Here is a 233664-nt window from a genome sequence, read left to right as displayed (position 1 = left end):
CTTGGCGAGCGAGGCCGTCGGCCGGTCGGCTGGCCGGCCGGTTGGTCTGTCGGCCGGAGGGCCGGTGGCGGGTCCGAGCTCCTCCTGCTGGCTCCCGCCTGCACGGCCGACAAGCCGCGCCCGCCCCCCACCTCCCCCACCCCCGGCGTTCCTGCCCGCTGCAACCAACTTGACCCGCGGGGCGGAGGGGCCACGGTGCCCACCTCCGAGCGCCCGATCCGGGGTAGCCTGAGCCCTCTGCCCCTCTCCGGGTCCTTTCTCCTGGGACCCACTCGACGGCCCTTTGCTGCCTAGCCACCTCCCCCCGAGTTGGGTGACCTTGGACAAGTCGCCTCACTTCTCTGGGCTTCGGTTCCCTCATCTGGAAAATGGGAATTAAGAGTGTGAGCTCCACGTGGGTCAGGGACTGTGTCCAACCTGACTAACTTGGATCTACCCCAGCGCTTGGAACAATGCTTGGCACATAGCGCTTAACAAGTACTATTATCATTATTATTATTATTACCACCCCTGAGCTGTCACCCCTTCTACGGGTTCGCACTGCAGCACCCCAGACCTCAGGCTCCTTCTGCCTCCCCTGGCTGCACCCCAAGCCAAGCGCACATCTATCAATCGATCATATTTCCTGAGGGCTTACCGTGTGTAGAGCACTGCACAGAGTTGGTAGACACGTTCCCTGCCCACAACGACCTCCCAGCTGACCCCATCATCACTGCCTTGCTTTTCCCAGGAAAACACATTTGCCCTGACCCCCAAGTAATCCCCAGGGTTCGGTTCTCCGACTCTTGCCCCCCACCCTCCCGACCCTGGGGCCAGGCACCCCACCGCTTCCGGGCTCAGTTCATACCTTCCTTCCAGCTGGGGAAACTATTAATTCGTTAAATATAGAACAGCAAAGTAGTGTAAGCATGGTGTGCACCCAGACACACACACAGCAAGAAGAAAGAGAATTCCCTAGACTAAAACTTTAGGATTTGCACTTTTTGTCACTCATGGAGTGAAGCAGTTTGTTTAATGAAATGACCAAATAACTCACAACTCCACCAAAAACAGCCTGAAGGTCACAGTGACTGAACTGTTGTCATTCACGTAGATTGATCCTGGTTATTTTGCAAATTGCTCCTCTGGGTTAGTCTGATCGCGTTGCGGCATGGCCTAGTGGAAAGAGTGCTGGCCCAGGAGTCAGGGGTCTTGGCTTCTAATCCTGACTTGTCGCTTGCCTGCTGGGTGTCCTTGGGGAAGTCACTTAAACTTCTCTGTGCCTCAGTTACCTCATTTGTAAAATGGGAATTAAATACTCATCCTCCCTCCTTTTTGGACTGGGGGACAAGATTTGTGTCTGATTTGATTATCCCATATCTACCTCAGCATTGCAGTATGGTGCTGGGCACTCAGTGCTTACAAGTATCACAGTTATCCTAATTCCTAATCAGTCTATCCAGTTTTGGATTATAAGAGTACTCTATGTCTGGTGAAAAGAGCTGGCACAACAGCTGTGAATATCCTTTGTTTTAGAAGACACCACTGAGCCCGTTGTTGGGTAGGGACCGTCACTATATGTTGCCAACTTGTACTTCCCAAACAGTACAGTGCTCTGCACACAGTAAGCGCTCAATAAATACGATTGAATCAATGAGTACGTGTGCAGTTAAAAAGGCCGAACAATCCTGGCTACACTGTACACACAAAAAGCTTGTCTTTTGTTGGCTTGTTCGCAGTACCTGCCACTGTTTCTCTTTTGCTTCCTTGATTCTTGTTTCTTATCAGATTTTTGCTCAAAAAGAGCCTTTCTTAATAGCATTAACCACGCTGGCCTATCCTCAGCCGTTGACTTCCAGTTTTCAGCCAAGATGCAGCACTGTCCGAAGCTTTGTTTCAGCGTGTCCCTAAAACACTTTCTCTGCCCTCCTTGCTTTCAGTTTCCCAGTTTTAGCTCTCCAAACAGAAGTTGTTTGGATATCCTGCTGTAGCTCATTCTCCTCACGTGTCCCACCCAGAGTAGCTGTGTTAAGGTGAGTGGAGCTCTGATGCTAGGAGACTGACTACATTTCCAGAACTGCATTGTTCATGATCTTGTCTTGCTATTTGATGTTGAGTCTGATCCATAAATGTTGCTGATGGAACTGCTCAAAGAGCCGGATATGGCGCCTTTGTGGGGTCCAGGACTCACAGCCGTAAAAAGGGTTGCACCACACTGCTGCCTTCAGTTTCACCCCATTCTTCCTCACCTCACTGATCTCCTACTACAGCCCAGCCCGCACACTCCACTCCTCTAGCACCAGTTTACTCGCTGTGCCCTGATCTTTATCTCGCCGCCGACCCCTTCCCCATGTCCTCCCTCTGACCTGGACCTTCCTCCCCCTCCATATACTCCAGACCACCACTCTCCACCTTCAAAGCATTATTGAGGTCACATCTCTTCTGAGAGGCCTTTCCTGATTAAGTCCTCTTTTCCCTGCTCCTTCTCCCTTCTGCGTCATCTATGCTCTCGGAACTGCAACCTTTGGACATTTGGTATTCATCCCACCCCCAACCCCACAGCACTTGTATACATATCTTTAAATTATATATTATAAATTATTTATATGTCTTATGTAATGTCTGCCTACCCCTCTAGACTGTAAGCTCGTTGTGGACAGGGAATGGGTCTACCAACTCTGTTATATTGTACTCTCCCAAGTACTTAGTACAGTGCTCTGCACACAGTAAGCGCTCAAAAAATACCTTTGATCCATCGATCGAGCTGACAGCCCTCCCGAATACTGGGCAAGGAGACACAAGTGAGATCACACCCATTACTTTTCATTCACTCATTCAATCGTATTTATTGAGCACTTACTGTGCGCAGAGCACCGTACTAAGCGCTTGGGAAGTACAAGTCAGCAACATAACTCTACCCTACCCAACAACGGGCTCACAGTCTAGAAGGGGGAGACAGACAACAAAACAAAACATGTAGACAGGTGTCAAAACCATCAGAATAAATAGAATTATAGCTATATGCACATCATTAACAAAATAAATAGAGTAGTAAATACATACAAGTAAATAGAGTAGTAAATCTGTACAAATATATACAAGTGCTGTGGGGAGGTGAAGGAGGCAGGGCGGGGTGGACGGGGAGGAGGAGAGGAAAAAGGGGACTCAGTCTGGGAAGGCCTTCTGGAGGAGGTGAGCTCTCAGTAGGGCTTTGAAGGGAGGAAGAGAGCTAATTCGGCGGATGTGTGGAGGGAGGGCATTCCAGGCCAAGGGAAGGATATGGGCCAAGGGTTGACGGCGGGATTACCTGGCATGCAGGATAACATGAAAGTGCCATAGCTACTACGTTGCAGACGGCCACCCTTATCATGCGAACCTTGAGTGTTTCTTCAGGGGCAGGCCCTGAATTCCACTTCCTCCATAGCCTTTGTGTTCCCCAAAGTACTGTACTACAAGCACTTGACAGGAAGCGCTCAATAGATACCATTGATTGAAAGATTGTTTGGTTCCCCCCCGCCCCACGTCAGTGTGAACTCTGCTGCCATGTCTGAGCCACAGACTTTAGCAGTAAGAGTCTCAGCACTGAAGGAAATCAAACAGTTTGGGACTGTAATGAAGCTTTGTTTTAGGGGGACAGGTTAAATACCGGATGAACTGGCCATCCCAGATGGGAGCACCTCATTCACAAAAAGTGATAAAGCAAATGAAGATACAGCAGGGTCTCCCACTGAGAGGGCAAGTAGCCACATGCTGTTTCTTAGCCCCAGAATCAATCAATCAATCAATCAATCGTATTTATTGAGCACTTACTGTGTGCAGAGCACTGTACTAAACGCTTGGTAAGTACAAGTTGGCAACATATAGAGACGGCCCTTACCCAACAGTGGGCTCACAGTCTAGAAGGGGGAGACAAAGAACAAAACAAAACATATTAACAAAATAAAATAAATAGAATAGATATGTACAAGTAAAATAAATAAGCAGAGTAATAAATACGTACAAACATATATACATATATACAGGTGCTGTGGGGAAGGGAAGGAGGTAAGGCGGGGGGGGGATGGAGAGGGGAATGAGGGGGAGAGGAAGGAGGGGGCTCAGTCTGGGAAGGCCTCCTGGAGGAGATGAGCTCTCAGTAGGGCCTTGAAAGGCCAGAATACACCCTGACCCTAGCCAGCAGTCTAGTGTATCATGCTGTTGGTTACAAGGGGAGGTGTGGGCTAGAGAATGTGGATGGCTCAGCACAGCAGACAAGTGGCAAAGACAGGATTTGAACCCAGGTTCTTCAGACTCCCAGGCCCAGGTTGTCTCCACTAAGCCAGGCTGCTTCTCATTATCTTATTAAACCAACAAAATCCCTTCTTGCCACTTGACTACCCCTCCTCTTCTTTCTTCTCTTTCACAGCTGCCTCTCAAGATAATAATGATGATGAAGTTTATTTAGTTAGCACTTCCTATGTATGTACTACACTGGGGTAGATACAAGATAATCAGATCCGACACAGTCTCTATCCTACACAGAGCTGACAGTCTAATAAGGAGGAGGAACAGGTATTACCCCCATTTTACAGATGAGGAAATTGAGACACACAGAATTTAAGTGATTTACCCAAGGTCACATGGCAGGCAAACAGCATAGCCTAGTGGATAGAGCACAGGCCTGGGAGTCAGAAGGACCTGCCAACTTGTACTTCCCAAGCTCTTAGTACAGTGCTCTGCACACAGTAAGCACTCAATAAATACGATTGATTGATTGATTGATTATAATCCTGGCTCCACCACTTGTCTGCTTTGTTTCCTTAGGCCATTCGCTTAACTGCTCTGTGCCTCAGTCTCCTCATCTGTAAAATGGGGATTAAGACTGGGAGCCCCATGTGGGCCAGGGACTGAGTCCAGCCTGATTACCTTGTATCTGTCCCAATGCTCAGAACAGTGCCCGGCACATAGTATGTGCTTAACAAATACCATTAAAAAAAAAAAACTTAAGCAAGTTGCTTAACTTTTCTGTGCCTCAGTTACCCCATCTGTAAAATGGGGAATAAGACCGTGAGCCTCACACAGGATACGGACTGTGTCCAACCTGATTAACTTGTATCTACCCCAGCGTTTAGTACAGTGTGTGGCACTTAGTGCTTAACAAAAAACATTTAAAATTAAAGTAGCAGAGCCAGAACCAGAACTTGGGTCTCTTGACTCCTAGTCTCAGGCAATTCCCACGAGGCCACTCAGCCTCCCACCTGCTCTAAGTGCCCAATACAGTGCTCTGCACACAGTAAGTGCTCAATAAATACCATTGATTGATTAGTTGCTCTCAAACTCTATTCCCTCTTTTTACACTTTCCAACCTTTCACCTTTCATCTTTGAAAAATACTTCCACCTGTCTCTCCTCATATTACTAACTATCTTCAGTCTCTCACTCTCAAACAGTTCCTTCCTCTCTGTCTTCAAACACATCCAAATCTCACCTTTACTAGAAAACCTTCTCTGGATCCCACAACCCCCTCTAGCTAGAGTCCCATCTCCCTCCTCCTATTCCAGTCCAAATTCCTCAAGTGACTTGTCCACACTCTCTTCTTGACCCCCTGTGGTCAGGTTTTTGCCCCCTCATGCCACAAAGACCACACTCTCCAAATTCAGCAATGACTTCCTCCTTGTCCTGTCTTAGGCCGTTGAGTCATCTCTGACCCATAGCGACACCATAGACACATCTCTCCCAGAATGCCCCACCTCCATCTGCAATCGTTCTGGTAGTGGATACATAGAGTTTTCTTGGTCAAAATACGGAAGTGGTTTACCATTGCCTCCTTCCGCACAGTATACTTGAGTTTCCGCCCTCGACTCTCTCCTATGCCGCTGCTGCCCAGCACAGGTGACGTTTGACTTGTAGCAGATTGCCTTCCACTCGCTAGCCACGCCTAAACTAGGAATGGAATGGATATGCCTCTGCTTGACTCTCCCTCCCATAGTTGAGACTTGTAGAGTACTGGAAACTCTCCAGGTGTGATCCTGAGAGGGGGACTTCCTCCTAGCTAGGTCCAAAGGAGTCTACTCTTTCCTGATCTTCCTTACGAGAAGCAGCATGGCTTAGTGGAAAACCCTGGACCTGGGAGTCAAAGAAACTGGGTTCTAATCATGGTTCCGCTGCTTACCTATCAATCAATCAATCAATCATATTTATCGAGCACTTATTGTGTGCAGTGCACTGTACTAAGCACTTGGGAGAGTACCACCCAACAATATAACAAACACATTCCCTGCCCCCAATGAACTTGCAGTCTAGAGGGGGAGACAGACATTAGTATAAATAAATAAATTTTGGATATGTGCATAAATACTGTGGGGCTGGAGGGAGGAAGGTGGTGAATAAAGGGAGCAAGTCAGGGCCACGCAGAAGGGAGTGGGAAAAGAGGAAATGAGGGCTGTCATGGAAAGCCTCTTGGAGGAAATGTACCTTCAGTAAGTCTTTGAAGGTGAGGAGAGTAATTGTCTATCGGATGGAAGAGGGAGGGCGTTACAAGACAGAGGCATGTGGTGTAACCTTGGGCAAGTCACTTAACTTCTCTGTGCCTCAGGTCCCTCATCTGCAAAATGGAGATTCAATCCCTGTTCTCCCTCCTACTTGGAGTATGAGCCCCAGCACTTAGTACAGTGCTTGACACATAGTAAACACTTAACAAATACAAAATTATCATTATTGTCATTATTATTATTATTATTATTATCTTCTCGGTTTCCTACAACAATGTTGACCATCTCCCCAGCTCATTGAATGCTGCCAAATCTTGATTTGGTTAGCACATTTTGTTACTCGCTCACTAGTTCTCTTCCTATTTTGCCTACTAGTCTCTCTGGTTCATTCACTGGCTCCTCCCTTCTCTCTTCCCTGAACTTGTGGTGTCCCTGAAACCTCTGTTTGGGATCCCCAACATTTTTCACTCTACACTCTCTCTCAGGAACTCATCTGCTCACATGGCTTCAGCTACCCACCTCTAGGCAAATGATTGAGCTCCTTGAAGGGAGGCAACATATCTCCCAACTGTACTATATTTTCCCAAGGGCTTAGTACAGTGCCCGATCAATACCATTGATTGATTGGTTTCTAAATCTTCTCTAGCCTGAACCTTTCTCTTGCTATTTATTCTTGTCCTGCCTCCAAGACATTTCCATTTGGGAAGAGCTTGGGACTGGAAGTCAGGAGAACTGGGTTCCAGCTCCACCACTGATCTATTGCGTCATCTCAGGCAAGTCACTTAACAGCCCTGGGCCTCAGTTTCCTCATCTGTAATATGGGAATAGGTAATAGGATAGATTGGGGGCTCTGTGTGGGACAGAGACTGTGTCTGTCATTACTGTTACATTGATGATGTCTAAAACTCAATTTTTCATTTTCCTTCTTCACAACTTTCCCATCTCCATCAGTAACACCACTGGCTTCTATGTCCCTAAAGTCTAAAACCTTGGTCCAATTTTCAACTCCTCACTATCGATCATTTCTCACAACCCATCAACTGCTAAATCCTGTCGATTCTTCATCCAAAACATTTCCCAGATCTGTCCCTTCCACTCCACTTAAATGTCACCACCCTGCATCCCCCTATACAAGAACCCATCAAACACTTCAGACTGTGAGCCCCATGCGGGACAGGGACTGTGTCCAAACTAATCGACTTGTATCTACCCCAGCACTTAGAACAGTGTTTGACACATAGTAAGCACTTAACAAGTACCATAAAACAAATAAACAAACCCTGTAGACTGTAAGCTCCTTGTGGGCAGGGAGCATGTCTACCACCTCTGTTGTACTTTCCCAAGCACTTAGTACAGGGCTCTGCACACAGCAAACACTCAATAAGTACTATTGATTGATGGATTGATATTAGGATTAATCTATCATATTGGCTTCCTCACTGGTCTTCCCACCTCCAGCCTCTCACCACTTCAGCCCATAGTTCATGCTGCATCCTGGATCTTGCTGAAATGTCACTCGAGACACATCTCTCCACTCCTCAAAAAACTCCAACGGCTGCCCATTTCCCTCCACATCAAATAGAAATTCCTGATCACTGACTTCAATGGTCAAGCACTCAATCACTTTGCCCCCTCCTACCTTACCTCCCTAATTTCCTACTACAACCTAGCCCAAATCTACATCTCTGCCCCTGCTCTCTCCCCCTCCCTCCAGGCTCACATCTCCTCCTGCATTCAGGACATCTCCATCTGGATGTCTGCCTGCCACATAAAACTCAACATGTCCAAGACTGAACTCCTTGTCTTCCCTCCCAAACCCTGCCCTCTCCCTGACTTTCCCATCACTGTTGACGGCACTACCATCCTTCCCGTCTCACAAGCCCGCAACCTTGGTGTCATCCTCGACTCCGCTCTCTCGTTCACCCCTCACATCCAAGCCGTCACCAAAGCCTGCCGGTCTCAGCTCCGCAACATCGCCAAGATCTGCCCTTTCCTCTCCATCCAAACCGCTACCCTGCTCGTTCTAGCTCTCATCCTATCCCGTCTGGGCTACTGTATCAGCCTCCTCTCCGATCTCCCATCCTCTTGTCTCTCCCCGCTTCAATCCATACTTCACGCCGCTGCCCGGATTGTCTTTGTCCAGAAACGCTCTGGGCATGTTACTCCCCTCCTCAAAAATCTCCAGTGGCTACCAATCAACCTACGCATCAGGCAGAAACTCCTCACCCTCGGCTTCAAGGCTCTCCATCACCTTGCCCCCTCCTACCTCACCTCCCTTCTCTCCTTCTACAGCCCAGCCCTCACCCTCCGCTCCTCTGCCACTAATCTCCTCACCGTGCCTCGTTCTCGCCTGTCCTGCCGTCGACCCCCGGCCCACGTCATCCCCCTGGCCTGGAATGCCCTCCCTCCCCACATCCGCCAAGCTAGCTCTCTTCCTCCCTTCAAGGCCCTACTGAGAGCTCACCTCCTCCAGGAGGCCTTCCCAGACTGAGCCCCCTCCTTCCTCTGCCCCTCTTCCCCCTCTCTATCCCCCCCGCCTTACCTCCTTCCCCTCCCCACAGCACCTGTATATATGCATATATGTTTGGACATATTTATTACTCTATTTATTTATTTTACTTGTACATATCTATTCTATTTATTTTATTTTGTTAATGTGTTTGGTTTTGTTCTCTGTCTCCCCCCTTCTAGACTGTGAGCCCACTGTTGGGTAGGGACCGTCTCTATATGTTGCCAACTTGTACTTCCCAAGTGCTTAGTACAGTGCTCTGCACACAGTAAGTGCTCAATAAATACGATTGATTGATTGATTGATTAGCCCACACACTTCGCTCCTCTAATGCCTATTTACTCATTATACCTCGATCTCATCTATCTCACCGCCCACCCCTCGCCCACGTCCTGCCTCTGTCCTGGAATGCCCTCCCACTCAATAACCAACAGACAATCACTCTCCCCACCTTCAAAGCCTTAGTGAAGGCACACCTCCTCCAAGAGTCCTTCCCTGACTAAGCCCTCATTTCCTCTTCTCCCACTCCCTCCTGTGTTACCCTGATTTGCTCCCTTTATTCACCCCACCCTCAGCCCCACAGCACTTATGTACATATGTGTCATTTATTCATTTATATTAATGTCTGTCTCCCCCTCTAATAATAAATAAATAATTATTGTATTTGTTAAGCGGTTACCATGTGCCAAGCCCGGTTCTAACCCCTGGGGTAGATACAAGGTAATCAGGCTGTCCCAAATGGGCTTCACAATCTTAATACCATTTTACAGATGAGGTAGCTGAGGCACAGAGAAGCTAAGTGGCTCGCCCAAGGTCACACAGCAGACAAGTGGCGGAGCTGGTATTAGAAACCATGTCCTCTGATTCCCAAGCCCATGCTCTTTCCACTAGGCCACGCTGCTTCTCCTCTAGACTGTAAGCTTGTTCTGGGCAGGGAACGTACCTACCAACTCTGTTTTATTCTACTCTCCCAAGTGCTTAGTGCAGTGAACTGCACACAGCAAACACTCAATAAATACGATTGATTGAATGATTGATTGACTTTAAAATTCTCCACCAGCTCCTTCTCTTCTAGATGATTATCTTATATTGACCCCGGCACTTAGTTCAGTGCTAGCTAGGCACATAGAAAGCTGTTATTATCATTATTATTACTCTTACTATTTTACATATCCACTCTCTTCTCTCACTGTTCTCCAGGTCACACTCTTCATTCCTCCCAAGTCCACCTCCTAACTGTACCCTGCTCTTATTTTGCTAGCCTCTGACCCCTTATTTACACCATTCCCCTGGCCTAGAACTCCCTTTCTCCACAAATCCACCAGTTCCCAGCCCTCCCCACTTTCAAAACCCTCGTAATAATAATAATAATGTTGGTATTTGTTAAGTGCTTACTATGTGCCACACACTATTCTAAGCGCTGGGGGAGATACAAGGTAATCAGGTTGTCCCACGTGGGGCTCACAGTCTTAATCCCCATTTTACAGATAGGGAACTGAGGCGCAGAGAAGTTATGTGACTTGCCCAAGGTCACACAGCAGACAAGTGGAGGAGCCAGGATTAGAACCCACGGCCTCTGACTCCCAAGCCCGGGCTCTTGCCAGTAAGCCACACTGCTTCTCCTCTTCCAGGAAGCCTTCCCCAATTAATTCTCATCATCCTGAATCATGTCAATCCAAGAGCTTCCCCAGCATTTATGAATGTATTCCCATCTACCTTCAGCACATGCGAGGATATATGTAAATTTAATTGTACCTTCAATTATTTATTTTTAACTATACTTTTTGTAAATTTTCTATGTCTGTCTCCCCCATTAGAGTGTAAGTTCCTTGAAAACAGGGAATATGTCTCGTGCTTCTGTTATTTTCCCAAGCACTTAGTACAATGCATTACACATTGTACACACAATAAATACCATTGCTTCTTTTATCTACTACTATGACTACTATTACTGCTGCTACTGTTACTACTACTATTACTACTACTATTTTTTATTAGAAGTAAAAGTAAAAATAAAGAGTCCTATTCTCTAGGGGAAGAGGAAGAGGAAGAGCAGAGAAAACTCTGCAGAGAAGGTCCTATGTGGTTTTAAATAGGGGATGAGAAAGATCACACCTCCTGCTTAGGTGTTGCTTAGTGATTTATGCGCACTCCCTGTGAACCTAGCAGACAGACTTGGGAGTCAGACATTAAAATAAATTGCCAGGTACTAAACCGTTCAGAAGAAGACACAGCCCCTGGGTTTATATCTCTTTATCCTCCTCTTCATCACAGTAGTAATGGCCACACTATTTTAGCAGCTACTTTGTGCAACATACTGTTCTAGAGTCGCAGAGGAATCCAGTGGGGGAGGGCAAGACAAGCGCACGGACTCCAAAATGAACAGAGATGCATGCAGAGCAAAGCACAAGGAATGGAGTGTGCCCAGAGGCAGGAGTTGGCGGGCAGGCTGGGTGCGTTGATCCATCGGACATGTAGACAAGCTGGGACAAAGGATAAAGTGGAGTAGAACCACAAGGGAGGGAGCCTGTGGTTTTGGGAAGCAGCATGTTGTAGTGGATAGAGCACGGGCCTGGAAGTCAGAAAGCCATGGGTTCTAATCCCGATTCCACCACTGTCTGCTGTGTGACTTTGGGCACATAACCTAACTTCTCTGTGCCTCAGTTATCACATCTGTAAAATGGGGGTAAAGACTGCGAGACCCACGTGGGACAGAGACTGTGCTCAATCCGATTTGCTCGTATCCACCCCAGTGCTTAGTACAGTGCCTGGCACATAGTAAGCACTTAAATACCATTATTATTATTAGTAGTAGTATTATTAGTATTATTATTCAAGTCTGCATCTGGGCATTTTAGCACTTGGGTCCAGGTGGCATATACCGTCTCTCATCTCCTGGTTGACCTGGGTGGTAGCGTGCTCAACCCTAAGGGAGAGAGGAGGGAGGGGGTAAATGGCATTTTATGCCCTAGGGCCTCTCTAGGTAGCAAAGTGCTCAGTGTTCCTGGGGTGAGGGTAGGGGAGAGTTGCTGATGGATTGGTGCTGCGGGGAGGGGAAGGCTTCCCTTCCCCCCTCTTCAACTGGATGTGCCACCCCTTCTCTTCTCCCCACCAGTGGAAGAGGATAGGGGTTGCTCAATTACAATTCCAGGACTTGGCAAGTGTGGAAATCACCTAACATGGGTCTGAACCCTATGAATCTGTCCTCACATGTGGGCTAATAATAATAATAATAATTGCATTTGTTAAGCGCTTACTCTGTGCCAGGCACTGTGCTAAGCGCTGGAGTGGATACAAGCAAATCGGATTGGACACAGTCTCCTTCCCACATGGGGCTCGCAGTCTCAATCCCCATTTTACGATGAGGGAATTGAGGCATAGAGAAGTGAAGTGACTGGCCCAAGGTAACACAGCAGACAAGTGATAGAGCTGGGATTAGAATCCACAACCTTCTGACTCCCAGGCCCATGCTCTAATCCACTAAATCATGCTGCTTCAGAAAACTTTCTGATGTTAATGAGTTTTTTAAAAGGGCTAAGGAAGATGAATCTAAATTCATCATTCAACATGGGGTAGTAGTGACCTCTTGGAAAAGTAGGCTTTCTCTTCTTTATAGCACATCTCTACCCTGACAGGCAGCCATTGGAAAATTTTTAAAAAGTGGAAAGATTTTAAAACCCTGAAAACTGTTCAAGGGGCCATGTTTGGAAAGGAAAGGCCAACTGGGGGATATTTTACCCGAATAAATACTAAATAAATAAATACTCTGGCTGTGGACATCAAAAGTCTCAAGAGGACTTTGCCTTCAGAGCTTCTCCAATTTCCATGGTTATTAATACAAAATAAATAGAATTCTGGAAATAAATAGATCCATGTAAAGTCTCCATTCCCTCTGGATCACAAAAGAGCTTTCCAGGAAACTTGAGCTCAACGTTAATTCAGGATTTTACAGCTAACATTATGCCAAAAGTCATATTCATGCTGAACACTGGTGAATATTTTCAGACCCCATTGCTTCCCCATCAACATCCCAGGTCTTGGAATGTTCTGAGTCAGCAGACACAAGATCATTCTGCCTGGTAATTATCTGGGTTGGGGCCTCAAGCAGTTCATCAAAAGTCAAATTCCTAAAATTCAGTTGTCATAAAAATCAATCATCTAATGTTCAGTGGTGGAGAGTCAGTCCATCATGGACAAACCCAAATGTCACCCACCTCTCATTCCTGCCCTTAATCTTTTCCCTAAATGTTTACCCTCTAAGGCTTTGTCATAATTCTCATGTGGTTCTTTCATGATCAAGTTTGCTAACAGGCTGATTTCAATTTTTGGAAACCATTGATTGAAATTTGTCAAATTCAGCCTTTTAGGCTTTTGGATTTAATAATTATAACTGAGGTGTTTTTTAAGCGCTTACTATTTTCCAGGCACTGTACTAAGCAATGGAGTGGGTACAAGCAAATGGGGTTGTCCCTGTCCCACATGGGCTCACAATCCCCATTTTGCAGATGAGGGAACTGAATTACCCAAGGTCACACAGCAGACAAGTGGCAGAGCTGGGATTAGACCCATGCTCTTTCTACTGAGCCATACTGCGTCCCATTAATTAATATGAATATAATATTAACTTTAATATAAATAAATACATTACACAGATGTACAGATATGATGTGGGGCTGAGGGTGGGGTGAATATCAAGTGCTTAAAGGGCACAGATCCACATGCATAGGTGGCACAGAAGGAAAGGGGAGTAAGGGAAAAAAGGGTTTAATCAGGGAAGGCCTCTGGAGGAAATGGGATTTTAATGAGGCTTTGAAGGTGGGGAGAGTGGTGGTCTGTCAGCTGTGGAGGGGGATGGGAGTTCCAGGCTAGGGGAAGGACGTGGGCAAGGGGTTGGTGGTGTGAGAGACAAGATCGAGGTAAAGTGATCGACAATATCACTTGATCCCTTGAGAAGCAGTGTGGCTCAATGGAAAGAGCCCGGGTTTAGGAGTCAGAGGTCATGGGTTCAAATCCCGGCTCCACCAATTGTCAGCTGTGTGACTTTGGGCAAGTCACTTCACTTCTCTATGCCTCAATTACCTCATCTGTAAAATGGGGATGAAGACTGTGAGCCTCACCTGGGACAATCTGATCACTTTGTATCCTCCCCAGCGCTTAGAACAGTGCTTTGTACATGGTAAGCACTTAACAAATGCCATCACTATTATTATTCTCTGTGCCTCAGTTACCTCATCTGTATAATGAGGATTAAAAGTGTGAGCCCTATGTGGGATGACCTGATTACCCTGTATCTACCGCAGAGTTTAGAACAGTGCTTGGCACATGGTAAGTGCTTAACAAATACCATAATTATTATTATTGTTGTTATTATTATCAAGTTGGTATTAGAGGAGTGAAGTATGTGGAAAAATTATATAGGATAAATTACTTATTTGATTATGATGATTATGATGGCATTTGTTAAGCGCTTACTATGTGCAAAGCACTGTTCTAAGTGCTGGGGAGGTTACAAGGTGATCAGGCTGTCCCACAGGGCGCTGACAGTCTTAATCCCCATTTTACAGATGAGGGAACTGAGGCCCAGAGAAGTTAAGTGGCTTGCCCAAAGTCACACAACTGACAATTGGCAGAGTCAGGATTTGAACCCATGACCTCTGACTCCAAAGCCCGTGCTCTTATTTAGTCATATTAAAGTCTGTCTCCTCCTTAGACTATAAACTCGTTTTGGGCAGGGAACATGTTTCTTAATTCTGTTGTATTGTACTCTCCCAAGTGCTTAGTACAGTGCTCTGCACCTAGTAAGCACTCAATAAGTGACAGAGCCAGAACTAGAACCCAGGTCCTTCTGACTCCAGGCCTGTGCTCTCTCCACTAGGCTATGCTGCTTCTCTTACAGAGCTATGTACTTAGCGCTCGGGAGAAGACAATACAGAGGAGACAGGCACAAAAGTATCACAGCGAGGAGAGCGAAGGGAAGGAAAAGAAGGAGCAGTGGGAAGAGACTGGGATCTGCCTGCCCATTCTCCATCCCACCTGCCGGGATTCCTCTTTCTGGCTTTCAGACACATCCAATCAGTTTCCCTCCTAAGCGTCTAAGTGGTGATCCTGGGCACTATCATCGTTAAGGCTGGCTTAGAAAACAACAACAATAATTGTGGTAGTTGTTAAGCACTCAGTATGTGTCAGGCACTCTATTAAGCGCTGGGGGAGATGCAAGATAATTAGATTGGACACAATCCCTCTTCCACCATCTAAGTAGGAGGGACAACGGGTATTGAACCCCCATTTGACAGATAAGGAAACAGAGGTGAAGAGAATCAGTGAGTGGTATTTCACGAACACCGTTTGCAGAGAACTGTACTAAGCAATTGGGAAAGGGCAACAGAGAAAAGTGACTTGTCCAAGGGGAGACTTCCCAAGCAGCGTGTCTCAGTGGAAAGAGCCCGGGCTTTGGAGTCAGAGGTCTTGGGTTCAAATCCCAGCTCTGACGATCATCAAATTTGTGACTTTGGGCAAGTTACTTAACTTCTCTGGGCCTCAGTTCCCTCATCTGTAAAATGGTGATTAAGACTGTGAGCCCCCCGTGGGACAACCTGATCACCTTGTAACCTCCCCAGCGCTTAGAACAGTGCTTTGCACACAGTAAGCGCTTAATAAATGCTACAAAAAACAAACAATAAATACAATTGATTGATTGATAATTGGAAAATCAGCGAGGTAACATAGGAAGGGGCAATGAGTAAAAAGCAGTAGTCAAGGTGGGATAGGCTAAGTTCTTGGATCAGTGTAGTAGCAGTTTGGATGGAGAGGAAAGGGTGGAATTTAATGATGTTGTGAAAGCAGAACCGACAGGATTTGGCGACAGATTGACTATGTAGGTTGAATGCAATCAATCAATCAATCAATCAATCGTATTTATTGAGCGCTTACTGTGTGCAGAGCACTGTACTAAGCGCTTGGGAAGTACAAGTTGGCAACATGTAGAGACAGTCCCTACCCAACAGTGGGCTCACAGTCTAGAAGGGGGAGACAGAGAACAAAACGAAACATATTAACAAAATAAAATAAATAGAATAGATATGTACAAGAAAAATAAATAAATAAATAAATAGAGTAATAAATATGTACAAACATATATACATATATACAGGTGCTGTGGGGAAGGGAAGGAGGTAAGACGGTGGGGATGGAGAGGGGGACGAGGGGGAGAGGAAGGAGGGGGCTCAGTCTGGGAAGGCCTCCTGGAGGAGGTGAATGCTCAGTAGGGCCTTAAAGGGAGGAAGAGAGCTAGCTTGGCGGATGGGCAGAGGGAGAGCATTCCAGGCCAGGGGGATGACGTGGGCCGGGGGTCGACGGCGGGACAAGCGAGAATGAGGTACGGTGAGGAGATTAGTGGCAGAGGAGCGGAGGGTGCAGGCTGGGCTGTAGAAGGAGAGAAGGGAGGTGAGGTAGGAGGGGGCGAAGTGATGGAGAGCCTTGAAGCCGAGGGTGAGGAGTTTCTGCCTGATGCGCAGATTGATTGGTAGTCACTGGAGATTTTTGAGGAGGGGAGTAACATGCCCAGAGCGTTTCTGGACAAAGACAATCCGGACAGCAGCGTGAAGTATGGATTGAAGTGGGGAGAGACATGAGGATGGGAGATCAGAGAGAAGGCTGATGCAGTAGTCCAGACGGGGCAGGATGAGAGCTTGAACGAGCAGGGTAGCAGTTTGGATGGAGAGGAAAGGGCGGATCTTGGCAATGTTGCGGAGCTGAGACCGGCAGGTTTTGGTGACGGCTTGGATGTGAGGGGTGAATGAGAGAGCGGAGTCGAGGATGACACCAAGGTTGCGGGCTTATGAGACAGGAAGGACGGTAGCGCCGTCAACAGTGATGGGAAAGTCAGGGAGAGGGCAGGATTTGGGAGGGAAGACAAGGAGTTCAGTCTTGGACATGTTGAGTTTTAGGTGGCGGGCAGACATCCAGATGGAGATGTCCTGAAGGCAGGAGGAGATGCGAGCCTGGAGGGAGGGGGAGAGAGCAGGGGCAGAGATGTAGATTTGGGTGTTATCAGCGTAGAGATGATAGTTGAAGCCGTGGGAGCGATTGAGGTCACCAAGGGAGTGAGTGTAGATCGAGAACAGAAGGGGACCAAGAACTGAATCTTGGGGAACCCCCACAGTAAGAGGATGGGAGGGGGAGGAGGAGCCTGCAAAAGAGACTGAGAATGAACGACCAGAGAGATAAGAGGAGAACCAGGAGAGGACAGAGTCTGTGAAGCCAAGGTTGGATAGCGTGTTGAGGAGAAGGGTGTGGTCCACAGTGTCGAAGGCAGCTGAGAGGTCGAGGAGGATTAGGATAGAGTATTAGCCGTTGGATTTGGCAAGTAGGAGGTCATTGGTGACCTTTGAGAGGGCAGTTTCCGTGGAATGTAGGGGGCGGAAGCCAGACTGGAGGGGGTCGAGGAGAGAGTTGGTGTTGAGGAATTTGAGGCAGCGCATGTAGACAACTCATTCAAGGAGTTTGGAAAGGAATGGTAGGAGGGAGATGGGGTGATAACTAGAAGGTGAGGTGGGGTCAAGAGAGGGTTTTTTTAGGATGGGAGAGACATGGGCATGTTTGAAGGCAGAGGGGAAGGAACCAGTGGAGAGTGAGCGGTTGAAGAGTGAGCGGTTGAAGATGGAAGTTAAGGAGGGTAGAAGGGACGGAGCGAGAGATTTCATGAGATGAGAGGGAATGGGGTCAGAAGCACAGGTGGCCAGAGTAGCACTTAAGAGGAGGGAGGAGAGCTCCTCTGAGGATACTGCTGGGAAGGATGGGAGAGTAGCAGAGAGTGTTGAGAGCCGGGGGGTTGGAGAAAGGGGGGGAGTGACTTTGGGGAGGTCGGACCTGATGGATGCAAGAGAATAGTCTAGGATAAAGTCAAGGTTATGAGCTTGTGAGACAGGGAGGAGAGTGGTGTTGTCTTCAAAAAAGACAGGGGGAAGACAAGGTTTGGATGGGAAGATGAAGAGTTCTGTTTTGGACACGTTAAGTTGGAGGTATCAGCGGGACATCCAAGTAGAGATTTCCTGAAGGCAGGAGGAAATGAAAAAGGAAGAAGGAGAGAGGTCAGGGCTGGAGAAGCAGATGAAGCACTTTGATACTCACCCCCCCACCAGCCCCACAGCATTAAGGTAAACTCCCCTACACTCTACCATTTCCCTGATCTGAAACTTATTTGATTTTCTGTCATCCCATCTAGACTGTAAGTTCCCTGTGGGCAGGAACTGTGTCTACTAACTCTATTATATTGTATTTGCCCAAGCACTCATATGGTGCTCTGCACATAATAAGTGCTCAATAAGCACAGTAAGTGCTCAGAGAAGTAGTGTGGCTCAGTGGAAAGAGCACGGGCTTTGGAGTCAGAGGTCATGGGTTCAAATCCCTGCTCTGCCAATTGTCAACTGTGTGACTTTGGGCAAGTCACTTAACTTCATCTGGGCCTCAGTTCCCTCATCTGTAAAATGGGGATTAAGACTGTGAGCCCCCAGTGGGACAACCTGATCACCTTGTAACCTCTCCAGTGCTTAGAACAGTGCTTTGCACATAGTAAACGCTTAATAAATGCCATTATTATTATTATTAATAAATACCTTTGATGATTGATATTGAATCTACTCCAGCACTTCAAAGTGTTTGCACATAGTAAATGCTTAACAAATACCACTGTTATTGTTATTATTGTTGTTAATATTATTGTTTTTGTTATTGTTTTTTAATGGTATTTGCCAGGCACTCTACTGCACTGTACTAAGTGCTGGGGTAGATACAAGATACACGAGCCCCACTTGAGGCTCACAGTCCTAATCCCCATTTTAAAACTGAGGAAACTGAGGCCCAGAGAAGTTAAGTGACTTACTCAAGATCACACAGCAGGCAAATGGCAGAAATGGAGTTAGAACTTAGGTCCTCTGATTCCCAGACTCGTGCTCTTTCCTCTAGGCCATACTGCTTCTGCTTCTATTCTGCTCCTTGGCCAAAGAGAGCTTACATTCTAATGGGGAAGACAGACATAAAAATATTTACCAAGTGAAATCATTCACTCAGACCTGGTTTTAAGGCTTTTATGTGTCACTACCCCTAAAATCATTTCAGAGTGAATCGATGATAGCAGCTAATTGAACTCTTTAATAATAATAATAATAATAATAATGAAGATGGTATTTGTTAAGTGCTTAGTATGTGCCAAGCACTGTTCTAAGCACTGGGGTAGATACAAGGTAATGAGGGTGTCCCATGTGGGGTTCACAGTCTTAATCCCCATTTTACAGATGAGTAACTGAGGCCCAGAGAAGTGAAGTGACTTGCTCAAAGTCACATAGCTGACAAGTGGCGGGGCCGGGATTAGAACCCTTTAGACTGTAAGCACATTGTGAGCAGGGAATGTGGCTGTTATATTGTTGTGTTGTACTTTCCCAAGTGCTTAGTACAGTGTCCTGCAGGCAGTGAGTGCTCAATAACTGTGATTGGTTGATTGATTGGTTGTCTGAGCAACTGCAGGTTGAGGGGAAGGGTTGTAAAGAGCGGATCTGCCACAGTGGGGGTTCTGCTCTTCAAACCAACCCCTCCCCAGGCCAAGCTAGAGCAGTGATGGACCCAGGAACCAATGTGGCCCAACTTGATGTGATGAGGAGGTAATTCAAGGAGAGAATCTACCAGAGGGACAGGTAGCTTTGCCCTTTAGGCCTCCCTTTGGGCCCCACTGAAATGCTAGCCCTTCCAATCTCATCGGCCAGTATAGTCCCACAAAGTCCTGCCCTGCAGAAACTCAGGGCAAAGTCTCTGGACTGTAGACTGTTTTCCAACCTTCTAGACTGTAAGCTCATTGTGGACAGGGAACATGTCTACCACCTCTGGTGCATTGTACTCTCCTAAGCACGTAGTACATACTCTGTAGACAGTAAGCACTCAATAAGTACCATTGATTGATTGATAATGTGTGTGCTTGTTTGTGTTTGACAGATCATGGCTGAGTGTTTGAAAGAGATCAAGGGGATAAGTAAATTCTGCACAAGGGGTAATTCAAATGAGAAAATTAAGACAGGTCCTGAAGAAAGGTGCATGAAAAGAGAAGTGGTGAGAAGGTGAAAAAGGAAGGAAAAAGTTAATATAAGCGAAGATCAACTTTGAGGCAACCTATTCAAATATCCCATGAGGGAGCTCTCTAAGAAAGGCAGAAAGAGTAGAAAGGGAAAGGGAAAAGGAGAGAAGAGCAGCTGTCTAAACCCCAGCAAAGAATGGGTATTTCTGCTAGTCCCTCAATACAAAGGGTCCTGATATAGACCCTATTAATCAATGTGATCATTTAGATAATTCGGTGCCATCTTTAACCTTTCCCATTACCAGTGGCCTGAAATGTCTAATTTTATCTAATCTACTTAATAGAATCATTCATAGTCATCCTCACCCTCTGAGAAGACCACACTTCAGCTATGACAGGATGTTATCTTCTCTTTCTTTAAAATCTTCAGAGCTTAACTGGTCAATATGAAACCTGGATAATGGTGTGATTATATGTTTTTCGTCTTGATTTTTCCACCTAAGTGGGCTTAGAGCACCCACAGCTGGCCTTGAGTGAATTCAATTCATGTAAGAATGGCAGGAAGCAGGTGACAGCTCCCTGGAATTGAATTCACAAAAAAGGAGATGTAATGAACATGGGTCATTTTGCAGGATTAGTTGGGTGTTAAAGGTTCACAGTTAGCTAGTGGCTGAGGTCAAAACAAGACACGCTCCTGAAAATGTTCATTGGGAGCACATGGCAGCAAACTGTTGAAATCTGAATTCTGTTATCATGGAAGGGCCATGTTAACTGGTTCACTAAAAGAATGGTTTCTTCCAAAGTAGAACATTCATCAGTTATAAGGTCCACTGAGGGGGAAATAACCTTAGCAAAACCATGGCCAAACACCTCTAGAAAAAGACTCCAGCCTGCAGAAAGCAGGCTTCGAAGGGACCCACTAGTGTACGTGGCCTAGTGGATAGAGTACAGCCTGGGAGTCAGAAGGATGTGGTTTCTAATCCCGGCTCTGCCACTTGCCTGCTTTGTGACCTTGGGCAGGTCATTTCACTTCTCTGTGCCTCAGTTCCTTCATCCATACAATGGGGATTAAGACTGTGAGCCCCACAAGGAACAGAGACTGCATTCAACCTGATAATCTTGTATCTACCCCAGTGCTTACAACAGTGCTTGGCACATAGTAAGTGCTGAACAAATACCATCATTATTATTAATGTAATACTGGCCCACCTATCCTCCTACAACAGATTTATTTAGGCACAGAGTTCAAGGTCAACAAAGCATCAAGTCTCCATCCAAAACAGAGTTTTACCTGAATTACTGTTCATTCATTCATTCATTCAATTGTATTTATTGAGCGCTTACTGTGTGCAGAGCACTGTACTAAGCGCTAGGGAAGTGCAAGTTGGCAACATATAGAGATGGTCCCTACCCAACAGTGGGCTCACAGTCTAGAAGGGGGAGACAGAAAACAAAACAAAACATATTAACAAAATAAAATAAATAGAATAAATATGTAGAAATAAAATAAATTAATAAATAGAATAATAAATACATACAAACATATATACATATATACAGGTGCTGTGGGAAGGGGAAGGAGGTAAGGTGGGAAGGGATGGAGGGGGGAGGAGGGGGAGAGGAAGCAGGGGGCTCAGTCTGGGAAGGCCTCCTGGAGGAGGTGAGCTCTCAGTAGGGCTTTGAAGGGAGGAAGAGAGCTAGCTTGGCGGATGTGTGGAGGGAGGGCATTCCAGGCCAGGGGGATGACATGGGCCGGGGGTCGACAGCGGGACAGGAGAGAACGAGGCACGGTGAGGAGATTAGCGGCAGAGGAGTGGAGGGTGCGGGCTGGGCTGTAGAAGGAGAGAAGGGAGGTGAGGTAGGAGGGGGCGAGGTGATGAAGAGCCTTGAAGCCGAGGGTAAGGAGTTTCTGTCTGATGTGTAGGTTGATTGGTAGCCACTGGAGATTTTTGAGGAGGGGAGTAACATGCCCAGAGCATTTCTGGACAAAGACAATCCGGGCAGCGGCGTGATGTATGGATTGAAGAGGGGAGAGACAGGAGGATGGGAGATTGGAGAGGAGGCTGATACAGTAATCCAGACGGGATAGGATGAGAGCTTGAGCGAGCAGGGTAGTGGTTTGGATGGAGAGGAAAGGGCAGATCTTCGCAATGTTGCGGAGGTGAGACCGGCTGGTTTTGGTGAGGGCTTGGATGTGAGGGGTCAACGAGAGAGTGGAGTCGAGGGTGGCACCAAGGTTGCGGGCTTGTGAGATGGGAAGGATGGTAGTGCCATCAACAGTGATGGGAAAGTCAGGGAGAGGGCAGGGTTTGGGAGGGAAGACAAGGAATTCAGTCTTGGACATGTTGAGTTTTAGGTGGCGGGCAGACATCCAGATGGAGATGTCCTGAAGGCAGGAGGAGATGTGAGCCTGGAGGGAGGGAGAGAGAGCAGGGACAGAGATGTAGATTTGGGTGTCATCAGCGTAGAGATGATAGTTGAAGCCGTGGGAGTGAATGAGGTCACCAAGGGAGTGAGTGTAGATCAAGAACAGAAGGGGACCCAGAACTGAACCTTGAGGAACCCCTACAGTAAGGGGATGGGAGGGGGAGGAGGAGCCTGCAAAAGAGACTGAGAATGAACGACCAGAGAGATAAGAGGAGAGGATGGAGTCTGTGAAGCCAAGGTTGGATAGCATGTTGAGGAGAAGGGGGTGGTCCACAGTGTCGAAGGCAGCTGAGAGGTCGAGGAGGATTAGGATAGAGTAGGAGCCGTTGGATTTGGCAAGCAGGAGGTCATTGGTGACCTTTGAGAGGGCAGTTTCTGTGGAATGTAGGGGACGGAAGCCAGATTGGAGGGGGTCGAGGAGAGAGTTGGTGTTGAGGAATTCGAGGCAGCGCATGTAGATGACTAATTCAAGGAGTTTGGAAAGGAATGGTAGGCGGGAGATAGAGTGATAACTAGGTAAGGTGGGATCAAGAGAGGGTTTTTTTAGGGTGGGAGAGACATGGGCATGTTTGAAGGCAGAGGGGAAGGAACTAGTGGAGAGTGAGTGGTTGAAGATGGAATTTAAGGAGAGGAGAAGGGATGGAGCGAGAAATTTTATGAGATGAGAGGGAATGGGGTCAGAAGCACAGGTGGCCAGAGTAGCACTTGAGAGGAGGGAGGGGAGCTCCTCTGAGGATACTGCTGGGAAGGATGGGAGAGTAGCGGAGAGCACTGAGAGCCGGAGGGTTGTAGAAGGGGGGGAAGTGACTTTGGGGAGCTCAGACCTGATGGATTTAATTTTATTAATGAAGCAGGAGGCCAGATCGTTGGGGGTGAGGGAAGGAGGAGGGGGAGGAACCGAGGGCCTGAGAAGGGAGTTGAATGTACGGAAGAGCTGACGGGGATGATGGGCATGGGTGTCAATAAGGGAGGAGAAATAGTTTTGTCTGGCAGAGGAGAGGGCTGAGTTAAGGCAGGAAAGGATAAACTTGAAGTGAACGAGGTTGGCATGGTGTTTAGACTTTTGCCAGCAGCGTTCAGCAGCTTGAGCATAAGAGCGAAGGAGGCGGACAGTGGCAGTGATCCAGGGCTGTGGGTTAGTGGTCCTAGAGCGGCGAAGGGAAAGGGGAGTGAGCGAGTCTAGCTGAGTAGAAAGGGTATAGTTGAGAGCAGTAATCTGATCATCAAGATTGGGTAGAGAGGAAAGGGAGGCGAGGTGGGGTGTGAGGCGCTCAGAAAGATGGATGGGGTCAAGAGAGCGGAGATCTCTATGAGGGAGTAATATGGATTTACAGGGGAAAGGAGTGTGAGTGAGGAGGCAGGTGAGAAGATTATGATCAGAGAGATCATACTTACTGTTCAGGTAAGAGTGTTACCCTATTTTAACTCCTGGACAGTATCTCACCTGTGCCCTGTGGATGTTGACCTTGACCTCCCAAGACAAGATCAGGCTTTCGAGAATGGAATTTCACAGCTACCATGGAACATTAAGCAAGCAAAGCTTAACAATGCTCAGATGGGCTAGCTTGGGTTTTCTCCAACAGATGGAACAAAAGCTGATGGGTCTCATTTGGAAACCAGAATGATTGGTGCCCCAGGAAATGGGCACTGCACAAAGGGGCAGCGGCCACAAGTCAAAGGACAGTTTTGGCGGAAATGTGCTGCGGGAGGGATTCTTGGTCACAAGTTGGTCCTTTTGATCACACTCACGCTCCCAGAGTGGTCCCAAGGGGATGAGAGAGACCTACCCAGGTGAATAAAGTATGTCTGAAAAACTACCATCTGAAGCAATATCGTGTTAATATTGACTGTCCAGGGATGACAACAACAGACCCATCTTATGTGTGCGCCTGCAAAGTTGGGTGAAAACACTGTGCTCACTGTGATCGTATAAGACAGGATGACAAACAGGCTGCAGATGTTTTCGAAAGGCAGACAATAGGTGTAACCACTGTGACGGAGACCATCAGTCATCTAGCTTTTCAGACATTCAAACGGACAGGAAATAACCCTGCTATGTCAGCAGCCCCATCTTCAACCAGCGGCAGTGTGTCCCAAGACCTCAGATGTACAATGGGTGGAAAGGGTGTGGGTGGAAAGAAGCTAGTTGTTTGTGCCAGTGAGATTATTCACTCAGGAGTTGCTACTGGTAGATCTCTTCATGGCCTAGGTCTAGCTGGGCAGGAAAATTCTCCAGCATCAGGTAGTTTGGATGAGAGCAGAGTGAGTTGAAGGTGCCCTGTTTCACTTTTAAAAACTGTTTCAAATTTTTCTAGATGTGGAGAAGGTTTTTTGTTTTTTTTTCCTGCCTTTTTCCTTCTCTGTGTTCATATTTTCCTGCCAGCTTCACACTGGGCATTCTTGGGCCTAGGCAAACCTGCTGGCAGTTTGAAGAAAAAAACAAGAAAGCCATCAGATCCTACCACTTTCTTACTGGTGCTTCTCAGTCAATAGTATTTACTGAGTGCATTCTGGGTGCAGAGCACTGTACGGAACGCTAGGGAGAGTACAATAGAGTAGATATGATCCCTCCTCTGAAGAAACTTAAAATCTAGTGGGTGCTTATTCATTCATTCAATCGTATTTACTGAGCGCTTACTGTGTGCAGAGCACTGTATTAAGCGCTTGGGAAGTACAAGTCGGCAACATATAGAGATGGTCCCTACCCAACAACGGGCTCACAGTCTAGAAGGGGGAGACAGACAAAAACTTATGCTACCTGACATATTTTCAACGCAACAAAAGAAGGATCAGTAAATAGTTCTTCTCAATACGATTAATAATTATGGTATTTATTAAGCAATTCCTATGTGCCAAAGCACTGGGGTAGATACAGATAATCAGATTGGACACAGACAGGGCTCACAATCTAAGAGGTGGGGTAAGATAATATTTGAATCACCATTTTATAGATTAGGAAAAAAAACTCAGACAGATTAAGTACCATGGCCTAATGGAAAGAACAAGGGTCTGGGAGTCAGAGGACCTGGGTTCTAATCCTCACTCTGCCACGTGTCTGCTACGTGACCTTGGGCAAGTCACTCAACTTCTCTGTGCCTCAGTTTCCTCATCTGTAAAATGGGGATTAAATCCTATTCCCTCCTAGTTAGACTGTGAACCCCATGTGGGAAAGGGACTGTGTCCAACCTGATTAACTTGTATCTACCCTAGCACTTAGAACAGCGCTTGTCACATGGTAGGTATTGTTATTATTATTAACAATAATAATAATAGTAGTAGTATTGGTGGTGGTGGTAGTAGTAGAAGTAGTAGTTGAAGTATTAGAAGTAGTAGTAGTAGTAGAAGTAATAGTATTGGTGGTAGTAGTAGTAGAAGTAATAGTAGTAGTAGAAGTAATAGTAGTAGTTTTAGTAGAAGTAGTAGTAGCAGTAGTAGTATTGGTGGTAATCATCATCATCATCATCAATCGTATTTATTGAGCGCTTACTGTGTGCAGAGCACTGTACTAAGCGCTTGGGAAGTACAAATTGGAGAATATTCTGAAAAGAAACTTCTTCTAATCCACTGTGAGAATTTACAATTCTTTTAAAAAAAAATTATATGTCCCTAGAAGCTAAAATGTTTCTTTAAATCCTGGTGGTAGTTTATTAAGCACTATGTGTCAAGCACTGTGCTAATCACTGAATTGATACAGGATAATCAGATCAGACACAGTCCCTGCACTGCTGAAAACAGTAGCAATGTTTAAAGCTTCACCCTAACGGTGATAATAATGGTATTTGTAAAGCGCTTACTACGTGCCAAGCATTGTTCTAAGTGCTGTGGGAGATACAAGGTAAGCAGGTTGTCACACGTGGGGCTCAGTCTTAATTCCCGTTTTACAGATGAGGTAACTGAGGCACAGAGAAGTGAAGTGGCTGGCCCAAGGTCACACAGCAGACAGGTGGTGAGGGCGGGATTAGAACCCTTGTCCTTTGGCACCCAAGCCAGTGCCCTTGACACTACGCTATGCTGCTTCTCTGAGTAGCAAGCCAGGAAGCAACGACTGACGAAGCCACGCCAGTGAGAATTCAGGAAGTAAAGAAACTGAAAAAGAGAACAGATAGTGAAATCAACTTTCTTTTACTACTTTTTCCTCATTAAAGGAAGTTGAGCTTTAGCTAAAATTTATGGGAAAATAAAAGGTCAAACCCATAAGAACTTCCGAGCCCTTTCATTGTAACGTAAAGAAAGGTCTCCAAGGAGACTTGGATGCGGTGTACTATGCCCTGCGATTGGATTAGAAGTACCTAATCACACTGCAGCAATAATAATAATAATAATGATGGCATTTATTAAGCGCTTACTATGTGCAAAGCACTGTTCTCAGTGCTGTTCTCACTGTTCTCACTGTTCTCAGTGGTAGTATTCATTCATTCATTCAGTTCATTCAATTGTATTTATTGAGCGCTTACAGTGTGCAGAGCACTGTACTAAGCTCTCGGAAAGTACAATTCAGCAACAAATAGAGACAATCTCTGCCCACAACGGGCTCACAGTCTAGAGGGGAGACAGACATCAAAACAAGTAAACAGACATCAATAGCATCAATATAAATAGAATTATAGCTATAAACACATTATATAAATAAATAGAATTATAAATATGTACATATATACACAAGTGGTGTGGGGCGGGGAGGGAGGTAGAGCAAAGGGAGCGAGTTGGGGCGATGGGGAGGGGAGGGGGAGCAGGGGATAAGCGGGGCTCAGTCTGGGAAGTATTAGTAGTAGTAGTAGTAGTAGTAGAAGTAGTAGTGGTATGAGCAGTAGTAGGAGTAGTAGTACCAGTAGCAACAATAGTAGTAATAGCAGCAGCAATGGCATTTACTGAGCACCCACTGGGTGCAGTGCACCAGTGCTCTGCATACAGTAAGCGCTCAATAAATACGATTGATTGATTTTAAATACTTGGGAAGTACAAAATAATGAAAGTGACACACTCCCTCACCATAAGGAGCCTGCCCACTAACGGAGGAGTCAGACATGACTTGTCTAAGGTCACAGCAGATGACCTTGCCACCAAAAGAACTAAGACTATAACTTGGTCTCTTGACTCGCAGTCCTGCATGCTTATACTAGACCATGCTGCCTCCCCAATTCAGCCCCATTTTCTTGATAAATGCTAAGTTTGACCCCAAGAGACATCAGGTAGGACTGTGCTGTTTGCTTTCTTATGTGTCCCTCTGGTTGGCCCAGGAGTCTGCCTGATGGACAGCTGTTGGCAGCCCTGCCCTCATTATGTCATCCCACTGCCAGTTTGCCTGGACTCTGGGGACCTGACAACAGTGTTGGGCACATAGCGAGTGCTTCAACCAATGCCAACCAGGCAACAGGAGAGAAAGGTGACGTTCTTTTTCACTCAGACATCAGAGCGTCTCAACTGGACCTGGAGACTGGACTAGTGGTATGCACGGCTAACTTTGCTTTTGTTTGCCCAGCCTGCTACCTTCAATTAGCTTTAGGCTTTCTCCATGGAGACTCAGGGTAGAAACAATATTTTCTACAGAAAAATGATCTCCAAAACAAACACTGTCTAAAGAGTGAAGGTAGGTAAACCCATTTGGTTTTGCTTCTAAAAGCAAAAAAGTTTCCTGTTGTGTTCTGCAAATAAAAACCTTTACCCTGTGAATCATTAGCTGTTCTGTGGAAACTGAGCCCTCTTTCAGGCTCCCTCTTGCGACCTCACCTGACCCTCAAGTACACAAAAAGCTTCTATGTGAATGGGGTCTGAGAAAGGAGCTTTGGATATTCTTCTGCAGCAGTTCTACACCTGGTAGAATTTTTCACATCCCCTCAGCCTGTCTTCCCTCTTCCTTTCCTCCTCACAACAGTGCAGGAGAGGTTTGTGGCCCCGCTGCACCTGTTCACTGTGCCAGCCTCCCTTGGCCCTCAAGGAGCCAGCCTGGATGCTCGGAGGGCAGGGTCTGGAGTAAGGCACGAGCGGCAAATCTGCCCCTTCAGAGCAGTTGCCAGTGTTCTCCCGGACAGGAATTTCTACAGCTCTCCAGTGATCTTGGAGAAGCTAGGGAGTGATTACCCTATCAGCTGGGAGAAATCCAATCTGAAGGGAGAGAAGGTAGGAGAGGGAAAAGGAGGCCAGAGTAAGGCAAGGACTCACGGGGTTGAAGCCCAGGACCTTGGGCCACATCGAGCTAAGCACTTAGTACAGTGCTTTGCACATATTAAGCGCTCAGTAAATACAACTGAATGCAACCCCCAGTCCTCCCAAAAATTAGCCTCAAGCACAGCTGGATGGAGCATTATCTCCCCTCAATCACTCCCCTTCCTGCAACTGATCTCCCTCCCCTCCCCCCTGGTCTGGCATGTTGCTGGAAATAATCTCAGCATGCTTTTGGCACATAGAGCAGCCCACATTATTGTGGGCAGGGAAAGTGACTACCAATTCTGTTCTATTGTCATCTCCCACGTGCTTAGTATGAATGAATGAATGATGATGGTATTTGTTAAGCACTTATTATGTGTCAAGCACTATTATAAGAGCTGTGGTAGATACAAGGTAATCAGATTGGACACGGTCCCTGTCCCACATGAGGCTCACAGTCTAAACCCTCATTTTACAGATGAGGTTACTGAGGCACAGTGCTCTGCACACAGTAAGCACTCAACAAATACCACTGATTATTATTATTATTATTATTATTATTATTATGTTTGTTAAGCATTTACTATGTGCCAAGCCCTGTACTAAGCCCTGGGAAAGATACAAGATAACCAAGCTTGACCCAAGGAGACCCAGGGTTCTCCCAGAGTTCTCAGTCTAGGAGGGAGAAGAGGTATCTAATCCCCATTTTACAGATGAGGGAACTGAGGCCCAGAGAAATGAAGTGAATGACGGACTAATCTAGGAGAGAAGTGGGGTGAGGGTAAGGTGAGGGCGGTGAGAAGTGAAGGGAATGGTATCTGTGGGGAAGGGCCCTGTTTAGCATTGTGGGTCTTCCTCTCAGGAGCTCTCTCTCCCCTCAGTGTGGTTCCAAGCAGCTGCTACTTTCCTGGCAATAGGGGTTGGTCTCCAAATTCCTGACTCAAGGTAAAGGTGAACAGTCTCTCCCAGCGAATTGAGCCTTAAAGGGCCAGGAACTGACTTACTGATCCTCCACCTCCATCTGCAGGACCGGCAAATAGGTGGCTCCCTGATTTTGACTGGACAAGCTTGCCCTACTCAGAGGCCCCTGGGCAGCCTCTGACTCAGCCCACCCACCAGTGAGAAGGAGGAGAGCACTGCTCAGTGTGGGGGGGAGTATGCCTCCAGAAGGGCCTGGATGTCCTTGGAGATCAGGTATGTCTTCCCATCCTGGACTGAGTTTTATCTATCAGGGAGGCTGCATCTGTGGGGAGGGAACAATGGACCTGGGTTCTAATTCTAGCTCTGCCACTTGTCTGTTGCGTGACTTGGGCAAGTCACTTAACATCTCTATACTTCAGTTTTCCCGTATTATAACAATAATAATAATAATTAATTCAATCAATCATATTTATTGAGCACTTACTGTGTGCAGAACACTGTATTAAGCGCTTGGGAAGTACAAGTCAACAACATATAGAGACGGTCCCTACCCAATAACGGGCTCACAGTCTAGAAGGGGGAAACAGACACAAAACAAAATATGTAGACAGGTGTCAAAATCGTCAGAACAAATAATTAAATAATAATAATGGCATTTGTTAAGAGCTTACTATGTACCACACACTGGAGTGGGTACAAGCAAATCAGGTTGGACACAGTCCCTGTCCCCCACGGGGCTCACATTCTTAATCCCCATTTTATAGATGAGGTAACTGAGGCACAGAAAGGTGAAGTGACTTGCCCAGGGCCACACAGCAGACAAGTGGCAGAGTTGGGATTAGAACCTATGACCTTCTGACTCCCAGACCCGTGTTCTATCCATTGCGCCATGCTGCTTCAATATCTATTCTCTCCTACTTAGACTGTGAACCCCATGTGTGACCTGATTATCTTGTATCTACTGCCTGTTGTTGGGTAGGGACTGTCTCTATATGTTGGAGACTTGTACTTCCCAAGCACTTAGTACAGTGCTCTGCACACAGTAAGCGCTCAATAAATACGATTAAATGAATGAACGAATACTACAGTGCTCGGCACATAGTAAGTGCTTGGCAAATACTACGATTATAATTATAATAATAATTATTACTACTACTGATAATCATGCTGCTGAAGAAGAGACAGAAAGAAAAATCCCATTCTTCCACAGTGGCAGCAGACACTGCTGTGACCACCACTGCCCTAGTGGATGAACTGTATATTCCAGGCATGACTTCCAGGACATGAATAGAAGTTTTGGGTGCAACTGGATAATATATTTCTAGATGTGCCAGAAGCTCCTATTCACAATCCAGAGGGCTGGTTTAGGTGTGTGCGGATCGCTCACAATTGTAGCCAGCCTCCAGCCCCTCACTGTCACCACCCCTGTCACCTCCTACTGCCCCCTCCACTGCCCAGCTCAGGAAGGACTCCTAGGGCTGGGTGTCCACAGGAGATAATCAGAGGTGTCAGCAGCAGCAGGGAGAGATAGCAACAACCCCACCCCAGGAAAAGGTCAGGGGCCAGATGGTGGTCGGAAGTCAGTGGCAGAGGTCAGTAACTAGCTGTGTCAGAGAAGGAAGTCAGTCCCCCCTCTTCTTGTTATTCCATTTTTCTCCTTTCATCTCCCCATTTCCCCCTCTTGGCTTTACCTCCTTCCCTCCGATATCCTTTCCTCCTTATCCTTGTCACCCTTTCTCCCTCTACCCTTTTCCCTTCCTTTTTTCTCTCTCCTTCTCTCCCTTCTTCCCTCTCCCCTCTTTTCCCTCTTTCTCCTCTCTTTTTCTTTCCTTTTTTCTCAGATCATACCCCCTTTTAAGCATCACCCCAGTCCTACTTTGAACTCCCCAAAATCCATTCAAGTTAGGCCAGATTCCACATGAATAAAGAAGATTTTCAGTTGGACCCCAGGAAGCATAAGCCTGAATAAAAGGGGGAATTACGGAAGAGAAAGAGAAAGTCCTTCTCCCTCCAGCCCCAGGAAACATACATTTCCTGAAACAGCAGGAAGAGAATCTGGTCAAATAGCACTTATTATGATTCATTCATTATTGATAATAATGACTGCTGGCATTCAATGATTCAGCTATTCATCTAGTACAGTGGATTAGCATGGCCTGATGGACAGAGCAGGCAGCCTGGGAGCCAGAGGGCCTAGGTTCTGTTCCCAACTCCACCACGAGCCTGCTGTGTGTGACTTTGGACAAATCACTTAACTTCCTTGTGCCTCAGTTTCCTTATCTGTAAAATGGGGATTCAATACCTCCCCATATCTTATACTGCGAGTCCCATGTGGGACAGGGACTGTATCCAACCTGATTATTTAGCTTAATACAGTGCTTGGCATTTAGTAAGTGCTTAACAAACACCACTAGCTCTGTGGGGTTTGGGGTAGGATGATTTTTTTTTAATGGTATTTATTAAGCATTTACTATGTGCCAGGCACTGTACAAAGTGCTGGGGTAGATACAAGCTATCAGGTTGGATGCATTCTTTGTCCCACTTGGGGCTCACAGTCTCTGTTTTACAGAAGAGGTTACTGAGGCACAGAAAAATTAAGTGACTTGACCAAGGTCACACAGCAGACAAGTGGTGGAGCCAGGATTAGAACTAAGATCCTTCTGACTTCCAGGGCTATATTCTATCCACTAGGCAATGCTGCTCCTCATATTGGGTGAATATTGGTGAATATCCAAGTATTTATGGGATACAGACCTAAATGCATAGGTGTCACAGAAGGGAGGGCAAATGGAGGGGGGGAAATTAGAGGTTAATCAGGGAAGACTTCTTGGAGGAGATATATGATTTTAGTAGGGCTTTGAAGATTTATTCATTCAATCATATTTATTGAGTGCATACTGTGTGCAGAGCACTGTACTAAGTGCTTGGGAAGTACAAATCAGCAATTTATAGAGACGGTCCCTACCCAAGACAAAGAGAGTGCTGATCTATCAGATAAGAAGGGGGAGGGAGTTCCAGGCCAAAGGGAATATATGAAAAAGATGTCAATGGTGAGATAGATGAGGCTGTGGTACAGTGAGTAGGTTGGTGTTGGAGGACTGAAGTGTGTGGGCTGGGTTGTAGTAGGAGATGAGCAAGATTAAGTAGGAGGAGGAGCATTGATTGAGTGCCATAAGGCCATTGGAGAGGAGTTTCTGTTTGATGTGGAGGTGACTAGGTGACCATTGGAGGTGTTTGAGGAGTGGGGAGATATGGACTGAATGTTAGTTCAGAAAAATGATCCAGGCAGCAGAGTGAAGTATGGACTGGAGAGGGGAGAGACAGGAGGCAGGGAAGCCAGCGCGGAAGATGATGCCATAGACAAGGTGGGAAATAAATGCTTGGGTCAGTGTGGTAGCAGTTTAGATGGAAAGGAAAGGGTGGATTCTACAGATGTTGTGATGGTAGAACTGACAGGATTTGGTGACAGACCGAATACCTGCTTGAATGGGAGAGATGAGTCAAGGATAATGCTGAGATTATGGGCTTGCAAAACAAAGAGGATAGTGGTGCAGTCTACAGTGATGGGAAAGTCAAGGGAAGGGCAGGATTTGGGTGGGAAGATGAGGAGTTCTGTGGTGGACATGTTTAGTTTGAGATGTTGGCAGGACATCCTAGTAGAGATATCCTGAAGGCAAGAGAAATTGCTAGACTGCAGAGAGGGAGAGAGATCAGGGCTGGAGAGGTAGATTTGAGAATCAGTCCTGTAGAGGTGGTTGTGGGAACTGTGGGAGCGAATGAGTTGTTATCCTGAACTTCTCAGAGAGTCACACTCAGTGGGTGCTCAATAAATGTTACTGCTACTACTATTACTATTAGTTTTATGGTCTGCCCCTAAGCGCCTATGTTGTGCCCTGTGCAATAAATGCTGACTGTGATGGAGATGGAGTGAGGTGGGACAGATAAGTAAAGTAGGCATTTAGCCAAAAGGGTGCTCCTTCCTCCCCTTTTAGTGGTCACTCAGTCAATCATATTTACTGAGTGCTTACTGTGTGCAGAGCAATGTACTAAGCACTTGGGAGAGTACAATATAACAGAGTTAGTAGGCATGTTCCCTGCCCACAGCAAGCTTACAGTGTATAGGGGGAGCAAGGGCCCCTTCATACCTTACAGCTGGTTGTTCTGAAAAGAGAACTGGAAATGGTGAAGAATTCTCATCCTGATTGAGACCTTAATTCCCTTGGTTATCTTGGTTATGTGGTTAGTATTACTAATATCATGGTATTAAGTGCCTCCTATGCACCAAAGCACTGTGTTCAGCACTGGGGTAGATTATAGACAATCAGATCAGATACGGTCCCTGTCCCAGAAGGGGCTTACAAGTCGAAGAGTTGAAGTTTTGCCATACTTGTAGTCTGTGTGAAATGAGGATAATATAATAATAATAATAATAATAATAATAATAATAATAATAATAATAATGGCATTTGTTAAGCACTTACTATGTGCAAAGCACTGTTCTAAGCGCTGGGGGGATACAAGGTGATCAGGTTGTCCCACGTGGGGCTTACAGTCTTAATCCCCATTTTCCAGATGAGGTAACTGAGGCTCAGAGAAGTGAAGTGACTTGACCAAGGTCACACAGCAGGCATGTGGTGGAGCCGGGATTCGGACCCATGACCTCTGAGTCCAAAGCTCTGGCTCTTTCCACTGAGCCACACTCAGTGAGGTTCCTTGTCCTGTGGGTGCGTGAGATTAATTGGTTAAAGTTCGTAAAGCCTTTTAAAGAAAAACCCAGTATGTAACAGCTAAAAATGAGCCACTTATCTTTCCAGCTACTTGTTTTCCTTTTCAAAGAATCTTTCATTCATTCCTTCCTAGGATTCCCGACTATAAGTCAACTTTAGGCATTACTTAGCATTTAACTCAAAATTGTTGAGCTATAAAGGAGTTGTCTAGAGTAAATATACTTCTTTCCCCTTTTGGTTGTTAGTCATCCTTTATAAAACAACTGACTGAAAAGGTTTCTTTTGGTTTGTTTGGATTTCTCTCTATTCCCCCCTCTACTCCCTAATACTAGTGCCTTTACTCTTGCAGACTTTGTGGAGTCAACTTGCCCGCCTGCATTTTGCTTCTACTGCATTTTTATGACTTTTCATTATGGTCTGGGGACCCCACAGAAGATATAGGAGACTATACAATGGAGGGGAATAAAGTTTTCATTGGCTCAGGTCTGGAATGATCGCATTACTCAGAAGTGTCGGAGCCAGGAGAACACTATGGGGGTCATTGTAAAAAAAAAAAAAGGGGGGCCAATAAGCTTTGTACCACTCTTTGCTGAACTTTCATTTGTTAGACAAAAATCCATTTTCAGAGAATGTTTGGAGAAGTTGGGTCATTTTGTTAGTGCTGTATTTGATGTCCCTGCAGCATCTGGCTACTTTGGCTTACCATGGTAACAGAGAACTGGTAAACCTTTTGTAAACTCCAAGACACTATTAAAATAACAAATTAAAAAATGTCAACACTGTTTAGCACTCACATACTGCTTCGACCTGTACTTTCCCCTACAATGACTTCTCATTGATATCTCGAGGAAACAAAATCATTGACAACTCCAAGAAAAAGGAATAGAAAACAATAGGGCAATAATAATAATAATTGTGATATTTGTTAAGTGCTTACTATGTGCCACAGTCTGGGGTGAATGCAGTCCAATCAGATCAGACACAGCCCCTGTCCCACAACAGGGCTCACAGTCTAGGTAGGAGGAAGAACATGTATTTGGTTCCCATTTTACAGATAAGGAAACTGAGGCACAGACTAGTTAAGTTCAGTAGTCTAAGGTCATACAGCAGGCAAGTGGCAGAGCTGGGATTAGAAATCAGGTCCTCTGACTCCCAGGCCTCTTTCCATTAGGCCATGCTGCTTCTCAATTTTACCACCATGAATTTGAATACTTCTCATTTATTCTGGGCTCTGCAATGAAGACCACCATGAGGGAGCAGTCTCAGGGCCAACTCTTTGCTTTAGAACCAACAGTCTTTGTCTACGTGAGCCCCAGTGATGGCCAGGGAGAGGCTGAATGACTAATGACTGATGACTGATGAATGACTCTTGGAGGAGATGTAATTTTAGTAGAACTTTGAAGATGGGGAGAGTGTTGGTCTGTCAGATATGAAGGGGGAGGGAGCTCCAGGCAGAAGGGAGAGCATGAGCAAGAGAGGTGAGAACAAGTCACCATGAGTAGTTTGGCTGGAGAAGAGTGAAGTGTGCAAGCTGGCTTGATGATGATAATAATAATGATGGCATTTATTAAGCACTTACTATGTGCAAAGCACTGTTCTAAGCACTGGGGAGGTTACAGGGCGATCAGGTTGTCCCACGGGGGGCTCACAGCCTTCATCCCCATTTTACAGATGAGGTAACTGAGGCCCAGAGAAGTGAAGTGACTTGCCCAAAGTCACACAACTGACAATTGGCGGAGCAGGGATTTGAACCCATGACCTCTGACTCCAAACTCTTTCCACTGAGCCACTCTGCTTCTCTGATGACGATGGTGATGGTATTTACTAAGCACTTACAATGTGTCAAGCACTGTTCTAAGTGCTGGGGTAGATACAAACTAATCAGGTTGGGCACAGTAACTGTCCCACATAGGGCTCACACTCTTAATCCCCATTTTACAGACGAGGTAACTGAGGCACAGAGAAATGAAATGACTTACCTAAGGTCACACAGCAGAAAAGTGGTGGAGCCGAGGTTTGAACCCAGGTCCTGCTGACCCCCAGAGGGCTTTTTCCACCAGGGCATGCTGCTTCCTTTGCTGTTGTAGTGGGAGAAGAGCGAGGATAAGCACAGTGGCGAGAGCTGATTTTTAAAAAATGATCATGTTTATACTACCCTAAAATAGAAGAAAATCCACCTTTCTGTGTGTCCCTTTGCAACATCCATAGTCTAGTTAAAGATATTCAGTCACTGCTAAATAGTTGAATTCCCCTTGCATTTAAGGATAAGGTCAGGCTGGGTTTCACTGCAGATTGTTTGACTTTTGTAAAGGCAATAGAGAGAATGCCTTGGATAACATTTCAAGTTCCTTTACATTTAAATAGTGAAAGGCTGCCGCTTCTAGTCAAGCCGAGGCTCATCAGATGGTCTTAATAATGAATCCTCTTAAAGGAAGATGCTTTATGCTTGGAAGCTTTTGATTCACTTTTGTATACTGAGATGTCTGGGACAATGTTACAGGGAACAATCACATTTGTAAAAAAGCTACTAAACTACTTCTGTTACCTTCATGAAGCACCAAGTGGAGAGAAGAGTACAGAGGAAAGATACCGGCACATACGTGGAAGTCGATCTTGTCCAGAAAGAGTGGCCGGCTCTAGGCTTCACAAAACAAATCTGGGGAAATTACTAAGGCTCTCCGATTAATCTCTGTTGAGCTGCAAATCCGATTAGTACCTCTAAGAAATACATTTAATAGATACATATACTTAATGTATTTAAATTAGTCTATTTAACTTCAGCTGTAGCATTTGTAATGGATTCCAAAGTACCTAAATTCTTTGTTTCCTTCACCATTAGGACTGTCATTGTTAAAGTGGATCTTTTATTGAAATTTAAAATAGGCTGGTATTCTTTCAAAGGCTTATTAACATGATAATTAGTCCAGTCCCACCCACCCAGTCTCTAAACTTAAAAACAAAATCATGCTGCAATCAAATAAGATTTTTTTTTAATGGAAAATATACCCCACCACATCGGTTCTGCTTCTTTAGGCTATCAACTGAGAAAAAGGCTGGTGAACATTTTTCAGGTGGGTTATAGTTCTATGACTATTCCGCCACAGGACTGATTACTGAAGGCTCTTGCCAACCAAGGTTTGAAACTCTGACCTTTGAAAATGACACACCTTGGATTATATTTTATTTTAAGAGACAATAAGCTAAATGGGAGCTTTTTATTAGTCTTTAGCATTGAGTAATTTTAGCAAACTTCTTTTTATCCTGGGCTTCCATTATTTATTTGTTGTGCCATTTAAAATTTTATTAACCTTTTCTGTGAAAAACATGAATAATAGAATAGCATATGACCTATACAGTGCTAGGTCCCCTGTGGATCTCAATAAATATTTGTTGATGATGGTAATGTTCCTTTCTCTCTGGCCCATTTCTTAGTCCTATAAACCCCAAGGCTCAAATTTAAATGCAGAGGATAATTTCTAAAGGAAATAAAAGGCTTCTAAAATATCATTAGGGGCATATTTTTCACCATTAAAAAAGGAAAATATGGTTTCTACCGTTGTATTTTTTCAGTGATTACAAGAACATTCAAAGAACAGTTTTCCTCTCAGAATAGGTAATCTGACATCTGTTCTCTTTCTTAATTGTGCCATAAACAGAATTATGCAAAATAAATCTCTAAACCTTAAAATACATAGCAAAACAAAAGCCACTTGTTTTTCCCTTCTATGAAGAAATTCAATTCAGGATCTTAGCAAAGTTGGCAGGAGCTTTGATAAAAGGAATGAAAATGAGGCCTCCCCCCAGTCCCAATTTCCTATTATTGAGCTCTAGACAGTGAGCTCATGGTGGGCAGGGATTGTCACTGTTTATTGTTGTATTGTAATAATAATAATAATGATGGTATTTGTTAAGTGCTTACTATGTGCAAAGCACTGTTCTAAGCGCTGGGGAGGTTACAAGGTGATCAGGTTGTCCCACGGGGGGCGCACAGTCTTAATCCCCATTTTACAGATGAGGTAACTGAGGCACAGAGAAGTTAAGTGATTTGCCCAAAGTCACACAGCTGACAATTGGCTAAGCCGGAATTTGAACCCATGACCTCTGACTCCAAAGCCTGGGCTCTTTCCACTGAGCCACACTGCTTCTCCCTAGCGCTAGTACAGTACTCTGCACATAGTAAGTGCTTAATAAATACCATTGAATGAATGAATGAATTAGAATTATTAGGAGAGGTCTAGTGGAAAGAGCCCAGACCTGGGATGCAAAGGATGTGGGTTCTAATCATGACTCTGTCACTTGATTGCTGTGTGATCTTGGGTAAGTCAATTAACCTCTTTGTGCCTCAATTTGCTCATCTGTAAAATGGGGATTCAATACTTGTACTCCCTTCTACTTAGACTATTAACCCCAGTCAGGGATTGGTTTCTGATTAACTTGTATCTACCCCGGGGCTTAGTACAGCGCTGGACACATAATAAGCACTTAACAAATACCATAATGATTATTATTGTCCAATTTTAAGGGACTTCTATTTGATTGCATTACCCTTCAAGCCACTGGACAATGTAATGACCAAATCCTAGGCTTGGAAGGGTCCTTGAGATATCAGTTGATCCAGTGGCCTGTCTCCAGGCAGGCGAATAATTGAATTTTTCAGGAAAGATTCATGTCTGCTTTTTCCATGAAGGCTTCCAGAGTTGGATACTCCACAGTCAGTTGCCCATTTCCCTGTTTTATCATCCTGACAATGAAGAAGTTCTTTTGTACATCCAACCAACATCTCTCCGGCTTCAACTATCATCTCTACGCTGATGACACCCAGATCTACATCTCTGCCCCTGCTCTCTCCCCCTCCCTCCAGGCTCGCATCTCCTCCTGCCTTCAGGACATCTCCATCTGGATGTCCGCCCGCCACCTAAAGCTCAACATGTCGAAGACTGAGCTCCTTGTCTTCCCTCCCAAACCTTGTCCTCTCCCTGACTTTCCCATCTCTGTTGACGGCACTACCATCCTTCCCGTGTCACAAGCCCGCAACCTTGGTGTCATCCTCGACTCCGCTCTCTCATTCACCCCTCACATCCAAGCCGTCACCAAAACCTGCCGGTCTCAGCTCCGCAACATTGCCAAGATCCGCCCTTTCCTCTCCATCCAAACCGCTACCCTGCTAATTCAAGCTCTCATCCTATCCCGTCTGGACTACTGCACTAGCCTTCTCTCTGATCTCCCATCCTCGTGTCTCTCTCCACTTCAGTCCATACTTCATGCTGCTGCCCGGATTATCTTTGTCCAGAAACGCTCTGGACATATCACTCCCCTCCTCAAAAACCTCCAATGGCTACCGATCAATCTGCGCATCAGGCAGAAACTCCTCACCCTGGGCTTCAAGGCTCTCCATCACCTCGCCCCCTCCTACCTCACCTCCCTTCTCTCCTTCTACTGCCCAGCCCGCACCCTCCGCTCCTCCACCACTAATCTCCTCACTGTACCTCGCTCTCGCCTGTCCCGCCATCAACCCCCGGCCCACGTCATCCCCCGGGCCTGGAATGCCCTCCCTCTGCCCATCCGCCAAGCTAGCTCTCTTCCTCCCTTCAAGGCCCTGCTGAGAGCTCACCTCCTCCAGGAGGCCTTCCCAGATTGAGCCCCTTCTTTCCTCTCCCCCTCGTCCCCCTCTCCATCCCCCCGCCTTACCGCCTTCCCCTCCCCACAGCACCTGTATATATGTATATATGGTTGTACATATTTATTACTCTGTTTATTTATTTATTTATTTATTTTACTTGTACATTTCTATCCTACTTATTTTATTTTGTTGGTATGTTTGGTTCTGTTCTCTGTCTCCCCCTTTTAGACTGTGAGCCCACTATCGGGTAGGGACTGTCTCTATGTGATGCCAATTTGTACTTCCCAAGCGCTTAGTACAGTGCTCTGCACATAGTAAGCGCTCAATAAATACGATTGATTGATTGATTGATTGATTGATAGTAGAAGTAGCAGTAGCAGTAGTAGTATTGGTGGTAGTATTCATTCATTCATTCATTCAATTCATTCAATCGTATTTATTGAGCACTTACTGTGTGCAGAGCACTGTACTAAGCGCTTGGAAAGTACAATTCAGCAATAGAGACAATCCCTGTCCACAAAGGGCTTACAGTCTAGAAGACATCAAAACAAATAAACAGGCACCAATAGCATCAATATAAATAGAATTATAGATATATATACATCAAAACAATTAAACAGGCATTAATGTAAATAAATAGAATAATAGATATGTACATGTATACATAAATGCGGGGGGGTGGGGGGTAGAGCAAAGGGAGAGAGTAGGGGCAATGGGGAGGGAAGGGGGAGCTGAGGAAAAGGGGGGCTTTGTCTGGAAAGGCCTCTTCTTGTGTGCAGGGAACATATCTTGGGCTAATATTCAGTAGGGTACTTATTAAAGTACCATTATCAATCAATCAATAAGTATTTATTGTGTGCTTACCCTGTGAAGAGAATTGCTTTAAATGAGAGTGCAATAGAGCTAGTAGACGTGATTCCTGCCATTAAGGAGCAGTACCACTACTATTACTACTACTACTAATCAGTCAATCATATTTACTGAGCACATACAGTGTGCAGAGTAATCAATCAATCAATCAATCAATCGTATTTATTTAGCGCTTACTATGTGCAGAGCACTGTACTAAGCGCTTGGGAAGTACAAATTGGCAACACATAGAGACAGTCCCTACCCAACAGTGGGCTCACAGTCTAAAAGGAGGAGACAGAGAACAAAACCAAACATACCAACAAAATAAAATAAATAGGATAGAAATGTACAAGTAAAATAAATAAATAAATAGAGTAATAAATATGTACAACCATATATACATATATATATATATGTACAACCATATATACATATATACAGGTGCTGTGGGGAAGGGAAGGAGGTAAGATGGGGGGATGGAGAGGGGGACGAGGGGGAGAGGAAGGAAGGGGCTCAGTCTGGGAAGGCCTCCTGGAGGAGGTGAGCTCTCAGCAGGGTCTTGAAGGGAGGAAGAGAGCTAGCTTGGCGGAGGGGCAGAGGGAGGGCATTCCAGGCCCGGGGGATGACGTGGGCCGGGGGTCGATGGCGGGACAGGCGAGAACGAGGTACAGTGAGGAGATTAGCGGTGGAGGAGCGGAGGGTGCGGGCTGGGCAGTAGAAGGAGAGAAGGGAGGTGAGGTAGGAGGGGGCGAGGTGATGGAGAGCCTTGAAGCCCAGGGTGAGGAGTTTCTGCCTGATGCGCAGATTGATTGGTAGCCATTGGAGGTTTTTGAGGAGGGGAGTAATATGCCCAGAGCGTTTCTGGACAAAGATAATCCGGGCAGCAGCATGAAGTATGGATTGAAGTGGAGAGAGACACGAGGATGGGAGATCAGAGAGAAGGCTGGTGCAGTAGTCCAGACGGGATAGGATGAGAGCTTGAATGAGCAGGGTAGCGGTTTGGATGGAGAGGAAAGGGCGGATCTTGGCAATGTTGCGGAGCTGAGACCGGCAGGTTTTGGTGACGGCTTGGATGTGAGGGGTGAATGAGAGAGCGGAGTCGAGGATGACACCAAGGTTGCGGGCTTGTGAGACGGGAAGGATGGTAGTGCCGTCAACAGAGTACTGTAATAAGTGCTTGGGAGAGTACAATATAACAGAGTTGGTAGACACATTCCCTGTCCACAAAAAGCTTACAGTCTACAGGGGGAAACAGACATTAATATAAATACATAAATTATGACTATGGACATAAGTGTTGTGGACCTGAGGGAGGGATGAATAAAAGGAGCAAATCCAAGAACAAAGGCAACACAAGAGGGAGTGAGGGAAAAGGAAATGAGGGCCTAGTCGGGAAAGGCCTCTAGGAGGAGATGTGGCTTCAATAAGGCTGGGGGGAGGGGACAGGAGCAGGAAGTGGTCCCCAGGGAGTGGAAGAGAACGTCGAGAGGAGAGAGTTGAACACTGGGGGCGAGAGAGTTAAGTAAGATGCTCAGTGTGGAAGACAAAAAGGAAGCCCATCAGACTGGCCCAGTGGGTCACACACAAACTCCTCCTCCTTCTCCTCCTCCTCCTTCTCCTCCTCCTCCTCCTCTTCAAGGAAGTGGGGAGTTAACCCGGTGCGGTAGCTATGCTCAGTAGGCATTTACGCAAGCAAATTTTCCAGATGATCGAGCTTTGGCCTGAATATTACAGGCTTCAGAAATGCTTTCTGACTGAAATAAAGGATTATTTGAGACCTAAATATGTTTTGGGATCCGGACGCATCCAGATAAATTCTGAGTGTAGACAAATGGTGCCTTCAGTATTACTGAATTGTTTCTAATTTTGTGAAGAAGCTAGAGAGGATCTGGGGGTGATAAGGAAAGCAACAACGATTACAGGAATGGAATATAGATAGATCTTAAGATGAAAGGTTAAAGGAATTGGGGGAGGAAAGACCCAGTAGTTACGTAATAATTGTCTTCCAAGAATATAAAAGGTCTGGAGGAGGATCTGACCAACTCCCCTCCATGGTAACAGACAGCAAAACAAAAGAAAATGGTATTAAATTAAAACAGGGGAGATTGCAGTGGAATATAAGGGACCCCAACAAGTAACCAAGGGAGATGTGGAATTTCCATCTTTGTAGATCTTTGAGAAAAGAATAAAAATCACCTGTTCTGGGTGGTTTAATCATTCATCACTTGTTTTGAGGCAGGGAGTGGAATAGATCATCCTCATCAGTAGGATTTATTAAGCACTTATTATTCTCAATCTGGTTGGAGTGGAAAGGCCTTTACCTTTCCCAAAGGCAAAATGCTGCAACTTTCACCTTGTAATAATGACAAGGAATACAAAATGAAAAATAAAGCCCATTCTTCTGCTTCACATTATTTGATTATACTGTAGCCATGCAAACACATAAGTGCTTAACAAATACCACATTTCCTTCTTCTCTTTCTTCTTCTTTTCTCCTTTTCTTCTTCTTCTCTTCTTCTTCTTCTTTCTCCTTTTTCTTCTTCTCATCCTCCTTGTCCGTTTATTCTTTTGATTCTTCTCTTCTTTTTCTTCTTCTCCTTCCCTTCTCCTTCTCCTCTCCTTTTCCATGTTCTTTCTTTTTCTTCTTCTTTCTTCTCTTATTTATCTGTCTTCATCTCCTTCATCATTGTTTTTTCTTCTTCATTTTATTTTTTGTCACCTTCTTAGTATTAGTCAGTCTTCTTTCTTCTTCTTCTTCTGCATCTACTGTCTTATTCTTCTTCTACATATTCTTCATAGTCTTTTTTTCATCTTCTTCCTCATCTTCTTCCTTCTTCTTCTTTTCCACTTCTTTTTCTTCTTCCATGTCTTCTTTCTTTTCTTTCTTCTCCCTACTTTATTCCTTTTCTCCATTTTCTTTCTTCTTCATCTTCTTTGTAGTCCTCTTCTTTCTTCATCTTCTTTCTTTTTTCTTCTTCACTGTCTTCTTTCTTCTTCATTGTCTTCTTTTCTCCTTCATTGTTTTCTTCTTTTTCTCCTTCTTCATCATCTTTCTTTTTTTTCTTCTTTGTCTTCTTCTTTGTTGTCTTCCTTCTTCTTCTTTGCCATCTTCCTTCTTCTTCTTTGCCATCTTCCTTCTTCTTCTTCTTCATCTTCTTTCTTTTTCATCTTTCTCCCTCTCCTCCTTTCTTCCTCCTTCATATTCCTCTCCCTCCTTCTTCCTCTCCTTCTTCTTCCTCTTCCTCTCCTTCCTTCTTCCTCTTCTTCTTCCCCTTCCTCTTCTTCTCCTTCTCCTTCTTCCTTTTCTTCTTCTTATTCTACACACACTGCAATGGGATGTACCTATTTACTCTTTACATTTCCAACCAAAGTTAGCACATTCACAGAATGCTAGAGTAGACTTTTATGTTAATTTATGTTTTGTCCAAGAAAGAATTAGGCCAGGAAACCATAGTGACTAGGAAACAGTTTTCAAAGTTTAAAAATAAATTTAAATTCATTTTTGACTCAATATGAGTTCCACTGCCCCTGTAATGTTCAAAATGGTAATTTCCCCAACATGTTTATAGGATGACTTTAAAAAAATGAAAATTGAAGGTGATTTCAGAAGCTAATGCGGCCCATGAAGCATCATCTCCAGGATTTACCCACTGTGCTAGAGGAAAGCACTTTGGGTTGCCATTTAGAGCCATCCAAGGGGGAGTAATCTTGTATGGTACTTAAGCATTTAATAATGCAGTGTAAATAGTTCATGTCTCTCCCTTTGTGAAAGCTTTCAAGAATGTGTTCTTGGCACATGACTGGCATGGTTTAGTCAAAGAGCAAAAGCAATTCAATCATCTTTGAAACTTTGGCTTTGCTTAGAAATGGATTCCATGGCAATGATTCCTCACTTTTCATTTTAGTCCTCTAAACTTTGAATTTCTACCCCAATCAAGCAATCAATTCCTCTCCACATCAAGCAGAAACTCCTGACCATTAGCTTTAAGGCACCCAATCAGTTATCTCTCCTTCCTGCTTTCTTCTCCCACAACACCCCAAGTTGCACTCTTCACTCTTCTCAAGCCAACCTGCTCACTGTGCCTCATTCTCATCTCTCTTGCCAGAGACTGCTTGCTCACAACTTCCCTTTTGTCCAGAACTCCTTCTCCCTTCACATCCAACAGAACACTGCCCTTCCCACCTTCAAGGCCCTTCAGAAATGCCAAGATTCCGGGCTTGTGAGTTAGGGAGGATGGTGGTCCTGTCTACAGTGATGGTAAAGTCAAGGAGAGGACAGGTTTTGGGTGGGAAGATGAGGAGTCTGTTTTGGACATGTTGAGTTGGAGGAATTGGTGGGACATTCAAGTAGAAATGCCCTGAAGGCAGGAGGAAATATGAGACTGCAGAGAAGGAGAGAGATGAGGACTGGAGATGTAGACGCGTGGGGAGGAGAAGCCAGATTCTGGAGCTGTTGTGATGAACCAACAGGACTTGGTGCCAGATTAAATATGTGGTTTGATTGTGGGCAGGGAATGTGTCTGTTTATTGTTATATTGTACATTCCCAAATGCTTAGTACAGTGCTCTGCACACAGTAAGCACTCAATAAATATGATTGAATGAATGCATGACTTGAGAGAGATGAGTCAAGGATAATGTCAAGGTTGTGGGATTGAGAGATGGGGAGTATGGTGGTATTGTCAACAATGATGGGAAAGTTAGGTTAAGGATGGAATTTAGGAGGGAAGATGAGGAATTCAGCTTTGAACATGTTGAGCTTATGGTGCCAGTGGGGCATCCAGAGAGAGATGTCCTGGAGGCAGGAAGAGATGTCAGATGGCAGAGAAGGGGAGAGGTCAAGGTAAGTGAGGGAGGTTTGGAAGTCGTCCACATAGAGGTGGTACTCGAAGCTGTGTGAGTGGATGAGGAATGAATGTAAATTGAGAACAGAAGGAGATTCAGAACTGAGCCTTAAGGGACTCCCACAGGTAGGGAGTGAGAGGCCATAAAGAACCAGCAAGAGAGCCCAAGTATGAGCAACCAAAGAGGTAATAACAATAATAATAATAATAATAATGGTATTTGTTAAGTACTTACTATGTGTCAAGCAATGTTCTAAGGGCTGGTAGTAGGAGAATAATATTTGATCTGGGAAGAATGTGGTTCCTATGTTGTTAGCTCCTTGAAAGAGCAGGGATCATGCATGCTAATTTCTATTCTCCATTATTAAGCATTTAGTAAAGTGCTCTGCAGATATTAGGTGCTCAATCAATGTGATTAATAATATATATGAATCAAGTGAGAGGAATGGAAAGCTCTCAGAGAGGAAAGCACAAATAAAATGGAATCTCTTTAAAGATGGTGGCTTTCGCACTGTGACTTTGAGAAGCAGCATGGATAGAGCATGGGTCTAGAAGTCAGAAGGTCAAAGGTTCTAATCCCGACTCTGTCACTCATCTGTTGGGTGACCTTGGGCAAATCACTTCACTTCTCTGGGCCTCAGTTATCTCATCTGTAAAATGGGTAATTGAGATTGTGAGCCCCATACGGTACAGGGACTGTGTCCAACCCAATTTGTTTGTATCCACCCCAGTGCTTAAAACAGTGCCTGGCACATAGTAAGCGCTTAACAAATACTATTGTTATTATTATTATTATGTAAAGCCCTTCTGCATTCAGGAAGGCAAATAAAAGTCTTTATTAATTTCATCATTTTAATTTGGATTCATTTAAAACTTTTTCCAGCTACAAATGTGACAATAAGACAATGTGTACATTTTGTCTTATTTAGTACACTGTTAAAAGATGATGTAATCTCTTGATAAAGCAGAAAGATGTGACTTATTTATTGTTGGACAATAAAAGCAACTGCCCTAATTTTTTTTAATTGAAGTTTATCAAGTCCATCCAGTTTCTCTAAGATAAGAAATCTGTTTTAAACATTGCTTCTTTTCTGTTTCCTAACCTTCCTGCCTCCTCTTCCTCTCAAAACAGACTTCTTTCAATTCTTGGGTGAAGAATGAACAATGTACTTCAGATATTAAAAAGGAATAGGTATCTTAAAATCAAAGTACACCATGTCCCTCCAAATTAAAACAATTGTTCCATCTACCAAAATAAACTTTAGTACCACCCAACTAGACAAAATGGCGCACTGCACACTAAATCAATCAATCAATCGATCGATCAATGGAATTTTATTGAGTGCTTACTAGAGTCAGAGCACCATACTAAACAACTAGGAGAGTACAATAGAGTAAGCAGACACGATCCCTGCCTTCACTCTCTTACATACTATATGGAACCCTAGTCTCTTTGGAAATGATTTCAGGGGAAATTTGAATATTTTCCCCCATTTGCCTAGGTTACACTAGGAAGCTAAACTGCAAAGGCGAAAGAGTTAAAGATATTTTCTTTTGTTCACTTGCCCTTCTCTGTCAATTGTCAAACAACAGGTAGCCTGACTGCTTTCTTTCAGCTTTTTCTTTCTCTTCAGAAGGAAAAAGAGAAAGGTTAATCTGCCTCAGGTTGAGCAGTCCCAGATCCATGCATGCTTGGGATGCCATGTTGATCTTCAGCTGTTCCAGGAAGGAAACGGGAATGAAAGGGCTAAGTTTGCAAAAGTTATTTTTTTCCCAAGGGACTGCCTTTATCTGGAAGAGTGTGTGTTTGTGAATCCCATGACCAAAGTCAGTTTTGGAGAAAGACAGCCTGCAGATTGACAAATAACAGTAAAGCAGGTCCCTGCTCGCTTTGCTGCCCAAAATGATTTCAGCTAGGGACATATTAATTAAGGGGAAAAATTGCCACAGTAATTGTGTTCTTCTAACATTTGCTTCTACTGCTGTTGTTGTTCATAATGCCATTTGTCAGGCATCAAAAAATTACTCTCGGCACTGTGCATTATACTACCCGAGTCCCCTCCTTTACTGTTCTGCAATCTAAATACTGATAGACGCAGCTGGCCTCTGAGCCTTCCAGAACACAGTGAGAGTAGCAGAAATGCCAATTCCCCACTGAAAACGCTGACGGTGAATCATACTCTTGGCCCTAGCCATACCTTCTCAGACGAAGCTGAGAAACGGGGTGGGGCTGGCAATTTCCCTGATCCTGAGGAATAACTTCCCCATGGAGAACCTTAAAAGAGATTTGCATTCTCAGCTAGCTATCTTTTAAAATCCAGCTAGCTTTCCCAGGTGACTGGAAAAAAATGAAGAGGGCTTCAGTCAGGAGTTCTGAGGAGCTGGAGATAAGTATTGGGCCCTTGAGATGATCTGGAATGAGGAGAAATGGTTTCATGACCCCCTCCAAATTGGCCTTTGGCCGAACCACTTTCTCCCTTCCCCACTCCCACCTCCTTGTACCCTACCCCATTTTGGTTCCACTGCACAGAAGTGACTGAGGTGTGAATGCCCAATGGAGGGCATTGGGTAGCAGGGTTGAGTAAAGAATCTGATGGTCCCAAGGGTAACCCCAGGTCAAAGTTCATATCTCTCTGTCTCTCCGGGACAATACGTGCCCTAGCTCCACCCATGTCACTCCCTCAGCCCTTATGGGAGTATTTAAGGTATAACAAATGATGTGGCTGAAGGAAGACCAAGCTGGGGAAGGAGGGCGACGGCACCACTGGTGAGCCCACCCAATGGCAGTGGGGCACAGAGGGGTCTGAAAGTGTAGGGTTCTATCTGAGAGTGTGAGCGAGGTGATGGGCGGTGGCCAAATTTTGGGGAGTAACGATCATCATCACCATCGTCGGGACATTTCTTAAGCATTTTCTATATGCTGATCACCAGATTAAGGACTGGGGCAAATACAAGATAATCAGGTGGGAAAACCGAAGGTTTTTCTTTAGATAAAATTGGCTTTCCGAGTCGGGTGCACTATTCGCCTGTGGAGAGAGTTCACAAGAGAGGCTACATTTTTGCATGCTGAAAGTAGTAATTTATGCAGTTACAGCGAACTCAGTTATCTATGTCTGGAAATCTCTATGCAATAACTTCAACTTTTTCTATGGGCAAACTTTTCTTTACCACAGTGGATAGCAAGATTCAAGGGTCACCTTCTCTCTATGCTCCTAGCCCATCTTCTGATGCTTTGCACAATTTACCATTATAGGTTGCTGATATTTAATCCTTTTTTGGTTCTGCCACTCTCATTTCTTCTCCACGCTTCTCGCACAGGCAGATCCGATCCGTGAGCCTGCTCACCGGAGGGTAACAGGCCAAGTCATTCCGACTGACCCGTCAACCTTTGGATGGGGAAGCAGCATGGTTTTGTGAATAGAGTATGGTCCTGGGAGTCAGAAGGACCTGGATTCTAATCCCAACTCTGATACATGCCTGCTGTGTGACCTTGGGCAAGTCACTTCACTTCTCTGGTCCTCAGTTGCCCCATCTGTAAAATGGGGATTTAAGAGTGTGAGTCCCATGTGGGACAGGGATTGTGTCCAACTTGCTTAACTTGTATCTACCCTTGTGCTTAGAACAGTGTTTGGCACATAGTAAGTGCTTAACAAGTACCACCATAATAATAATAATAATAGTAACTATTATTATTATGCAGCAAGATCACGGATGCTTGTGGCAAAGAGTTGTATTCTAGGCCCAGAAATCCAACTCTATGGGGCCTTGCACATTTCAAGAGGGATGCCCCATTGGGGACAGGTCTCTGAGCAGGGAGGCTTCTATGCCCCAAGTGATTCTGGAATACGTACACTGGCTGAACAGACAGTATCACTTTGCCAGCAGCAGGCGAAAGAAACAACTGCTACCTCCAAGTTCCCTCTGACAACAAGGCTCCTGCTGTTTTCCCAGCTGCCAAACAAGGCAGCTGCATTGGTGGTGCAACTGATCCCTGGGCCCCAAATCTCAGGGCACCTGGTAGTTGCCCGGTTGGTCCATCCCTGGCCCTAGGGACTACTGGTGATCTTCCATGCCACTTTAGCACTTGGATACACACACACACACACACACACACACACACACACACACACACACACACACACACACACACACACACACACACACACACACCAGTTATGAATCTATCTTTATACTCTTACTTTCTTCTATATATCATTTATGTTAGAGAAGCAGCGTGGTTCAGTGGAAAGAGCCCGGGCTTTGGAGTCAGAGGTCATGGGTTCAAATCCCAGCTCTGCCAATAGCCACCTGTGTGACTTTGGGCAGGTCACTTAACTTCTCTGGGCCTCAGTTACTTCATCTGGAAAATGGGGATTAAGACTGTGAGCACCCCGGGGGACAACCTGATCACCTTGTAACCTCCCCAGTGCTTAGAACAGTGCTTTGCACATAGTAAGTGCTTAATCAATGCTATTATTGTTATTATTATTGTTATCTTAAGTTTTGGTGGTATCCTCCTCACACAGGAGATGCTCAATAAATACTTCGATTGATGGCTTTTGTGATTAGTTAGCTGTATTTATTGGGCTCTTACTGTGTGCAGAGCACACGCTTGGGAGAGTACAATACAACAACAAACAGACCCATTCCCTGCCCACAACGAGCTTACAGTCTGGGGGGGGGGGGGAGACAGACATTAATATAAATAAATTCCAGATATGTACATAAGTGCTGTGGGGCTGGGAGGGGGGAATGAATAAAGGGAGCAAGTCAGGGTGATGCAGAAGGGAGTGGGAGAAGAGGAAAGGAGGGCTTAGTCATTTATGGCTTAAGGCCACTGCTGCTGCTGCCACCATTATTTTTGGGTTTGGGCAGCTGCTCTAAGACCTGGGCAGCAGTCATGGGCTCCTCCATTGCTCTCCCTGCTTTCACCTAAGTGGTGGAAGCCCCAAGGGTGGCCACCAGGGTTGCCCAAAGTAGTTCAACGTGTCCAAACATACCAGTACCCACGCTTGAGAGAGGTTCCGCCTCTGCCACCACCACGTGTTTTTGTTTCTGCTGCTCTTACAGTAACTAGTAGTGGAATATGGGGTCCCATTTCCCTGCAAACACCGACAACAGTCAGTCAGTCAGTCAGTCAGTCAGTTGTACTTATTGAGCTCTAACTGTGTGCAGAGTACTATACTAAGCTCTTGGGAGAGTATAATCCGACACATTCCCTGCCCACAAGGAGCTTACAGTCTAGAGGACTGTAGTTAAAGTAGCAACAAGCCAATGTAGTGGAGGGAGATTAAGGGCTGCCCCTCCACTACAGCTGTCAGCTCTTCCACCCCAGGTGATTCTAGGATACACAATCCTAGAAATACAATCCTCTTCCCGGATGGCACTGTTATGATTGTGTTTCTCAAAAGAGCTTAGGGCATAGGTATCTTCCTCTCCCTTTCCCCTCCGTTGCTGGTTTCCGGACATGAGAAGCAGCACTGCTTAGCGGATAGAGCATGGGCCTTGGAGTCAGGAGGTCATAGGTTCAAATCCCGGCTCCCCCACTTGTCTGCTGTATGGCCTCGGGCAAGCCACTTCACTTCTCTGTGCCTCAGTTACCTCATCTGTAAAAGGGGGATAATATTAATAATAATGATGGTATTTGTTAAGCAAGTACTATGTGCCAAGCATTGTTCTAAACACGGATGAAGACTGTGACAGAGTGGCAGTCAGGATTTGAACCCATGACCTCTTCTTCCCAGACCCGAGCTATTCCTATGTAGAAGAACTTCAGCCATGTCAGAAAGGGAAGACTATGTATGGGATTGGAGAATGTGCCAGGTCCAGGGGGCAAACTGGACCTGGGGACACTAGTTTCCCTGGCTCAGAGCTGGCTCCCTTGGAGGGCCCACTGGTCTTGCCTACTCAGAGCTCACTGAAATATCCAAAAGGTGGATATTTCCACCCACGTGACAGGGCAAGTGTGCACAAGACTATAGCAGTCAGCAATTCACCACTGTTGACCAGAGAAAGAGTCATTGGATGGGATAGGATAGTCATTAGGGTAAGATGCCCCTGAACACTGGGCAGATTAGGAGCAAACATTTTTTCACTCCTTGAGTTCAAAACAAATATGTAGCTCTGCCCACTGGATAATTTAATCTACCTCAAGATGTAGATTTAATGCCATTGTAGCCTCTGGGGTGTCCACTCTACATATGGGCTAGCTGCAATTGCCCATTGTAGCTCAGGGACATTTTGGCCCAAAGAAGCTAAAGGTGAAGCAGTGATAAAAATGGCCACATCATGCCATAGTTATGGCTCAGCGAAAGTTATTGGCTTTCATTTATTCAATTGTATTTATTGAGTGTTTACTGTGTGCAGAGCACTGTACTAAGTGCTTGGGAAGTACAAGTCGGCAACATATAGAGACAGTCCCTACCCAACTAAACTTAGTAATGGCAGAGCTGTCCTTTGGTTCAAAGATGATGTTATTGAAGGGAAAATTGCATCAATGAGTGCAATAGTAACAACATCCCAGAGAAGCGGCATGGTCTAGGGGAAAGAACATGGGCCTGGGAATCAGAAGACCTGGGTCCTAATCCCGGCTCTGCCACTTATCTGCTGTGTAACGTGGGCAAGTAGCTTCACTTCTCTGTGTCTCAGTTACCCCACCTGAACAATGAGGATTAAATACCTATTCTCCCTTCTACGTAGAATGTGCACCCCATGTGGGACAGGGACTGTGTCCAACCTGATGGACTTGTATCTACCCCAGTGCTTAGAACAGTGCTTGATATATAGTAAGTACTTAACAAATGCCAAAAAAATAGTTGAACTTTATGAGTAAAGAAACTGGCCTAAAAACATTAAGCGATAAAACAGAGATGTCTTATGACCACTAAAATGGACTTCTGTCCAATACATGGGTTAATGAGATAATTGAGGTTTCCGCCCTTCCCCAACTAAGTCCTGATTTCCCCTACTCCCTTCCTCTCCCTTCCACATCAGCTATGCACTTGCATCTGTACCCTTTAATCACTAGATATTCATCCTGCCCTCAACCCCACAGTACTTATGTACCTATGATGATTATGGAATTTGTTAAGTGCTTACTACTTTTTTGTAATGGTATTTGTTAAGTGCTTACTATGTGCCAAGCACTGTACTCCCTTCAAGGCCCTACTGAGAGCTCATCTCCTCCAGGAGGCCTTCCCAGACTGAGCCCCTTCCTTCCTCTCCCCCTCGTCCCCCTCTCCATCCCCCGCATCTTACCTCCTTCCCTTCCCCACAGCAGCTGTATATATGTATATATGTTTGTACATATTTATTACTCTATTTATTTATTTATTTTACTTGTACCTATCTATTCTATTTATTTTATTTTGTTAGTATGTTTGGTTTTTTTCTCTGTCTCCCCCTTCTAGACTGTGAGCCCGCTGTTGGGTAGGGACTGTCTCTATATGTTGCCAGCTTGTACTTCCCAAGTGCTTAGTACAGTGCTCTGCACACAGTAAGCGCTCAATAAATACGATTGATTGATTGATTGTACTAAGCACTGGGGTAGATACAAGGTAATCAGGTTGTCCCACGTGGGGCTCACAGTCTTAATTTCCATTTTACAGATGAAGTAACTGAGGCATAGGGAAGTGAAGTGGCTTTCCCAAGATCACAGAGCAGACAAGAGGTAGAGCTGGGAGTAGAACTCATGTCCTCTGACACCACAAGCCCGGGCTCTTTCCACTAAGCCATGCTACTTGTCAAGCACTATTCTAAGTGCTACAGTAGATACCAGTTAATCAGGTCAGACACAGTCCCTGCCCCTGGTAGGACAATCTAAGTAGGAGAGAAAACAGGCATTGAATCCCCATTTTAGATATGAGGAAATAAATCTGTAATTTATTTAATGTTTGTCTCTCCCTCTAAACTGTAAGTTCCTTGTGGACAGGGAACGTGCCTGCCAACTCTGTTGTTTTATACTCTCCCATGAAGATTGATTTTTTTTTATTTTTATGCTCAGCCTGAGTTCATTTAGAGAGCTCAGAAAGAGCTGAAGGCCTTTTAGGGGAATTAATATTTGCCACAACTCTACTGACTCAGGCTTCAGGGAAATTAGACCCCACAGTGAGGTTAGGCCTGGAGTGAAGTTTTTGAAAGATTTTTCATGATCTCATCTTTTGTCGACATCTCATCCTAGAGAGATGCTGTAGGGAAAAGGAAAAATTATTCTGTATTTCAAAGTTGTTAATAGCATCTTAGGGAACCTTGCTAGATTAATGGAGCGTGGGGAATTTGTCTTAAAAGGCTTACTGAAACCACGTTACGGTGGAAAAACAACAATTTCAGAAAGGGTGGACGTGCCCTTTAAAGACTATGGGCAGGCATCCTTTCAAGAGCATCAATAATTCATTTTCAGAGAACTAGTCACAAAAGAATAAATAAAACACAGGAAAACCGATCTAACAGAATGTGAACTATCTGGCAATCTCCCGCACGTACTGCCAAATGTCCCATTGAAAGCTAGTCCCATTTAAAGTGACGTTTGGGTTTCAAAGGGACTGATGGAAGGTGGAGTCTTCCAGAACATTAAGACAACCATTTCAGGATGCCAAGAAAATCCCGCCTCCACCATGCCAAGGATGCCAAGAGAATTCCGCCATGAATCTTTCCTCCACCAATCAATCACTCATTTTTAACAACAATTTCTAGGGGGAGTTTTTCCTTCCTCTTTTTCTCCTACTGTTTTTACAAGTCTCCCCATAGATCAGATCAGATGTAGATGGTGCCTGGGTAGAAAATGGCTAAAATCAACAACTGACTCCACTTTGCTACCCATTCAACTCAGTTCTGAAGAGTCAATACCCTAGTTAGAATTTTCTTCAGTTCCTGTTCAAGCTGAGCCTGCGCAATCTGTCACATTTTGATGAGGTGTAGATGTTAAATAATTTTTCCCAGTACAGCCCATTTTGAATTTTTCTAATCTTGCATCATTGGAGGAACTCCAAAGATTTTATAGAAGTTGAGATTCACCCAAGAGGCTACAGCCTCGAATAAAAAATGACAAGACAGCATTTGGCCTAGGGGAAAGAGCATAGGACAGGGAGTCAGGAAACCTAGGTTCTAGTTTTGGCTCTGTCATGTAACCTTGGGCAAGTCACTTCACTACTCTGTGCCTCAGGTTCCTCCGCTGTCAAATGGACATAAAATACCTGTTTTCTCTCCCTCTTTGTCTGGGAACCAGGTGTGGAACGGAGACTGTGTTTTAACTAATTATCTTGGTCTACCTCAGTTCTTGACACATAATAAATACTTAGCAAATACCATCGTTATTATTATTAGCAAAAATCAAGTGTGTAAATTAACACTGGCCCATGAACCTAAGGCCTACAAGGAATCAGTCTGAGCTTTAAATAAATCAGGCCCAAGTATGTCTTAAAACACAAAGTACAGTGCTATAGTTCTTCAGGCTTCCAAACCTCAATCACCTCCAATACATGACTCCAAGGTGGGGTACGGGGGACCGTACGGGGAAGGTGCAGAGTTTAAAGTATGGAGAAGGGAAGCAGGGAAGGCAGGATAGGAAGTGAGGAGGAGGCACCAGACACCAGAGGATGGTAGTGATAGTGGGGTTGGAAACTGCTCAAGAATAGGGACCATCAGGAGGGGGGTTAGGGGGCAGGCAGGAGGGGTCAAGTCCAGGCTTACATGCCTGGTCTTAGGAAAATCTGATCACGTGAAATGCTGTACAAAAAGAACCAATCAAATATGAAAGTTCATTGTGGGCAGGGAATGTGTCTGTTATATTGTGGTGTTGGACTCTCCAAAGCGCTTAGTATAGTGCCCTGCACATAGCAAGTGCTCAATAAATGTGATTGATTGATTGAAAACAGCACCCCTCTCTCATAGCCTTCCCAAATAGTAGTAGTAAAGATACTTATTGAGAGTCCACTGAGTACAATACACTGTACTAAACATTTGGAAAAGTGCAACTGAAGCATGAAACAGGTTCCCTGTCCACAAGGAGATTACATTCTGATGAAGGATACAGACATAAAAATATTTACAAGTGGAGTAATCAGAATAAATTGATTGTTCAAGCAATCATAGTGAAATTGGCCCATCTGTTGTGAACTATATAGGAAAGGCTGGTAAAAATTTTGTGAGCCAGCACATAAAAAATCACAATGAATGAGTCACATTGAAGGTGTATCTCGACTCTCGCCTTTACAATAGCAAGTATCACATTTTCAGATTTACATGTTTTGGGGTTTCCCTTTCTTCTGGATCCCCCTCTCTTCTTAATTCATATTCACCCCCTTGGGGAGCTTATCCACTCCCACAGCTTCAACTACTATCTCCACATGAATGACTCTCAAATCTACATAACCCTGACCCCTCTCCTTTTCTGCTCACTCTCTCATACCTGCCAATCGTGTTCACGCTGAGGCATGAACAACTAAGTGAGAAGGCGGGCAGGGGTGCAACAAATTACAAAGTTTGTGTGTCATCTTCACCCATATTAAGCAGCTACAGGCAGAACTGTTCAATCCATTGGACCCATAGCAGGGTTAAGGCTGGACCGGTCCAGAGAATTCAATAAATGAGGATACTGTTTGATCCCTGTGATCCAAATGACAGTGTTAGTCCAAATTGTCTTTAGTCTAAATGAACTGCATTCCTGCCCTGGTGTCTTTTAAAAAATGTTTTCAGTGTTTCAATGTATCTCTTTGGCCACTCATTCTCAGTCTCTTTCTCTGGCTCCTCCTCTGCCACCCACCCCCTAACTGTAAGAGTCCCTCAAGGCTCAATTCTGGGTCCCCTTCTATTCTCCATCTATACCCACTCCTTTGGAGAACTCCTTCGCTCCCATGGCTTCAACTACCATCTCTAAGTGGATGATTCCTAAATCTACGTCTCCAGCCTTGATCTCTCTCCTTCTCAGCAATATCATATTTCCTCTTGCCTTCGGGGCACCTCTACTTGGATGACTCGCCGACACCTCAGACCGAATATATCCAAAACAGAACTCCTCATTTTCCCACCCAAAACCTGTTCTCCCGTGACTTTCCCATCTCTGTAGACAGCACCACCATCCTCTCTGCCTCACAACCCCATAACCTTGGTGTTACCCTTGACTCACATCTCTCATTCAAGCCACATATTCAATGTCATAAATCCTGTCAGTTCAACCATCACATCGCTAAAATCCACCCTTTTATCTCCACCCAAACGGCCACCACGTTAATCCAAGCATTTATCCTCTCCCACCTTGATTACTGCATCAGCCTCCTTTCTGACCTCCCTGCCTCCGGTCTTTCTCCACCCAGTCCATATTTCACTCTGCTGCCCGGATCATTATTCCACAAAACCATTCAGTCCACATTTCCCCACTCCTCAAGAACCTCCAGTGGTTGCCCATCCACTTCCATATCAAACAGAAACTCCTTACCGTAGACTTTAAAACACTCAATCACTTTGCCCCATCCTACCTCATCTCCCTAATTTCCTACTAAAACTCACCCCACCCACTTCACTCCTCTAATGCTAACCTATTCACTGTACCTCAGTCTCACCTGTCTTGCCTCACCCTTGTCCTGCCTCTGGCCTGGAAGGCCCTTCCTCTTCATATCCGATAGACAAACATTCCCCCACCTTCAAAGCCTTAGTGAAGGCACATCTCCTCCTGAAGGCCTTCCCTTCCCTGGCTAAGCCCTCATTTCCTCTTCTCCCACTACCTTCTGCTTCACTCTTGCCTTGGATTTGCACCCTTTATTCACCACCCCCACACCTCCAGCCCCACAACACTTATGTGCATATCTGTCATTTATTCATTATATTAATTCCTGTCTCCCCCGCTAGACCGTAAACTCATTGAGGGCAGCAAATGTGTCTACCAGCTCTGTTACATTGTACTCTCCCAAGTGCTTAGTACAGTGCTTTGCACACAATAAGTCCTCAATAAATACCTCTGATTGACTCAAGGCCCCAAAAGTCAGCTTGGGGTGCCCATAGGGCTCTTCTTTTGCAGTTATCTTTGGCAGTTTCATTTTTTTTTCATTTTTCAGGGTCAGATGGATTGTTAGGTATTTAAAAGTTAATTATTTTATTCTTTTACTTATTCACTCAACTATTTACTGATTCATTCATTCATTTGATAAGTATATATTCAGAGCTTACTGGGTGCAGACCACTGTACTAGGCACTTGGGAGAGGACAGTAGAAATCCCTGCCCTGGAGGAGTTTACAATAGCAAATGAAATATAAGTGAGCAATTTCACCAGAGCTGGGTGGCTGGAGAAATGCATGCTTCAAACTATTTATAGCAAATATCCTAACTGCATTTAAAGGCTGTTAACTCCTCCTGTCTTACCTAAAAAAATTTTTTTTCAATTTATTTAGTCTTCTGTCTTGATAAAAATTAATTTTGAAGCGCTTATTACATTTACAAGCCACAGTCACAAAGCCATGGTGGAGATTGCCAGGAAATGGCTTATTGTATTTTTAAAGAGCTTTCCCTTAACTGAAACTATGTCAGTAGACTTTGATCAATACTAACATCCTGTTTTGTCACTAAACTCTTCTTCCTCAAAAAAAAGGACAGTTAATATTTTAGAAGCTACAGGAAAAAACAGGATCACAGGAAGTGGGAGTGACTTTCACTCTCCCTGTTTTTCTTTTACAGCTCTTCAAATTGGGATGAATAATAATAATTATGATAAAAAAATTAGCACTAGACAGCATATACTTGAATTTTCTTGCCCCCTGAACTGTTTAGAGATGCTTGATGCACATAGTAACCAAAGATTGTTTCCCAACTTTCATTTTCCCCCTTTTCTGTCAATCTTTTAATATTGCTGGGAGTTTTAAATGGCAGCTGGGGCTGAATTCTGGTTCACGTTCTCAATATTCACTGACATGGAATTCATCACTGCCCAAAGTCTGTGAAGTGGAAGAGAGAAACCTGTGGCCCCCACTAGTTTGTAAGCTCCTCGAGGGCAGGAATCACGTCTGCCAACTCTGTTGTATTGTACTCTCCCAAGCGCATAGTACAAAAGCAGCACTTGATCAACATCACTGACTGAGGTTGGAGGCTGCACGCACAGCTGGGATCTGCAACCTATTACCAGAATGCCCTCAGAAACCAGCAATCTTGGAGGGAAGGTGAAGAATTTTAAGCCTCTGTGGCATTAGGTTTTCCTTTGTTTAGTCCAATATCTTGAGAGAAATCTGTGTTTTTTTCTGTTTTCTTTTTTTTTTTTTTTTGGTTGAGTACCAAATAACCAGAAGATCTGTTGGGCTTCTTTCCCAGAAACTGTCTTTTAAGTGATGAAAAAAAAAGAAAATCTGTGGAAACAGAATGTATATTTTTAATTGATTCTGCCTTTCAACTGAGCTCTGTGCAGCTTGATGAATTTCTAAATCCCTGAAGAGCTAGCTGTATCCACATATTGACTCTAAAATAAATGTTCTAATCTGCTCTTTCACAGGAAATGCTGCCATTTATAAACAACAAGGTCATTACCGAGTATTTCATTATCACGTGGCAGGAATCTTTCTTGTTTTTACGGATTTATATTAGCAAGGGGGAATCCTATCCGCAAGCGAGAAATGCGATTTCGCATAGGTTGATGCGTTTGCAGGCTACTGAAATGATGCCCTCCTATCGGGGCCAGAGGAACAGTGGGGGAGGGGGAAGCGGGGATCCCTGGGCCAAATGGGAAGTTCCCTGTTAGAAAGGAGGAGGCAGCAGCAGCGTGTGGCCTCTCCCAGGCCGGGAGCTGTGCCACTGCCAGTTTCATGCTGTAGCCACCTGTGCAGATTGGGCTTGGGCAAGGGATCCTGTCAAAAGGTGGCTCTGCACTAGGGATGGAAGAGGTAGGCCTGGGCCGGGGCAGTAGTGGCAAGTGTGTCCCTCAGCCCTGAGCAACTATGCTTCCTGGTGGAAAACCCTGCTGCGATGGGACAGGGGCCTGGAGCAGGTGGAAGTCCTGCTTAGGCTAGAGGTGGTCCTGCTCCCATGTCATTTCCTTCCCTCCATCAGCCACTGGTCTGGCCCAGTCCAGCTTGGGGGCGTTATTTGTTGTGGGGGAGTCTCTGCTTCGGCTTCCACTCACCCAGCGGGAACCCCAAACCCAGGTCATATCAGTCTGGGGAGGTGATGATGACAAGGATAATAATAATAATAATAATAATAATTTTGGTATTCGTTAAGCACTTAGTATGTGCAAAACACTGTTCTAAGCACTGGGGAGAATACAAGGTGATCAGGTTGTCCCATGTGGGGCTCACAATCTTAATCCCCATTTTCCAGATGAGGTAACTGAGGCACAGAGAAGTTAAATGACTTGCCCAAAGTCACACAGCTGACAAGCAGCGGAGCCGGGATCAGACTCACCCCCTTCCAGTGCAAACAGGTCATTGTTTCATCCCAACTTTGGAACCCCGGGGCTCCCACTCAGCTCTGGCTAGCTCTGCCTAGCTGCCTTCTAAGCCTCTCTGTTCATCGCTCCAGTTTAAGTTCTGGGCATATCTATTAGTTTCCAGGATTTTCTGTCTCTCTCAGCCAGTGTCTTCTCAGATGCCCTACTTGGTGGAGAGACAGCTCTGGATTCGGTCATTGCGGTAAGAAATGACTGAGAGTGCAGGGGTGAAAAGGGTATAAATAGTGCAGATTTGGGGATTTTTTTCCAGGATTCACACCAGGAAAGGCAACTTGGCAGAGGACACAATTGAAGTATCAAAGTCTTTCTAGGCTTGTCCTTCCTCCTGCACCCACTCTGTTGAAATAATTCCACCTGCCTAGCTGCCTCCTCCATTAGATTGTAAGCTCCTTAAGGGCAGGGTTTTGCTTCTGTGGTAACTCTCCCAAGCACTTAATAAAGTGCTTTGCATTCGAGAGGAGCCCGATAAATACCATCGATCGATGGATTGTCAGGGAGAAAAACTGAATTTAGAGCCCATTTGAAGGCTTCAAAAGATTAAAAAGGAATGATTTTGAGTCACAGGTTGACATCTTTATCTTTTTACCCTGCGAGTCCTATTTATCAGCATTATCAGCATCATTATTCTTACTCAGCTTCATCCTATGGTGAGCCAGAGTGAGTAATGTGCTCAGCTCCATGAGCTAAATTAAATCCTGCAAGGCACCAGGGCTATCCTTCAGAGCTCTGGAAGAGGTCAAATTGCCCATGCAAGTGAACTCATGACCTCCACTGTCATTTAGTGCTCATAACAGGCCAGAATCTTGATTCCATTTCATGGACTCTCTTTCCTTCAAGGAGAAAAATGGAACCATTAAGAAAAACCTGTAGGGGTCATTGGCTGATTCAAGGGATTGGTAACTGGATCTAAAGCTTTTAGATTCTTGTCAGAGCCATTTGATCTGCCCAGGCTGATCATTGAATCCAAAAGGTAGCCAGTGACTTGTTGGGTGGCGGCCTGTGTGAATTGAGCAGCTGGTCCATTTACTGGAGGCAGATGTCTCCATCGCATGACAGTTCCCTATCCCGACTGACAAGGTGGGGGTCAATGGTTGGGCTCTTGGCTCCCTTCCGGCACTCTGAATCGATAAAAGAACTAGCCATCTGACATTGAGTGAAGGCATATTGGTGGGACTATTGTCCTTTGGGTGAACGCATAAAAGCTAGCTCCATCAATCAATGAACGTCTGGAGGGCAGCTGGGAGGTTGGTTTCTTAACCATGTGTTTAGGCACTCTCCCAGCAACCACATTCATCTCATCGTTTTTATTTTCCATTTGGCTTGAGTCCCAAAAAGTCCCAAAACGGCATTACTGGATCCTGCAATGGTACATCTGACCCAGTAACATGGCTCCAACGGTGGCATCAGGATGTTTGGAGGGACCATGCGGTGGCTGTCCTTCTTGACATCCACCCTAATGCTTGAGAATGGGTCCTCCAACATCCTTAGCTTTCCCTCTAGGAACCGATTTGGACTCTTAATCCTCATGAGTTTAACCACATCCCTCTTGAACCTGTCTGCCCAGCTTCCTTTTCAACTACTAATATTCATTCTTTCACAAACAAACACATTTGACATCCGGGAGCCAGAAAGTCATGGGTTCTAATCCCGGCTCTGCCATTTGTCTGCTGTGGGGCCTTGGGCAAGCACTTCTCTGTGCTTCAGTTCCCTCATCTGTAAAATGGGGATTGAGGCTCTGAGCCCCATGTGGGACAGGGACTGTGTCCAACCCGATTTGCTTGTATCCACACCAATGCTTAGTACAGTGCTTAACTAATACTACAATTATTATTATTATTATTAGAGGGGAAGGCAGTAGAGATGATACATGATCCCTGTTCATAAGGAAATTAGCTCAAGTTCCTGGAGAGGGAGATCAGAGGATTGGGATAAACAGAGGCACGGGCCCATCTTGGGGGTGTGAAGGGAGTAGCGAGACTGTTCCCCCACCTCCCCACAGACATTGCAGCTCTGCTCCTGGCCACCTCATATAGCCCCCAACATCTATCCCAAAGTGGGGCTGTGCGGGGATAGGTCCAGGAAGCATGTTTACCTGGGTCTCATCAGGGTCTACTTCCAATGCTCTAGATCAGGGCTTATGACTTTCCCTGCAATACCCAATAATACTATTATTAAGTGTCATCGAGTCATTTCCAATTCATAGTGAGTCTATGGGTATATTTTCTCCAGAATGTCCTGTCTTCTGCCATAGTCCGTAACCTAATACCTAATAATAATAATAATAATATTCATCAAGCACTTATGTGTCAAGCACTGTTCTAAGCACTGAGGTAGATACAAGTTAATCAGGTTGGACATAGTCCCTGTCCCACATAGAGCCCACAGTCTAACTAGGAGGGAGAATTGGTATTGAATCCTCATTTTACAGTTGAGGAAATTGAGGCACACTGGAGTGAAGTGACTTGCCCAAGTCAGTCAGTAAATCGTATTTACTGAGCACTTACTGTGTGCAGAGCACCGTACGAAGAGCTTGGGAGAGTGCCATGTAACAATATAACAAGCACATTTCCAGCCCAAGGTTACACAGCAGACAAGCGGGGGACCCGGGAATAGAACCCAGGTTCTCTGACTCCCAGGCCCTGTGCTCTTTTCACTTGGCCATGCAAGAAGCCCTGCCTCTGACCGCTGGTGTGCAGCTGACAGCATAGCTTGAGGTTGGATAACCGATCCCCACCTCCGCCCAGGTGCAGGCCCAACTAAGGGGAAGAATCTGACAGGGTGAGGTGGAGGAGGAGGAGGAGGAGGCCATATGCAAGGAATGTGCCTGCTCTCCAGCCTGGAAGCAATATTGGAAGAAAGAACAACCCTTTCCTCTTGGCTTTAGGAATTTCATATAAATTAGAACGGGAATTGTCATCTTAAGAGACTGGACTGGACTAGTTGAGCCATGCTCAGTAATACAGCTCTGCGTCAGTAGAGGGCATCCATTGATTTTCAAAGGATCAGAAGTAAGAGTATGGCAAAAAGCCCAAAACCAAATAACAAGATCCCAAACAGCCTCTCTCCCCAAAATGACTTGCAAAGAACCACCACTTTTGAATTGAACACTCCTCCTGAAATGGGACTGTCAGCTTTTTAGGGACAGGGAACATGTCTGCTAATTCTGTTGTATTGTTCTCTCCCAGGCGTTTAGTAGAGTGCTCTGCACATAGCTAAATGCTCATTACATACCATTGATTGGTCGATTGATTGATTCTTGTCCTTGCAATGATCATTTCAAAGTGCCCGTCTTGTAGGGCAGTTGGCCACTGACAGTATTCGGGGGCACTGGACAGCGAGACCCCCATGATGCCTCTGCAGATCAATCAGTAGTATTTATTAAGCACTTAGTGCAGAGCACTGTACTAGGTACTTGGGAGAGTACAATATAACAGAGTTGGTAGCCACATTGCCCACCCTCAACGAGCTTACAGTTTAGAGGAGCTTACAACCTGGCATAATGCAAGGACATCATGGGCACCATATGGCAGAAGTCTGGCCAAGGCCACCTAGAGTAGTTTCCCCCACCCAGATTTGCTCCAGAGCCGGTGCAGTTCCCTTCCAGGTCCCTGGAAACCCGGACACTGCATGCAAGCTCGCTGTGGGCAGGGAATGTGTTGTACTGTACTCTCCAAAGAGCTTAATACAGTGCTCTGCAGACAGTAGGCACTCAATAAATATGATCGAATGAATGAATGAATTTGAGCTGTGGAACCCAGTGGCAGAAACCATGGCGGAGGGAGGCTGAGCACCGAAAATAAAAATCCCAGACACAAAGGTACCCAAAGGCCATATCAGTCCTGAACAAGGGACAGACCAACTGAAGACCAGACTGTCCAGTATCAAACAAGATGAATGGCTACTCTACTTGCCTCATGAAATATGGGATGATTTGACTGTATTTTATTTCCAGATTCTTGTGAAAATCCAAGTGCTTAGTTCAGTGCTTGGCTCAAAATTAGTACTTAAAAAAATATCACCATTCTTACTATTAGCTCTTGGCTAACAGAGCAAGGTGGGGATAAATGACCATTCATTTTATTTCAGGTCTCTGGTGGTTTAATAGCATGCCCATCCCACAATTCTGCCTTACTCCTTATTGCTTGTTAGTTACGGATGAGCTCCTCAGAATGTTTCCTCACACTATCACAATGACATGGCCACTTGGGGCTTATGCTTTCGGATTGAAGTTCCTCCATAATAATAATAATAATAATGGTATTTGTTAAGCGCTTACTATGTGCTAAGCACTGTTCTAAGCGCTGGGATAGATACAAGGTAATCAGGTTGTCCCATGTGGGGCTCATAGTGTAAATCCCCATTTTACAGATGAGGTAACTGAGGCACCGAGAAGTTAAATGACTTGCCCAAGGTCACACAGCAGACAAGTGGCCGAGTTGGGATTAGAACCCATGACTTCTGACTCCCAAGCCTGGGCTCTTTCCACTAAGCCACGCTGCTTCTAGTGAGATATCTATCTATTTAGATATGGTATTTGTTAAACACTTACTATGTGTCAGGCACTGAACTAAGCACGGGAGTGGATATAATAGATATAAACTAATCATATTTTTACCAAGAAAACTCTATGGATACACTACCAGAATGACTGCAGATGGGGGTGAGGCATTCTGGGAGAGATGTGTCCATATCATCGCTATGGGTCGAAGATGACTTGACGGCATAAGACAAGAATCAAATTGGACACAGTCCATGTCCCACTTGGGGCTCACAGTTTTAATTCCCATTTTACAGATGAGGTAACTAAGTCCCAGAGAAGTTAAGTGACTTGCCCAAGGTTACACAGCAGACAAGTGGCAGAGCTGGGATTAGAACTCAGATCCTCTGACTCCCAGGCCCATGCTCTTTCCACTAGCCCACACTGCTTCTCCCTTACCCGTGATTATGATTCCCTTCTTGGCTGGGTCCTCACAACCTGAACATTTTAAGATTGTACCTTTTCCTGGCTCCAAAGAGGATCTTCCTGTGTGTATGAGAGTTGGCTTCATACAGTGCTCTGCACACACTAAGCACTCAATAATTACCATTGAAGGATATAAGCTCCTTGCAAGCAGGGATCGTGTCTGCCAACCCTTTTGTATTGTACTCTCCCGAACACTTAGTACAGTGCTCTGTTCACAGTAAGAGCTCAAAAAATACCATTAATGATAATGATGATTGATTGATTGATGCTTTAGCAACCACACTGTTCTTGCCAGCCCATCTCGCTCCATTTCTTTAGTCTACTCAGCCTCCCTTTCTCTTTTCCAAGCAGATGCTTTTCCTGCTTTATTACCTGGACATCTTCTCCTCCTGTTGGATCATGGGAAACAGAAGACCAGGTTATATTTATATTTGAACATGTGTTGGAAGGGATTCCATCCAGGATTACACTGAATTCCCTTCATGGCCACAAGAGGCTGACTTCGGAGAGCTGTTGACACTTCAGGACGCTCAGGCCTCAGTCTGAAAAGGCTTAAAGAAATCGGCAGACCAGGCCAGACTTAATGGGCTCTGCAGTTCTGATGCATCATCGCAAAGTGTTCTTCCTTCCCTATTAACCTAACCTTCAGAGGTTAACATGAGGGAGAGCGCTATAGGAAAATAAAGCACTCTTTGAGCACAGAACTACTGTACTCTGCCCTGAGATGACTAATTATTGAGCCACTAATTATTGAGCAACATGTTTGCTGAATCTGCTGCCCACCGGGAACATGACTGGCAGGGAAAAGAGAGTCAAAGTCACACTGAACAACTGGGAGTCCCATGTGGGCCAGTGACAGCCTGATTAGACTATTATGTATCTTGCACTTATCTTCCTACCCAAAAACCTGTCCGCCCCCTGACTGGAAAAAAGCCCACCATCCTCCCTGTCTCACAAATGCTGTAACTTTAGTATTATCCTTGACTCATCTCTCTCATTCAACCCACACATTCGATCTGTCAAACAAGTCCTTCACAATATTGCTAAAATCCACCCTTTCCTCAACATCCCAAAAGCTACTGTGCTGCCCCAAGCACTTATCCTATAATGATAATAATAATGATGGCATTTATTAAGCGCTTACTATGTGCTTTCTAAGCATTTACTATGTGCTGTTCTAAGCACTGGGGAGGTAATAAGGTGATCAGGTTGTCCCACAGGGGGCTCACAGTCTTAATCTCCATTTTACAGATGAGGTAACTGGGGCACAGAGAAGTTAGTTGACTTGCCCAAAGTCACACAGCTGACAATTGGCAGAGCCAGGATTTGAACCCATGACCACTGACTCCAAAGCCCATGCTCTTTCCACTGAGCCACGCTGCTTCTCACCTTGACTACTGCATCATCCTCCTCTCTGATTTCCCTGCACCAGCCTCTCCCTATACATCATGCCTCACTCTGCTGCTTGGATCATTTTTCTACAAAACTGATCAGGTCATGTCTTCCCACTTCTAAAGAACCTCCAGTGGTTGCCCGTCCACTTTTGCATCAGACAGAAACTCTTTACCATCGGCTGTAAAGCAATCAATCAGTTCAGCCCCTTCTACCTCACTAATTTCCTACTACAACCCAATCCGCACATTTCGTTCTTCTAATGACAATTTACTCAATATAGCATGAACTCATCTAGCTCACTGCCATACCTTGCCCAAATCCTCCCTCTGGCCTGGAACTTCCTCCCCCTTCATATGATAGACCATGATGATGATGATGATGGTATTTGTTAAGCACTTACTATATGCCAGGCACTATATTAAGCACTGGGGTGGATACAAGCAAATCAAGTTAGATATAGTCCCTGTCCCATGTGGGTGGGGCTCAGAGTCTCAATCCCCATTTCACAGATGATATAACTGAGGCACAGAGAAGTGAAGTGACTTGGTCAAAGTCACACAGTAGACAAGTGGCAGAGCCAGAATTAGAACCTATGACCTCCTGACTCCCAGGCCCATGGCTCTATCCACTACATCATGCTGATTCTCCCTATCTTCCAAGTCTTATTAAAATCACATCTCCTCCAAGAGGACTTCCCCAGTTATGCCATTTAAAAAATTGTATTTGTTAAATGCTAACACTGTTCTAAGTGCTGGGATAGATATGAGTTATTCAAGTCAGACAGCCCCTGTTTCACATGGGGGTCACAGTCTAAGTAGGAGGGAGAACAGGTATTGAGTCCCCATTTTACAAATAAGTAAACTGAGGCACAGAGCAGTTAAGTGACTTGTCCAAGGTCACATAGCAGGCAACTGGTGGCCCCGGGATTAGAAACCAGGTCCTCTAGCTGCCGGGCCCCTGCTCTTTCCCCTAGGCCACACTGCTTCCCTTTTCCTCTACTTTCTTTCCCTCATGCATCACCTATGCCCTTGGATTGGCATTCTTTAAGCACTTGATATTCACCCCATCTTCAGCTCCACAGCAGTAATGTATATGTCTGTAATTTATTTATTTATTTTAATGTCTGTCTCCTCTTCTAGACTGCAAGCTCCTTGTGGACAGGGAACATAGGTCTAGCCAACTCTGCTGCATTGTACTCTCCCAAGCACTTAGTACTTAGGACTTAGCTCTGCACACAGTAAGTGCTCAAAATAAATACCATCGATTGATTGACTGATTTCAAGAAAAAGGACAAGGTTGTTCCACTCACATTGGTTGCCTCTGCAGTTGTGGTCCATTATTACCAATCTTTCCATAATGAAAACTTGTTTTGGAAAACCAAACTCCTTTTGAACATAGAACCCCTGTAACCTTTCATGACTGTAGCAAACTTAAACCATTAAAAATCTCAGGAGATCTTACAGACTCGGGGCACATCATTTTGCTACCATAAGTGCCCCACACTCATCATCAAGTACAACTGCTCCAAAGAAATTGCCTGTGAAATCATTTACAAAATAAGCCTACTTCTTTTTTTTATAGAGCTACTCCAATCACATAGCACTTCAGACTTTCTTTTCCCTGCAGTGTTCATTATGTGAAATTTCTTCTGACTGTATATGGCCTAGTTGAAACAGCGTGACCTAGTAGAAAGAGCACAGGGCTAAAAGGCAGAGGACCTGAGTTTAAATCCCAGCTCTGCCACTTTCCTGCTGTGTGACCTTGGGCAAGTCTCAACTTTTCTGGGCCTCAGTTGCCTCATCTGTAAAATGGGGATTCAGTACTTGTTCATTCATTCATTCAATTGTATTTATTGAGCGCTTACTGTGTGCACAGCACTGTACTAAGCACTTGGGAAGTACAAGTCAGCAACATATAGAGACAGTCCCTACCCAACAACGGGCTCAAAATCTAGAAGGGGGATATAGACAACAAAACAAAACAAGTAGACAGGTGTCAAAACCGTATCTGTTCTCCCTCTGTCTCAAACTGTGAGCCCCATGAGGGATGGAGACTGTGTCCTAGCTGATTATTTTGCATCTACCCCAGCTCTCCCCACTCAGGATCGTACCTGGAGAGTTTCCAATACTCTACCTGTCTCGGCTATGGGAGGGAGAGTCAAGCAGAGGCCTACCCATTCGATTCCTTGCTTGGGCAGTGGCTAGCCAGTGGAAGGCAATCTTCTACACTGTGCTGGGCAGCAGCGGCATGGGAGAGAGTTGAGGGCGGAGACTCAAGTTTACCTGTGTGGAAGAAGGCAATGGTAAACCACTTCTGTATTTTTACCAAGAAAACTCAATAGATACACTACCAGAATGACTGCAGATGACGGTGGGGCATTCTGGGAGAGATGTGTCCATGGAGTTGCTATGGGTTGGAAACGGCTCAACAGCATAAGACAAAACCCCAGCTCTTAGTACAGTGCTTGGCACCAAGTAAGCCATTAACAGTTACCATCGTTAACATGGAGAAGCGGTGTGGCTTAGTGGAAAGCGCATGGGCTTGGGAGCCAGACGTCACGGGTTCGAATCCTGCTCCACCACTTGTCAGCTGTGTGACCTTGGGCAGGTCACCTCACTTCTCTGTGCCTCAGTTATCTCATCTGTAAAATGGGGATTAAAACTGAGAGCCCCACGTGGGACAATCTGATAACCTTATATCTATCTTAGCACTTAGAACAGCACTTGGCACATAGTAAAGCGCTTAACAAATACCATCATTATTATTATTATTGCAGACAAATGGGCCACTGCCGTGAAGGCAGGAGTATCTCGTATGTATTACTCTCTTACCGTGTCCATTCTTTGTATTAGTTGTTATGGTCAAGGTCCTTGACAGAACACAGTTTCTTCCCTCTGGTGGCTGCAATCTAATGTAGAACAGACAGGCAACAAACAAAATGTTTAGGAACTAAAGTAGTCATAAGTACATGAGAAAATGGGTGAAAAAAGTACAAATCCTCTTCTGCCTGGTTCAGAACGTCTTAGAAGGGGAGGCCAAAACAGTTTTGCATGATGGGAAGCTAAGGGAAGTTAGTCTAGGTTTGAAGGAAATAAGCGGTGAAGGAATAATGATGGGGATAGAGTGGTTGAGCCTGGTTTGAGCCCAGGTGGTTGGTAGGACAATTATAATGGAAAAGCACAGGCCTTGGAGTCAGAGGGCCTGAGTTCTAATGCGGGCTCTGCCACTTGCCTGCTGTGTGACCTTGGGCAAGTCACTTCACTTCTTTGTGTCTCAGTGACCTCATCTGTAAAATGGGGATTAAAACTGTGAGCCCTATGTGGAACAGGGACTGTGTCCAACCTGATTAACTTGTATCTACCCCAGTGCTTAGTACGGTGCCTGACACATAGTATGCATTTAACACATACCATAAAAAAAGTTTCACATTCAGAGATTCAGAGAATTGGAACTATTAGACAGTCTGCTTCAGAAAAGTCTATACCTAAGCCACCCAAAACTCTTAGCTACCCATCCTAACTCAGGGCAAATGTTCCTCAGTCTTTCTGTGCTCAATCACCCTTAGTCAAGAAGTTCTTCCTTATGACTAACAGTTTAAGCCCATTTCCTCCAGTTCTGCTTTCTGAGGGGATGGAGAAAACTGGCTAGGGGGCTCATGGCCTTGAAGACAGGGCAGGTTACTGTTCACCTCTTTTCACTCTACAGTACTCTCCCAAGCACTTAATTCGCTGCTCTGCACTCGGCAGTATTTTTCACATCTGTCTCCCCAACCAGATTGTAAACTCCTGGAGGGCAGGGATCGTGTCTACCAACTCCATTATATAAGAAGCGGCATGGTGTCATGGATAAAGCACGGGCCTGGGAGTCAGAAGGTCATGGGTTCTAATCATGGCTCCACCACTTGTCTGCTGGGAGACCTTGGGCAAATCACTTAATTTCTCTGTGCCTCAGTTACCTCATCTGTAAAAAATGGGTATTAAGAATGTGAGCCCAATCTGGAACTGTGACTGTGTCCAACTTGATTAACTTGTATCTACCTCAGTGCTTAGAACAGTGCTTGGCACATAATAAGCACTGAACAAGTACCATTATTATTATTAATTGTAAATAATAATTATTATCATACTCTCCCAACTGCTTAGTACATTGCTCCGCACACAGTAAGCATTGATAACAGTCACTCAGTAAATGCTATTTATTGATTGACAAGATCAATCCTGAGGAAAATCATGAGGAAAGGCTACTGTAGTCGGTTTATTGACCTTGGAAAACATAAGCAAACTACTTTAATCCCGTCAATATATTCTGAAAGTTGTCATGCTAGTTTACTTTTGTCTTGTCCTTGGACTTGTCCCTATGGAACATCATCCTAGTTTTGAGGAACCATTTCTCGTTGTTGGGTAGGGACCGTCTCTATATGTTGCCAACTTGAACTTTCCAAGTGCTTAGTACAGTGCTCTGCACACAGTAAGTGCTCAATAAATACGATTGAATGGATGAATGAATGATTACCTTGTATGTAGCCCAGTGCTTAGTAAAATGCTGGGCACATAGTAAGCACTTAACACATTATTTATTCAAAGCCTTTTTGATGGCACATCTCCTTAGGGCCTTCCCTGACTAAGCCCTCCTTTCCTCTTCTTTCACTCCCTTCTGAGTTGCCTTGACTTGCTCCCTTTATTCATCCTTCTTCCCAGCCCCACAGCATTAGTGTATATATCTGGAATTTATTTATTCATATTAATGTCTGTCTCCCCCTCTAGATTGTAAGCTTGTCTTGAGCAGGGAATGTGTGTTACATTGTTTAGTACAGTGCTCTGCACACAGTAAGTGTTCAGTAAATACGATTAATGAACAGTTGAATCTTTTCATCACTAAGGTAGTGGAGCCTTGATCAAATTAATTTGTATTTTATGTTGTAAGCAATGGAAGGCAATTATCCAAGTACTGCTTCGGTTACCAAACAATTTTTAAAGTCTAATACTTCAAACAGCTGATCAGACTGGGTTTTTGACTCATTTCAAGGTATCTACTTTCTCTTCTAATGTTATTGAAAGTAGAAAATATGCAGTCAGGAAAACAAGAGGTGGGTTCATCCCCATACTTGAAGTATGCAATATAAAATACAGTAAATTTAGAATACTGTTTCAACAGTTACTTCAAATAGGGTAAAATAGTGCTGCTGAATTAGTTCTTGTCCATTTTAAGGGGCAAAAACACAATATAGTGCAAAACATGAGATCGGTGTGCATTTTCAGCCACTCCAAATCCTCGCTTGCATGCTTTCTGAAGAATAAGACAACTTATGAAAATGCCATAGTTGGGGCTTTAATGTCACAGTGTGAGAAATTCATTCATTCATTCAATAGTATTTATTGAGCGCTTACTGTGTGCAGAGCACTGTACTAAGCGCTTGGGAAGTACAAGTCGGCAACATATAGAGACGGTCCCTACCCAATAGTGGGCTCACAGTCTAGAAGGGGGAGACAGAGAACAAAACAAAACATATTAACAAAATAAAATAAATAGAATAAATATGTGCAAATAAAATAGAGTAATAAATATGTACAAACTTATATACATATAATATACAGGTGCTGTGGGGAGGGGAAGGAGGTAAGGTGGGGGGATGGGGAGGGGGAGGAGAGGGAGAGGAAGGAGGGGGTTCAGTCTGGGAAGGCCTCCTGGAGGAGGTGAGCTCTCAGTAGGGCTTTGAAGGGAGGAAGAGAGCTAGATTGGTGGATGTGCAGATGGAGGGCATTCCAGGCCAGGGGGATGACGTGGGCCAGGGGTCGACAGCGGGACAGGCAAGAACGAGGCACGGTGAGGAGATTAGCGGCAGAGGAGCGGAGGGTGCGGGCTGGGCTGTAGAAGGAGAGAGGGAGGTGAGGTAGGAGGGGGCGAGGTGATGGAGAGCCTTGAAGCCGAGGGTGAGGAGTTTCTGCCTGATGCGCAGATTGATTGGTAGCCAATGGAGATTTTTGAGGAGGGGAGTAACATGCCCAGAGCGTTTCTGGACAAAGACAATCCGGGCAGCAGCATGAAGTGTGGATTGAAGAGGGGAGAGACAGGAGGATGGGAGATTGGAGAGGAGGCTGATACAGTAATCCAGACAGGATAGGATGAGAGCTTGAAAGAGCAGGGTAGCAGTTTGGATGGAGAGGAAAGGGCAGATCTTGGCAATGTTGCGGAGCTGAGACCGGCAGGTTTTGGTGAAGGCTTGGATGTGAGGGGTGAACGAGAGAGCGGAGTCGAGGATGGCACCAAGGTTGCGGGCTTGTGAGACGGGAAGGATGGTAGTGCTGTCAACAGTGATGGGAAAGTCAGGGAGAGGGCAGGGTTTGGGAGGGAAGACAAGGAATTCAGTCTTGGACATGTTGAGTCTTAGGTGGCGGGCAGACATCCAGATGGAGATGTCCTGAAGGCAGGAGGAGATATGAGCCTGGAGGGAGGGAGAGGGAGCAGGGGCAGAGATGTAGATTTGGGTGTCATCAGCGTAGAGATGATAGTTGAAGCCGTGGGAGCAAATGAGGTCACCAAAGGAGTGAGTGTAGATCGAGAACAGAAGGGGACCAAGAACTGAACCTTAAGGAACCCCTTCAGTAAGGGGATGGGAGGGGGAGGAGGAGCCTGCAGAAGAGACTGAGAATGAACGACTGGAGAGATAAGAGGAGAACCAGGAGAGGACGGAGTCTGTGAAGCCAAGGTTGGATAGAGTGTTGAGGAGAAGGGGGTGGTCCACAGTGTTGAAGGCAGCTGAGAGGTCGAGGAGGATTAGGATAGAGTATGAGCCGTTGGATTTGGCAAGCAGGAGGTCATTGGCGACCTTTGAGAGGGCAGTTTCCATGGAATGTAGGGGACAGAAGCTAGATTGGAGGGGGTTGAGGAGAGAGTTGGCATTGAGGAATTCGAGGCAGCACGTGTAGACAACTCGTTCAAGGAGTTTGGAAAGGAATGGTAGGAGGGAGATGGGGTGATAACTAGAAGGTGAGGTGGGGTCAAGAGAGGGTTTTTTTAGGATGGGAGAGACATGGGCATGTTTAAAGGCAGAGGGGAAGGAACCAGTGGAGAGTGAGTGGTTGAAGATGGAAGAAATAAGAAGAAATAAGAAGAAGAAAGAAGAAATAAGATCAGGGTTTGAATTTTCAGATATTCTGGACCAAACATCATCATCATCATCATCAATCGTATTTATTGAGCGCTTACTATGTGCAGAGCACTGTACTAAGCGCTTGGGAAGTACAAATTGGCAACATATAGAGACAGTCCCTACCCAACAGTGGGCTCACAGTCTAAAAGGGGGAGACAGAGAACAAAACAAACATACTAACAAAATAAAATAAATAGAATAGATATGTACAAGTAAAATAAATAAATAGAGTAATAAATATGTACAAACATATATACATATATACAGGTGCTGTGGGGAGCACCAAAGAACACTCACCAAAGAACAATTTACAACCTGGGAGGAAATGGAAAGGGAGGGGAAAAGCCAGTTTTTGTTTCATCTGGCTTCGAATGACAAAGAGAACCAGCTGGAGATTGCTGACATTTGTTAGGGGGCTGGGGCCAGATGAACCCTAGAGCAATGTGAGCAACTGTTCTGAGCCTCACACTTGTTCCCCAAGCTTAGAACTTCCTCACCCCATTCCAATCCATCAGACCACAAGTCTCGCCATCTTCAAAACCATCCTAATGTCCAATCTCCTTCAGAAAGTATTCCCCAAATAACTCATAATACCCTAACCGCATCATCCCAGTAGCCACCCATGGCACTTAATGTATTTTTATTTCCCATCTTCAGAATGTATATATTCTTTTATTGGGATTTTCATTGGCATGTTCAATTACTTATTCTGCCATTTCACCCTGATACATTTGACATGTTTTGTTTTGTTTTCTGTCTCCCCCTTCTAGACTGTGAGCCCGTTATTGGGTAGAGACTGTCTCTATATGTTGCCGACTTGTACTTCCCAAGCGTTTAGTAGTGTTCTGCACACAGTAAGTGGTCAACAAATATGATTGAATGAATGAATGAATGACCCTCTTCCTTTTATATCCTCAACTTATGGATGTTAGAACCTGTGTCTTATCGTCCTAGTAAACAGCTTGAGGGTGGGGATCCCATCTTCTGATGCTATCATACTCTCTTAAGGACAGAGTACCATACTCAACACAGTAGGTGATCAGAATTAACCACTCCTTCCTTCTTGGAATGTGAGTCCTGGGTGAGACAGGACTGTGTCCAACCTGATTATCTTATATCTTCCCCAGCAGTTAGAACAGTGCATGGCACATAGTATGCGCTTAACAAGTACCATTATTATTATTATTAGTGATTGATGTAAACTCTTTGTAAATACCTTTTGCCTGTCTCCCCGTTTAACTTGTGAACACAGAAAGTGTGTCCTGCATCTGTTGGCACTTCCAAATGCTCAGTAGGTGCTCAATGAATTCCATCAACTGATTGACTTCTAGGGGACTCCAGTGGGCCTTTGTTCGATTTATACCACCAGTGTGAATTGCATCAGTCGCATTGGGCCAGAATTCACAGAAGCTCCTTTATTTCTGCTCCTTAGGTGCTTCCCTCTCCCCAGCTCTAGTCCCCTTGTCTGCCAGCACTTTTAACCCAGTCCTGTAGGACAGTTACACCTTCCTATACTGAGATGCATCATGGCATCGTGGACAGAGCACGGGCCTGGGAATCAGAAGGTAATGGGTTCTAATCCCAATTCCACCTCTTGTCTGCTGTGTGACCCTGAACAAGTCACTTCACTTCACTGTGCCTCAGTTACCTCATCTGTAAAATGGGGATTGAGAATGTGAGCACCACATAGGACAGAGACTGTGTCCAACTCCATTTGCTTGTATCCACCCCAGGGCTTAGTACAGTGTCTGGCACACAGTAAGTGCTTAACAAATACCATTACATTAATCCCTTTGTTAAACAAATATGTGAATTTTTCTAGTTTTTCTTTCATTTAAATATTTCTATTACAATGAAACACCCATGAAGGGGAAGCAATGTGGCCTAGTGGAAAATACATGGGCCTGGAAGTCAGAGGACCTGGGTTCTAAACCCAGCTCTGCCACTTATCTGCTGTGTGACCTTGAGCAAGTCACTTTACTTCTCTGTGCCTCAGTTATTTCATTTGTAACATGGGGACTAAGACTGTGAGCCCTATGTGGGACAGGGACTCTGTCCAACCAATCATCTTGTATTTACTTCAGCACTTAGTACAGTGCCTGGCACACAGTAAGCGCTTAATACCACAAAATACCATAAAAAAATTAAATCATACTGAGATGATGCAAATATAACTCTGTACCCCATTTCTGTTACACCCTCCCTGAAATATGACTAAGCATACAATTATAAATATATGTAGATCACAATTTTTAGTGCCTGGAGCCATATAGAACAGTTTTGGTTTTTATTCCTTCTTGTTAAATGCTCTATTAAACATATGCGTGATCGCCTTGTATGCCCCTAGAGCTTGGAGCAGTGCTTGGAACATAGTAAGCACTTAACAAATGCCATCATTATTGTTACTATTATCCAAGCAAACCAGGTTGGACACTGTCCCTGTGTCCCCTTATAATAACAATGGCATTTATTAAGCACTTACTATGTGCCCAGCACTGTGGGGAGGTAATGAGGTTGTCTTACATGGAGTTCACAGTCTTCATCCCCATTTTACAGATGAGGGAACTAGGGTCTAGAGGGGGAGGCAAAAATCCATCAGGACTATCGCTTATATCCATGTCTGTTTACTATTTCTTTTTATTCATGGCCATCTCTCCCTCTAGACTGCCTGCTCATTATGGGCAGGGAATAATAATGATGGCATTTATTAAGTGCTTACTATGTGCCAAGCACTGTTCTAAGTGCTGGGAAGGTTACAAGGTGATCAGGTTTCCCAAAGGGGACTCACAGTCTTCACCCCCACTTCACAGATGAGGTCACTGAGGCCCAGAGACGTTGACTTGCCCAAAGTCACACAGCTGACAAGCGGTGGAGCTGGTATTAGAACCCATGACCTCTGACTCCCAAGCCTGGGCTCTTTAGACTGAACCACACTGCTTCTCTGTTCAACAGGGTCGGGGGAGGCCGCCAAAACCCGGGGCCCAGAATTGCCTCTGCCCTTGAGCCTCCCGTATGTTCAATCGTCTTTATTGAGCACCTACTGCGTGCAGAGCACTGTGCTAAGTGCTTCAGAGGGCCTCCAAAAGGCCTTCCCAGACGGAGCCCCCTTTTTCCTCTCCTCCTCCCCACCCCCCCACCCTATCCCCTTCCCCTCCCTACAGCACTTGTATATATTTGTACAGGTTTATTACTCTATTTTGCTTGTATGTATTTACTACTCTATTTTGTTAATGATGTGATATAGCTATAATTCTATTTATTCTGACGGTTTTGACACCTGTCTACATGTTTTGTTTTGTTGTCTGTCTCCCCCTTCTAGACTGTGAGCCCGTTATTGGGTAGGGACTGTCTCTATATGTTGACGAATTGTACTTTCCAAGCACTTAGTACAGTGCTCTGCACACAGTAAGTGCTCAATAAATACGATTGAATGAATGAATGAATATACTACGTGAAAACATCAATTAAGACTGCCCAAAACAAGTAGCTACAGTGAGCTTAACTGCTTTATTCACAATGTTCCCCAACACCACCACTCCCCCCACCCCCCACCAGCCCACACCCGGTGATAGCATTAATTGAAGATCAAACAAATGCTCTGTAAGAAAGTCTTACAACATGCTCTGAAGGTTATCAAAATGGATAACTGCCAGGAGAACTGAATTCCTAGGGAGTCTTTAGTTCAATTATTTAACTACAAAAATTTGAGTCTAGCAGTAGCTATACTCCAAATACAGTATATAAACAATTCCTTGATATGTTAACAGTCATCATGAAAAATGTATATTTTTCAGTTCAGAAATCTATTTAGATTTTGCACTGCATTTGGAATGGGCCCAATGGTGGCCAGAATTACCTACTTTTGTTTGTATCCTACCATCACAAGAATGAACAGTGACTGCTTCAATTAAAAAACAGCATATTTACCACAAACATACTTTGCAAGTAAAGTATTCATAAGGAGAAATGTGTTTAGTAGAAGATCAGATAATAATAATAAGTATGGTATTTGTTAAGCGCTTACTACATGCCAAGCACTGTTCTAAGTGCTGGGGTAGATATAATCATCATCATCATCAATCGTATTTATTGAGCGCTTACTGTGTGCAGAGCACTGTACTAAGCGCTTGGGAATTACAAGTTGGCAACATATAGAGACAGTCCCTACCCAACAGTGGGCTCACAGTCAATTCCTAGAGAAACAGCATGGCTTAGTGGAGAGAGCACAGGCTTGGGAGTCAGAGGTCGTGGGTTCTAATCCCGGCTCTGCCACTTGTCAGCTGTGTGACTTTCAGCAAGTCACTTCACTTCTCTGTGCCTCAGTTATCTCATCTGTAAAACGGGGATTAAGACTGTGAGCCCCACGTGGGACAACCTGATAACCTTGTATTTGCCCCAGTTCTTAGAACAGGACTTGGCACATAGTAAGTGCTTAACACATACCACCATTATGATTTACAGATGAGGTAACTGAGGCACAGAGAAGTTAGGTGGCTTGCCCAAAGTCACACAGCAGACAAGTTGCAGAGGCAGGATTAGAACCCACATCTTCTGACTCCCAAGCCTGTGCTCTTTCCACTAAACCAAGATATGTGAAGATCAGTTGCCCAACTTGACCAGGAGTGGCAATGGTATTTATTGAGCACCCACTGGGTGCAATGTACTGTACTAAGCACTTGGGAGAGTACAACAGAACCACAGAACAGTCCAGACATAGTCATTTGACCTGTAGCTAGCTCGGATAATAAAAAAAAAACGGTAATTGAATAAAATCCTCTAACAGTCCTCTAGACTGTACGCTCATTACAGGCAGGGAACGTGTCTGCTAATTTTGCTGTACTGTACTATCCCAAGTGCTTAGTGCAATGCTCTGCACATCAATTGATCGTATTTATTGAGCACTTACTATGTGCAAAGAACTGTACTAAGCGCTTGGGAGAGTACAATATAACAGACACATTCCCTGCCCACAACGAGCTTACAGCCTAGAGGGGGAGATAGACATTAATATAAATAAATTACAGATATGTGCATAAGTGCTGTGGCGCTGGGAGTGGGGATGAATAAAGGGAGCAAGTCAGGGTGACACAGAAGGGAGGGGAAGAAAAGGAGAAAAGGGTTTAGTCAGGGAAGGCCTTTTGGAGGAGATGTGCCTTCAATAAAGCTTTGAAGTGGGGGAGAGTCATTGTCTGTTGGATATGAGGAGGGAGGATGTTCCAGGCCAGAGGTAAGACTCGGGTGAGAGGATAGCGGCGAGATAGATGAGATTGAGGTATGGTGAGCAGGTTGACATTAGAGGAGCGAAGTGTGCGGGCTGGGCTGTAGTAGGAGAGTAGCAAGGTGAGGTAAGCGGGGGCAAGGGGATTGACTGCTTTAAAACCAATGGTGACTAGTTTCTGTTTGATGCAGAGCTGGACAGGCAACCACTGGAGGTTCCTGAGGAGTGGGGAAACATGGACTAAATATTTTAGTAGAATAATGATCCACAGCAAGTTCTCAATAAATATCACTGACTGATTGATAACCAAACACAATTTGGCATGGAATTACCTCCACACCACCCTCAGAAACCAAATAAAAACTCAGATCTTTTATTTCAAACCGGATCCCAAAGAGAAGGGGACTATCATACCATAGAGGAGCAGACTCACAGACTCAAGGGAAAGCTTACATGCTAACCTTCATGGAGTCAGGTTCAGTATAGTATAAGGTTCTCTAAAAATCTATGTCCTGTAAACCTCAAAGATCCCTCACCTCCATTCTCTTCTTGAGAGGAGGCAGAAAAGTACAGATAACCCAAAATAGATGGAATACTTGATTTTTACTGTTGACATCTGAAGCAAAGCATTCACAATACTTGATATACATTTAAAAGGAATCATATACAATAGTCAGACATAACCACAGAACAAGCAGAACAATTAAAACTACATAAGGCCTTAAAATCGATCCACAGTGTGCATTGTTTCAATATTCATTAACAAATTAGACTATGTTCCATTAATTTTACTTGTACTTGTTTTTCATTGTTTTATTCAGGCAAGATTCGTCCAAGGAAAGGCAACTTATAAAGTTTGTCTTTTTTTTTTACTACATTAGTTAATAGAAAACTGTTACGTTTCTCGTTTCCCCTACGTAGGAGTAAATTAGTAAAATCTTCAGACAACAATCAAAAACAATAGGTTCTAGACTTTTTTTTAAAAAAAAGATGAACGGACACAGCTTCAAGTACACACATGATTCTGAATAAAACCAAATGGACTTTCAGATTTCTACACTATCAGAGTACTGCATTTCTACATAAACAGCCGAAGTTTAAAATGTAAAAACGATTCTTTGAGCTCCAGACATCTTCAAAATAACTAATATGAAAATGTAAGAGGTTAGTTGCCTCAAAGTACCGAGCTTCTCCATCAAAACTGTTACAATTCATTGCTCTCTGACTTCCTGTTTGACAGAGAAGCCAGTAGGTAAGTGTGGGGCTGGAAATTAAGATTCTCACATTGTTATTAAAATAAAATGGGACAGGGAGGAGAAAATTTAAAAAAGGTAACCAGAGGACATAGAAGATCAAATATATTTACAAAACAAAACCCCCAAAATGCTAATGACCTCTACCCCTGTACAACAGAGTCTGGGTCAACTCCAGAGAACGTGCGCGTTCTCATCTTTATTACAATTTGTTGTATTTTGTCTATTTGCACTTTGTTTTAGAGGTACGGTTATTCAGAAGGCTATTACATCTTTGCAATAGGCTTAATACATTGAGATGCTTTAAAAATATTTATAAACTTGTTTCTGATATGGTAAAGCATTTGGCAACACTTTTACAGCATTTGATTTCACAAAGATTTCATACAGTACTCCTAATGTTTTTCTAATTAAAAAAAAAGAGAATTTAACACAAAATATATAAATTACTGAGCTTGACTGCATGTTACTCTAATTTTCCAGTTTTTAGTAAAACCTTCATTAATTCTGTTAACAAATCATTACCTGTACATTTATGAAGGCAACTGACATGATTTGCAAACAAAACCTTTGGGCTTTATGCTATTTACCAAGGTGTGCAGTTCGGCGGTGAAGGAAACAGTATGTAAAATGTACAAAGCAATTTACAAATTGACCAATTCCTGAGACACAAACTGTTTCAATCTTTCAAGGTACTGTCCATAAAGCTCCACATCATTGTGGCCGGCTCCTTCAACCCACAAAGGTTCAACAGGTCTTTGGCAGCGCTCAAACAGTGCTAGGCCATGCGAAAAGTCAATAACTTCATCTTCAGTCCCGTGGATTATCAACACTGGGGATGTTATCTTGGAGATTTTGTCAATGCTATAGGGAGGGAAAAAAAAACACAGAAAAACCAAAAAAAATTTTCAATAAGAAAGGTGAGGAATATTGGGCAGATTTTCTTACCATCTTCTCAAGTGTCAATTTCAGTTATGACTCAGATTTTCTCTTCCTAGTGGTTTGGAAATAATTGTGAATTTTAGATCGAACAAGACAAGGGAATTGAACAGATTTTTGAAGAAGGAAAAGCTGTTGTGGAAGACAGGACATGGCAGTGCGCTTGAAAAATCAGCCTGCAGCATTTCCTGGGCAGCTACTAGGTACAGAATGCTGTGCTAGATGCTAAAGTTTTACTTCTATTGCCCATATTATTCCTTTAAAGTCACGGGGGACGAAGCCTGAGATTTTGTACCATTTGTCCTATAGACTGTGAGCTTGTTGCAGGAACGGAGTATGTTGACCAACTCCACTGTATGGTACTCTCCCAAGGGCTTAGTACAGTGCTGCAGGGAGGAGGCACTCAATAAATACCATTGATTGATTTGCTAAAGATTATTAGTCCACAGCTAATTCAAAAGAATCTCTCTACGCAGAGTGATATTTGCACGCGGAGGGTTAAAAATCACTAGGGCTAATTAGGGCAGTCTGAGGAGGCATGAAAAAAACTAGCCACGGTAATAAAAATAATAATGATGGCATTTATTAAGCACTTACTATGTGCAGAGCACTGTTCTAAGCGCTGGGGAGGTTACAAGGTGATCAGGTTGTCTCACGGGGGACTCACAGTCTGAATCCCCATTTTACAGATGAGGTAACAGGCACAGAGAAGAAGTGACTTGCACAAAGTCACACAGCTGACAAACGGCAGAGTAAGCATTTGAATTCACGACCTCTGACTCCAAAGCCCGTGCTCTTTCCAATGAGCCACACTGCTTCACGGTACCCTATGGCTTTTTGCTTTTACTTTGTGCATAGTCCTTGCCTTTCATGTCGCTTTCATATTTTACTGTTTCATCTCTCCTATTTGCCTGTTGCCAGTCTCCCTCATGTTCCTCGGATGTAAGCCCCTTGGGTTGTTGGGGGGTAGGCAGGGACTGTGTCCTACTTACACCCATGCATTCTTTCCCAGCCCTTAGTCGAGTGGTCTGTACACAGTAAGCACTTTGTATATACCATCACTGATCCCAAAATGAAAATGTATGGAAAGATCGTTGCAAGAATCAAACTCAATGGCTGGGGAAAGTCTGGGTATTGAGTTGTTTCCTTTGACTTCGGTAAATACAAATAAATGAATGTTTGAAACCCATCAAGGAATCATTCTACAGTAGGGTATTTTTAAAATAAATGGTCACCACTGCCATGAATGTATGCTTCCACTACAAAGTTGTCAAGGAATTGAGGAATGTTTGCCCAGCAAAGACAAGGATGTTTGGATTCAGCACATCGTGGTGACACAATGTGGTGATTTTCCTCTAATGCAGCATTTGCCAAGAAGGCATCCTCATGTTGTAGGATTGATCAGTGGTATTTACTGAGCACCTACTGTGTGTGAAGCACTACGCTTAGGAGAGTACAATCGAAGCAAGAAGCATGTTTCCTGCCCTCAAATTTACAATAAAGAATGGGGAAGCAGCAGCAAGCAGTACAAATATATCAGGATTAAATAACTGAATATTCAAATAAAAGTATACAGGTATGTAAGTGCTAACTTCACAAATAAAATACAAACACTAAGTGTGAGAGTTGGGTTGAGGTAGCACGGGTGTTCTGAATTAATCGGGAAACAGAGGGGAGGCAGCGAAAAGCAACGGATAAAGTATGGGCCTGGGAGCTAGAGGACCCGGGTTCTAAGCCCGGCTCCACCACTTGCTTGCTGCGTGACCTTGGGCAAGTCACTCACCTCCTCCGTGCCTCAGTTTCCCCAACTATAAAATGAGGATTCAATACCCATTCTCCCTCCAACTTGACTGTGAGCCCCATGTGGGCCAGGCCTGTATCTGGCCTGATTAACTTGTCTCTACCCCAGGGCTTAGAACAGTGCTTGATACATAGGAAGCACTGAACAAATACCATTTTTAAAAAATCAGGAAGGCTTCCTGGAGGAAGTGGGCTTTTAAGAAGGGTTTGAAGATTGGGAGAGCTGTGGTGTGGTGGATTTGGGAGAGGGAGTTCCAGACCAGGGGGGACAGTGTGAATGAGGGGTTGGTAACAGGAGTCCGAGAGTGAGGTACGGTCAGAAGGGGAGCTGGAGAAGCACCAAGACTATAGCCTGTGGAGTCCTGGGTAAAGAGAGCCGATATGTGAGATGGAAAAAAATTGGTGGATGGCCTGCAAGTCGGTGGTAAGGAGTTTCAGCTTGATGTGGGTGAGATGGTAGCCAGCGGAGCTTTTGGAGGAGTAGTGAGATGTGTGTCATAGTGCTGTAGGAAAAGGATCTGTTTTGTCATGTGCTTTATAGACTGCAGTGTGTGGAGGGGGCGGTGACGGGGTGGGGGAAGGGAAAGACTGGAGACATGAGAAGCCAGTGAGGGGGGCTGATACAAACAGTCTGTGATTTTACAAGAGACTGGACCAGGGTGGTAACTTTTTGGATGGGGAGAAAGGGGAGGGGCTAGGAAAAGATGCAGAGGAATATTTGGCAAGCTTTTGCAGTTAGTTGATCAAATTTTGAGAGCTGCAAGACAGTGAAGTGTTGAGGACACCAAAGTTACGGGGCTTCTGGGACAGGTATAGTGGTGCTGCTGTTGAACAAACTCAGAAAACTGAGGCTATCAAAATACGCATTTCAATGCAAAAGTTTCTATTTCCCGGAATGAAAAAACTCGCCTTTGAAGGACAATGTGCTTTCACCTGGAGGCAGTAATTATGGTACTTGCAGGGTGGCTGAAACAGGAACAGCCCTGGAAGGAAGTTTGATCCAGCTATCGGCTAATGGGGGCTTCAATCCTCATTCTGAGGAACCTTTTGCTGACCGCAAGCAACGAAACAAAGCCTTTGTGTTTGGAAGGCAGGCACCATACTGGAAGTTTCAGACAAGCCTCTTGTTTGTTCTAATCCCTGACCATCATGCAGGCTTGCTTCTAAGGAGTGATTGTCAACAAGAAAAGACATCAACCCTTGTTTTCAGAGCAATCTCGGCCAACCCAGAACCCAGTGTGACCCACTGCCAGGAATATTTTTCTATTTTAATGTAATCGTGGGTCTCTGACTGCATTTGATACCAACAATAAAGAAATTTACTTACCAGCTGCCAGCACTTTTTTATTTGGAAAAGTATACACCTGCTTAATAGACCACCTCCTTACAAAGTTATCTTGAAGCAAGTGAAGTGTTTGACGTGCCTTAAATTTTCAGGAAGAAAAATGCTGTGCAAATGCAGGGCATTATAATAAGATACGAAATGGTAAAACATGGCCTATGAATGAAAAAGTTCTTACAGAGGAAAAAGATGACGGGTAGTTTACTTAGACTGTGAGCCCCATGTGGGATGGCGACTGTCTCTGACCTAATTAATTTACATCTACCCCAGTGCTTAGAACAGGGCTTGGCACCCAGAAAGCACTTAACAAATACCATAATAAGATAAGGATAATTACTATTGGATGAAAATATTTCCCCCCTTTTATGGACTTGCTTTCTACATGAAGGAGACTTAAGGATTTTCTTTCCCATTCTCTAAGTGTCTAACCTTCTCCTTCGCCCTTAAACTGTGACCCCATGTGTGGGTCAGGGACTATATCCTACTTGATTATCTTGAATCTACCCTAGTGCTTAGTACAGTGCTTGGTGCATAGAGAAAGCACTTAACCTAAACCACAATTTGTTAATATGAATGTGAGCATCACACAGTACAGGGCCAGCTTACATTTTAGCATTTAATGAAGTCCCAGGATAGCTTGGATGGTGAAAGAAAGCAATAGCTATCCTATGGCTCTCCTCCACTTTTTTTTGCCACTGTGCTCCCTAATCCCCTCAACCCAGAATGTTTTATCAATCAACAGTATTTATTGAGTACTTACTGTTACAACTTACATAGTTGGTATTTACTACTCTGTTCTCCCCTTACTACTTTCTCCCACAGGTGGATTCTGACTGTTTCCCCGATTAGCCAGAGGGACAATGGGGAAAGAATCCCCACCTCTTAAAGACAGGGAGAAATTCAATCTGTCCCCCTACCCAATCTGTTATTCCAAATCTCATATTTTGACTGTACCGCACTTGAAATATAGATTCAACTTTTTCCTCAGTTTATACAACTTTTCAATTCAATAGAGTGAATAACCATGGTGATCGGAGTAGCCAGATGTTCAAAGGAGCACTTACTTTGGGAATGCATCAAAGCAATAGGTCTTTTTAGTATCAGGAAAGGCTACCCTCATTCCTGAGGTCAGAGGAGAATGAAGAATGACGGCAGCACTCTCGTACCGAGCAGCAAGGTCCACAGATGGCACCGTTCCTATACTTTGGCCATATATAATCACGTTTTCAGGGCGGATACCGTACCTAAGAAAATTCAGAAATGTTAAAAGATAAATCGACAGATTAGGGGCTAGTGTGGAAATTTCAGCTTTTTCCAAAGACTCGAGCTTAATGAGTGGAATGAACTTTCAAAAGTATCAAAGAGAACAAAATTACTTATGCTTGACCCACCTTTTTTCAACTCTTTGATATCTGACTTTTAAAACAAAACCCCAACTTTTTGTTTTGTTTCTTAAAACATGTTCAGCTAGTTTATATGCCACCCAACAATGGTACAAAAAGGAATCCACTATCATGTCTACCTGGGTTTACTAATAAATTGGATCACAATATTTTCAAAGGGGTTGAATTTCTATTTTAAAATTGAACCAAAAACCTCTACTCCATGAGAAAAAAGGAAGCCTCACAATGGACAGGAAACAATGAATCAACAGTCCACCATTTCACTCCTCATTTCTGAGGCTGGTCTTGTTTTGCTGGACACCCTGGGGATTGGGTTGGAACTAGAGTAACCAACCCAGTGCTCCCCAGCTAGGGATCCCAATCTGTTCCTGAAGTTCTCAGGGAAGTCAGAACTGTTCACCTCTATCCCACGTCCTTTAAGGAGTGAAGACTACCATTATATCACTCCAGTTAGGAAGCCCTAACCAGACCAATCCTGATCTTAACATGTCTGGGTAGAACTGGTTCCTTTTTTAGCCCCCAGGAAAAGAAATAACAGCTTCTATGTACTTCGAACAGCAGCTTAATATGCTGATGACCCTATTTCAATGAAATTCACATAACACATAAGAATTGCAATATTAGGGTGGATCAATGTTCCAGCCATCCCAGCATAGCCTCGACAGTGGCACCAAAGGATGCATGAAAGAATAGCGTGCTGATTAGAAATCTCTCCCACTAATATCCCTGAATCTAAGCGCTTGGGCCTTTCTCGTTTCCCCCTTCTAGCGACTCATTTATAGACCTCCCAGGCATGCACTTAACTCAGCCCTTCTTGAACCTGTCAATATTTTCTGCCTTCATGATTTCCTGCAGCAATAAATTTGATATGTGCCTCCCACCGCTGTGTAAAGAACTGTTTACTTAGGCTTCAAACCTACCATCTTCAAGCTTCAATTGGTGTTCTCCAGTTCTCGTAGGATTTGGTCAAACGACAATTCTATGCTTCTCCTTTCTATTGTGTTAAAGATTTTTCATAAATAGCAATCACTTCTCAGCCTTCATTATTAGTATTACTACTATTATTATTACTTTGGCATTTGTTAAGCACTTACTCTGTGTCAAGTACTGTTCTAAGCACTGGGGTAGGTACAAGTTAATCAGATAGGACGGTCCCTGTCCCACACGGGGCGCTCAGTCTAAGAGACAGGGTGGACGGACATTGAATCCCCATTTTACAAATGATGAAACTGAGGCGTACTGCAGGCAAATGGCAGAGACAGGATTAGAACTCAGGTCTCCTGACTCTCGGCCCTGTGCTTTCCATTAGGCCCCATTGCTTCTCATCTATCCAAGCTGAATCATCCTAATCTTTGCTATCGTCGTATATAGGCTCCATCCCCAAGAGTAGGTAATGTTACCCTGAACCATTTCTCATTCACACCTCTACTGCCCATTAGGAATGAGTTTAATTTGAGTTTAGTATTCTTCCCCCCTCCCCTCCTCCAAATTATGGTGCTTTCCAACTATGAAGTCAGCACATGGCAATCATTAACTGTTAAACTGGTCACTGGAAATCGGGATTCTTAATCCTAATTTGAGTTAGCCTAGCCTAGAATAGCTTTGACATTGTTTCCGTTTCAGTCCAGGTGGAAAAGACAGCAAATCATTATATGAAAATTCCAATGTAATGAATAAATCAGGGAACAAATTCAGTACACATACCGCAGACTTGTTTTTAAATCTTGCAGCAGTTTTGCTGCCACATATGAGAAGACAAAGTTTTGAATGAGAAAGCTCCATTGTACCTTTCCCTTAAAGGAAAAAGACCTGATGTGTGTGTGTGGGGGGGGGGGGGGGGGGGGGGGGGGGGGAGGAGCGATGAATGGCTGAGAGGGACAGAAGTTTCAACTCTGCTCCTCCTCCTGGTTCTAGTGCCCTCAACAACATTCCCCTACAGAGGAATTCAATTTTGTGTGTGTTGCTTGATTAGGCTTGCAAATAAACTCTCCCCAAAGGGGAGACAGACTCTCTTCTGGCAAACAGCTTTAGTGCTCTGCTGACAGTTATTTGGGAGAGCCCAAGGGAACACCTCCCCGAAACCAAACGATGGAGGACCATCTGCCCCATCACCAATCACAGCACATCCCCATGGGCAACCTGGTACATCATGGGAACAGAAACTAGGAGGTTTTAACTCACAGTTCTGAGCAAAGACAAGAGCCGCAGAAGAGCAGGCACGAGAAGCGGATGAAACTCCAGTTCAGGAACGAGGGAAATCTGGGATGTTGGCTGCATCCAGCTAGGGGACATCAACTGAAGGGATGATACCAGGATGGGACTAAGAGGAATACGGGTGGAGAGACAATGACGAGAAGGGGAAATCAAAACCTATGTGCATTGAACAGTTTGGAGAGAGAGCCTGGTGCCGTGGACCAGGGAGGTGCCGCTACATCCTCTGGGTATTGTGCAGACTGTTGATCCGAAGACTCAGCGGGACCAGCTGAGATTACACATTATCCGCCCTGGGACAAGTAACATCACTTGCACTACCAGCAGGGCTTCTTTCTTCACCTGATCATGGAGGATGGTGCTTCTTGGACAGGTATTTAGAAATGAAGAACATTAAAATTTGTTCAGGGGTGCCTTAAGGCATGTCGGGGGGGCTGTGGCAGTCCCCTTAAGTAGGTGGTTAGTTGACCTTCTGGGCCTTGGGCAAGGAAATTTGGGACCCAAAGGAAAAGGATAAATGGGGCTAGGTCAAAGAGGTTGCTGGCAAGCATGGGTGGGAGGAATACAAACCTCTACAAATAGACGACAGCCCAACAGGGTCACATTCTAGCCTTAACAAAGGATGCAGTGGAACAATCAATCAATCAGTGGTGTATGCAGAGCACTGTAATTGAGTTTTTGGGAGTGTACAATACGGCAGCAGAGGATTCTGGTTCAGGCCTCTATAACAATGAGCTCTGTGATAACACAGGAGCCAGAACAACATAAGTAGGAGGTAGATAAGGGAGCCTTGGAACTGGAAGTACAGTGAGTAGTTGAGGAAAAAAAAAGAAGAAGAGGAGGAGGTAATAATGAAGGGCCCATCTGACAGTGGGGGGAGATACAGCTCTAAGACACGCCACTCAAACTGTGGAAAAGATTGTCAGGCCTTCTTGAACAGGGGTAGAGGGGCCCTCAAATTGATCTGGACCTGTTGTAGGAGGGAAACTGAGAAAAACATGGACTGATTAGTTAACTAAACTGCAGGCACAAACCAGCCATCTTTCCAGAGAATCAGCACTTGTCTATGGCAGACAGTCCATGCTGTAATCAGATACCAGGTCTTCTGAAAAGGTAAGCCATGGGGTTAAGGAATGTCAGTTAAAATGGGGATAATCAAGAAAAGTTGCTGAAGTTATGAATGGACCCCTGGACTCATCTTTAAAAGTGCTTAGAAGATTGGCACGAAATGCTCAACTTCCAATGGGCTTGAAAAAGAGTCACTGTGTTATTTGACCTATCGTCTTTTGGTGTTTATAACCTGTTATCCAACTTTCAGTAGGGTTGTTATTTGGGGACATGTGGCTCTTAAATAATTTAAAGCATTTACCTGGAGCCCAAGGGTACTTGGGAATGCACATACTGGAATATTGCTATGGATTTTTTTTAATGCTACTTGTTAAGCACTTACTGTGTACCAGGCACTATAATAAGCACTGGGTAGATACAAGGTAATTAGGATGCACACAGTCCCTATCCCATATAAGGCTCACAGTCTTAATCCCCATTTTTACAGATGGGGTAACTGAGGCACAGGAAAGTGAAATGACTTGCCCAAGGTCACACAGCATACAAGTGGTAGAGCTGGAATTAGAACCCAGGCCTGTGCTCTATCCACTATGCCATGCTGCTTCTCAATCTGGAGTCTGTGCAAACAGGAGATGCTCAGTGAGGTAAGGCAGGGACAGGACTGGAAATTGGGTTAATCTTTTGTTTTCTTCAGAATCTTAGCTGAGGAATTTTAGAATTTGATCTGTTCTTTTGGCTCTTCAACAAAAAATGGTTTAATGGGATATTTCATTTTCTATGAAGGCCTAACCCTGATGTAATCAGGGACTATGCAGTTGAATATGTGTTGGTGGATGAAGGAGAGATAATAATAATTATGGTATTTGCTAAGCGCTTATTACACGCCAAGCATTGTTCTAAGCACTACGGTAGATACAACGAAATCAGGTTGTCCCACGCAGGGCTCACATTTTTCATCCCCATTTTACAGATGAGGTAACTGAGGCACAGAGAAGTTAAGTGGCATGTCCAAGGTCACACAGCAGACAAGTGGCAGAGTCAGAATTAGAACCTATGCCCTCTGATGCCCAAGCCTGGGCTTTTTCCACTAAGCCACACTGCTTCTCAGTTGTGTAGTTACACCTTAAATGCCTTATAATTAGATGCATCAATTGACAATAAGAAAGGAATAAATCAGTGCTTAGAACAGTGCCTGGCACATAGAAAGTGCTTAATACCATTATTATTATTATTATTATTTGTGGTAATGAGTTCAATGAAAGAGTTTACATTTCCCTCTACAAAGTCCAAAACATCAATCATATTTATCAAGCGCTTACTTGTGTGCATAACCGAAATTTTCTAAAGTGATGAGGATCTATTTGATCCAGGCATCTTAACTTTACTGAGGGTGGTACCTGCTGAATATGGAGGGCTTGGGATTCTATCTACCTCTGGGCATAGTCAAGGAAAAATAAGAAAAGAAGGAAGTCATGTTTACCACTGGCCAAAGTGAACATGAGATTTCAAATGAACTGAACTCATATTTGCATTATTTATGTCTAAAGAAATGCATGTTCCTATTCATAAAGGACAGAGGTCTTTTTTATGTGGTGTGTTTTCCTGAACTTGGTTACTGCTTCTGTAAGCACTTAGTACAGTGCTCTGCACACAGTAAGTGCTCAATAAATATGATTTAATGAAAGAATATTAGAAAAAACTACCACCTCACTTAACAAGTGTGCCTGCATGCTCTATGTAGCTGTATACTTATTAGTCCAACCGTTTTGCTGTTACAATTGTGCCCTCCTAGTCATGAGAGGAGCCTGACTCCACAATCAGCCCAGACAGGCCCCGTGGAGAGGTCACTGCTACCACTGAGCCTACCTTCAGGGATCCAAACTGTGATATGAAGACATCAGGAAGAGGAACACAACAAAACGTCACTGGAAGACCACAGAGAAGTTATCGGGAACATTGCCTGAATGGTGATGATGATGGAGACTTTCAGAACACAAGGGTGGTTTGAGCAACTGTTTGAGATGGTGGGGGAAGACTGGAGGTCATGCATGGGAACTGCTTGTGAAACTGCTGTGTTGGTGCGAAAACTGGCTCCAGGATTGAGACCCGAAGGAAGAGAGGGCTTCAATTCGGTCATAGCCAATTGAGCTCATTTTGTCACAACTCAAGTACCAGAACCAACTTCTGAGAATGCAGAGGTCATTAATTTAGGCCCAAGCATCCAGTTTGAGATTAGGCGAATGCTGGGGAAGGAGAGGAGAGGGAGGTGAGACATCCTCACGCTTGGATTGCAGATGCTAGGACCTGGCCCAGATTATGAAAATGGGCAAATACTGGGAATACGACTGAAACAAAATTAACGGCTTAAAATTACAGAACAGAGCTCAGAAGTGAGGGGAAAGGATGACTGCCGTAAAACCCTTTCTACAGAGTGCGGAGAGCCAGGTGTATCTCAAAGACCACATGGATGAATAAGGGCTAGTTATGAAGCCAGATGCAAACTGATCGAACTGATGCAAACTCTGACAAACTAGTTATAAAATCAAAGCAAGATTATGGTTTTGTAGGGAGTCAACGTCTATTCCCAAAGGGGCGGATGGTGGATAGTGTCATTGGTTAAAACGACACTATCACGGTTAGGTTACTGTTCATCAATATTGTAAATCAATCAATCAATCAATCAATCGTATTTATTGAGCGCTTACTATGTGCAGAGCACTGTACTAAGCGCTTGGGAAGTACAAATTGGCATCACATAGAGACAGTCCCTGCCCAACAGTGGGCTCACAGTCTAAAAGGGGGAGACAGAGAACAGAACCAAACATACCAACAAAATAAAATAAGTAGGCTAGAAATGTACAAGTAAAATAAATAAATAAATAAATAAATAGAGTAATAAATATGTACAACCATATATACATATATACAGGTGCTGTGGGGAAGGGAAGGAGGTAAGATGGGGGGATGGAGAGGGGGACGAGGGGGACAGGAAAGAAGGGGCTCAGTCTGGGAAGGCCTCCTGGAGGAGGTGAGCTCTCAGCAGGGCCTTGAAGGGAGGAAGAGAGCTAGCTTGGCGGAGGGGCACAGGGAGGGCATTCCAGGCCCGGGGGATGACGTGGGCCGGGGGTCGATGGCGGGACAGGCGAGAGCGAGGTACAGTGAGGAGATTAGTGGTGGAGGAGCGGAGGGTGCGGGCTGGGCAGTAGAAGGAGAGAAGGGAGGTGAGGTAGGAGGGGGCGAGGTGATGGACAGCCTTGAAGCCCAGGGTGAGGAGTTTCTGCCTGATGCGCAGATTGATCGGTAGCCATTGGAGGTTTTTGAGGAGGGGAGTAATATGTCCAGAGCGTTTCTGGACAAAGATAATCCGGGGCAGCAGCATGAAGTATGGATTGAAGTGGAGAGAGACACGAGGATGGGAGATCAGAGAGAAGGCTAGTGCAGTAGTCCAGACGGGATAGGATGAGAGCTTGAATTAGCAGGGTAGCGGTTTGGATGGAGAGGAAAGGGCGGATCTTGGCAATGTTGCGGAGCTGAGACCGGCAGGTTTTGGTGACGGCTTGGATGTGAGGGGTGAATGAGAGAGCGGAGTCGAGGATGACACCAAGGTTGCGGGCTTGTGAGACGGGAAGGATGGTAGTGCCGTCAACAGAGATGGGAAAGTCAGGGAGAGGACAAGGTTTGGGAGGGAAGACAAGGAGCTCAGTCTTTGACATGTTGAGCTTTAGGTGGCGGGCGGACATCCAGATGGAGATGTCCTGAAGGCAGGAGGAGATGCGAGCCTGGAGGGAGGGGGAGAGAGCAGGGGCAGAGATGTAAATCTGGGTGTCATCAGCGTAGAGATGATAGTTGAAGCCGTGGGAGCGAATGAGGTCACCAAGGGAGTGAGTGTATATTGAGAACAGAAGGGGACCAAGCACTGAACCTTGGGGAACCCCCACAGTAAGAGGATGGGAGGGGGAGGAGGAGCCTGCAAAAGAGACTGAGAAAGAACGACCGGAGAGATAAGAGGAGAACCAGGAGAGGACGGAGTCTGTGAAGCCAAGGTCAGATAACGTGTTGAGGAGAAGGGGGTGGTCCACAGTGTCAAAGGCAGCTGAGAGGTCGAGGAGGATAGTGTCTTAAATGTGATGGAAATGAACGCACGGGAGAAAGCGAAGTGTGGAGCACACAAGAAATACAGGGTGAGGTTACTGGATCAGGTAAAAGTCCCATGATCTGATACAATCAGCTGTTTCACCTACTGCCCCAACAAGACCACAACTTACTCTCCCCTAGCACTTATTTACCTATCTTCTATACTCAATTGTTTCCTCTTACTTGTAACTTATTTTGGTGCCTGCTGTGCTACATTATAAGATCTTTGGGCGGGTGGAGAGCAGGTATGCTCATTCAGTTGTACTCTCCCAAGTGCTTAGTACTCAGCAGATGCTCAACAAATACTACTGATTGATGGGCGAGACTGCGAGTGGTGCTGGGCAACATACTGTCACTATTAATCAATTCTTCTATGTAGGTTCTTGGTCAAAAATGTCTTGGTGACTGAACTGAGGCTTGTCCATCATTTACTCAGGCATCACTGGCAACCAGAGTTTAGTGATATTTTGGAACTACACTTTTTACTTTTCGAGGAATGCATCTGGTCCATACATAGAGTTCTTTGGGCCCTGTTTTGGCCTATGTGGTTTTAGGGCCATAGTCCCATCTAATAGTGATAATAATAATAATAATGGTATTTGTTAAGTGCTATGTGCCAAGCACTGTTCTAAGCACTGGGGTGGTGATTGATGTGCAAAGCACTGTTCTAAGCACTGGAGTAAATACAAGGTAATCAGGGTGTCCCACGTAGGGCTCACAGGCTTCATCCCCATTTTACAGATGAGGGAACTGAGGCCCAGAGAAGTTAAGTGACTTGCCCAAAGTCAAAGAGCTGACAAGTGGCAGAAGCAGGATAGATACAAGGTAATCAGGTTGTCCTATGTGGGGCTCACAGTCTTAATCCCCATTTTACAGATGAGCTGAGTCACAGAGAAGTTAAGTGACTTGCCCAAGGTCACGCTGCGGATGAGTAGCGGAGCCGGGATCAGAGCCCATGTGCTCTGACTACTCCCAAGCCCGTGCTCTTTCCACTAAGCCACGCTGCTTCTCTGCTGTCCAGTCCCCTGGCTTACCTTCCTCTCTCCCTTCCCCGGATCCCCCACCAGAAGTGATGGATGGTAAGAGAATCCTGAAGAACACTGGAGCCAAGTTGATGGCTTACACTAAAGCAGCTCACTTCTCACACCTACAGGGCAGCAAAGGCCTGGACAATATGGGGGATATGGGAAGGATGAGGACCTTTCGAATCTACAGGTCTCTATCATCGCCTTATAAGGCCATACTTCCTGTACGTGCACATCTAGAGGCCACTTTGAAAGGTTATTAGTTTAGCCTAAAAACTCAACACGGACCTCTTAGGACTGACTGGAAGAACTCTTTAAGGGACGATACAGATTTAGCTCATTCTTCTGATGGGGGAATCTTGTTTATGCTGAAATGTTTCAAAGGGCTATTTGTGAATACACAACAGCTTTTAATAACACTAAACTATGCTAATACGTCAGTGACATGAATTTTTGAAAATTTCAACTTTTCTTTCACGAACCTATTCCCCATCCCATCACATTTCTGTGCTGTTCTCTGGATCTACTCCAGTTTCCCTGGAGTGTCCAGAGGGTATGATCAATACCAAACAGAGCAAACTCTCAGTCCATGCCACTGGAAAAAAATAACCCAAAACTTTACCTTCTAGCTATACTTTGCGCGCTCTCTCTCTCTCTCTCTCTCTCTCTTCTATTTCATTACTTCCATTTTTCTCTCAGCTTGGAACTGTCTCTCCCTCTCCCCCTCCCCACATCAGTCAGACCTCAGGTCTCATTACCTTCAAAGCTCTTCTAAAATCCCACCTCCTCCAGCTAGCTTTCCCCGATTAATTTCCTAGCACCCTCAGCCAACTTTATCAAGGTATGAACTTCCTTATACATTCACACATATAGGTCTGTTCAATATTTACTCTGACCACTCTAGTTGTGAATATTTTTATGTTTGTCTCTCCTGTTAAGTGTGGAAGCTCCCTGGTGGGGCAGGGAGTATTCTGTACTTCTCAAGCGCCAATACAGTACCACATGGGCACTTGATAAATGCTACTGCTACTACTGGCCACATGCTTGATCCCTGTGAGGTGCCACTGGGTACATCCCACCCACTTGGAGTCCAACTGTAACTGTTCTTGCCCCATGCTTCCTCAACCTCATTCTATATGATCAGTCATTGTTGTAGGTTTTTTTTTCCTTGTGCTCTTATGGATGGAGGTAATGATGAAAGTTAATAAATAAATAAATAAATAATTATAACTGCCCAGGCCCTCAGGGCTGAGTAAAATGGGAGAGGTGGGGCTACAGCTGCTGGAGACCAAGGAGACAGCAGAGAGGCAGGGGTGATACCACCATTCAAAACTGTCTGCAATTACTGGGGCCATTGGTCAAACCATTTATCCTTTTACAAATCTCAGGGACTTATGTCTTAGGGCAATCACCAAACCATTAGCTATGAGTCTGGAGAACTGATGGTGGGCAGATGTCACCAGGTTCTATAAATGTGCCTACATCCGGTTTATTTTTGGTAGTCTTCAATGATTTCTTTATCCAATTCTAGTTTGGTTTTCAATCTCTCACAAGTGGAATGCAAACACAATTCTGCATCTGAACAGCTAGTGATGGAAATTTTTCAAAGGATAAAAGTGAAAAGTGATGAAAAAAAATGGAAGAGCATCCTCCTTTTAGATCACCCACTATCGTCTTCCCCTCCGCACCCCCACACTTTTTATCGGAGGATACATTTTATTTGGTCTTCCTGTTTTGCCTAGCTAAAGAACACATAAAGAACCTTTTATATCTCTTGCTAGGCTTCTTTTTCAACTTTAGCTTTTTAAGATTCTGTCCCTAATCGTACTATTTCTTTCTATTCTTTCGTATTGATTTGTTGCAGTTTATGCTTTTTGTAGCTTTCCAATTTGCAGTCAGCACTGAAACAACGCAACACAGAGCTTCACTGGGTGAGACAGAAGAAGAATGGAGGATACCTCAGTATTGCTGTTAGGAGCACTGAAGTGGGAAGGATTATAAAGAAGCAGGAAAGAAGAAGCAAATGCTTCAAACGTCAAATGATACAAATCCTTGAAAAAGGTGGCATAGCTGTGAATTGCTGAGAGATCCCAGTGGCAACCAAACAATCGGGAATGGGGTGGCTCCTTGCAAGCAAAGGTTTTGGAAGCATTGTGATAAGAAGTAAAATAAAAAATGTCGCCAGGCACGGGAAACCAACAGACTAGAACAAAAGGTGATCTTAATGTGCCCAGAAAGAAAGAGATGAAAAGTTTTGCTTTGCTGTTTTCAGCTAAAACCACATGGATAAAATTTTTCTCTCGGTAGCATCTTCTCCAAAGGAGACATTTCATTCCAGCACAATTAGTCAACTATCTTCAGGTAAAGAAAATGGAAGCACAATGGCTTTATGAGTTAGTGGCAAAACTAGAACTGTACCTTCAATTCTCATAGCATCTCACGGAAAATTACTAAAATCTGGAGTACCTTTCTGAAAATTCTATAAATTTAAAGTCAAATCAAAGGATAGCATTGAAGGGTATAAACTCTTAATGGGCTATTATCTTTTAAGGCCAATTAAACCATAGCTCAAATATGCCAATGAAAATGTTCACTTTCCTGATAGTGGTCGCGCTTACACTTTTCTGCTTAAGAGAATTAACATCTTCAGTCTCATCTTTGTCCAGCCTCCCCTCAAACCCAATCCTTTATTCTCTCTGTGGTCTGGAAAAACAGGAGAGAGGAGACAAAAGACATCCAAGACCAAAAAAACAAAAACAAAAAACAACCTTCCAATAAAATCATTAGGATTTGGCACAGATATGGAATCCAAGTATGGCACGTGCAGTCTAGCAGACTGGCACACTGACTGATGTCATGGTTCCCAAATGCAAGCTCTGGGGTGGAACCAGTGGTACATAATCAATATCAAATGACAAGACAAGAGCAAGAACAACGAAGTTCTGAAATGTAGTGAGTCTCCTAGATTCAAAGATCTGCTCACCTTAACACAGCTATGATGGGTGGGGCATGCGAGGAGAATGAGCGACAGCAGGACACCTAAACAGCTGCTGGATGGAGAGTAGAAATTGGGAAACAAAGTAAGGAAGGCAGAGGAAGTGTTTTAGGGACATAAGACAAAGCCTCAGACAATGCCGCATCCCAGCTGAAAACTGGGAGTCAACTGCCAAGGACAGACCCGTGTGGCACGCTGCCGTTAAGAACGGGGGTGGCTCTCTGAGCAAAATCTTCATATGGAAAGAGATGAGGAGGCAAACGAGAAAACAGCGCCAGACACAGCAAAGATGAAGCACACCACCACACTCGGGGACAACCTTTTTGCGTGTCCAATGTAGCCGGGACTGTGGGTATCACATTGGCTTTTTCAGCCACACACACGCACTCATAGGTGAACCAAGACACCATCAGTGGTGTTTGACTCTGAAGGACAAATACATATATAGCGGTAGGTGGCTTCAGAAATGCTTCTCTGGTCTGCAAAGTGCTCTCCCTCTCTCTGTCTGGCAAGCTGGCAAACACAGGTCATTAAAGAAATATTATAGTATTAAAATAAACTTGAAAAGCGACAGCTCTCCAATTACGATACAGGCATTGAGTTACGATATCACTACTTTCTTCCTTTAGCTCCTCCATCAGCACTTGAGGTGATCCATTAACTCCCAGGTGTGTAATTAGCTGGTGGAATATGATTGTTGAAGACACCAGCATAAAGACCTAACTTTCAATTTTAAGACATTCCATCCACCCACCCCACAACCTCTAATTTTAGAAGGACAAGGGAGGATCTGGTGTAAAATGGACTAAGTGAAAAAAATCCTGTTACAAAATGGAAGTGTATAAGGCTTGCCATATGAAACCGTGAAAGAGATTTATGCTGTAACCATCACCTCCAAATAACAACTGAGTTTTCTATCTGGTCCTGGCCAGTTGCTCAAAGGCCTTCTGGACCCACGGTGCTCCCTGACACTCCAATTTCAAATTATTTCAGACGGGGTTCAGTGAGGTTTATTTGCCTCGTGGTAAGGGCAATGCAGGCCTTGATTGATCGAGCACCAATCCCCTCAACCATAAGCACTCCAATCAGGCTGCCTCCTCTCAAAAGGGCAGTCAGTTTAGCAGATTCCCCCATTTTTGCAGTTCCAGGACAAAAGCCCCCAAGCACACACAAACTCCCCCATTATCCAGTCTCCCTGCATTAGCACCTTGTATCTTCACCCAGCCTGTCTCTCTTGTCTGCTGGGTATTGATGAGCCCCTGGCGTTGGCACCTCGTTGCTTCCTGTTAAGTCCTTACAGACTACAAACACCCGGCTTTCACACCCTGACTCTCCACTTCTGGAGATGGACAGTCCTGGGCCTTCCTCCAGGGCCAGAGTCTTGAGGGGAGGGGCTCTCAGTCTTGCATCAGGGTCTTCCAGAGATGACTGAGTCATCAGCTCCCTGATGACTCTCTGCTTCTGTTCCTCCTGGCTCGCTGGACCCCTCCCCAGCCCTGGCCCTTAGAGGGCTTCTCCAGGTGTTAACAGGGGCTTTTCTGGGTGTTTGTATCCACTTTCAGATGGGTAAGGGGGTCTTCACGGGGTCATCAACAGTCCGTTTTCTCCTCTTCCTGTATGACAAAGGCAAGCTGTTTTCACACAGACACACACACACACACGCCCATCCTCCATCAGGGCAGCCTACACTACTGGGTAATTTAACAGACATTTACAATACCTTTGGATAAAAACTTCCAAACAATAAAGTCACCCCATCCCGCGCCTTTCAATCAAACTGGTCAGTTTAATCTTAAAGAATTTTTACTGCATCTATCGAGTTGGATTTATATTTATTTTAGAAATACCATTTTTACATCTTTGGTTCAAAAAAGACAATCTCAAGTCACAAGAACAAAGCATACAACTTGTGACTTACAACTCAAGTCACAAGCATACCATACAACTGCACTTTCATGAAGAAAATGACTTGGAGAGCAATCTGTTTATTCGAAGTAAAAAAATTTAAGAATATAGATTTCATTTATCTCTGCATACATCGTAGTAGAGGGCCAGCTGATTTTTTAAAATTGGGGTGGGTAATTTTTTGTGAGGACTTTCAATCCATCTTTAGCTGATACTCTCTGTAGCTGAAAGCCCTACTTCTGAACCTTTTAACTATGAAAGTTTTCTGTACATTCTATTGTATTCTTCCAAGTGCTCAGTATAGTGCTCTGCACAGAGTAAGCACTCAAATACGATTGTTTCATTGTGTTCTTGCTTTATTCCTACCCTGTCCCTCAGCTGCTGCTCTATAACTCTTCTTTAATTTCTTTACAGCATATACCCCATAAATCCTTTTCAGTCTATTCATTTTACAATTCACAAATGAAGGTAAAATCAGATTCTTCAAAGCACAGAACAGAGATATTATATATTCTAGTATACATGTAATCTCTCTTTATATACATACATACATATAGAGAGATATTTATCTTTCATACTCAAAGATGCCACTGATGGTAAAATAATTCACGTGTGTGTGTGTGTGTGTGTGTGTGTGTGTGTGTGTAAGAAGGCCACAGAACCCCCTGTTCTTTGTGATATTACATTTTTGTTTGTAGTGCTTGGCACTATTTTTGCCTTTGTGTCTCTGTCTCAAGATCCTTGAGAAGCTTCTGCTGGAAAAGAGCAGCCCCTTTCTTGATTGCTGTCCCATTTCGTAGCTGGGACGCAGCATTTTCAGAGGTTTTGTTTTACTGTTCCCTTAAAATAGCTTCTGTTTGGCTATACTACTGTGGTCCACATTCTTCACATAACCCACTTTAGTGAGGCTGTAATGGGACGAGCCTGGCTTCAGTGCTAGGAGATGGGCTTGGTTATTTATGATCCTACCTTGCCACACGATGTGGAGACTAGCTCTAAAGTGATGCTGATGGAACAGCTCAAGGAGTCAAATTTAGTGAGTGGAAAATCCAGGTCTCAGTGCTGTAGGGAAAGTTAGACAGGATTGCAGCTGAGTAAACCTTCTACTTGACCTAAAGGTCAAGTCATGATCAGTCTACCATGATCATGTAAGCCTTCTTGATTCGATTTTCTACTTCCTTGCCTATCAGTGCACTCATGGTCAGTGTTCTGCCTAGGTAACATAATTCAGCACCAGAATTTAGCGCTGTATTGCCAGTCTAGATTTTTGGTTAGGTGTATGGCTTTCCTGGTGGAAGCTGATTTGGGGAAACAAAAATATGCACGTCTTCTCGGGGGTACGCCTTTGGTCACGGTCATCTGCGGCTCTCTGTTTTTAGGACTTTGGGCTCAAAGCCTGTTGAGTTGGAAGTTTCACCAGAGGAGTGGAAGCTTATTCTAATATTGCAACCAAGTCCCTTTTTGTCATCCCATACAGGTGTTTGGCCATTTTTCATGGCAGTTGCAGTGACTTCCAACAGCTGGGACAAGTGCCACATGGGCAGGTTTTCTATGTTTCGAAGCGCCTCATCTTCAATAGTAGAAGGTGTGCCGAGGAGACCATTGTAATGTTTGTCTTCTACTCAGGATTCCCTCTTTTTGTGGGATGAGGCTGGAGTCATCTTCTCTCTTTAGAGTGACAGTCTTAGTTGAGTGATGGTCTGATCTGCATTGCCTTGGATTTCTTCTGCTTCGGCATCCCACCACCTGTCGCACATACTCCTCAACCCAGTGTTTGCTGTGATGCTAGTTTCTGTTCACCTCATCCTTGTCTGAGTCACGAGGCTCTGCAAGGTGTTATTGGTGCAGTACCTATGCTGCAAGTTGACTTTTCGCTGGAGTCACCTTGTATCAAATCCATCTTGGGAACTTAACCTGGATACCCCCATTGTCATGAAGACTGCCTGGTAGACAGTATTATGGAGAAATGCCCATTCACTGTTTAGAGTAGAGAGCGTGGGTGAAGTTTCAGCAGGGCCCTTGTAACACTGCTGCAGAGCGATTTGGGTGAGCTTTGCTCTCCTGGAGCTTACCGTTTAGCGGTCTCGGCTGTTTTGAGGCCATTTTTCGACACAGTGCCCGTAGAGTCAGGGGGAGCTAGAAGCATATTGGACTACGATCCGCCCGGCCCTATTCTGCCTGCTGCAATCCACATGACCTTAAGGGCCTCTCTGCTGCATTACGATGTAGTTGAGATGCCACTGTGTTTAGGGCCCAAAAGCACCCAGGAAGCTTTTCTCTTGTTCGGCAGGTGGAAGATGCAATTTGTAATCACGAGATGGTGTTTGGCACATCCATTTAGCAATAGCAGGCCATTGCAGTTGAATGTGCCAATCCCATGTGGCCCAAGGACTTTCTTTCACGTGTGGGTGTTACTACCAACTCGTGGGTTAAAAATCACCCTCTGACAATTTAGCTAATCCAAAGTTGCCATTCCCTCAACGAATTTGCCTCAATCTCCATTGCAACATTCTTTTACTTCATCCTAGTTTGGCATGGTGGGGGCAGATGGACTGATGAAGAGAGCAAAGTGCTTTTGCGTCAGTGGCAGATTTAGCATCATCAGACAGTCACTTATACCTCTGGGCAGACTTGAAGGACCATGCTTAGTGATTGCCTGATTGCAAATCCAGCCCCTGATAAGCACTGAGCTGAGGAGGGGAGGCCTTTCCAAAAGAGGGTGGATCCAGAGTCTCTCTATGAGCTTTCTACCCTATAGTTAAGTCTCACTTAATGCTGCAATATCAACTCTGTAGCTTGCCGGTTCATGCACTATTAGGATTGTGTTCTTGTATGGAAAAAACTGTCTTCAACATCACAGTGTCCTGGTATTCCATGAGGCAGTCGTTGCTTTTTTTAGCCCAAGTTTTTTTTTCCTCCTATTATCAAGGACAGATGGGACAGAAGTCCTGGATGGTGTTAGTAAAGGGGGTCCTCTCGGCCAGCTCTTTGGTTCCTCCTCTTTGAGGTTGGGCCCTGATTCCCCATAACTACTATGGAAATGAGAAGAGTTGATAGGAAAGACCTTCAGAAGCCAGGAGCGGGGTTTCTCCTGGACTGGCCCCATTTCTTCTGAATGGTGTGTAACTCCGGTGTCATGGTGGGAGTTTCTCTAGTAGTTACAAGACACCCCACAAGGTACAGAATACCAGCACCCCTGCTCTGGATGCAAAATGTACCTGGTTTGGTCCTGGTTCAGAATAAGGAGAGCAGGATTTTTAGCAGGATAACAATGGGAAAATATGGAGAGAAGTAGATAAAGCAGCTGAACAAACCTTGCTTACAGATCAGTGTCTCTCTAGGCTGTCAGAGTGAAGAGGAAAAGAAGTTTCCTGAGCAAAACCTACCTGCCCTGAAAGCAATTTCAATTTCCCGGTAACAACTGTGAAGTTAGGCACAAAGCACTGTGGGAAATCATAGTACTGCAAATATTTAACGTTTCCAAGAAAATGCAGTGAAATGTGTAGTCGACGTGTTTCCATTTTGGAACAAGTCAGCTATATTCCATGGAACTTCATGGGAATAATACACGATGCTCATCTGAAGAGAGACCAAGTACAGGTTACTGCAACTCTGTTAAGTACAGATGAGTCGCCTCTTCCCAAAACTCAAACTTTTGAGCCATCCTCCTAAAATCTGCTCATGCAGAATTAAGTTACAGTACTTAAAATGAGAAAACCAAACTTACCCTTCTAGATTTTACTTAAGCAATAAATGGGATTGAAACACTAGTTTCTAAAACATATTGCCATTGATGGATACAAGCATTATGTTATTCCCCTTCTGGGCTGGAGGCCAAAAATTGCTCTTAAATTTCTATTCTGAACCAGAACAATCGAGGTAACAAAGATTCTTGAAAAACCAATATGCAACTAACACTTTACCTTGTCCTAAGAGCCAGCCAAGCAGCATCGATATCCGCATATAGGTTCTTCTCTGTAGGTTTCCCAGAACTTGCACCATATCCGGAGTAATCATACGAGAATATATTGCAGTTTATGCGGGATCCAAGTCCTATGTAAAAGCTGCTCATCTGACCGAGGTCAACAGCATTTCCATGTGAGAAGAGCAAAGTATACTTGGCGTTAGGTGAACAGCGCACAAACATGCAGGCAATTCTATTACCTTTGCTGGTTCTAGTCATGAAACACTCAATAGCATCTTTTTCTCTAGAAGAGTATTGCCAATCCGCTCGTTCTGAAAGATGCAGAGTCCAGCGACTTCCACTTTCATCACACATCAGAGTGTAAGTAGGGTCAGGTGGCAAAAATGCCAATTTAGAAGCAATTTTTCCTGGACATGGTGGACAGCAGAAGAGGCAACACAGTTCACTAAATGAAAGATTATTCATCTTCTACTCTGGAAGAGAAAAGGAAGGGGGAGGGGGAGAGAGAGAGGGGAGGAGACAGGGAGAGAGAGAGAGAGAGACTATTAAGCCCCTTTCAATTATACAGGTTCCAATAATATGCATTTGTGCTTATTTCTAGAGATATTTAAAACAAGGATAAAGATGACAAACTGCACTGGGGAGCACACATTTATTTTTAGTAATGCATATTTTAATAACGTAGCTCTTTAAAAATTTCAATAGCACACAACCTGACCACTGAAATATTGAACACACCTACCATTTCTGACTTTCCAACAGTTCTTAAATGATTTCCTCTTAAGAAACAAATACCATTGGTATTCAGTGAATGCTCTCATCTTTTTTTCTTTTAAACAAATTGGGAAAAAACATTTTAAAATGAAATCTGAGTTGATATGCCAGAAGAAAGGGCCACAAAAGATACTCAACCCAGCAGTAACTTATTTTAGGTTGAAAAGCATGCTATTTCTTTTCAAGTACTGGCTATTCATCAAGACAAAAATCAAGTTTCTACCACTCCAGTAAATTTTCAAGTCATATCGGAACTGAATCAAAAATTACTGCAAAATTAAGCTTCATATTTTACACTCATATAACTCCAAAAGGCATGAACCCAGTTTGGAATCATAACATGGATGGAATCAATCATCATCAATACTAATATACATATATGTGTGTGTACAATCAATCAATAGTATTTCAGTGCTTTATGCTGCGCACACCATACTATGTGCTTGGTGCTTTGTACACAGTAAGCGCTCAAAAAATATGAGTGAATGGGAGAGAGAAAGACACATTCTCTAGCCACAAGGAGCATTCAATCTAAAAGGAGATCTGAACCTATTGACAGTCACCCTTCTAAACAACTAATTCTGACATCTACTTGTCTGATTGAACTAAAAGTACTACCAATTCTGTTTTATTAAATCATTTAAATATCTGATCTAGTCAATGCAACATACATTTCTATCACGCTGATGTTCAAAAGGAAAAGCTAATTAAATTTTAAGGACATCAAATCCAAAATAATCTTTCATGAAAATAATGGATACCTCTACACAAAGGTATGCATCAATCTTATTTAATCAATCAATTGGATTTTTTTTAGCACTTACTGTGTGCAGAGCACTGTACGCATTGTGGGCAGGGAACGTGTCTACCAGCTCTGTTATACCATACTCTCCCAAGCACTCTGCACACTGTTATGTGCTCTGCACACAGTAAGTGCTTGATAAATACAATTGATTACAATGTAACAAGAGTTGATCGACACATTCCCTGCCCGCAACGAGTTTACATTCTACAGAATAGTAATAATAATAATAATATGGAATATTTTGGGGAGGTAATCTTTCATACTAAAATACCATTTTTTGCCTCAAACTTGAATTGGGCAAGACCAAATAAGGGCAGCAATGGCTGAATTATGAAGGAAAATAAACTTTAGGCCATCACATATCACCAATCCTGCTGTCAGCCCACCTCAGGGACCCAATGGGCAGAGAGCACGAGAGAAACTTCCACATCCACACCTCTCACCGTGCAGACCTATTTCTTGTTCCTGCCTCATTCTTTAACCTCAAATGGACAAACAGACCCACTGATTATTCGATAATGACATTTACCACACGCTTACTATGTGCGTGCTGACCACTGTACTGATCGTGTTAGCGATGAAAACAATCTAGCACCAGTTCAGGCAGTCCTCATCCCACAGAGTCTTATAATCTAAGTGGGGGAGGACAGAGAGAGAGGCATTAGTTCTTTCAGGTCTCTACTATCACCTAGTGAAATTCGTTCAGTGTGCTAACTGGTTCCCTCAATCAATCAATGGCATTTATTGAGTGCTTACTGTGTGCAGAGCACTGTATTAAGCGATTGGGGCAGTATAATATAATGGAGTTGGTAGACATGTTTCCTGCCCACAGAATCAGGGAACATGTTGAGAGGGCAGGGATGCAGAGCTGGGACAGAATCCCAGCAATCCCAATTCAATCAATCAGTGGGATTCATGGAGTACTTACTGTGTGTAGAGCACTGTACAATATAACAGAGTTGATAAACGTGCTCCTTGCCCATAAGGTTTTCTAAAGATCAGGAATGAGTTGATTCTTGAACAACAGAGGCTTCAGAAAGACCATAATTCCAAGAAGCAAAACGAAAAACCATTTTTAAGCAAAAGCAGATGCGAAGCATGTAGACAATTTGGAAGAAATTTGTTGGGTGCTCACTAATCATTTCAGCCAGTTATGTGCATAAAAATCTCTTGGTCATTAATCTCATCTATGACTAAGAATGACTTCCAGACATATTTTTGAACAACCTAAAGAAACTATTTTCTCTGCAGAAATGAACATGCTTCAAGCTAAGATATTAATATTTTCACTATATTTAGTAAAAAAAGACCAGGCAAATATGAAACAGGGCCTAATCTGATGTACTCATTTGCACAATCCAGCAAAGCCAGCATAAAATTTTAAGGAACAACTCCCTTGCAAACATCAGTCATTACTGGCTTAATAATAACCATTAAAGATATAACTCCCTGAAGAACTAAGAAAAGAAAGAACGGTTCAAGCTTGGGCCCCTGGAGGCTGGTTCTGCTGAATTCTCCTCACCCACAAACTCAAACTGAAAGATAACAATGCCATAAGGCGGGGATCCACTTTAGAATATCCAATTAGTTCTTTCATAATGGGCATCTTCACTAGACAGGCTCTGGAGAGAACATGACGTGATGCCAAAAGAAATGTTTGAGCACACTCACAGAGCACGTACTAGGGCAATTTTTTTTTTAAATATTTGTTAAGCATTCACTGCATGCCTGGCGCTGTACTAAGGTAGATACAAGATAATCAAGTTGGACATAGGTCATGTCCCACATGGAGCTCACAGTCTTAATCCCCATTTTACAGATGAAGTAACAGAGGCACATAGAACTTAAGTGACTCACCCACAGTCACACAGTAGACAAGTGGTGGAGCTGGAATTAAAACCCAGTTCCTCTGACTCCTTTGCCCAGGCTCTTTCCACTAGGCTGTATGAATTTTCCATTTCATCAAGAACATAATATCTACTTTATAGGAAAATGTTACAGAGTGGAAATGGAATAGTAAAACAGATCCATTTTGCAAGGAGAAACCAATTAAATTGTTATTACCTTGGGGAAATACACCGTGGCTGGAAATTGGTAGAGGTATCTTAGGAACTCCCAAAGTTTTTCTATGATTTTGAGTTCATTTGGAAATATTTTAGGGCATGGCAAATTTCTTGGGTCAAAGACCCACTAAAATGCTGTTTAGAAAAAAGGCTAGCTCTAGTACAGTTTTAACTCTGAATCTCTAAGTGGAATTACCATCTGTTTTTAATACATTAATAAACAAAGAAGTCAACCAACAGAGTTTATGATTCAGTATGTCCCTCCCTATTACATCAAACTATTAAATGCTTAATTACTGTTTTTAGTTTTCTTTGGGAAAATAGAAAGTGAGTGGGGGGAGAACAGGATGCTAACTACAGTGTCCTGTTAGTCTAAAAAAAATGAAGAGAAAAGATCGTAGCTATATGAGGCTTATCCTTGGATCTGCACCCTTTGGGCACTTGACATTCACCCCACCCTTAGACTCAAAGCACACATCCGTAATTTATTTATATTAATGTCTATCTCCCCCCAGAGACTGTAAGCTCCTTGTGGGCAGGGAACATGTCCACCAACTCTGTTGTACTCTATCAAGTGCTTAGTACAGTGCGCTGCACACAGTAATAATAATAATAATAATGATGGCATTTGTTAAGCGCTTACTATGTGCAAAGCACTGTTCTAAGCGCTGGGGGGATACAATGTGATCAAGTTGTCCCACGTGGGGCTCACGGTCTTAATCCCCATTTTTACAGATGAGGTAACTGAGGCTCAGAGAAGTTAAGTGACTTGCCCAAGGTCACACAGCAAACTTGTGGTGGAGCCGGAATTCAAACCTAAGACCTCTGACTCCAAAGCCCATGCTCTTTCCACTGAGCCACGCTGCTTAAACACTCAATAAGTACTACTGATTGATTGCTATCCAAAGGTTACTTGTTAATGTATGGTTACTTACATATGATTACTTGTTAATTACCTGTGTAATAGCAAAGAAGTTCACAGCCAAGTTTTTAATCCAGTAAAAAGGGGGATTTACAACGAATTCGTTTTGATTTATATGGATTGGCTGTAAGCGTCTTGTTGGGTAAGAAATCCTAAAAAAAAAAAAAAAAAAAGGAAAAGAAAGAAAATGCATGCTCCAAACTTTAGGTTTCGCTAAATGAGTTCTCTCAAAATTAGAGAAAGGAGTAAGTTGCTTTAGAAATATAATAATAATTTTAAAACTTAGAAACAAGAAAAACAGACATCGATGGACTCCCCAATACCCTTGGCTGACAGAATCCCAACTATGTGGAGTTCTGGGGAAGGACTGGACTGGGACTGGACAAAAAACAGCCTGGGGGTGAGGAGACACATCTGACCAACCAATTAAATCCATCCAACACACCACTGGCCAAAGTTAAAATTAGATACTATGCCATCAGTGCACCTGGATCAAGTTTATTAGTATGTTTGTGCTGTCAATATGTGTGAAAACAGCCCCAAACTCTCTTTGTTATGGCACTCACTGTATAATTTTATTGGTAGGAATTGTATGAGCACGGCACACAAAACATACTGGAACTCATTAAGTTATTCTTCAGCCCAAAAGATTGTTGATGTCTGGGTTAGACAGTAGCAGTCAGTCATTTGTATTTATTAAGTGCTTTCTATGTGCAGAGCACTGTACTAAGCGCTTGGGAGAGTACGAGATAACAATAAACATTCCCTGCTCACAATAAGCTTACAGTCTTACTCAACTACTGCATCAGTCTCCTTGCTGACCTTCCCACCTCCAGTCTTTACTGCTGCACTTTGCTGACCGGATCATTTTTCTACAAAACCTCCAACGGTTGCCCCCAACAGATATTTCAGTATCGCCTTTAAAGTGCTCCATCTGTTACCTAATCCCGCTCATCTCCCATTCCAACCCAGCCCGCACACTTCACTCCTCTAATGCCAGCCAACTCACTGAACCTTGATCTCATCTATCTTGTCGCAGAACCCTTGCCCACCTTCTCCCTCGAGCCTGGAACTCCCTCCCTGTTCATATCAGACAGACCATCACTCTTCCCACTGTCAAAGCCCTACTGAAATCATACCTCCTTAGGCCTTCCCTAACTTCTCATCTCCCCACCCTCCCTTCTGCACCGCCGATGCACTTTCTTTTATGTTATATATTAGGTGCTTACTATGTGCCAGGCACTGTACTAAGCGCTGGGATAGATACACATTAATCAGGTTGGACACAGTCCATGTCCCACATGGGGCTCACAGTCTTCATCCCCATTTTACAGATGAGGTAACCGAAGCCCAGACAAATGAAGTGACTTGTCCCAGGTCACACAGCAGACGGGTGAAAGAGCCAGGATTAGAACACAGGTCCTCTGATTCCCAGGCCTGTGCTTCATCCAGTAGGCCACGCTGATTCTCCAAGTGCAGCATCTAGGGTAGGGTTGGTGCTACTTCATAGGAACATCTGGCTAGTAAACATGGGCCCTGGTCCCTTGCTTAAGTCCAGCTAGGAGACCTACCCAACAGAAGCAAAGGTCTTCACTTCTGCCTCGAGGTCGGGGGCATAAGCTTTCTTCTATCCTGCAACCCTCAGCACATGTCCATTCTGCACTAGGGCATGCACAGGGAGATTTAGAACCCATTCAAATTTTATACATACAAATAACCCTAAATTTGCTTAAAAAAGGGACTAATTTCTATTTGTTTCTAACAGAGACCAGTGGGAAAAAGTTTTTTTTAATGCTGTTTTATTGAAACCAGATGGTAAGAAAGAAGGAATTCTTGCCCAGTTCCCCAATCAATATACAAGCTCATAGGTCATGATGTTAAACAGATGTTAAGAATCAAGAGTTCCCTTTCTTTTGGGGGTCCAATAAGAACTCAATTTTCCTGAGATGGAAGTTATTTCCTAAATTTGTAAGAAAGAATTACTTAGGAACCCACATATCTCTGGGAACTTTTTCCCCTGCACCCTGCTAAGGAAATGTATCTAGGAGAAACCTTCCACCATGAAGAGGAGTGTTAAAAATCTCTGCATAGAAAGTAAATACTTTTTAAAAAAATAGCATTTGCTAAGCACTTACTATGTGCCAGGTACTGTACTAAGCGCTGGGGTAGATATAAGTTAATTAGGTTGGACACAGTCCCTGTCCCACATGAGGCTCACAGTCTTAATCCCCATTCTACAGATGAGGTAACTGAGGCCCAGGGAAGCTAAGTGACTTGCCCAAGGTCACACAGCAGATAAATGGCAGAGCTGGGATTAGAATTTAGGCCCTTCTGACTTCCAGACCTGTGCTCTATCCTCTAGGCTCTGCTGCTTCTAATCTCCTTTGTCTCTCCAGTTAGGAAGAGAAATACTGAGTATTCTGGACTGTGAATAACTCTGCTAAAACTTCAGACTTAATTTTTTTTTTTCTAATCAACAAACGATTTCATTTGTGTGGTGATAGCATTGAGGCAACTTCTCAATAATATGCTATTATTTTTGCTTACCTCACGTCTAGGTTTTAAGTAGGGAAAATTTCCTGATTTTGCAGGAAAAATTACCAGTACATAGATATGCCCTTGCTTCATCTTATGCAGGCCTATTATTAGGTCAATATCTTTGTGATCTTCAAAAAATAGACCTGCCATTCATGCTGCTGAAGGAACCAGTTTCATGCTTACTTTACAAAATTTTATGACAGGAATGATTTTTCCAAGTCCAAGATAAGAGACATGTGAGATTCCGTTTTAGTTTCCTGAGGAAACGGATTAGGTAATGTTCTGAATGCATTAAATCCTGCAATATACTATTTACTAATTTCTATTAAAGTTTTAAGAAAAACCTAACCTCTCCTTTACTGTGGATTCTTTATTTCTTCTGTAGGGAAGAAAAGATCTGCAAAATTCCAAGAAAAACTTAGCAAAGATAGAATATATTTTGACCCTGTCCTTGGGAGAAGAGCCCCAGGGAATCCATACACAATAAATACTGGCAGGGAATTCCCTGTCAATGGCCTTGAATTTTAACTTTTTGAGCTTCTATAAAAATTTACAAATGCTTTGCCCCTCACCCTCCTTACAGTTCTTTAAAGTCACATATTTCAGCAGATTTTTCTCTAAAAGCCTGAAAACCTTTTTCTATTAATACCCAAATGGCAGTTACTTTCTTTGAGAGGGAATGAGTCTCAAAGATTAATAATAATGATAATAATAATAATGATGGTATTTGCTAAGCGCTTCGTATGTGCAAAGCACTATTTTAAGTGTGGGGGAGGACACACACACACACCTCACTTTGTAAGAATTTGGCATGGTGCTGCGAAAGGTTGTATAAGACCCTCAATTAGACTGTAAGATCCTTGAGGATATGGACCTTATTTTTTTTACTTTTGCTGTATTCTGCCAAGGGCTAGTACAGTGCTCTGCACACAGGAGATGCTAAATAAATACTCCTGAGAAACAGCCCATGAAGGGAATTATTTCTGTTCTATATACTTTCGTGAACACTGCTCTCACATATCATGAAGGGAAGCAGCGTGGCTCAGTGGAAAGAGCACGGGCTTGGGAGTCAGAGGTCATGGGTTTGAATTCTGACTCTGCCACTTGTCAGTTGTGTGACCTTGGGCAAGCCACTTAACTTCTCTGTGCCTCAGATACTTCATCTGTAAAATGGGGATTAAGACTGTGAGCCCCACGTGGGACAACCTGATCACCTTGTATCCCTCCAGTGCTTAGAACAGTGCTTTGCACATAGTAAGTGCTTAACAAATACCATCATTATTATTATTATTACTCCTTAAGAGAAAATTGTTATGGAAGTTCAAAGAGGAGGATGTCCAATTAACAATGATCTTATAGATAAGCTAGCCATGCACCTGGGAAGTGCAATTACTTTCTTCACAAGTATGTGGATATGCTAAATTATCAGCTTTAAGAGACCATCACTTTAGTCAGTGGAACAGTGTATCAGCTCCTTCCAAAGTGCTTCACAAATAAAATCTAGGGTTTCACATTTTTACGTGCAATGACACGATGTAAAGAATCCATTCATTGGCAACTATTTTGGGAACCTCCATGACTGGTTCTCAATTCTTTCAAAAACAAAGACTCTATTTTTAGAACTGACAAAATATGAGAAGGAAGTGAATAGACGGTAGGAGGAAAGGAAATGTGGCCTCAGTAGGGAAATTTTAACTCTAAGACATTTAATTTCAGAAAAGAGTAGGGGGAAGGGATGGGGGAAAACAAAAAGTAAAAACCCTGTTAACCAATAGGTGATAACTCTTGGGCAGGGGGAGGAGGGGGGTGACGTGAGCATTCCCAAATGGGTTGCCTGGGCACTTCTTGGTGCCCTGATGCCAATTAGTAAGTAAACACAATTAACAGATCAAGGTAGGAGCACCTTTTAAAAATGGCTTATCAGGCTTCTTCCACCTCCTCCTCCTCCTCCCACCCCCACTATGAACTACTGCCTTTTAAAATCCAAAAATCAATATTCACAAGAATTCATTCCATTTAAACGGCAGTCACAGATCTGGCTGACAACCTAAACTCTGATAACAAGATGTCCTTGGGAATTGCTGAAGAGAAAAGACACTCCCCTCTGATCTCCTGGCACATCCTCAGATTGAACTGGCTTAAATCGGCTTTATATCTGGTTCCACAGCTCCACCGCTAGAGTGTGAGCTCTCTGAAGGCAGGGATTGTGCCTACGAAATCCATTGTGTTGTGCTCTCTCAAGTGCTTAGTACAGTGCTCCGCACACAGAGCATTCAATAAGTACCACTGAATGACTGACTATTTCCCAAGGCTTCAATAACTGACCATCACCCAGCTTTCTAGGCCTCAGAGTGATGCAAAAGGCAACTGCTGGAATCGCCAAGAGAATCACTGGGGGGAGTAAGTAGGTGGATCCCATTCCGACACTACTGTGCCCTTCTCTAAATAAAACACAATAGACAACTGTATCTCTCCACTAAAGTATCTACACCATACATGCCCAGAAAGTCATTACTTCTAAAAACTTCCAAGTTTCTTCTTTCAATCCTCCCAACCTTTACTAAGACACATCACCAGTGCTCTTCTTCACTCTATATCTTTTGCATTTTTCAGCTTTTGGGTCTCCTGGGTATTCTTCTAAGTGGCCCTTAAAGTCAACAACTGTTGCCTTCCACTGCTTTGTATTTTTTAGATCCCCGCAAAACCCACTTGTATGAAAATTTATACAGATTCCAACAAAAGCATCCACTGAATGACAATGCTATAAGGAGACTCTGAAGTGAAAAGGGGTAAAAAAGAAGTCAACTACCGTTTGCAGTATTTTGCGACCAATCCTGTTATTTAAGAATATCTTTTTTATTGGTAGTCGTAATGGTACTTATTGAGCATCTGAGTACACATACTGCCCAAAGCTCTTGGGAAAGCAAAAGAGATCTTACAATCCAATAGGGGAGACAGATAACAAATACCAACAGTGGGAGCAGTAAGAAGAAAAATAATCAGATCAAGAACCAATATATCGGGATGAAATATCAGAATAAATTAATGAAGCTCCTTGAGGGCAGGGAATCGGGTCTATCAATGTATTCTCCCAAGCACCAAGAATAGGTGCTTGATACATATTATGGATTGAATATATATATATGTGGAAGGCAAATACTGAGGTTGGATTTGATACGACTCAGAGTACTGCCATTTCACCGTAGAAGGCTTGCTGGAGAAGTGGGCTTTTAGAGAGCTTTTAAAGATGCAGAGGACTAGATTTTTTCTTTTTTTTTTTTTTTTTTTGGTGTGGCGGGGTGGGGGAGTACCGTGCAGGGGGAACAGGTTGAACCGGGGTCAGAAGCAGATGGGTTGAAAGTCGGGTACAGTTAAATGGGGGAGCTTGGCATGAGTGAAGAGTCTGAGGTAGAGCTGTAATGGGTGAAGAGAGATAATACACAAGATGGGGGAATTGGGGACTCATGTGAAGCCCACTGGGCAGGAACTCTCACTATTTTGTTATAGGTATTATCCATGAACAATAACTGCGGTATGCATGCCTACAATGTGCCAAGCACTGTACCAAGCACCGGGGAGAGCCAAGATAATCACATAGCCTAGCAGAAAGAGCACAGGCCTATGAATCAGAGGAACTGGGTTCTAATCCCAACTTCGCCACTTGTCTGTTGTGTGGCCAAGGGCAAGTTACTTCACTTTGAGCCTCAGTTCTTTCATTTGCTCAACGGGGATTCAAACTCTGTTCTCCCTCCTACTGAAGATTGGGAGTCCCATGTGGGACCTGGTTATCTAACCCAGGGCTTAGTGCAGTGCTTGACACATAGCGCTTAACAAATAACACAATGATGATTATTATTCTTATCCTCTAGCTGTAATACTCTGGTACTCCTAACACATGGATGTTGTTTTTCTGTTTTGGTTTCATCTTTCTTTATGTGTCTTTCACCAACCCCCTTGCCCTTATTCTAATCCTCAGACTGTGAGCCCTTGGGGGCCAGGGACCTTGATTAATTCTCATCTCTGGAATTTTTTCCCAGTGTTTAATACAGTGCTTTGCCCACAGTAGATGCTCCATAAACACCATTAAACGAACTAAGGTGAACAAGTCCGGCAGGAGTCGCGTAAAACAGCTAACCTGGGAAGCAGAGACTGTAGCAGCTACCACGGCAACAGCCTGCCAGGTCATGATGCTGTGGCCACTTTGGCTGGAAATGGGTCTTGCATGGTACAAACCAAACCCAAACAAAGAAACCAATCTTGAGCGGCACTTTGTGGTGCACTGCACCTCTGCCCACCTATCTGCTCACTGCAGTCTGTGCCCCAGCAACACAACTTGCTGCCAATCACTCTCTCGATAATTAACTCCTTCGTGCAGGTTTTCGGTCATCTGTCGCCCACGATGGGACATCAACTCAATCCATCGCTTGTACATTTCAAAATAATCGTTGGTTGTTACAATGCACTCATCACCTGGGATGACGGAATAGCAAGTTTATTGACTAGTTTCTGAGCCCCACAGGAGAGATGATGATCTTGTAGCCACCTCAGTGCTTAGCACAGAGCTTGGCACCTAGAAAGCCCTTAATTCTTCTTGAGAGCTTACTATGTGCTATCTACTACGGTAAAGGCAAGCGTACCCCATGATACCATCAATTAGTTAGGATCTGTTCCAGAACGATTCCCGACAAGACAGCCAAATCCTAAGGTTAAGTAAAAGGTACACGATGGAATTACTCTCACCCCAGGCCTCTTGTCCCCAGTGGCTTTCATGCCCCTCTCATCCCAGCACCACAAACTGATCCCTCTCCCCCGTTCTACAGGATTTTCTTTTCTGCTTGCATTTTCATCATAGCAACAGCTATTGCTGCAGGTACAGCCACCCGGCTCCTATCTTCCCAGGCCAAAGCCATGGAAACACGGGCAGGGACATTTTGGGAGGGGATCCTGATGTGTCTTCCCCCCACCCCCCAACGATCACACCCTGATCCATCCCTGTCCCCTTTCCCACAGCTCTGGCCAGGGCAGCAACAGCTGTTCTATGATTAAAGTTCAAGCAAGTTCAGCAAAACTGCTGGGAACAGAAAATGGACTGACCTTCAGTGCTTCAATAGAATATTGGGGCAAACGTGTATCAGCAAATAATACGGAACGTACTGTGCCTGCAATATATAATAATAGTAATAATGATGGCATTTATTAAGCGCTTACTATGTGCAAAGCACTGTTCTAAGCGCTGGGGGGATACAAGGTCATGAGGTTGTCCCACGTGGGGCTCACAGTCTTCATCCCCATTTTACAGATGAGGGAACTGAGGCTCAGAGAAGTGAAGTGACTTGCCCAAAGTCACACAGCTGACAAGTGGCGGAGCCGGGATTTGAACCCATGACCTCTGACTCCAAAGCCCGGGCTCTTTTCCACTGAGCCACGCTGCTTCTCCACTATAGGGTGGATGTAATTCGGGGTATGCTTGAACAAGACAGTGCACTGAAGGCATTGTCTCCCACTTTGGGCTCAAGCTCTAAGTGGAAGATGGCAAGGCCCAGACAACACCCAGTGTTACAAACTGCAGCAGCCTCCTCAACATTCTAAATGGAGTTGAGAGAAACGGACCCTGTGGGACACAGAGACTTGAGGCTATGTGGTGGAAGCCGCTTCGGGGGGGATATACCGGAGAGCCTGTTCTGGGGTGGTCGGGGGGAGCCAGAGATCACTGGCACTGGGGAAGGCCACGGCCGATCACATGGGGGAAATCGAGGCCACAAGGTGGAAACTTATTATTCTGAACTGAAAGACTGAGCTTCAGCCATTAAGTGGCATTCCTAAAATCTGGTGAGACTTTGGAGCTAGGAGTAGAAAAAAATGATTCCTTCCCAATTCAACGATCGATTCATTTTTACCATTGAGCATTTCAATATTTTCATTTTTTTGTATTTCGGGGTCATTTAATTTATTGAACTGATCCGTATGGACAAGGGGGAAAGAAGGCACATTTCAGATGGAAAATAATTTGATCATGTCTCGAGTTAACTGGACGAATGGCTAAATCAAAGTGAATCTTTTTGCCCTTTACGATATTTACCCTGGTTGTCTTCACTGCTTCCCTCACTAGCTACCACGAAGTTTCTTTGACTTCACACTCAGCAGGTTCCATCCATCATTCCATTTATCTGGCTATGTCTCTTATTTAGCCTTTTCCTTCCACAAGTCTTTTGTTTTGAGACTTCCTTTAAAAAAAAATTCAGAACACCTTTCTGATTCCTTCTTTTCATGGTGGCTTCCTTCCTTATTTTCAATATGGTGTGGTTTCTGTAATTGCTTCTGTACAGCTGGTCTTACCATTTTAAAGCAGAAAGATTAAAAATGATCCCACTAATGGGTTTTCCCCCAACCTTCAAAAGAATCTACCCAGTCAAGTTCCCAGACTGCTCTTTTCTTGCAACAGTGCTGAAGGGTAAAACTGAAGCCATTTCAACCAGTTTTATTACGCTGCCTCAATGGTACAACGGTTAAAAAAGCAGCACAAATCTATGAACGTTGGGAAAAAGTCCTTCAGAATGGACTGTTCCTGAAATTTCAGATGTTTCTTATCATACCTCTTTACCTTGATGTGAACTTACCCTCATGTTAAATTTACTCTACCATGGCTCCAAAAAGCGCAACGAAATGGCAAGAGTCAAACGTATAATGCCAGGTCCCTCTAATGCGGGGCTTGCGGGTTCAAGGAAAGCTTGCATTCAGAGTACTTACACCTTGACCAAGGTCACTCAGGTGGACACGACTTTTCCTTCCAATTCCACATCATTGTCTATTCAGAGAGATGTGCATTTTTGGAAGGTTCCCTGATGCTTCTATCAAGTTCAAATCACAATGGGAAGTGAACAACATGCATTATGGAAGGACTGACTGTAGTGGGAGTTGCTCAGGTTTGCTTTTCCGTAATTATTATCACAATAAAACAGGTCAACCGACTGTCCACCCAGATATTTGGTAGTGCATTTTTTGGAGAAAGTTTCAATTTCATTTACCCTATCTTTCAGAACTCCAGATGACAATTTGTGTCTCTCGAGCATGAATTTCACCCAGTTTTCTGCTATCCTGGAGCTCTAACCCATAACAGAAACCTCCACTTGAGCTAATGTAATTCTTACATTTCAACTAGCCCTAAAATAAAAGCTAGGATGGCGCACAAATGCAATGTTGCGGAATAAAATCAATTACGTAGGAAAAGTGGATTGAGCTAAGTTTTCAGGGGGAAACAAATAATATAGATATTTTATTTCTGACTCGGGGACCTGATGGGTTCACCGATTTTATTATAAATAGAACTTTAAAACATTGATATTGTTTAAAATGAACATAATTGAAAACCCAAATATCGGGTTATTTAATGGAAAAGAGTTTATGGCACGAAAATACATTTCTGAAATGAGTTTCCTGCCTATGTTATCGCGCGTGGAAAATGCTGATTAATATGGAGCAGCTCATTATAGCCACAATCTGTTACTAGAATTCATCTTAAAACCCCAAATGCCTTGCTTAGTATAAAACTGCTTCTGATAGTCTTACGGCAAATAGTCCTTTGAGTGAATCTCTATGCAACCTGCAAAACTACTGGCCACATTCTACTACTAACTGGGGGAAATGTTTAACTTTCCCCTAGTCTCTATCTTCCAAGGCTCCTGAAAATTCCTCATTGAAAGCCATTAATGGGCTTTGCACAAATTTTAACACTTAGCAATCTGTTTAAAGAAATACTTTATAAAAAAGGACCCAAGTCTTAAATGAATCATTTCATTATTGCTGGCCAGTAAAAATGAGAAAATTAGTGAAAAACAGGCAGAATAAATGCAAAACACAACCACAAAGACTTAGAGAATGGGAGGAAAAATTAAATCACTCTCCCCACTTCCTAAACCTCTCATGGCTACCCACTGCTCTCCTCATCAAGCAAAACTCCTTACCAGTGGCTTCAACGCTCTCCACTTGATGAACCGCCTCTCTTCACCTGCTACTTCCCAGCTCACACTCCTCACACCGCCCATGATCACTTCTAATAAATACTCGATTCTCAACTCCCCGCCTCCAAACCCTCATGAATGGCAGTCTCTCTGCGTCAAGCTCCCTCCCCCTTTCAAGTACCCCAGACCACACCCCTCCCCATCTTCAAAACCCACCAAAACCCTATTTCCTCCATGAAACCTTCCACAGTTCATCAATTCCCAACACTCAAGCCATATCAACCCAACAGCCTCCTTTAGCACTAAGACCCATCTTGAGCATTTACTGAGCTACTTCATCCCGACATATTCATGCTACTCTCAGTTTCCTCATTCTTCCTTTCACTCTTCTGACCTTCCAGTCTTCCCCGTTAGATTTAAAGGAGTGTGTTTTTTGCCTCCGGTGTCCTCTTCCAAACACTTAGTAATAGTAATAATGATTGTGGTACCGTGCTCGGCACTGAAGAGGTAATCAATATGCATCTTTGAGAGCTCGCAGCCACTGAAGTCCTTTAAACACCTTTAAAACAATTTCAATTGAACCTCCCTCAACATGAATGCATTGAACACCTGGAAAAATCCACTAGTTTACTGGTCACTGAACATATGTCTACCTAGGGCAAATTGCACAACAGTTTGGAAGAAAATGGGAAGTTGATAAACACCCAAGTCTTCTATTGGCTCAAATCCTATTCTCAAGTTAACAGAAGGGAGCCTGGTAACAGTTCCTCAAGGTAAGGTCAGAGGTTTGTGGGCAGAGGATGAATAAAGAGTTGCCTACCTTGTCCAATGGTATGAGAAAGTTGAAGTTTCTGATCCAGTGGTACAAAGAGACGGGAACAGAGGGAAATTGAGTCGGGGTGAAATCCCAGCTGGGTGCAGGTCCTCCAACCAGCCTAGAAGCTAATAAAGAGCCAAAAGAGGGGTTGATCAGAGATCACGCCTCAATCCACGACTTGTTGAGCTACTCCACCTTTAAAGAAACTTTAGGGTATGCCATGCTGCCCTTTCTTCCATTCAGCAACCCAACTCTTTCTCCCTCATCAACTCCCATCCCCACTGTCCCCACTAACCATTCTTTCTTCAATGGCATTTGTTAAGGGCTTACTATGTGCCAGGCACTATACTAAGTGCCAGGGTAGATCCAAGTTAATCAGGTTGGACACAGTCCAAGTCCCACTTGGGGCTCAAAGTCTTAGCACCCATTTTACATATGAGGGGGAACTGAAGCACACAGAAGTGAAGTGACGAGTGGCGGAGCTGGTTTTGGTAGCCAGGTCCTCTGCTTCCCGGGCCCAGGCTCTTTCCTCTAAACCATAGTGCTTCCCATTCCAGGAGATTTTTAACCTTTCTTCCAAAGCTCCCCAGCAATCCCACCTTGCCCCTGATGACTTTGCCAAATCTTTCGTTGATTAAACTTGAAACAATCAGGTGTGAGTTCCCCAAAGTCTCCCTCTCAACTCCTTCCCATCCACTCTCCATCCTTTCTACATCCATTCTCTCTTCCTTCCCTTCTCAAGTCATCCTCCAAGGAAATTTGCTCTCAAAAATCTACCCGGGCCTCTCTCACCTTTCTTGCCTCTTCAACTACTCCTTCCCCTCTGGGCATATTCATTTATATTGTCTGTCTCTCCCTCCCGAGATTGTAATCTCCTTGTGGGCCGGGAACATGCCTACGGAATCTGTTATACTCTACTCTCCCAAGCTCTTAGGGAGAGTACAGAGGATTGCGTGCCGTGTGCTCTGCACACAGCAAGTGCTCAAGAAATATGATTGATTGATTAGGCATGCTTAAGTTTCCCCTCGACTAACAAAGCATTTTAGGATCCCACCCCTCTATGCTATTCTTGTCCAAACTCCTTGAATGGTTCAAACATGCTGCCACCTTCACTTCCTCTTCTTCAACCTCCTTTTAGACCCACCAGAATCTAGTTTCTGTCCCCTTCACTTGAGGCCATGCTCGCCAAGGTCATCAATGGATCACCTCCTTGCCAAATCTAATGGACTCAACTCGATCCTAATCTCCCTCGATCTCACAGTCATCTCTAATACCATGAACATGGTACTTCTCCTGGAAATGCTACTCAACCTTGGTTTTATGGATATAGTTCCCTCCTACATCTCCGGCACCCTCTTCTCAGTCTGTTTCCAAGTGTTTGATACATTCATGTTGTTACAGTCTGTAGACTGCAAGCCTACCAACTCTGTTGTACTGTCCTCTCCCAAGCGCTTAGTATCGTGCTCAGCACACGGTAAGCGATCAATAAATACCACCGATTGATTGGATCATCAAGGCTCAGCTCTGGGTCTTGTGCGTGTCTCACTTTTTGCTCATACGCGTGGCTTCAGCAACTACCTCTATGTGGACCATTCCCAATTTTGTCATCAGCCCCGACTCCTCGCCACTTCTGCCATCTCACATTTCTTCTCACCTCCAGGCCAACTCCGCAAAGCCACCTTCAGCTCAGTGGGTCTAAACCTGAATTCATCTTCTTTGCCAAATCTCATACTCGACCCATTCTCATCATCACCACCTTTTCTGTCTCCAAACCCCATACCCTTGGTATTATCCTCACCTCCTCACTCTTTCAGCTCTCACATGTGGCCCGTCACCTAAATCTTGTCTGTTTTCCTTCACATTTTCCCCAACCCATCCCTACCCGTCAACTCCGAACAGCAACCACCATGGTCCAGGCGCTTGTTACATCCCAGCTAAACTCTTGAATCAGCTCCTGTCTGTAGGCTTTAAGGCGTTCTATCAGTTCTCCCTCAACTCCACTCTGGTTACCGTTCCCCGCAAGCCAAGCTTCTCGCTATGTCCCATTCTCAATTCTTACCTGAAATTCCTCTACCCGTCAAATTGGCCAGACCACAGCTCTCCCCATCTTCAAAGCTGTACCAAAATCCCACCACCCACAGGCTTTCCCAGATTCATTTTTCTTCTCCCCAAGTCATAACTTCTAACCTATGTCCTCAAGACTTACGTACTCATCTCTTCTTCCTCCTCTCTGCAATAATCATAACAATTATGGTGATACTTGTTAAGTGCTTACTATGTGCCAAGCATTGTACTGAGCACTGGGGTGGATACAGGATAATCAATTCGGACACAGTCCCTGTCTGACAGGCTAAGTACATTATTTTAGTCTGTCTCCTCCATTAGGCTGCAAGTTCCTCGGGGGCTTCTATTTCTATCTTATTCTGCTGAGTGTATCGCACCCTGTAAGCACTCACTATATGTCGGCCCTGTTTACCCGCAACTCCCTGGATCGCTATCTAATGGGAACTTGTTCTCATTCTTCCCTGCCTCCAACTTCGTTACCCCAGCCCAGGGTGCTCACTCCTCCATAGCGCTATCAGATCACAACCCTCACCATCTTCAAAGCTCCCCGCAAATCCCACTGCCTCCAGGAAGCCTTTCCCAATGAATTTCCAACAACCCCCTCGCATCAACCCAGTAGCGACCTCTAACAGTTCTGTATTTTATTCAATCGTATTTATTGGGCACTTACTGTGTGCAGTTGTCTCTACCCAGCATTTATTTGCATATTCAATATTTTATTCAACTATTTTCCCCCACGTCTGTATTACCCGTTCAACTCTTACTTCCTTCCCTCCCCGCGACTCGGAAATCACTTTTGTTGGTCCCTCCCAATAACTTGTAAGCTCTCTGAGCCTGTGCACAGTGTGCCTTGCTTTTGGGGTTCTTTCCCAAGCACTCAAAAACACCAAATCGATTGTCTGTGTAACCCCGGACTGGTTTATCTTTTTGTTTACAGCTGCGGCGGTCCTGCCAGCCACTACTCCCTCCTCTCCTTTACCAGTCTACCTGGATTCTGAGGGCTGGGTCATGGCCCTGCATGTTGGCAGTAGGATGATGGGATGGGTTTTGGGGGGGGGGGGGGGGGTGTTGAAAAGCCTGAAATGACTGTGCCCACCAGGCAGACACGCTGATGTTAGGGAATCTGAAGATGGGCTTGGAGGTGGGATTGAGCACTTTGCCAATGCTTGTTTAGTCTACATAGCAGAGATGTTGAGCTGGTGCATGACAACTTCTAGAACAAACTGAACACGCTGACTACGTTGCTGGTAGTTCTTTGAACTTTCCTTATTTCCTTGCCAGGGCGGGTTTTATTCCCTGTTGATGAGGATGAACAACAGAGGCAGAGGAAACTATGGATTTTTTGACTGATGAAATATATACAGTGGAAAGTTCACTAATGGAATGTTGGTTCTTCAAACGAATTGTTTAGCCGAACCACGGCTGGTTGGAACAATCTCTTTTAAGACTGGAATAAACCCCGTACTGGGCACATACCTATCCTATATGGCCAAATTCAAATACCGTCTCCTTTTCTGAATTTTCAAGGCTGTGAACCAGCCTCTGCCCCAAATAGTTGTCGACTTTATTTCTTTTTTTTCCAAGACCCATGCAAACGCCAACAGCCAAATGGGCACAGATAATTTCAGCTGGGATGACGGAATCTCCTACCAGGTCCAGTCACAGAGATTTGTGGCAGTGGGAATCTGGACAAGGAAATGGATCAGTTTGTGCCATGCCAGTCTGCACTCTCTCATCCCTGTCAGTCAGGTTACCGGTGGGGCAGTGGGAGCAACAAGTCCGTAGATGGACAGGAGGGCAGCAGGCTGCCAAGTGCCCGTGAGAGTTTTACAAATAAAACCCAAAGTGACGGTAGCAGAGCACCGGTGCTGTTGCCAGAGTGCCACGGACCGGCTGGTGGTTGCCAGGGTGGCCACCTGGGGAGCCGCCGTGGTCTTCCCTGCTCACGTGAGCCAGCTATTTTCAGGGTGCCTATTGAGCCTGAAAATATAATATTAAATTACAATTTCTTCATATCTTAAGGCTGCGTCAAGTACAGCCACCAGCAGGATAATCAATGTTCTCGTTGAAAGTACAAGCTCTTACTTGCCTAGATACCTTCAATATAAAAATCACTGAGCATCACTAACTAACCTTATTTTAAGAAAGCTGTGGCCGAAACAAAGTTATGGCAAAATATGAGCTAACACTGCTCTAAAGCCACTATGAAAGACTTCCAGCTTCCAACGGAGAACAGATATAAAGCTCCTTCAACCTAATGGCAAGTCTGGCAATTCCCCCTTACATCATGGAAAACTATGCAATGTCTCTGTAATAAAGAAAATTTCTAATACCAGCCATGAGGCAAGTGTGTCCTTTTGAGGACAATTTTTTTTAAAAGCAGAAATATCTACTTTTTGGCCCAAATATGCACAGGGCGGGCTACTGCTGAGTGCATCCCCAACATTAGCAAGGATCAATGGGCTCTGCCTCTAAGCCCATTCTGGGATCTTGTTGTCATCAGGCCTCCCAGAGCAATTGAGAGCATTTCAGGCTTTTCCCACGCATGGATCCCATCCTCTCCAATTCTGTCAGTCGTTCCCCTGCATTGAGCCTCCAGACTTGACTCCTGGGCTAGTTGACAGATGACACTTAGGATAAGGGGAGCACAGGCCAGGCAGCACCTTGGCCAGCAGCTGCCAATCAATCGTACTTATTGAGCATTTACTGTGTGCACAGCACTGTACTCAGCGCTTGGGAGAGTATGTGGCATTGGTAGCCGTGTCTCCTGCCCCCAGGGAGCTTACAGTCTAGAGAGGGAGAACATTCAGGTGAATGCTAGGACCAATTAGGAGGTATGTGTGAGGATGCTTGATCACCCAAACTTACTGGTCCTCAACCCCTCGGGACTGAACTTTGTCAAAAAATACCAAGAGCAAACCACTTCCCAAGTGCGGAAGCTTAACGGCTGTTAATACCAAGCAGACTCCATGGACTTTTTTCTGACCAGCCAATGGGTCCGCCCTGGGCATTGGCTACTTAGGTAAGGTTTTCCCACCTCTCGTTAAAAAGAGAGATCCCAAGAACTCGCAAGAGAAATACGGTATTGTTGCCTTCACACTTCCCGAGGAAGCTATGATGCAAAATGGTATTTATTAAGCAGATTGGTATTTATTAGTGTGTGCAGAGCTATGCACAAAGTGCTGGGAAAAAATAGCCAGGTGGGAAAAACGCAGTGCCCGTCCCTCATCGGGCTCACAACATATGCCAAAGGAGTCAAATTGAAGCAAATGAGAACTAGTGGACAGCGGGTCTAGCTTAAACTCTTGCTTGTATCACTAGTCTGGGATCTGAAGCAAATCGCTAAACTTCTGTCTGCTGTGGTGACTTCAACTGAAGAGTGATACATGTCCAATCCTATACCTTCTTCACACAGATGATGCGAGGATTGATGAGGCAATTCATAAAAGTCAATTGACCTGAGCTCCCTAGGATGTATTATATAAAACCCAGGCATGTTTCCAGCACAAATCTATGTGATGTACTTTCACAAGCAACAGCTGTGGCAATTATAGATTGAAAGGTTGCCCCATCTCCCCTCTCAATTCTCCCCAACCATTTATTCCTCTTTCCTTCCACCAGGAGGTAAGCTCCCTGATGGCAGAGAATGTGTCTACCGACTCCATTGTGCTGTACTCCCCCAAGCCCTTAATACAGTGCCCCGCATGCAGTAAATGCTAAATACCACTGATTGATCCTTTGATGTCTAGTCCTATCACTCCTTGTCCTTTTTATTTTTACGGCTAAAAATATTATTTTTCTCTGGGGTAGAGAAAAAGATAATCAGCTTGGACACAATCCATGGCCCACGTGGGGCTCACAGTCTCGATTCCCATTTTACAGATGAGGTCACTGAGGCCCAAAAAAGTGAAGTGACTTGCCCAAGATCACAGAGCAGACAAATGGCTGGGATCAGGACCCAGCTCCTTCTGACTCCCAGGTCCGTGCTCTATCACTAGGCCCTGCTGCTTCTCACTTATCCACTCATGCACCAGTTTTTGGTAGCAGTAGAACTGATTGTGTCAAAACGCACCCCATCTTCATATCAAGTGCCTCAAAAAGTAGCATATTCTGATCTATAATAATAATAGCATTTATTAAGCGCTTGCTATGTGCAAAGCACTGTTCTAAGCGCTGGATCTAGGAAGTCCTTGATGTCCTTAGAGACAGCAATTCAAAGTGTTAAAAATAGGAACGACTAAGGCACAAAGGAGCCTATAAACTTGAAAGAGGCGAGATTGTCAAACAGCATGAGACTAAATGTATCTCTGAGGTACTGTGATTGTCTAACACTTTTTAAAACTATGGAGCATGAAATGAAGGAGTATACAAAAAGTCAGCAATCTTTTTTCCAGTGGAAGTGATTGTATATATGGGCAGAGAAATGAAGAGGCCAAAAGTTAGATATTTTTGATAGAAAACCTTGAAGCTAACGTTCACTCCCAAGAACCAGCCCCCATATTGTAAATAACCATTTTAGGGAAATAACTGAATTCTAACAGGGAACAAGACTACCAATTCTACTGTTGTATTGTGCTCATCCCAAGAGCTTGGTACCATGCTCTGCACACAGTAAGCGCTCCATAAATACCATCGATTGACTGACTGAATGCAAACAGATGTTATAAATAGTCCAATAATTTGTCCATTTGGCTGGCCCCAGAACAGGAGGGCAATATCAATTATTGAACTTGTAGACATTCAAAACTACCTAGGGTAATTCACAATGCAACAATTCAACACCAAGAAAATATCTAACACTGCACTGGAAAATGGCCTTAAAACCAAAATAAACAGCATGCACTGCTTCACCACCAAATTCCCAGGGCCAAATCATGAGAGAAACAGTGTGGGCTAGTGGATAGAGCAACGGCCTGGGAGTCGGAAGACCCGGGTCCTAGTCCCAGTTCCGTCACTTGTCTGCTGTGTGACTTTGGGCAAGTCACTTGACTTCTCTGTGCCTCAGTGGCCTCATCTGTAAAAGGGGGATTAAGACTGTGAGCCCCATGTGAGAAATGGATTGTGTCCAGCCCGACTGGCTTGTATCTACCCCAGTGCTTAGAGAAGCAGCGTAGCTCAGTGGAAAGAGTCCGGGCTTGGGAGTCGGAGGTCATAGGTTCAAATCCCTGCTCAGCTACTTGTCAGCTGTGTGACTTTGGGCAAGTCACAACTTCTCTGTGCCTCAGTTCCCTCATCTGGAAAATGGGGATTAAGACTGTGAGCCCCACGTGGGACAACCTGATCACCTTGTATACTCCCCAGAGCTTAGAACAGTGCTTTGCACATAGTAAGTGCTTAACAAATGCCATTATTATTATTATTGTGCCTGGCACATAGTAAGCACTTAAATACCATGAAAAATGCACTTCTCCTTTTTCTTTATTCTGTTCACATCTCTTCCTGAAAGGTATGCAGATAGCAGGTTTTAGTATCCCAAGTATAGATGGAAAAACGGAGTCAAAGATAGGATGATTACTCAAGCTGCAATGTAAGTCAATGGCTCAGAACAGATAACAATAGCTCAGTTCTTATCACTAGGCCAGCAACAAGAGAACATATCCTGTTCTCTTTTCTGTACAGAGATATTCTGTATCTCTTTTTAGACTGTGAGCCCACTGTTGGGTAGGGACTGTCTCTATATGTTGCCAATTTGTACTTCCCAAGCGCTTAGTACAGTGCTCTGCACATAGTAAGCGCTCAATAAATACGATTGATGATATCCTATGTTGTGTGAATAGGAATTCCTTTTGGGTATCAAGCATTCTGTTGGTAAAATTCATCACCAAGAAAAAAGTATTGCACTGCATCAGGTACCAAAGGTGCTGAAAAAAAAAATCACACAAATAAATGCATGCCAAAATAAGCAATTTCTTCTAACAATGCACAAACACAGCAATCCGAAGATAGTATGTGCACATACTGCTGCTAAGAACTCAACAAAAATACTATGGTCAGATATTCCCTACTTGTCACTTTTAATCTGTTATTTTTGTTTGATTCATTAACCTCTCTGTGTCCTGTTGCTGTGTTAGGCAGAATCTCAATTTTTCCTTCCACGGGGCACCCATGAGTAGATGGATTTATTTATTGAACCCCAATGGTTCAGGGTTTCAAGTCGGTAAAAGAAGATCTATTTGCCAGAGTCAATTTATTGCAAAAATGATTCTGGCATGTTTGTAATTCTGAATCCATACAAAATCAAGAGAAAAGTTTAAATGACCACAGCTTTATCAAGACGAATAAGCTTCTACATTTCACAAATAGAAATGCAACCCCAAGAGACAAAATTCAAACGGCCTGATGTGCTAAAAATCGAATTCTACTTTCAACTATTAATCTTTTCACTATTACCAGATAAGGAGAAGGGTGGGGGAGAAGAAGTTAATATAATGGAGAAGAGGTTAATGCCATGCCGTCAACGCGGATCCAGAGTAATTCAATCTGATTAGTACACAATGGCTAAATTTCTCTCGGAAACCTTGAAATACGGTGATTCCGTTCTGCTGCATTATTTATTCATTCAGAAAGCAACTTCTAAAAAACAGAAAAATCGCAGCTACTTGGGAGAAAACAGAAAGGCAGGGAAGCGTGGAACTTACAGAAACATTCATCTGGGAAGATAATAAACTGCATGTACGTTAAAATCGATTCTGGGAAGAAGGTATTTTGGTTGGAAAGACGACACATACCACGTTGATGTGATCACAGTTGAGCGCTACCACCGCTACCACCATTCTAAGGGATGGTACTGATTGCTAATCTCCAGTATCGAGGTATCTTACCGGCACTTTTATCGTTGACTTTTCTGAGGACTTACAGAGAAAAGGTAAGATATATATATATATATATATATATATATATATATATACACACACACACACACACACACACACAAGATCACAATCCAGACTAGCTCCAAAGTGTTGAACCGGGATACAATGGGCAGCAAATGTGTGAAAATGCACGCCTTCCAAGTCAGTACCCTCCCTCCTCCCAAGGAACTACCTCGGTTACAATTTCTTATTCCCCTCTTGGCCTTTGGGCCAATCCCAAGGCTCTCCGTTATCACTAATTTAAAGCAAAGCATCGTTATCGGCCAACGTTTCGGATGGGGGCAGTGGGACACGTCTATAATAATGATGGCATCTGCTAAGCGCTTACTATGTGCCAAGCACTGTCGACTCTGTTGCATTGTACTCTCCCAAGCGCTCAGTCCAGTGCTCTGCACACAGGAAGCGCTCAGTAGATAGGAGTGAGAGGAGAAGCCGAGCCATCAAGGCGCCGACAAGCTCTGCAGGAATCCCGGATAACTTTGTTTCCTTTTCTTCCACGTAGGAAGCTGTAGGACGGGCAAACCCCTGCTCCACACGGTCCTTTACGGACATTTACATGCGAAGGCAACGGGGATTGGACGAGCCCGATTCAATGGCCCCCTCCGCGCCGGGTTTCCAAACTGCCGCTCGTTTAGGAAAAGGAAATTCACATTTTTAAGGAGTAAATCCATTTCCTAGTTGTTTTTTTAAGGGAGCACGGGCGGGGGCAGCGCTTCCTCCTGTGGGGCTCGTCGCCCCCGCCCCAAATACCAGGCCGCTAACACCAAGCCCCGATGCGACTGCTGGGCCAGGCGAGCCCACCGTAATACTAGCCCTCCGGGAGCCCGACGAGCAGTCCCATCGGGGCGGGCCGGTTCCCGAGCTCCGGCCCGGCCGTCCAAGTAGCTCCTCGCCCCATTGGGCCGCCCGATCGGCGACCTTCCCGGGGGCCAGGAAGGCTCGAGGGCAACAAAGTGGCGCCCCCAACAAAGGCCGGTCCCCAGGCGGGGCGGGGCGGGGGGGGGGGGGGAGCAGCTCGGGTTCTCCTCTCCCTCCCCGCTCTACAGCTCCCGGGCCTATTAGACCGTCGGGCTGCGGCAGCGGCCGCGGCCGCCCCTCTACCCCGCTGAAAACCACCGGGAGGTAACCGCTGCTGACCCCTCCCTCCACACTTACCCACCTGCGCCGGGGCGGGAGTGGCGGCGAGTCGAGGGAAAACCCCTTCGGACACACGGCAACTTCCCCCAATCAACCCGGCGCCTCCCGCCCAACGATCCACAGTGGCTGCCGCCTCAGATCCTCCCACCCCAGCCTCCTCCTCCTTGTCCCGCTAAGGCGGAAGAAAGCTTGGGCTCCGCACCCGCGCGGAGAACAGGGGCTCCCGACCACCGTGGCTCAGGATCTCAAGCTCCGAACGCCGGGGGAGGGGGCAGGGACGGTGGGGGCCCGGCCTCTCCCACCTCGCTGTTTCGCGGTGAACACCACGCGCCTCTCCTCTTGGTGCCGGCCCGCGGCCGCCGCTCCTTCCCCGGGCTCGTTCTGCTGAGTAACGGCTTGAGAGCGAAGAGCCGGGGACACCGTCGTCGGCTGTTGGCCCTATCGATGGCGAGGCCGTGGTCGTAGCCACCGCTTCCCTTGCCCGGGGGCTCCACAGACAACGCGGAGGGCCGGTCAAGTCTTTTTCTTTTTTCTTTTTTTCGGTCAGAGTACCGGCACTGTCACTGTGTGGGAGGGCGGACGAGGGGGGAGGGAGGAGGAGGAGGGGAGGGGGAGAGGGGGGCGGTGAGGAGGAGAAGGAGGAGGGGAACGGCACCGGCAGGTACAACCCACAACGATCACGGCAGCTCGAGCCCGATCGACTGATTGGGCAGAAACACGGGTCCGAGTCCAGCCCGGGAGCCTAGGCGGGGGCCGGCGGGTTCGGCCTTTGCCAATCAGCTCCCGCCCGGCCGAACCAGACGCGCCCTGGGCGCCAGGAGCGGCTGATTGGAGACGGCAAGAGGCGGGGATTGCGGAAAAGGGCAACGAATCCCGGCCTCGTTCGGCCCGCCCCGCCGCTGCCATTGACCCCGGCGATCGGGCCAATGGGAATTTTTCCTTCGCTCGAAGGCGGGGTCAATGGTTGGGAGCGGCGAGTGTACTTGGGGCGGGGGCGCAGAGCCGGCCGTTGCTAGGTAAACTTTAGAGCTTGTCTACCTTTCCCCGCGAAGGGGACAGAGGGCGATCACGTGATGCGGGAAGGGGGCGGGGGGGAGGAGGAGGAGCCTGCCGCCGCCAAGTGCCTTCCGAGCAGTGGAGGGGCCGTGAAGTCCATGCGGGCTTGTTAGACCCTCTCAGCCCTCCCCCCCCCACCCTTACTCCCCACCATCAGAAGCGTCATTTTCTTTCCTGGACCAAGTTTCCTTCGTCGCGGCAGTATCGGTTGCAGCGGCAGCAGCAGCGATGAGCTCGCAGAAAGGCAATGTGGCTCGTACCAGGCCCCAAAGGCACCAGAACACGTTTAGCTTCAAAAATGACAAGTTTGACACCAGTGTTCAGACCAAGGTAGGGTCCAGCCTCTACTAACCTAACCTCAGGAAGGGTTGGGTGGAAGGAGGGAGGGAGGGTAGGAGAGGAAGAAGGGATTCGCGTAGAGCAGAATCAGCTCCAAGATTCAGGCTAGGCCCAACCCCCCCCGAAAGCAACTTCCACAGTTTTGTCCTTGACTTGACTGGCGTGCTTTTTTTTTTTTTTTTTTTTTTTTGCCCTGACATCAGACTATCCGGTCCTGACATTAGCCTTTGGCCTCAATGGGTCCTTAGTTCACGATTGCCGAGGGAAAAGACAAATCCCCAGTCGTGTCTCCATTAGGTTATACGCAGCTCCTTGACATTGTTCACCGAGTGCTTCCCCTGGCCCCTGGGAGAGTGCAATAGTTAGTGGGTACGATCCCCGCCTTCATCGAGCTTACAGCACACACTGTCTTTTATTTCTATTGTATGTTCTATTTTGTGGTATTAGTTAAGTGCTTATTCTGTATCAGGCACTGTACTAAGCGCTGGGGTAGATACAAGGTAATCAGGTTGGACAAAGTCCTTGCCCCACATTGGGCTCACAGTCTTAACTCTCATTTTACAGATGAGGTGACTGAGGTCCAGAGAAGGGAAGTGACTTGCCCAAGGTCACAGCAGAAAAGTGGCAGAGCCGGGGTTAGAATCCAGGTTCTCTGACTCCCAGGCCCGTGTTATCTCCATTAGGCCACTCTGATTCCCTTGTTCCCTGTGAGCAGGGAACATGATTACCAACTCTGTTGAACTGTACTCTCCAAGCGCTTAGCACGGTGCTTTACACACAGTAAGCGCTAAGTAAATACCACCGATTGACTAGCAGACTGATGAGGACCGGAAGGCTTCCAAAGCTGGGGAAGCTGCAGCCGTCTGGGAAGCAGCGTGGTGTAGTGGAAAGAGCCTGGGTTTGGGAGTCAGCAATCATGGGTTCTAATCCTGACTCCGCCACTTGTCATCTGTGTGACCTTGGGCTAGTCATTTCACTTCTCTTAGCCTCAGTGACCTCATCTGTAAAATGGAGATGAACTGTGAGCCCCATATGGGACAACCTGATTACCTTGTATCTACCCCAGTGCTTAGAACAGTGCTTGGCACATAGTAAGCGCTTAACAAATATCACCATTATTATTATTAAAGAAAAGATTGCATCTCCCTCCAGTAGCGTGGCCTGGGATGCCTCCTCTCTGCAAAGGAGCAGCGTGGCCCTAATGGGAAGAGCTCTGACCTGAGAGTTAGAGGAGCTGGATTCTCATCCCTGCCTGCCACTTGATTAGACCGTGAGCCCCACGTGGGATAGGGACTGTGACAGACCCATGATACTGTGTCTGCTTCCCAACTCCCAGTACAGGTCTGAACACACGAGGCACTCGATAATACCACAGCCTTGGTATTACCTTTGATTCTTCACTGCCTTCGCTGCTGGACTCTCGCATCCAGTCTGTTACTAAATCCTGCCCGTTCAACTCCGTGACGTTTCCCGGCTCCGTCCTTTCCTCTCCATCCAGAGCCAGTGCCGCGGCCCACTACTCGATCAGCTTTTTTGTTGGTCTCCCCATCTGCAGCCTCTCCTTTACCCAGCCTATACTTTGTTAGCTAGATTTTTTTTTTCACGGTATTAAGTGCTTACTATGTGCTAAATCCTGGGGCAGATACACCTTAAGTTCAGGCACATGGCACTCGAATAACCTTAAGAGGTAGGAAGAGCTGCTCTTTTATCCTCATTTTGCAGATGAAGAGATTGAAGCAGCATGGCCTAATGGCTCTGCACACAGTAAGCACTCAATAAATACGATTGAATGAATGAATGAAAGAGCAGAGAGGACCTGGGCTCTAATCCCGGCTCCACCATGTCTCTGTGCCTCAGTTTCCTCATCTGCAAAATGGAAATTCAATACCTGTTCTCCCTCCTACTTAGACTGTGAGCCCCATTTAGGACCCAATTATCTTGTATCTACCCAGCACTTAGTACGGTGCTTGGCATATAGTAAGTGCTTAACAGATGCTGTCTATTATTAATGTCATCATTATTCTTATTACTAAAGCACAGAGAGGTTAAGTGACTTGCTCAAGGTCACAGAGCAGGCCAGTGATGGAGGTGGGATTAGAACCTGGGTCTCCCAATTCTCAGTCCCTTGATCTTTCCACCAGGACCACGCTGCCACACTTTCTAAAATGTCATTCTGCTTGTTTCTCCATTTATCGCGAACCTTCAGTGGTTCCCTGTTCCTCTCCACAGCAAACAGAAACTCCCGATCATTGGTTTTAAGACATTCCATCAGCTTTCTAGCCTTCCGGGAAACCAAAGCAAGTCTTTGGGTTCCAGGGGGGAGTACAGTTGCGACAAAGTTGATTCACCTGTGCTGGGTAGCAACAGCATGGGAAAGAGTCAAAGGCGGATGCTCGTGTGATCAAAAGTGGATCAAAGAGTTTTTACTGCACGGAAGAAGGCAGTGGTAAACCACTATGGATGCACATGCCAGAGTGAGCCGAAGGGAGGACGCTCTGGAGAAAGCGGGTGCAGGGAGTCGCTGTGAATCGGAAACGATTCGACAGCAATTGACCGACCTGTCAGCTTTCTGCCTCATATTTATTGTCTCTCCTCTCCCACCACACCCAAGCTTGCACTCTTCATTCCTCCCAAGGTAACCATCTCACTTGCCTTATTCCAGTTTGGCCACCTCTGACCCCTTGCTCACACCCCTCTTCCTGCCTGGAACTCCCTTCCCCTTCAAATACACCAGACCGCAGCTCTCCCCATCTTTGAGGCATTTTTGAAATCAGAGCTCTGCCAGGAGGCTTTCCCCAATTAATTTTTTTTCTCCTTGGATCATGTCATTTCAACACTAATTTATCATAACTGTGGTATTTAAGAGCTTACTATATGCCAAACATTGGACTAAGCATTGGGGTAGAGACAAGATAACCAGGTTGGACACAGTCGCTGTCCCACTTGGAGCTCACAGTTTAAGTGGGAGGGACAAAAGGTGTTGGGTTCCCATTTTGTAGATGAGGCACAGAGAGATGGAGTGGCTTGCCCAGGGTCACACAGCAGGCACTGTTGTAACTGGATTGGAACCTGGGTCTTCTGATTCCCGGGCCTGTGCTCTTTCCACTAGGCCACACTGCTTCCCAACTACTATGTGAGCACTTGTGTGCTTCTCACTTGACACTCGCTCCCTTGGGGAGCTCGTCTACTTCCGTAATTTCAACTGTCACCTCTGTCCTCCACCTAATCATCTCATCCCAGTTGGGAACACCACCATCCTCCCTGTCTCTCAAGCCGGCAACCTTGGCATTATTTTTGACTCCTTCCTCTTTTTCGGCTTTCACATTCAGTCTGTTGCTAAGTCCCGTTGGGTTTTCTTCTACCACATTTCCTGGATATCCGCCTTTTCCTCTCCATCCGAATGGCTACCACCCTGGTTCAGGCACTTGCCATATTCCTGCTTGACTACCCATCCTTCTCACTGTTGTCTCTGCCTCCGACCTTTCCCCTTTCCACTTTGCTATCTGGATCATTTTTCTAAAACATCCTTCTGCTCACGTACCCATTCTTCTCCACATCAAGTAGAAATTCCTGGCCATTGGCTTCTTGAAGCGATGCCCATCTCCCACCCCCTTTCCCCAGCTATGCCCATCTCCCACCCCCTTTTCTCAGTGGCTTTCCACATCAAACAAAAACTCCTTCCAATTGACCGTAAGGCTCTCCGTCAACCTCTCCCCATCCTACATATCAGCCCTCTTCATCTGCTACTCCTCAGCTCACCCTCACCATTTTTTCCAAGCCAACCTTCTAGCTGTACCTTGTTCTTGATACCCGTGCCTCCATCCCCTCTCCCATTGTTCCCCAGGCCTGTAATCCTCCCCTCCCCTCAAATTCAACAGACCAAAGTGCTCCCTACCTTCAAAGCAGGCCACATTGCTTCTTAGCAGCATGATCTAGTGAAAGGAGCACAGGCCTGCGAGTCAGAGGACCTGGGTTCAAAGCCTGGCTCCGTTGTTTGTCTGCTGTGTGACCTTGGGCAGTCACTTAGCTTTCTCTGTACCTCAGTTACCTTATCTGCAAAATGGGGACTCAATACCTGTTCTCCCTCCTGTTTAGATGGTGAGCCCCCTGTGGGATCTGATTATATTGTATCTACCCAAGTGCAGTGCTCGACACATAGTAAGCGCATAACAAATGCCACCTTTAGATAAATTCCCACTTCCAACAAGCTGCCACGTGTCTGCTGTTTGATCTTGGGCAAGTCACTTCATTTCTCTGGGCCTCAGTTACTTCATCTGTAAAATGGAGATTAAGACTATGAGCCCCAAGTGGGACATGGACTGTGTCCAACCAGATTAGCTTGTGTCTACCCCAACATTTAGTACAGTGCCTAGCACATAGTAAGTCCGTAACAGGTACCATTATAAAACCAAACAACAAAAAACCAATACCCTGAATCACACCAGTCCATTAGCAACCTCTAGCACTTATTTATTTATATTCTCCCTCAGCACCTTGAGTGCACATATATTGTTGATTTATTCTAAATGTCATTTTTATAGCAGTTATAAAATATTCTAATATCTAGAGGAGAGGCATGGCCTAATGGAAAGGCCATGGGCTTGGGAGTCAGAGGACCTGGATTGTAATCCCAGCTCTGTCAGTTGCCTGCTGAGTAACCTTGGGCAAGTCACATAACTGCTCTGTCCCTCAGTTTGCATACCTGTAAAATGGGGATTCAGTACACTTTCTCCCTCCTACTTGGACTCTGTCCCATGTGGGACAGAGACAGGGATTGCATTAGGGACAGGGATTCAGTACGCTTTCTCCCTCCTACTTGGACTCTGTCCCTCGTGGGGCGGAGACAGGGATTGCATCTGTCCTGATTGACTTGTGTCTACTCCAGCGCTTAGTTCTTAACTCCTATTATTGTTATTATTTCCACCTCCTCTGCAGTTAGTGTGAGCGGGGAATGTGTCTTGTGTCTCTGCTGTACTTTCCTAAACACTTCATACCTTTACTACTACTGCTACTATTGACTTAAGGGCATGTCATCAGCTCTCTCTCTCCCTCTTATTTATCCACCCTATTTTCCTGCTACACCCCCATTTCATCCTCTTCGTTTTTCTCAAGATAGCCTACTCGGTCAGGGTGCCTCTTTGTCATCTCGCACCTCTGACCCCTTACACCCTTCCTCCTGCTTGCAACTTCCTCCTCCTTCAGATCCTTCAATCTACAACTCTTTCCATCTTCAAAGTCCTTTTGAATTCACATGTCCAAGAGGTCGGCTCGATCAATTGATAATCTTCCCTGTTCGTATACCCATTCTACCCGTTGGCCCTTGCGCTTGGATTTGCACCCTTTATTCACCCCTCCTTCAGCCCCACAGCACTTATGTACATATCTGTCATTTATTTCTATTAATTTCTGTATCCCCCTGTAGACTGTAAGCTCGTTGTGGGAAGGAAACATGTCTCCCAACTCGGTTATAGCGTATTCTCCCAAGCGCTTAGTTCAGTACTCTGCACACAGTAAGCACTCAATAGATATGGTTGATTGATTTTACCACTTTGGGAATCTGGCACCAATTACACACTCACACAATTACACACTCACACAATTACACACTTCTGCGCGCCTCTCCATCTCCCTTCGCATCCGATAGACCACCATTTTTCCTATCTCCAGAGTCCTCCTAAAAATCACATCTCCTCCAAGAGACTTTCCCTGACTAAGCCCTCATTTTCCCTACCCGCCTTCCCCTCTGCATAGACTATATCCACTTGGCTCTGTACCCCTTAAGTACTTTGATACTCGCCTTGGTTCCACATATCCTTATGCTCTACTACTTCCCCCATCTGTAATTTATTGAAATGTCCGTCTCCTCCTGAAGACGTCAGGCTCCTTGTGGGCAGGAATCACATCAACTGACTCTGTTGTACAGTTGTCTCCCAAGTGCTTAGTATGGTGCTCTGCACACCGTAAGTGTTCAACATAGACCAGTGATTGGTATCGATTCACATATCTGACTATTTTAGCAGGCGCTGATCTACGTATCCATCTCTCCTTTCTCTTTTTCTTTCTGTAAATTATTTTGTGTCTCCTTTCCCCTGCTAGACTGTAAGCTCCTTAAGGGCAGGGTTCATATGGTCTAAGTGTATCCTACTCTCCCAAGTGCTCAGTACAGAGTTCTGGATACAGGTGCTCAGTACAGAGCTGTGGATACAAGTGTTGGATAAATGCTGTGATCAATGGTGCTCACAGCCATTTGGGACACTTTTATAGGTATCAGTTTACGTTCTTTACTATCCAACTACTTATTTATTGCCTTACCAGTCTTCTTTTTCTTCTTTTCCTTTTGTAGGTTGTAGATTCCTTGAGACCAGGGATTTGTGTCTTTTTTTCCTCTATTGTACTCACCCAAGTGCTTAGAAGTAGTAATGGCATTTATTTAAAGCTTAATATGTGCGGAGTATTTGCTAAGCTCTGGGGTACAAATACAAGATAAAGAGATGTGGACAGTCCTTTTCCCACACATCTAAATGGGAATAAACAGACACGTAGGGTAGTAACAGTGGAAAAGGAAACACAGGCAGCAGTCCCAAGATGAAGTAGCTGGATCAAGCAATCACAAGTAATTATTGAGTGCCTACTGTTTGCAGAACACTGTACTTGGGCGAGTAGAACAGAATTTAGTAGAACAGGATCCTTGCCTTCAAGGAGTCTTGGGCAGGGGGACAGGTACTAAATTGAATAACAATAATTCTGGTATTTGTTTACCGCTTACTGTGTGCCAGGCATTGTACTAAGCGCTGGGGTGGATACAAGCAAATCATCTTAGACACAGTCCCTGTCCCACGTGGGGCTCACAGTGTCAATCCCCATTTTACAGATGAGGTAATTGAGGTCCAGAGAAGTGATGTGACTTGCCCAAGGTCACACGGCAGATAGGTGGCGGAGCCGGGATTAGAACCCACAACCTTCGAACTCCCAGGCCCATGTACTATCCACCACGCAACAGATAGGAGGAAGTAATAAAGTACGCAGTTCGTACCAAAGGGTATGGGGTGGATGGGAGGGGTGAGTACCCAAATTCTTAGGTGATGCAGAAGTGCTATAATGGCAGTTGGGGGATATAAGGTGGGGAGATCAATCAGTCAATCATTTGTATTTATTGAGCGCTTACTGGGTGCTGAACCCTGTACTAAGCACTTGGGAGAGTATGGTATAACAGAGTCAGTAGACACGTTCCCTGCCGGATGAAGAGAAGATGTGATTTCAGAAGGGCTTTGAAGATGGGGAGAGCTGTGGTATATCAGATGTGTGGGGAAAGGGAGTTCCAGGTAAGGGGAGAAATAGAATAATAATTGTGGTTTTTGCTAAGCGCTTACTATGTGCCAACCACTCTACTAAGTGCTGGGGTAGATAGACTAATAGAAGATCATCAGGTCCCACATGAGGCTCCCAGTAGGAGGGAGAACAGGTATTGAATTCCCATTTTGCAGATGAGGGAATGGAGGCAGAGAAGTGAAGTGACTTTCCCAAGGTCACACAGCAGAAAAGTGGCAGAGCGGAATTAGAACCCAGATCCTCTGACTCCCAGACCTGAGAGTTGACGGTGGGAGACACCAGAGCAAGGAGTAGATAGTAGATTACCTTAAGAGGAACAAAAAGTGAGAGTCGGGCCATGGTGATAGACATAGCCAATAATCATCGTGGTAATTGTTAAAGGTTTACTGTGTACCAAGCACTGTCCTAAGCACTCGAGCAGATTCAGGATCATCGGGTCTGTCACAGTCCCTGTCCCACGTGGGGCTCATGGTCAAATCAAGTAGCGGAGCCGGGACTCATTCATTGTTATATTTACTGAGCGCTTACTGTGCAGAGAACTGTACTAAGCGCTTGGAAAGTACAATTCAGCAATAAAGACAATCCCTGCCCAGAATGGGCTTACAGTCTAGAAGGGGAGAGACAGACATCAAACCAAGTAAACAGGCATCAATAGCGTCAATATAAATAAATAGAATTATCGATATATACACCACAAAACAAGTAAACAGGCATTAATACAAATAAATAGAATTATAGATATGTACATATATACACAAGTGCTGTGGGGCGAGGAGTGGGCGTAGAGCAAAGGAAGTGAGTAGGGGCGATGGGGAATGAGAGCTGAGGAAAAAGGAGGATGAGAACTCAGCTCCTCTGAGACTCAGACTGGAGCTCTTCCCATTAGGGCCCCACTGTTCCTTTGCGGGGAGGAAGCATCCCAGGCCACGCTACTGGAGGGAGATGCAATCTTTTCTTTACAGATGGCTGCAGCCTCCCCAGCTTTGGAAGCCTTCCGGTCCTCATCAGTCTGGCAGTCAATCGATGGTATTTTTTTGAGAGCTTACTGTGTGTAAAGCACCGTGCTGAGCGCTTGGAGAGCCCAGTTCAGCAGAGTTGAAGGGATCAAGGGAAGCAGCGTGGCCTAGCGGAGAGACCACGGGCCTGGGAGTCAGAGGACCTGGGTTCTAACCCTGGCTCTGCCACTTTTTGACTGCGTGACCTTGGGCAAGTCAGTTCACTTCTGGGCTTCAGTTACCTTATCTGTAAAATGGGGATGAAATTGTCAGCCCCACGTGGAACAGGGACTGTGTCCAATCTGATTAGCTTGAATCTACCCAGTGCTTAGTACTGTGTCTGCCACATTGTGAGTGCCTAACAAATAATTGTTTTGTTTTGTTTTTTTTAAAAAGAAGTTTACAGTCTGGATGTGTGTGTTTTGGGTTGGTACGGGTGGAACGGGGGGTGGGGGGTTGGCAAGAGGCAACCAGGCTGGCAGGGACCCTGGAGTTTCTCTCCTCCTGGTCTCTTGGCTCTCATCTTCTCTTCCACCTTCCAGTTAATAATGACATGCAGTTGGTGGTACAAGGGCTAGGACAGCAGCAGTCCTTCAGGTTGCAGTCCCACAGTGCTCTGCTCACAGTGAGGCACCCAGTAAATACTACTGATTGCCGTGCTCTTCTGGCCAGGCTTCTTCATCGGCCCGAGAGGGTAAAACTCCTCATGGTCAGGGAACGTGTTTAACAACTCGGCTGTAGTGTACTCTCCCAAGAGTAAGTAGAGTACTCTGAACACAGTAAACACTCAGTATATACCACTGATTGATTTGGTCTGAAGATTTCTCTTGCCTCCTCCTACTTTCTCTACTAAAATTTGCCCTCCCCGAAGGGCTCAAGAAAACCCTCAGAACCACTGGGCTCTTGTGTGCATGGCTTAGTGGCTAGAGCACGGGTCTGGGATTCAGAAGGAATGGGGTTCTAATCCTGGCTCCGCCATATATCTGCTGTGTGACCTTGGGCAAGTCACTTCACTTCTCTGGGCCTCAGTTACATCATCTGTAAAATGGGGATGACTGTGAGCCCCATGTGGGACAGAGGACTGTGTCCAACCTGATTAACTTGTATCTATTCCAGTGCTTAGAACAGTGCTTGGCACTTGATAAGCGCTTAACAAGTACCATGATGATGATGATGATGATTATTAACTTATAATTGTCATCAACTAAATACTTGTTGAGCCCAATCACGGTATGGGTTAAGCACCAGTGCCAGGCACTGTGATAAACACTGGGGAAGAAACAAGATAATCAGGTCGGATACAGTCCTTTTGCCACACAGGGTTCACAGATCTGCCTAATGGTTTTATCTGGATTGGCAAAACACTGATTTTTAATTAAACCATTGCAGATGATGCATGTCTTGCCAATTGCTAACCCAAATTTGTTCATAAGGGTTTTCCCTTCTTGCTGATGATTGCTTCTCAGAGAACTTATGAAAACAATTTCAGTGAATTCTGAATTTAATCATTTTTGTAACCAAATGTGGGCCTCTTAGGCTTCATTTGCATATAGCAAAGTGTGATGACTCTCCTCAATTTTCTCCCTGCCTTGGAACCATATTTCCTCAGCTATGCATGAAGCTGCCAGCATTGCTCACTGCTCAGGCCTCCTTTTCTCTGTCCTTTGATTGACCTGAAGCCGAATTCATCAAGTCAAATAGTTTGCTTCACTGCATTTGCCAAGTCTGCTGAGTTCCAAGTAAATCCCTCTGGGGTGATCAGTAATGGCCCCAGGGGGTCCTGAGGGACTCAGGAAGACACCCCATGTCATTTGGAACCCCTCTTGAGGATTTGGGTTGCTGTTCAGCACCAGGGGGTCTGGAGTCCTTTCTCCTGACTCTGACTCGAGCCCCTGCGGACTTTTGGGTACTTAGTTAACTGTATATATTAAGCGCTTGGAAGAGTACAGTATAACGGAATGGGTAGACACATTGCCTGCCCACAGTGAGCTTACCATCTAGAGGGGGAGACAGACATATTAGAGAAGCAGCGTGGCTTAGTGGAAAGAGCTCGGGCTTGGGAGTCAGAGGACGTGGGTTCTAATCCCGGCTCCGCCACTTGTCAGCTGTGTGACCTTGGGCAAGCCACTTAACTTCTGTGCCTCAGTTACCTCATCTATAAAATGGGGATTAAGACTGTGAGCCCCACATGGAACAACCTGATTACCTTGAATCAACCCCAGTGCTTGGAACAGTGCTTGGCACCTAGTAAGTGCTTAACAAGTACCATAATTATTATAGACAGTCTAGACTGTAAACTCGTCGTGGGCAGGGAATGTGTCTGTTTATTGTTATGTTGTACTGTCTCAAGTGCTTAGTTCGGTTCTCTGTGCTCAGCAAATATGATTGAATGAGAAATAAGTAGATTATGGTTATGTGCATAAATGTTGTGGGGCTGAAGGAGCAGGGAATAAGGGAGCAAGTGCAAGGGTGACACAGAAGGGGTTGGGAGAAGAGGAAATAAGGGCTTAGTCGGGGAAGGCCCCTTGAAGGAAATGTACCTTCAATAAGGTGGGGAGCGTGATCGTCTGTCAGATATAAAGAGGGGGGGAATTTCAGACCAGAGACAAGACGTAGGTGAGAGGTTGGTGGGCGAGATAGAGGTACAGCAAGTAGGTATTCTCAGGACCGGGGTTGACTTGAGGTCAGTTGGACCCCTGGGACCTCTGCATTGGGAGTGACCTCCGTCCAGGGTCTCAGGGGCAGACCAGTCCTGATCCAAACCGGGAGCGGGAGAGAGGGTTTGACTGTAAACAGATAAGCTTAGTGGTAAAAGCCCAGGACTGGGTGCTAATCCCAGCTTCGCCACTTGCTTGCTGTGGAACCGTGGGCAAGCCGTCTCACTTCTCAGGACCTCAGTTGCCTCATCTGTAAAATGGAGATTCAATACCTGTTCTCCCTCCTACTTACACTGTGAACCCCTCGTGGGGCAGGGACAGTAGTGTCCGATTGGATAATCTTGTACCTGTCTCAGTGCTTAGTATGGCAGTTGGCACGGAATAAGCGCTTACCAAATACCAGAGTTATTGTTGCCATTAGTGAGCCAAGCAGTTGCTTGATTTGCTGGGACCTGCCATCCTTGTTTTGTCTTCCTTTAGGAGGATAGGGAGCAAAAAATACCTTCTGTACCTGGAAGGTGGTTTGTCAACTCAGTAAAAGCAACTCAATTCTTGCAAAAGATTCCCAGATGAGGAAACGGAGGCACTCAGAAGTGAAATGAATGGCAGGCAAATGGCAGAGTCCGGATTAGAACCCAGGTCCTCTGACTCCCAGGCCCATGCTCTTTCCACTAGGCCACCCCAAGCCCTATCCTCCCAACTCTAGACTGTGAGCCCATTGTTGGGTAGGGACCGTCTCTATATGTTGCCAACTTGTACTTCCCAAGCACTTAGTACAGTGTTCTGCACACAGTAAGCACTCAATAAATACGATTGAATAAATGAATGAATGAATGAACTCCCACCTCAACACTTTTGAACAATCTCTGCTTTTATGCCATCACAGCCACCCGAAGCTCTTGTGCACATCATCTTTTTTACTCTACTTTTTAGGCAATTACTCATTTACATATCTCTTTCCATTCCTTTCTTCCCCCTCTCTGAAAACTGTCTCCCATGCTAGATTGTAAGCTCATTGAGGGCAAGAATCATGTCACCTAACCATCAGACTCTCCCAAGTGCTTAGTACAGTGCTCTGCATACATCAGGCACTCACCAGATGCTAGCAATTGAGAGATTGCTTGCCGGGAAGTGCACTTAAGAGTAATAATATTAATAATGGCATTTATTAAGCGCTTACTATGTGTAAAGCACTGTTCTAAGTTCTGGGGAGGTTACAAGGTGATCAGGTTGTCCCACAGGGGGCTCACAGTCTTAATCCCCATTTTACAGATGAGGGAACTGAGGCACAGAGAAGTGAAGTGACTTACCCAAAGTCACACAGCTGACAAGTGGTGGAGCCGACATTTGAACTCATGACCTCTGACTCGAAAGCCCGGGCTCTTCCCACTGAGCCATGCTGCTTCTCGAGTAGTGTAGAAATAATCAATACAAATACAGGCTTGGGAAAGACCAAATGGTCATACCAGTTCAATCAATCAATCAATCAATCGTATTTATTGAGCGCTTACTGTGTGCAGAGCACTGTACTAAGCGCTTGGGAAGTACAAGTTGGCAATCCTTCTCTCTGATCATAATCTTCTCACCTGCCTCCTCACTCACACTCCTTTCCCCTGTAAATCCATATTACTCCCTCACAGAGATCTCCGCTCTCTTGACCCCACCTATCTTTCTGAACGCCTCACACCCCACCTCACCTCCCTCTCCTCTCTACCCAGTCTTGATGATCAGATTACTGCTCTCAACTCTACCCTTTCTACTCAGCTAGACTCACTCGCTCCCTTTCGCCGCTCTTGTACCACTAACCCACAGCCCTGGATCACTGCCACTGTCCGCCTCCTTCGCTTTTATGCTCGAGCTGCCGAACGCTGCTGGCGAAAGTCCAAACACCATGCCAACCTCGTTCACTTCAAGTTTATCCTTTCCTGCCTTAACTCAGCCCTCTCCTCTGCCAGACAAAACTATTTCTCCTCCCTCATTGACACCCATGCCCATCACCCCCGCCAGCTCTTTCTTATATTCAACTCCCTTCTCAGACCCCCGGTTCCTCCCCCTCCTCTTTCCCTCACCCCCAACGATCTGGCCTCCTACTTCATTAACAAAATTAAATCCATCAGGTCCGACCTCCCCAAAGTCACTTCCCCCCCCCTTCTCCACACCCCCGGCTCTCAACACTCTCTGCTACTCTCCCATCCTTCCCAGCAGTATCCTCAGAGGATCTCTCCTCCCTCCTCTCAAGTGCTACTCCGGCCACCTGTGCTTCTGACCCCATTCCCTCTCATCTCCTGAAATCTCTCGCTCTGTCCCTTCTCCCCTCCTTAACTTCCATCTTCAACCGCTCACTCTCCACTGGTTCCTTCCCCTCTACCTTCAAACATGCCCATGTCTCTCCCATCCCCCCAAAAAACCTCTCTTGACCCCACCTCACCGTCTAGTTATCGCCCCATATCCCTCCTACCATTCCTTTCCGAACTCCTTGAACAAGTTGTCTACACACGCTGCCTCGAATTCCTCAGCACCAACTCTCTCCTCGACCCCCTCCAGTCTGGCTTCTGTCCCCTACATTCTATGGAAACTGCCTTCTCAACGGTCATCAATGACCTCCTGCTTGTGAAATCCAACGGCTCATACTCCATCCTAATCCTCCTCGACCCTTCAGCTGCCTTCGACACCGTGGACCACCCCCTTCTCCTCAACACGCTATCTGACCTTGGCTTCACAGACTCCGTCCTCTCCTGGTTCTCCTCTTATCTCTCCGGTCGTTCATTCTCAGTCTCTTTTGCAGGCTCCTCCTCCCCCTCCCATCCCCTTACTGTGGGGGTTCCCCAAGGTTCAGTTCTTGGTCCCCTTCTGTTTTTGATCTACGCGCACTCCCTTGGTGACCTCATTCGCTCCCACGGCTTCAACTATCACCTCTACGCTGATGACACCCAGATCTACATCTCTGCCCCTGCTCTCTCCCCCTCTCTCCAGGCACGCATCTCCCCCTGCCTTCAGAACATCTCCATCTGGATGTCTGCCCGCCACCTAAAACTCAACATGTCCAAGACTGAACTCCTTGTCTTCCCTCCCAAACCCTGCCCTCTCCCTGACTTTCCCATCTCTGTTGACGGCACCACCATCCTTCCCATCTCACAAGCCCGCAACCTTGGTGTCATCCTCGACTCCGCTCACTCATTCACCCCTCACATCCAAGCCATCACCAAAACCTGCCGGTCTCAGCTCCGCAACATTGCCAAGATCCGCCCTCTCCTCTCCATCCATACCGCTACCCTGCTCGTTCAAGCTCTCATCCTATCCCGTCTGGACTACTGCATCAGCTTTCTCTCTGATCTCCCAACCTCGTGTCTCTCCCCACTTCAATCCATACTTCATGCTGCTGCCCGGATTATCTTTGTCCAGAAACGCTCTGGGCATATTACTCCCCTCCTCAAAAACCTCCAATGGCTACCAATCAATCTGCGCATCAGGCAGAAACTCCTCACCCTGGGCTTCAAGGCTCTCCATCACCTCGCCCCCTCCTACCTCACCTCCCTTCTCTCCTTCTACTGCCCAGCCCGCACCCTCCGCTCCTCCACCGCTAATCTCCTCACCGTACCTCGTTCTCGCCTGTCCCGCCATCGACCCCCGGCCCACGTCATCCCTCGGGCCTGGAATGCCCTCCCTCTGCCCCTCCGCCAAGCTAGCTCTCTTCCTCCCTTCAAGACCCTGCTGAGAGCTCACCTCCTCCAGGAGGCCTTCCCAGACTGAGCCCCTTCCTTCCTCTCCCCCTCGTCCCCCTCTCCATCCCCCCCATCTTACCTCCTTCCCTTCCCCACAGTACTTGTATATATGTATATATGTTTGTACATATTTATTACTCTATTTATTTATTTATTTTACTTGTACATATCTATTCTATTTATTTTATTTTGTTAGTATGTTTGGTTTTGTTCTCTGTCTCCCCCTTTTAGACTGTGAGCCCACTGTTGGGTAGGGACTGTGTCTATATGTTGCCAATAAGACCCGAATACTAGTTGATCAGAAGCAGGCCCTGAGTCATTAAGTAGAATTTATTGAGTGCCTACTGTGAGCAGAGCACTGAACTCAGCAGTGGAGAGCCATCATTTAAAAAAAAAAACAAAATAGTCCCATTTGATTCTGGACTGTTTCAACGGGAGTGTGATGTGTAAGAGTTTGGAAGTGATCCTTCCCCTAAACTTTGCACTGACCAAATCCTTAATAATAATGATGGTATTTGTTAAGCGTTTACTATATGCCAAGCACTGTTCTAAGAGCTGGGGTAGATACAAGGTTATGAGGTTATCCCACGTTGGGCTCACAGGCTTAGTCCCCATTTTACGGATGAAGTAACTAGTAGACCCAGTTCTCCTGGAAAGCAGGAATTACATTCTTGCAGAACCTCTAATTCTGTTGGATTGTATTCTCCCAAGCACTTAGTACAGTGCTCTGCACATAGCGCTCAATAAATACCATTGATTGCCGAAGCCTGCGTTAGCAAAAAGCTCACGCTATAGTATTCTCTCCATGACCAGTGCTATGCGGGTGTGCCCAGTCATTTCACGTTTCATCTGGTCAAGAAGCGCAGTTGGAAGAACGTTCCCGACTCCTGCCATCAGTCGTCCCGATCTAGTCAAAATGTGTAGTGAAAACAAACATTCCGGCACAACCTAGTATATTTCGTCCAGCTTTGAAAACAGAAAACCTAGAGCCTGTCAAAGGATGCGGCAAAAAACGAACACATTTTTGTAAAATAAGTCCCGAGGGAAAAATTAAAAGAATTGGGGTTGTTTAGCCTAGGCTGAGAGGCTGTGAGGTGAGAACAGCTAGCTGTTCGCAGGGATATGCAAGGTTTTTGTGGAGAGGGTGCTGATTAGTTCTCCATGTGCACCGGGGACTGAATTGAGGAGATGGGCTTTAATGAAAGTTTATGAGATTTTGGTTGGGCACGCAGAAAAATTTACTGACCAGGGGTAAAGTTCCAAAGTGAGCTACAAAGGTGAAGTCTTCCTCCAGAAGCCTCTGAGCACATCAAATCAAATCAGTCAATCAGTGGTATTTATGTGGGCAGGGAATATCAGTTTATTGTTCTGTTGTACTCTCCCAAGCGTTTAGTACAGTGCTCTGCACACAGCAGGCGCTCAATAAATACTGTTGAATGAATGAATGAAAGTGCTTTCTGTGGGAGATTTCAATATGACAGAGTTGGTAGACATTCATTCATTCAATCGTATTTATTGAGCACTTACTGTGTGCAGAGCACTGTACTAAGCGCTTGGGAAGTACAGGTTTGCAACATATAGAGACGGTCCCTACCCAACAGCAGGCTCACAGTCTAGAAGGGGGAGACGACAGACAACAAAGCAAAACATATAAACCAAATAAAATAAATGAATAGATATGTACAAGTAAGATAAATAGAGTAATAAATATGTACAAACATATATACATATATACAGGTGCTGTGGGGAGGGGAAGGAGGTAAGGCGGGGGGGATGGGGAGGGGGAGTAGGGAAAGAGGAAGGAAGGGGCTCAGTCTGGGAAGGCCTCCTGGAGGAGGTGAGCTCTCAGTAGGGCTTTGAAGGGAGGAAGAGAGCTAGCTTGGCGGATGTGCGGAGGGAGGGCATTCCAGGCCAGGGGGAGGACATGGGCTGGGCGTCGATAGCAGGACAGGCGAGAATGAGGCACAGTGAGGAGATTAGCGGCAGAGGAGCAGAGGGTGTGGGCTGGGCTGTAGAAGGAGAGAAGGGAGGTGAGGTAGGAGGGCGAGGTGATGGAGAGCCTTGAAGCCGAGGGTGAGGAGTTTTTGCCTGATGCGTAGGTTGATTGGTAGCCACTGGAGATTTTTGAGGAGGGGTGTTATATGCCCAGAGCATTTCTGCACAAAGACGATCCGGGACAGATTCCCTGCCCATAAAGAGCCTACAGTCTAGAGGAAAGAATGGATAGCCATCTATCTTGGCAACCTGTAGGCAACCCCCAGGATGGATGGGGCTGGACCAGATGATCTCAAGAGATACTTTCCAGCTATAGAGCTATAAATGAATATTTTATAGCCCCCCCACCCCCCACCCCCCAGCCTTGGTGGGAAAACCTGGTCAGGAAATCAGTGGGTCAGGCTGTCTTTCCCTCTAGTGCTGTTGTACCTGCCAAATTGAATTTCTAATTCTTTATCTTGGGAATAAAATTGCAAAATGACTTAATTTGATATTATGGTTTTACATACTTTTACAGAGATTTTTAACAAAAATGTCTGATTTTCATAAGCATAAGGGACTGGTTTCATAAAGGTTTTAGAACTTTAAAAGGCAAATCTATGGTTTCATACTTTCAGTTTTTCATAGTTCATTAGCTGGGGATTTGGTGGAGACAGGGTTGAAGTTCTGTGATAGAGAGGAAGATTCTGGGGGTTCAACTACATTGTCCTCAGCAAAGACTTCCTTTGGAGGGTTTTTTTTTGTCTTGGGAGGGGAAGAGTCAGAGTGTCTTTCACCCTTGTCTGTTTCTTCCTCTGTGTGCCTCCCTCTCTCTCTCTCTCTCTCTCTCTCTCTCTCTCTCTCTCCCCCCCCCACGTCCCCACCCCCTCTCTCCCTCTCACCCCCTTTCTGTTTTTCCCTGCCTCTGCTTCTCTCCCAACCGCTAGCCCCACGTGGCCCCAGAAGCGCCACCCTGTTTGCTGCTTTGTGATTCAGTAATTGTGGTCAGTGGAGGTCAGGAGCATCATGCTTGAGAGTGGCAAGAATAGCTGTAGTAAATTGTTTGGCACATAGTAAGTACCTAATAAATACCCTAATTATCATGGTGAAGATCACTGGCCCTATTTCTCTTCAGCGCTCTCTAACGTTGTGGTTGGGATGGTTGAAGTGGCCAGACATTTTTGCCCAGGGCTAAAGAGGGTCACGGAGTGCCACTTGGTCCGAAACCGCAGGTAATAATAAGTATGGTGTTCGTTAAGTGCTTACTGTGTGCCAGGCACTGTACTAAGCGCTGGGGTGGATATAAGCAAATCGGGTTGGACGCAGTCCATGTCCCACGTGGACTCACGGTCTCAATACCCAGTTTACAGATGAGGTAACTGAGGCCCAGTGAAGTGACTTGCCCAAGGTCACATAACAGACAAGTGAGCTGGGGCCCTCATTGGTAAAGCATCTTTTTCCTTATTGGTAAAAGACTCCTAAACTGCGATTAAACGGTTATTTTCCTGGAAAGATCCACATCCGAAATGATTTTATTTTCCTTTAAGATTTGATGTGTCACTGTACCTGCACTGATTATCCCTTTAAATGATGTACCGAAACATTATTAGTAACGCTTTGCAGTCAGTTAGCCATGTGTGAAGGGTTATTTCATTTTGCCCATGTTGGGAGATATGAGAATTCTTCTGTTAAGAATTCAGCTCTGTTGATAGGTTCGGATCCCTATTAGACTTTATTCCTTGGGAGCAAGAAACACAAGGAGAGTACACTGCATTCCATAGTCACTCAAAAAATACTTCTGCTATTAGTAGGCATCCATCCAGTAAATACTATTGATTGATTGTTCTTTTTCAAACTGTTGAAACTTCTAAATGACATAAATTCCCCCAAATGATGATGATTTAGGAGAAACATTGTCCTCACTGCTACTATGATGGAGGAGCCTCGGTCCAAGGAGGCGGGCAAGGACGTAGTGTGCTGCAAAATACACGCAAGAGAAGCAGAGCGGCCTAGTGGGAGGAGCCCGGGCCAGGGAGTCAGAGGACCTGAGTTCTCATCCCGGCTCCACCCCTTGTCTGCTGTGTGACTTTGGATGAGTCACTTGGCTTCTCTGGGCTTCAGTCCCCTCATCGGTAAAATGGGGATTAAGACTGTGAGCCCCACATGGGATGTGGACTGTGCCCTATCTGATTAGCTTGTATCTACCCCAGCGCTTAGTACAGTGCCTGGCACATAGTAAGTGCTAAACAAATGCCATTTCTTTTATAAAAAAAAAAGGTACATAAAAAGTCTGTTGGATTACAGCCCAAGGGACAGCAGGGTAGCACCGGTGCTGGGCCCTAGCCCCATAGACCAGCCAGTGGTCTCCAGAGCAGCTGCCTCTGGCTTTGCCACCTCCGGCAGCTGACCATTTCCAGGATTTTCGCTGAGCCTGCCCTCCATGGGAGAAAACTTCACCCCCGATGGCATAGCCCTTGCGGGGACTCCCCAACTTCTGGGTGTTTCGCCCACATTCCCACCCATCCCCCCCACCATGACGAGGTGTGGCTCAGACTCCGGATAGACCAACGAACACTAAGGAAGTTGTAATGGCATCATGAGATCGCCTAGAAAGAATAACCTAAGTCACACAGGAGTTTTGCGGAGAGAGACGGTGCCATGGGTTAAGCCCATTTCAGCGTTGTCTAATTCCTGAACCACAACATGAGACTCCAGTGGGGATTCAGGGATTCAGGCCTTCATCCACAAAGAAGAAAAAAAATGCCAGGCAGATTCCTCTCTGGAACCATTAAAGGGGGAGCATTTATAACCCTATTCGGGTTGTGCTGGTATTCAAGATTCCAGGGCCTTTTTTTTATAGGAATAGTGTATCTGCCCTTGTCTTCTTGGCTTAAGTTGGAGAGTTCTTATTGAAGACTGCCTGGCTCATTCTAGTAAGATATTAATACTGTATATTCACTGTCCATAAATGGTAACATTTATTATGAAATAGAGGAATTTCCGTTGACCTTGCAGAACTCAATGCAGCCCTAACAATTAGCATGATGAATTTTTGGGAAGTGGGCCATAGGCTTGACTTTTTAAAGGTCCCGTGAAGCTACAGCCTCGGGGTGGTAGAGGAGTCCCGCTCCTGCCTGTATTAACTAGATCCATGCTCCCCCCTCTCTCAGCTCAACTCCTCAGTGAGAATTTACCCTGTGGGATCAGGGCCAGTTCTTCTAACCCACGTGAATATGCCCTCCATTTCCAGCGACTCTAGCACACAGTCGCACACCTCGATACCCGAGGAGGGAGGATGGGGAGCTACTTCCGTAGCTGCGTGAAGTCAGGGTTGGATCCATATCACTTGCCTGAATTAGTCTTCCTGCTGATAAACAAAATTGCTGATCTCTCTGTCAAAAAGAGTTTTCAGCAGCTAGCCATCGGCTTTTTTCTATGTTCATTCGGCCTCTGAGAGTGTCTGAATTAATACATTTTGAGCTGTAGTTGCCAGGTGGCTGCACTGGTTGGTATAAGGTGACTCAAACAATATTGAGGGCATCCATTTTAGTAAGACATCGGACATGGAATACTCCTGTGTTTATGGATGTTTAATAAACAAGTCTGGGATGCCACATTGACAATTCGGACTTATGTAGGGCAGTGTTATAACGCATCCACGGGTCTTAGGTGGTGTTGAAAAAGCATACCATATCAATGAGAAGAAGCGTGTGCTCAGATGCCGAAGGCCTGAACTAAATCAAGATGGGCCTAAAGGAAATCAAAGAATAGCCCTAGAAAGTACTCCACATATCCCATCTTTTCTTTATCTTCCCTGTTTTTGGCTTTATTTGTGGGGCCATTAAGTACATTTGCTGCAGGCAGATGTTTACATTCCCTGTCTGGGAGTGTGGAGAGCAGTGAGGAAGTGGGGATGAAACTCCCCACAGGCCCCAAAACAGTTATCTCAAAAGCAGTTCAGTCAACAGCTTCTCCGAGGCCCAACTGAAAGGAAGGAACAGTCACCCCCTCCCCTCACACTGACTCTTGGGTGAGTGGAGGAGGGTGGGGGAGGGCACATCTTCACCCAGGATTTCCAGGGTTGGAAGATCCCAGATCACATGACCAGCTCTTGCTGCTCTGTCATGTTACATCGGAGGGGTCAGGCGGTTCTACTCTTGCTCTGCAGCTCAAAGGAAGAAAACTCTTACCTGGATTAGTCTGAACTGAAAGTGAGCCCATAGGTATTCAGTTCAAAGGAGAAAGTGGGGATGCCTCAGGATAACCCATCACCATGGCCCGTGGGGGAGGGGGGAAGGGGGCACAGGAAACAAGTCCAGCATGTTCTGCAGATACAAGGATACCCCCTACTCTTCCTCAAACAACAGAGTTCTGTGCAAATAACCAACCCCAGATATTGGGCATTGCTGATAACTTGGGTATTTAAGCAGCTGCATGGTTTACCCCAAATAGATGGGAAAAGCACTCTAATTTATTTCGCCTTTGTTTACTGAAAACAGGCATATTGGAAGGTCTGTATCAGTTGGCTTTAGCCCTACAGAGCTGTAGCCAGTATATAACCTTTTGGAATATTCGTTCATTCATTCATTCAATTGTATTTATTGAGTGCTTACCATGTGCGGAGCACTGAAATAAGAGCTTGGGAGAATACAGTATAACAATAAAACAGACACATTCCCTGCCCACAATGAGCTTAAAGTCTAGAGGGGGAGACAGACATTAATATAAATAAATGTATAAGTAAATTACAGATATGTGCATAAGTGCTGTGGGGCTGGGAGGGGGGATGAATAAAGGGAACAAGTCAGGAATATCAAGAGATAAATTTGTAAACAGCATTTGGCAGCAACAATAAACAGACACATTTCCTGCCCACAGTGAGTTTACAGTAGAGGTGGGCTTACAGTCTAGAGACTGTCTGATTCCCATTTACTTGTTTTGATGTCTGTCTCCCCCGTTCTAGACTGTGAGCCTGTTGTGGGCAGGGATTGTCTCTATTGCTGAATTGTACTTTCCAAGTGCTTAGTACAGTGTTCTGCACACAGTAAGCGTTCAATAAATATGATTGAATGAATGAATGTAAGCTTATTGTGCACAGGGAACATGCCTACAAACTCTGTTGTTTTGTACTCTCCCAAGCACTTAGTCTGGTGCTCTGCACACGGTAAGCACTCAGTAAATACTGTGGATGGATTGAATCCCCATTTTCCAGATGAGGAAACTGAGGCACAGAGGAGAGAAATGACTTGCCCACGCAGCGGGCAGAAGGTGGGGCCAACATTAGAACCCGGGTGCTCGCTCAACTAGGAGCCCTCCCGCTTCTATTAGACTCGAACTGAACTCCTTTGCCAATTTTCTAAACAGACTTTTCTGGCTGTCACTGTGAGGAGCGCAGGGAGGGTCGAGAGGCGGAAGCTGCCATACTCGCATCCGTGCCGGCTCCCCACCTGCTCAGTTACACCTGCTTGCTGCGATTCCCCCTCGCCTGGTGTGTGCAGCAGCTCTGGGGGCTGCAGCATGCAGGGGTGTCAACTGCATGTGCAGCTGGCACAGAGGCTTGGAGCCACCAATCAATCAATCAATCAATCATATTTATTGAGCACTTACTGTGTGCAGAGCAAGTGGGTGTAATTGAGCAGGTGGGGAGCCGGCAAGTCACTTAACTTCTCTGGGCCTCAGTTACCTCATCTGTAAAATGGGGATTAAGACTGTGAGCCCCACGTGGGACAACCTGATCACCTTGTATCCCCCCCAGCACTTAGAACAGTGCTTCACACATAGTAAGCGCTTAACAAATGCCATCATTATTATTATTATTGTTATTATTATCATCGAGGTCCAGTGTGAAAAGGTTGGTGTTAGAGGAGCGAAGTGCATCATGGGATGGCTTGTAGTAGGAAATCAGCCAAGTACTCATTCATGCAATCGTATTTACTGAGCGCTTACTTGGTAGGAAGGGGAGAGCTGCTCGAATGCCTTAAAGCCGATGGCAGGGAGTTTCCATCTGATGCAGAGGTGGGTGGTTATTGGTACCCTTCCCAGAATGTCAAGGAGAAAGTGAGGTTGTTTACATAGCGTACTTTGGAAATGAAAGCCACCCTAATGTTTAAGTGTACAGTGCTCCTTGTGGAGTCTACCAGCTCTGTTGCATGGGCTCTCCCAAGTGCTTAGTACAGTGCTGTGCACAGAAGAAGCATTCAATAAATGCCATTGATCTGTTAAATGGGATTCGGCTTCAGGGGGTGCATCTAAGCCTTGCTGTGCCCCAACTCTGATCCTGTGGGCAAAGCAGCCTTAATTCTGCTTCCCTCGGGAAGATGGCTGGGTCAGTAGTGAAGAGAATCCAGATGGGGAATCCAAAGCATTTCAACTGAAGTTTTGACTTGCCTAGAGCCACACAGACTTCTGAACGCCATACCTCTAGCAACCCAGGAGGTTAAAGTTAAACCAGAAACAGTGTGGAATTTCTCCTTTTTCTTGTCATCTGACTCAAATCATCTGATCCTAATCTCAAATTAGTTTTGGTCTTTTCTCGTTACAGCCTAGCACTGTATAAGGAAAAAGTTGAGATGTGACTAATGTGGGCAGGGCTGGGAAGTCTTTGGGAAGTCATAAAGTGAGCTTTTAACGTAATACTTTGCCCTAGCATAAAATGAATCTCTGGCAGCCCCGATCACTCACTAGGGTTTTAATCATTTCTTTTTGTTGTTGTCACTTTACACGCACGAGACGGGGTTTTAGAATAACAGCTGTAAAATCCAGAAAGTATGCCACAGACAGGAAATGAATGTCAGTCTTTTATGAAACAAATTCCGAACACTGGTCAGTAGCTTGTCTCATTTAAGATCGTTAACTCGGGGCATATCCTACCTGCTGGACAACCTCGCAATTATGACTTAATTTACAAAAACAGATGTGCTCTGCCTTATGACACTTCATAATTGTCCCTTACTAAGATTTGAATTCCAAACCCATTACTACACTCTACCCATGTTTGTCATCACTTAGGAGCATTTGATTCCCTTTGTGCATGGGATGTTACCAAATAGTCTGGAAAACTGAGAAGGAGCCGTGAGGAAAGTTGAACCCGTTAAAACAGTACACTTAGCCTTAACAATTTTGCTTCCCAGAGGACTACAATGGGAGGTCACATGTTCAGTGCCTCTGCAACTCTTAATGGCAGTGATCCCCTGATAATCAGTTGACTGAATGGCATTTATCGAGAGTTTCCCGGGACTGTGTGCAGAGTCCTGTTCTGAGTGCTTGGGAAAATACAGTCTAACAGAGTTGATAGGCACGTTCCTGGCCCACAAAGATAGAAGAGCGATGACCAAGTTAGCCTCCTCCTTCCTGTCTGTGTGTTTCGGCCAACAAATTGATACTGAGTGTCGAAGTTTAAGGATTTATAGAGACTCGGACTTGTCTAAAGTTTTAGCGGTTAGGGCTGAGGGGGTCTCCTCCCACCACCCTGGCTGAAAACCCTTATTGGGTCCGACTTAGTGAATTTGGATGATGAGACGGAACCCCTCAAGTCATCACAGTTCCTCCGAGACCAGGAGCCCTGCTTCATTCATTCATTCATTCATTCATTCATTCATTCCTTCCTTCAATCGTATTTATTGAGCGCTTACTGTGTGCAGAGCACCGTACTAAGCGCTTGGGAAGTACAAATTGGCAACATATAGAGACGGTCCCTACCCAACAGTGGGCTCACAGTCTAGAAGGGGGAGACAGAGAACAAAACAAAACATATTAACAAAATAAAATAAATAGAATAAATATGTACAAATAAATAGAGTAATAAATACGTACAAACATATATACATATATACAGGTCTGTGGGGAGGGGAAGGAGGTAAGGTGGGAGGATGGGGAGGGGGAGGAGGGGAGAGGAAGGAGGAGGCTTAGTCTGGGAAGGCCTCCTGAGGGAGGTGAGCTCTCAGTAGGGCCTTGAAGGGAGGAAGAGAGCTAGCTTGGCAGATGTGCAGAGGGAGGGCATTCCAGGCCAGGGGGATGATGTGGGCCAGGGGTTGACCGCGGGACAGGCGAGAACGAGGCACGGTGAGGAGAATAGTGGCAGAGGAGCGGAGGGTGTGGGCTGGGCTGTAGAAGGAGAGAAGGGAGGTGAGGTAGGAGGGGGCGAGGTGATGGAGAGCCTTGAAGCCCAGGGTGAGGAGTTTTTGCCTGATGCATAGGTTGATTGGTAGCCACTGGAGATTTTTGAGGAGGGGAGTAACATGCCCAGAGCGTTTCTGGACAAAGACGATCAGGGCAGCGGCGTGAAGTATGGATTGAAGTGGGGAGAGACAGGAGGATGGGAGATCGGAGAGGAGGCTGATATCCAGACGGGATAGGATGAGAGCTTGAATGAGCAGGGTAGCAGTTTGGATGGAGAGGAGAGGGCGGATCTTGGCAATGTTGTGGAGGTGAGACCGGCAGGTTTTGGTGATGGCTTGGACGTGAGGGGTGAACGAGAGAGCGGAGTCGAGGATGACACCAAGGTTGCAGGCTTGTGAGACGGGAAGGATGGTAGTGCTGTCAGTAGTGATGGGAAAGTCAGGGAGAGGGCAGGTTTGGGAGGGAAGACAAGGAGTTCAGTCTTGGACATGTTGAGTTTTAGGTGGCGGGCACACATCCAGATGGAGATGTCCTGAAGGCAGGAGGAGATGCGAGCCTGGAAGGAGGGAGAGAGAGCAGGGGCAGAGATGTAGATTTGGGTGTCATCAGCGTAGAGATGATAGTTGAAGCCGTGGGAGCGAATGAAGTCACCAAGGGAGTGAGTGTAGACCGAAAACAGAAGGGGACCCAGAACTGAACCTTGAGGAACCCCTACAGTAAGGGGATGGGAGGGGGAGGAGGAGCCAGCAAAAGAGATTGAGAATGAACGACTGGAGAGATAAGAGGAGAACCAGGAGAGGACGGAGTCTGTGAAGCCAAGGTTGGATAGCGTGTTGAGGAGAAGGGGGTGGTCCACAGTGTTGAAGGCAGCTGAGAGGTCGAGGACGATTAGGATAGAGTATGAGCCATTGGATTTGGAAAGCAGGAGGTCATTGGTGACCTTCGAGAGGGCAGTTTCCGTGGAATGTAGGGGACGGAATCCAGATTGGAGGGTCGAGGAGAGAGTTGGCGTTGAGGAATTCGAGGCAGCGTGTGTAGATGACTCGTTCAAGGAGTTCGGAAAAGCGGAGCCCTACACCCTCGGACTCTGTAAAGGTCACAGTTGTGGTCTTTGTTAATCAGTGGTATTTACTGAGCACCTACTGTGTGCAGAGCGCTGTACTACTCGCTTGGGAGAGGACAGTATAACAGCTTTGCAGGACACGTTCCCTGCCCACAACAAGCTTACAGTCTAGAGACTAGTTAAGGCTAGAGTCTAGGTCGGTGCTTATTGCCTGCCACGCCCTTAACTAAACGCCCCGGGGGAGATACAAAATTATCAGGTCAGGCATCACCCATCCCACTTGGACCTCTACAGGCCAAGTGGGAGGGAGAACAGGTGTTGACTCCTCATTGCACAGACGAGGAAACTGAGGCCAGAGAAGTTAAGTGGGTTGCCCAAGGTCACGCTGCAGACAAGAGGCAGAGCCGGGATTAGAACCCAGGTTTTCTGCCTCCCAGGGCCGAGTTCCGTACAGTAGGCCACACTGCTTTTTTACTTCAGTGGAAGCAGCAGGTCTGGATGTCAGGAGACCTGGGGTCTGATTAGGTTCCACCACGTATTAACTGTACGTTTGCAAGTTTGTTACTTAATTTTCTGAGCCTCCAGTTTTTCCCCTGCAGATAAAGAGACCAATACTTGCCATGACCTATAAGATTGACCAATCATTTGACGGGAATCGTGTTGAGCTTCTTGATAGCATCTTTTGTGTATGTGTGTTTTCTGAGTAGAGGGGTTATTATCTGCTGTCGCATAGCTTTCAAAATGGGTAGTTAAGCTCCTTTAAATGATAACAAGGCCCCAGATGATTTTATTGAAAAAGAGGCATTTGGGTGTTGGAACCAACCTCGCGACCAGGAAACGGTTACTTGTCTGGATGAGGTAGCCCGGATGAATGAATTTCTCTCCTGCCTGGAAAATCATCAGAAGAACTGATAGTGAACCGTAAGGTCCGTGTGGGCAAGGATCGTGTCTACCGAATCTTCCATTCTTCCAGATGCTTAGTCCAGAGCTCTGCACCCAGTAAACTCTCAATAAATTCCATTGATTAGTTGATTGCTAGTTATTAGTCGTTTGCTGATTTGCCAGCAAACATTGAGCAACTGCCATATGCAAGGTACCGTGCTGTGGTCAAGGGTCAAAAGGCAGAGCATTTTCAGTGGAGGAGACTCGCCTTCCATGGGCAACCTTGGATGTGCCTAAAGCACTTTTGGGCCGGGAGTTTCTAACCACTTGCAGCGGGGTCGTCCGGCCCAAAGCGAAGCCCTCTGGGAAAAATGCCCTGATGGAGTCGTGGAGTGCTTTCTGATGCTTTTCTTTCCTCGCCAAAGTATGAGTGAGCAAAATACAAATTTTAGCAAACCTGCGAGGGGACCATTAGTTCTTTTTCAGAAAAAAACGATTCTTCTGTCAGCCTAAGGTGCTGCCCAGAAGCATGTCTGTGCCTGTAGTCATGTGTATCTGCAGGTCATTATCTTCAAGGATTTGGCTGCAGAAAGTGATTGCAAACTCCTCTGTAAATTTGGGTCCTTCCCTGGCTAAAACAACCAAACAGCAGGAAACCTGCAGGCAGAGGCTTCTCTGCGGGGTGGGGTTGGGGGGGTGGGTAACAAGAAGTGACAATAGCCACCCATATGCCGGGTGAGAGAATAGCCCTCTGTTTAGACGAACTTCATTTATATTCAGCCTTTGGATGAGAGTGTGATTGTTTTTTATTGTTGCCGAGGTTTTCATTATTAGGGTTCAAATGGTTAGAGAGGAAAAATGATCAACCTTTTATTACATCCAAATAGGAAAAATGCTTAGGCAGTGCTCTTTTCAGAATTGTCATCCCCATTTGACAGCTAGAATTCTGGTTTTCAGGATGTTTCCTGGTTTTTGTTATGATCATTGCATTTTATTAAATCCCTATTCTGTGCTGAGCCCTGGGGTCGATTTAAAGTTGTGAGGCTGGGACACAGTCCCTGTTCCGTAACAGGCTGACCATCTATCGTATCTCCCTTTTACAGATGAGGAAACTGGCATCAGGTCAATTGGTCATATTTATTGGGCACTTACTGAGCGCGGAGAACTGTACTAAGCACTTTGGAGAGTACAACACAACAGAGTTGGTAGACGTGGTCCCGGCTCACAAGGAGCTTGCAGCCCGAGACGGGAGACAGACATTAAAATAAGTTACAGATATGTATACAAGTGCCGTGGGGCTGAGGGCAGGGTGAATAAAGGGTGCAAATCCAAGCGTAAGTATGACGCAGAAAGGAGAGGGAGTAAGGGAAATGAAGACTTAGTTGGGGAAGGCTCTTAAGGAGATGTGATTTTAATAAGGCTCTAAAGGTGGGGAGAATGTTAGTCTGTCAGATATAAGGGGAGAGAGAGTTCCAGGCCAGAAGCAGGTGTGGGCGAGGAGTCGGCAACAAGATAGACAAGACTGAGTTTCAACAGGTAGGTTGGTGTTACAGGAGCGAAGTGAGCAGGCTGGGTTGTAGTAGGATAGGGAGGCAACATGGGAGGGGCAGGGTGATTGAGGGCTTTAAAGCAAATGGTAAGGGGTTTCTGTTTGTCACAGAGGTGGTTGCCCAACCACTGGGGGTTCTGGAAGAGTTGGGAGATACGGACGGATCTTTTTTTTAGTAAAATGATCCAGGAAGCTGAGGGAAGTATGGATTGGAGCAGGGAGAGACAGGAGGCAGGGCGGTCAGCAAGGAGGCTGATGCAGTATTCAAGGTGGGGTAGGATAAGTGCTTGGATCAACGTGATAGCAATTTGGATGGAGAGGGAAGGGAGGATTTCCGTGATGTGAAGGTAGAACTGACAGGATTTGGTGAGAGATTGAATGTGTGGGTTGAATGAGAGAGATGAGGCTAACACCAAGGTTCCAGGCTTGTGAGACAGGGAGGATGGTGGGGCTGTCTACAGTGATGGGAAAGTCAGGGGGAGTAATGTGAAATGTTTGCATGGGAATATGAGGAGTTCTGTTTTGGACATGTTAAGTTTGAGGTGCCAGCGAGTCATCCAAGTAGAGATGTGCTGAGGACAGGAGGAAGTACAAGATGGCAAAGAATGAGAGAGATCAGGACTGGAGATGTAAATTTGGAAATCATCCATGTAGAGATGGTAGCTGAAGCTGTGGGAGTGAATGAATTTTCCAAGGAAGTGGGGTGTAGATGGAGAATAGGAGGGAAGCCAGAACTGAGACTTGAAGGTCTCCCACAGTTAGGGATGGGAAGCGGAGGAGGAGCCTGCGAAAGATTCTGAGGATGAATGGCCAGAGAGAGAGGAGATGCAATGGAGCCAAGGTTAGATAATGTTTCCAGGAGAAGGGGGTGATGGACTGTGTCAGAGGCAGCTGGGAGATCGAGGAGGATTAGGCCATTGGATTTGGCAAGAAGGAGATCATTGGTGACCTTTAAGAGGGCAGTTTCCATGGAGTGAAGAGGGCAAAAGGCAGATTGGAGCAAATCAAGGAAGTGACACTTGCCCAAGGTCAGTGACAGAGCTGGGACTGGAGCCCGGGTCTCCTGACTCCCAATCCAGTGCTCTTTCAATCGATCAAGCAATGGTATTTAGTGAGTGCTATGTGCAGAACACTGGACATGTACAGAGCACTTGGGCATGTACAGTGCAGTAGAGTTGGTGGGCACCATTCCTGCCCCTCAAGGAGCTTACAGACTTTCTAATAGGCCACGTTTCCTGCCCCTTCCTACCCCAAAGCTAGCTGGAACCCAGCCTGCAGTATGGCCAGGCCACGTTTCACATCTATGGCCCTGTGTGTTTGGGGCCACCACAATCTAGAGAAGCAGGGTGGTCTAGTGGATAGAGCAAGGGCCTGGGTGTCAGAAGGACCTGGGTTCTAATCCCGGCTCTGCCACTTGCCTGCTGTGTGACCTTGGGCAAGTCATTTCACTTTTCTGGGCCTCAGTTACCGCATCTGTAAAATGGAGAATAAGACCGTGAACCCTATGTGGGGCAGGGACTGTGTCCAACCCGGTTACCTGGTATCTACCCCAACGCTCAGCAAGAGAAGCAGCGTGGCTCAGTGGAAAGAGCACGGGCTTGGAAGTCAGAGGATGTGGATTCTAATCCCGGCTCCACCACTCGTCTGTTCTGTGACCTTGGGCAAGCCGCTTAACTTTCTCTGTGCCTCAGTTCCCTCATCTGTTAAATGGGGATGAAGACTGTGAGCCCCATGTGGGACAAGCTGATTACCTTGTATCTACTCCAGTGCTTAGAACAGTGCTGGCACATAGTAAGCACTTAACAAATACCATCATTATTATTAATAATATTATTAATGCCTGGCACATAGTGCTTAAGAAGTACCACAATTCTTGTGATTAATTTTGCCGACTGCCTTTCAGGATTCATTCATTCATTCATTCAATCGTATTTATTGAGCGCTTACTGTGTGCAGAACACTGTACTAAGTGCTTGGGAAGTACAAGTTGGGAACATATAGAGACGGTCCCTAGCCAACAGTGGGCTCACGGTCTAGAAGGCGGAGGCAGACAACAAAACAAAACATATTAACAAAATAAAATAAATAGAATAAATATGTACAAATAAAATAAATAAATAGAGTAATTAATACGTACAAACATATATACATATATACAGGTGCTGTGGGGAGGGGAAGGAGGTAAGGTGGGGGAGGGGGAGGAAGGAGCCCATTCCTTAGTCAGTGAGATTTATTGAGCACTTACTGTGTGCAGAGCACCGTACTAAGCACTTGGGAGAGTATAGTACAACAGAGTTGGTCGACATGCTACCTTCCTGCAAGGTGCTTACAGCTCTTAAGGCAGGGCCAATGTCGGTGGTCCGAGAGTTGACTAAATCTTCATGAACTGAGAAGAAAAAAAAGTAACTATTCTTTTGGCTTAGTCCACTTTTGATACATTTAAAATGCTAAGAAATTTATAGGTATTCAAGGACAGTGACCCTGTATCTGTACTCTTTGGAACACACAGAGTAGTTTAAAAATATTTGTGATCTTTCCATTTGGGTGACTATTTGCTTTGGCATTATATATTTGTGAAGTGATGATACAATGATAAAAATAGTAGGAACTCAACAGTTTATCCAAATAAGGTATTTCAGAGACCATCTAAACCATTTTGTCCCAATCTTTGAAACTAAGGGAAATTGTAATTTGGAAAAGTTGATATAAAGAAATGAAAGCAGTTTGACAGACAGTTATCTGTGTTGGCAGTCAAAAGTCAGTTCTGGAAAAAATGTTGAAAACTGATTTTCCTAAAGGGAATGTAAGGCTTTCACTAAAGCATAACTGAAAAGTGAATTATCAATTCCTCTAAAAAATATGCTTCCAACTCTGGTAGTGCAAATAAAATAAGAGTTTTGAACGGATGGCATGTGCTTCCAAACTCTTACCTACCTAAACTTGATATTTTATCATCCATGCTAAACTTTCTCCTCATCTGTCAGCTCCGTTGACAAAAATAACCCCAGTCAATGAGCTCACCTCCTCCAGGAGGCCTTTCCAGACTGAGCCCCCTCTTTCTTCTCCCCCTCCCCATCCCCCATGCCCTACCTTCTTCCCCTCCCCACAGCACCTGTATATATGTTTGTACAGATTTATTACTCTATTTATTTTACTTGTACATATTTACTATTCTATTTATTTTGTTAATGATGTGCATCTAGCTTCACTTCTATTTATTCTGATGACACCTGTCCACATGTTTTGCTTTGTGGTCTGTCTCCCCCTTCTAGACTGTGAGCCCGTTGTTGGGTAGGGACCATCTCTATATGTTGCCAACTTGTACTTCCCAAGTGCTTAGTACAGTGCTCTGCACACAGCAAGTGCTCAATAAATACAATTGAATGAATGAATGAATGAATCTTGATTGGCCTTGCAGAAACCCTACCGCTCTAGGAAAAAAAAAATGTTGTTTACTCTGGGAAGGAGTGAGAGTCTTCCCAGTTGTGCTTTGTACTGGACATTTAGGGCACTTTACAGATAACCTGTAGACCATCTATTGTGTCTGTAATTTCTTTTATAAAGGGAAAAGTCAAGAAATGAGACTGGAAGTCAATTCAGATAGCAGATCTCTTCCCTACTATAGCCCCTTTAGCCTCCTCCCGCCTTTGGACTGCTGTGGAGTGGAGTGACTGCTGCTGCTTCTCCTCAGTGTCTTTGCTGCTTGACAGCAGTTTGTTTTTCCTCAGTTCCCTTTTGTTCTCATTCCCAGCTTCTGGTGCCCTTTCCCTCAGTGCCCCCCTCTTGTAGATTCCTTTCTCTCCGGCCAAGGCCCCTTTTCTCCTCCAGAGGAAGCTACCAAAGACAGTGCACATTTCTTTCTAGGAAAAAAAGGAAGAATCCAGAATATTGGACAGTTAGCGGAAATAAAACTGTAATTGCAGCTGAATTTTTACATAAACTATGTGAGAGGATGGTAAAATGATAGAAACAATGGTAGGATTTGTTAAGTGTTTACTGTGCGCTAAGCCCTGAAGTAAGTGCTGGGGTAGGTACAGGGTCATCAGGTCGGACACAGTCCCTGTCCCACCTGAGGCTCACAGTCTAAGTAGGAGGGAGAACAGGTATTAAATCTCCATTTTACAGATGAGGAGACTGAGGCACAGAGAAGTGAAATGACTTAACCAAGGTAACACAGTAGGCAAAGAATGAAGCCCGGGATTAGAACCCAGGTCCCGTGACTCCCAGGCCCATACTCTTTTCACTAGACCATGCTGCTTAATTGTTGAGTCGTCCAGTTCAAAAATGGCCCTGCCGACAGTGAACGTTGAAAAAGCTTAACGGCCACTCGGAAAAATGTCTGTAGTATTAGTATTTGTGGTATTGACTGCCCAGTGGATGCAATCCATTGTAGTAAGTGTTTGGAAGGCAGAAAACACCCAAATGACATATTTCCTGCCCACAAGGGAATGGGGGGCCGGTGGAACCAGACATTTACAGGGTAGGCAAAAAATAAATAATCAAATATACAACTGACTAAACATGCATACATAAGTGCTGAGGATGACTAAGTCTCTTCAACGTCTATCATTGTATTGGCATGTCTGTTCTGCAGACAGAGTTATGTGCCAATATTCACATTGTTCAGGAGTCATGGACAGTCGGAAATTTCCTCCACCTTTTCATTTTCCCAATAGGGATTTTATATACCCACTCAAAAATGGCCCGCAGTACTGATGAGCAGTTGGCCAAACGTCAGCATCATAGAGCAAATGTGATTCGCTCTTCTGGGTTGGTGAAAGGGTATCCTGCTTTTTTTAACTTCTCAAAGTAAAAAAAAAAAAAACCCAAAGCTTAAAAATGCTTTGGGAGTTTGCTTTACACTGCCAAATTTCTTGATTATCTTTAAACTCCATTACTCAGTTGTACTTACTCTTTGCTCCTTTGCTCTTTGTACAGAATGAATTCCCTAGCAGCTCAACTTTCCCTTACTTATGTGTGTAGTCTTTCCCACTCAGTAAGTACTAGATGTAGTTTTAGTTTTGAACTTCGGTGGCCACATGTTAAAAAAATGCTTTTCTTAACGCTCCTTTAATAACTGCCTTTATTGATGCTTCTTTGCCAAGTATCTCATTATTTTTTAATCATTTCATGTGGTTTGGGTGGTTCTTTTCTGTAAGTATCTAAATGCTCATAACTCTTCTAGAGCCCTGTTTGTTACTTGGATCTCTGAACTCTCACCTGACTTACCATAGTCATAAATATTATTGTTCACCATGAAGAGAGTATGCATATATATGTATACACTCCTAGGAAATCGCAATCATTTTGATTTCCTCTAGACCGTAAGCCTCTTGGTGGCAGACAACTTGTCTACCAACCCTATTCTACTCTCTCAAGCGATTTAATACTGTGTTCTGCACGCAGTAAACTCTCAGTAAATTCATTCATTCAGTTGTATTTATTGAGCACTTACTGTGTGCAGAGCACTGTACTAAGTGCTTGGGAAGTACAAGTTGGCAACATATAGAGACGGTCCCTACCCAACAACGGGCTCACAGTCTAGAAGATACCACTGATTGATTTTGACCTAGACGTAGACAATGAAATATTACTTATAAACTAGAGAAGCAGAAGGAGACAAGATTGGATTATTTTGATGGGAAGTTGAGGAGAGTATCTCTTCTGAAATGACAATTTTGAACAGGTTCCAAACTGAGTTGAGAAAGGAGTATCAACAATATGATGCTGTTCCATTGGCGTAATAGGAGTGTGCGATCCACAGGAGCAGAGGGAAGCAATTGAGTTGAGACCAATTGGACAATTTCCTCCTCACTATGCAGTGTAGAGGGCTTTAACATTTGTTTCTGCAGTATGGGATTTAAGTGCTTACTAGGTGCTGAGAAGAAAAAAAATCTATTGGTAATATAGAGTCCCATTACTAGAGTAATAGTAATGATAATTCTGGTATGTGTTAATTGCTTACTTTGTGTCAGGTACTGTACGAAGCACTGGGGGGATCCAAGCAAATCCTTCATTCAGTCAGTCATAGTTATTGAGTGCTTACTGTGTGCAGAGCACTGTACTAAGCACTTGGGAAAGTACAATACAACAATAAACAGACACATTCCTTCCCCACAATGAGGTAACAGTCTAGAGGGGGGAGACAGACATCAACAGAAATAAATAAAATTACAGATAAGTACATAAGTGCTGTGGGGCTGGGAGGGTGGAAGAACAAAGGGAGCAAGTCAGGGTGATGCAGAAGGGAATGGGAGAAGAGGAAAGGGGGGCTTACTCAAAGAAGACCTCTTGGAGGAGATGTGTCTTCAGTAAGGGTTTGAAGGGGAGAAGGGAGAGTAATTGTCAGATTTGAGGAGGGAGGGCATTCCAAGCCAGAGACAGGACATGGGCCAGGGGTCAGCAGCAAGACGAATGAGATTGAGGCCCAGTGAGAAGGTTAGCACTAAAGGAGTGAAGCGTGCGGGCCGAGGTGAGGTAGGAAGGGGCAAGTTGGTAGAGTGCTTTAAAGCCCGTGGTGTGGAGTTTTTGTTTGATGTGAAGGTGGATGGGCAACCACTTGAGTTTTTTGAGGAGGAGCTGACTTGTCCTGAACATTTTTGTAGAAAAATGATCCGAGAGCAGAGTAAAGTATGTACTGGACTGGGGAGAGAGAGGAGGCTGGGTGGTCAGCAAGGAGAATGATGCAGTAATCCAGGCGGATTGTATTAACGTGGTAGCAGTTTGGATGGAGAGGACAGGGTGAATTTTAGCGATGTTGTGAAGGTGGGGCTGACAGGATTTAACAATAGATTGAATATGTGGGTTGAATGAGAGAGGGGAGTCAGGGGTAACACTAGGCTTACAGGTTTGTGACACAGGAAGGATGGTGGTGCCGTCTACAGTGATGGGAAAGTCAGGGTTGGAGATAGTCCCTGTCCCATATGGAGCTCACAGTCTTAATCCCCATTTTACAGATGAGGTGACTGAGGCCCAGAGAAATGAAGTGTCTTGCCTAAGGTCACACAGCAGACAAGTGGCTGATCTGGGATTAGAACCCATGTCCTTCTGACTCCCAGGCCTGTGCTCTATCCCCTAGGCCATGCTGCTTCATATGACTCCAGTCATCCACATTTAGTCTAGTCTTAGCCTGACTGTTCTCTGCTTCCATGCATGGGGGTGGAAGAAAGGGCCTGGAAACTGGTGGTAGGCTATATTCCTGAGCCAGTGTGGGAAGCAGCTGGTCTAGTGGAAAGACCGTGAGCCTGAGAGTCAGAGCCAAGCCCCACCACTTACCTGCCTGCTATGTGACCTTGGGCAAGTCACTTCATTTCTCTTGGTCTCAGTTTCTTCAACTGTAAAATGGGGATTCAAAACCTTTTCTACCTCTTCCGTAGACTGAGCTCCATCTGGAACAGGGATGGTGTCTGACCTGATTAACTTGTCTCTACCCCAGTGCTTAGAACAGTGCTTGACACATAGGAAGTGCTTAACAAATACCATAAATAATAGTAATGATGACCACCAGGAAACTGTTCCCCCTCAAAGGCTTGGAGCCTCAGGCTAAGAGCATCTTCAAAAGTCCTTTAAGACAGTCAATCAGGTGTTGAAGGTTGTGCTCCAGTGAGGGGAGGGGGGGAGGGATATAAGATTTGCAGTTATCATCAGTAGCCTCATTATCATCATCGAACATGGACAGCTCTACATACTTGTGTAGCGTATCAGCTCTCCTGAAGAAACTCACATTGCAGTACTCACGCCTTGACTGAAATTATGCACATACTTAAAATGGGTTCTCCCAACACTGCATCACTTTGTAGGATAATAATGATGATGATCAGTCAGTGTTATTTATTGAGCGCTTACTCTGTGCAGAGCACTGGACTAAGCACTTGGGTAAGAACAGTGCAACAGAGTTGGTAGTTATGACCCCCTGCCCTTAAAGAGCTTACAATCTAATGGAGGAGCTTACCTCCTAGTGAGTAATGATGATGGTATCTACAAAGGGCTTACAATGTACTGAGCAGTGTGTTTAGCACTGGGGTAGAAATAGGATAATCAGATCAGATGGGCCCTTGTCCCTACTGGGCCTCACAGTCTTAAGAGGAAGGGAGAACATGCATTTCTCCCCCCTCCCCATTTTGCAGGGGAGGAAACTGAAGCACTGAGCAGTAAGTGACTTACTTGCCCAAGGCTACACAGCAGGCAAGAGGGGGAGCTGGGACTTGAACCCGGGTCTGCTGACTCCCACCCTGTGCTCTTTCCACCAGGAGATGAACCGTCATTGTGGGAAGAAAGTGCCCTAATTCCAGAGTAGCATTCTATCCAAAAGCATGTAATGGCAATGCCTCACATTAAGACAGAACTGGCTGCATGCGCATCCAGAAATTTGTACGTATGTGCAGGTTTCTTCTAACCACCCAGTAAAGGCGCAGATGTTACGAAACAAGATCCCATTTGGGCAGAAGTTGGGCAGGTCTTAGGACCTGTATGGGTAGCTTAGGAAGGTGGCCCTGGGGTCAGTGGGGACCCCCTTCATATCTGACAGACCACCACACCACTCTCCCCACCTTCTAAGTCTTATTAAGGTCACATTTCCTCCAAGAGGCATTCCCCGACTAAACCTTCATCTCTACTCCCTGTCCTTTCTGCATCGCCTGTGCACTGGGGTCTGTTCCGTTTAAGCCCTCGACATTCACCATCCCCTTAGCCCCACAACACTTATATACATATCTGAAATCTATTTGAACGTCTTTCTCCCCCTCTAGACTATAAACTTCTGGAGGGCAGGCACTGTGTCTCCAACTCTGTTGTACTGCATTCTCCCAAGTGCCTAGTACAGGGGTCTGCACACAGTAAGTGCTCAATAAAAACCCATTCTCCCTCCTACTTACTCTGTGAGCCCCATGAGGGCCCTGATTCTCCTGTTATCTAACCCCAGCACGTAGTACGGTGCTTGGCGTATACTAAGTGCTTAACAAATACCATAATTACTATTTTAATCATTCTTATTTAATGCTACAGATAATCTTCTTGTGGGTGAGTGACAGGTAACTTGACCCCTTTCTTTATGTGCTTGTAGCACTTTTGACTGGTATTACCTAATTTGCACAAAATAATTTACCATCTCAGCTCTCTGTGGTAGAGGCATGCCTTAGGTACCTGAAATTCAAACACTCCGTGTAAGGTTATAAAAATCAGAAACTAAGTCTGGTGGGAAATTAAGGTATTTAACAGCTCAGTCGTGCCGTTCTGAAAGTAATTTAATATCAGAATCCTATACCAATGTACGGTGAGGCGACTATTTGTGTGCTGTTCTTTATTGATGATAATTTAGCATTTACATTGATGTGACATCAATGGATAAAATTATAGGCATGGTTTAGGGGAAAGTAGGTTTTTTTTTTCTTATTCCTGAATTACCCGATTAATTGCCTAAACCCTCCATATTGCTTTGGCCAAGGAGACCTGGTCTTTAAGTGTCCATCAGAAAAACTGATTGGAGGAAAGGTTAAATTAAAAAAAGGAAAACAGTTATTTCGTATATGTATTTTCAGGGGTAGAGGTTAGTCAATGTGTCTTTGAAGGAATGTAGATGGGAAGTAAAGTAAGCTGAGGACTGGGAGGGAGCCCGCAATATAATAATAATGATGGTATTTGTTAAGCGCTTACTATGTGCCAAACACTATTCTAAGCATTGGGGTGGATACAAGGTAATCAGGTTGTCCCACGTGGGGCTCACAATCTTAATTCCCATTTTACAGATGAGGTAACTGAGGCCCAGAGAAGGTAAGTGATTTACCCCAGTCACACAGCTGAAAAGTAGCGGAGCCGGGATTAGAACCCACGACCTCTGACTCCCAAGCGCGTGCTCTTTCCACAAAACCATGCTGTTTCTCTGGGCTCCCAGCTGCTGCAGGTTCCCCACCCCAAAAAAAGCCATCTACAAGCTGGATTGAACATGCTTCTTTACCCCCACTCGATCACTCACTCTCCTGTGGCAGAACCTAATCCGCTCCCTGTAGCAGCCGTCAATCAAACAATCAGTGATCTTTACTGAGCACTTACTGTGTGCAGAGCACTGTACTAAGTGCTTGGGAGAGCGCAATATAACAGAGTTGGTAGACACACTCCCTGCCCACTGGGAGCTTATGGGCTAGAGGGGGAGACAGACATTAAAAGAAATTACAGATATGTACATAAGTGCTAACGGTGCAATGAATATCAGGTGCTTAAAGGGCACAGATTCAAGTGCGTAGGTGACACAGAAGGGAATGGGAGTAGAGGAATCGAGGGCTTAGGGAAGGCCTCTTGGAGGGGATGTGATTTTAATAAGGTTTGATTGTGGGAAGGGTGGTGGTCTGCTGTAAATGAAGGGGGAGGGCATTCCAGGCCAGAGGGTGGACAAGGGATTGGCGGTGAGATAGCCCAGGTCAAAGTAGGAGATCGAGGTACAGGGAGTTGGCTGGCCGGTGTTAGAAGAACAAAGTGTATAGGCTGGGTTGGAGTAGGAGCTCAACGAGGTAAGGTAGGAGGGGGCGAGCTGATTGACTGCCTTAAAGCCTATGGTGAGGAGTTTCTGTTTGAAGCATATGTGGGTGGGCAATTGCTGGAGGTTTTTGAGGAGAGGGGAAATGTGAACTGAGTAAGTTTTTAGAAGAATGATCCAATCAGTCAGTTAGTGGTATTTATTGAGTGCTTACTGTGTACAGAGCCCTGTACTAAGCACTTGGGAGAATACAGTACAATAGAGTTGGTAGACACAGTCCCTGGCCACAATGAGCCTACAGCGTAGAGGTGGGGGCATGCATTAATATAAATCAATAATTTACAGCAGGCAGCAGAGAGAAGTATGGGCTGACGTGGGGAGAAACAGGGTGCAGGGAGGTCAGCAAGGAGGCTGATGCAGTAGTCAGGATGGGCTAGGAATGCTTGGATCAGCATGGTAGCAGTTTGAGTGGAGAGGAAGAGGCAGATTCCAGAGGTGTTGTGAAGGTAGAACAGATAGGATTTGGTCACGGACTGATTATGCAGGTTGAATGAGAGAGATTAGTGGAGAAAAATTCCAAGGTTACGGACTTATGAGACAGGAAGGATAGTGGTGTTGACAGTGATGGCACAGATGGGGAGGAAAGGATTGAGGTGGGAAGATGACTATAAGCTTGGTGTGGTCAGGGAACCTGTCTACAAACTCTGTTATGTTGTATTCTCCCAAGTGCTTAGTACAGTGCACTGCACACACAGGAAGTGCTCAATAAATTTGATTAAGGAGTTCTGTTTTGGACACGTTAAATTAGAGGTGTCAGCGGGACATCCAAGTAGAAATGTCCTGAGGGCAGGAGGAAATGCGAGAGTGCAGAGAAGGAGAGGGATCAGGATTGGAGATGGATATTTGGGAATCATCCGCATATCGATGGTAGTTGAGGCCATGGGAGCGAATGAGTTCTCCAAGGGAATGGGTGTAGATGGAGAATAGAAGAGGACCCAGAACTGAACCTTCAGGGGCTCCCACAGTTAGAGGGTAGGAGGCAGATGAGGAGCTGGCGATAGGCACTGAGAAGGAGCAGCTTAAACTTTCCATCTGTCCGCTGCTGTCTTCTCCTCCTTTTTTCCCCACTTCAGCTGGACTTCACAGAGTATAGTGCCCAGGACCCCTCCCTACTCGGACGCTGGGGCAGGATCCCCAATTACAGGTCCCACAGGGCTGTTGATCAAGTGTAGAATACAGTCCATGGTTTTGAAAAAATGAAGTGTCTGAAATAATGCTTACTCTAGATTCATTGAAGTTAAATTAATTGATAGATTAAAAAAGTAAATATTTTAATTGTAAAGACAGTGGTATCAAAAGAGCTAAAAATTGAGTTGATTTCCCCCACCCCCACCCCCCATAACAGATTTTTCCATTTAGGGGACAAATTTGTACCATCTACACCAGACATTGATAATGTTTTTCCACAGTGATGCCAGGTTAAAACAATTAGGGGGTAATGGGTGGAACAGAAGACGATCATGACAGGTAGCATACCCACTTGTTGGTACCTCCCATAGTACCCTTGGTTTCTCAGTGGAAGCCGGGCAGCTAGCCCAGCTGCATGGCATAGTGGATAGAGCATGCGCCTGGGAGTCAGAAGGACATGGGTTCTAATCCTGGCTCTGCCACTTGTCTGCTGTGTGACCTTCAGCAAGTCACTTCACTTCTCTGGGCCTAAAATTACCTCGTCTGCAAAATGGGGCTGGAGACTGTGAGCCTCACATGGGTAAGGGACTATGTCCAACCTGATTAGCTTGTACCCACCCCAGTGCTTAGTACAGTGCCTAGTACATAGTAAGTGCTTAACAAATACCACAATTATTATTATTAGGATAAGTTCTAGGGGCTACCCCCCAGCACCTGAGTAGGAAACAGCAGTCTAATTCCATGCTCTGGCCTGTTGTCTGCTGGTTCAGATGCCTGGGGTTGCCAGTTCCTTGTATAAACCTACTGTCTCATCCTGCATCTTCCCACCCCTGTTGCTAAGTCATCCCTTCCATGTTTTGCTGAGAAGCTGCCGAGGTATCGAATTTCCATTTCATCATGTGCACCCACGACCTTTACACAGTCACTGCCAAACCTGCTTCTTCCCACTCATAGCTCTGAATCAGACGAGAGTAAGGCAGTGATTCTAAGACTCTTTGTGACTAGGCTTTAATACTGTGTGACAGTCTTTCTAATGTAAGTATTCTTGAAATACCAGGAGTTGCAGTGCTATATTTTGCTACATAAAGCATATTCTGCTCGTGACCTATGGTTTGTCCTGGCTTCCTGTTTGTTCTTTTATGCTATTTCTGATCAGATGTCAATCTTGATCTACCAAGTCATATATAATTTAGAAACTGGTTACTTTAGGGTGGATCTTTGCCTGGGCAAACAAGCCTGTTGTGTGAACATGCCCTGCAACTAGGGTGTAACTTGTATGAATGTTGATGTTGGGTCAACATATCTGCCCGGACAATTGAACTTTTTAAAAGCCAAACGTGTTTTTTTTTTAAGCCTATCAAGGAAAGGAGGAGAACTTTTCTGGAAAAAAAAATGAAGCGAATTTGTGTTTTTAAAAGGTTTGTAAATTTTGATGACTTGCTTGGCATGTGCTTTGCTAACATAGACATACAGGCCTTGAACATGCTACGCTCTTCTGATTGTAATCTAAGCTTATCAACCATGGGAGTTCTTGGGGGAGATAAATGTAGGCACATTTATTATCAAACATATTTTTACAGCTAACATTTTTTCAGTTATTAACCTTGGAGAAATCAGTGAACTAGCCTGCACTAGAGAAGCACTACACGGATCATGGAATTCTCCTGTCCAGTGGTGCACTGATAGTCAGGGAAGTAGAAAAACAAGTCAAACAGGTCAGCGGGGCCTGTGTCAGACTGTCACACAGTGTAGGTACTACAATATGGCATCCGGCTTCATAGCAAAGTTCCGATGAGCATGCAAATTGTTTGTTGTAACGAATGTTAAGAATAGAGAGCTGTATTACTTGTACTTTAAACACTTTTGCAAACACACGCAATACATGGTGGGTGATTTCATGATGTTGCATTGGATGCATGCGCAGTATGACGTAATAGTGTCCTACATAACACACAGTGAGGGGGTGACCGATTAGTTCTGCCTAAGGTTGTCCAAATATCTGAATCCGGCCTTATGTGTATACCCTCAGCATCTATCCTAGGCCAAGCACTTAGGTTAGTGCTCTGCACGGAGTAAGCACTCAATAAATAAATTGAGTACACCAAGTTCCAGTATAGTGTTCATTCATTCAATTGTATTTATTGAGCATTACTGTGTACAGCACACTGTACTGAGCACTTGGGATAGTACAGTGTAACAATAAACAAACACATTCCCTGCCCACAAAGAGCTCTACAGTCTAGAGGTTTTCACTATGCATTTTGGCTAGGATGTCGTTAAGGAATTAGGGACCTTTCACCTAACACTGTGAGCCTGTTCAGATATGGTGTCCAATCAGATTGCTGTCTACCTCCTCCAGTGCGTAGCACAGTGGTTGGCACATATTCAGTCAGTCAACTGTATTTATTGGACACTCCTCCCGGCCCCATAGCACTTATGTGCATATCCATAATTTATTTACATTAATGTCTGTCTCACCCTCTAGATTATAAACTCATTGTGGGCAGGGAATATGTCTGTTCTGTTGTTATATTGTACTCTCCCAAACACTTAGTGCTCTGCACACAGTAAGCGCTCAATAAGCGCCACTGATCGATTGGTGACCTCATTCGCGCCCACGGCTTCAACTATCATCTCTACGCTGATGACACCCAGATCTACATCTCTGCCCCTGCTCTCTCCCCCTCTCTCCAGGCTCACATCTCCTCCTGCCTTCAGGACATCTCCATCTGGATGTCTGCCCGCCACCTAAAGCTCAACATGTCGAAGACTGAACTCCTTGTCTTCCCTCCCAAACCTTGCCCTCTCCCTGACTTTCCCATCTCTGTTGACGGCACTACCATCCTTCCCGTCTCACAAGCCCGCAACCTTGGTGTCATCCTCGACTCCGCTCTCTCATTCACCCCTCACATCCAAGCCGTCACCAAAACCTGCCGGTCTCAGCTCCTCAACATTGCCAAGATCCGCCCTTTCCTCTCCATCCCAACCGCTACCCTGCTCATTCAAGCTCTCATCCTATCCCGTCTGGACTACTGCATCAGTCTTCTCTCTGATCTCCCATCCTCGTGTCTCTCCCCACTTCAATCCATACTTCATGCTGCTGCCTGGATTATCTTTGTCCAGAAACGCTCTGGGCATGTTACTCCCCTCCTCAAAAATCTCCAGTGGCTACCAATCAATCTGCGCATCAGGCAGAAATTCCTCACCCTGGGCTTCAAGGCTGTCCATCACCTCGCCCCCTCCTACCTCACCTCCCTTCTCTCCTTCTACAGCCCACCCCGCACCCTCCGCTCCTCTGCTGCTCATCTCCTCACCATACCTCGTTCTCGCCTATCCCACCATCGACCGCCGGCCCACGTCCTCCCCCGGGCCTGGAATGCCCTCCCTCTGCCCATCCGCCAAGCTAGCTCTCTTCCTCCCTTCCAGGCCCTACTGAGAGCTCACCTCCTCCAGGAGGCCTTCCCAGACTGAGCCCCTTCCTTCCTCTCCCCCTCATCCCCCTCTCCATCCCCCCATCTAACCTCCTTCCCTTCCCCACAGCACCTGTATATATGTATATATGTTTGTACATATTTATTGCTCTATTTATTTATTTATTTATTTATTTTACTTGTACATATCTATTCTATTTTATTTTGTAGTATGTTTGGTTTTGTCTCCCCCTTTTAGACTGTGAGCCCACTGTTGGGTAGGGACTGTCTCTATATGTTGCCAATTTGTACTTCCCAAGTGCTTAGTACAGTGCTCTGCACACAGTAAGCACTCAGTAAATACGATTGATGATGATGATGATGATTGATTGATTACTGTGTGTAGAGCTTGTACTAAGTGCTTGGGAGAGTTAATAGACATGATCCCTGCCCTAAAGGAGCTTTACAATCTGGCGGTAGAGATGGACACTACAATAAATTGCAGATAGAAAGAAGCAATAGAAGGTAATAATAATTGGGGTATTTGTTAAGCGCCTATTATGTGCCAGAGACTGTACTAAGCACTGGGATGGATACAGGCAAAATTTGTACATAAGCGCAACGTGGGAGGGGACGGGAAGGGTGAGTACCCCAATTATTTAGGTGATTTGGAAATACCGGTGGCAACGAGGAGATGTGGGAGATGAGAGATTAATCGGTGAGGGCCAGCTGGAGGAGATGGGATTTGAGAAGGGTCTTGAAGATGGGGAGAGCTGTGGTCTGCTGCAAAATAATAATAATAATCATGATGGTATTTGTTAAGTGCTTACTATGTGCCGAGCACTATTCTAAGCACTGGGGTAGATACAAGGTAATCAGGTTGCCCCACGTGGGGCTCACAGTCTTAATCCCCATTTTACAGATGAGTTAACTGAGGCACAAAGAAGTTAAATGTCTTGCCCAAGGTCACACAGCAGACGAGTGGCAGAGCTGAGATTAGAACCCATGTCCTCGGACTCCAAAGCCCGTGCTTTTTCCACTGCATGTGAAGGGGGAGGGAGTTCCAGTGCATGCTAAATTCCATCATTACTATAAGTAGGAGGAGTGGTGTTTATTGAGTTACTTCTTGGCATAAAGCACTGTCCTGGCTCCCCTTCTATTCTCCATCTACCCCCACTCCCTTGAAGACTGTAAACTTGTTATGGGCAGGGAATATGTCTCCTAAATCTATTGTATTGTACTCTCCCAAGCACTTAGTACAGTGCTCTGCACACAGTAAGCTCTCAATAAATACAATTGGTTGATTGATACATGGCTTCAACTACCATTTCTTTGCAGTCGATTCCCAAATCTACCTCTCTGCCTGATCTCTCTCCCTCTCTGCAGTCTCGCATTTCTTCCTGCCTTCAAGACATCTCTACTTGGATGCTGCGCCAACACCTCAAACTAAACATGTCCAAAACAGAGCTCCTCATCTTCCCACCTAAACCCTCCCTTCACCGTGATTTCCCCATCACTGTAGACAGCACCACCACCCTCCCTGTCTCACAAGCCCACAACCTTGTAGTTATCCTCGACTTATCTCTCACATTTCACCTACATAGTCAATCTGTTACCAAATCCCATTGGTCCAGCCTTCACAACATCGCTAAAATCTGCCCTTTCCTCACCATCCAAACTGCTACCATGTTAATCCAAGCACTTATCCTATCTCGCCTTGATTACTGCATCAGCCCCTTTCCTGACTTCACTCTGTTGCAGATCATTTTTTACAAAACCGTTCAGTCCATGTTTCCCCACTTCTCAAGAACCTTCAGTGGTTGCCCATCCACCTCTGCATCAAGCAGAAACTCCTTACCAGTGGCTGTAAGTCAGTCACTTTGCCCCCTCCCATCTTACCTCTCTGATTTCCTACTACAACCCAGTCCATACACTTCACTCCTCTAATACCAACATATTCACTGTACCTCAGTCTTGTCTTTTACCACTGACCCCTGGCCCATGCCCTGCCTCTGGTCTGGGATGCCCTCCCCATTCATATCCGACAGTCACTCTCCCTGCCTTCAGAACCTAACTAAAAGCTCATCTCTTCCACGAGCTCTTCCCCAAGTCCTCATTTCCTCTTAATAATAATAATAATAATGATGATGGCATTTATTAAGCGCTTACTATGTGCAAAGCTCTGCTCTAAGTGCTGGGGAGGTTACAAGGAGATCAGGTTGTCCCACAGGGAGCTCACAGTCTTAATCCCCATTTTACAGATGAGGGAACTGAGGCACAGAGAAGTTAAGTGACTTGCCAAAAGTCACACAGCTGACAATTGGCAGAGCTGGGATTCGAACCCATGACCCCTGACTTCAAAGCCCGTGCTGTTTTCACTGAGCCACACTGCTCTTCTCCCACTCCCTTCTGCATCGCCCTTGCACTTGGATTTGCCCAGCCCAACAGCATTTATGTCCATATCCATAATTGATTTATATTCATGTCTGTCTTCCCCTCTAGACTGTAAGCTCTTTGTGGGCAGGGAATATAATAATAATAATAATGATAATGATAATAATAATAATGGCATTTATTAAGCGCTTACTATGTGCAAAGCACTGTTCTAAGTGCTGGGGAGGTTACAAGGTGATCAAGTTGTCCCACGGGGGGCTCCCAGTCTTCATCCCCATTTTACAGATGAGGTAACTGAGGCCCAGAGAAGTGAAGTGACTTGCTCAAAGTCACACAGCTGGTAATTGGCAGAGCCGGGATTTGAATCCATGACCTCTGACTCCAAAGCCGGTGCTCTTTCCACTGATCCACGCTGCTTCTCTACATTGTACTCTCCCAAACACGTAGTGCAGTACTCTGCACAGAGTAAGCACTCAATGAATACGATTGATTGATTCCAAACCCTTGGGAAGTATAAAACAAAAGTGATACGTTCCCTACCCACGAGGTGCTTCTACTCCAAGTGGGGAAACGGGCACAGAAATACAGATAGTCAAGAGAAGTAATTGAATGTTCAATTGAATAAACACTTTTCCCAAAGTGCTGAGAATGGGAACAATAATAATTGTGGAATTAAGCACCTACTGTGTGTCAGGTGCTGCACTACGTGCCGGGGTAGATACAATCAATCAATCAATCGTATTTATTGAGCACTTACTGTGTGCAGAGCACTGTACTAAGTGCTTGGGAAGTACAAGTTAGGGAAATAAGGTTGGCACAGTCCCTGTCCCACCAGGGGCTCACAGTCTTAATCCCCATTTTACGGATGAGGTAACTGAGGCACAGAAAAATCAAGTGACTTGCCCAGGGTCATGCAGCAGAGAAGTGGCAGTGCCAGGATTAGAACCCAGGACCTTCTGACTCCCAGACCCATTCTCTAGCCACTAGGTAATACTGCTTCTCTAAAAAGGATGTTCCCAAGTTCTAGAGGTGACTAGATGGTTTAGAACAGTGCTTGGCACATAGTAAGTGCTTAACAAATAGCTTGGCTCAGTGGAAAGAGCACAGGCTTGGGAGTCAGGGGTCGTGGATTCTAATCCCAGCTCTGCCACTTGTCAGCTGTGTGACTTTGGGCAAGTCACTTGACTTCTCTGGGCCTCAGTTACCTCATTTGTAAAATGGGGATTAAGACTGTGTCACATGTGGGACAACCTAATTACCTTATATCCCCCCCCCCCCAGTGCTTAGAATAGTGCTTGGCACATAGTAAGTGCTTAACAAATGCCATTATTATTATTATTATTATTATTATTATTATTATTATCATTATATGGCCTATGCAGGATGCCACAATGTGGGAAAAAGTGGCTTGGGCGCATAAGCGCCGTGTCAGCTCCCGAGGCTCCTAGAGGCAATGCTGTACGTACATGTCCTATCTAATTTACCAAAGCCTGGTTTTGTTAGATAGGACCTGTGCATGGAGAGGGGACAACAGGAAATCAGTCATTCAGTCAATAAATAGTGTTTATCGAATGCTTGCTGTGGGCCGAGCACTGGACTAAGCACTATCAAAGCACAGTACAGCAGAGTTGGTAGACACACTCCCTGCCCACAAGGAGCTTCCAGTCTAGGAGGGGACTCAGACATTAAAATGAATTATGGCTCTGTACACAAGTGCTGTAGGGCTGAGGGTGGGGTGACTATCAACTACTTATAGGGTACGGATCCAAGTGCATAGGCAACGGAGAAGGGAAAGGGAGTAAGGGAAGCAGTGGGGGTCTAGTGGATAGAGCACGGACCTGAGATCTAATCCCGGCTCCTCTCCTTGTCTGCTGTGTGACCTTGGGCAAATCACTTCCCTTCTTTGGACTTCAGTTACCTTGTCTGTAAAATGGGAGTTCAGACGCCGAGCCTCATGTGGGACTGGGACTGTGTCCAACCTGACAGCCTTGTATCTATACAAGCACTTAGTACCGTGCCTGCCACGTAGTAAGCGCTTAACAAATGCCATAAAAAAATCAAAATAGCTCAAGCAGACCAACCTAAAGCAGGGGAGACGGGAAACACTGGCAGTAGGATATCGGCCTGGTCCAATCCAGTTGGGGAAGGAGGAGATCTTTTTTGAGCGGAGGCTTTGCGGGGATTGCAAGACCAAGGGAAAACAATAACAGACCAGGTGCTGCAATTGGAAAATACATCAGTGCCATGGGGGGGGTGATCTTTGTGTGAGCACGGTGCAGTTTGGGGGCTCTTTATCACGCGTTGACCTTTTCAGCCAACCCTACACATGGAAGGAAATTTAATCAGCAGGGATGCCATCTTGAAATGCAAAAGAACTTTATTTTGAAATTTTAAGGTAAAAAGAGAATTCCCAATTTTTGTTCAACAGGTCTTCATCCTTTCGAGCCACACGTGAGACCACGATTTAAAAAAGCAAAATGCTTCATTATTTAGCACTTGCTCAATTATCTCTTCCAAGTGTTTGCAGCATTAATTAGCTACACATCCCTCTTAAATAGGACAGTATTATCTTGCTTAATTTTAAGGATGAGGCAGCATTGCTGGTTCCCGATTCCTCATCTGGTTGTCAGACATCTGCCAGTTTCGGTTATTGCACGTCCTAAGAAAAAGCTGCTATAGCATGTCAGAGTAAGGTGTGCCCGATAAATGGTTTGTTTATAATGATGATGGTGGAAGATTTTCTATAAAATAAAAACTGGGGCACAGGAAAAGGTGATAAGAAATGAAAGGAAAATGCAATATTACAAGTGGAAATGTTACTTTAGGCTCGCCCTCATGAACAGATATGTTTCACTGCTTTCTGGAGAAAAAAAAAAGTGCTTCTCAAAAGCGGGTAGTCACCAGATCAGATAGTCGAAAGAGCTACATTGCAGCCCTAGTTGCCAGATTATTTCTGGCCTCTGTGCTGGGCGGAGCCAGTAAAATAAAATTGTTCCCCTCTAGGGAAGTGGCCCTATCACCCGACCAGGAATTCTCCCATTTTAGCTCCAGAGGATGCAACAACAACAACTCGGAGCTGTAGAAGACAGTTTTCCATTGCCTTTTTATAGCGCTTAACAAATACCACATTTATTATTATTTTTAATGGTATTTGTTAAGCGCTTACTATGTGCCAGGCACTGTACTAAGTGCAGTGGTAGATACAAGATCATCAGGTGATGGTGGTGGTGTTTTTTGGTATTCGTTAAGTGCCTACTATGTGCCAGGCACTGTACTATGTGCTGAGGCAGATACAGGTCTGTCATCAGGTTAAACACAGTCCCTGTCCCCCGTGGGGCTCACAATCTCAATCCCCATTTTACAGATGAGATCACTGAGGTTCATAGAAGTTCATTCATTTATTCATTCATTCATTCAATCATATTTATTGAGCGCTTACTGTATGTAGAGCACTGTACTAAGTGCTTGGAAAGTACAATTTGGCAATAGAGACAATCCCTGACCACACCGGGTTTACAGTCTAGAACGGGGGAAGTGAAGTGACTTGCCCAAGATCCCACAGCAGACAAGTGGTGGAGCCAGGATTAGAACCCAGGTCCTTCTGACTTCCAGGCATGTGCTGTATCCACTAGACCACACTGCTTCTCTTTTCTTCTCTTCTTCTCACTTCTCCTTAGCAAATTTCAGTCATCCATCAGGAAGTCGGCTCCTTTATTGCAGAGTGAGTGAGGTTCTTCCATAAATGTTTTACTTAAAGGTTTAAAAGTGACTAATATTCCTCATTCTCTTTCAGTACTGACCTCTCCTGGCAGAGCTTAACCTTAATGACCCCATCCTTCCTGTCTGGGCTTCCCAAGGGGGAGTGAGTAAAGTAGTGAAACATGTGCCTGACACAATGGGACAAACCTCTTCCTGAGGGAGTTAGCAAGTGCCCGGGTGGCATAGTTGGGCAGAGGAGAGGGGAGTGGGAGCCAGGAAGCAGAAATTAGAGGCCCAAAGAGGTGAGAGACAGAACTGCCCTGTTTTTGAGGCCAGTTCCTCCTCCACCACTCCCGCCTGATGGAAGCACAGCCCCAGTATGAGCCTGTTTAGTTGGTGTCTATGCTTTTGGTATTGGTTGAGTGCTCACTGTGTGCCAAGCATTGTACTGAGGGCTTGGAAGAGTACAACCCACCAGAGTTGGCTGACACGTTCCCTGCCCACAATGAGCTTACTGGGGCTGAGAATGAATAGGAATTTTCATCATACTCCCAGCAGGACCCTGAGAGAGCAGTAGCAACGGTGGTAGTGGTGGCGGCAGCCGCGGTTTTGGTCACCGAAGAGAATGAAGAGGCTCCCAAGTGCTACCGTCACCGCCACGGTTAAAGGGGGCCCTTCCTGCCACTCAGTTGATAATGTCACTGTACTTGGGCCTCATCGAAAAGACACCAAGCCCTAAACATCCCTAGCTAATTCAGAGCAGGCTGAAAGTCAAGGAAAAGGACACCTCGGCTCTCTGATAACCTAAGGGTTTTCTTCTTGACAAATCCCAGGCTGTTAAGGAAAACTAGAACCCATTCTAGAATCTGCCCCTTTGCCTGATGCCACACGCCCCTAACCAGCTGCTTCTCCCGACAGCACAGCTGCATGGCATGGGACGAATCTTTCCTAATTTGCTCATGGAGTGCTACCCCAAATGTGGAGGGCAAACCCACAGTGTGGAAATGACAAATCCAAGCTGCTTTACCACAAAACCTTCTCCTCTTTATTTCCCAGGACCCGCTTGGGTTATCTTGAAGGAAGGGAGCCATAGCCTGGAATAGTCGGATTGGCTAATAGACTCGACTCTCTCCGAGGAGGTTAGGCACCCCAAAGACCTTGCAGCTGGGGAGGGTAATGAACCATTCCGGTTTGGCTGCCCTCCAAGAGCCTGGGCCCCAGCAGTTCATTCTGCAAGCCGATATTCAAGGTTTCAAAGGGGGCTTAGAGCTGTTACTCTGAGATGGGAGGGAATGGGTCTAAGGGAGTGTGGGTTTGGTGGTAAGGAGAAGTGGAGAAAACAAGTCCCAGACCCTAATGGCCAGAGCCAGCAGCATTTGAGAAAAGCCAGTAATTGGGAGTTTACTCCACACCAGCCCTTAGTCATCCTTGGTGGTGGAGAATTGGATAATTGAAATCTACAGGAACTTCAAAACCCCACTCTGGCTCATTGCCTCAAGTTCTTTCCCCTCCAGCCTGTTTACAACTGCTGCTCACAAGTGGCAAAATGGATCGGTTTGAGTTTCATTGCTTCAATCTTGCCCCGCTCCAGGGGTGTGAATAAAAAGATTTTACCAGAGCACTCCAACTGCTTCGGTAGTGGCAGCGGCAAGCCGTGGCGAGTGGGTGTTGTGTGAGGGTGGGGGGCCCAAGTGTACGGGGGACAGCTCGCCGCCAAGGGAATGGCCTGGATTGTCGCCGTGGGGCAGGAGGAGAGCTACTGGCTGTAAACTCATTGCAGGCAGGCAGGGAATGCATCTACCAGCTCTGTTATATTGTTATAGCGTACTGCGCACAATAGATACGATCGATTGATTGATTGATTGATACAGGAGGGGGTGGACAGTGGGATCCCCACAAATCCCCAGGTCAAGCGAGGAGGCTGTAATCTGCCAGCAGAGGGCTGGGAGTGAGACCGCCATCCTGGCTTCCCTTGGCCACGGCTGCTGGCATGGCTCCGGGCTGGAAGCGAAGGGCCTAGGGGCCGCCTCCGGGGTGGGAGCGGGGGGAAAGCCGGCAAGGGGACCGTTCCTCTGCCCCCGTGGACCCAAACCAGATGGGGGACTTTGGGGTCCTCCACCTGCTTGCCAGCAGGTGCAGATTGCCCTGTCCTGTTTTGATTTCTGTGGCCACGTTTCCCTCCCCTCCCCCTTCAGCCTGAGGTCCCACCTCTGGACTGCCTCCCAGTCCTCACTCCATCAATCAGTCAGTGATCGTTATTGAGCGACTACTGGAGTATGGGTGCCAGCCCCGCCTCCCGAGCCACAGCGCTGAAGGAAAGAGAAAAGGGTCCACCTTCCAGGTTGGGACGCTGTGGCCCTGTGCCAGTATCCTTTTGGCTTGAAATGGGCCTTCACTGACCACACCCTGGGCCCCCATAACGACAAGATCGGCAGGAAGGGCAAACCAGTAGCACTAATAAAATCCATTCCTCTTGGCAGGTTCTCGGTCCTGAAGTCTCAGGGCTGAGTCCTTTTTTCATGGTGTTTGTTAACCACTCACTTTGTGCCAGATGCTATATTAAGTGCTGGGGTGGTTGCGAGCTAATCAAGTTGGATGCCATCCCTGTCTTCCTTGGGGCTTTCAGCCTCAATCCCTATGTTAGAGATGAGGGACCTGAGGCCCAGAGAGGTGAAACGATTTGCTCAAGGTCACACAGCAGATGAGTGGCAGAGCCGGGATTAGAACCCAGGTCCTTTGGACTCTCAGGCCTGTGCTCTCTCCAGTCTTACCTGTCAGCACTCAGTAAATGCCACTAATTAACTGATTGCTTCATCAGCACTCTACTCAGCACTTGGGAAGAGTACAGCAGAACTAAAAGACACAGTCCCTCCCCTCAAGGAGCTACAATCTAATTGTTATAAAGGAGAGAAGCCTTAAGTTTTAACAAGGTAAATGCTTTTACTAACAAGGCAAGAAAAATCTTGACCTACTATGAGGCCTTCCAGAGAATTGGGTGCTTTTGTCATTTATGTGTGTCTTGCTTGGATGAAGTCATCAATTAAGTGTTCTTTATTTTTTTTCAAAGAAAAATAATGCAAAACTTCATGATGGAGTGTGCAAACGTTGTAAAGAAATTCTAGAGTGGCGAGTAAAATTCAGCAAGTATAAACCGCTATCGAAACCCAAAAAATGGTGAGTTGAATTGTTTCAAGAAACTACTGCCAAGTGAAGCTATTGATATTTGAATGCAAGGATTTTAACAGTTCTGAGTTGTTTCCTGTTTGTTGATGTTAGTAAAGCTATCAGCTTGCCATCTGTAATACGTTCAGTTCTGTTAAAATGCATTTTTCCACTATGGCTTTTGGTTTGGCTCTTGCCCATGTCCTCCCTCTCTGGCCTGGAACCTCCTCCTGCCTATTATTGTTATTATTATATTTGTTAAACATTTACTGTGTGTCAAACACTGCTTCTAAGTGCTGGGGTAGGTACAAGATAATAAGGCTAGACAGAGTCCCCGTCCCACATGGTGCACCCAGTCTAAATAACAGCTCATATCTGACGGACCACGTCCCTCCCCCGTTTTCCAAGCCCTTCTAAAATCACATCTCCTCCAAGAGGCCTTCCATGTCTAAGCTCTCCCTTCTGCGTCGCCTATGTCCTTGGGTGTGTAGCCCTTAAGCACCCTAGCCCCAGCCCCCCAGCTCTTATGTACATATCCACCTGTAATTTATTTTACTGTCTTCTCCTCTAGTCTGTAAGCTCCTGGTAGATGGGGAACAAATCTATTGACTCTATCGTATTGTCCTTTCCCAAGAGCGTAGTATGGTGCTCTACACACAGTAAGTGCTCACTAAATATCATTGATTGATGGATTGATTTGTGGCTCAGTGGAAAGAGCATGAGCTTTGGAGTCAGAGGTCAGGGGTTCAAATCCCGGCTCCACCAGTTGTCAGCTGTGTGACTTTGGGCAAGTCACTTAACTTCTCTGTGCCTCAGTTACCTCATCGGTAAAATGGGGATTAAGACTGTGAGCCCCCCGTGGGACAACCTGATCACCTTGTAGCCTCCCCAGCACTTAGAACAGTGCTTTGCACATAGTAAGCGCTTAATAAATGCCATCATTATTATTATTATTTTTATTATTATCCGAGGAGGGAACATTCTTCCAATTACAATATTGTCCGTATTATCATTGGTCCTCCTGCTTATATTTGTTTTCATACTTTAAAATGAAGAAATCCTGCTTCCAACACCTCTGAAATATTTTAAATATTGCAAGAAAATGGGCTTTAAAAAAAACTGTCAGACACAATGAGATTCTAAGCTATTTACAGAGGGACAAAAAGATTGATTGTTACTCAGCATTTCTAAAGGGTAGTGCTGTACGATCTCTACCCTCCAAATGAGGAAGAAATTCATTTTTGAACTCCTTGGACTTTCTTTGGGCCTTTAATCACCCTTTGTCACATCAAAGGTTTTTGTCATAAAAAAAGATGGTGGTGTTAAGTACTTACTATGTGCCAGGCACTGTACTAAGTGCCTGGGTGGATACAAGGAAATCGAGTCGGACGCAGTCCCTGTCCCATGTGGGGCTCACAGTCTGAATTCCCATCTTTCTGTCTTCCCTCCCAAACCCTGCCTCTCCCTGACTTTGCCATCACTGTTGACGGCACTACCATCCTTCCCGTCTCACAAGCCCGCAGCCTTGGTGTCATCCTCGACTCCGCTCTCTCGTTAACCCCTCATGTCCAATCCATTACCAAAACCTGCCGGTCTCACCTCCGCAACATTGCCAAGATCAGCCCTTTCCTCTCCATCCAAACTGCTACCCTGCTCGTTCAAGCTCTCATCCTATCCTGTCTGGATTACTGTATCAGCCTCTCTCCGATCTCCCATCCTCCTGTCTCTCCCCACTTCAGTCCATACTTCACGCCGCTGCCTAGATTGTCTTTGTCCAGAAACGCTCTGGGCGTGTTACTCCCCTCCTCAAAAATCTCCAGTGGCTACCAATCAACCTACGCATCAGGCAGAAACTCCTCACCATCACCTGGCCCCCTCCTACCTCACCTCCCTTCTCTCCTTCTGCAGCCCAGCCCACACCCTCCGCTCCTCTGCCGCTAATCTCCTTACTGTGCCTCGTTCTCGCCTGTCCCGCCGTCGACCCCCAGCCCAGGTCATCCCCCTGGCCTGGAATGCCCTCCCTTTGCACATCCGCCAAGCTAGCTCTCTTCCTCCCTTCAAGGCCCTACTGAAAGCTCACCTCCTCCAGGAGGCCTTCCCAGACTAAGTCCCCTCCTTCCTCTCCCCCTCCTCTCTCTCTCCATCCCCCCACCTTACCTCCTTCCCCTACCCACAGCACCTGTATATATGTATATATGTTTGTACGTATTTATTACTCTATTTATTTTATTTGTACATATTTATTCTATTTATTTTATTTTGTTAATATGTTTTGTTTTGTTCTCTGTCTCCCCCTTCTAGACTGTGAGCCCGCTGTTGGGTAGGGACCATCTCTATATGTTGCCAACTTGTACTTCCCAAGCGCTTAGTACAGTGCTCTGCATACAGTAAGCGCTCAATAAATACAATTGAATGAATGAATGAATGAGGTAACTGAGGCCCAAGATCACACAGCAGACAAGTGGTGGAGCTGGGATTAGAACCCATGACCTTCTGACTCCCAGGCCATTTGTTGGAATAAATACTTTAGAATACAAATAAATACTTTAGAATACATTAGGCTACACTGCCTCTTCCTTGCCACCCGCACTAATAGCTGGGGGTGTAGGGTCTTAATATCTCTAATTGCTTCCTCTTTATCACATACCTTTCAACAGTCCATTTAGAATGACATGCTCATTAATTTATGCAAGCTCCTTGAAAGAGACCAAATGTACTACTAGTCTGTCTCCATTGTATAACCCTTCTATTCATATTTTTGAAATTCTAACCATCTTTTTCTTTTGACTCTGACCCTTTTCCTTTACTGTGATTTTGAACATTTATTCTTCCATGTGGCAATTTTTCATTTTGAGCATGGGGGCAGACAGTGGGCAGGACTTCCAGTGACAACCCAGAGAGACTTGATGGCACAACCAGAGACTGTGGCAAAGAAAGACCCATTGGCAGAAAGAGACTCATCCAAAGCCAGGTATTCCCAAAGACCATAGCCAGACAGAGAGATCTAGAGAGAGATATTGGGGGGAGGGAGGGAGATAGAGATGCTGATTTTTTAATTGGGCTGAAGTAAAAATATGCAGGAGGGAGGGAGAGAGGGAGAGAGAGAGAGAGAGAGAGAGAGAGAGAGAGAGAGAGAGAGAGAGAGAGAGAGAGAGAGAGAGAGAGAGAGAAAATAGAGACACCATGGCATGGAGGGACAGCAGGGGTGAGAAACTGAGTTGGTATTTTGCAATGGCCCTCATTGTCCCTGCCCCTTCCTCCCCGGCAAGTTACCACCCTTGTGCTCAGGGATAGTATCATTTATTTCCATAAGTTTTTGATAAGCAACACAAATTCCATCAACATAAAGTGAAGATCTGACTTTTTTCAGAATCTCTTGTTTAAAAACAACTGTGTTTAGTTAAAAATAATTCAAATCCTAAAACCAAAACCTCCTGGTGCTTTTTCATTCTGGTTTCTTCCAGAATTTCAACTTTAAAAAAAAATCTTGAATTTTACTAGCAGAATGAAACAGGATTTTTGGTCAAAGTATATAATATGACAGATTTGACATTTTATTATTAGGAGGTAGAAGAAAAAAGATAACTTAAAAATAAAACCCTCTAAATTTTATATGAACGATAGAGCTTTTGTATTAACTCTTCATTTTCCCTTTTAGCGAAATAGAAGGGAAGGCCCATTACCATTACCTTGCAGTGTAAACCGGCTTGTGACTTCACCTTTTGCCTTGGTGGACTTGCAAATATTTCATTACTTAATCTCTTTCTGTCCTGAGAAGCAGTGTGGCCTAATGGAAAGAGTACAGGCCTGGGAGTCAGAGGACCTGGGTTATAATCTGGCCACACCACTTGCCTGCTGTGTGACCTTGGGCAAGTCACTTAACTTCTGTGCCTCATTTACCTCATCTGTAAAATGGGGATAAAATATCTGTTTTCCCTCCTATTTGGACTGAGTTGTCTGGGTTGTCTTGTATGTATACTCCAGTGCTTAGTACATTGTTGGGCACATTATAAGCACTTAGTTAATAAATGATATTTATTGAGCACTTACTGTGTGCGGAGCACTGTACTAAGCATATAAATACCACTCTTAATATTATTACTGTCTTTATTTCCCCGTGTGAAATGACAATAATAAAATCATCGTCTGCCACTGTAGACTGAGCTTCTTGTGGGCAGTGAATTTGTCTACCAACTCTGTAGTATTGTACTTTTCCACACTCTTAGGATGGTGCTATGCACATAGCAGTTGCTCAGTTGGCACCTTTGATTGATCCCAGTGGTATTTATTGAGCACCTGCTATGTGTAGAGCACTGTATTAGGTGCTTGGGAACATATGATAGAAATCTTGAGAGGAGGAGAAAATGAGGCTCCAGGAGTGTGAGTTTGTTTCCCCCTCCCAGCCCCATTCCAGATATGAGACCCTTTTCTGAGGTGCCACCCCAATGGAGAGGGGATGGGCCAGGCTGCTTCTAATTCCTTTGGGCGGAGGGAAACCCCCAGGCATAGATCCTCCTGGGGAATTAGGCCTCGAGGCCCTGCTGCAACGTGGCTCCTGGTTACTGTGGTCACTACCGCTAGAGGGAAGCTTAAGTTGCCCTACAGCAGTTAACTGGGTTGCCAGAAGCTGGTTTCATTCATTCAGTCAGTCAGTCAGTCAGTCAGTCAGTCAGTCAGTCGCATTTATTGAGCACTTACTGTGTGCAGAGCAGTGTACTAAATGCTTGGGAAGTACAAGTTGGCAACATATAGAGACGGTCCCTACCCAACAGCGGGCTCACAGTCTAGAAGGGGGAGATTGACAACAAAACAAAACATATTAACAAAATAAAATAAATAGAATAGATATGTACAAGTAAAATAAATAGAGTAATAAATATGTACAAACATATATACATATACAGGTGCTGTGGGGAGGGGAAGAAGGTAAGGCGGGGGGATGGGGAGAGGAAGGAGGGGGCTCAGTCTGGGTTTGAGGTTGGGGACCTGTGCCCCATCAGTTGAAGGGCCCCTCCCTGGAGCATCACTAGCCAGGGACCTACCCCAAGAGATTCCCCCACCCTCCCCACTCAGCTCTGCAGTGACTCCAAACGGGAGGGACAAGAGATGTGTATTGGGCTTGATGCAATGGAAGGGTGGCTGTGTGAAGGAGGGCCAGAGTGGGTGTGAGGAAGTGTTTGCACTTTGGCTTTAAAGCAGCCGATCACCTTACCCCCTCCTACCTCACCTCGCTACTCTCCTACTACAACCCTGCCCATACGCTTTGCTCTTCTGATGCTAACCTGCTCACTGTACCTTGATCTCATCTATCTCACCACTGACCTCTCTCCCACGTCCTGCCTCTGGCCTGGAACATCCTCCCTCCTCATATCCAACAGACAATGACTCTCCCCAACTTTAAAGCCTTATTGAAGGCACATCTCCTCCAGCAGGCCTCCCCTGACTAAGCCCTCCTCTCCTTTTCTCCTCCCACTCTCTTCTGCATCGCCCTGACTTGCTCCCTTTATTCATCCTCCCTCTCAGCCCCAAAGCATGTATGTACATATCTATATGTATTTATTTATTTTCGTTAATGTCTGTCTCCCCCTTTAGCCTGTAAGCTTGTTGTGGGCATGGAATATACCTGCTATTTTGTTTTCAAGCGCTTAGTGCAGTGCTCTGCACACAGTAAGCGCTCAATAAATGCAACTGACTCACTGACTCACTGAAATCCTGCATCCAGCATTGTTATGTGAAGCATTTATCGGGGTGAAAAGAAAAACGGTTGAGAACGCAAATGAGAAAAAAGATATTCATAAGCAGTCTGCCACTAGGGGAAAACTGACGGTTCTTTACCTTTCGGTAGCCCTAGTCAGGGTGATCTTAGAATCAAGGACCTTGGCATAACAAGTGGAGTTGTATTGTTTTGAATGTCCTAAGAGCCAAACGTGTTTCCCATTTTGCTACATTTCTATTTTTAAAGCGGGAAGGGATTGAAAGAGAAAGACATGAAGTGTCGGGTAGGCAGCTCCCCGATTTCCCTGCCAGGTCAATTAGGAACCACGTCAAAATACCCAAATCCCCTAGGAAAGCAATCTTGTGTGCTTGGCTTCAAACCAGTGGCTTTCAGCCAGTTCTGAAATAGTGCGACAAAATTCACTGGATTCCATTCTTCTTTTGGGGTTGATTGAAAGCGAAGCCGGAAATGTCTCCCCGTGAAAAAGTAGGTAGGTTTGGGTTTGTTTGGATGGGTTTTTTGTTTCTTTCCCCACTCCCGCTGAATGGACCTTTGCTTTTTCCCATCTAGACCCAGGCAGCGTGGGATTTGGTTTCCCCAAACTAATTTCCTTTAAATTGTGTTCTGGATAACTGAAATGATGAACAGTTTACATTATGAGGCTTCGAGTGTCTGCTGTCTAAAGCCTCCCTTTTTGTGTGCCTTGAGTTTAACTATTGGTCCACGTTTCACTACCATCTCTCCGTCGGCCAATCCTGTCCTGCCAGATCAGCGTTCGGCCAACTGGTGTGACCAGAAGAAAAGCTCAGCCAGCCAAGCCTGGGATGGAGAGGTTTGGGGCTTTTAACTAATGCTTCTTTAGGAATGAACAAGCATTGTTTGGAACAGGGCTGAAACTTTCAGCCTCCCTCGCCTCAGAGGCTGAGCTGCTTCTCTGAACTGCAAGGTAGTGGCGCGTAATTGGCTTTGGGCCAGACTTTGCAGTTCTCAGGATTGCCAAAAGCTGGATGCAGAGGAAGGAATCTGGTGGCTTACTATGGTGGTTACAGATCCACTTCATTTTGGGGTCACAGATGATGCCTCCTGGTGGGGCTCTTCTGCAGAATGATTTGTTTTGGTCGTGAGAGAGCTTTGAGTGGGGGTTGGGGGGGGGCGGTTCAGGGGCTCTGTGTCCGAGCCTCACATCCTTAAGTCCTGACCCGCACCCCCCCCCCACCCCAAACCACAGCCCTCTCCCCCCACTACCGATCCGATCAAGGGACATGAAAGCTTAGTAGAAATGTGAACCAACACCTGCCGTCCAACATTATCTGTCAAAATCAACTCCAACTCACCCCGCTGAGGGGAAAGACCTGGAGATTGGGAAAAGAACTCACTGGAGATTGGGAAAAGAACTCAACTACCAAGAGGGGCCTGGCCCCCAAGAAGGGCACTCTACTGAGCCCCTGGGCAAATCCCTTTCCCCTCCCCCATCCAGACCAGCATGCTCTGGCCAAGTCCTGGCGGTCAACCCGGCCCCACAGCCGGCCAGGGGTGACAGGCCTGGGCCTGTCAACAACCACTCGTGCAATTTAAGAGGATGAAATCCTGATGAGGGTCAGAGCACGGGCCTGGGAGCCAGAAGGCCCTGGGTCCTAGGCCCAGCTCAGCTACTTTTCTGCTGTGTGACCTTGGGCAAGTCACTTCACTTCTCTGTGTCTCAGTTGCTTCATCTGTAAAATGGGGGTTAAGATGGTGAGCCCCATGCGGGACAGGACTGTGTCCAACCTGATTAGCTTGCAGTGTGGCTCAGTGGAAAGAGCATGGGCTTGGGAGTTAGAGGTAAAGGGTTCGAATCCCAGCTCCACCACTTAGCTGTGTGACCTTGGGCAAGCCACTTAACTTCTCTGTGCCTCAGTTACCTCATCTGTAAAATGGGTATTAAGACTGTGAGCCCCGTGTGGGACAACCTGATCACCTTGTATCCCTCCCAGCGCTTAGAACAGTGCTTCGCACATAGTAAGCACTTAAAAAATACCATTATTATTATTGTTATTATCTACCCTAGCACTTCGTACAGTGCCTGGCACATAGTAAGTGCTTAGCAAATACCACAATTATTATTATTATTGTTATTAGGAAAAAGCACGGGTTCAAAACAGTCCTCTCCCTCCTTCTCCTCAGGAAACCAAATTGCCCCCTTCCCGATCTCCTTCCTCGGCTCTCTCTGGGGCCAGGACCCCGGGGAGGCCCCGTGCAGCCGATCCAGCTGCCGGGAGGCCCCTGGCATCCAGGGATGAATCCCATGGCAAAAGGGGACCTATTCCCACTCCTTTGGGCAAAGTACAAAGTGTAACACTTCAGCCTCCTAGAGAGGGCCCAGCAAGTGGGCTACCAAAACCATTTCCTGTTCTGGCTAGTCAAGTGGTCTAACAACTCAGTGGGTTAGCAGCTCCAGATGGGCAGGCAGGAGGGCAACCATCCGTCTCTTCCTTATCCCCACCAAGCACATGCTCCCCGAAAGGATGCTCCCCAGAGCCAGCTGCCCAGGATCAGGTCTGCTACCAGAAGTTGGGTCAGCAACTCACTTTTTTCTATCCCAGCGCATAGTGCAGTGCTCTGTGCATGCGCAGTAAGCGCTCAGTGGGTATCACTACTACCCCTACTTCTGAGGGCAGGAGGACAATGTGGGGGTTATCCACAGGGAGAGTTAGGAGGGAAGGCGAGAAGTTCAGAAAACCCAGCTTGCACCAGGGAAGCTGTAAACCTAACCAAGAATCTGTATTTACAGCTGTATTCCCTCATATCAGGGGGTTTGGGGCTTTGAAAGTAGAAAACTGAAACTCTGAGCTTGCAAGACAAGACTGCTAATATAAAGGAAGCAAAAAGACCTGTTTTGGGGTATTTGTTAAGCGCTATGTGTCAAACACTGTTTTAAGTGCTGGGGTAGATACAAGTTAATCAGGTTGTGCACAAAGTCCTTGTCCTGCATGGGGCTCACAGTTTAAATAGGAGGGAGAACAGGAGAACTGAGGCATGGAAGAGTTAAGTGATTTGCCCAAGGTCAAACAAGCAATTGTCAGAGTTGGGATCAGAACCCAGGTCCTCTGACTCCCAGGCCCGGGCTCTTTCCACTAGGCCTTGAGGCTTCTCCAGGCCATGTTGCTTCTCCTTGAGCTGGAAAAGAAGCTATACTGGATTTCACCCAAAGTTCACCGGCTCTGACATCAAGGGGAGGGGCCAACTGGTTAATAGTAGTAATTGTGGGATTTGTTAAGTGCTTACTATGTGCCAAACACTGTGATAGGTACAAGATTATCAGGTTATACAATTCCCGTTTTACAGATGAGGAAACTGAGGTTCAGAGAAGTGAAGTGATTTACCCCGTCACACAGCAGGCAAGTGGCTGAGCTGGGATTAGAACCCAAGGTCCCCTGACTCCCAGGCCAGTGTTTTATCCACTAGGCCACACTGCTGACAGCCAATGAGTCAATCATTGGTAATTATTGAGCGTTTACTGTGTGCAGAGCTCTGTACCAAGTGCTTGGGGGAGTGCAGTACAACAGAATTGGCGGGCATATTCCCTGCCCATAATGAGTTTACAGGTTAGATGGGGAGATGGACATTAATATAAATAATTTATAATATGCAATTTAAAGATAGGTATGTAAGTGCTGGTATAGGGAGTTGGAGGATGAAGAGGAGGGTTGGGGTGATGATAGAAGAACCAGATACTGGCTAGGCCCAACTAGGGGTGGGAGTAGGGAGACTGGAACCTACACGTGTGTATGAAAAGATAAATTGCAAGAGGCTTAGGATCTTCCGTTGTGGAGCAGTGGGTAAGTGTGAGGTCTTCCTCCTTGGAGAGAGGCGATTCATCTCCAGCTCCACCCAAAGGGGAGTGATAATGAAAGCTTAATGTTGTCACAGTTCTGTTACATAGGCAGCTCACTTGCCACATAGACAAAAAAATAGAAAATTAAACTGACAGACCTCCACATCCTCAGGAAGTCCGTCACACAGGCTGTGGTGGCAGTGTGGTATCAGGTGCCAGGCCAATGTGAAGGTCTGTAGAAGTCCAGACTGTAAGCTTATTGTGGGCATGAAATGTGTCTACTAATTCTGTTGTGCTCCCTCAAGCGCTTGGTACAGTGCTCTGCACAGAGTAAGCACTCAGTAAACTCCATTGATTGATTGATTTCTCTGCACACAGCGCTCAATAAATATCATTGATTGATTGAACTATAGGGTCGTCCAGTCTTTTCCATGACCGGCACTCTTCTCTCCTCCACCCACCAGATGCCATATCCGACTCCACGTGCAGTCCTATCTGTGTCACTCGCGGGTGTACACAACATCAAACTTCAAGGCTCTCCATCACCTCGCCCCCTCCTACCTCACCTCCCTTCTCTCCTTCTACAGCCCACCCCGCACCCTCTGCTCCTCTGCCACTAATCTCCTCACCGTGCCTCGTTCTCGCCTGTCCCACCATCGACCCCCAGCCCACGTCCTCCCCCGGGCCTGGAATGCGCTCCCTCTGCCCATCCGCCAAGCTAGCTCTCTTCCTCCCTTCAAGGCCCTACTGAGAGCTCACCTCCTCCAGGAGGCCTTCCCAGACTGGGCCCCTTCCTTCCTCTCCCCCTCGTCCCCCTCTCCATCCCCTCCATCTTACCTCCTTCCCTTCCCCACAGCACCTGTATATATGTATATATGTTTGTACATATTTATTACTCTTTATTTATTTACTTTACTTGTACATATCTATTCTATTTATTTTATTTTGTTAGTATGTTTGGTTTTGTTCTCTGTCTCCCCCATCTAGACTGTGAGCCCACTGTTGGGTAGGGACTGTCTCTATATGTTGCCAGCTTGTACTTACCAAGCGCCTAGTACAGTGCTCTGCACACAGTAAGCGCTCAATAAATACGATTGATTGATTGATTGATTGATCAAATGGCCAGAAAGTCTCACAAACAAAGCCTTAGAATGAAGCTACCTTGAAGCCAGCATTGAGGCTATGGTCAGCTCAACACTCCACTGGGTGGGACCTTGCAGAGAAGGGATGGCAGTAGGGTAGCCAGAGAGCTGCTGTCTGGTTAGCTGAAATGGGGGAAAACAAAAGGAAGGAGGACATAGAAAACGTTTTAAGGGTACAGTAAAACAAAACCCTTGACAATTCTTCATCTCAGCTGAACTGCAGCTGATAAACCAGCGTATGGCACACTGCAATCAAGAGAAGCAGCTCCTTCTTCAACAGAAGCTAAGTAAGGATCGTGAAATGAGGCAGAGGTGAAACTAGGACCAGGTGCTGCAAACGAACACAGTAGCACGACATCGTGCGTGGGTAATTTGGTCAAGACTGTGAGTCCTACGTTGGCCATTTTAGCCACACGGGCTCACGGGTGAATTTCACCATCAGTAGCATCTTTGAGCATAAAGAATCCCCACCATCCCCACACGTGTACTGTGAGCCCGTTGTTGGGTAGGGACCGTCTCTATAGGATGATGATGATGGTATTTGTTAAGCGCTTATAAGTTGCCGACTTGTACTTCCCAAGTGCTTAGTACAGTGCTCTGCACACAGTAAGAGCTCAATAAATACGATTGAATGAATGTACATGCATGCACACACATGAATAAATTAGTGAGAAGATAGTCATACTGAGTGATTTGAGGTGGGGGAAATCCTGACACAGTATCACCTTTTTTTAGTATTCCTACATTTTTCAATCAGGTACATTTTCATGTCACCTCTCAGGGTCGCATCTGGAGAGTTTCCAGTACTCTACCAGTCTCGACTATGGGAGGGAGAGTCAAGCAGAGGCATATCCATTCCATTTCATTCCTAGCTTGGGCAGTGGCTAGCGAGTGGAAGGCAGTCTGCTACAGGTCAAAACTCACCCGTGCTGGCAGCAGCGGCATGGGAGAGAGTCGAGGGCGGAGATTCTGAGCCCCTTCCTTCCTCTCCCCCTCGTCCCCCTCTCCATCCCCCTCATCTTACCTCCTTCCCTTCCCCACAGCACCTGTATATATGTATATATGTTTGTACATATTTATTACTCTATTTATTTTACTTGTACATATCTATTCTATTTATTTTATTTTGTTAGTATGGTTTTGTTCTCTGTCTCCCCCTTTTTAGACTGTGAGCCCACTGTTGGGTAAGGACTGTCTCTATATGTTGCCAACTTGTACTTCCCAAGCGCTTAGTACAGTGCTCTGCACACAGTAAGCACTCAATAAATACGATTTGATTGATTGAGATTCAGGTTGACCGTGTGGAAGGAGGCAATGGTAAACCACTTCTATATTTTTACCAAGAAAACTCTATGGACACACTATCAGAACGATTGCAGATGGAGGTGGGGCGTTCTGGAAGAGATGTGTCCATGGCATCGCTATGGGTAGGACACCACTCAACAGCTTAAGACAACAACATTTTCATGTGGATGGGAAGCCCAAACTGAAGAGAGGAAAAAAACCATTTCAACTCTTTCAAACTCCTGAATAAGTCCATCTGAATGACTCAAGAACTCAGTTGTTATTCCTGTGTATTTGGAGATTCTAATACCTCTGATGATAATCCCGAGCAATAATTCTTATTCATTTCATAATTCTTTATGGAGTTAACAGCCTTATTGCCCTTGACATTCAGGCCTGTTTTCTTTAGTGACAAAAGTTGGGAGTGGTGCTTTATTAAAACACATTGATTGGCTTTAAAATTTAGTCGAGCTCACAGGTTGGATTTTTGCCACTGTCCCTCATGAGGAAATATTTAAAACATATAGCCACAAGTAAAATTGTACACAACTAAATCTTCATTGGCGTGGTCAGGCTTTTTCCCCTATCAATTTTCTAAAACTTTAATTCCATTTGGTCGTTCTTTTGGCAGTCAGCCTTTTAATAGAGCAGTGTAAATAGGTGGACACTCAAGTGACACAAGTTTTCCATCCACTGGAACCAAAGGGCATCCCCAAGCCTTTCTGAGTGGTTTCCAACAACAGGAGAAAAACACAATGGAAAGAGAAAAAAACTAATCGAGCCTTTTTTCATGCTAATTTGAACATCAAATTAAATTTTCCCAGAAAGGCGCCATAGGTAGTCAGCATGTGTCCAAATCAGAGCACAGAATTTATGGTTGTCTGGGCAACTGGTACCCCCACCTCGTGAACTGGCTGTGAGTCTGCTGGCCAAGAGCTTTCAGGCCAGGTTGGGGCTGGAATCTTCTAGGACAAGAGCTAATTAGTAAAGAGAGAAATGAAGTAAAGTGATGGGGAGAAATGGCCCCTGATCTGAATGATGAATTGTGGGGAATTGGCTCATTTCAAAACCATCCCAATGCTTGGAAGAGAACTGCAAAACGATGGACAGGTAAGATTTCTAGACCCCCTTCACCACAGTTGTCATGTGGTCTCAAAGGCAGTTGATCAATCCATCAGTCAGTGGGATTTATTGAGCACTTACTATGTGCAGAGAACTGTACTAAGCGCTTGGGAGAGTACAATACAACAGAATTGGCAGACACGTTCCTTGCCTGTAACGAGCTTACCTCTAGAGTCTAAAGCGGGTCCCAGAGCTGGTGCCTACACGCTATCCAGATAGTTCAGGCTCCCAAACTGCACTTTAGGCCAAAGCTATGTTGAGTCAAACGGAAATATTGGGAAAATTCAGTCTGGCGTGTATTTTCACCCCTCACCTATCCAGATACCTTGCGGGTGTCTGCTTGAGATTTAAGGTTCAGCTTGATTGCATCTTCGTCTTTCCTGTTGCTGTAAGCTTTGTAGCCAATTTAATGGATCGCCTTACTGCTGTTGCCTCTAATGTATTATTACAGTATAGCCTGTGTACTATAGCTGTGGCTCCGGGTGTGACTGTTTTTGGACTCTGAGGTGTGAGGAGCCTGAAACCCTGCTCTCTAGCCACTGTACTCTATTGCTCTTTTGGTTTTGATTTTGTGTGTTTATCTTTGTCCTTCTCTTTCGTGTTGTTTTTGCATTTTGACAAAAGTTTCATCTTTCCTCATCTCTTGCGAGTCCCATCTCCTCCCTTTTATTAGTATTATTGTTGTATTTGTTAAGCACTTACTCTTTATCAAGCACTGTTCTAAGCGCTTGGGGTCGCTTCAAGTTGTTGTCATGGTTGGTGTTGTGAGTGATATTTGTTAAGCGCTTACTCTGTGCCAAGCACTGTACTAAGCACTGGGGTAGGTACAAGTTAATCAGTTTGGACACAGTCCCTGTCCCACATGGAGCTCACACTCTTAATCCCCATTTTTTTTATAGATGAGGAAACTGATGCATAGAAAAGTGAAGCAACTTAACCAAGATCACACAACAGACAAGTGGCAGGGCTGGGATTAGAACCCAGGTCCTTTTGACTTCCAGGCCGGTGCTCTATCCACTTGGCAAAATTGCTTCTCTAATCAGGTCGAACACAATCCCTGGCCCACATGGGACTATCAGTCTAAGCAGGAGGGAGAAACAGGTATCGAATCCATATTTTACAGATGAGGAATCTGAGGCCCAGAGAAGTGAAACGACTTGCCCAAAGTCACTTAGCAGGTGAGTGGTGGAGCTGGGATCAGAACCTAGATGCCCTGATCCTAGGCCCAGACTGTTTCCACTAGGCCAAAGCTGCTTCTCTTTATTTTTTGGATGTGAGCCTCCAGAGGGCCAGGATCTGTAGCTCTTTCTCCCACGTATTCTTCCCCAGTGCTTAGTATAGTGCTTTGCACCCAGGAAGCACTCAATATATACTATTATTACTACTGTAGCCCCAAATACTGTTTTCAGAACGGTTTAAGCTGCCTTTGGCACAAGGGAATATTTACAAATGTAAAAAGAAGTAAATATTGATTGAGGAATAAACCCCAGTACCAACCTTATGTCTTTTTCAAGATCTTTTTCGTCTCTGTGCATTTTAGAGACGATCCTATGGTTATGAGGTAGTTTGCAAAGAAATGGGATTGTGGAAAGGTAGTTCATAAAGGGCTCTGCTGGATGGTCACCTGTTTCCCTTTTGAAATTGGAAAGAGCTCATTTATTTAAGTGTATAGCAAAATTTTAATGGCCAAGTGGTATGTGCTTTTTTTCCCCATTTTGTTTAGAAAAATCTGAGCAAACAGTAATAAATAGTAATATATAACAAAATTGATCATTGGAAGGGAAAAGTAATGCATCCAAGCACCCTGCAAGGTTCACATTCAATATAAAACATAAGCAGAGAAAGAACTTTAAAACTTGGCAGTCCCACCTCTGATGATCTGTGTCAAAGGAAGCTGCAAAGGGAAGCAAACAAACATAAGGATTGTCCCAGGGAAATTAGTTTGAGTCATTCATTTAGCTACCTGTAAAAGTATTTTCATTGAAATGGAATTCAGCCAAGTAATGATTGATTATTCAGGGCTCTTCCAATTTGTAAATTCACCCAGGCCCTTGTTCTTTCTTCTCTGCTGCCTGCCTGCTGACTCTTAACACCTCCACCTGCCAATGGACTGAGAGGACATGAATTGCAAAGCAGTAAATTATGCTACTGTTGAGCAGTTTTGCCAACAAAAAATCTATTTGGTTAGGAAAATTAAAGTTTCTGGTTTACATGAAGTGTAAATGATATGTTTTTCCATAGCTGTGCTTACCCTGGGATACAGCCAGTACGTGCTCTGCCAAAAAATAAATGTATCATGAATGCCTGCACCCCGAAATACACCTGCATTTTTACAGAGCACATCGTGGCTGTATAGTGGGCTACACATGTATCAACCAAATTATTAGAGTTTGTAATGTGGATTTCATTTGCTGCCAATTCATTACTTTAAAACTGTCTCGCAGAATGAGATCTGAGCATTACTAAGTAATTCAGAGAATTATGTTATTCAATTCCTGACATGTCTTGCTCCATCTTAGATTAGATCATTAAAGGTAGATCCGAAAATTGAATGTTAATGAGAAAACTGAAAGTACATTGAGTGTCCACATACTGGGAATGCTGAGTTATGGTCATAAAATGTCCACTTGTGTCCTGGAGGTTATTTTTTCCGTATTTGAATTGATTAAAATTTGATTTTTTTCTCCCCCCAACCCCCAAGAGATTTTATGAAATATTTGGTTGTCAAGACATAACTTTCGTATTTTAGGGATGATTGCAAAAATTCCCACCATTGGGAGTAGAAGCAGCCTGGGCTAGTGGATCTAGTACGTGCCTGGGAGTCAGAAGGACCTGGATTCTAATTCCGACTCCTCCACTTGTCTGCTGTGTGACTTTGGGCAAGTCACTTCACTTCCCGGTGCCTCTGTTCCCTCATCTGTAAAATGGGAATTAAGACTGTGAGCCCCATGTGGGACAGGGACCGTGTTCAAACCAATTATCTTGTAATCTACCCCAGTGCTTAGAACAGTGCCTGGCACATAGAAAGCGCTTAGCAAATACCACAGGTGGTGGTGGTGGTGGTGGTAGTAGTAGTAGTAGTAAAGAAATTGCCTCAAATTTTGTCTGCAACTCATTTTAATTACAAGGTTCTGTTGCTTAGGACTTCAGCTGAAAAAGATCTGGCTTTGCCTGGCTTTGTTAATATTGAGTTAGATTTGTTTTTCAGTCTTAAACTGATTGCAGTAGGCTCCTAAAACTTGCATGACATTCTAAACTGTCATGGATAAAAAGCAGAGGCCAGTTTTACTCTGTATTGCTCTCATCAGCCTAGCAGACATATTTTCCTGTAACCAACAAGGAAAATATCTGTTGCTGCCTTTCACCATTCAACTATTAGCATATTCCCCAAAACAGCTCTTAGCTATAAATGCAAACTTTGATCACTTTGCCCTGGGAAAAAAGAAAGTCAGTTTGTTAATGTGCCATATACACTGTGGGATGCAATGTTAGTTGGGTCCTGGGGGCCCACTGCCTTAATTGAGATTCGTGATGCAAGGGTATTCTCAGTAGGCTAAAAGACGATGAAGTGTATTTCGGATTCAAATTGGATTATTAGGAGAGGAGAAGAGCTGCTTCTCTTCCCTTCTGCAACAGGGAAAGAAATTTTATTTTTGTTATTATTATCACCATCATTGATTATTATTATTAAAGAATTGTGATATTTGTTAAATGCTTTTTAAACACATATCCATACTTTATATTAATATCTGTCTCCCCCTCTAGACTGTAAGCCTGTTGTGGGCAGGGAAAGTGTCTACCAATTCTTTTATATTGTACTCTCCCAAGTGCTTAGTACAGTGCTCTGTACTAAGACAACGAGTTGTCTACACGCGCTGCCTCGAATTCCTCAACACCTACTCTCTCCTCGACCCCCTCCAGTCTGGCTTCCGTCCCCTACATTCCACGGAAACTGCCCTCTCAAAGGTCACCAATGACCTCCTGCTTGCCAAATCCAACGGCTCATACTCTACCCTAATCCTCCTCGACCTCTCAGCTGCCTTCGACACTGTGGACCACCCCCTTCTTCTCAACACGCTATCCGACCTTGGCTTCACAGACCCCGTCCTCTCCTAGTTCTCATCTTATCTCTCCGGTCATTCATTCTCAGTCTCTTTTGCAGGCTCCTCCTCCCCCTCCCATCCCCTTACTGTGGGGGTTCCCCAAGGTTCAGTGCTTGGTCCCCTTCTGTTCTCGATCTACACGCACTCCCTTGGTGACCTCATTCGCTCCCATGGCTTCAACTATCATCTCTACGCTGATGACACCCAAATCTACATCTCTGCCCCTGCTCTCTCCCCCTCTCTCCAGGCTCGCATCTCCTCCTGCCTTCAGGACATCTCCATCTGGATGTCTGCCCGCCACCTAAAACTCAACATGTCCAAGACTGAACTCCTTGTCTTCCCTCCCAAACCCTGCCCTCTCCCTGACTTTCCCATCACTGTGGACAGCACTACCATCCTTCCCATCTCACAAGCCCGTAACCTTGGTATCATCCTCGACTCCGCTCTCTCATTCACCCCTCACATCCAAGCCGTCACCAAAACCTGCCGGTCTCAGCTCCGCAACATTGCCAAGATCCGCCCTTTCCTCTCCATCCAAACCGCTACCCTGCTCGTTCAAGCTCTCATCCTATCCCGTCTGGACTACTGCACCAGCCTTCCTCTAATCTCCCATCCTCGTGTCTCTCCCCACTTCAATCCATACTTCATGCTGCTGCCCAGATTGTCTTTGTCCAGAAACACTCTGGGCATGTTACTCCCCTCCTCAAAAATCTCCGGTGGCTACCAATCAATCTGCGCATCAGGCAGAAACTCCTCACCCTGGGCTTCAAGGCTGTCCATCACCTCGCCCCCTCCTACCTCACCTCCCTTCTCTCCTTCTACAGCCCACCCTGCACCCTCTGCTCCTCTGCCACTAATCTCCTCACTGTGCCTCGTTCTCGCCTGTCCCGCCATCGACCCCCGGCCCACGTCATCCCCTGGGCCTGGAATGCCCTCCCTTTGCTCATCCACCAAGCTAGCTCTCTTCCTCCCTTCAAGGCCCTACTGAGAGCTCACCTCCTCCAGGAGGCCTTCCCAGACTGAGCCCCTTCCTTCCTCTCCCCCTCGTCCCCCTCTCCATCCCCCTCATCTTACCTCCTTCCCTTCCCCACAGCACCTGTATATATGTATATATGTTTGTACATATTTATTACTCTATTTATTTTACTTGTACATATCTAATCTATTTTATTTTGTTAGTATGTTTGGTTTTGTTCTCTGTCTCCGCCTTTTAGACTGTGAGCCCACTGTTGGGTAGGGACTGTCTCTATCTCTATATGTTGCCAACTTGTACTTCCCAAGCGCTTAGTACAGTGCTCTGCACACAGCACTCAATAAATACGATTGATTGATTGATTGCTCTGCACACAGTAAGCACTCAGTAAATACCAATGATTATTGATTGATACGGCATGCCAAGCATGGTACTAAGCCCTGGGGTAGATACAGAACAATGAGGTCAGGCACAGTCCCTGTCCCTCATCAGGCTCACAATCTAAGTAGGAGGGAGAACAGATCCTGAATCCCCGTTTTACAGATTAAGAAACTCAGGCACAGAGAAGTGAAGTTACTTGCCCAAGGTCACACAGCAGGTAGGTGGCAGAGCCAGGGTTAGCACCCAGGCCCTCTGACTTCCAAGCCCATGTTCTTTCCACTGGGCTACATTGTAAAGAATCTTGATTTTGTTACCTAACTTTTGGTAAGCTCCTTGTGAGCAGGAATCCTGTTTATCAACTCGATCAGTCAGTGGTGTTTATTAGCGTTTACTATGTGTAGAGCACTGTATTAAGTGCTTGGGAGAGTACACTACGACTGAGTTCATTATGGATGGGGACCATGTCTGCCAATTCTATAGTACTGTACACTCCCTAGTGCTTAATACAGTGCTCTGCACATAATAAGCTCTCAGTAAATGCCATTGCTGGATTGATTTCATTTCTAACTTGGGGTCATTGGAAAAAAGGTGAAGTTAGTCTCTTCTCCCTATCCAATAGATTTCCGAGAGAAAAAGTAGGTACTGTGAAATTCAGAGTACAGAATGCCAGAAAGCTGTGCATAGACTGACTTTGCTCCTGCCTGTAAGAAGGCCAACAAACAATATTGGGAAGAATGGATATGTTCTTTGAACCTTAAGGTACTCATGACCTGCCCTCCTTGAGATGCACAAAGAGTGACAGGACTAGGAATCAGATACTTTATCAGCTGTTTATTGACTTAAACTTCAGGTGGTCTCGGGCAGTAGAAAGCGTATTATATTCATTTGTTCATTGTCATATTTATTGAGCACTTACTGTGTGCAGAGCACTGTACTAAGAGCTTGGGAAATACAGAGAAGCAGCATGGCTCAGTGGAAAAAGCCCAGGCTTTGGAGTCAGAGGTCATGGGTTTGAATTCCAGCTCCGCCACATGTCTGCTGTGTGACCTTGTGCAAGTCACTTAACTTCTCTGAGCCTCAGTTACCTCATCTTTAAATTGGGTATTAAGAGCCCCACGTGGGACAACTTGATCACTTTGTATCCCCTCCAGCACTTAGAACAGTACTTTGCACATAGTAAGTGCTTAACAAATGCCATTATTATTATTATCATTACAGTTCAGCAACAGAGACAATCCCTGCCCACAACAGGCTCATGGTCTAGAAGGGGGAGACAGACATCAAAACAAGTAAACAGGCATCAGCAGCATCATTATAAATAAACAGAATTATAGATATATGCACATCATTAATACAAATGAATCAAATTATAATAAATATGTACATAATTATAAATATGTACATAATTATAAATTATAATCTAGAAATTATAATTATAAAGATCCCTTTTTTCCCTTGACCTCCTAAACTGTTTACCTGAAATTATGGGAATTAGTAAAACTTGAATTGGTAAGGATTTCTAATATGCAATACTCTATCCATTTTACTTCTTGTAAAAGAGGATCAGTGAGGAACGGGAAGAATATTAAGTCTTACTAGACTGTGAGCCCCATGTGGGACAGGGACTGTGTCGCCCAGACTAACTTGTGTCTACCCCGTGCTTAGAACAGTGCTAGACATATAGTAAGCACTTAACAAATACCACAGTTATTATTAATACATGAGATGGATTGTAATGAATTGTGAGATGATGGTAATAGCAAAGTAAGATTTCAATCACAATACATTTTTCTAGACTTTTTTTAATGGAATTTATTAAGCGCTTACTATGTGCCAGACACTGTACCAAGCACTGAGTAGATACAAGATAATCAGGGCGGACACAGTCCCTGTCCCCAGTGAGCCTTACAGTCTCTGTAGGAGGGAAAAGAGGGTTTGAATCCCCATTTTACAGATGAGGAAACTGAGGCACAGTTTCTAAATGACTTGCCCACGGTCACACAGCAGGCAATGGCAGGGCCAGGATTCGAACCCTGGTCCTTGATTCTGAGCCCGGGCTCTGTCCACTAAGCAACACTGCCTCCCTACTAGACTTGGTTTGCATTCCTGACTCATTCGTAGATTTGTGTCATTGGCATTTCTGTTCAGACATTGCATTCTGGGAATTCTTGATGCACCTCAGTGAGCATGACTCAAGGGGGGACTTTCCTTTGAGGTAGGTCGGACCATCTACAGGTACCTTCATGCTACAGAGAAGCAGTGTGGCCTAGCAGAAAGAGCCCAGGCCTGGGAGTCAGAGGTCCTAAGTTCTCATCCCGGCTCCACCACTCGTCCACTGTATGACCTTGGGTAGTTCGCTTCACTTCTCCATGCCTCAGTTCCCTCACCTGTAAAATGGTGATGAAATCCTACTCCCTCCTACTTAGACTGTGAACCCCAGGTGGGATGGGGAGCGACCCCAGCACTTAAAACTGTGCTTGATACAGAGTAAGTGCTTAATGAATGCAGCAGTAATGATAAGAATAGTGCTTGGTACATAGTTAGCACTTAACAAATACCATAATTATTGTTAAAAGAGAGGAGATGGGACTGGCAAGAGATGAGGAAAGTGAAGCTTTAGTCAAAATGCAGAAATGAAGTAAAAGAGAAAGACAAGGATAAACACACAAAATGAAAACCAAATGAGCAGTAGAGTACTGTGAGATTAGGGTTTCGGACACCTCACTAGACAACTTGGCCTGCACCCTTAAGTCCCCTGGGTCACTGCGTGGGTTTGGATAGGCCTGAGAAACCCCATAGGAGCGAAAGACGGCAAAATCAAGGGACTTGCTTTCACCCCAGTGAGTGCAATGGCAGTGTGGTGAGTAATCAGTCAGTCATTCGTACTTACTGAGTACTTCCTGTGTGCAGAGCACAGTACTAAGCATTTGGGAGAGGACAGTCCACTAGAGTTAGCAGACACATTCCCCGCCCACAGCGAGCTTACAGTGTAGTGTGGAAGATAGCAGTCCCTTAGATTTATCTTTGAGGGCTCACCCCCTGCTCTGGGGAACCAGCCCCTCAGCTTTGTAACCTCTGGGGCCACTGACCACCTCTCTCACCGGCTTTGGGGAAGTGGGGAATCCTGGCTTCCCCCCAGAACAGTGGGAGAAGCACCATTAGCTCTGTAGAAAAATCCTTTTTAGTGGACCCATTTAGGCCCATGGTAATAGCCACAACAGCAGTATTGAAGTCCCAGGGTGAAATTTGCTTGCTTGTGTTTGGGAGAGTAATAATAATAATAATAATAATAATGACATTTATTAAGCACTTACTGTGTGCAAAGCACTGTTCTAAGTGCTGTGGAGGTTACAAGGTGATCAGGTTGTCCCATGGGGGGCTCACAGTCTTAATCCACATTTTACAGATGAGGTAACTGAGGCACAGAGAAGTTAAGTGACTTGTCCAAAGTCACATAGCTGACAATTGGTGGAGCCGGGATTTGAACCCATGACCTCTGACTCCAAAGCCCATGCTCTTTCCACTGAGTCACACTGCTTCTCTATAACAGGGTTGGTAGACACGTTCCCTAGCTCTACCTGGACTTTTTCATCTGGTTTCCTCCTCATTGACTTCCCCCAACAGAAAGCCCTTTCTATGGAGAAAGGCTGCAATAGAGGGGAAGTATCAGAGGATTTCCCCACGTGGAAGGAAGTCCTCACAGCCAAGAATTCCAGGCTGCTGGGATGAGCGTGGGTTCTCCCCCTCGCACGCTGTAAGCTTGTTGTGAGCAGGGAAGGTGTCTGCCAACTCTGTTGTATGGTCCTCTCCCAAGTGCTTAGTACAGGAATCTGCACACAGTAAGCACTTAGTAAATACCATGGATTAATTGATTACCCCCACCTCGCTGGCAGGGAACTATGGAAGTCCCCTTCGTAACAGCAGTTTACACTCCTTGGGCTTCATCAACCACCACAGAAAGAGCAGATATGGAGTTGAATAATTCAAAGGAAGTGTATTTGATCTGGTTCATTTTCCTGAGATCCGTGCTTAAGTTAACTTGAGGGGTGACCTGGAGAAACCATTTTAGGTAACTTAATACATTGCTTGTCTTGTCTTATGCTGTTGAGTCATCTCCAACCGATAGCGACTCCATGGCCACTTCTCTCCCAGAACGCGCCACCTCCATCTTGGAATCACTCTGGTAGTTATCCATAGAGTTTTCTTGGTTAAAAATACAGAAATGGTCTACCATTGCCTTCTTCCGCACAGTCAACCTGAGTTGACTCTCGACTCTCGCCTTCGACTCTCTCCCATGCCACTGCTGCCCAGCACAGGTGAGTTTTGACTTGTAGCAGATTGCCTTCCACTCTCTAGCCACTGCCCAAGCTAGGAGTGGAATGGGTATACCTCTGCTTGACTCTTCCTCCTGCAGCCGAGACTGGTAGAGTACTGGAAACTCTCCAGGTGTGATGCTGAGAGGGGGCTACATTGCTATTTGATTATTTTTTTGAAAAAACAACCACTTTCAACTAATGTTTATCAAGGACTGTGGGTGATTTGATGATAAACAATCCCTGAATCATTTTAATTCAGTGATGTGTTACTATTTCAACTCATTGATTACAAGCAAACAAGTGAATAGATGATTTAGTCGGTATGCATTTAGACTTTACAAATGTCAGTAGCATCTGGTGGCAGGGTTGTGGGGGGCGGGGGGCGGGCTTTAAGCATGTATAGTTTCCAGCATGTGTAGTTGTTTGTCTAAAGCTTGAGATTATTCATTACTCATTGATCTTTGTTCTTATTTTTGTATTTTTTATCGTACAAACAATAGGTCTGTGTTGGAAGGGCATCACTGTCATCATTGATAGTAGCCGAGATGTGCATAGCACCAGAAAAAACATGCTGCCCTGTGATCCTTAGACAAAACTTGAAATCATTGAAATCGTTGGCTACAGAGTATGGGCCAATGCTGGTCATTTAACTCTTTTTGGACACATTTTCCTCAGAAAGCGAAAATACAATACAGCTATTGCGTTGTCAGATCAACCAAAATCATTTTAAGAAATGATTTGAAAAGGAGTTGTTCAAAGTTGTATTCAAGTCACCTTTTTAAAAACGTAACCATGTTCAGGCAATCGACACTATTTATTTATTTATCTTGTACATATCTATTCTATTTATTTTATTTTGTTAGTGTGTTTGGTTTTGTTTTCTGTCTCCCCCTTCTAGACTGTGAGCCCGCTGTTGGGTAGGGACTGTCTCTATGTGTTACCGACTTGTACTTCCCAAGTGCTTAGTACAGTGCTCTGCAAACAGTAAGCGCTCAATAAATACGATTGATTGATTGATTGATTGATCAGTAGCCAAGGTGGCATCAATCTGTCAGTGGTATTTCCGGAGCTCTTACTTGGAGCAGAGCAACTGTACCAAGCACTTGGGAGAGAAGCAATGTGGCTTGATGGAAAGAGCACGGACCTGGGAGTCAGAGGACCTAGGCTCTAGTTCAGGCTCTTCCACATGTCTGCTGTGTGACCATGGGCAAGTCACTTAACTTGTGTGCCTCAGTTCCCTCATCTGTAAAATGGGGATTAAATCCTACTCCCTCCTACTTAGACAGTGAGACCCATGTGGCACAGGTACCATGTCCAACCTGATGAGCTCATATCTACCCCAGTGCTTAGAAAAGTGTGGGAAGGGAATATGTGCTCTCCTAAGCGCTTAGGACAGTGCTCTGCACATGGTAAGCGCTCAATAAATATGATTGAATGAACAGTGCTTGGCACAGAGTAAGTGCTTAAATACCAAAGGAAAACAAAACAGACACAGCTTTCAGTTAATTACCTGTCAGGCTGCATGTCTCCTGTAATCAGAATGGGTTTTAACAGTTTAAAGAATAAATCATGAATCAAGAATCTCTTGATTGGAGTTTCCCGCACTGGGAAAAGCATTCTTGAAAACAAACTTTAACTGATATTAAATGTCTCAATTTACAATTACAGTGATTCAACTACTAAGTATTTTTCATCTGAAACTGAAAATTATCTCACAAACCATATTTATTTTCTTTTTAAATGCCAAGTTCGTACGTACAGGACAAATAGTCTGATTGAAGTCTTGCAAATAGCCATGCACCAAAATGCCAATGATGCTTTATGGTGGATTGGTTTAAAAGGAAAAGAGTAGCAGGTACAATTTTGAAATTACCAACTCTGTGAGTGCACTGCAAGCTCCTTTTCAGAGGTGCCTCTAGAAAATATATGCAAGCCTAGCTGGTGTGCTCTGGTGTCTGATTCTTGGATGCCAAATAAATTAGATAAGCTACTAAGCTTATCAAGAAGAGCCATCCTTGTTTTTAAAAACAAGTAATCTACTGAAATGGTTTCAAAGATGTCCCTGTATCATCTGATTTTTTAAAATCATCTTCACGCATATTGCACATCTGTCGTCAAGCCACTCTCCAATATTAAATGCACTGAATCCCCCCAAAACACCCAGAAAGTGATTTGGTCATTATTTTACACTGGAAAAAATTGCAACCCATTTTTGCAATTCTGAATTTTGAATTCTGAGAAGCAGCATGGCTCAGTGGAAAAGAGCATGGGCTTTGGAGCCAGAGGTCATGGGTTTGAATCCCAGCTCCGCCACATGTCTGCTGTGTCACCTTGGGCAAGTCACTTAACTTCTCGGAGCCTCAGTTCCCTCATCTGTAAAATGGGGATTAAGACTGTGAGCCCCACATGGGACAACCTGATCACCTTGTATCCCCACCCCAGCGCTTAGAACAGTGCTTTGCACATAGTAAGCGCTTAACAAATGCCATTAAAAAAAAAAAAAACCCAGCAAAGATTGGCAGAGATTCCCCCCTAGATCAATAGCACAACTGGGAATGAACTGGGAAGCAGTGTGGCCTAGTGAGTAAAGCATGGGCCTGGGAGCCAGAAGACCTGGGTTCTAATCCCAGCTCCACCACTTGCCTGCTGTGTGACCTTGGGCAAGTCACTTCACTTCTCTGGGCCTCAGTTTTCTCAGCTGCAAAATGGGAATTCAATACCTGTTCTCCCTCCTGCTTAGACTGTGAGTCCCATGTGGGGCAGGGACTGTGTCCAACCTGCTTAACTTGTTTGTACCCCAGCTCTTAGATCAGGGGTTGACCCATAGTAACTGCTTAACAGACACCATAAAAAAAAAGTGACGCTCAGGAATTCTGGCTCTAGTGTCTTCAGCTGCACTCCCTTCTTGGGACCTAATTTTCAGAAGCTGAAATTAGATATGAAAATTGGGGCAGTCTTAAGTTTGTGGATGGAGTTTGTTTCTTTATAATCACTATTGATAAAAAAACATCTGTTGACTGAAATCAGTTACAGATAGGGGGAAGCAACACAGTTTAAAGAGATGACAATAAATGCCAGAGTTTGAAATTGATCAGTAGTCGAATGATTCCTGTAGGGATTTTTTTTTCCAAACGTGATTTCAAAATTCATATTTTGTTTTCTTTGTTCCCTCTAGTGTTAAATGTCTGCAGAAGACAGTGAAAGATTCTTATCACATTATCTGTAGACCCTGTGCCCATGAACTGGATCTTTGTGCTAAATGTGGAAAGAAAGAAGAGATTGTCATTTCGTAAGTAGCTGTGTGAAGTTGACGTTCCACTCTTTCAGTAACTGATGAACATGAAAGTCCTTTCACTAAACATTCCGATAACTACCGGTGTCTTCTATTTTGAAGCATTTACCCGATGTGCTACTGCAAACTCGAACACCGGCTTCACCCAAATGAGCTTGTATATTTTCACTGGACCCTCTCACATTCTCCATTGTCACAGCAGTGACGCTTCTCACAGCAAAAATGCCAAAGAGCCATTCCAATGCTGGGACTTTATTTTTCCAAAAAATATTTGCTTGCCCATGGTCTGATTTCGTTTTAAATGCAGTCTGATTTCTTTTGGGAGGTGAGCGCTGATTAATACATATGGAAAGTAATTCTGAACTGATTGCCTGACAGAAAAGCAAATAATACTTAATTGCCTGCAAGAACTTTTAATCATAGTTCTTTGGAAAATAGCATGTTAAAGGCGATTAAACATTGAGGATCATGAAATAGGCCAGAAATGATTTTCTATTCAAATACGTACTGTTAAAAAGTCAGAGTTCAGAGTTAACACTCAGAAAAAAAAGAAACCAAGCAGAGACTGCTAGAATTATGAAGCTGTTAAGTGGTGGGAGTTTGGGGGCTTGTTTTTTAATGATTACTCTTATACCAGTCATTTCTCTGTACTGAACATCAAGTATTAATTTTCTGAGGGTTGGCAAAGGGCCAGCTACAGTGTGACTAACTCTCAATTGTATGTCCTTCAGGGGCTGCTTTCCTTACACTAATTTCATTGAATTCAGGTTGTTGGGAAAGAGCAGCATTTGTTAGAAAAGACTCTTCTGCCCCATCTCCTCTCTCCCTCATGTAGTAAACGATGATTAATTCTTAAAAACCTGACAAATAAGAGGCTTTCTCCCCCCCCCCCCCCCTTTTTTCCCCCCTGACCTTCTCTAGGATCAGTAAAGGATCAGAGAAGACTGAAAATGGGCCAGATTCTAGCTGCAGAAGGAATGGAAGAGTCGAAATGGACGAAGATGAGGATGAATTACATTGTGAGATTGATTTAAATGATTCCCAAGAGACAGGTGAAGTTGAACTGAGATGACCATTTTTAAAAGGAATGTGGAAGAACAAAAGCATGACACACTTTTGACATTAGGGCATCTTGGTCAGGACTCAGGAGTCCAGAAAAACTCCAACAAAGTTGCCTAAATTGCAACTGCCAAAGTAGAAATGTACTTCTGTTGTGTGACTTGCATGGTCAGCGGAAGAGTGATGTCTCTGTTGTGTGATTGCCAATCACGGAATGATTTTCAGAAATAAACATCAGAAAGTGTCGAGACTGATCTTCTAGAAACAGTTCTAAAAGGATAATAATGGAAAGGGGAAGTGCACAGCAAGTGAATTCACTGAATAAGGCCCAGGAAATGATGGCCCAGAGCAGGGTGTGCTGCCCTCAGTGAAATGAGTTAGTGGTCTCAAGTGGAAAGCAGGTAGTTATCCACCATCCAGAAATCACTCTCTTCACACTTGACCTAAAATGACAGTGTTTCTTTAAACCATAGTTAATAGGCCAGAGTTTATCAGAGCGTCAGAGTTGCTTGTATTTATCGTTCATGAGTCACTTAATTTCAGAAAATCGGTTGAGGCACACTTTCAGGCTTTGATTGGAGGAAATTATCCCAATCCTGGTGTACTTTAATGGCCCACTAAAATTCCCACTTCAAAATTAAGCCTCTGGGTGCATTTAATGTAGTCGGTTTTTTTATTTCAAAAATTTTCAGAGGGTGCAGAAAACATAAAATGACTCTTATGAGACTGGTTAGTTTAGGATAAAGTTTCTCTTCCGGGGACTGAAGCTCCAAGGCAGATTGCATTAGCAAAGCAGACACTAAACAAAGAGCGTCACCTAGTGAAATATAGGCATAGTTGCACCTGGTGCTTTATTTCTTCAGTAAGATGAAAAGGGGCTCATCCTAAACATTCATTTACTTCACTTAAATTTCTGTTTGAAACCGCCTTTCTCGGATCAAGTGAACCACACAACTTTTTCCATATTTCAGAGACAAAATGCGTAAATGAAGCAAGACTGCATGGTTAATTGTCACGGATTAGCCGTTTTGTTACTCCTCAATACCATGCAGAACACTAGACCCTCCATTAGGGTGGTCCAACGTCTTGATTTCTCTGGAAGCAGTCAGGGGCTAATCCTCGATTTCTGGACCACCTGGAGGGAAGAAGGGAGAGGAAAGGGAAGAGGAGGGACATCTTCCCCACCCAGGGATCTTCGTGGTGAATCCCAGCTACCCGGAAGCAGCTGTCTTTTACCCAACTCTGGGTCACCTCCACTCCCTCAGCCAGCTCCCTGTGCTACCTGGAAGGCTTTTTAAAATGGCACCAGGAGCACGCCCGTGCCACTTTCACATCCCATGCCCAAGAATGTCAGGCTGGCATGTGCCTATGCCCCCAGCATAATTTGAAAATCTTCCCAGGTAGAGCACAAGCCTGGATGTCAGAAGGAGCTGGGTTCCAATTCCAGCTCCGCCACTTGTCTGCTTTGTGACTTTGGGTAAGTCACTTCACTTCTGTGGCTCAGTTACTTCCTCTGTAAAATGCCACAATTATCATTATTATTATTATTATTATTATTATTATTATTATTATTATTATTCCAGGAAAGCAAAAGGAGCCAGGTGAGGCAGAAGTGGCACCAAAGAGCCAACCGGTTAAAAGGAGCCAGGTGAGGCACACTGGTCTGCATCGGGAAATATCAGCATTGGTCAACAGAGTTCATTAATAGTGATAGTGATGATAATAATAATGGTGGTATTTGTTAAGCACTTACTATGTGCCAGGCACTGTACTAAGAGCTGGGGTGGATATAAACAAATGGGGTTGGTCGCAGTCCCTGTCCCACAGGAGGCTCATAGTCTAAAATCCCCATTTTACAGATGAGGTCCCTGAGGCCCAGAGAAGTGAAGTGACTTGCCCAAGGCCCCCCAGCAGACAAGTGGCACAGCCGGAATTAGAACCCATGACCTTCTGACTCCCAGGCCTGTGCTCTATCCACTGCACCATCTGCTTGTGACAAAAGACAACCATGCCATCAAAGCCTCGATCAGTAAGAGGTCAGGATGTACTATCAACAACTCCTGCATTGAAGTGCATGCTTTTATTCTTTAAGAGATGAGTCTCGTACCAAAGTTAACATGGATATCGAGTCACATGAAAATTTGAAGAGAAACTCAGATGCAATAAATAACATGGAAACATTGCCATAAATTTCTTGAAGGATCAGCCCAATGGGGAACAGACCCTGGAAGTAATTTCATCCAGTTTGTGTCAATCAGTTGGTAATGCTGAGTGCCTGTTGGCAAAGAAGGGAGGCTGAAAAAAGGTAAATCCCTTTCTAGATTCCCTTATAAGTGATCTCATAAGTACATGGGGTGGTTGCCTAGATAACAACTGATTATAGCCCGGTTCCATTATTCTAGCAGAAGCCATGTATAATGTAAAATGACCTCTGTAATAATGAAATGCTCTTTACCTAATACATAAAGCATAACAATACAAAACTGAATTTGTTTTTAAATGCCCCTATATTTATTGAACATGAACTAATCATTCTCTTGTATCCACACAAAAGATTTTTTCCAGTGCTTTTATTCTTAGGTATGTTTTTACTTTTTCCATTATCCTTTGATTCTGGGCAGAACCTAGAGGTTACCAACCTTTTTCTGTTTTATTTTATAGGCAGCTCTGATGGTAGCACTCTCGACACACTTTCTGGATTGCTCAGCATTGGAGTAATCCCAGGGGACAAATTTAATGGCAGATTGGGGAAAAAAAAATCATGGAATCCCTCTGTGTCTTGTGGCTCTAATGGTATCAGACCCCGATTATCCAGCTAACACTAGGGAGATTAGGGAGATAGAAGCAGCATGACCTAGTGGATAGACTCTCATGGGCCTGGGAGTCAGAAGGACCTGAGTTCTAATCCCAGCTCTGCCCCTTGGCTGCTGTGTGACTTTGGGCAAGCTACTTCACTTCTCTGTGCCTCAGTTCCCTCATCTGTAAAATGGGAATGAAGACTGAGCCCCATGAGGGACAGGGACTGTATCTAACCCAATTAGCTTGTATCTACCCCAGCTCTTAGAACAGTGCTTGACACATAGTAAGCACTTAACAAATGCTATTATATTGTTAGTATTTGCTACTAATACTTCTAGTTGGCCACAGTGTGGTAGAACTGCAACAGTAAATCGCAGTCACTGTAGACAGAGTGTTTTGTCACGCGACTGAGTCCAGCACACAGAAACGATGCCGCTCCCACAACACCATGACAACCTTTCTGGGTTTACACACAGTCCTGAGGGTAATGATGAGGTAAGGGGACCCAGGTGGAGGAAAAAAAACCCTGAAATTCTCTGTCACGTAGGCAGAAGTGTTGACATTAAGAAAGTAGGAGGAGTGCTAAGTGACATCTCAAGTATGGGTCTTGTCAGTATAGTGAAGCCCTCCCTAGCCATTAGGTTGGCATTTCACATTTAGACTTGCCTTGTGCAGGTGGAGGCAAAAAAACCAGATTTTTCTACTGAGGGAAACATTGTTGAAAACCATGCCTGTCCCATGCGGTTGGGGCTCATCAAATGTTGACTTAAGCCATTGATCAGATATTTCTATCTCTGCTTATCTTGTTCATTTCTTTTAGTTCCTTGATGTTTATTTTTCCCCCTCAATAACTCCCCATTGTGTTCTCTGCTTATTATATACAGGATTAATGGGGCACCCTACTAGTTATTCTTGAGTTTTCACTTGTCACTGACAAGTAGAGGAGTGTATTTGTTGATCTTTGGTCATGTACTCTCTTGTTTGTAGAAATAGTGCACAGAAAATGCCCTACTTTATTTAAACACCAAGCCTTCTCTAAACACAGCCACACAGAACGACATTTAAGAAGGGATCCGGCTCTTTGTGTAGTCGAACCAGTGGATAGGGAAGGAGATTTGTTTCTTTCCATTAGGGCAAAAGGAATGTTTTTGTTTGGAGAATTGTGGGGGGGGGCGGGGGGGGTTGTGTGTGTGTTTGTACTGAACTCTTTCAGTCAATCGCAGGTATTTATTGAGCACTTACTGTATGCAGAACACTGTACTAAACACTTGAGAGTACAATACAGTTGAATTGGTAGACACCCCTGCTCTCAAATGTCTTATAGTTTAGTAGGGGAGACAAACATTAAAATAAATTAGACAGTGGAAATGGCACAGTAACAGAATATGTACATAAGTGCTCTGGAACTGGGGGTGAGGTGCTTCTCATAGTGCTTAAGATTGTAAGCTCCTTGGGGGCAGGGAACATGACTATCAACTCTGTTGTATCCTCCCAATCGCTTAGTACGCAGTAACTACTCAATAAATGCTATTGATTGATTGACTGGATACAGACCCAAGTGCATAGGTGATGCAGAGGGGAGGGCAAACAGTTGGGAAAATGAGAGGTTAGGGAAAGCCTCTTGCAGGAGGTGGGATTTTAGTCAGACTTTGAAGACGGGGAAAGGGGTGGTCTGTCATCCGTGAAGGGGAAGTTCCAGGCCAGAGGGAGGACGTGGGTAAGGGGTCCATGGTGAGATAGATGAGATTGTGGTAAAGTGAGGAAGTTAATGTTCAAGGAGTTAAGTGAGCAGGCTGGGTTGTAGTAGGAAATAAGCAGTTAAGATAAGAGGGAACAAACTAATTAAGTGCTTTAAAGCAGAGGCTAAGGAGTTTCTGCCCCCTGCTAAGGTGGACAGGCAACTACTGGAGCTTCTTGAGGAATAGGAAGACGTGGACTGAACTTTTTTGGAAAAGTGATCTAGGCAGCAGAGTGAAGTAAGGACTAGAGTGGGGAGAGACAGGAGGCAAAGAAGTCAGCAAGGAGGCAAATGCAGTAGTCAAGGCGGGATAGGATAAGTGCTTGGATTGACGTAGTAATAGTCTGGATGGAGAGGAAAGGGTGGAATTTAGTGAAGTTGTGAAAGCAGAACTGGCAGGATTTGGTGATAGGTTGAATACGTGGGTTGAATAAAAGAGATGAGTCGAAGATAATGCCAAAATTATGGGCTTGTGAGACATGGAGGATGGATATGGAGAGAGTTATTCATTTATTTATTTATGTATATTAATGTCTGCCTCCCCCTCTAGACTGCGAGCTCACTGTGGGCAGGGAATGTGTCCTTTTTTGTTATAGTGTACTCTCCCAAGTGCTTAGTACAGTGCTTTGCACAGAGTAAGCGCTCAATAAATACGATTGAATAAATGAGTTCAGTAATTCACATGTCTCCTCATTGGTGACAGTGAAAAAAAATCAAGCTTGACCCTTCAATCGGGGTCAGTCAGGCTGTCCCTTCAATCTTAGATGTAATTAGCTATTACCACAGGGAGACAGTTATGGAGACAAGACATCAGGCTAACGAATGGATAAACAGGGGCACAGAGCATCTGAGAGTAGCAATTTTGGATCGTGAACTAAGCCAACGTTGGTTGAACTTTATGATACGTGCAACCTACTCTCCCAGGCAAGCTCTCTGGCACGTAGTCCATTGCTCCACACACAGTAAGCACTCAGTAAACACCATTGATTGATTTAAGAGTTTTGTATTTTTTTGTTTTGGTTTTTTTATGCTATTTATTATGCACTCACTATGCGTCAGGCATTGTACTAAGTGCCAAGGTAGATACAAGTTAATCAGGTTGGACACAGTCCCTGTCCTACATGGGGTTCACAGTCTTAATCCCTATTTTGCAGATGAGGGAACTGAGGCACAGAGAAGTTAAAAGATTTGCCCCAATGTCAACACAGCTGGCATGTGCAGAGCTGGGATTAGAATGCAGGTCCTCTGACTCCCAGGCCTACAGTCCTTCCACTAGGCCATGCTGCTTCTCTAGTTTTGAAAAGGTGACAACATTAACAATAATAATAATAATGGTATCTGTTAAAGCATTTACTATGTGCCAAGCACTGTTCTATGGGCTGGGGTAGATACAGAGTAATCAGGCTGTCCCATGTGGGGCTCACAGTCTTAATCCCCATTTTACAGATGTTAAGTGACTTGCCCAAAGTCACACAGCTGATGACGGAGCCAGGATTAAAATGCACTGCCTCTGACTCCCAAGCCCATGCTTTTTTCACTGAGCCACACTGCTTCTTGATTATGGATGAGGTTCAGTGATTAATACAAACTCCAATATAGATTTCATAATAGAGATAAGATTGAATTCCACTTTTTGATTTGTACCTTTGGTGAATTTTTAAAATCTGCATATTAATCATGAATGTTCAACATGTGAAAACACCTTCCTAAAAATGCTTCCTAAAATGGTTGTGTAGTTTTCATGACCAGCCCTGGAAGGTATACATGGGGAAAATGGATATTCCATGACCCTCAGTGCCTAACTGTCAGTCTTTCATTCTTTCATTCAGTCATATTTATTGAGTGTTTACTGGGTGCAAAGCATTGTGCTAAGCACTGAGAGTAAACTATAACAATGGAGCAGACACATTCACTGCCTACTACGAGCTTACAGTCTAGCAGCAGAGACAGGCATTAATATAAATAAATAACTGAATTACAGATATGATCATAATCTTCTCACCTGCCTCCTCACTCATACTCCTTTCCCCTGTAAATCCATATTACTCCCTCACAGAGATCTCCGCTCTCTTGACCCCATCCACCTTTCTGAGCGCCTCACACCCCACCTCTCCTCCCTCTCCTCTCTACCCAGTCTTGATGATCAGACTACTGCTCTCAACTCTACCCTTTCTACTCAGCTAGACTCACTCGCTCCCCTTTCCCGTCGCCGCTCTCGTACCACTAACCCACAGCCCTGGATCACTGCCACTGACCGCCTCCTTCGCTCTTATGCTCGAGCTGCCAAACGCTGCTGGCGAAAGTCTAAGCACCATGCCAACCTCGTTCACTTCAAGTTTATCCTTTCCTGCCTTAACCCAGCCCTCTTCTCTGCCAGACAAAACTATTTCTCCTCCCTTATTGAGACCCATGCCCATCATCCCCGTCAGCTCTTCCGTACATTCAACTCCCTTCTCAGGCCCCCGGTTCCTCCCCCTCCTCCTTCCCTCACCCTCAACGATCTGGCCTCCTACTTCATTAACAAAATTAAATCCATCAGGTCCGACCTCCCCAAAGTCACTCCCCCCGCTTCTCCAAGCCCCCGGCTCTCAACACTCTCTGCTACTCTCCCATCCTTCCCAGCAGTATCCTCAGAGGAGCTCTCCTCCCTCCTCTCAAGTGCTACTCCGGCCACCTGTGCTTCTGACCCCATTCCCTCTCATCTCATGAAATCTCTCGCTCCATCCCTTCTCCCTTCCTTAACTACCATCTTCAACCGCTCACTCTCCACTGGTTCCTTCCCCTCCGCCTTCAAACATGCCCATGTCTCTCCCATCCTAAAAAACCCCTCTCTTGACCCCACCTCACCTTCTAGTTATCGCCCCATATCCCTCCTACCATTCCTTTCCAAACTCCTTGAACGAGTTGTCTGCACGCGCTGCCTCGAATTCCTCAGCACCAACTCTCTCCTCGACCCCCTCCAGTCGGGCTTCCGTCCCCTACATTCCACGGAAACTGCCCTCTCAAAGGTCACCAATGACCTCCTACTTGCCAAATCCAACGGCTCCTACTCTATCCTAATCCTCCTCGACCTCTCAGCTGCCTTTGACACTGTGGACCACCCCCTTCTCCTCAACACGCTATCCAACCTTGGCTTCACAGACTCCGTCCTCTCCTGGTTCTCCTCTTATCTCTCCGGTCGTTCATTCTCAGTCTCTTTTGCAGGCTCCTCCTCCCCCTCCCATCCCCTTACTGTGGGGGTTCCCCAAGGTTCAGTGCTTGGTCCCCTTCTGTTCTCTATCTACACGCACTCCCTTGGTGACCTCATTCGCTCCCACGGCTGCAACTATCATCTCTACGCTGATGACACCCAAATCTACATCTCTGCCCCAGCTCTCTGCCCCTCCCTCCAGGCTCGCATCTCCTCCTGCCTTCAGGACATCTCCATCTGGATGTCTGCCCGCCACCTAAAACTCAACATGTCCAAGACTGAACTCCTTGTCTTCCCTCCCAAACCCTGCCCTCTCCCTGACTTTCCCATCACTGTTGACGGCACTACCATCCTTCCCGTCTCACAAGCCCGCAACCTTGGTGTCATCCTCGACTCCGCTCTCTCATTCACCCCTCACATCCAAGCCGTCACCAAAACCTGCCGGTCTCAGCTCCGCAACATTGCCAAGATCCGCCCTTTCCTCTCCATCCAAACCGCTACCCTGCTCGTTCAAGCTCTCATCCTATCCCGTCTGGACTACTGCACCAGCCTTCCTCTAATCTCCCATCCTCGTGTCTCTCCCCACTTCAATCCATACTTCACGCCGCTGCCCGGATTGTCTTTGTCCAGAAACACTCTGGGCATGTTACTCCCCTCCTCAAAAATCTCCAGTGGCTACCAATCAATCTGCGCATCAGGCAGAAACTCCTCACCCTTGGCTTCAAGGCTCTCCATCACCTCGCCCCCTCCTACCTCACCTCCCTTCTCTCCTACAGCCCACCCCGCACCCTCCGCTCCTCCACCACTAATCTCCTCACCGTACCTCGTTCTCACCTGTCCCACCGTCGACCCCCGGCCCACGTCATCCCCCTGGCCTGGAATGCCCTCCCTCTGCCCATCCGCCAAGCTAGCTCTCTTTCTCCCTTCAAGGCCCTACTGAGAGCTCACCTCCTCCAGGAGGCCGTCCCAGACTGAGCCCCCTCCTTCCTCTCCCCCTCGTCCCCCTCTCCAGCCCCCCCCGTCTTACCTCCTTCCCTTCCCCACAGCACCTGTATATATATATATATATATATATATATATATATATATATATATATATATATATGTTTGTACATATTTATTACTCTATTTTTCTTGTACATATCTATTCTATTTATTTTATTTTGTTAATATGTTTGGTTTTGTTCTCTGTCTCCCCCTTCTTGAGTGTGAGCCCACTGTTGGGTAGGGACTGTCTCTATATGTTGCCAACTTGTACTTCCCAAGCGCTTGGTACAGTGCTCTGCACACAGTAAGCGCTCAATAAATACGATTGATTGATTGATTGAACATAAGTGATCAGTCAGTCTGCAAGTGCAGACGTTATGGGGATTCAATGCCTGTTCTCCCCCACTGTTCAGACTGGGAGCCCCATGTGGGACAGGGATTGTGGCCAACCTGGTTAACTTGTATCTATCCTAGCGCCTAGAACAGCGCTTGGCACAAAGTAAGTGCTTAACAAATACAATAATGATAAGAGCAAGGATTGATGTATTGCTATCAGCTGAAGAATTGAATGCTCCCTTTCCAAAGGGGATCCCTTTGTCCCACTCTGCCCCATCCACGGATAATGTCAACTCCTCCACCAGATCCCAACAGCTACTCTTGAGGCCTAGTGATCCTAGAGTTAGGCCTCTGTCTGCCAATCAATCAATCAATCAATCGTATTTATTGAGCACTTACTGTGTGCAGAGCACTGTACTAAGCGCTTGGGAAGTACAAGTTGACAACATATAGAGACGGTCCCTACCCAACAGTGGGTTCACAGTCTAGAAGGGGGAGACAGAGAACAAAACCAAACATATTAACAAAATAAAATAAATAGAATAGATATGTACAAGTAAGATAAATAAATAGAGTAATAAATATGTACAAACATATATACATATATACAGGTGCTGTGGGGAGAGGAAGGAGGTAAGGCCGGGGGGGGATGGGGATGGGGAGGAGGGGGAGAGGAAGGAGGGGGCTCAGCCTGGGAAGGCCTCCTGGAGGAGGTGAGCTCTCAGTAGGGCCTTGAAGGGAGGAAGAGAGCTAACTTGGCAGATGTGCGGAGGGAGGGCATTCCAGGCCAGGGGGATGTGTGGGCCGGGGGTCGACGGCGGGACAGGCGAGAACGAGGCACAGTGAGGAGATTAGTGGCAGAGGAGCGGAGGGTGCGGGCTGGGCTGTAGAAGGAGAGAAGGGAGGTGAGGTAGGAGGGGGTGAGGTGATGGAGAGCCTTGAAGCTGAGGGTGAGGAGTTTTTGCCTGATGCGTAGGTTGATTGGTAGCCACTGGAGATTTTTGAGGAGGGGAGTAACATGCCCAGAGCTTTCCTGGACAAAGACAATCCGGGCAGTGGCGTGAAGTGGCAGGCCTTTTTCCAGCGGCAGGCAGTGGGACCCTGCTGCTTCCACAGCTTTATGGGGTTCCCTGTGGTCCAAATGGGGCCCCCTCTCACCCCCATTCTCAGCCTTCTCCCCTCCCTGCCTCTGGCCATTGCAAGTGGCTGCTCTGCTCTTCCACATAAGGGGCTGTGTGGAGCCCAAACGGTCTAGTCAACCCCTGTGGGGATCGGCAGGGAAAAGTATTTGGTAAGAAGGCATAGAATGAGCCTAATCAATCGACCAGTGGAATTTGGTGAACACTTACTGTGTGCAGAGCACTGTACTAAGCACTTGGGAGAGTGCAATCAATCATTTATTGAGTGCTTAACCATGTGCAGAGCACTGAACTAAGTGCTCGGGACAGTTCAGGACAATAGAGTAGATAGACATGATCCCTGGCCTCAAGGAGCTTACAGTCTACAGGTTTAATTCCTCCACTGAACTTCTCTCCTGTCATCATAACCCCATGGGAGGTCATAGCCACGGCTAGTGTTTAGGGGGTCGATATGGTGAGTCCAGAGATTTTTTTTAACTTGAGGCTGTAGGCTACTAGTGGGTGTATATCTTTCTCTCACTGAAAATTCAAACTTCTGAAATAATGAAGCTCGCTATATTTAAATTAAAAATTTTAAAGCTGTACGACAGTTTGGGACTTTTTGCTTAAAGGAACATAGGGAGGCTGCCATCTTTGCCTTGAGAGAGCATTAAGAATCCTCAGGGTTATATTGTTCTCATAGAAGAAGCAACATGGCTTAGTGGAAAGAGCATGGGCTTGGGAGTCAGAGGATGTGGGTTCTAATCCTGGCTCCGCCACTTGTCTGCTGTGTGACCTTAGGCAAGTCACTTAACTTCTCTCTGCCTCAGTTCCCTCATCTGTAAAATGGGGATTAAAAATGTGAGCCCAAATTGGGACAACCTGATTACTCTGTATCCACCCCACTGCTTAGAACAGTGCTTGGCACATAGTAAGCGCTTAACAAATACCATAATTATTATTATTCAGGTCTAGCACTTGTGTGATTTGTGACACTGTAGCAATAGCATCAACAAAAAACTCATGCATTTTCATTTGCCTGATTAAAATAATTTTCTATCAAAAATTTGAGATTTTCCATTCCTGAACATTTAAAGTTTGGTTATGCCTTTTCAATCTCATTTTCCTTGAAATCTCAGAAAACAAAGACCCTTTTAGAAAATGGCCCGTAATTTTTCGGTAGCCAAAGGAGTGGAAACAAACTTGGAGTGAAATTTTCTTTATGACAAACATTGTGGTCATACCACCCCCTTATCTAATGGTGTTTCTTTGTATTTAAAACTAGTTCTGAAATTGTGGCATTTCTTTATCATTAATATGATGCATTGAGCAGTGCTTTGTGCAAAGCCCACCATTAAGTGCTCTGCCAATTGTCAGCTGTGTGACTTTGGGCAAGTCACTTAACTTCTCTGTGCCTCAGTTACCTCATCTGTAAAATGGGGATTAAGATTGTGAGCCCCCCATGGGACAACCTTATCACCTTGTAACCTCCCCAGCACTTAGAACAGTGCTTTGCACACAGTAAGCACTTAATAAATGCCATCATTATTATTATTACTGTTATTTGAGAAAAAACGTTATCCAACTGACTGGTTCGAGTAAGGGTGAAGGACAAACCGGGTAGAATTGGGAATACCGTAGTGAGTCGGGAAGCAGCGTGGCCTAGTGGAAAGAGCAAGGATTGGGAGTCAGGAGACCTGGGTCCTAACCCCAGCCCTGCCACTTGCCTGCTGGGCAAGTCACTTTAACTTCCCTGGGCCTCAGTGTCCTCATCTAGAAAATGGGGATTAACCCCATGTCCTCCCTCTTCCTTAGACTGAGAACCCCATGTAGGACAGAGGTTGGTTCTGATCCAATTGTAGGGTTTCTACCACGATGCTTCGCACATAGTAAATGCTAATAAATACCATAAGAGTTAATTAATTAAATAAAATAAATAAATAATAATTGGGGAGCAGCGTGGCCTAGAGGATAGACCATGGGCCTGGGGAATCAGAAGGACCCGGGTTCTAATCCCTGCTCCGCCACTTGCCTGCTGTGTGATCTTGAACTTCCCTGTGCCTCAATTACCTCATCTGTAAAATGGGGATTAAGACTGTGAGCCCCATGTGGGACATGGATAGTGTCCAAATTGATTAGCTTGTATCTACCCCAGCACTTAGAACAGTGCCTGGCACATAGTGAGTGCTTAACAAATACCGTTTAAAAAAAAATTAATTAAGGGGTACAGAAAAGCTGGGACCCTCCAACCCAGAAGAAATAGCGTGCCCTAGTGGGAAGAGCCCAGGCCTAGGAGTCAGAGTACCTGGTTTCTAACTCTGACTCCACCACCTATCTGCTGTGTGACATGTGGGCAAGTCACTTATCTTCCCTGTGCTTCAGTTCCCTCATCTTGCAAAATGGGGATTCAATACCTGTTCTCCCTCCTAGTTAGACTGTGTGCCCCATGTGGAACCTGATAATCTAGTATCTGTCCCTGTGCTTAGTAGAGTGCTTGCACGTAGTAAGCACTTAAGAAATACCACAATTGTTACCCAAACTGATGGGAAATGAGTTGGCTCTTTGGAGCAAGATCAGGCCTTGTTGAGGTTCAAAAAAAAACCAGTCTCTCTACAGGACAACTTTGACAACTGCTATGAAGGGATATCACTTCCCATCGACATACATGCCGGTTCAGCAGTGGAGACTGTCAACACCAAAACTCAGAAAACGACAGTTTTATTTTGAAAAGCACCTACTTTTTTTTGTAAATTAAGAAGCGCATTCTCAGCACTGGGAAGAGTGATTCCCCTCCCCTCATCCTGTGATTGATATGTGAACTGGTCGTCCGTGATCGAGGGGTCCTGGAAATATCTAATAATGCCTTGTCCCCTCTATAAAGGTTAGAGGAAATCCTACAGAAAATGAAAACCCCAGAGGAAGGAAGCTACATCACGGAGCATTCCCTGCAGGGTCACGGAGAATTAGTACAGGGTTTGTGTTGTTGCGCTGGTGGTGACGCAGTCCGGTGCAAGCGAGACAGACCCTAGGCAGGAAAGAGGTGACATTTAGCTGGCCCAAACAGGAATACAGAACGTGGCTTCATGATCGGATCATTTTTCTGGTCATCCGACTGTTCCAGATTTTTCCAGTTTCACAACATCCTCTTTGAAGGTTCACCGATCCAAGACTACCTCTGTCCTGTTAATGACTCATCAGTAAATCAGATTATGAAATGGTGTAAATAGTCTCTACTCAAATGCCTTTAAAGATAAACTTCCATTTTATTATCTTCATTTTTATTTGCGCGATCAGAAGTGTCAAGTCTTCCCACATTCTACATTTGTTGCACATAAGCTTCTTTCTCATCGCAGTTATAATCAAGTCAAAATTCTACATACTGTGTAGTTAAAATGATGTCTGGTACTGAGAGGTCCAGAAATAAGGTTCCTTATGAAATGGCTGTTCGAGGTTATGAAGTCCGAATGCCTAGCCAACAACTTGGTTGGTTTTGCTATAATGATGAGAAATCTTCATTCCTTTTTATGAGGTAATAGGGCTTCAATCAATCAGTCAATGGTATTTATTGAATGCTTATTGTGAGCAGAGCACTGTACTAAGCACTTGCGAGAGTACAATATAACAGAGTTGGTAAACATATTCCCTACCCACAGTGAGCTTACAGAGTTTACAGTTTATGGTCTAGAGGGATTTTCCAGAGGCCATCTAGCCCTGCCTTATTTATGCCTTGGGAGCAAGATTACACTGTTAAGTGATACAGAGATATAGAACTTTTTATTTAATCACCAGACCTACTCAGTGTAATGCTCTTTTAACCAGTGTCACTTGACACAATTTTATTTAGCTTTGTAATTCTCACGCTCTCCAAATGGATAGGGTTCATCTCCCGGGGCAGTGAATTGACACACAAAAATGTGTTTCTTGAGCCATACCATATGATCACAAAATGCCACTCAGTTTGAAGTATCTGGATAGAAGGGAGCACTCGACTATTTGCTATGTACAAGGTTTAAACAAACAAGTTGATTGCAATATCTCTGTAGTCCAACACCTTCCTTCAAGCAGTAATCCCACTGAGATTTGAGCTAACCTTTTGAAAATTTCTTAGGGATGATATCCTAAGTGGAAAGATACCGTAAAATTAGTTTCAGGGAATACAATCTTTTTTCCTGCCCCCCCCCCCCACCTCCCGAACCTCAACCCCTCCCCCACTGGTGTTGGTGATGGGCTTCCCAGTAAGCTGTGTCCAACTCGATTTGCTTGTATCCACCCGAGCACTTATTACAGTGCCCGGCACATAGTAAGCGCCTAACAAATTCCATAATTATTGCTATCATTGTTATTATCAAGCTCATGGGGTTGACAGCAGACCCAAAGTACAGTACACGTAGTAGTAGGGGTGATTTGAGGGAACTGAGGCCCAGAGAAGTGACATGCCCAAGATCACACAACAGGCAAACCCCCCGCCTCCTCTCCCCACAAGAACTTGCCTTTGACTGAGCTATCTCTGTGAGGGGATGGGAGCCTTGGGAGAAGAGGCTCGAGGCTCTTTGTTTTTTTAAAAAAATAATGGTATTTGTTTAAACTCTTACTGTGTGTCAAGCACTGTTCTAGAAACAAGCTAATGCGGAGCTCCTAGTCTAGGAGGGAGAACAAGTATCAAATCCCCTTTTGACAGATGGGGAAACTGAGGCCCAGAGAAGTAAAGTGACATGCCCCAGATCAAACAACAGGCTAGGGGCAGAGCCGGGATTAGAACCCAGATCCTCGGACTCCCAGGCCCCAGACTCTTTCCAGTAGGCCGCCCTGCTCCTCTGGAGCAATGCCTGCTGCTTCTCATCTACTTCTGAGTCCATGATGCCTCCTGAACCTCCGAGCCAGAAGGCCACTGCTTCTGTCAGTATGCGTGGCAGTGCCTCCACCACTGGGAGAAGTGGCTCCACCAGGGGGATGAGCTGGGGGTGCTCAGGTCAGTGGGTCTGTGGGGCAGCAGGACAGCCAGGACCCCAGGCTCTCCCCACTTAACAGGCTACAACTAGATCTGTGGCCTAGCAGATAGGGTCATGGTGGGAGTCAACTGTAATTAACAGGCTTCCTAACATCATTTCATAATGAAGGATTTTGGACATGCCCATTTCAATAAAATTTAAACTAAATCGCAAATGTCTCTCAAATGGCTTTTCTACTCAGATATTGCTTTTATGCAAGCATTATTACCTTAGCAGAAGCCAATATGTCTAGCATTATTAGAAATAGTGTTGGCTTTTATACCTTAATAAAAGAGATGGGAAGCATTGTGTGGCTGGAATTAGAGTTATTGGATAATAACACAGAAACCTGGGATTTCTGTTTGAAGACCCACATTTCTCATTAGAAGGTCTGACATTAAAGAAAATGTAGCAAGGTGAAAGGCTGTTTACACAGTTTCCTGCCCATCTTCTCTTCACCCAGAGCAGTCCTTGTCAATCCATAGCAGTTCCCAAAACCCCAAGCCCCTTTGGTCAACTACGTCAGTGTTTTCTTTACTATAGGAGGACTTGTTTGCCATGCATCTCTGTATTGTGAGGGAGCTGGGTACTGTGGAAGCATTTGCTGTTTCACTGTAAAGGTTTGTTTTTGATTTTGTTTTTTTTTTAAGGTATTTTTTAACGGCATACCATGTGTCAGGCCCTGTAATAATAATAATAACTGTGGTACTTGTTAAGTGCTTACTCTGTGCCAAGCACTGTACTAAGTGCTGGGGTGGTTACAAGATAAAAGGGTTAGACCCAGTCCCTCTCCCACATGGGGCTCACTGTCTTCATCCCCATTTTACAGATGAGGTAACTGAGGCACAGAAAAGTGAATCGACTTGTCCAGGGTCACACAGCAGACAAGTGGCAGTGCCAGGATTAGAACCCGGGTCCTTCTAACTCCCAAGAGTGCTGTTTCCACTATGACACGCTGCATCTCAGGTCGTTTTAGCTCTCCTTGACTACAGCATTCTAGGACAGAATCAGCTCTTTTACCCCTTTCAACAGAATGCCTTCTGGCCATAGTGGTCCTAAATCGTACAGCCAGAGGGAAATAAAGTGTCAGTAGGCCCTGGCTGAGAAGCCCGTTTGGTTCTAGCCCAATCTTGGAGGACCCGCCCCGCCACAAGAGTTTCAGCTGTTCTCAGAGTAGGGATGCAGATCTTGTACTAGAGAGGGGAATAAAGCCTTACCATTGATTGCCCCCGTGCCGCCTCCTTCCTTACCTCTCAGATTTCCTACTACAACCCAGCCGGCACACTTCGCTCCTCTATCACCAGCCTACTACTCACTGTACCTCGATCTTGTCTCTATCTCTAATGAAGGAAAGTGGACATATTGTAGATCTACCAACCGGAGCAAAAGGTCGCTGCCAAGAGAGGTAATGAAAGCCTCCTTCATCGGAGTGGAGGGGTCAGTCAGTCATCAATCATATTTATTTAGTACTTACTGTGTGCAGAGCACTTTACTAAGGAAAGGGGTCAGCAGAAGAGAAGACCCTCCCGCCTCCCTGCCCTGGGAATTGAATCCTGTTCTACTGGAGCAGGGAGTGTGATGGCAGCAACACCCCAGCACGAGTGAGACGTTGCCCTCCCATCTCACCACCCAGGTGGTTGAATCCAGTCCTGCCGGAGCAGGACCAATCAACCCAGCAATCAAGCAATGGTATTTACCAAGGGCTTACTGTATGTGGAGCACTGTGCTAAGTACTTGGGAAATGGTATTTATTGAGCATTTACTATGTGTAGAGCACCATACTAAGGTGCTTGGGAGAGGACAATAGAACAGAGGTGGTAGATAAATTTCCTGCCTACAGCAAACTTACAGTCTAGACCTCAGCAGTAGCCACCATGTTCATTCATTCATTCGTATTTATTGAGTGCTTACTGTATGCAGAGCACTGTACTAAATGCTTGGAAAGTACAATTCAGCAATAAAGAGAGACAATCCGTGCCCACACCGGGCTTGCAGTTTAGAAAGGGTTGGGGGGGAGACAGACATCAAAACAACTAAACAGGCATCAATATAAATAAATAGAATTATAGATATGTACATACATACACAAGTGCTGTGGGGTGAGGAGAGGGAAGTGGAGCAAAGGGGGTGAGTTGAGGTGATGCGGAAGGGAGGGGGAGCTGCGGAAAGGTGGGGCTTAGTCTCAAAAGGCCTCTTGGAGGAGGTGAGCCTTCAGTAGGGCTTTGAAGGAGGGAAGTGTGATTATTCGGCTGATTTGAGGAGGGAGGACTTTCCAGGCCAGAGGTAGGACGTGGGCCAGGGGTTGATGGCGGGACAGGCGAGAACGAGGCACAGTGAGAAGGTTAGCACCAGAGGAGCAGAGTGTGCGGGCTGGGATGGAGATGGAGAGAAGGGAAGTGCAGTAAGAGGAGGCAAAGTGATGGAGAGCTTTGAAGCCAAAAGGAGTTTTAGCTTGATGTGTTCCCAACATTTAGGGTATCAGAAAGGTTGTGGGGCTGTGGATGGCCAGCCAGAATGGTGGCAAGCCTGGAAACCATCCCTTTAGCCCTCTAGACTGGAAGCTCACTGTGTGCAGGGAACATATCTATCAACTCTGTTACAGTGCTCTGCACACAGTAAGCCTCAATAAATACAACTGGTTGATTGATCAATTTAGCCATTGCGTACTCACACTCTGATCGTTTTTGTTGTTGCACTCAAGGAGCTTACAATCTAGTGGGGGAGACAGGCACTAAAAGTGTGGATAGAGAAGAGGAAGAAAGAAAAAGAGGCATGTACATGGGTTAGTGCTTTAGTAATAGGGTCTGCGAGATGTGCGCGCGAGTGGTATGGAAACCTGTGATTACACCAGCATTCAGAAGTGCTGAAGTAGCAACAGGGGAGGAAAAACGTAGGAGGAGATGGGAGATGAATCAGGGAAGGCCTCCTGGAGGAAGTGTGATTTCAAAAGGGCTTTGAAGATAGGGAGAGCAATGGTCTGCCAGATGTGAGGAGGTGAGTTCCAGGCAAAGGGAGGGTGTATGCAAGGGGTCAGAGGTGGGAGAGCCTGGAATGAGGTACAGTGACTTGGTTAGATTGAAAGAAGTGTAGTCCCTTCCCAAACTGTGATCATAATATTCTGAAAACCACCAGACCCACTGACACAATGCCATTCAATTCTGATGGCTTCTCAAACACATTAGGCACTCAATAAATTCCAATGATTGATTGATTGAGGGGGAGGGGAGAGGAGCAGGAACCACACACCTGAAATTACTGATTCAAGATGGGAGAAACAGGTGCTACGGGAGTCCTTGGGTGTACAGCCCAGATTAACTAGAGAAAGCATATTGAGAGATGCCTAAACTTCCAATACCTATATTTCAAACCCCAAATACCAAGAACCAGAAGTTTTCATAGTAGGGGACTCATCTGCTTTCATTTGTAGCACATGCAGCCCTACCATCAAGAATGGGGGTGGGGAGGGGTTAGAAAATGGAGAAAAACCAAATGAGCCCTCAGAGCTACATAGAAAATATTTAGCACTCTTAGGATTCTATTTTTCAAGGTTTAATACACAATTGACAGTACAATGAAGACAGATTGTTTTTCTACAATAGAGCTTTGAGTCGGTATATGCGTTTTTCATTCAAAAACAAAAGGCCTCACTTCACTGTGAGGAAAAAAAATCAATTTTTATTGTACCAACAACTCACAAACATGAGTCAATATAATGTACATGAAATTAATCACATTCTCCCTCCCTCCTCAACACACCTCCCTCACAGTCTCCCACTACCTCATTTAGGATGATGAAAAACAATTTCCAAGGTTTTTTTAGAAACAATCAGCCCCCTTTTCTCCACTGCCTAGCATGGGTGTAAATAGTGCATTAACTACCAGAATTGTAGGGCACTGCCACAATCAAGCCAAGACAACCCTTCCTTCCCTCCCCTCCTCCTGCCCCCGACATCCTAGAGGCCTGAAAGTCTTTCAGCTTCCAAAAGTGCCCTCACATATTCTCAAGGAGTAGCTCATGCCTTGAAGAATCCTGCTCATTATGGTATAAGTACTTCAAATGCCAATGAAGGAAGTTGCAGAGGCCAGGGGAGGTGGAAAGGAGAAAGAAGAGGAGCTGCTGAGATGAGAAGCCCAATATATATTCATACACACACACATATATGTACGTATATATACACATACACACATATACATACATAATATTTGTTAAGAGCTTACTATGTGTCAGTCAAGCATTGTTCTAAGCGCTGGAGTAGATACAAGTTAAGTTGGCTGGTTACATCCCTGTCCCACATGGGGCTCACAATCTCAATCCTCGTTTTACAGATGAGGTTCCTAAGGCACAGAGAAGTGAAGTGATTTGCCTAAGGTCACAAAGCAGCCCCCTTTGCTCTACCTGACCCACAGCACTTGTGTATATATGTACATATCTATAATTCTGTTTATATTAGTGCCTCTTTACTTGTTCCGATAGAAGCAGCGTGGCTCAGTGGAAAGAGCACGGGCTTAGGAGTCAGAGGTCGTGGGTTCTAATTCCGGCTCCACCACTTGTCTGCTGTGTGAGCTTGGGCATGTCACTCAGCTTCTCTGTGCCTCAGTTACCTCAGCTGTAAAATGGGGATTGACTGTAAGCCCCACATGGGACAACCTGATCACCGTGTACCTCCCCAGCGCTTAGAACAGTGCTTTGCACATAGTAAGTGCTTAACAAATGCCATTATTATTATTATTATTATTATTTATATTGATGCTATTGATGCCTGTTTACTTGTTTTGATATCTGTCTCCCCCCTTCTAGACTGTGAGCCTGTTGTGGGCAGGGCTTGTCTCTCTTTGTTGCTAAATTGTACTTTCCAAGTGCTTAGTATAGTGCTCTGCACACAGTAAGCACTCAATAAATACGATTGAATGAATGAATGAACGAATGTGGCAGAGCCGGGGTTAGAGCCCAGGTCCTTCTGACTCCCAGGCCCATGCTCTAACTACTAGGCAATGCTGCTTCTCTGTTCAGTATTTCATAAACGCTAAGTACAGAGTAACCAGTGGATCCTCAATGAATACTCTTACTACTCCTCCTACTAACTATTATTGCTACTATTACTACTCCTACAGCAGACTCTGCCCTTCCCTTTTCTGTGGCCAAACTCTCTCCTGAGGGGCCTGGCCACTGCCACTCCTCTCTCCTTTATTATCTGGTGGCAGCTCCCAGTCCCTGGCCATTTGACTTTGAGCAGTGGAAGAAGGAATGGCAGTCCTTCTGCCTCCTTCTTTCCACTCCCCCTTGCCTCATCCCCTGGCCCTGACCTGACCCTGTCCTGCCCTATGGGACAGTGTCAACAGGAAGGTTACTGGCTCTCCTTCCTTCCCCTTTTTGTCCTTCTCCTCACTGGCACACCATTCCCCTGCTCCCAAACTCGTTCTCCTAAGCATTGAGGACAGAGGATTGTGATGATGGGATCTGGAGAAGGATTGGGAAGCAGCACGGCGTAGTGGATACAGCACAGTCCTGGGAATCAGAAGGTCATGAGTTCTAATCCTGACTCCACCATTTGTCTGCTGTGTGAGCTTGGGCAAGTCACTTCACTTCTCTGGGCATCAGTTTCCTCATCTGTAAAATGGGGATTGTCCCATGAGGGACAAGGACTGCGTCCAACCCAATTTACTTGTACCCACTGCAGCGCTTAGAACAGTGCCTGGTGCATAGTAAGCGCTTAATAAATACCATTATTATTATTGTTATTATTATTATGTGAGCTCTTCGTTCAGGCAATCCAAGAGCTGATTTCATCCCCGGTGATAAGGGAGAAAAATGTGGGAAAGCATATGTGTGTGTGTATTTCTGTTTATGTGAGCACACTTCTCACACTTTTCTCTGGATGAGATCATTTTTGGATCAGCTTGGTTGCATGAATTTGGGCATGCAAAAAGGGATGAGAATTGTAAAACAGCATAAAGGGAAAAAAATCCTTAAAAGAAAGGGAGAGAGAAGGGGCCCAGGTCCAGATGAAAAATTTCTGTTCCTTGTGACATAAGAAAAGGTCGGCACCTCCTGAAGATGGGAGATGTGGGACAGGAGCCATGTCAGAGGAGGTTCCCAAGAATGGACCGTCTATCTGGAAATAGAAATTGTCAGTGTTTCAGCTCCGGTTCATAATTGATGTCATTGAGTTTTTGGCACCCGGTTCCTTGGGATTCTGTATTTATGCACAAATGTAGAGAAGGAGGTTCATTTTATTTCTACAAATGTATACTGAATTAATGTAGTCATGCTTGACATGACATTCAGGTATATCAAGTATATGAGCCCCTGCAGTTATTATTTTACTCCCATCCTTGCTAGCTAATCTGAAGCAACTAAATGCCATTTGATCTGAACCCCTAGACCTCATCTACAGCCTTCACAGTCAGGCTTTCCAAATCATCATCACCAGCCTTTACTGAACACTCACAAACCAAGATAGAGGCAGGAACTTTCCTGGGACTATAGAATTCAGAGTGGCCAAAGGGAAATTCTGCACTTAAACAGAAACTTTTAAATTCCTACAGAAAAAAAAGAAAGAGAGTCATGACGGGGAATCGGTAGTTACAATAACAAAAATAGCTAAGAAGGATTCTGTCATGCCACTAGATGTTGCTGTAACAAAGAGGGAGAAGAATGACGTTCTGAAAGCCACCTCTGCAACTACAGATGGAGAGAAAATGTATTTCGGTTGTTTATGTTGCTGATTTTAGATTATATTGGTGGATTTTTATCTTATTGCAGCTTGTTATTTTTCTTCCCTCACTCCCATGAAATCTTGTTTTTAGGGGCTGGCATATTCTGCAAAGTTTCCTGACAATAGACTGTTCAGTCTTCCTTGGTTTGTGCTTCTTTTTAAAAGCAAACAGTCTGGTTTAGGAGATTGGGAATCTATTAAAATAGCACCCCAGATAAAGGCTACAAAAACATAGGTGGTTTTCAAGTAGAGGTAAAAGCGGTCTTCTCCTGACCCACTTTCTCTGATGCATGTTGGCTAGCCATTGCCTTTGAACGGAATTCTTCCACCCATGGAGGTAGATGGGTGGGGCTTGATGGACAGCAGAGAAAAGGAAATTCCAAAGTTTAGAGCATTCCTTGGAGAGCAGCCTGCTTGCCAAATCCAACGGCTCCTACTCTGTCCTAATCCTCCTCGACCTCTCAGCTGCCTTTGACACTGTGGACCACCCCCTTCTTCTCAACACCCTATCTGACCTTGGCTTCACAGACTCCGTCCTCTCCTGGTTCTCCTCTTACCTCTCCGGTCGTTCTTTCTCAGTCTCTTTTGCAGGCTCCTCCTCCCCCTCCCATTCTCTCACTGTGGGGGTTCCCCAAGGTTCAGTGCTTGGTCCCCTTCTGTTCTCGATCTACACGCACTCCCTTGGTGACCTCATTCGCTCCCACGGCTTCAACTATCATCTCTACACTGATGACACCCAGATCTACATCTCTGCCCCTGCTCTCTCCCCCTCTCTCCAGGCTCGCATCTCCTCCTGCCTTTAGGACATCTCCATTTGGATGTCTGCCCGCCACCTAAAGCTCAACATGTCGAAGACTGAACTCCTTGTCTTCCCTCCCAAACCTTGCCCTCTCCCTGACTTTCCCATCTCTGTTGACGGCACTACCATCCTTCCCGTCTCACAAGCCCGCAACCTTGGTGTCATCCTCGACTCCGCTCTCTCATTCACCCCTCACATCCAAGCCGTCACCAAAACCTGCCGGTCTCAGCTCCACAACATTGCCAAGATCCGCCCTTTCCTCTCCATCCCAACCGCTACCCTGCTCATTCAAGCTCTCATCCTATCCCGTCTGGACTACTGCATCAGCCTTCTCTCTGATCTCCCATCCTCGTGTCTCTCTCCACTTCAATCCATACTTCATGCTGCTGCCCGGATTATCTTTGTCCAGAAACGCTCTGGGCATATCACTCCCCTCCTCAAAAATCTCCAATGGCTACCAATCAATCTGCGCATCAGGCAGAAACTCCTCACCCTGGGCTTCAAGGCTGTCCATCACCTCGCCCTCTCCTACCTCACCTCCCTTCTCTCCTTCTACAGCCCAGTCCACACCCTCCGCTCCTCCACCGCTGATCTCCTCACCGTACCTCGCTCTCGCCTGTCCCGCCATCGACCCCCGGCCCACGTCATCCCCCGGGCCTGGAATGCCCTCCCTCTGCCCATCCGCCAAGCTAGCTCTATTCCTCCCTTCAAGGCCCTGCTGAGAGCTCACCTCCTCCAGGAGGCCTTCCCAGACTGAGCCCCTTCCTTCCTCTCCCCCTCGTCCCCCTCTCCATCCCCCCCATCTTACCTCCTTCCCTTCCCCACAGCACCTGTATATATGTATATATGTTTGTACATATTTATTACTCTATTTATTTGTTTATTTATTTTATTTGTACATATCTATTCTATTTATTTTATTTTGTTAGTATGTTTGGTTTTGTTCTCTGTCTCCCCCTTTTAGACTGTGAGCCCACTGTTGAGTAGGGACTGTCTCTATATGTTGCCAATTTGTACTTCCCAAGCGCTTAGTACAGTGCTCTGCACATAGTAAGCGCTCAATAAATAAGATTGATGATGATGATTAGGTGACTATCTTTTATCTCGTCATGCATACGGGGCAAAGTAAGATGG

The 233664-nt window shown here is 45.2% G+C and overlaps 2 protein-coding genes and 3 non-coding genes across 11 annotated transcripts; 2 read left to right on the top strand and 3 right to left on the bottom strand.

The window, feature by feature from the left end:
- Positions 1-5859: 5859 nt before the first annotated feature.
- LOC119948516 lies at positions 5860-5996 on the bottom strand. Its single transcript, XR_005456907.1, has one exon. It is a non-coding gene; the product is annotated as a small nucleolar RNA SNORA7 (small nucleolar RNA).
- Positions 5997-79303: 73307 nt separating this feature from the next.
- Positions 79304-129214, bottom strand: ABHD17B (abhydrolase domain containing 17B, depalmitoylase). Of its 7 annotated transcripts, none has more exons than XM_038769639.1 (6): positions 128955-129192; positions 118583-118704; positions 107301-107418; positions 102701-103170; positions 85101-85280; positions 79304-80819 (listed from the first exon to the last, which is right to left on the bottom strand). In XM_038769639.1, the coding sequence occupies exons 4-6, from the start codon at positions 103165-103167 to the stop codon at positions 80600-80602; spliced, it is 867 nt and encodes a 288-aa protein (XP_038625567.1). In that variant the 5' UTR covers positions 103168-103170; positions 107301-107418; positions 118583-118704; positions 128955-129192; the 3' UTR covers positions 79304-80599. The 7 variants fall into 7 exon arrangements, with proteins under 7 accessions (XP_038625567.1, XP_038625568.1, XP_038625563.1 ...); XM_038769640.1 differs by lacking the exon at positions 128955-129192 and adding an exon at positions 128675-128740; XM_038769635.1 differs by lacking the exon at positions 107301-107418 and having other exon boundaries at positions 102701-103175; positions 128955-129214.
- Positions 129215-129754: 540 nt separating this feature from the next.
- On the top strand, positions 129755-210113 carry CX4H9orf85 (chromosome X4 C9orf85 homolog). The gene is made up of 4 exons (XM_038769773.1): positions 129755-130038; positions 182563-182669; positions 208684-208797; positions 209722-210113. Exons 1-4 carry the CDS (start codon positions 129937-129939, stop codon positions 209870-209872), a joined length of 474 nt encoding a protein of 157 aa, XP_038625701.1. The 5' UTR covers positions 129755-129936; the 3' UTR covers positions 209873-210113.
- LOC119948251 lies at positions 194101-194243 on the top strand. The gene has a single exon (XR_005456659.1). It is a non-coding gene; the product is annotated as a small nucleolar RNA SNORA7 (small nucleolar RNA).
- On the bottom strand, positions 205519-205656 carry LOC119948228. Its single transcript, XR_005456639.1, has one exon. It is a non-coding gene; the product is annotated as a small nucleolar RNA SNORA7 (small nucleolar RNA).
- Positions 210114-233664: the final 23551 nt, after the last annotated feature.

Source organism: Tachyglossus aculeatus, chromosome X4 (genome assembly GCF_015852505.1).
Source record: "Tachyglossus aculeatus isolate mTacAcu1 chromosome X4, mTacAcu1.pri, whole genome shotgun sequence".
In the NCBI taxonomy this organism is placed as follows: domain Eukaryota; kingdom Metazoa; phylum Chordata; class Mammalia; order Monotremata; family Tachyglossidae; genus Tachyglossus; species Tachyglossus aculeatus.
Note: the sequence above shows the minus strand (reverse complement) of the source record. Positions and strands in the feature narration are given on the sequence as shown.

What these genes read in the sequence shown, in the direction of transcription:
- ABHD17B (XM_038769635.1), bottom strand. Translation starts at nt 103,167, where the DNA reads ATGAATAATCTTTCATTTAGTGAACTGTGTTGCCTCTTCTGCTGTCCA. An exon ending in TGGCTGGCTCTTAGGACAAG is followed by an intron (nt 85,281 to 102,700) that starts GTAAAGTGTTAG and finishes GAATTTTCTTAG; the next exon opens with GTACGGTATCCGCCCTGAAA. An exon ending in TGCTTTGATGCATTCCCAAA is followed by an intron (nt 80,820 to 85,100) that starts GTAAGTGCTCCT and finishes CCCTCCCTATAG; the next exon opens with CATTGACAAAATCTCCAAGA.
- CX4H9orf85 (XM_038769773.1), top strand. Translation starts at nt 129,937, where the DNA reads ATGAGCTCGCAGAAAGGCAATGTGGCTCGTACCAGGCCCCAAAGGCAC. An exon ending in CTATCGAAACCCAAAAAATG is followed by an intron (nt 182,670 to 208,683) that starts GTGAGTTGAATT and finishes TGTTCCCTCTAG; the next exon opens with TGTTAAATGTCTGCAGAAGA. An exon ending in AAAGAAGAGATTGTCATTTC is followed by an intron (nt 208,798 to 209,721) that starts GTAAGTAGCTGT and finishes GACCTTCTCTAG; the next exon opens with GATCAGTAAAGGATCAGAGA.